This window comes from Mixophyes fleayi, chromosome 2 (assembly GCF_038048845.1).
Source record: "Mixophyes fleayi isolate aMixFle1 chromosome 2, aMixFle1.hap1, whole genome shotgun sequence".
Taxonomy (NCBI): domain Eukaryota; kingdom Metazoa; phylum Chordata; class Amphibia; order Anura; family Limnodynastidae; genus Mixophyes; species Mixophyes fleayi.
The window spans coordinates 135077405-135365762 of NC_134403.1; the positions used below are offsets into that span (position 1 = coordinate 135077405).

Below are 288358 nucleotides of genomic sequence, written 5' to 3' on the forward strand. Positions count from 1 at the left end.
ATTGGCCCCTCACTGCAGCAGACAGCATGCTATAGGACAGTGTACTCTTCATTTTCTGACACAACTACTCTCACTGTGTCCGTTTGTATTCACTTCCGCAGGACGGCTAGGAGGAAACAGCAGTGTACAAGTGCCACCCCAGGCAACAAAAGGAGGTGGAGCGCTTTCCAGGAAACCTTTACTTCTCTTGATAGAATTTTTTACAATGAAGGCAACAAGTTCTTATGTATTGTTACAGTAAACCGCATCAATGTTATAAAGGATTATCTTGCTGACATAGTTCTAATTTAAACTATAATAGTCACTGATCGATCCAGTTTGTGTTTGATCAATTTGAATAAAAACAGGGGGAACCTATTTGTGTCTTTGGTAACACCTAAAGGGCCCCCAGTTAAAAGAAAAAAATACCCCTATATGCCCTTGTTTAAAAGTACAAGTTTGGTAAACCCAGTTAGGAGAATAAAATCCTCTTAGGGGTAATTTTATGGGACTTCAAGTATGTTAGTGTATTTTTATTAGTTTTATCTATTTTTCCTTAGATAATGGATATAACCCCAGAGCTGTCTATTTCCATAGGTTACCAAAAGATACCCCAGTATGCCCCCCCCTCCCCCAATTTTTTTTTTATATAAAATTAGGTTGGATAGAAATTGAAACCAAAGCTGCACAAACCCATTAAAATTACAAACCATCTCTAGTTTTGGAAGAGTTCATTTGTTACTGGAAACAATCCATTTTGTACAAGTTTAACAATTACTTTATAATTATATTCATTCTATTACAAATCAACATGTGACAAATAGGTTATGTCATGTTCTGAAACGTTAAAATTTAACAATGGTTGAGAATAAACCCATGAGAAAGCACTTGTCCAATATTTAATGCACTATTCCAGGGTTTCCCAAACCCAGTCCTCAGGGCTTCCTAACAGTGCAGGTTTTCCGGATCACATGTGACATAGTTAGGACCACCTGTGGATCTGTTACAATGTGTCATTCAGTAATGAATACACCTGTGGTCCAGCAAGGAGATATGGAAAACCTGCACTGTTCGGGAGCCTTGAGGACTGGGTTTGGGAAACCCTGCACTATTCTGATAGATTGCTGCTGAAAAGACACCAGATAAATGTGAACGAGCCCATTAAGCAGTGTGTAGATAAATCTAAATCTATGATTGATGTTTTCGCAAACTTGTCTGCCTGACATTTTCACTGCTGCACAGAAGATAAGACATCATAATAACATATCAGAAATCATGCAAAACAAAGTATTAATGCATTAACAGGTTTTATTTTTTTTAAAAAACAAAAATGTTAGGGCACATGCATTCCCTTTATGATGTTGAGCTGGAAAAACTGAAGAAAAATAAGAAAGTCAAACAGATCATGTCAGTTTTCAAACAAAAATGCTTGTGCCACTAACTCAGTGAGGACAGTACAGCAAACATATCTGCTAATAAAAGGAAAAGCAAGCTACATTTCATAGTTCTACTTGAACATGCTGGAACAGGAGTTTGGTTACAGAATTTACTAAACATAATTCAGTCAATGAACATGTAATTTTCTGCGTCAGACAGAATTATTTACGCCTGGATTTATGGTTGTATTCTGGTCACCAAACAAGTTCAAGTACAAATTGTAGCATAAGCATCAGTCACTCAAATATCAGTATGCATTAAATCTGATAGCTGCTCAATCCTGGCACTGAGAAAGTGGCAAAATCAGCTGTAACAAAGCAACAAATATTGATACATTGATAGAACACATTAATACAAAAAGCAATGATTTAAAGCTTGAAACAAAAGCCAAAAAAAACACACAGAAGCCAAAACAAATTATATCCAAAAACAATGAAATGACCTCCATGTTTTATTTGTTTTTTTTTATCCTTTAAAAAAAACAAAGCAAAAAAAAAAAACCCAAGAAAGAAAATATGCCATGCAGTCATAGATAACTCTGAACTACTGTTATAAACACATTACATTACTATCAGTTCTGGAAGTACGAGTTCAGACTATTATGCTGTAATTAAAACAATTGCATTACATAATCTGTAACCCCCCAATATCCCTTACGTTAACACAGCATTGCCAAGAATACATCAGACTACCTTGTTTAACTGTGACAGCAGAAAAGGGGGAAAAAATAAAATAAAAAAATATTAACTAAACATGAAAAGGACCCTTTATTTTCTTTTAAGTAAAAAGAAAAAAAACAACCTATAATAATATATACATAGAGACCATTTCTACCTTTTGCGCTGAGATTTTTTAATTAAATTTGCCTCCATATAACAGCAAACAATGGATGTTTCCACTCTGGGGAACCCACCTTTAAACAGAGGGCCAGCGTGCTCAAAGTCATGCACATTTTCTACACAGCAATGCAGCAAGCTAAATGAGCACTCTGCAAAAAAAAAAAAAAAGTAACAGCCCTATAGTGGAGCTGTGGATGGACTTACCTCTCCAGTATTTAGGAGCTACAGCAGACCACAATTATGTAAATATGGGGGCATATTCATGAAAGCTCCACTAAATGTGAGCTTGTCCTTTAAACAAAAGGTGGCATTTAAGTTTACCTTGAGCAGAAGGTAATATATACACTACTCATTATAGCGCAGTCTAACAGTATGCACCGGACATAGGCACATAATAGTTGAAGAAGGATATTAACATCTATTACAAAAATACACTTGAACAAAAACATATTTAAACCACCTGTATTAATATTTTGCATAGCAATTCTAAAAAAAAAAAATAAAAAAAAATACATGACAAAAAAAATAAAATATTGAAACGCCAAAAGGCTAATGCCATTTTTGTAACATATACTGGTTATGATTTAACTGGTTATTTACCAAGGAGAACGTACCACCTCAATCTTCTTTATATTTGCTACATTAAAGTCTGCATCTTGCTCCAATTTAAATGTTTCAGTGGCATCATGTATCACTCAATATCACTGGGTATAAACTATTTTTTTTTTAATGCACACTCTTCGTAATAGCAGTAGTAGGTATAGGGACACTAGAAGCAATTGTTTCTATGGTCATACTCATTAACATGCATTTTTCCAGCATTAAAAACAATTAGTAAACAAATGCAATTAACACCAGTGGTTAAGAGGCTTTAGGAAATACGCTGTACAATAAAAAATGTTACAGAAGTGGATTTAGCCTTTCAATGTTGAAATTGCCTTCTTTAAACCCGCCTATATTTGCTCAAATTGCAGGAATCAAAGTGTCCCTATTAGCTGTCCATTACTAAACTTATTACATATATTTTCTACAAAAAAAAATAATCAATTAACATATTAAAATGTACAAAAGTCATTTTCCCATGTGAAGCTGTAAGTAACAAAAAGTGGCACAAAAAAAAAAAAAGACTCCACAAATTTGAAGGAGATATTTACCCTTAATAGGAACAGCTATTTTGTGATATGTTCCAATACAAGGCCTTAAATTTAAATTTTACTATGGAAAAAGAATATCTTAGAGAAGCAGTCTCAGAATCCCTGATATTGGTGAAGTGTGCTTATGAATGCACTTTTATACCTATGCTCAACATTTACCGAATCACAATGATCTATAAGACTACTGAATTCAGGTAAGCTTTCAGCAGAATCACCAAACCCATGGTAATATCCATACTGCAACACATCAGCAACCCCCTCACCCCAGGATGGCCTAGGTGTCACACAACTACTAGGACTTCCATTAGCATGCAAAGAGCCACATCCTTGGGAAGTTACAGCTTCCATCTTATTTTCAGTAAAAGTCCCATGCCCAACAGAGCTCTCTTTGTTCCCATTTGTGATTGTGACAATGCTGAATCCTTCGGATGACAGAAGGCACTTGGCAGGACTTGTTTCCATTTCACCGAGAAGGGCAATGTGTCCATTACTTGATTGTCCATTTGTTAACGTACTGTGCGTGCTACCATTCATATCTGCATTAAGAAACAAACCTGTCACAAATCTTGAGAAGTTTGATAGAAAATCATGTGTGCAAACATTACATATAAAACCCGATGTTTCATTCAATTTCCTACAGAATATTGCATTACAATTGTCTGCTTTGTGCATACTGAAAGCCTGCTCTTCACTGCAACTGAGAACTGGGTCATATACATAAGCTCCACAAGTAACAAACTATCTAGATTTACTTTAATATAATGAATTAGAGGAACTCAACTACCAATGCAAAAAAACTCCTAACAATTTTTTTTTATAAATAAATAAATGTAGTTTTGGGTGGAGCACAAGGTACAATCAGATCCTTATTACCTGTTACTCTCCTGGAGCAAACGCGTTTCCACTTCCTGTATGGACAGTGTTGTTGCCCCCACCCCAACCAACCTACTATTCACCTAAAGGTGAAGTTTACAGGAGATGGGCAATCACAACTACTTGGCTTATTTCACAAAGGAGGTCGGCGCGGGATCATTAAAACCATTAGCAACTCACGGAGTAGATAAGCGCTTGTTTGTTTCTAACTCTTTGTACTCCACCCAAAATGACATTTTTTACTTTAGTGAGACATTTATGAAAACTACAGGAAAATGTATAAATGGAAAGTGTTGCCCAAAGCAACCAGCTACCTGTAGAACAAATTATAAATATTTCTCAGTTTTCTCTCATTACATTGTAACCCTCACTAAGGGGCATATTCAATTGTCGGCAGAAACGCTGAAAATCTCGCGCTCCGTGCACTATTACTGTTATTACGGTAATAGTGTGCGGAAAAACCGTTATTACGGTAGTTTTCTCGCTGGATTTCGCAGCTAACTATTACCAAACAACGGTAGTAATTTTAACACGGCGAAGATTCCGGACAATTGAATATGCCCCTAAAAGTCTGGTATGTTTGTTTTATTTGAATCCCTCTCTATAATGCCAGTTATGCCCTATAGTGACAGTAAAGAGGGAGCAAAATTTACCACCGTAAGCATACCCAAAACATATTACTTTGTTGTTCAACCACATGCAGGAAACTTATTTTAGCAAGATTTACAACACAATTTTCTGCACCTTTAAATAGATGTATGAGTAGCTTTATTTAGAATACACTACCAAAATGGTTCATGCCTTTTTAATCACCTCTTTATGTTAAGATTATAGGTAAATGATTTTTAGTTTCAGGAAAAGATTGGAATACAACAAATGAGTATAAGTATATAAGTCACAAAGGCACTTTTCACTACATTTCAAGTCTAAATCAATCAAGTGACATAACTAATTTTTAGGAGAAAAATTAAAAGAATCTCACATAAGTGCTTTAAAATCGCTAAAGTGTAGTTTATTTAAAGCAGTGTCCAGATTGTCAAAACAGAGCATTTTAAGCTCTCTTTATAAGCTGCAATAATTAAAAACACTGCACTTTACCAGCTGAGATAGAAACGCTTTAAAATTTGGCATGAGTGCTTCTAAAACTGGAAAATTGCTAGTGTTCAAAGCATCTGTGTGACACCACCCTAATGTACTGGATAAACAATTTCTGACTTCATCACTTCAGTGTTCAAAAAGAAAACTTGTAGACAGATATTAGAAGTCACCTTTGATTTCCGTGACCTGTATAAAAGCATTCTGTTAACAGCAACGTTCATTTATATGGTTATAGTATTCCTTGGTATAAATACATGTTATAGTAGAGAGGCGATTTGCCATATAAATATCAATGACCAAAAAAAGGTTCCTGAATATGGTTAAGACAAAGTACTCTGAGAATATAATACACATAAGCACAATTTCTACATCTCTATTTTTGGTGATAGTATTTTTAGGTGACCGTTATTACAAATTGTTGGTATTTTGTGGTTCTTCTTTAAAGAAACCAGAAATATCCCAACTATTGTTTGTATACAAAGAATACATTTGCCCTTCTCACAAACCATGGTGTACATGTTATATAGGGGAAGATAAAGTAAAAATACATGACTGTAACTACAACATTTTCCCATTAAATGGGGGATATTTGACTATATGTGAAAATTCCCTAATATATTTTGTAGCTAACTCTGCCCCTTAAAACGTGACATATAACAGACAGCAATAGGAAATGTAATACCACTGTCTTTTATAAAACACAATTAGTTCATAGTATAATATACTCAGCATAAAGTGTGTTTAGCCAAATCATTAGTAGAGTGTGTGTGTGTGTGTAGTATTTCAGGTTATTGATGAAACACTAGTCAGTTCTTCACTATATTAGATGTGCGAGTACTTCCATCCATTTTGTTTATAGATTGTGTATACACATTAACATGGTTTTAATATTGAACTGTGGTCATACCTCATTTGGTTATGTTTGTTTCAATTCACACATAAAAACATGCACATATATTTTATTTACATTGTTGTTGCCATAGAATATCAAAGGTGTGTACATAATGTCATCTTATTACTTAGCTAAACCAAATATTGATATTTGTACAATAGAAATGATTTACTCTATTATAAAAGCTTTCATGATGTAAAGACTATATTCTCAACAATCTGTTTAACAGAATACAAGTAACTTGACCATAGTAATTAGCATCAAACTATTGTGCTGCAAATTACATTTCAATACTCAGAACTGTAAATGTTTTGATCTGTAAATGTTTCAATATTGAATAAATCAGCATTTCTTTTTCTTTAAAGGCAAATGTTTAGGCTGTTATTGCAATCCTTAGATACAGAGCATTTGTACATTTTATATGACTAAAATGTTGAATCTTCTGTGCCCCTGGCCTTTAAGCGCCATACTCCAGGTAGTCTAAACTAATCTGCCATGATACTATAGCATTTGCTGTATACAACGAAAGGGAACATTAATAACCCATAAATGTGGTAGGTCAGTTATCTTGGATTAGATTCACTCCAGAGGCTACAACTGTTGCTTTTATAGCTGTTAATATCCTGTTGGTATCCATTCTGGGGCATTAAAAAAAAAATCAAAGTCTTAATAGTAGAGTTCCAAATTACGCTACCGTGATGCAATTTATATGTTGAACACTAGGGCAAAAAAATACTCCAGCAACCTGAGAAATATTTAATTCCTTTAAAAGGGCAAGTCACACTTTTTTCTATATGTGGCCTGTCCATATATCGCTTCTGTTACAGACATTCAGCTCACTCAACATTGCCATCTCCAGTAACGGTGACTAGACAATTTTTGCAGAGGTGGGACTGTGTTGGATGGCAGCACCTAAACACCCTGGTGCCACAGCCAGTTACTGTCATGCCACCAACACAATCTTGACACCGTTGTAAGTTCTTCCAGATTCCATGCTTGGAGGGGGCGTCATGTTACTAGTCAGGGAGTTGGATGTGAAGGAGATTCCCTACTACCATTACTACCCCTTAAGAATTAAAAATATAACATGAGACATGAAATAAAATAAAGTCATACAATAGAAAACAGATAAGTGTCTCAGTCTCAATACTTTGATCTTTGTGAGGGAATGGGATGGTTCTAAATTAAGCACAAAATGTTACTTCTGTGCCTTTGCTCCCTTAGTGTTGACCAAGTATTTGCTTTTTGACAGGAACAAAACATCTCAACATACTACAAACTGAAGAGATTTGTAAACGTTTTTAAAGCCAAAACCAGTGCACCCAATAAAAGTTTGGACATGTTTTAATTTAATTCCTTTCATGCCAGTAAGTGTCCAGGGAATATAATCAAATTACAGTTCAATTAAAATAAAAATCCAATTAGTCAGAAAGGTGGGGGGAGGTAATAATAATAATAATAATAATAATAATAATAATAAAATAAAATAGTCACAATAGTTAAGGTCCATTAAGCCAATGGCAAAATGAACACTGCAGAGGTGATCTTTGTTGTACTTTACAAAACAGCGTGTGCTGGATGGGAATGCTCCTTTACCAAGTAAAACACACTGCACCCCAAAGTCTTTATTAAGTGTGGTAACATTTATAAAGCTATGGTACATATCATTTAAGGTTGATATGGTCAACATCAGTTGACACTTGAGACCATTTCAGAAATAAGCATATTGACTGATACATCGGAAAGGTGTTTGTATTGTAGACACCGAGCAAATATTATCATCTGTTGGTCTAACAGATGTGCTCTCCTGAGGTTTCAGATCTTCAATCGTGTTGCAGCATCTGTCAGAAAACTGCCCAATCCCACCTGATATCTCTGAGTGAGTTTCTACATGCATATTCTCAACATCGTCCTCCATCCCTCCAGTCATGTACTCGGCCTGACTCGCAACAAAGATGCCTGCTGTAAAATAGATAAATAAAATCTATTGATTGCAAAACAAACAAAAATAATCCAGTATAATCAACAGGTAAACATTTACTGCAAAAACTACTTGGGCTATGCTGCATTTAGGCACATTCAGACTAGAATATTATCAAGTCAAGAATGATAGTTTTAAAGGGCTTTTTTTTGTTTTGTAAATAAATAAACTAAAAGGGGAAGCAGATCCTGCCTACCCTGGTACAAAATTTATAGTTACCATTAATTCCTTTTCCTAAAAATACTCCATGGCAGCCTTTACAATGGGATGTACCAAACAAATCCAGTAGGGAGGCCTACAAAGAGCAAATTAAACACACATGCAGCAGAACCAAGAATATATTCAGTGGCTGCATGAGAAACATGTTTTCCAAACGTTAAGACATTCAGATAAGGACTAGTGACCAGCTGTTTGTAAAGCTGTTGCTGAGACCTAAGCCCTTCATGTCCAAGATGTTGCTACCGCTCATGTTAAGCGGGCCCTTAGAATCTCTGGCACCTTATGGCCATTCCTCTTGTATGTTAGTATAACTACTTCTCTAATCCATCAAGAAATGGCTTGTTTACAAGGGGCACGCCCTTTCCAAAGTACTGAGGGAATGACACAAAGTTGTTCTGTGCTTCTAAATCCTTCAGTCCTTGATAAATATGGAAATAGTCCTGATTATATCCAACATGTACAATGTTCTCATTTTCATTAAGTTGTGGACAAAAGGATGGCAGCAAAACGTTCTGATTAATGTGGAATGTAAACATAGCAATCAGACGTTTCTGGAAATTGTAGTAAGTACCACGTGATCTTTGCAGACATTCAGAAAGGGATCATTACATCACAGGCCTTTTAGTTCTCCAACCCTGCAGGCAAAAGTTACAGCCACAAGGAAAACCTCTTGCATACAATGGTTCAAAAGGGTGAGACATAGAAGTGTTGAGCACTAAACTTAGGTCCCACGGAGCCACTAAGAACCTAATAGATGGATAAATCCTCTTCACTGCTTTGAAGAAACAAAAAATGAATGTGAAGCAAAGTTGGTATTTTACCTTGTACCAGTAGATTGGGCAAGACCCTTGTTGAATCCTTCCTTAAGGAAGTCAAGGATCTGTAAAATAGTTGTTGTAGTCAGACTGAATTTAGACCCAATACCATGTGTTTCCATGCAATAGAAGAACTCTTTAATAATCTCTTATACAACTGTATTCATCACTGGCTCAATGACTCCCTTCTCTCTGAGCAGCTTCCACTCAATCTCCATTAAAGCTTTAAAAGTAGTTAGGTAACCAAAATCAGCAGACCAAGTGGCCAAAATGGAATGATTGCTATCACTTCTAACTACTTTTTAAATGTTTTTTGGTATGCAAGTGGCTACTGAAAACGAAGGAAAGACATGTCCCAGGTGACATATCTATTCAACCGTCAAAGAGTCTATTGCCTCTGTCTCTGGTGTTTTGTGTAGAGAGAAGAACCTGGGTACCTTTGTATTCTGGTTTGGTGCCTTAATGTCCTCCAGAGGAGGCCCATATTTTTCTATTATCTGGAACACCAACTGTTGTAGAGTCCGCATCGCTGCATGAACTGGTCTCCAACTGATGTAATCAGTTCCTATGTTCTGTTTACCCGAGTGACTTCAGATATTTCTCTATCCAAGACATGATTTTTACCATTCTGCCATCATGTTTCTGCTTCAGTTACCTTCATGGATTTATGAAGGCCACGACTATCTTGTCTGAGAATATTCTGAGGCCTTTCCCTTTTAACAGAATGTTTAAGTGTGGAAATGCCTTCCATACGGTTCTCATTTCTAAGACGTTAATGTGAAGTTTTTTTTCACATTTTGTGCCGTTTGTTCCAGAAGGTGGGTTCCCTAGCTTGTGGAACTGAAGTCTGACATTTTATCCACTTTTAGGGGCATATCCAATTAGGATTCGTGCCCGCGATTATGCGTAGCTGCACAGGTCCGGGTACGCAACATTGCGGATTTCCAATCAGCGATGTTGCGGTACCGTAATGTCACTTTACACGGGCAGACGCGCGTAATTGCGGGCGCAAATCCTAATTGAATATGCCCCTAACAGTGATACTCCTCTTTCCTTTTTGCCACCAACTGAGACCTCTTGGTGTTTCTTGGCAGAGTGATGGTACGATCCAGTAAAATCTATCGGAGATCCCATCTCGAGATTGTTTGGTGAGAAGTTTGAAGTTCATGGGTCCGGAACTGGATCTTGATGCAGCTTTCTTCTGGCAGAGATACCTTGTTTTGCATGGCGTTTATCTGGACCCTGGAAACTTTTTGTTGTGATGGAAAGTGATAACTTTTTTGTCCACAATCCTGCCATGTTATTGCAAAAAAGCATCACTGGAGCGATCATGCAGTCAATAATGTGCTCCGAACTCCCTACCAGAAGGACGTTGCCCAAATAAGACCATTTTATGACTCCTTACTTTCTGAATTCCACCAGAGTGATTTGCAGTTTGATAAAAGTTCTCTGTGATTTTGTCAAGCCAGTGAGCTGAAAGTGTTGACCCATTGCCCCGAACCTTCCAGAGATGAACTGCAACGGGTATATGAAAGTAAAGATTCTGGAGGGCTATGGACATGATAAAATTCCTTACACTGATGGGTATGTTGATAGAACAGATTCCATACGAAAGTGTCTGGCATGGACAAACCTGTTGAGCCTCTAAGTCCAGCACGGAAGGCTGCTGACGATTTTCTGACAAGGAATAAAGACCTGTTTTCTCCTGACCTGAAGGAACAAGGAAAATTGGCTGAGATTTTAAGAAATTATGCAGAATGTTGTGCAAGGCTTCCAAATCTCCTAGGGTTGATGAGTTCTGGACTGGACAAAAAAAAACAAAAAAAAAAACAACTTTCCTCTAGGATAATGATGAAATTTTGCATCTTGTATCCATTTCTTACAATATCCAAAATACACAGATCTGTGACGACTGGGTCCATATCTCTCTGTACTGTGCGATTCTGCCCCTTACTGATATCTGGCAGTGACTAACCTCTCTCTACTAAAGCTAGAAGAGAACTTACCCATTGTAAAGGTTGCCATGGATGATTGGAAATGAAATACATGTTGTTCTATCAAAGCCATACGCTCCTTAATATGGATAGAAATTACCTTTAACTTTTCTACCATTAGAAAGACATGTAAATATACACTACATGAACAAAAGTATTTGGCCACACCTGTTAATTATTGAATTGAGGCATTTCAGTCAGACCTGTAGGCAGATGTGTATAAAATTAAGCACCTAGCCATGCAGTCTCCATTTGCAAACATTTATGATACAAAATTGGGCGTTCTGAAGAGCTCATTGGTACTTGCATTAAGATGGTTTGTGAAATTTCATCCCTGCTGGGTATTGCAGGGTCAACAGTTAGTGATATTATTAGAAAGTGGAAATGTTTAGGAACAACAGCAACTGAGCCACAAAGCGGGAGTCCACGTAAAATCACAGAGCAGGGTCAATGACTGCTAAGGCACATGATGCGCAAAAATCGCCAACACTCTGCTGATTCCATAGCTGAAGATTTCCGAACTTCCAGTGGCATTAATGCAAGCACAAAACTGTACAGTGGGAACTTAATGGAATGGGTTTCCATGGCCGAGCAGCTGCATGCAAGCCTCACTTTACCAAGTCAATGCCAAGCATCGGATGGAGTAGTGTAAAGCACACCGACACTAGACTGTGGAAACGTGTACTGTGGAGTGAAGAATCACTCTTCTCTATTTGGCAGTCACATGGGCGAGTCTGGGTTTGGCGAATCCTGGGAGAATGTTACCTGCCTGACTGCATTATACCAATAGTGAAGTTTGGTGGAGGAGAGATAATGGTATGGGGCTGTTTTTCAGGGTTTTCGGCTAGGCCCCTTATCTCCAGTGAAGGGCAATCTTAATCTTCAGCATGCAAAGTCATTTTGGACAATGCTATGCTTCCAAGTGGAAACAGTTTGGGGAAGGCCCTTTACTAATCCAACATGACTGTGCCCCACTGCACAAAGCAAGGACTGCAAAGACATGGTTTGATGAGTTTGGTGTGGAAGAACTCGACTGAACAGAGCCCTGACCTCAACCCCATCAAACACCTTTAGGATGAATTGGAACAGAGATTGCGAGCCAGGCCTTCTCGTCCAACATCAGTGCCTGACCTCATAAATGCTCTACAGAAAAAATGGGCACAAATTCCCACAGAAACATTCCAACACCTTGCGGATAGCCATCCACGAAGAGTAGAAGGTGTTATCACTGAAAAAGAGTGACAAATTCCATATTAAAGTATATGTATTTGAATACAATGTCATTACAATGTCATTACAGTCCCTGTTGGTGTAATGGTCAAGCGTCCAAATACTTTTGTCCATATTGTGTATATGCCAGATTATCTGCAGTAAAAACATAAGAAATACATGCCAAGCAGTGCACTCTGGAGGGGAAGTGAATTAAAAGTTCTCAAATTACCCAATATTTCAACTCCATCAGGCATGAGAACTATGTGGGTGCAGAGCAAAAAATTGAACAATACATGGTTTATGCTGGGTATAAAGAAAGTTAATTCTGTACTTCTAGTAATGATTCATAGTTGTTACTTTAACAGATGTGTAATGGGTTTCAACCAGGGGTTGATAATGTGCTAAACATAAATCCATATGTCAATTAAATTGCTTTGAGCTTTCTTAGAGTAACAGGAAAAACTTTTACACCTATGATTAAAACACCTCTGTACAAAAACACAGGTGCTGCTGGTTTGTTAACTCTTTATTAATGTTTGTCTTTATGACTGAATGATTTAAAATATTTTTCAAATAATGGATCTCTTTTTATTTACATCACTTACAGACCTGATATACATTTCTTTACTTAGATTCCCTATAGTGGAACCTGTGAACATGAACAAATGCAAGGAGTGTTTCTGTTCTGATTCCTGGAACTTTATACTGTCTCACTGGACATTGCTCACCTTCAGTTCTAAGCTTCTTGAAAGTAGAGGTCTCCAAATCATGGAAGGACCGCTTGCGGCTGTTCGTTACTCCATTAAGATGATTAGAGGAGTTGTCCTGGTGACCTCCATTTAAGGCGCTGCCGCAATAGAAACCATTCAGCCGACTGTTCTGGAGGTTTAGGAGGAATTGTGCACATTCTCGAAAACCCTGGGAGTGTGCAAGGTCAGCCGCTGTCAAGCCACTGGCATTCCTAAAGCTGTGTAACAAAGAACTGAATTAGATACCTCATGTTGCATAGGGCAAGCCCTCAGTGGCTAACTATCTGAAGGCAAAACAATTTAGAATCCTGCTGTAAAGTTTAAAATCTGCTTTGCTTCTGGAGAGGTCCTGCTTTTACTGAATCTACTGATGCCTTTCCAGCAGAAACACAATTGCAACTATATCTAAGTAGAAACTAAACACCACAAACATTTCTAAATCTTTCACATAAATATATATATATATACAAATGATTTGATCTTTTAAGCAAGAACTTATTCCCTAAACTCCTTTAATAACTTTACAAAAATAGATATATCAAATGCTCGAAGTTTCTAAATTTAGCATAAACTCCAGAGCACAAATGCAGAAGTTTACTACACTTAAAATACAATATTTTATAGCATAAAGTAAAAGAGTGATATTGTTTTACATATATATATATAGATTGTCTGTGGCATTTTTCATGTCTCAGCTTTGTTATTTTAAAAAAGCTTTTTTCATCTCTAATGAGGTGGTCTTCATTACAATGGTTACACAAAATCTGCAAATCCCACTGGCTGTGAAAGGAAATAAGTTTTTGATTCAACGCTACCTGCTTTTTAATGTCAATTCATGAGACACTGCAGGATCAAGAAAGGCAACAGGGTTGGGAAATATCTATTTATAATAGACATGTTCACATACTTGAATCCAAGTGGGAAGTAATATCAGCTCAGTGTTATGTTGATGAAGTCAGATACACAAAAGAGAAGACTTAGGAGGTGTAGAAAAGAATAGTTTGCTCGATCACAGAGACAAACAGTTAAATGAAGACGGATTTAGCTTCATGTTCATTAAAAATCAACTGCAAGGAGATATAATCTAAATTGCATAAGTTTTGCTGTTATATAAGAAAGCCTATTGATGTAAAAAAAATACCAGTAAATGGAGGAAAGTAGAGGATTGAACGAAAGCTTGTAAAATAAAGTAAAAAATGTATGCTACAATATGTTTGCACATGTAGCACCAACTGTAAATCTTACAGGATTCCATCAGAAGATATCAGTTGTATGAAGCATTGTTTATTCATATGGTACCTGAAGGGACTAAAGATCTTGTGCATCATATATAAAATACCTTTTTCTCTCCATGTAATTTTGTCCATATTTAACTTTATGACTACATTTCAGCATCAACATGGAGACAGAATATGGGAATAGATAATGTAGTGAATACATTAATGACTGAGGGACTATTTTACCCATTTAGCTCTATCTTTAGATAGATGTCATTCAATTTGTAAACATTAATTGCTTATACATTACTATAAAAAGATGGAAACTATCAAATAATGATAAAGACACAGCTATACTTCATCTTGTTTTTGGAGTTTATGCAAACACCATTTCTTTAATATAAAATGGCAGCATTATGGTAAGAGGGAAAATAAAAACACCCGGGTAACTGAGTGACACCAAGCAGACTTAAAGCATGGTCTTCCATGTTATTTAAAGAACTATTCAAGCTTGGTCATGTTATTAAAAAAATAATAATGAATATGTAGTGCTCTTTTTGCCTGTAATTATGGCAAGCACGGCTGCAAGAGGAAACTTTGAAAGCTGGATGCTTTTAGCATGAGCTTCAGGGACCAATACCGCTGAATTTGTGAACATTTTATGAACAACAATGTTGCCAGCATGGAACTCAGTGGACAAAATACCAGCAAAAAAAAAATGTAACAGTAGGTGAAAAAGCATACTCCAGGATTGTGAAATCCATTAATTAATTCTAAGGTAAAATAAGCAAGCAAGTGCAGCTCGTTAGACTGCAAGTTTCAAAAGGAGCCAGTTTACTTTATATATAAAAAAAAAAAAAAAAAGACGATTTAATGAGAACTTGAGAGCTGGAAATTCCAGTCATGTTGCAGTGCAAAAAACTCATCTCATTTGGCAATGTTTGCAAGTCCAGTGGTGCAAAGAGCACAGGCAATGAAGTAAGGCAATATGGACAGATGAATTATTCTTCATCATAATGGATGAGTGCAAGTGTGGCACCAACCTAAAGAACTCTAGAGCCCAGAGTGCTTGATTATGGTGGTTCCATAATATTGTGTGGTGCATTATCCTGGCATGGTTTATGTGCAGTCATTACCCAAGGAAAGGTCGATCAATACTGCCAAGTAACATCTTCACCCCATGTTGTCCTCCAGGATGACAATGCTCACATCCACATACCACTTGTTCTTGCCCATTCAACTGAGAAGCATCACACTGACATTATCCATATGCTGTGGTCTTCTAATTCACAATCTCTGAACCCAATAAAGTATTCAAAGGATATTGTAGAAGTACGCCTCAGACTGCTTTTTCCACCACCAACCACCATGCATCATGTTCAGTGACTTTCTAGGGAAAGAATGGTGTTGCATCCCTCCCACACAATTATGAACATTGGCAGACACAGCGAATACATGCTGCGTATGGTGTTCCAACACCCTATTTATTGACTTCATAATGTGGTTTCCATTTTTTCACCACTACCTGTATGTGTACAATGAATGCATGGAGAACAAATTGGAATCAAAGTTGGGCAAATGTTTATGCATGAAGCTTCATTTTAAAACTGACTGCATCTAAAGATGTGCACACAAAGAAACATAGGAGCAATGAAAAAAAAAATGAAATTGTACATGTGCTTCTTTTCATGTATATAAAAAAAAAAAAAAAGCCACTGCCATCAAAAAATTTCTCTGGCTACAAATAAAGACTTGTAGAACGATGCTCATCAGTTGAAGTTAAATTATATTCACATGGATAGAAGGGAAAAAGATAAACCTCCTGACAAATTGGGCGATAACTTCTTTATTTTTTGGTTAAAAAAAGGCAGTAAATGCAACCACAGAAGTTTGAGGTATTATTACCAATGTGAACATCAGGTTTTGCTTGGTATAAACTGAAAGCAGACATAAAAGATAAAACATTCCGAGAAAGGCTGGAGCAAAAAAATAAATTTTTGTGACACTGGATGTTAAAGCACAGCATTCATATATCATAATCTAGGGGCTAAATCAGAAATACATTTTCAAAACAAATTAGCTTTAAGCATAAGTTGACTTGTTTTTCAAATTATTTTGCGATTTTCAATGATCATGTCGTTTTCTTCAGCGAGAGTCCAGAAAGTAGGAACAGAAAGTAGATTGTTGTGGATGCATAGTTTCCATAACGCCAAAAGATGACGTTGAATAACTGAAGGGAACAGAGGGCTTTCACTATTACTTGCGGATTTTATGCAGACATGTTAGAATGAATGAAGCCAGTAGGATTACAGCATAATGTGAACATAACTATTTTGATAGGAATGACTTTTTAATGTCATAATCACACATATTAAAAAAAACAAAACTTTATTTTGGCAAAAGCAACATCCTCAAAAAATAAATCTCGTAACATGTAAATATATTTAGGAAGTATAAGTTAATAAAAAGAGACATGAATAATTTGATGGATTCCATATACAAATACTTTAGCATAATTACTACTTAAATGCCACCAGACAATTTAATTTGTTAAATGTCACATCTTAATCCTTTCACAACAGAAAAATAACTAACCTGCTCTTAGCTACTGTTAGTTTAACAGATACAGCAGAGACTGTATATTAGGGTAACATATGCATGCAAATCTAAAAATTCTATAACGGAATTCCTAAATTAGCATTAAAACCAATCACCGCAACAAATACCTCAACAGTATGCCTTGTGTGCAGAAAGGAAGCGATACTGAACACTCATTGCCACAACTGTAAGGTTTTCGGAGAAGCACCTGTGGCAGTTTCAGCAGTTTCTATTTGGGATGCTCCCCTTTCTAGGATTACTTGAAAAAATCAAGTCAATTCGAATTACGTAGCTGTAAAACATTGACATGCGTAGTTTTTACAGTTTTTAAAAACGTCTAATTGATTTATAGAGGGAAATGGCAAATTACAGAAAAATAAACAGGAAACGGATCATGTAAGGGATCACATATCTGCAGCCAACATTAAGAATTTAAATTACATCTACATACACCCAAAAGAGTGTGTTGGAGCCCAAATTACACTGAAGTTTTGTATGTCATGTGACCACCTTAAAAATATATTTTTACTACATTTTGATAGTAGGGCTCTTATCTTAAGGACAAAAGGTATATTGCCTATATTAACATGTCTAAAAGGGAACGGATGAAAGTGCAATTTATAGCAACAATCTATAGAAGTCAGAGCACATATTTATAGTAAGACATGGCATATATTGTGCAATTTAACAAATTTCACAAAGCACATTTTACATTCATCAAAAATGCTGCAAAAAAAAACACTCCATACTTGCTGTTTGTTTACAAAACAAAAACGGTTTTATGAAAATCATGGTGAAGATCTGCAAGCTCCAGTACAACATAGGGAGGTCATCAGAGCAGACATAACCCTGTCACTAGAGAAGGGTGAAAATGAAGAATTAAACTAATCCAATTGCCATGCTGCGATGAATTACAGATTGATAAGTGATAATTACATCAAATAAGGGACTTAAATGCCAATTAATATAGGATACGTTCTTGTAATAACAATGTCAAAACATCTTTCCATACACATCTCTAAAAAGCACTTTTGCAATAAAAAGTCCCAGCAAACACCAAGTAGGCTTTATATCTATAGGAGAAGCAGAATTCAGAAACATAGCAAAGTGTACTTTTATTTAGGAAGGGGGGTGGGATAAAAATAAAAATAATAATTCAGCTCACGCCTGAAACATGAGTACTCTGTTTTTGACAAATGATCTCAAGAAGCTCATGAACTTCTGAATATGCAGGTCATTTGCAACTCCAGAACCGGAGCGCATGGAAGAAATATAATAAAGACATACAATAGGCTTGTGCTCTAACTTTTGCGACAACAAAGCTAAAATATATAGAGGGAAAAAAGCGTCCACTTTGAGAAAAGCCAACAAAGACAAGTCAGAAGGTAAACAGTACCAGGGCTTTAGGTAAAAGTCCTAGTAAAATTCCCAGAGACACTCTGCTTAAGAACTATTAACTAGAAATTAACAATGGCAAATTTTCCAAGAATAATAAAAAATTCAATTTATAAATAATTGTTTCCTAAAGTGAGGAAAACAAGATAGTATGGAGTTTGAAATATACAGGAGATGGCAGGTAAATGCACACTGTTTTATATCCTGTAAGCAGAATAAATCTGCTACATTGCAACAACCGATAAAATAAAATGTGTGCAATGTAAAGATAAAAGAACATTCAAGTATGACTTCATGTAATATATTTTGTAAACTATAAAAGCGTTTGCAATATTTTAAAATGAAGGGTTCTGGTGTGAAACACATGACTAATAAGGACAAGTGTAAAGCGCATCACCTTATGCGTGTCATTTTTGCACTGAAAAGGTATCACATGTGAATATAACATTTTTTCTAGGAGGAAACAATGTACTACAAAAATAATTGGCAAAACATCAAAGAGTTAGCAGAAGTCAATCTAAAATAAAGTTATTTTTGTAAGATGTTACACAGAAGTGCAGCAAACCAAGATCCGTACTCTAAAATATTCCCATAATGGGAGCAAGATTAATCGAGGAAAGAGAAAGCAGAAACATTCTTGTAAGTACCAATAATACCAACACAAAATGTTTAGAAAAACCCAGTTGAATTCAACGTGAAAAGACTATTCTTGTTAACGGATACCACCACATAGGTGGTATAGAAACAAAAATGGTAAGGACTACCGCAGACTGAAGTGGTAATAGAAAGTGGAGATTTAGCAGAATTTCCTCATCATACACTCAAGTATGGACATATGTGGTATAGTTTATGACCACCACTGTCAAAGTCAGCCCAATTAAGGTCAAAGCGCCAACTCCCCAAAGCAAATAAGTTTTTTCTCAGTGGGTGGGGGGTCTGAATTGACAGATAAAGGGAGGAAAATTTCAAATGACAAAAAGTTAGACAGATCAACTTTTTGTAATAAAGAGAGGTTATTTCTTTATTAAGAAATAAGCAGCCAGACCTTCAAGATATAACAAGTCTGTACTTACTAACTTGGGGCTAAAACAGAACAATAAGTGGAGATTTAACTAGAGATGGTCACTGACCCCCGTGTTTTGGTTTTGGATCTGGATTACCTTCATGTTTTGGTTTTGCCAAAACCGCCCTTGCGTGTTTTGGTTTGCAATTTGTTAAAAAAAATAATTTTTTTGGGCTAAAATAACTTAATTTAGGTATTATTTTGTACCTACATTATTATTAACCTCACTTAACACTTTTTACCAGTCAGCAATGTAGCTCTTCTCTTTGGGTGTTACCTATATAACGCAGTAGAATTTGCCTGCAAATTCAACAGACAAGCCTGCTTGTCTTCCTTTTCATCAATGACTCTTAGCAATTCAGCACTTATATTACACCCAAACCTTATTAGTGCAAATTAGGAAAAATACAGTTTAATCCCTGCTAGGCACTCCACCATCCTTTGCATGATAATAGTAGGATTGGTTGGAGTTATGGGCAAGATCACACATTTTTTTGGTCAAATCTTTCAAACCAGCCCAGATGTCAAACTGTTGTGGTCTGCCACCTGCGTCATCCCTGCTTGTGTTTGGAAAGTGCAAATTGGTGCCAGAACTGCTGCCACTGGTGCAGGACTTACACAATCAACCGCATCCTCATCAGTGCCCTCGTCGGATACCCAAAACTCCCCCTCATCCTCCTCTAGTTCCAAAGTGTCATCCTCACTTGGTGTATCACCAGCTACACTCGGGCTGTTCAGGCACACATCAGCAGAAATGCCGAAAGGGCCCTTCTTTACACTATCAGAATGGTCACGATTACACATACCACTCGTGGATGGACTCTCCTCAGGGATTGGTGTCATTTCGGATTCAGAGCATACATTTTCCTCTAATGCCTTACTGTTTTCTTGCAGCTCGGCTTTCATACGTAACAGTACTTGTGCACCACTTTTAGACTCCGAATTACTTGGTCTTGCTTGCTCACGACTGACCTTACAAGAAGAAGGCTCAGTAACATTTTTAGATCTGGCACTAAGAGAAAGGCGAAGGCCTCATTCTTTGTTTGCCACTGCGTGTGTAGAATGGCATGTTGGCAATTTTTTTTTTCTTGGCACGTAACTTTTCCTGTTCCAGCTCTTTTTGGGGGAGAGGGAGGGGGATTTCCCTGACTTAAAAAGACTATGTACTTTTACATAGGCTTTACCAGATGACGTACAGGGAAGACTACCATCAGGACTGGTGCCAGCACCTGCTTGCTGATCCTGCTCATATGTGGACTGCTTTGAATCCATTTTAATGAGACCAACACACTTGTAGTGCAAAATATGAAATATATAGTGCTGCTAGATAATACTTTCAACACCAGATAATTTATTGTTTCACACTGGGGAATGTGAGACACCCCAAAGCACTTGTAGTGCAAAATATTAATTAGTAGTGCTGCTAGTTAATACTTTCTGCAGCCAGAAAATAGTTTCTGGAGGAGGGAATATGACACCCCAAACTGTTGGTAATGTTTGCAAAAATGCCTCCTCTATCCTCCTCTCTTCCTAATATTACAATTGCAAGAAGAATTGCTAGAATAATTGCTCTCTCCCTGCTCTAATGATGCCTGCGACCTAATCCTACTCCCTTCCTCTGTCAAATGGCGATGGATTGCTGTGGAGGCGGGTATTTATGGATTTCAAATATCACGAGAACAGACGATGTCACGATGACGTTTTGCCTAGATTTCGAATTGGCGCCAGAGTACTGAGCATGCTCGGCTCGGTACTCGGATACCGAGCGGGTTCTCGGGGAACCGAGCCCGCCCATCTCTAGATTTAACAGAGTTTCCTCTTTATGTGAAACCATCACAGTGTTGAAACGTCCTCAGGTATGGCCTTCTCTTATAGGTGTGTTACCAAACTAGTGATATGCAGTGATCAGACAGCCAGGAAGCATAATTGACCGCCACTGCCTTGGAACCCAAGTCTATTCCATTTTCTATAAAACTATACTGTTTAGCACAAAAAATGTTAGGACATAAAACTTTGAAGACCATTTAAAGAACGGCTCTGGATTTTCTGGAGATGTACCAAGTACACAATAAATCATCCGAATAAACATTTGTAACACGTATTGTTTGATACAGGTTTATATAAAAAGTGTTTCTATATTGGCAGTTTAACATATCAACATGAAGTTCCGTGATAAGACCCATTTTGGCATGTATGGTGTATTCAGGAGTATAGCCTATATACTGGCAAGAGCATAATCACTGTTCTCAGAAGAGTTCATTCACAATTTCAGGAAGTTTAAATACAAACTAATTTTAGAGAAGATCCTGATTGGCTTTAAGAAGATCACAATGCTGCACAAGTAACAGCATGTGCAAAATTCAATATCTTATAGGTGCTTCAGTCCACAGGACTGCCTCAAAATATAAGCATAGAGTTTCAGCCGATTTTCCCCTTAAACAGAGCGTGTTAATTTTACACTGTGTTTAGCCTTTTATACTAACATTTACATTTTGAAACATTATAATATACACTTTTAGTCAATCTTGCTTGTATGAGTGGACACAAATCTAGAGGAGTTCTGCTTACATCCCTCTGTTAAGCAGATGGAACACTACAATATTAGTCATATGTAAAGGAGACTGGTGCTAATTCTAAAGTACATACAAATGACAAAAAAGTACCAGAGGGAAAAAAAAAATTATTACTTAAATAGCTATAATGAAAAAAAATATTAAAGCTTTCATTAGGATATGTCTGTCAGGGACAAAATAAATGTGAACAATGTTAAACTCAACCCTGCGAGTTTCACAACAAGTAGTAAATCAGGTTATATTCTTAGTATTCCCAACATGTTGCAAAACCTATCTAGTTAATTTTACAAGCAATCAGTGTATAACTTAATGTCTCTGTTGATGTTCTAAACATATTTTGAGTTGATTTTGAACAAGAGTTAGGTGCATTAACTGATGTTTTTATAAAATGCATAACTCTTGTTAGACATTTACAATACTTAGCCAGACCTAAATTTAAAAAGCCTAGCTTTCTAGAGGACCCAAATTAAAGTGGGGCTTGTCTCAATGTTGTTTCTTCTGACAACACCTGAAATATTCATTACTGCAGAAAACTAGTATGTGCAAGATTGTAATACCAATGGAGAAAACTGAGCTTTTAAATATAAAAGACTTGCACAGGACAATATCTATGTTTTATGTTAGACTGTTTCCACAATTGTCACCGGAATATCTAAACCATCAGAGCCAATTGGGAGATTGACGTGGGAGCCATTTCTGGGGGGATTGGGGTATTATGACTAGTAGTAGAGAACACACCTTCTGCTTAAGATTCCAACAGATACATTTTTAGATTTTACATATAGTATATTTTACTCCTACTAAATTACATAAATTGGGACGTCTTAATAATTCCCATTGCCCCAAATACCTTTTGGCACATGATTTGGGAGTCTTCTGTGGTGCAGACCTTTTGGAGGGCAGTGTGGCGATGTATTTCATCAACACTAGAGGTTCCCCCTAGTTTGTGTTGACGAGTTTGTTTCTTTGGTCGCACATTAGAGATATACTTTAATAAGATAGTGTTTAAATATATATTCAATTTAATCTCATTTGCTAAAGTTATCATAGCAAGAAGATGGATGGCACCTGAACCACCAGATGTTTCAGACTGGTTTGTTTTCGGAAATGTTTGGAAACATGAAAGATTCATGTACGAAAGTAGAGAGGCTCTCTGCAAATATCATAATATTTGGCATTCCTGGTATAGATCACAATTTGTTAACCATCCTCATCAAGACGATTAGAGTGTGAGAATGGTAAGATGAAAGAGATTATAACCCCTTTCTATGTGTGTGTATATTAGGGAATTTAGACTGTAAGCTCCAATGAGGCAGGGACTGATGTGAGTAAGATCTCTGTACAGCGCTACGGAATTAGAAGCGCTAAATAAATAGATGAGGATTCCACATGTCAATCTTCTGATTGAGTATGCCAGCCCTGCGCGACAATATGACAATAAAATGCTAATATGCACCCTTTCTATGATGTCACTGTGCTGAATACGAATAAAATTATAGATATATTGAGTTTGCATACATGTATGGAATTTTATCTTTTAAAAACAAGTGACTTGTTTGCTTATAGCTTTTATGTCCTATTGTATAAACAAGTTCTCACGGCCTTAGTTAGAGTCACAATTTATGTATTATATTGTTGTTTCTAAAACCAGTAAAAAAATTATGTTAATGGTGGGTTAAAAAAAACTGTACTTCTGTCTGCCAAGAAAAAAAAATGTACCGTTATTAAACTCGCAGAATACTAATTTTACTAAATGTGTTTATTTAGTGACGTGACATTTATAAGCCACAAAGCTGTCATGAACCTTAACGTTGTAAAAAGAAAATGTTTTTGAAGTATAGCACATAAAATCACTCAAATCAACAGAAAGTAAAACACCTATCTGAAATCTATCTATTTTCTGATAACCAGAGCTGTGCGCAATAAAGCAATCCTATTCCCTTGTCTAAAATGTGACAAAGGAAAGACCAGGACTGACATTATGTTTATATTTTCTTTGTGTTGTTTGCAGCATTAAGATGAAAGAAAAAAATGCTTCGGAGTATATATATATAGTTGCAAGTTTAACTTGCAAACAGTCACTTATGACTTGTAAGTGAAGATACTTGTTCCATTTGTTTGTTTGGAAACAGTTAAAAGGATATTTGTAAACCTTCAAGACAAAAATGGTTAAACAGAATGTAAATAAAGACATTATAATAATAATACAAGCAGGCCATTAATAATACAGTAACTTAATGAAATCTGCTTGAGAAATGTGAATTTGTATGTGTGTCTTAAAGTTATGGTCAGAAGCATCATGCATTGAGTGTTGTCAGCAATGTGTGTAATGACAATAGGTCATAGAGGCTATGTAGACAACATAAGTGAGTTTACTCACTTGTTACGGTTATAAAATGTTTATGTGTAGAGTTTCATCTACTTAAGCAATATGAGAAAGCATTAAAATAGAAAAACAAAAGTGGCACATACTTTATTTGCGCTCCATTGGACACAAGGGCCTTAAGGCAGTCCATACTACCAGCCCTTGCTGCTTTATGCACAGTCGTCTCACCTACGTAGTCCTAAAAGTCAAAACAAACAAGTGTGTTAAAGACAAGTTTTTCACATTGGCACATAATGCTAGCTAAAGCAAATGTATCTCTGGAACAAGGGACTAGGGCAATATACTGATCATTGTAGTGCTAAGTGGCAATGACAGCCAAGTCCTTGCAAAGCAATAAAAAAATGTAAATACCTCCCGAAAAACCATATGGAGTATTCAGTTGTGAACACAATGCTGTGATAACAGAACAGCATAATAAGCTAGACTTAAAGCTTTGTGCCACTCTCATACTATATTTTGGACCATCTTCCATGGTGGTATGTTTTTATCGCTACTTTTGCTCATGGATAAGTATTCCTTTAGGAAACAACTACTACTACATGCATCATTTTTCACTTCAAGCAGGCCCAGCAGATGCTAATGCACATCCTTTGTTAACATCCCATCCCTGCACATGTTAAAAATTGTTTCCTTTTTCATGTAAGTGATAACATACCATATAATCGCAAAAATATAAGTCATATGTCAAAATAACAATCATTTAAAAGTTTGGACTCTATAAACAAGTGATAGACTGGTGACTCTAAATCAGTTGGTTTCAAAATATAAGTTAATGAAGTGTTATTGCAGACTCATTGCTCACCTTATGCGAACAAGTCAAATTAATAATCTGATTACACAGAGGATAGCTGCCATAACACCATTTGGTATTTAATAAACAGACAACATAAAAAGAAAAAGCAATTTGTGGCCACTGCTAGTTCGCCAGTATATCCCATGTAGCTGATGGACTGGTTTGAAAATCTGTGAATATAATATTTTCTTACCTGTTTATTTACATGGGCACCTGCTTGAATCAGCCATATCAGGCAGTGTGGGTGTCCTCCGAACGCAGCAATGTGTGCCGGAGTCTGAGCAAACCGTGTTGTACTGGCATTAACAGAACACCCTGCTCCAACCAGCTGCACCAGACACTCCAACTGTGAAAAATTATGAACGCCATCAACTCAGATGAAAGCCTGAATACATCTCCAATAATATAATTACATGCTTCCACGAGAAGAAACAACGTGGAGCAGGGACGGACTGGTCATCTGGCAAATGCCAGAAGGGCCGATGGTCAGATGGGCCGGTCCGCAACATGCCCGCCGAGCAGCACCCTGCTCGGACGGAGAGTCAGTGACAGCCGCCTATGCAAGTAATCACATGGGCGGCATCACGTGACAGGTGCCGTCCCATGTGATTACTTGCATAGGCGGCTGTCACTGACTCTCCGTCCGCCGAGCAGCGCGCAGGAAGGAGGTAACAAGGTAAGTGTTATAGTGTATGTCTGTGTGTCTATAGTGTATGTGTGTCTACAGACTACTTCAGTCGGAACAGCCGCACTTCCACTACTTCTCCGGAGGATCCAGGATTCGGTAAGGCATATGTGACCAGCTTTACTTTGCTAATTTTGGATGCACCCTATAGTATGTCAAGTAAAGGACATTTCACGGCATTTATTTGAGCTGAAGGAGAAGGTGACAATATCTTCATTTTACTATATATAGTTTGCCACTATTCACTATCTGCAAAAAGTTATGGGACTCATTATTCCTCCTCTGGAGAGATTCTAATTTCGTTACTTACAACAGAGTAGCCATCATATGTGAAGGATTTCATCCATTGTCCATTTCTATTTTGTGTTTTTATGCATGCATATTTTTATCGGAATTTTTTAATTTTTATTATTTATTTTTAGTTTTTATGTGTCTTGCTTTGGATCATTAGGGGCATTGTAGGATTGATTAAATTTTTCTATGCATGGACTAAATCGCTTAAAAGAAGTCAGAGATTTTTGTGCCCGGGCATGTTTATATATAGAACCTATTTCCACCAGCTATTTTAGATGTTAGTTATGGTGGTGCTATTGTGTTTTCTATCTTTTTATTAACCTACTACCTGTATGACTCTACTTTTTTAGCTATCAAGCCTTTCAGCTAAACTATGTTGTTTAAATAAATCTTGATAAAGTATCTTGTTTGATCTCATCATTATATCACATTTTCGAAGAGGGTGAAAAATACAGGTCTTCCCAGCGCTTGACATATTTCTGTATGTTTCTACAGTGTGTGTGTAGATAAAAGATTATTATGGATATAATAATTATGGATTATTGGAGATTATGGATATCGGACATTCACAGCATTGTATGACTTTTTCAAAGTGTACTAGTCTGAGTTTAATCCATTTCACTAATCAATTTAGAGATTGTTTGCTGTATTTTATTATTTAATGGAGCAACTCTCTTGGTTTATACTACATTGTGGATGAACACACACTTCCAATTGAATTGTGTTTATATGCTTATGCGGATTAGTTTCAACAAATCCAGTGCACTGGTTCAAAGTTAATTTTATGCAACATTTCAGCAATTTACTTCTGCGCCTGGGAAAGCTTTTATCTACCATTTATTATTCTTGGGGATTGGGACGCACCCCATCACAATACACTAGGTAAGGTAGCGTGGAACCATTTTACTTAGTGTGTGTGTGGATACAGTGTGTGGCCCCATGTGGCCATAGTGTGCGTGTGTGGCCCCGTGTTCATAGAGTGTGCGTGTGTGGCCCCGTGTTCATAGAGTGTGCGTGTGTGGCCCCGTGTTCATAGAGTGTGCGTGTGTGGCCCCGTGTTCATAGAGTGTGCGGGCCCATATTCATATAGTGTGCACGCAGTTTTTTTAATATAATATGTGAGGAAAGGGAAGATCTTAATATAGTGTGGGAGGTAGGCTATTTATTTTAGTGTATGTGGGGGCTAAATATTTAAAGTGAGGGGACGGAACCTTTAATTTAATGCTGGGGTGGCTTAGGGCTATCAATTGAATATGGGGCTGATTTTGGGGAGGAGGGCTATTTATTAAATGTGAATATGAATTATTTCCATGGATGGTTGTGGAAAATGGCTATATCTATTAAACTTTAATGCTATTTAATTTAATGTTGGGGCTGGTTGGAGGGGAATATGTCTATTTATTAAATGTGAATATTATTATTGTGGGGACTGGAGGGAGGCCTAATTATAAAACGTGAGTGCTATTGTTTTAACACAGGGGCTGGTTGGAGTTTTCTAAATCTCATGTACCCATTTTTTTTCAAAATAGGGCATCCAATATTCCAGGATCAAGACAAGAAAGAACTGAGCTAAAGAAACCAGCTGCTACAAGTGGTGAAAGTTACCAAGACAGGTAGGAGAGAGCAGGACAGTCTGCCAACTGTCCTGAATCTGGTGGGGCAGTCCTGAATTTGGGTGACTGTCTCATAAATGTAATGTTTTATAATAATGTATGTATCAATGCCCCATGTTGGTCACACCCACAACACAATGTGGTCACGCCCATTTTGGCGCCGCCACTGCGACACATAGTTTCTTTCCTACTGGGACTGAGGTGGGCCTGTGTACTTTAAATACCAGGGCTGATTTTTAGTCCCAGTCCGGCCGTGACGTGGAGTATCCCAAACCACGAAGGACATGTTAACTGATATCAATGTCATATTGCTCAGAATAAGAATTGAAAACTATAATATTTCTTCTTAACAAAAAAATAATATATGGAAAAAATCATTAATTAAAAGTAGCCAAGTGGTTTTTTTCCAGCTGCACCTCATCAAGTCTTGCAAAGACTAACAATGTCACAGCATACTTTGTTGGCATATAATAAAGTTAAATAAAATGAGTTACAGAGTATAGACACAGAGTAAATTAAAGTACTATACGTGCGAAAAAGGAGTCTAAACAAGTGTGCAGCATTTGTATGTGAACCATGTTTTAATGTGGGTTTCCTCTGGGTGCTCTGGTTTCCTCCCACAATCCAAAAACATAACAGCAGGTTAATTTTCACCAAACAAATTTAACCCTAAAGTGTGTGTTCCTGTGATAATAGGGCAGGGGTGATATAAAGGACTAAAAAAAACAACTCTCTGTAAAGTGTGTAATAATAATATGTAACCACTATATAAAGAATACATGTATGCTTCTTGCAGCACATAAAATATTGTTCAGGTAACCAAGCCCAGTACAGGGTGCCCCATTGAGAACAATAGTCTATTCTCCAAACCAGTTCAGAGACAGACCTACATGTCAGTTGTGTATCCTATCATTGAAATACATGTTAGCTATAAACGTTGTCAGGATATGATCCTACTGAACAAACATGTACAAGATACTGAACACATCAATATTGCTCTATTTCTGCAAATGGAGACTCTGGCAGCAATCTCCTCTCATCACATCTTCCTCCTCCCTCTGAGCATCCCTCACCCCTGCCTCTATAATTAGCATACCCCTCCCCGGCCATCCCCCTTTCCTTTGTCTCAGCTCCATCTGCTCCTCATCCCGCCTTTCCTACAGTTTAGGAAGGAGCCGGAGAAAATGGCGCCATCTCCTCCCACTTTCCATCTCCTCAGTGATGGTCCCGCTTTGTGTACCCGGCCCCACAGCCCCTTCCCCTCATGGTCACCTTTCCGAAGTGTGCGGCCCAGTGTATGGGAGTCCAGCCGTAGCAGGAGTCCTCCTTGCCGAGCTGCAGCGCGGTGTTTCCGGGCGGGCCCTGGAGCAGGGACCGGAGACAACTGAGATCACCATCCCGGCAGGCTCGGTGCAGAGGGAAGCGGAGATTGAGCACCTCCTCGCTGGAGAAGCCTGGGTCCGAGCACACCGACATGATATAGCTCAGTCTAGCTGCAGTCACCCAAGCACACACACAAACACACACCGGTGCTGAGGGAGGAGTAATGGACGGCCCTCCTCCTACTGACTCACTGCCGGGGTGGACACACACCCAGCATGGCAATGTATACACGCCCTGCACAACAATGTACACATTGGCTTATACATGCCAATGCAGCATTGTAATCTATTCATTAGTTCTAGTCTGGATATGTGTCCATGGTAGCTGTCCTGGTTTAATCTATGTTTCTCTCTGTATAGATCTTTGGCTTCCAAAAAATTTGAGCAAGACTTATGAGCAAAGTTTCTAAACTTGAAAAATAATTATTTACTGTCATTATTATGAAAAAAAAAATCTGACATAATATAGTAATTCGAAAATGTTTCAAAAAGAGAAAATAGCACCTCAAGGGAAAAGAAATGCAGGGACTCAAAATTAGGAGGTGCTCGCCATATTCAGAGCTCAACTCATTGTTGGTGTGAATGCTAAGTGCAGTTTTTTGTTTTTCTTTATAAAAGCAAACTAAACAGCAGTTGTTGGAATTCATTGTATAATTGTTTGGTGTTTTTGTAATTTTAAAAAAATATAGCTAAAAACTAAGCTCACTTTTTTTTTAGCACTTTGTTGATATATTTTATATACCGTGTGCTGCTTGTGATGCTTTCAGTAACTCTTTATATGCATACATTTATAGAACTATGGGTATGTTTATGTGTAAAAAATCTTAATGTAGAATTATCCCTTTCATAACAGTAAAGTGTAAAAACAGAACATAGGCCTATACCGGACGTTAACAAATATACAATGGCGCTTATAGGCCATATACTCAATGCAGCTAAATGCGCAATAGCAGAAAATTGGAAACACCCAGAATCCCCATCGCTGTCTGAAATTATCAACAGAATTTGGCAGACCTATAGTTGTGAACACATTACAAGCATTCTCAATGACCGTCCCAATAAATTTTGTGCGATTTGGGATCCTTGGCTCGCCTCCTATGGTGCAGAACAGCCAAGGCCTGATTAGAATGGAGACTAATGTACATAGCGTCAGAAGATGTTCAATATATGGTATGTACCTGTAATACATTTAGATGCCAAGTCAGGTGCCCCTTCTCCTTCCCCCTCTCACCATACTAACATTTTTTCCTTTCCCTTTTCCTTCCCTCCCCCCTGTTCTCTCTCTCTTCTTTCCCTTTCTCGGTTTTTGCTTTTATTGACAAAGTTCACATTGTTTTTCTCATTCGCAATGTATTTGTTGTTTAATCAATGTAACTTAACCTTTACACTGTTTTGAAAAATCTCCCTAATAAAATATGTTTAAAAAAAAAAAAAAAAGTGTAAAAACAGAAAAACAAATGTAACAACAGAGCTGGAACATTGAAAAGTTCCTGTTTATTAGTACAAAAATGCAATTTCTTTATTTCCAGGTCTGTCCATCAAAGATAGTACTTAATTGGCACAGTATGTCTTTCTTTAGGCCTCATACCCATTGTTGTTAGAATACATATGTTTATTAGTGCTTTTCATACTAACACAATCCATGGAAATGTGTTTGACAATGGATCCAATTGTTTCCAAAATCAGCATATTACTGTTTGAGAGCAATGCATTTGCAGTGGATTTTCACACATTTCTTTCTCCATTCTATCCATTCACATAAGTAAAAATGCTAGTTAACAATGGTTTGTTATTTATGTTTTTTAATGCAAATTAAATCCCAGTGGGTTCTTAATTAGACTTTAAGAGATTATTGGGAGCTGTAGAAATGGGAAGGAAAATATGTTTCTTACCTAGAAGACCAGTAATAACAGACACTGTATCTGCTGCTTGCATATTTAAATTAGAAACTACCTACTGCACAGCTGCATTAATGTGGTAGCCCTGGTGAGCTGCTGCTTCTCTCTAAACATTCAAGATGGCTGAATCATAGCTGCAAGTTCCTCTTCAGGTTTAACGCCTGGGGGTAGGGCAGGGTATAATGGCATGGCAAGACTTCTCTCATGGGGCTAGATTTACTAAACGGCATGTTTGAAAAAGTGGAGATGTTGCCTATAGCAAGCAATCGTATTCTAATTACCATTTATTTAGTACATTCTACAAAATGACAGCTAGAATCTGATTGGTTGCTATAGGCAACATCTCTACTTTTTCACACCTGCAGTTTAGTAAATATACCCCATGGAGTTCTTCAGTGACATAATAGCAGCCACAAACTTTACTAACCATGCTATTGTATTACTGCATGAGTGGAGTACAATGTTTGTCACTAAAAGAGATGCATTGTAGCACATAGGCTTGATTGAGAAAACTATTGCAGTCCTTGGGGTAACAGTATTAAAGTGCAGATTTTGCAAGTCGCCGATATTCAGCGACTTTGCAGGGGGAATTTAAAACAGCAATGGCTTAAAAGGCAAAACTTTCCTTTAAAGCCACTGCCGTTTTAAATTTCCCCTGCAAAGTCGCTGAATATCGGCGACTTGCAAAATCTGCACTTTAATACATTTACCTCCTGGTCAAGAGTTTACATGTAAAGGCTGCATTTATATGATGTATCCTATTTGTGGAGTCTGAACAATATTACAAAAACAATGATGTCATACAGTAGAGCCTTTGGAGCTATCTTGAAAAGTGGAGGCTACCAATTGGATAACCCTGCAGTAAACACTTATTGCTTCCAAATAGTTTAAATCTAGAAGTAATGGTAAGCAGCTTCTAACTTTTACATTTTAAAAGGTGTGATTACTCTTAAGTCAGCAGTGCATCAGGACCTATACAGGGGAGGGCTGGCAAATTTTAGTCCGGGGGCAAGACTCGACTCAGCAGCCTATTAGGAACATTTTAGAGGAAAAAAATGTAGGTGACCTAGCCCAAGGTAGCCCACTATGGGGACTGGTCCAGAGGGCAAATGCCCCCCAGCCCAGCCTGCCACTGGCCCTATGTTATTACTAGTCTTGAGTAAACTAATAATAGACAAAACAAAATGTAAATCTGCAAAATAGAGGCAACAACTGGGGCAAGGTATGTTTACTGCAGCATGTAAGTGGTGAGGCTATTGCTTTACACAGTTCTAGGCTGCTCTCTAACCCCTTACCACCATAGTTGCCAATTCCGCTTATAACAAGCTGCAGGTTTTTTTTTTACTGCTGCGGGTAACTTGCTTTTGGGCATGGACATGTTCTCCACGTCCTCAGGCTGCATAATCTTTTTTTTTTTTTTTTGTCTGTTTCCATTTTCTGATTGGTGAATTCAATTATTTTTTTTTGTGGGTGGGTTGTGCAGTAAATTCTTCCAATGAAGCGGCGCTTTGTTGGTGGGTGGGCGGAATCAGAGGAGGATGTGGAATAAATCACATACACTTGTAGTATAAACACATGGCAAATTTAGCAGTGGCACTGTGAGCCAGGTAGCAGCACTTCGTGTGTCGATCACAAAAACACCCGCCGGCCCCTATTGGCTGAAAGTCATGTGAGAAGAGATGGGCTGGCCCTCATACTAAGGTGGATTTTGATTGGCTGCAGTGCTGTCAGTCAGCGACTCGTGAAGAAGATGTTCCTTGTACCTTGCTCATAGTGGTGTGAGATGCGGATCTGCAACTATCTGCTGAAATGACCACTGTGTAGGATCACTTATAGCAGGTAACCTGGAATGACCCCTCTATATACCACCCCCCTCCCATTCTGTAAGCTGCTCATGTCAGATGACTGCTTCTCAGAGCACTATCTTATACTGTCATATCATGGGGCTGTGTGGTATTACTCAGTCCATGTATGTCGTTGATCTACCCTGTTTTATTTGGCGGGGGCGATGCTGTGGTGTAATTATGTTTAATAAGGAAATGTGTGTATTTTACTTTAGTTTTCACTACAACACCCCTGTCCCCTGTAAGTTGGGCTTTTTTGGGGCTTTTTAAGATTGGTTGAGCTTGTTTTTCACTAAGCGGCTGCTAGTTTTTCATTTCAGAGTTGGCAACCCTGCTTACCACCCCCTTAAAATACACTGACAATGCTGCGAACACTACGGTTAGGTGTATGCAGCTCCCTCTTCACGAGCAGAGCCGATTGAAACAAGACATAGCTCCTGACGGTCGCTGCAAAGTCCTGACTGAGTGGGACAGTCCCACTAGGACAAATGGCAGTCATGCTTTCTCCTACCAGCAACTCACTACCCCCTGCGGCTGTCTTAAGCCCAGTTGCTGATTGGATCCTAGAATGTTGGACCGTGTTTGGAAAAAGGATAGGGACATGAAAAGAGTGTACATTCTAGACCTCCCACAAAAACACTGACATTAAATCTGACACTGACATTGAATCAATAGCACCCACATTTAATAATTAGGACTCCCTCCCTACAACCAACCCCAACATGAAATTAATAACATTTAGAGGGGAATTCAATTCCCCCGAAGTATCGCTGTGTAAAAACTATTACTGTTATTACAGTAATATTAACCCGGCTTTCTGCTCGAAGCAAAAAAGCCGGCGTTAAAACTACCGTAATAACGGTATTTACACGCACTATTACCGTAACAGTAATAGTGAGCATGCCGCATTACTTTTTCAAGTAATGCGGCCAATTGAATTCCCTCCTTATATTTAATAAATAGCACTCCCCTCAATATCAAATTAATAGTATTCACATTTAATAAATATGCATAATTGGATTATTCGTATTCACTTTTATTAAGTAGCCGACATTCTCCCCCAACTCAGCCCTACCATCAATTAGCAGTCACCAAACTACCCGAGTGTTAAATTAATACACTCATCATCCCACCTTTAATTAGCTCCACCATGACCCAAATAGCCACCAATATTAAATTAAATAGCTCCAACGTCAAATTAATGGCCCCACCCGCATTAATTAGTATCCCACACTCCACAACCACATTGCATTGTGTCCATACCAGACTTACCTTCTTCACTAGAATAGCATTCAAGTAACCAATATAGCATTCCAGTTACAAAAATTCAATACAAAGAGCATTCTTGTGGACAGCACGGTGGCTTAGTGATTAGCATTACTGCCGCACAGCACTAGGGTCATGATTTCGATTCCCGACCATGGACATTTTTCAGTTTTGCAGACACCACTACAAACGAGAAGTCTGCCTACACTTACGGTGAGGTGAAAGTGTCTGAAGAGACACATTGTAAATGGGACACCAAAGTTCAGGCTGCTACCACTATAGAACCACCCCTTTCATTAACCAGTTTTGTTTTTTTACTAAAATACTGTTCATTTAACATGTTTGCGTGCTTGAAGGTTTTCTTTTGTAATTGTACCTAGAATTGTTCAGAGCTAGTGCAATATTCAAGTGTTTTTGCTGCAGGAAAATAGACTCTTCTGCTTTGTCTATGTACCCTCTGCAAAATAAAGTCTCAGTTTTGCAAAGCTATGTGCACCAGTGGCCCATAAATGGTACTGTTAACTTTTCTGTGACACTGCAATGTTAAAACATCTTACAAACAAATAGTGGCCTAGTGTTTAGCACTTCTGCCTCACAGCACTGGGGTCATGAGTTCGATTCCCGACCATGGCCTTATCTGTGTGGAGTTTCTATGTTCTCCTCGTGTTTGCGTGGGTTTCCTTCGGGTGCTTCGTTTTCCTCCCACACTCCAAAAACATACTGGTAGGTTAATTGGCTGCTATTAAAATTGCCCTTAGTCTCTCTCTTTCTCAGGGGATTTAGATTGTATAAATAAATAAATGATGATGATTCTAGTGAACACTATACAATATAGTCAGTATTCTAGTGATCGGTTTCCAAAGTAGACCATGCTTGGTGACCACTATACACTGCAGACCCCAATCTCTGGTAGCTACAAAATTCAGAACCCCCAATCTCCAGGTGTTACACAATGCAGATCTCTAATTTATGGCAGTCATATGCAGTTCCCAAGCCTCTGATGACTACAATACAGACCTTAAAACTCTGAGGTTGCTGGCCTCAATTCCACACCTTCTCAATATTTTTGGTAAAGCAATACGTATATACAATGATTCAAAACACACAAAACAGATATACATACAAGATGAGGATCCTGCTGGTGAGAGGTTGAAATTTAGGTATAGTTCTTGGTTAAAATAAAGGTAAGAAAAAACAGCATACAAAAAATGTCTTGGTTCAATAAGAAGCGTTCCATTTTTGTGAGAAAAGACTATGCAATTTATAATGTAGCAATAAAATTGACAACTGTTTTATGCCAAATGAAACATCAACACATTTACACATTACAATGTAGTTGAGGTTATTTGTTGTATATGCTGTAAACAGCTTAAAGTAACCCCAGAACTTCTGGTTTGCCACATCCTTTTGAGTTTCCTCTCCCAGTATGATGTAAGCCCCGGTGGGTGCAAAAGTGCACAGTTAAGATCAAAACAAATATTTTACATAAAGGGGTGCAAAGTTTGTTCAAAATATTTGACCTTTACACTTGTTTCAGTTAAAAGGATAAATCACACAGAAAATTAAAAAATACCCAATTGATATTAAGATGGCCAACTTCTTTTCTTTTTTAAGATACGTTTTATTAATAACATCTTATATTGAAAGTGTTACATAAATTCTTGAAAGGTACATTAGTGGTATTTTATGCGCAAATATAAATACAGGGTGTACAATACAGTGCTTTTACAATACGAAGTTAACTGTGTATTAATCTAGTACAATAAAGATGTTGTTTATAACATTTCAAACAGAGGGGGAGGGTATAATACAGTGGAGAAGAAGGGGTATAGTACAGGAATATAGGAGGGAGCTGTGACAGGATGGACCGCCTATGCCACCCTGTCTGTTGTTGCTGGGAACCGGCTGGACTTACTTTGCCACCGTTCCCTTTCGTTTTCCCAAATGCGCCCTCTTGCCGCAGTAGGGGCTTACAATGCTGCCACTACTGAGCTCCTTCTATGGCACACAGAACCGCTTTCCTTCTGGGTAACTGACGCTGCTAGTGTACCTCGTTGCTGGTGTACCCAGGCTGGTACTCCTGACCTCTCACTATAGATCACGGTTGCTGTGGATGGATTCCCCCCCTGGCCTATCACACTGACCAGAGCTGCAGGGTAGCGGCAGAGCGGTGGTACTGGAAAAGCTTGGGTCCAAACCTCAGAATCTGCCAGAGAACGGATTAGATTTTGGGGTCTAATCGGCAGGTCACATGATTACAGCAATATTGAAGAAGTTGTCAAGCAGATCTTGAAGCAGAGTGATGTTTATTGCTCAAGTGTCGTGACAAGGACAGTTCCACTGATTTAAGGTATCAGTGGTCAGGTCAGATGGAACATCAGAATGATACATTACATGCTCACACAACTCATCTTTTATAGAGTTCTGACAGGCTATTTTTAGAATTAGGATGTAACCCCGTTTACCAAAACATTGATTTACATGCATTGCAAAGCCACTACTAATATTTACACTTAGCTATGACATTCTTAAAACCTTGCTGTGATTTCATGGATCTTATTTAAGAGGCAGGAGACCCACTAGCAAGTCAAAAGGTCTGACTAACATGAATACTTCAGACAGTCGCCGAATACGCATTCCCACAGAACAACAAAAAAAAGCCACTTCCCCCCCATTACAATACACCAAAGACTTGGTAAACAAAGGCTCATTGTATCAGATATAATGCATTTCCTCTAGGAAGGCTAAACAGAAAAAAACACATTTTCTACCCTGGTCTCAGAAATAACGATTTCCCTATATTAAAACATACACAATATTAAAAATAAGTGCATTGGCAATTTATATGAATAAGCTGCCTGCGCTATTTGCTTTAAATAAATTCACACCAAAAGTTATTTAATAATGATCCAGTCACAGGAGCGAAGAGAGAATTGGAATTGAATGTTGGGGAGAGAAGGAAGTTCATGCGTCAAATGGGAAGGAATAGTGTAATCTGGTAGTCCTATTCCAGGCCCGGTTCCTGTTAGAATTGGAGCAAAGGTTGATTGTGATAAGAAGCCCATGAGGACCAAACTTTGTTAGTATATAGGAACGCTTTCGCTCCGTCTTCCCTGCTGCGTTGCTATGGCTACCGTGCAGCACGGCCCCTGGTGGTCAGGTGAGGAAACAGGAAGTGGGCGGCACTTCCAGTCAGACCAGTAAAAATAGTGGATGCAGTACTGTTAGCTGCGCTCTGTGTGTGTGTAATAAATATATATATATATATATATTGTTATGTGCGTTTTGTCGCTAACCAATAACGATTGTCGAACCTCGATTTGTGTTTCCAAAGCACAAAGATTTATTCGCAATAAGTGGAAAAATATGCTCAAGCGAAGTAATAGTAAATACAGCCTGTCACAAATCGGGATCTTAGCCACACTTCTCTCCAGAGGATAGTTCTTGGCTCCAGTGTTCCTGTCTGCATTCCTAAGTGCAGTGTTCCTGACTGCATTACAAGTGCAGTAATCCTGACTGCATTACAAGTGCAGTGTTCCTGTCTCCATTACTAGTGCACTGTTCCTGTCTACATTTCCAGACTGCTAATTCCCCTGCTATATTCTACAATCAGCAAGAACATGAGCAAGAAGTTCACCCAGGCTGCTAAGTTCTGTTTCACTCCTGCTCCAGCTAGTCCCAAGGGTCCCGAATCGGATCAAGAAATTCAGACGACCGTGACAGTTTGTTCTGGCCTAATGGATCCGCCAGGGGAACATACCCCGAGGGAGGACTCTGTCCAAATATTAGCTGGACGCATTAAGAGACAAGAAACTAACCAGGGGCAAATTTTGAGATTGCTGCAGGATGTTTCTACACGTATGGATACCTTGCAGTTATTCCGCAGTCAACCATCCCATACTCCGCCTGAGCCAGTAATACCTGCTTCACTACCCACTTCATCCGGACTCCATCTTCCCACGCCAGCTAAATACAATGGCGATCCGAAGAATTGCCGCGGGTTTCTCAGCCAGTGTAGCATACACTTTGAATTACAACCCGGGAATTTCCCTACTGCACGTACCAAAACTGCTTATATTGTTTCGCTACTATCAGGGCAAGCTCTGGCATGGGCATCTCCGCTCTGGGAAAAATCTGACCCAATTTTATCTGATATTGATAGCTTCCTGTCTACCTTCCGCAGAATATTCGACGAGCCTGGAAGAACAGCGTCAGCCGCTTTAGATATTCTGCGGCTTCGGCAAGGACAGCAGACCGTGGGCCAGTATGCCGTTCAATTTCAAACACTTTCCTCTGAGCTGTCTTGGAATAACGATGCTCTTGTTGCGGTCTTCTGGCAGGGCCTGTCTGACCACATTAAAGATGTATTAGCATCTCGGGATTTACCTACAACGCTAGACCAATTGATTACCATCTGCAATCGGGTTGATATTCGGTTCAGAGAGAGAGCTCTAGAAAAGAGGAGGCTGAAACACCCCAAGTTCCTCCCTATTCAACGGGTCTGCGCATTGTCTCCTTTCCCTGAAGGACCCATGCAACTAGGCAAAGCACGTCTTTCACCCACCGAGCGACAACGGCGAGTTAGAGAGAAACTTTGCTTATACTGTGCCAGTTCCGGACATCTGCTACATTATTGTCCTCGCAAACCGGGTAAACATACCCCCCTAGCTGACTATGAGGAGGTGAGCCTAGGAGTGGCCCTTCGCTCCCCACAAGGCAAGGACTGTATTATCCCAGTCACCCTGAAACACGCTCAAGACTCCCAATACATTTCAGCCCTGCTGGATTCAGGAGCAGCTGGGAATTTCATGTCTGCCAAATTAGCTGCTGAACTAGCCATTCCACTAGTGAAAATTCCAGTGACCATCTTTCTCTCTGCGGTTGATGGTAGCCGTATTCCAGGAGGTACCATTACGCATCAGACTTCTCCAGTGACTCTCCAAATAGGAGTTCTGCATTCTGAATCCCTTACCTTTTTGGTCATCCCAGAAGCCACTAGTCCTGTGGTTCTCGGGTTTCCATGGCTTCAATTGCATAACCCCCATATCGACTGGTCGACTCCACAAATCTTGGCGTGGGCTCCAACTTGTTTCGAGTCCTGTTTACAACGTGTTCTTCCACATTGCTCCACCTCTGATAAAGAAGTTTTGACAGTTCCTTCTGCCTACCAAGAGTTCACAGACGTTTTCAGTAAGCAGGCTGCTGAAACTCTACCACCTCATCGGGATTGGGACTGTCCCATTGATCTAGTTCCAGGTAAAACCGCACCACGTGGCAGAGTCTACCCTCTTTCTATCCCTGAGACAAACTCTATGTCTGAATATATAAGAGAGAACTTGAAAAGGGGTTTCATTCGTCCATCCTCTTCACCAGCAGGAGCCGGGTTCTTTTTTGTAAAGAAAAAGGATGGTGGATTACGTCCCTGCATCGATTACAGAGGTCTCAATGACATTACCATCAAGAACCGGTATCCTCTGCCCCTAATCACAGAGTTATTTGACAGAGTCAAAGGTGCCCAAATATTCACAAAGTTGGATCTCCGCGGGGCCTACAATTTGATTCGCATTAGGCGTGGCGACGAATGGAAAACCGCCTTTAACACCAGGGATGGGCACTACGAATATCTAGTCATGCCATTCGGTCTGAGCAATGCCCCAGCAGTTTTTCAGAATTTCATAAATGAAATCTTTCGGGACTTACTGTACCATACTATTGTGGTATATTTGGACGATATCCTCGTTTTCTCCTCTGATATCCAGTCCCATCGCAGACATGTTAAAGAGGTCCTCAGCCGTCTCAGAAGGAATAAACTGTATTGCAAGCTTGAAAAATGCACCTTCGAAGTTGAATCCATCCCATTCTTGGGGTATATCATCTCAGGTACTGGTCTCCGTATGGACCCAGAGAAGGTGCAAGCTATTCTTAACTGGCCTCAACCATCTACACTAAAGGCAGTACAGCGATTTCTGGGATTCGCGAACTATTATCGAAAATTTATTCGTGGCTACTCTACTGTAGTAGCACCACTCACCGCCCTCACCAGAAAAGGAGCTAATCCTGCCAAGTGGTCTGAAGAAGCCCAAACAGCTTTTCAACTTCTGAAACAAGCATTTATTTCTGCTCCCATACTCAGGCAACCAGATTTAACCTGTCCATTCTACTTGGAAGTTGATGCCTCATCTGTCGGAGTAGGGGCAGTTCTTTCCCAAAAACCAGCTGATGAGCAATGGCATCCCTGCGGGTTCTTCTCCAGGAAATTTTTACCAGCTGAACGAAATTATGCCATAGGGGACAAAGAACTGCTTGCCATCAAATTGGCGCTTGAAGAGTGGAGGCATTTACTTGAGGGAGCTCGTTATCCTGTCACAATATACACGGATCACAAGAATCTGCTCTACCTTAAAACTGCACAGTGCATGAATCCACGACAGGCCCGATGGGCACTATTCTTTTCTCGATTTGATATCCATGTCACCTTCCGTCCCGGTTCCAAAAATCGCAAGGCCGATGCTCTGTCACGTTCTATGGTGAAAGAGGAAGATTCCATCACTGTGGATCCACGGCCTATTATCAGCCCACTCAGCATCGCAGTCAGTAGACCCGACAATACACCTCCCCAGGGGAAAACTTTTGTTTCTGAGAATCTGCGTAAAAAATTGCTCCAATGGGCACATTGTTCTAGATTTGCCGGTCATGCGGGCATCCGCAAAACTCAATCTTTCATATCGAGAAGCTACTGGTGGCCTACTCTTCATCAGGATGTTCAGCAATTTGTTTCAGCATGTGGCAGCTGTGCCCAACATAAAAGTTCAAGACAATCTTCAGCTGGTCAACTTTTGCCTCTGCCTATTCCCACCAAACCCTGGACCCATATTTCTATGGACTTTGTTTCTGATTTGCCAAATTCTAATAATTTCAATACCATCTGGGTCATCGTTGACCGATTCTCTAAAATGGCGCATTTTATTCCTCTCCGTGGCCTCCCATCAGCACCTATACTGGCTCAGCAATTTATAAAGGAGATCTTCCGTTTGCATGGGTGTCCTGAAGAAATCGTCTCGGATAGAGGAGTTCAGTTTGTGGCGAAATTCTGGAGATCCTTATGCCAAGCACTACAGATCAAACTAAACTTCTCTTCGGCCTATCATCCACAGTCCAACGGGCAAACGGAAAGAGTCAATCAGGACCTAGAAACATTTCTCCGTTTGTACATATCTTCTTCACAAGACGACTGGGTAGATCTGCTTCCTTGGGCAGAATTTGCTCATAATAATCATTATCACGAATCTTCTGCTTCCACTCCATTTCATACGGTCTATGGCCTACACCCCAGGGTACCCTTGTTTACTCCACTTCCTACAGCCTCAGTACCTGCCTCTGAAGTTTTCCTAAAGAATTTTGCAGGCCACTGGCGCCAAGTACGGGAATCTCTACTTAAAGCGTCCCAACGCTACAAAATTCAGGCCGACAAAAAGCGACGAGCCATTCCAAGCTTGAAACCGGGAGACAGAGTATGGCTGTCAACTCGCAATCTACGCCTCAGAGTTCCATCTATGAAATTCGCTCCCCGCTTTATTGGACCGTTTAACATCTCCCGGGTCATCAATCCAGTGTCCTACAAATTACATTTACCATCTTACCTCAAGGTACCCAACTCCTTCCATATTTCTCTCTTAAAACCATTGGTGCTAAATCGGTTTTATACACCCAAACTGGTTTCTCCTGAGGTGCAGACTGAACATGGTGATGAATATGAAATTAAAGAGATCTTGGACTCTCGGTTTCGACATAAGACCTTACAATATCTAGTCGACTGGAAGGGCTATGGTCCAGAAGAGAGAGCCTGGATCAAAGCTTCTGATGTCCATGCTCCATCTCTCATCAGAAAATTTCACCGCAAGTTTCCAACTAAACCCCAATCTAAGTGTCCAGTGGCCACTCGTAAGGGAGGGGGTACTGTCACAAATCGGGATCTTAGCCACACTTCTCTCCAGAGGATAGTTCTTGGCTCCAGTGTTCCTGTCTGCATTCCTAAGTGCAGTGTTCCTGACTGCATTACAAGTGCAGTAATCCTGACTGCATTACAAGTGCAGTGTTCCTGTCTCCATTACTAGTGCACTGTTCCTGTCTACATTTCCAGACTGCTAATTCCCCTGCTATATTCTACAATCAGCAAGAACATGAGCAAGAAGTTCACCCAGGCTGCTAAGTTCTGTTTCACTCCTGCTCCAGCTAGTCCCAAGGGTCCCGAATCGGATCAAGAAATTCAGACGACCGTGACACAGCCGTTACTTATCGCAGGCGCTCTGGATCCAGTGCAGTCATTCAATCCTGAAGTCTGGGGACAAGATGTCTGCACTCTGGATCACAAGCTGCTGCTTATATACACAATCAAATACAGTAATACAATGAAGATGGTATAGCTTGCATCTATTGGTCCGGGTCTCAGGAATGTCCAAGGGGTCGTCAATCATTGGCTGGTTCATCCTAAGGAATCCAAAGGAGGGGGTCATCTCTGCAGGGGGTATGCTCTGCTCTTCCCGCCCGGATTCCTTAGTCTTAAGTAGTTCATAATTCCCTATCATTCATAACTTGCGTATGCACTCTGCGATTCCCTCGCAGAGTGAACCAAACAGTAGGATATGTAATAAGGTTCATTATGATACCACTCATGATGTTATTCCTTTAACCCATTCCGTGTATTTCACTAATATGCATGTAACTCTGATATAACATATAAATACTACTATATTTCGACATAACTGACTATGTGTTGCAATTACCATTAATGTGTACTATTTTATAAGTATGCGTGTTTGTGCAAATGTATGGTAAAAGACCGATTACTGTTGCTGCCACGTGTAGTGGATGCGTACGCCCTTTCACGCCGTAGCGTGCCCTTGTACGTCATAGCGTACCGTACGCATCTTTTCAGACAAAGACAACCAAGTTTGCTAGACTTTAATTGAAATGAATTTATCCAATTTGCTGACTTCGACAGTTCCACCCTTTGATAGTGTAATAAACTATCACCCAATCACCGTTTCAAGTTCAGGATTATACAATACTTCTTCACAGACCATGATCTCGGTATCTGGTACCACCCTTTCAGTCTCTTTCTCAGTGTTACTCTTATGAGACCGTTTTCCACACTTCAACACAGTAGGTACACATTTGACAACTACACCAATTGCTAAGATGACACCCAGTATAAGGAGAAGGAGCTTACCTACACTCGCAATCATTTCCTGTACCCACTCCCCCAGACCGGAGAACCATTTTGCTGGCTTCAACCATGAGAACCAACCCGCCACCTTTTCCCCGACCTCATATAACGAAGAATTATGGCTCTTTCGAAATTCCCATTTCAGCTGCAAAATTTCATCCATCTTCCGGTCTATAACCTCTTTAGGGTCTTCCGTAATATTAGTAATGTACGTGCAACATTTGACACCGAACTGGGTGGCCAGTGTCACACAGTACCCACCAGTAATAGAGGTGAGATAATTTAGTACCAGTCTATGTTGCACCATCTCCTTCTTGTACGCTTGTAGCTCCCTTCCAGTATACCTGAAAGTGTCATCATACATCTCGGTGATATTATCTATTAATTTAGCTAGGTCTTGGATATATTTAAAGTTTAATGTTCCCCGAGCGGTCCTGGTGAGATCTAGAGCAACCATAACTTGGAAACCAGCAGTTTCACTAATCAATTTTGTAGCTATGGGTTCCTCACCAGGAATCATATTTCTCTTGCCACGGTGTTCATACTGTGTGTGTATGTATGGTGGTGATGTAGTCTTGTGAATATCTACCATTTCTTCATGAGTAATAGTCATGATTTCAGGAACCAGTTTAGCTAAGAAACACAAGCCCTTGGAACTCGGAGTCACCCAGGAATAAGCTTTTCTTCCACAAACAAAATACACATCCTCAGGGAGAACATAAGGGACGGTATGCCCATGAATTATGTCACACAGAGTTTTGATAAAACTACCCATGCCTAGTGTCTCCATCTGCTCTAGACATGTGTCGGCATTAATGACATTTTCACATTTATCTGTAGAGACTTTTCCAATAGATACCTTCTTATGTTTGGTTATACGCCCTAACTTGTGACTTCCATCAGCATTCCTGCCTAGTAGTGACCTTGTGAGTCTCTCTCTAAAATGAGTGTGGCGAGCCATTGTCTGATCTGATAGGTCAGCCTCCCAATTCTCCAGGCGCTTTACATGAGATATGTTTAGGCACAGCAAAGATCTGCCTATGGAGTATTGTCGAAGCGTCAGACTAGGGGACCTAGTGTTATTGTACCTCCCTTCTATGGGCCTCCCACCCCTTAATTCGAGTACTTCGGATATGTTTAAAGGGAATGGCACTAGTCCTATGTTATGCTGCCCTTGAGGCACATGAGAGCACACCCAACACTCGGTTTGGTTTAGTACCTTACCCACCAGGGAGTGATAATCCTCCAAAGGATGCCCGCCTATATTCAGAGTACTGGGGGACTGGCATCGTTGGATGCATCTCTCTTCAACTAGGGAGTTGCAGAACTTGCAGATACAATACTCATCAGACAATTGCCCCTCACACTGCCTCCGAGTTCCTGAGCTAGCAGACCTTTTCATAACCCCTGGACTAAGTTTGATAATGGGCTGCTCAGGATATCCTATTAACTTTTCTTCGGCCTCCATTTCATCCGTATCACTCCCAGAACTCTCCTCCGTCCTCCATTCTCCTTCACAAAAATAGAATGTCCTAGAAAAAGTAAAAACAAGGAAAATCCTGGAACAAAAGAAAAACAAAAACCGCCACTCCATCGCTGGAAAGATAGCTCTGAGGCAATGTCTCTGGTTCAGGTGTCGCAACTGCAGGCTTTAGGTCTCCCGGAACAGGTTCACAAGTGACAGTTCTATGTCGTCGGTCTGAGTCTTGTCTTGCACTTTCTCCGGATTATGGACTCTCCTGCAGTGGGTGGAATGGACCCAAGTGTCTCTCTCTGCAACCTTCAGTGATGTAGTACTGGTCAGCAGCACTTGGTACGGGCCTTCCCAACGGTCTGTTAAACAACCTGAACGTAAGAAATTGCAGATCATAACATAGTCTCCAGGTTCAACATCATGACAGTTCGTTTCTGGCATACCAGGTGACAGCATTTTTAGTTTTTGTTGTTGTTGTTTCAGCTGTCTACTCATTCTTATAAGATATTGTACAGTCACTTCATTATTACACTTTAAGTCGTCTTGTGGACTCACGATCAAATGAGGTTGTCGTCCGAACAGTATCTCAAAGGGGGACAGATTAAGAGGAGGTCTAGGAGTGGTTCGAATGCTATGGAGGACCAACGGCAAAGCCTCAGGCCATGCCAACCCAGTTTCAGCCATTATCTTACCTAGTTTGTTCTTGATAGTACCATTTACTCTCTCCACCTTACCACTGGCTTGTGGTCGGTAAGGGGTGTGAAGTCTGCTACTGATTCCCATGAGTTTACACATATTTTGGAAGACATCACCAGTAAAATAGGTACCCCTATCACTTTCAATGATTCTAGGGATACCGAACCTACACACAAAGTCTTGTACGATTTTCTTTGCAGTGAACACAGCAGTATTAGTGGCTGCCGGATATGCTTCTACCCAACCGGAAAACACATCAATACACACTAACACATACTTTAGATTCCTGCACGGTGGTAATTGGATATAGTCAATTTGTATTACCTGAAAAGGTCCGTCTGTAGGAGGGATGTAGGATGGCTCAGTTGGAATAGTTTTCCCAACATTTTTCCTCAAACAAGTAAGACATGACATTGCTTTCTTACCAGCTTGAGAGGAAAATCCGGGAGCACACCAGTATGCTCTCACCAGTTTGCACATACCTTCTTTACCCAGGTGAGTCAGGCCGTGTGCTGCTTCAGCCAGGCTTGGATAGTATGTTCGGGGAGCTACAGGCTTACCTTGTCCATCCCTCCAGAGTCCTGAGGACTCTTGACCACATCCCTTCGCCTTCCAGACCGCCTTCTCCTGCAGGGAACACAAATCTTGCATTTCAATTAATTTCTGCGTGTCTAATGTCTGAAAAACCATCATAGTCTCGGTCGATACAGTCATAGGTTGGCCTGCTGCCCATTTAGCAGCTTCGTCTGCCCTGTTGTTGCCCAATGACACTGGGTCTTCTTCAAAGGTATGGGCTTTGCACTTTATGATGGCTACTGTTCTGGGTAACTGTATCGCTGTCAGAAGTCCTTTTATGTGTTGTGAGTGTGCCACTGGTGTACCTGCTGCTGTCGTAAAGTTTCTAAGACGCCGAAGGGCCCCAAAATCGTGCACTACCCCGAAGGCGTACCTAGAGTCAGTATATATATTGGCTGATTTACCCTCTGCCAGTTCACACGCTCTCTTTAGTGCTACTAGTTCCGCCACCTGGGCTGAGTGAGGTGGACCAAGGGGTTCAGCTTCTACCACATCCTGATCGTCTACAACAGCGTAACCAGTACATAGCTCTCCTGTCTCTGTCTGTCTATGGCAACTTCCGTCTGTATAAAACGTAAAATCTACATTTTCTAAGGGGGTGTCACGTATGTCGGGCCTTGCAGTAAAGGTCTGATTCAGGTGTTCCATACAGTCATGCGTGTCAGTATTCTTGCCTAACTCATCATCAACCAGGGTCTCCTCACCTCCCACCCTTTGTGTCTCTTGAGACACATACGGAAGGTATGTAGCTGGATTTAGGGTGCTACATCGTTTGATGGTGATGTTTGAGGGTGCCATCAGGGCTAGTTCCCACTTTGTGAATCTAGCTGAAGAAACATGTCTGGTTTGGGCTGAATTTAACAGAGCTGATACAGCATGGGGTGTATAGATGGTTGAATTATGTCCTAATACTACATCCTCGCTCTTACTTACTAGAAGGGCCGTTGCTGCTACACTTCTGAGACATGTTGGGAGTGACCTTGCCACATTGTCTAATTGTGCACTGTAGTATGCTACCGGTCTGCTAGCGTCACCATGTTTCTGTGCGAGGACACCTGCTGCACAGCCATCAGCTTCTGTACAAAATAGCTCAAAAGGCTTTTCATAATCAGGTATTCCCAATGCAGGTGCTCTTGTCAGACTATCTTTAAGGTTAAAGAACGCTTGCTCTGACTCTTCTGTGTGTACGACACGTTCTGGTTTTGAGGAAGAGACTAGCTCCTGCAATGGTAATGCCAGAATAGAAAAACCTGGGATCCATGACCTACAGTATCCACACATCCCCAAGAAAGTACGAATCTGCTTCTGGCTCTGCGGCAGGGTCATGTGTTGTATGGCCTCAATTCTGTCGGTTGTCAGGTGTCTTAGCCCCTTAGTGAGGCAGTGTCCTAAGTATTTGACCTTAGTCTGACATGGCTGTAATTTATCCTTTGCCACCTTGTGCCCTGTTTGTGAAAGATGAAGCAACAACAATTTAGTATCATGTAAACATGACATAAAAGAATCAGAGCACAACAACAAATCGTCCACATATTGAATTAGAACAGACCCATTGTGGGGTTGAAAGGATTGCAAACAGTCATGTAAGGCTTGGGAGAAAATACTGGGCTGTCAATGAACCCCTGGGGTAGTCTGGTCCATGTGTATTGCACTCCCCTGTAGGAGAATGCAAAAAGGTATTGGCAGTCAGGGTGAAGAGGGACTGAGAAGAAAGCAGAACATAGGTCAATGACAGTAAAATGACTGGCAGACGGTGGAATCTGCATGAGGATGACAGCTGGATTCGGCACTACGGGGAATTGGCTCTCAACAACTTTGTTAATTCCCCTTAAGTCCTGGACTAATCTATAGCCCCTCCCCCCACTCTTCTTCACAGGGAAAATGGGACTATTTGCTGTACTGGCTGTACGAATTAAAATCCCTTGTTGTAACAGCCTCTCAATAACAGGATATACCCCTAGTTCCACCTCCGGTTTTAATGGATACTGTGGGATTTTTGGAGCTATCCTACCACTTTTTAGATTGACCATGACAGGGGCTACGTTTGCCATCAGTCCAGTGTCCTGTCCATCTCTGGTCCATAGGGAACCTGGTATTTCCAGCAACATCCCCTTTACTTGAGATGGACATTGTTCTATAACAGGAGAGTGTAACATTAACCTTTGAGGGGTGTCCAATATGTCCTGTACCTCATGTGCAACCTTCTCGGGTATATCTAGGAACACACCATCTGAAGTACAGTATATGACACATCCCATTTTACATAACAAGTCTCTCCCTAGCAAGTTAGTAGGAGCCGCTGCAGCCAAGAGAAACGAATGCTTAGTATGCAGAGGCCCGATAGTAACTTCGGCGGGTTTAGTTAGAGGATAATGTAACACTTTTCCCATCACCCCCATAGCTGGAATCGTTTTGCTGGTCACCTGTAGATTGAAAGGAGAGGTTATCACAGATCGGGCCGCCCCTGTATCTACAAGAAAAGTTTGTTTCCTGCCAGCTATGTCAACTATCATTGTTGGTTCTTTACTCTGACTCTCAGTTAACCTCACTGGCTGTAGACTACAGGTATGACCTGACCCCTAGCGCTGACTATTGATTTCCCGCGCAGCATTTGCTGCCGTAATATGCGCGGGTAGATGGGAGTCTTCTAGTCTATGTGAATCCTTTCTTGGAGGATATCTATGTGACCCACCTCTATGTGTATTGAGTCTTTCTTTATTACAATCTCTCCTGTAATGTCCTTCCTCGTTACAGTTGAAACACCTGATCACTTTAGGTTTCCTGTTATATGGGTTGTATGCTGGTGGTCGTGTGTGCACCCCTTCTAGAGCCTGTATACTTACCGTCATTAACTTATCACTTTTCTCTTCCCTTTTTCTAAAAAGGTTCTTGTCATGCTCCACAGCAGACTCCCTAAGGAAGTCTACCGTGACGCCTCTCCAATTAGGTAATGTGGTTTGTACTCTCGTCTTTAAGTTTTCCCTAAGGCCATCCATCAGTACCCCTACAGCTACCTCTCTGTGATGTGGGTCCTCACTTATATTGGATATCCCAGTAAATCGTGCGATCGCTGTTATAGCTCTAGCAAAGTAATCTGAGGCAGTTTCACTATCCTTTTGTTTAATGGTGAAAATCTTACTCCAATTTACCACTACTGGAAAACAGATGGCTAAGTGTTTGACAATTTGTTCTATATTCCGTTGGTTAATCTCATCAGTCAAGGTGTCATCTTCCTCCAACAAACAATCTCCAATAAATTTTTGTATGTTAGTATTGGGAGGAAGACACGCCCTCAACACTACCCGCCAATCCTTACTGGTTGGTTCGTGAGCATTCCCTAAGTCTTTAACAAATTTCTGACATTTAGCTAACTCCTTTCTAGGGTCCGGGAATTCAGTCATAATGGAACGTAATTCTGATCTAGTCCAGGGACAATGCATTGTAACATTTCTTAAAGGAACTACACCATCCTTATCTGGTTTCCCATTGGGAACCGATATTGTGCGGACCGGGAACACACCCTCTGGTACACTAACTTCAGGGGACGCTACAGGATTTACAGGCCCTAGATTTAGAACACTTTCACTCCTAGTGATCACGCTACTCTCACCTATCTCAGCCATTTTCTCATACTTGCGCTGAGCCTCTAGTACATTAACAGCATGGGCAATGGCCGAAATCACAGTGGGTTCATCTTCATTTTCAGATACACTTGATTGAAACTGATTTAAAACAGGGTACAACTTAGTAATTTTTCTATTTTCAGTTTTAACAACGGCTGTACTTACCCCTCCCGCCACATAAGGTGGCGGGGGCGCGCTTGCGCTGAGTTCGCCACGCTTCTCAATGGTTACATCCGCCTCGCGCGCGCTTTTCGCCACGCCTATTTCCGGTTTGCATTCGCTGCTCTGCCACGTGTTACCTTCCATTTGCCACAATTTTAAACAATCATTATGTCTATTTCTCTTTTTCGTTGACTTGATCAACCATATTTTATCTTTTACAGTATTTAGTACCTCTGCATTAAAACTCCCTATTGTTGGGAAAGGCCTATCACAAGCTTTGGTCATCCCGACCCACGTGTCACAATACACAGTTGCATATGCACCATATTTCTTACACATGAGAAACCTCGCTGAACCAATAGGGCCTTCCTTAGGCAGTACACTGACCATCTCTAGCGTATGCTTAGCACCCATGTTGAACAATATACCTTCTACCCGGAACACAGACACACCGCAATGCTCTGTTCCTTCCGGCCAAATGTGAAATACAGACACACCGCAATGCTCTGTTCTTTCCACCTAATAATTTCAACTCTGTTGCTATACTCACCGCTAGAGATCTATAATGCTCGGTGAACGTATTTCCTTTAGCCGCGCTCACTCGCTTTTCTCGCCCCTGGCGAGGGTCCCTAATACAGAAATATCACTGTGGGCCCCAAGGGCTATCAGCTCCTCGATACCCTGGCTCAACCACAAAAATCTGCTGAGTTTATTATCGCTGGGAGCGCAAAGTCGATACAATCAACCTGCCTTTCCAGTATAATTCCTCCTAGCTGCTTCACCAATTCGCACTAACGGTGCAACCGGATCGCACTGCCTACCAATACTAATTATTAGCAAACCTTGCGATCTATTGGTAGCGCTTTGCGAAAACCCAGTTTTCGCATTCGGTATACCTGCCCTGTATACCGTCCTTCAGTTGGGCAATCCGCCTCGTCAGACAGCAACTGAGCACCTCAACAATAAAACAGTGTATCTACGTTACAACATCACACACTATACACCTTTTCTGCGCAGAAAATCAAAAGTTCCCAACAATAGTAATAATGTCTCAGAGGCTTTCACAAGTAATTATACTATGCATGTATAATAACTATCAAAACGATTGTTTAACCACGTGGCAAGTTTACCGGAAGTTCGCGTACGCACAGCAGGAAGTACACATACGCTAAACAATGCAATACAGTTAAAACGCACAATGACAGAAAAAAGAAACAGTTTTCTCTTTTGTCCCTAGGTTCTAGTTAGCGTGCCCTAGATAATGCAAAACGGACATTCGGTTTCGCAACACAGAGTAAAATTCAGGTTTTGAACACCATGCGTTCTTACCCGTTTATGACGCGTCTCCACCCTTTGTTGAGGAACCGAAATCCGTTGGTCTTGCGTATCATCGGCAACGAAACCTCCAAAGCTCACGAGCCCCCAATTGTTATGTGCGTTTTGTCGCTAACCAATAACGATTGTCGAACCTCGATTTGTGTTTCCAAAGCACAAAGATTTATTCGCAATAAGTGGAAAAATATGCTCAAGCGAAGTAATAGTAAATACAGCCATTACTTATCGCAGGCGCTCTGGATCCAGTGCAGTCATTCAATCCTGAAGTCTGGGGACAAGATGTCTGCACTCTGGATCACAAGCTGCTGCTTATATACACAATCAAATACAGTAATACAATGAAGATGGTATAGCTTGCATCTATTGGTCCGGGTCTCAGGAATGTCCAAGGGGTCGTCAATCATTGGCTGGTTCATCCTAAGGAATCCAATGGAGGGGGTCATCTCTGCAGGGGGTATGCTCTGCTCTTCCCGCCCGGATTCCTTAGTCTTAAGTAGTTCATAATTCCCTATCATTCATAACTTGCGTATGCACTCTGCGATTCCCTCGCAGAGTGAACCAAACAGTAGGATATGTAATAAGGTTCATTATGATACCACTCATGATGTTATTCCTTTAACCCATTCCGTGTATTTCACTAATATGCATGTAACTCTGATATAACATATAAATACTACTATATTTCGACATAACTGACTATGTGTTGCAATTACCATTAATGTGTACTATTTTATAAGTATGCGTGTTTGTGCGAATGTATGGTAAAAGACCGTTTACTGTTGCTGCCACGTGTAGTGGATGCGTACGCCCTTTCACGCCGTAGCGTGCCCTTGTACGTCATAGCGTACCGTACGCATCTTTTCAGACAAAGACAACCAAGTTTGCTAGACTTTAATTGAAATGACTTTATCCAATTTGCTGACTTCGACAATATATATATATATATATATATATATATATATATATATCTATATATATATCCCTCAAATTCTGGTAGAAGGTGACTGGAGGCTCCCCACTACTTATATATACATAAGGGAGGAGTCTATGCCCACAAGTGATTCATGCATGGATGTGCAGAGGTATAGAGACATAGTGCATTTTACCAACCTGCCTGCACCCATATCTTCATATAAAGAGTGTACAAGAATACATACTGCATAATCCTGTATCAACCTGTATTGCCTGTTGCTACTGTTGAATACTGCTATACTACATGCAACTGTGAGTACCTGCATATCCTACTATTGTTATCATCTTTAATGAACAGCAACCTGTTTAACAAACAAAAGCGTTTTGACTTAACAACCACATTAACACTGCTGAATACCTTTAATTCCATCAAAAAATATAACCAACTGGTTATGGGCCCAGGCACCGTGTGTTAAAGTAAAAGCTTAAACATAAATAAAGATAACAGAAGTACAAGAGAATAAAAGTAAGCTGATATAATACAGAATAGTCCTTTATTCAGCACACAAAGAAAAAAATGCACAGCACAGGCACCAGTATGAACTTTGCTAAATTAAAAGATTCTAAGAATTATGCAACGTGGAAATTTGCAGTGCAAATGCAGTTAATGATGGAAAAGTTGTGGAAAGTTACAGTAGATCCAGATGTCAGTCCAAATGCTGATGAAGTGAATAGAGCCATGGACACCATTGGCTTAGCTGTAGAACAGCAGGTGTATTCTATCATTAATGATAAAGATTCAGCAAGTGAGATGTGGACTGCGCTGAAAAATGTGTATAAGGACAAAGGTCTTATGAAAAGGATAAACTTAAGGCTTACACTGTACGGGACTAAATTAAGTACTTGTGAATAATATGGATGAGCGCACAGACAAAATGCTGTCGATATCCCAGCTATTGCCATCTGTGGGAGCACAGGTGAACGACAAGGAAGTCGCAATGGCGATGCAGCAGAATCTCACACCAGAGTATGATATTCTTGTAATAGCTTTGGAGTCTAACAATACCAAGTTAACAACAGAAATCTTGAGAGCTAAGCTGCAGAGAATTCCTGTCAAGGCAAATGCTTCAAATGTCATAAGATGGGGCACAAGGCATCTGAAAGCAGAATATAATTTAGAAGTGGTACGCAATGGAAAAAGTGAAAAACCTAATGAGTCGCCATTGAATGTAGCAGATAGTCATAAGAAAGACTACTGGTATATGGACTCAGGGGCCACAAGACATTTTAGCTGCAATCAAGAATAGTTCAGTTCGTTGAAACCATGTGATCCAGTTATAGTAAAAGGAATCGGTGGAAAGGTTCTTACTGCAACAAAAGTCGGGACTATCACAGTCCACCTGATTATAAAAGGTGAAACCATCATCACAAATATTCAAGACGTCTTGTATGTACCAGAGTTGGGGACCAACTTTATCATTATAAGCATCCTTGAGAAAAAAAGGTCAAAGGTCAAATTTGCAGAGGGCAAATGTGTGGTTAAAAAACAAAACCAGAAAGGTACTGTAATTGCAACAGCAACCAGGTGTAACCAGCTTTATGTCCTAGACACCGTAAAATGTCATGGGATGGCAGCTTCAGATAACAGTCAATCAGTGGAGCTGTGGCATAGGAGATTGGGTCATCTAGGATATGACAACGTCCAGAAGCTCGCTGATGGGATGGTGACAGGCATCACTGTGAACAGTTTGGAGAGACCAACATGCGGGAGCTACATAAATCATAAGCAAACTCGTTGCCCCTTACCCAACTCAGCAACTAGAGCTGAAACACTAGTGCATACTGATGTGTGTGGTCCAATGTAGGTGAAATCGGTCAGTGCCTACAGATACTTTCTGACACTCAGTTATGACACAACTAGAATGACACATGTCTACTTCATAAGAGCTAAGAGTGAAGTCATAGGGAAAATTGCGGAATACAAGAGCCTTGTGCAGACTCTAACGAGCCTAAAACTAAAAGTTTTGAGGTCCAACAATGGTGAACACAACAACAGGACTTTAGCTGAATTCTTAAGAAAATATGGCATAGAGCACCAACAAACAATTGCATACACACCAGAACAGAACGGTGTGAGTGAACGAGCTAACAGAACAATTGTTGAACGAGCTAACAGAGCAATTGTTGAACGATCATGAACCAGGTCTGGAGAAAAGGTGTTTTGGCAGAAGCAATGTCCACTGCAGTCTACCTTAAAAACCAAGGGCCCACAGTAGCTGTGAAAGGTAAAAAGCCACTGGAGGCGTTGTCCACTAAAAAACCAAGTGTCATCCATCTCTGTGTATTCGGCTGTAAGGTGTAGACACATATTCCTAAAGAAAAGCGACGCAAGTTAGATTCCAAGTCAGTGGAGTGTATTATGCTCGGGTACTGCCAACAGAGTAAAGCATACAGACTTTGGGACATTAACAACAAATGTTTTATCAAATCCAGAGATGTGGTGTGTCATGAAAATACGCCACCTAGTGGAGTAGTGGAACAGCAACAACAAGAAAAGTTTCTGACACTTGCTCAGGCAGCAGAAAGCGGTTCTCAGACAGAAAATGTAATTGCGGATACCCAACTGGAAAAGAGAAGTTCTATGAGGAGTAACAAAGGTATCCCCCCTAGGAGATATAGCGAGGAGTGCTGATCTAGCCTTTTGTGAACAGCAAAACATTGAAGAGGCAAAATCAAGCAATGACTGGGAACAGTGGAAAGTGGCTATTGATACAGAGTTAAAAGCTCTGGAGGACAATCATACATGGACTGTAGTTGACAGACCGAGTAACCGCAAAACGATCAGGAACAAGTTGGTCTTTTGTAAGAAAGTGAATGCAGACGGTACCATTGCACGCTATAAAGCTCGCCTTGTTGCCAAGGGCTACACACAAAAGCCAGGGATCGATTACAGAGAGATCTTCTCGCCTGTTACCAGAATTAGCACCCTGAGGTTAGTGATCACCATCTCCACCATCCATGATTTGTTGATGTATCAGCTTGACTTTGACTCTGCATTCTTGAATTGTGAATTGTTAGGGGAGATTAACATGGAGCCACCTGAACACTACAACGAGGGTGTCTACCAAGAAGGTAAAGTCTGCCTCCTAAAGAAGTCACTTTATCGTCTTAAACAAAGTGGTCAATGTTGGTACATTAACCTTGATGCTGTACTGCTATTCATGGACTTTAATAGGTCAGAGACTGATTATTGTCTGTACGCAAAGCCATAGAAGAAAAGATGTTCTTCATAGTTGTGTACATAGATGATCTACTGCTAGCAGGCCAAGAGAGACACATCACCAGTGCCAAACACCTGTTGAAACAAAAATTCAAGTTAAAACATCTAGGTCCTGTAAACAAGCTGTTAGGCATGAGGATCGTGCAAAATTTGAATGATGGAACTGTTATAATTAAACAACAGGCATACATCGAAAATATACTTACCAAGTATGGGATGTTTGACGTCACATATAATGTGAATCCTGTGAGTCAATCTACAATCATTCTTGAGAAAAGACATTGGACTAAAATCAAAAGAATTCCAAGAATTGATGACTTGCATAGTTTATTAACCCTTTTTTCTTTTTACAGGAAGAAAAGACTTTCTTGAAAAATATTATTTTTGATAAGGTAAAATTGTTTTTCTTTGTTACAGTAGACGTTGCTAAGCGACCCCCTCGCTACATGAAAAAACAGCCAGTATTTAACTTATGTGCAAAATAATAAACCCATTTGCACCCCTTGCATTGCAATATGGTTTTGTCCAGAAAAGTTAAGTAAGAAAACTTACTCAATTTCTTGCCTAAGTTCCTTAATGAATCAACCCCATTGTCACTCAAATAATGTAGGATAGGCTTTAGAGTGGCTGAATTAGCATTTATAAAAGGCTTATTTTGGGTTCCTCTTTTCTAGACAATTTTTCTGGGTCAGATTTTGTGTAATAAACAGAAATTGTGCTGGATTAATCAGGTTTCATGTCCAAACAGGAATAATAATAAAGACCCCATTTTAATTATCATAATGGGGGTTCTCTAATTAGGGTTTACTAGCAACATAATTACAGGAGAAATAAACCCTATTTGTAGTGGTTTATTTTGAGATTATTGTTAAGGGAAACAAGTAGGCTTGCTTTAATCTACACAGAGAAATGTATTCTTTAAAGTATTTGCATGATTAATACAGTTTATTCTGACAAATAAAATAAATTTAAATCAAGTGAAACTGATAAACTAGTGCCCACTAGTGACCACATTGAAAAATGTTAGACTGTTGGAGACCTAGGAATACCATTTTATTGTTAGTATAGAGAGCAAAATTAAAATATTGTTTTCAGAAATAATGTTCTCAATACTGTTCTTTTAATGGTTACATATATGTAGTTACCAGAAATAAAAATCCTATTTTTGCTGTGCTGTTAGATGCTTGTCATATCTGGTGCTTTATAGTGAATTTTGGTCGAGAGGAATGCAAAATTAAAATACAAATCTGGCTGTCTGTGGTGTAAAACATTGAATGTTGAGATAACTGTAATTTCTCATATGTACAGCTGGTTATAAAAGCTGGCATCCTTCCCAGATTGACCTTTTTATTTTTACTGCCGCTAGCGTGTGCTAAATTTAGAAATTAGAGTATGATGTCATTTCTGCAGAATAACAAACAGACTACATTCTGCTACTTTACCGGCAGATGGCTGCTGTGCTACTTGTCTTTCCTTTACAACAGAGGCATTGCCTCCCTTTACAATCTCTGACATAAAAAAATTCACTAGTGGAACTGTAATATAAATAACTCACTCATCATATGCAGGTAGCTTAGATATCCAAGAATACAAAAATTGTAATGCAGCTGTAAAGACTAATGACAGTGGATAAATATAGTTTATTTCAATGTTTGCGATTCCTTTTCTTTATTGGACCAACAAAGAATGGGTGAGGGGTAGAATAGAACAGTATAGTATAGTGTTGTGTCCCCTGCCTCATAAAACAATACAAATTAATAAAGCAACAATAATTGATTAACATAATAGAATATTGTTTAACTTACTTATCAATTACTAATATAAGATTCACACTATTGAACAGATGCAAAACCAACCAGTAGAGCCAAAGTCATCTATATATTAAGAATAGTGTCCGAGTAAGAGCTGTAAGGATATTTCTTGGAATGGCTAAGGTTGTCACTTTATCTGGGAAAAATATTGGCTTTCCCATAGCTGTGCACATAAATGCCATTTAATCAGTCACTGCACTATTCTGTGTTTTTGTATGGGTGAATGAAGAAGATTGAAAAAGCTCACAGAGATCATGTTCTCAATGGAGAGATTTGGTGCAGTCCACATGGGCTTCTTACCAAGGTGAATGATTTACTTTCCCTGTCTAAGTTCCGTCCTCCGATTAGGCTACACAGCCATGTGAACTGCAGCAGCCTTCCTTTATAGAGATGAACGATCTCTATGTAAGCTTTTGTCTCTACATCCATCTGTCAAATATGAAATAAAGGAGATATGGATGAAGTAGGTTCAGAGGAAATTTGAGGAAAAACAACTTCACAGGAATGGTAGTGGATAAGTGGAGTATCCTCCCATACATAGAGGTTAATACTGTACAGCATGCTTGGGATAGACATGAGGATATCCTTCCAAATAACTAAAGATCAAATAGGGCTTGAGGTTACTATAGGTTAAAATATGGGCAGATTAGATGAGCCAAGTGGTTCTTATCTGCCATCAAATTCTATGTTTACTAACTTGTATTATGAAGCTTATCCATAAATGCCAACTGTTCCTATTTTTTTAGATTTTAAAGATAGTCCTTTTTTAAATTTTGACCAATTGTATAGTACAAATTCACTAATAATTCTCCTAACAAATTTTTTTTGGGCTTTGTAGCTTAACCCCTTGAGTGCTAAGGTAACATGAGACCCTTCCTGTACATGACACCTTGAAGTGTTAAGGAAAAGTCCCACTCTTCCTCTGCATTTAACCCTTTCACCACTGACACTTTATGGGCTGGTCCCCAGGGCCGCCGAGAGGGGGGGAGCGGGTACATTTTACCCGGGCCCGGGCCGGGCCCTCGCTTTTAATTTTTTTATTTTAATTTTTTTTTATTTTTTTTTCATCTTGCATTATTTTTAAAATTTGTTTGTTTATTTTTTCTGGGGGGTGGGGGGTGTCACAAAAAAAAAAAGAAACAATACTGTCACGGGCACTAGGAGTCTTTACCCAGGGATCACCAGGTGATAAGCTTACCAGAGGAGTATAGATGGTAATATGGTACTCTGGTAGCGGGGTGATCACGGAACAGGAGACAGCAGATGATAGAGATGCTCGGGAAAGTCTATGACTAGCAGCACTGGTAATATATATGTAGTAATACACGAGGAACTGAATGGACAAAGGACACGAGAGGGTAGTCAGTGGTCTGCAGGTTCACGGAGGTAGCGGATAGCAACCAGCAGGTGCAGCCACGATGAAACACGGGAGAGTAGAGCTGAGCTGGAACTGTTGAGCACGGAGAGCAGCGGATAGGAATCAGTTGTAGCAGTCTCGAGGAAACACGGGAGAGTTGAGATGAGCTGAAGACTGTAGCGCACGGAGGCAGCGGATAGGAATCAGCCAAACAGTCACGATGAAACACAGGAGAGTTGAAGTGGTCTGAGGACTGTAGTGCACGGAGGCAGCGGATAGGAATCAGCTAACAGTCACGATGAAACACAGGAGAGTTGAAGTGGTCTGGAACCACAGGAGTAGAAGTGGTCTGGAAACCACAGGAATCAGCAGCGCTGAATACACGAGGAAACACAGGAACACCTTCAGAGGCTCATCGGGAATGAGACTCCAAGATCAGGCCACGAGGTATGGACAGCAGGTGCTTTAAATAGGGAGTGTTGCCTGATCAGCCAATTAAGTTAAAGGAACAGGTACTGAAGGTTTTGAAAGGGCTGCGCATGCGCAGACCCTCAGGATGGTGGACGGCCACGGTTCCTAAACACACGGGAAGAAGCACTCACAGTCTGGTGAGTGACAGTACCCCCCCTTTTAAAGGTGGGTACAGAACGTCTGGAACCGGGCTTGTCCGGATTTTTGGAATAAAACTTCTTAAGAAGAGCTGGGGCGTTGAGCTCTTCAGCTTTGATCCATGAACGCTCCTCAGGACCAAAGCCCTTCCAATGAATGAGGAAACGGAGAACTCCTCGTGAAATTTTTGCGTCCAATACATGAGTAATCTCGAAATCTTCCTCCTGATGAACTTGAACTGGCTGAGGTGCTGAAGGAGGAGCCGAGAAACGGTTGATGATGAGAGGTTTGAGCAAGGACACATGGAAGGCATTGGAAATACGAAGGTTCTTAGGAAGTAAAAGTTTGAAACAAATTGGATTTATCACTTCAATGATCCTATATGGACCAATAAAACGGGGAGCGATATTTTTTAAGGTCTGACAAACAGTCTCTACAGCAGGAACTTGGGTGGGAGGGAGGGCAGGAAATTCCGGAAAAGACGGATGGTGACCGTAAACCACAAAGAATGGAGTTTTGGACGATGACTCATGGTACATGTTGTTATGAGCGAATTCAGCCCAAGGAAGCAATTCTACCCAGTTGATTGGCTGATGAGAACATCCTTATAAAGGTCTCGAGATCTTGATTGACCCGTTCAGTTTGTCCGTTTGATTGCGGATGGTAAGAAGATGAGAGTGCTAATCGTATGCCCAAGGTTTTACAAAGGGCCCGCCAGAATCTGGAAACGAATTGTACTCCTCTATCTGACACAATCTCAGACGGACATCCATGAATACGAAAGATTTCCTTAACGAAATGTTCAGCCAGAGTAGACGAGGAAGGCAAACCAGACAAAGGGACAAAATGAGCCATCTTCGAAAATCTGTCTACCACTACCCAAATAGTATTATAATTTTTACTAGATGGCAGATCAGTAACAAAGTCCATACTAATATGGGTCCATGGCTTGGACGGAATGGGTAGTGGTTGCAGCAACCCCGCTGGAGTTCTGCGGGAGGATTTAAACTGAGAACACAATTCACAAGAAGCAACAAACTCTTTGACGTCTCTCCTCATCGAGGGCCACCAGTAACTTAGAGAGAATCTCAAAGGTCTTGCGTTCACCAGCATGTCCAGAAAAACGAGAAGAATGGAACCACGAAAGGATTTTCCTCCTAAGAGTAGGAGGCACGAGGGTCTTCCCAAATGGTAGCACTTTAGTGGAAGAAGCAGCCAGCGAGATACATTTGGGGTTTAGTATAGAATGGTTGGGAACCTCTTCAACGTCAGAGGACGTCACAAAAGCTCGAGATAGAGCGTCAGCTTTCTTGTTCTTGGCAGCTGGTTTGAAGGTTATGATTAATTCGAAACGGGAAAAGAAAAGAGACCATCTTGCTTGCCGAGGATTCAAGCATTGGGCAGACTGTAGGTATGACAAGTTCTTATGATCCGTGAAAATCGTCACAGGGTGACGAGCTCCTTCCAATAAGTATCTCCACTCCTCTAATGCAACTTTGATAGCCAGCAACTCCTTGTCCCCGATAGTGTAATTTTTCTCCGCAGGCAGGAGGCCCCGAGAGTAGAAGGCACAAGGATGGAATTTTTGTTGCTCCGATCGTTGGGAGAGAATGGCTCCTAAGCCCACATTAGAGGCATCTACTTCTAGGAAGAAGGGAAGTGTCACATCAGGCTGTCGAAGAATGGGAGCAGAGGAGAAGGACTCTTTAAGAAATTGAAAGGCTTGGAGGGCCTCGGATGACCATTGCTTAGTATTGGCCCCTTTACGAGTCAGGGCCACAATAGGAGATGCAATGGACGAGAAGTCTTGAATGAAGCATCTATAGTAATTGGCAAAACCTAAAAAACGCTGGATAGCACGAAGAGTAGTTGGCTGGGGCCAATGTAATACAGCATTCACCTTTTCTGGATCCATTTTCAGGCCAACTCCGGAAACAATATACCCCAAAAATGGAATCTGGGGCAACTCGAATGAACATTTTTCTAGTTTGCAGAATAATGAATTTTTCCGGAGTCTGGAAAGGACCTCTGCCACATGTTGGTGATGAGAAGGCAGGTCCTGTGAAAAGATCAATATGTCGTCCAGGTAGACAACAACACATACATATAACAAGTCCCGAAAGATCTCATTTACGAAGCCCTGGAAAACAGCGGGGGCATTACACAACCCGAAAGGCATTACTAGATATTCATAATGCCCATCTCTGGTGTTGAACGCTGTCTTCCATTCGTCACCGGGCCGGATTCTAATTAAATTATAGGCACCACGAAGATCCAACTTGGTAAAGATCCGAGCTCCCTTGATGCGATCAAATAACTCAGTGATCAACGGAATGGGATATCGATTTTTAATAGTAATGGCATTGAGTCCACGAAAATCTATGCAGGGGCGTAGTGATCCATCCTTCTTTTTTACGAAGAAGAACCCGGCTCCAGCGGGAGAGGTGGAAGGTCGAATAAACCCTCGCTGGAGATTCTCCTGGATGTAATCAGATGTAGCTTGAGTTTCAGGTAACGAAAGTGGATAGACCCGACCCCTAGGAGGAGTCTTGCCAGGTAGAAGATCGATCGGACAATCCCATGAACGATGAGGAGGAAGACGTTCAGACTGAGCTTTATCAAAAACATCGGCAAATGAAGCATACTGAGGAGGGAGTCCCGGTGAGGAAGATGAGATGGAAGATTGCTGTATTTTAAGAGGAATGACTTGAGAAAGACAACGATGATGACATTCAGCTCCCCAAGACGTAACTTGAGGAGTGCGCCAGTCAATCTGGGGAGAATGACATTGAAGCCATGGAAGGCCTAAGACAATCGGACTTGTCGTAACAGGAAGAATTAAAAACGAAATCTCTTCATGGTGTAGCACACCAATCTGAAGCGTTACTGGAGACGTACTCTGGGTGATGAGACCATTGATGAGACGTGATCCATCTATAGCAGTCACAGTAATCGGTGTTTTCAAAGTAATCACTGGTAGGGACCATTGTTTCACTAGGGATTTAGAAATGAAATTTCCTGCTGCTCCAGAATCAATCAGTGCTTGAGACTCAAAGGATTTGGTAGCAAAGGAAATCGTAACATCAAAAGCGCAGACTTTTAATTTCGTAGAAGATGGAGAGGACTCCAGGGACCCTAACTTCACCTATCCAGAACTAGTTAGGGCCTGGCATTTCCCGATTTCTTAGGGCAAGAACTGAGCATATGTGTGGAATCGGCACAATAGATACAAAGTCTATTCTTTACTCTTCGGTTCCTCTCCTCTGAAGTTAATTTGGAACGTCCTAACTCCATGGGAATCACAGAAGGTGAAGCTGGACGAAATTGAGGGGTTGAGCGAAGAGGTGCTTTAACTGAAGTTGTTTTCTCAGATTCTCTTTCACGAAACCTCATGTCTACACGATGGCAAAGAGAGATCAAATCTTCTAATGACGTAGGAAGCTCTTGGGTAGTCAGTGCATCTTTAATTTTATCGGAGAGCCCCTGCCAGAAGGCGGCAATTAATGCTTCAGTGTTCCACTGAAGTTCAGAGGCTAATATCCTAAATTGAATGACGTACTGGCCTACTGTATGAGAACCCTGACGTAAACGAAGAATGCTGGAAGCAGCGGAGGTCACACGACCTGGTTCATCGAACACACTTCGGAACATAGAAATGAATTTGGCACTATCTTGTAATACAGGATCGTTTCTCTCCCGCAGAGGGGAGGCCCAAGCCAGAGCTTGTCCAGAAAACAATGAGATAAGATAGGCCACTCAGGAACGATGGGTAGAAAAATTTTGAGGTTGGAGCTCAAAATGAACTGAGCATTGGTTGAGAAAACCCCTACAAGTTTTGGGGTCTCCATCGTACTTTGACGGAGTAGGCAGGTGAAGCGTGGAAGCCGTAGACACCTGGGATGGCACTGGGGAAACGGAGGAAAGCACAGGAGCTTCAACATTAGCTGTAACGGTCTGTCCAGATGTTCCTTGGGAGGCTAACGACTGGTAGCATTGAAGTAACAGCTGTTGGCGAGCATCCTGTTGCTCCACACGGGTGACCAGATGCTGCAGCATCTCTTTGGCTGTAGGTTCCGTATCTGGGTCTGTCATGGCCTGATCTTACTGTCACGGGCACTAGGAGTCTTTACCCAGGGATCACCAGGTGATAACCTTACCAGAGGAGTATAGATGGTAATATGGTACTCTGGTAGCCGGGTGATCACGGAACAGGAGACAGCAGATGATAGAGATGCTCGGGAAAGTCTATGACTAGCAGCACTGGTAATATATATGTAGTAATACACGAGGAACTGAATGGACAAAGGACACGAGAGGGTAGTCAGTGGTCTGCGGTAGCAAGTTGTACCACTGCTATAGTGAGGAGGAATGTCCAACAGAAACGAGGAGGTGATGAGAGTCAGCGGTCTGCGTTTAGCAAGTTGTACCGCTGTCTGGGTGAAGGAATGGGATCCAGGTGAAGGTATCCGGGGAGTCAGTGGTCTGCGTTAGCAAGTTGTACCACTGCTATGTGAGAGGACACTGGAACAGGTGACACTGGAAACAGGAATCAGTGGTCTGCCTCTAGCAAGTTGTACCACTGAATATATATGTGAGGAGGAGCACGGGGAGAGACTGCAATACAGAGGATACACGGGCACCTTGAACTTGATCCACAATGACATGCACAATATAGTAATGACTGAACAGCACTGCAATAATACAAAGTCATAGAAACTATCCGGGCAAAAGATAACACAGTCAATGATGGCAAAAGTCTCAGCGGATAGTAAGCTCCAGAGGAGAACAACTCAGTCCAGCAAGATATGTAATACACCAGCACAGTCAATGAGAAGTATGCATACCGTGGTTCAGGAGCAGGCTGTCAGACAGGAGTGCAGAGATACCTGAACGGCTGGAGGCCGGCAGGATGCGAAGTCCCTGGAGGGTGAAGCGGTAATCAAGTAGGTGCAGCGCACAGGTAGGTAGACCAGCAGGGGAACAAATACTCAGGAAGCAGTAGTATGTAGAACTGGACTCCTGGAGGACCCTGAAGAGTAGTGATGGTCTAGACGGGATGAAAGCAGTGAGGCGCAGATCCGATGCAGACTGGCGAGTAGACACCAGCAGGAACACTGAGAAGCACGGAGAGCGGATCAGCTGCTGCAGACACGAGTAGAACTGAGGACTAGCAGCCAGCAGGACTCTGCAGGTACACGGAGGTAGCGGATAGCAACCAGCAGGTGCAGCCACGATGAAACACGGGAGAGTAGAGCTGAGCTGGAACTGTTGAGCACGGAGAGCAGCGGATAGGAATCAGTTGTAGCAGTCTCAAGGAAACACGGGAGAGTTGAGATGAGCTGAAGACTGTAGCGCACGGAGGCAGCGGATAGGAATCAGCCAAACAGTCACGATGAAACACAGGAGAGTTGAAGTGGTCTGAGGACTGTAGTGCACGGAGGCAGCGGATAGGAATCAGCTAACAGTCACGATGAAACACAGGAGAGTTGAAGTGGTCTGGAACCACAGGAGTAGAAGTGGTCTGGAAACCACAGGAATCAGCAGCGCTGAATACACGAGGAAACACAGGAACACCTTCAGAGGCTCATCGGGAATGAGACTCCAAGATCAGGCCACGAGGTATAGACAGCAAGTGCTTTAAATAGGGAGTGTTGCCTGATCAGCCAATTAAGTTAAAGGAACAGGTACTGAAGGTTTTGAAAGGGCTGCGCATGCGCAGACCCTCAGGATGGTGGACGGCCACGGTTCCTAAACACACGGGAAGAAGCACTCACAGTCTGGTGAGTGACAAATAATCACGTGATCGGCGCCACGGTCCTCCTTCCTCTCTTCTCCATTCACACTGACTGCCGGGTGTGACGTCATCAAGTCACGCCCGTCAGTCAGTGAGGAGCGCCGCAGCCAGGACACAGCATGAAGAAAGCAGCATGAAGAAAGAAGAGAAGAGAGAAGAGAAGAGAAGAAAAGAAAGAAGCTGACAAAAGGTAAGGAAAGAAACGGAGAGGCAAGGGGAGGAAAACAGAAGGGGACAGTACTATAAAGAAGAGGGAGTAAAAAAAACGGGGGAGAGAGCCTGACAGTAAAAGAAAAAAGGGGACAAAGCCTGACAGTAAAAGAAAAAAGGGGACAGAGCCTGACAGTAAAAGAAAAAAGGGGACAGAGGCACAAAGTAAAAAAGAAGGGGGGAAAGCAGCATGGAGGGGGCAGTGTGAGCATAAGGGGGCACAGTGTAGTTGTGATGAAGGGGCACAGTAATGTGTGAGTAATGGCACAGGGGGCTTGTTGCAATGTAGTGTGTGAGGTAGGTAGTGGCTAATTAACGGGCGCTATTTTGTTTGTAGGGTTATGGTGAGGCAATTTTATAGTGGGGACTATTAATTTAAGATGGGGTGGTTTGGGGGCTATTGAATATGGGGGTGAGTTTGGGAAGAATGAGGTCTATTTATTAAATGTGACTTAATTTAATGGCAGTGATGGTTGCGGGAAATAGGTATTGCTGTTTGCAGGAAGGAAATAGGTTTATTTATTAAATGTGAATAGTATTATTTTAATGTTGGGGCTGGAGAAAGGCCTAATTATTAATCGTGGGTGCTATTGATTTAACGCCGGGGCTGACTGTAATTTTCTAAATGTAGCCATTTTTTTTCTTCCAAATAGGTCCTTCAACATTCCAGGATCCGGACAAGCCACAACTAAAGAAAGCAGCAGTCACAGGTGGTGAAAGTGAGAAGAACAGGTAGGAGAGAACAGCAGAGTGTGTGAAATGTTGTGATTCTAGTAGGGACAATGGCAATTTTTGGTGAGTGTTGTGCCCAATGTAAGGTGCGGGCAAAGATTGAACTCTTTGTTTACACACTGCATTCTTTGTATACTACACTGTGGTGCTAGATGTCTTAAAAGTCAGGAGTGCTGGGACATATGTGATGCTCTGGTGAATTCAGGACCTAGTGATTATGATGTGCTAGCCACGCCCCAACGGCGCATTGCCATGCCCCTGAATGTATAACCACACCCCGTCAGGCGGCGCAAATTTTTTTTGGGGCTTACTCGACTATGAGGGGGGGCCCCATGAATTTGTTGTACCCGGGCCCTGAATTCCTCTTGGCAGCCCTGCTGGTCCCATTCAAACACCAATATCATTAATTTGTTTATGCAGTAGCCACTCAAATTATACCTTGTTGTTTTTTTTTTCAGAAGACTTTGAATTTTCACAAAATACCATGAATTTGCTGGTTGAAATAAAAAGAAAACCCTAGGAGGATGACAAAGGCTTGCTCCTTGCAGAGCCGCGTCGATAATGAATGGAGGGTCAGTACGCAAGCAGCCAATCAGAGCAGCTTGCATCTGATTAGCTGCAGGATGTGAAAACCTTTGATTGGTTGTTTGAGTATAAATGGGTCAATTAAGATCATTCATTCTCTTTGCAACTCTTTGTCGTTCTCTTAGGGTTTTTTATTTATCCAATTGTACTACTTTGGGACCTATGAAAGAACATTCTCTGTGGGTTTAGATAAATTAGGGATTTTGGGGAGTTTAATGAAAATAATAAAAACTGTGTTTTTTATTACTCTTGTGCAAAATACCACCAAGAGAAAATCCTCTTGTCACCATATCCCACATATTTGCAGAACGAGACTTTCAAATTAATTAAGGCTTTAATATGTATTATTATGTATTTAATATGTATTATATTGTTGACAGTTTGCTTCAAATATTAACTTTTGGCAAAAATTAAAAACAAAAAAATAATTGTTTGCAGGGGATTATCTCATATAAACTCTATACTCCAAAAACATACTGGTAGGTTAATTGGCTGCTAACAAATTGACCCTAGTCTGTCTGTCTGTGTGTTTGTCTGTCTGCGTGTGTCTGTTGTTCTCTCTGTTTGTGTGTGTGTTAGGGAATTTAGACTGTAAGCCTCAATGGGGAAGGGACTGATGTGAGTGAGTTCTCTATACAGTGCTGCGGAATTAGTGGCGCTATATAAATAAATGGTAATAATAATAATAATAATAATAATAATAATAATAATAATAATATATACCAAAGAGAAAACCTATGGAATACAAAGCCACAGTTTGTGCTAAGTAAATAGTTACCGTAATTCTACAGGTCTATGTATGGGTGCATCTGGAGAAATGGAAACTTTCTCACTCTGAGCTGTGTCACTGGCATATAGGTAATAAGGTTGTTTTAAGTGTTCATGGTATGGTGTAATTAGGCACTTTTCATGCAGAAGGATGGCTTTGGCAGCTGGCGCTGAGTGTGCTGGGTGTCCCAAGGGACATCCATTGTTATGTGATAATCACCACTGGTCTGAAGTATTGAATTCTGCCACAATTAAATTTGGATTTTCCTCAGTTTTCAAAATGGTGTGGACAGGTGGTGATTATTGTAACAAAGGGGGTTCCACGGGATGGACCCTTTTGATTTGCTATATGGATGGGGGCAATAATTAAAACTCTAATATTTTTATTTAAAACATTTTTTATTTTTTAAAAAAACACACTTTTATAATTGCCATTATTTTTTCATCATCATCATCATCATTTATTTATATAGCGCCACTAATTCCACAGCGCTGTACAGAGAATTCACATTCACATCAATCCCTGCCCCATTGGAGATTACAGTCTAAATTCCCTAATATAGACACACACAGACAGAGAGGGAGACAGACAGAGAGGAAGAGACTAGGGTCAATTTTGATAGCAGCCAATTAACCTACTAGTATGTTTTTGGAGTGTGGGAGGAAACCGGAGGAAACCCACGCAAACACAGGGAGAACATACAAACTCCACACAGATAAGGCCATGGTTGGGAATCGAACTCACGACCCCAGTGCTGTGAGGCAGAAGTGCTAACTACTAGGCCAATCTTTTCTGTTCTCCGACTGGACTGTGTTAGAACAATGAACATGTTTGCATTTTTTTTTTACAGGCATGGATCAACAGATGCACTCTATGGTATCTGGTAGTGATGGAGACTGGACAATACTGAGAACCCCAATCCAATCACAATTAACAATACAAAGGTAATTGCACCCTCTAACACTTGGGTATAGGAGGACAATACATAAAAAAGTATTACCAAAGTATTATCAAAAAAGAAGTTACAAATGTATATGCATATTTGAGGATTAGGGGTAGATTATCAAACCTTCTAAAAATGAAAAGTTGCCCATAGCAACCAATCAGGTTATAGCTATCATATTCTAGAATGTACTAGATAAACAATATCTAGAATATGATGGGTTGCTATGGGCAACACCTCCACTTTTCCGTTCTTTGAAGGTTAGATAGGTCTATTCCTTAGTGGGGGGGTTAAATTGTCCTTGTCCCCAGATAATCCACATCCTTTCCCTTGGTAGAAGAAAAGTAATGGTGCCTTAGTCTCGGTTAATTTTAGCACTGAATCCTCCAGCACATTAAGGTCTTCTAGTCTCAGTCGGAACTGTACTGTGAAAAACAAAGGTATTGAAACAGTACTTTAATGATTGCATGGAAATAATGTAAGTGGACATTTCTTTTAAATAAAACAAAAATAGGAAATAGCCACAATGTTTTCAAAATATTCAACTATTGTTGTGGAAATTCCTTTAATTTAAATACATATTGGACAGTATAGCCCACTTTCATATAGATCATTACATCAGCTCTCTGTCAGCTGAGAACTCTTAACCCCAAAACTCAAAACATTAATGTACATGGCCTCAGGGCATATGGCCAAAATCTCAGCCATGTTTTTACTGACTTTCTCCTGTTCGTGTTTCTAATTCCACGATTTCCACTACTCACAGCTGTTACTGAGCCTTCATGTTGGGGATGTTCCAGCTTATAACTTAACAATGAAAAACTGATTTAATTCAGATGTGTGGTATTTTTATCTGTTTAATATATTTTATAGATTGTTCTTTATCTAAATCATTTATATGATATGGTAGTGTTGTTGATCACTTAATGGTATGCATATTTTGAAAGTTCCCAATTATATGTACAGCTCATAACTTGGATTATGTAGAAATCTGCATTTGAACGGGATAGTACAAAGTGATCGAAGGTGCTTATTTTATTATACATATTCAAGGAAGAGAAATAAAGAAAACAAAAAAAAAAGAAGTGACTAACACCTGGGGCAGGGTCAACACACTGAACAGAATTGTGAAGAATATTAGGATAACAAAAGTATGTTGATTAATGAAAGCCTCTCACTGAAAAGGTAAGTGCTTTTCTTTTTTTAAAAATTGTCAATGTAGAACCAGCAATAATTCCTAAGATCAAGCTATTTCTAGATGTGTTATTGAATTGTACTACTGCATGAGAAATATAGAGTTTCCCCTTGCATTGGATTATAAGTCATCTGAAACCATTCATGTGTAGCACCAGCTGAAAGAACAAGTGGATAAGTGATGATGTCTCTGCTCTGCCAAAAAGAAAATCAGATAATGGTTGGCTGTAACTTAAGGTGCTTGAAGTACTCTTCAATAGGCAAATGAATAATCACTTTCTTGTACAGCAAACAAAAAAGGCGAAAAGTCCAATCAATCTTATGAGTGTAGCTGCCCCGTTACAAACTTGTCTTTGCACAAATTTACATGTAACATGGGAGAAATGGCAGCAGTGTGGAGTTCTGGGTGGTCTCATGCACATAAACACAGGGCTTTACTGGTTTTCATCTCTTTACTTTGTGTGTTATGAAAACTGGAACAGTTTAAGACTTGGTCTAAAAATGCCCAATGCTCACATTCTTCTGACTGCAAATGCAAAATAATATAATGGAATATAGATTTGGGGGAACTGTTCTTAGCTGGGTGTTTGTGTGGCAATAACTTGGAGGGATTTAGTAGCTTAAAAGATCACTAAACATAAAAATATTTTTTTACTGAAAAACTAGTAACATTCAAAAATATGTATTTAAAAGGTTTAGGTACCTGTTTGACGATTCAGGTACTTAAATTAAAGGTGTTTGATGTAAGGGTGATTATGGGTGAAGCCCTGTGAGGTGTTATGGAAGTTTCAAAGGGCAGTTGCAGACATAATCTTGTCAGTGCGAAAAGCTCCCTCTTCATTTTGTGTGTGGTTATTGACAATAGCACATGGTATCTGTCAGCTTTAGTTCAGATGATCCAGCAATGCCTGGCATGTGAAGTAATATTAGTTAGACTGATCTTGGTAACAGACTCTGGTATTAAGTCGTAGAACTGTCTGATCACTCCTCCTAACCCATCAAATTCTATTGTGTGTAAGATTTTAGCTCTGTGCAAGCAAAATGCAAACACTAGCTGCTCTGACCATGTTGGAGCCTGCTTGATGATGATGATGATGACGCAGGGGACGTAGTTCACTATATATTATAGCAAAACAAATAATGTTAGAGCTCCTTGTGTAGGGTGTAACCTATAAATATTCCCATCTATAATAAAAAACTTTAGGAAACAAAAGCTCTTTGGGCCTGATTCATTAAGGATCTTAACTTGAGAAACTTCTTAATTCAGTCTCCTGGACAAAACCATGTTACAATGCAAGGGGTGCAAATGAGTGTTCTGTTTTGCACATAAGTTAAATACTGACTGTTTTTTCATGTAGCACACAAATATCAACTTTAAATTTCAGTGTACAAATAAGCTATCAAGTATTTGTGTGCTACATGAAAAAACAGTCAGTATCTAACTTATGTGCAAAACAGAATACCAATTTGCACCCCTTGCATTGGAACATGGTTTTGTCGTTGAGACTGAAATAAGAAGTTTCACAAGTTAAGATCCTTAATGAATGAGGCCCTTTATCCTCAGAACATTGCGAGAATAAAGAGCTTTTTCCTCAGAACATCGCGGCTGCGCATTTTTACCATTGCGCAGTAAATTATCTGCTCATTTTACCTTGCACCTCTATGGGGCGCGGGGAAAAATGAGCAGAGATTTCTTGTAAAAATCCTGCGGCCACAATGTTCTCAGGAACATTGTGGCTAATTGAATCTCCCCCTAAGTGTATTACACTCTTCATACAGACTTACTGGAGATATTTAAAGAACCTACTTTTTCAAGGTCTGTCACAATATAGTGTCTGTAGTTTTATAGCTTCAACAAGATGGTGGATGCTAAGAAGGGGATTGTGGGAAAATGGTGTAACTGAATAAGTAATCAACCAGGACAAGGACACCAAGGAAATTCAAAGCTGATCCATCTGTTTATAAGGACATTGATATTTTTTTGCAGCTGACACAATGATAAATACTTTATGCCATCCACCAGATTTAGCCTCCATGCAGGAAAAAATATTAAGGTCACTGTGGCTTATTCAGTGTCACCGAATCATGTTTTAGAATTAGACAGTCATACTAGGACTGGTAAGATACACATTTTGATAACTTTCCTTTCAGTGTAGTTTTAATCCATCTTTAAGTCAGACAATTACTTTTTCATCATCAGCATATCTACCAGCAGCCCCTCTTTTACATATAACCCCCCACTTTCTTCTTTACTTCAGATTTGACGGTCTTTGTGATCTAGCATAAAACTATAGGCAGTGGAGGAACAAGTTGTTTAGGCACTCAAGGTAAAGTTAGCAAATTCAATTAAATTAGCAATTTACTATTAATACTCATTACTATTTCCCCATTGGTGACCAAACCCACATTGCATCAATATACCAGAAGTGGTCGCCAACAAATTACACTAAATCAGTGATCCCACAAACTATACCAGTAGACTATCCAAAAAGGTCATTCTTGTAATGGATATACATAACTAATGAATATACAATAATAATGAATATACAATACACTTTCTATGATCGCTCAGTGTATAGTAGATCCCATTTCCCTGGTGGCCCCATGTACAAAAGGAAACATTCCCCGATGGCCCTATATATAAAAGATTCCATTCCCTGGTGGCCCAGCATAAATCAGAGCCCAGCCTCTTGTTGCTCAATATATAATAAAGCCCACTACTTGGTGGCCCAATGTGCAAAAGATCCCATTCTCGTGTACTCAAGTGGACAATACAGAATCCATTGTGAGCTCTAGATAGTGAAAGCACTTGCATTGCCTGAGCACTACCGCTGGGTCATGGAGCTGCTGTCAGTATATTAGCTGTTCTGTGTGCTCCACTGAACTTTGGCAGGCATTCAGTGCAAGACAGGAAATTCAACACTATCAGACAATAATAGAACAGACTGATGGCATTTCATTTCCTGTTCTATGCTGAACTCCACTCTAGAGTTCAGTGTAGGAGAAAAAATGTGGTTATATCTGGTAGGCATGTGGGGAGGTCTGATGGACACGTGGAGGAGGTCTGATGGGCATCTAACTGGCATGTGTGTAGGTCTGATGGACATGTAAGGGGCATGTGGAGAGGTCTGATGTGCATGTGGTGAGGCATGATGGGGAGGGTCAGATGGACATGTGGAGGAGGGCTGATGGGCATCTAAGCGTCATGTGTGTAGGTCTGATGGACATGTAAGGGGCATGTGGAGAAGTCTGATGAGCATGTGGTGAGGCATGATGGGAAGGGTCTGATGTACACGTGGAGGAGGGCTGATGGGCATCTAAGTGTCATGTGTGTAGGTCTGATGGGCATGTGGTGAAGCATGTTGGTGAGGTCTGATTTGCATTGTTACAGCACTGAAAGCGTTCCCGTTGCTAGGCAACGGGACACTGCATTCAGGAAGCGCTATGGCGCTAATATGATGACAGTGCTGCGGCGCTGAAGCTGATTGGGCATCAGATGTATTTAAGCCTTCCATGGTCCCACCTCCAGTGCCAGAGTTTCAGGTCCTCCTGTCCTCCAGCATTTCTAGTGTATTCCTGTGATTGCCCATTTCCTGACCTTTGCCTGCCTCCTGATTATTGCTGTTTGCCTGGGACCTTTGTTACCCGGATTGCCTTGACTACTCTTTGGATCTCCCTTTTGTACCTCGCTGTCAGAACGTTACCGACCCGGCTAGACTCATCACCCCTTCGGATTCTCCTTGTGTACCTGCATTGCCCGCACCATTGCCGAACCGGTCTGGCTGACATTCCTCTCGTGCTTCGCTATCTGACTCGTGGAAGGACCGCGACCTGCGTGTTCCCTGCAGCTGAGTCCATACCTCCTTGCGGGGGTCCCTGGTGAATACCAGGGGCACGTTAAACTCCGCACCTTCCTCCGAGTAGTGCCAATGATAGCAGGTACGCTATACTCAGTCGTGACATGCATGTAGTGCAGGCCTGATGGGCATATGAGGGAGCTCTGATGGACCTATAAGAGGCAAGTAGGGAGATCTAATGGGCATGTGGGGAGGTCTGAGAGGCATGTGGAAAGGTTTGAGGGGCATGTGGGGGGATTTTGAAAAACATGTGAGATCTGATGGCTTGTGGGAGTCTGTGCATGTTGGTGCATTTTTTGGCAAGTGTGGGACTGAGGACACATTGTGGAAGTTTGGAGCAAGTGAGGGACATATGGGGGCATTTTTGAATAAGAGTTGTGACTCTTTTGGAGGTTGGAAGGTCATGAAGTATATCAGGTCGCCCATCACTGCTGTATGCTCTAAACTGCGTATTAACACAGCCATGCGTTACTTTTCTGGTCAATGCTCAGGGATACTTAGGGAGCTGAAAAAGCGAAAAAAATATAAGAGTGGAGACAAATACAATTCCATATGCTTGCTGATAGATAATATTAAAACATGTTTACAAAAAATGTTTGAGGGTATATAACTAGAAAATATTGTAACTATTTATAAATAGGAATTTTCTTAACTTTCTCTAGAAAGGTTTAGCACAAGCAATCCACACTTGTGTTGTCTGCATACCTCTGTTTTTAATGAGTAGGCGTTGGCACATTATTTCCTCAAACATTACCCATTTACTTCAGTTTGCAATAACATCAATTGATAATTGTAGAGTATTATGATCACCAAATACTAACACTTCAACAATTGATCCGTCTTACACATGTGTACCCTTGTTAAGCTTGCCAGAATAAACGTACAAAACATTTTTAGTATTCCGAATAAGTCATTATTCAATATTAATGTTCATTTATGGGATAAAAAATACATAGATATTAAATCCTCAAAGACTGAAGCTGGAGATACAACGGAAGAAGAGAAAAACGGTGTTAAGATATTTCCTGTAGGCTTAATGGCTGTCGCTAGAAATGGTATAATTAGTCAGCAGCTGAAAATAGTATCAAGACTTGGAGCTTGTGAGTCACCTCTTCCTTTTCTGGGAAAAATATTGCAATTTAGGAGGTTTATTTTTGCCAAATTCACTGTATAAACAACATATTTTAGCAAAAATATGCTATATGTCCATTTGTCAACACATGATACTTTCTAAAAACCTGTGATATTACATTGTTAGAATATACACTGATCATTTTAAAATTATTATGATCTTATGTGCATGAAAATCGGTTTGGCCTGAATACTGTTTTTTTTACAGAAATATTGTTATTGATTTTTAAAAAGCAAGATATATAAGTTATATAACCAGTTACATTTCTGAAGAACTGACTTACAGATATGAAATTTACATGGGGAAACATCAAGTCAATGAATGCCCAGTGGACAATGCACAGAAGTGCCTTCAATTTCCTAACATATTTCATTGTTTCAGGGAAACTAAAATAAATACTCCATGTAATAAAAATAAATAAAACAAAATATAAGCTGGCAGTAATATCCTAAATTCAATTTATTACAATGTAACCCATCATTACACAAAATTTAAAGAATAATCCTACCCCAAAAAATTGAAAATTCAGTTTTGCGTGGGACACCCTATGTAAATACCAGTGCTAAAAGATTACTTAACTGGGGGTCTATTGGTCAAATGCATTCCTGTCACTGCTTACCTCGCTCCTGCAGAAACCTGGAGACAGAGCGTTGCTGAAAAGGATCGGGCCAGAAGGAGTAAGGACAGTCTGCTGTACTCACTTTGCTCCTGCCAACCTGGTCTTTTGCTGTTTAAAAAAATATTCCATGCTGTGTAACTCACTGTTGCATCACTGAACATTCTAGAATATATCATGTGCTTATCAACTCTGGGGTGCTTATTGTACTCAGAGAGTTCCATGTTTTACAGACTGCACTGAAGTTAAGCTAGTCCTTTTGCAGGTCCAGTTAGATGCCAATGGAAATATTCACCATCTAAAATATATCGCACATTTATTGCAAATTAGGATGTCAACATCTAATTACATAATCACTGAGAATTGCTGCTTAGCAAACAGCATTTTATCTGCATCATACAACAATACAATTTACAGTATACAGTAGGTCTGCCCAAATCACCTACCAATCAAATACCAGCAAATAATTAAAATATTTATACATATTTTTAATTCTCAAATTTCTGTACAATTTACACAGCAAAAGTATAGAATTGTTAAGTTGGTAAGAGACAGCATATGGTTCTTTTAAATGAATGCGTTGCTTGAATTTTCATGAAGCTGGATAATTCAGTAATTCACTAATAAGTCACAATTCTACAACCTCAATTTATTGGTCTCCAAACACTTTGTAACTCTGTTGTACAAAAGTAAAATTCAAAATTACCTCAACTTAAGCTGGGTACACACTACACTGTTTTCGTCCAATAATCGGCTCAAACAGCCGACATACGACCGCTCGTTCAAAAGTCGGGTCAGTGTGTGCAGTGACACGATGGTCGAAAGTCTGCCCAAATGGACGATTATCGCCTCATTTGGTTGGTCGTACCGTTTAATATTTTCGGTCCAATCTCGTTTCCGCTGTGTAGTGTGTATAAACTTCCGACCAATCCACAACAGTGAGTACGAAATTACAGTCATTGCTCACGACAACATGGCTGTAAAAAGTCGCTAAAGGGACGTCCGCTCTTCCCTTTATCGTCCTAAACAAGGCTAGTGTGTATGCAGTCCATGGACCGAGCGATCGGACCATCGGTCGCATGTAAAATCGCTCGGCATAAAAAGTTGGTTGAAATTTCTGTAGTGTGTACCCAGCTTAAGATACGTTATGTTTGCAGGATAATTAAAGGTTAAGTGGCCTCCAAAAGTACCACTAATCCTTTTATCATCCTGAATTAATTTTTGGGAATTTGCACATTACAAAAGTGAAATGAACATCAAATTCTATAAAAAACAAACAGAAAAAAAAAAAAAAAAGACATGGAAATGTAAAAATCTGATGCATTGCATAAGTGCCGTCATGACATCATAAAAGTGTATTTGTGGGCCATGTGCCTACTTGTATGGAACTGTGCATTCATTTGCACAGTGAAATGATGGGAGAGTAAATTTTACACATGATGAGGGGTCCTAGGTAGACTAAAGACACACTTAATTATTGGGGAATAGGTGTATGCCAAAATAAAGTTTTGTTTGGCTCACACACCACTTTCTGTGAAGCAGTTTTGACCTAAAACACATTACTACACTTGAACATCCTCCATATTCGCCCAATTTAGCACCTTACGATTTTTATCTTTTCCCAAAAGTTAAATAAGTGCTTAAAGGGACACATTTTGAGTCAGTTGATGCTGTAAAGAAGAAAACGGCAGATATGTTGAAACAAGTGACAGAAATAGATGTAGAACATATACAGTGGGGGGAATTCAATTGACCACAGGTTTTTTTTTATAGTGCGTTAAGTCATGTTAATGCAGTTTTCACTAGTTTTAGAGCGAGTTAACTTTACCCGATATTCAATTAAATTTTTAACGCAGCCTTTTTTTTTTTGCACAAACGGTCCTATTGATCGGTCCTATTGCGGATAAGTAGAAGATCCATTGAAGTATAGGGAGGGAGAGATATTCAATTGTTTTTAAACGCGGCGCGGTAAACGGTCAAATCTCCAGTTTTATCTTGCACCTCACATGGATGTGCAAAAAATTAAAAACATAAGAAAACTATTTGAAATCTTGTAAATGTGGAAAAAAAAGATAAATTATGTTTATCAGTAATGCATAAAATGAATAAGGTGATTTTCTTTTACAAAAAGCATTAAAAAAAAATTCATAAAAATAATAAACACACTAATCACTAATTTATATATTTATGTATATGTTATATGTACTAATATGTATGTACTAATTTGTTTTGTCATGGTATAGATGGTCGTATAGTAAAAAAAAGTAAAATAAAAAGATATAGTAAAAAAAAAAAAGTACTGTATGTAGATATTATAAAATAGAAAGGTTGTGTAATGCAATAAACTGTATGCCAATGCATTTTCTTTATTATAGATGACCACGTTAAACCCTCCCCTTCACTCTCCCAAAAATTTGCAAGCACCAATGATTAATACGCGGGGGCTGGCTTACCTGTTTTAGAATTGAATTGCACGATTTTTTACGAGGCAGTAGCTAAGAACGGTTGCGCCCAAGGCCATCTTAACAACATTAGGGGCCCCTGGGCAAAGCAGTGCACTGGGGCCCCTACCAACACAACCACTCACAGGAATAAAAATGTAAATTATCGATAAAAATAGGTTTATATTTATTGTTACCTGCTTAAAAAGTCAGTGTACTACAGAGATTAATCCACATAAATGTTTTTTACTGTTTCTGGTCTCCCCCTGTATCAGACACTGTGCCCTTCATTATGCTCCTGTTTGTCCCCCTTCATCATGCTTCTGCTCTTCCCCTGCCCCTGTATCAGATACTGTACCCTCCATTATTCTCCTATGTGCCTCCTTCATCATTCTTCTGATCTCCCCCTGCATCAGATACTGTGCTCTCCATTATTCTCCTATGTGCCTCCTTCATCATTCTTCTGGTCTCCCCCTGCCCCTGTATCAGATACTGTGCTCTCCATTATTCTCCTATTTGCCCCCCTTCACTTAGCTTTCTATCACCTTCTTCTCTTCTTTTTTCTTTTCTGTGTTCTTTCCTCCTCGCTTGCTTGTCCGTCGCGTCGTGGCTCCTCTCGGTGCGCTCCTCACTGAATATGTCGGGCGTTATGATGTCACGCCCAACATTCAGTGCGAGCGCAGCAGGGAAGAAGGAGGGAGCCGGATTGCTGTTGTGTGACCACAAAAAGGTAAGTTGTTTTTTGTTTTTCTCCTCTTAATTACTTCAGAGCCCTGGCTATGGGCCGCTATGCACGTGGGGCCCCCAGGCAGTTACCCAGTGTGCCCAATGGGAAAGACAGCCCTGGTCGCGCCAGCAGGTCAATTGAATTCCCCCCAGTATGTTGTATACATTCCCTAGCCAAGAATCAGGGCATTTCTGTTATCAGTTAGCAGCATTAGCGAGATTCCACCACCAGAGGGCACTTTATTTTCACTTTGCAGTTTCTACATTGCATTTTCATTTTTACTGAGAATGTGAGTAAGGTTTGGGGGCCTGTTAAAGCTCCTCCCTAGCTGCTGGGACTGAAATGCTTATTTTTAAAAATAATGCAACGGTTGTCTTTTCTATGTTGTGTTTAGTACTGGATACAACATTATTGTTGAAATCGAGTGTAAATCATTATCATTACTACAAAATGTACATAATTAATTGCTAAAGGTGCCTTTAAAACCTGGGATTTTGATGTGGCAGCAAGCAAAATACATATTCATCAAGACCATATACTTACTACCTGTGGGGCATTTATAAATGCTAGATGTATAGGGAATTGTCATTTGCTGTGCTACCTGCACCTTGGAGAAAGAGAGAGGGGGTTTCACATCATTGGGCTAGGGCTTAGCACAGTTACTGAAAAAATTGGTGCAGATTAAACATCTTTCTTACTCCAGGTAAGAATATTTGCATTATTACCCATTTTCCTTTGCTTTCCATATCATAGCTGATGTAGTCTTTCCCATTTAGAGGCAGAGACTGTTAGAGATAATGGGGGCGGAACTTTAAAAATGTGTAATAACTGTCATGACATACCTACCATAATAAGCCCCATTTGCACCAATGATGTAACTATATGCAGTTCAAGATTTACATATGGGCTGAGCAAGCTGCAGTCCAGTGGCTCATAATCTGGCCTCCTGCCAAAGAAAAATAATAAAAATTACCATTCATTTTATATCATTTGTAACAATTAAGGGCGTACCTAGTCCAAAATAATGTCTAAACACAAATCCAAAATTCAGGAGCACATTGATGGGAGTGCTGAACGCACTCGCCATTGAATCCTTAATTTTACTATTTAGGCCCAGTTACTTAGTATCATTAAACGAGGGACGTATGAGTCTACAACTGTATAACACTTACACACGTGCATACTTATACCCCATTCATACTGCACCAAAATCCCAGGTTTTTGCCGGGGCGAGCTCAAACGACCCGGGTCTTGGTGCAGTATGAATGGTACAAGTCCAAAATCCCGGGTCTAAAAACCCGGGTCTTCAACCCGGGATTTATCGAGGGGTAATTCCCGGGTCGGACCCGGGTTGCCTGCACTATGAATGGTGCAACCCGGGTTTTTCAACCCGGGTTTTTCAACCCGGGTTGCACAGAAAACAAGCTGATTGGCTGTCTGCCTGTCTCTGGAGGATGATGTCATCGGTGGGAGCCCGTGGAAGATTCAAGAAGGAGTTTAGGAGAAATGGTGGATGGTGGAGTGCAGATCAAGCTGAAGCAGAATCGGAGTTTGTTGGAGAAAATTGCTTTTATTTCACTGAAAAATTGTGTATTAACAGCAATTGTGACACACTGGATGGAGGAAGAGGTGCGTGAGCTGCTGAATGTCAGAGGGGAGGAAAAAATTTGAAGGCAAGTGACTGGGACTGTGAAGGATGCCACAGTGTACTACAACATCGCCAAAATACTCACACAACGTGGCATAAAGAGGACACAGCAACAAGTCCTGAACAAATTGAAGTCCCTGAAGAAGCAGTACACTAAAGTCCATGACCACAACAGGCGCAAAAGTGGCGCTGCAAGAATGGACTGGCCCATTTATGACCAGTGCAATATGGTCTTTGGACATTCTCCTCTGACAAATCCAATTGCACTGTCATCTTCTAGCAATGTGGATGCGCTTATACCAGCACCACCAGAGAGCACACAGACAAGCGAGTCCGCAACGGTAATAATAGAAGATTCTATAGAAGACACCCCAGAACTGGAGTGCAACAACACCCCACAACAGATGACACCAACATTTCTTTGGACGAACTGAACGATTCACAGCCATTCCCTGCTGCGCAAGTCGTTACAGATACTTCGCAAGAAACGCAGCCAGAACCAGTGCCGGTGTCAAAGTCTACGCCAGGTCCCAGTTTACGCTCCAACAGTAAGTATCTTTAATAATCTCACATAATAACCAACTATATATACATAGCAATATATCTACATAATAGGCAAAAAAAAAATTAACTGTATAAACATAACTGCCAAAAACAGAGAACTATATCAAAAGAAATGCAAGCCAAATACCAATAAATATATCTACATAACTTTAAAAAAAATAAAAATGTTTGAACATAACTGGCAAAAAAAGAGAAGTATATCAACAAAAATGCAAACCAAATACCAATATATCTACATAACTTAAAAAAGAGAACTATATCAACAAAAAACCCAAAAGACAAATATAATACACTCCAAAGTATTAAAACATGAACACGCATATGTTGCAGTGCAAAACTACTGGGCAAGAGGGAGGAGGCCTCAAGCACATATCAGCTTACAACACTGCTTTTTTGTTCTGCCACATTATATATTCTAATGTATGTTTTACTGTGTTTTTTTCTACGTACAGTTTACAACGTTCCTAAAAAACGCAAAAGGCCCAACAAAATGGAGCAAGCAACTAAAACAATGACAACTGTCATGATGGATCAACTGCGGGAGATGGACAGCACCATGAGGGAACACGAGAATACACAACTGCAGCGTTTCATGGACAATAAGCGGGAACTGCAGGACTCTTTCCTCATGCAAATCATGAACATGCAGGAACGCGTGTTACGCGAAAATCGTGACTGTATGATGGGATTCATGGACAGACTCCTCTCATGGGTGCAGGCACCTCCTCCAAGTCCTTACTATTATGACGGACATTATCCTATGTACCAGCGGGGGCAAACAATGTTAGGCACCAATAACCCTCCACACCCGGTACAGAATACACAACATGCTAAATCTATGGGTAACCCCAACATAGAATACCCACCTGGTAACCAAACCACTCCACAACCAGAAATGCCACAATATCGGCAATTGTAATAATCATGTTTTATGGACAAATGTTTAACAGTTAATTGTTATCATGTATGTTACGTGTGATCTGGAAACACGCTGTTAGCTTCACATATTACGTGAAAAGCAAATTTGCACTTACTGATTGGGCACATTTGTGTCTTCTGTTTACTACTTATGTATATATTTTATTTTTTTCTACATGCAAGTAAGCACTTTTGTATTGTGTCATTTTATATTTTTGTGAAGAGACATATGAGGAAATATGTACAAAACAAAATACAATATGTGAAATAAACATTTTTTTTTTACTTTTACATTTGTGTGGTACATTCAAACAAGTGAGGTCAAATTGGCAGTGAGGGTGGTCCTAATAAGTTCAGCAGAGGTATTGGTGCGCTCTCCTTCAAAAGTACTGGAGTCCACTGACAGCACTGGCATTTCAGATTCCTGCACATTCCACTCAGGTAGAAATTGCTCTTTTTGTATTTCGCAAATGTTATGTAAAATACAGCAAGCAGCAACCACGTGGGGCACAAGCTTGGTGTCAATGTCATTGCACTTCAATAGACAGCGCAAACGTCCTTTCAAGCGCCCAAAAGCATTTTCCACCACCATCCGAGCCGAGCTGAGGGTATGTGTAAACCGGATCTGTTCCTGAGACAGGTGATGTTGCTGAGTGAACCCCTTCATCAGCCAGTGCCTCAAAGGGTAAGCAGCATCCCCAATGATGTGTACCGGTATCTCCACACCATCAACAAACGTAGATTTCTGTAAATAAAAACATGCAGTTTCACGTCACCATGTTAAAAATATTGGTCACATAACGCAGTACACTTGGTACTATATGGTGAAAATGCATTTTGCAAGTGTTACATCTATATATAAAAAGGGGCATTAAATACAGGCGCGGGCTGGGAGAGGCGTGGCCGGATCATATTACAGGGGATGCGGCCGCGTCATTGATGACGCGGCCGCATCCCCTGTCATGTGATGCGGCCGCCTGTGCGCTGACGCGGCTGCATCTGATGACATCGGATGCGGCCGCTGGGGGAGAAACTATTTTTTTGCATTTGGGGGGCGGCCGGCCGGCCTACCCCCCGGCCCTAATAGGCGTCTAACCCAGCGGCCCGGGGGGCGCCCCTCTGACCCCCGGGCCAGCCCGCCACTGAGTAAATACATACAATATTGATAGCAAACAATAGTATATAAGCTTCAATTACAAAAACATCATACAACATTACACCTATATTTACCTCTCTAGGGAACAGCCAGCCATCTTGTCTTTCCTCAGCAATTTGGTAAAGGTCTGAATTTGCTAGAACTCTGGCGTCATGGGAACGTCCAGGCCACCCGATGAAAACATCTGTGAAACGGACATAAAAAAATACATATAGCAATGTTTTACAATACGCATTACACATGGCACAGTCACATAAGGAAAAACATAAAAAATGCTTACCAATAGTTGTGGTCAACCACAGCCTGCAGAATGATGGAATGCCAGCCTTTGCGGTTGTAGTAATCCGCATGGTTGTCTGTGGGGGCAATGATGGGGATGTGTGTCCCGTCTATGGCTCCAGCACTGTGGAAACCCACGCTTCAGGAATCCTGCAATTGTATCATCCAGACGCTGACCTTGCGGTAAGGAGATGAAGCGATGATACAGGGCTTCCAGCAATGCCGTGGTGACTTCATGCACTAGAGTGCATACCATGGATAAACAATCACCACCCACTTTTGCATCATCTTTATGAGTCAAAAAACCAGTCACCTTTCAATGACATCACCATTTTTCAGCCAATGAAAACTGCTCTGGTGATGACTCCCACAAATTTCCAGGGCACAGACTTGTGCAGTATGAATGGGGTCAACCCGGGAAATTCCCGGGTCCGAGGTGCAGTATGAATGGTGTTTCTGAGCTGGGACGCTCCGAGCCCTGGCAAAAACCCGGCTTGAAAAACCCGGGATATTGCCGGGGCGGCAGTATGAAAGCGGTATTACTGTTTAGTAAGGTTCGTGGAGTCTTTTAAGCTACGCAGAATGAAATGATAAAGTCAGATATGAAGCAAAACAAGTTCAGATCACTGACTATTATACCACATTCATACTGCACCAAAATCCCGGGTTTTTGCCGGGGCGAGCTCAAAGCTCTTGGTGCAGTATGAATGGTACAAGTCAAAAATCCCTGGTCTAAAAACGACCCGGGATTTATCGAGGGGTTATTCCCGGGTCGGACCCGGGTTGCCTGCACTATGAATGGTGCAACCCGGGTTTTTCAACCCGGTTTGCACAGAAAACAAGCTGATTGGCTGTCTGCCTGTCTCTGGAGGATGATGTCACCACCACCCACTTTTGCATCATCTTTATGCGTCAAAAAACCAGTCACCTTTCAATGACATCACCATTTTTCAGCCAATGAAAACTGCTCTGGTGATGACTCCCAGAAATTGCCAGGGCACAGACTTGTGCAGTATGAATGGGGTCAACCCGGGGAGGTGCAGTATGAATGGTGTTTCTGAGCTGGGACGCTCCGAGCCCCGGCAAAAAACCCGGCTTGAAAAACCCGGGATATTGCCGGGGCGGCAGTATGAAAGCGGTATTATTATAGTGTGTGTTTGGAGAACAAGTGAGGATTCTTTTATATCATTGTGAATCACAATAATATTTAATTTTAACTTTTTGTGAAAATAATAAGTAAGCAATATAAAAGTGGGGCTAGTAAATGAAAGCAACAAAAAGAACAGAAGAAAATACTCAAGCACTGAAAGTATATATATATATATATATATATATATATATATATATATCTCCCCTCCCAAGAACAGTAACTACCACTACAAGTACAGAAACTTCTGGAGAAGGAGACAATGACGTGACAGGACCTGTGTCAGGATTCCCAGTATGAAACCAAAGTGAGAGTGTAGTTAACAGAGTGGTTTTTATTACACACTGGTTACAGAAGTTTCAGGATGCATTACCATAGAGTATGGCAGAAATAGCAAAAACGGAAGGACGAGCAGAGGCCAGTTTCAGGAGATCAATCAGTAGAGAACACAGGAACAGCAACACAAGTAATAGCAACAGATGATCTGGCCAAGACTGCTAGGAAACACAGGCTTTTGTAGGCCAGAGGCAGGTGTTAATCATCCTGGAGTAACAAGGCAGTTCTGGAAGGTAAGAGAGCATCCTGAATACCACAGTGGCCCCTTTGGTGGAACAGTGATACTACAGCCAGGATGCATACATAATAAATATAAATATATATATATATATATATATATATATATATATATATATATATGTATATATATATATATATATATACACACACACAAGTTAACCCGTGCATGATACTCATGCATTCTAGTCAAATCAAGCTACTTAAGGTGTTAAAAAGGTTCTTGTAATGCATTTGGGCCATAGCCCAGGCCTCCTCAGGGGAAGAGCTTTACTTCCCGACGCAAGTGCCCTTTTTTAACGTGGTTTTGTCCACATGTCACCACCTCATCATTTTTCTCCATCACCTCATCCTTCATCTTTATTGCCACATCTATCCAGATGTCTATCCAGACACAGGGATCTCTCTCAGCGGTCCTGAGTATCACACTCCTCTCGCTCTGTCACCCCCGGCAACCACCAACCACTCCCAACTGTCACCCCCGGCAACCACCAACCACTCCCAACTGTCACCCCCGGCAACCACCAACCACTCCCAACTGTCACTTCTCCTTCAAGAAATATATATATATTTTTTAAAATCTTAATAAACACTTTTAACAATTAACAAATTAAAAACATCTTAGTATACCAAATTTCAGCCCTTTCTGAGTTTTTTCCCCCACACACACTAAGAATTTAGTAGGTCAGTGTATAACTCTGCCCAGCAGGTGGCGCTGCAGCTTGGTTTTTTTTTCCCACACACAGACTAACACACGCCACTAGGCTTATATATATATATATATATATATATATATATATATATATATATATATATGGTCCAACATAGTTCCTGGCAGACAGGTTGCAGGATGCAGATCGTGACAACCTACAGACAAAGAACTAACACCAGGCGCTGAAGGAACATGCTATGAGATAGTTACACCAAAAGAAGCAGTTCAAGCTCATTACTGTCTTGAAGACTTGGAAAACAATGCAAATGACCTCAGTAAAAATCCTAGCATTGCAGGCACAAAAATACCAACTGTTCATGCTACTAGTGATTTCAAAGACAATAACGACGTAGATTTATGGACCACATTGAATAATACGGAAATATCATTATGGATTGAGAAAGGTCCATCGGCATGTCAGCACTGGGATGGACCTTTTACCAATTCGAACCGAACATACAAACACCAAGCATGGTTCTGCTCAAATAATTTATTCCATTCCACACCAAAGTAAATGGAGAAACTTACCCTCGAGAATGGCTAGTGTATTCTCCCGTAAAAGTTTACTGCTTTGTGTGCAATCTTTTCTCTAACCAAACTACCTCAACTGTGGCTTTAGCCTCTACTGAATTTAATGATTGGCATCACGCTTATCTTGTTCAAGCCCACGGAAAATCTAAAAATCATATGAATTCTATGCTAACATAGTAGAAAGCATGGTCAAACACTAACATCAAAACTCAAAGAGAAAATCAAACCAGAGCGGATTACTGGAGATACGTACTTCAGCGAGTTATTGCAGTGACTTTCCTTTTGCCAAAAAGTGGCTTGGCATTTAGCGGAGAGAATGAAACATTTGGTCCACCAAACATTGATAACTTTTTTGGTATGCTTGAAATAATTGCAAAATTTAAACCCTTGTGTGCTCACATTAATCAGTGTGGATGTAAAGACTCTGGTCAGGCATCACACGTATCTAAAACCATATGTGAAGAGGTTATGCAGTTGATGGCTAATAGAGTTCGAGAACAAAACTGAGCGACATCAAACAGGCAGGTTCAACAAAAAATTATGGAAAGTTCATAATTCAGGTCATTCCATGCGCTAGCCATTCCCTAAATCAAGCTGGACGAACCGCAGTTGAATCGTGCTTAGATGCAGTGAAATTTTTGGCACAATAAATGAGCATTATTGTTTTTTCTCTCAGCTCCTACAAAAAGATGGGCAGTGCCTCTTGAGCCAAAAGTTCTTAAACATTTATCAGACACAAGATGGGAGGCACATGCCAAAGCTACTGTTGCTATTAGCGAAGGTTATGCTAACATTGTTGAAGCCCTCAGTCATATTTACTGTGATGAAACTGAAAAAGAAGAAGCTAGACGACAGGCTGAAAATCTTCTGAATTTGAATTAATTTTCATGCTTCAGCTTTGAACATATTTGCTAGACCAATTTCATAAAGTTAGCCAGGCACTTCAAATTACGCAAATTTCATTGAGCACATGTGCAAATATTTACAGCTCAGTATTGCAGTTCGTGTCAACACTTGGGCTAATTTTAATGAAATTGAACTGCAAGCAAAAATTACTCTACCATATGTAGAGTCAGTGTCGGACTGGGGCATGAAGGGCCCACCGGGGAATGCAACACTAGGGGCCCACCAAAGGGGGTGTGGTCAGCCATCATAGAGGCGGAACCAGACACTAGAGGGGGAGTGGTCAGTCCACGAAAGACAGCTAGCACCTTAGTGTAGTGAAACTACAAGCCCCTGCATGCTTTGCCAATATATAGCAGCTTATTGCTGTAAGGATATGCTGGGACTTGTAGTTTCACAACACCTGGAGTACCACAAGTTAGCCAAGCCTGCACTAGACTCAGAACATTTGACAGACTGTCCTACCTGTTGTTGTCACTTTTACCACCTGTGGCTGCTGGTTTCTTTAGTTGCGGCTTGTCTGGATCCAGGAATGTTGAGGGCCCTATTTGGAAAAAATAATGGGTACATTTATAAATGCCAACCATCCCTGCCATTAAATCAACAGCACCCACATTCAATTATAGACCCAAACCACCTCAGCATTAAAGGTCCCATCACCCCCTCCCTATAGTGTTCTCTGTGCAGCCCCCCCTCACTAGAGTTTAATATAGTCAGCCCCCCTATAGTTATATATATATATATATATATATATATATATATATATATATATATATATATATTGAGAACAGATGTAATGGGAGACCCCCATATACTTTTTTAAGATGAGCGCTACCTTAGTACTTTCTAGTAAAAATAAAAAGAAGGTGAAGAGGGTGATGCTGCCACTATTCCCAGGGGGTAGAGTATTCTGACAGTACTCAAAAAAATGAAAATTTACAGGGTTTTATGGGATGGGCGCAAATCAGGGGGGAAGTGGGACACACAAGGATACAAACATACGCACCTATTTGTACTGTAATGTGTATCTAATACTGGGTGTGTGTAATAATCAACAAAGCTAAATTAATATCAAAACCAATACTAATAACATTGTAATCCAGTGTTATCAAGATAAAAAACTGTAATACATAAATGATTTTTTAGCACAAACAATATAAACAACTGGTTAAAGTATACTTACCCAAAAGTTGATTGATGCAGCCTCTCTGATCTTCTCCCTTCAGCGGCACGGGAACATCAGCTGACAGGGTGAGTGGGCGGGTCACATGATCGCAGCTGCGATCGTATGTGAAAGGTGAAAGATGACTGGCTATCAGTGACAGCCAGTCATCCGCAGCAGCGGGGACGCCGGAGAGGAATGCGAGCACCCTGGTGTGAACAACGGGCCTCCAGGTAAGCTCCACCCACATCTAAAAGGGGGGTGTGACCTTAAGTTAGCCGGGCCTACCGGTAATTTTACCGGTAGTCCTGTGGGCCAGTCCGACGCTGTCTAGAGTACAAAACTGTCAAAAGAAGACACTGAGTACGAAAAAAGCGAAACAATGATGGGACAGCACCCGAAGCCTTAGACAAACTTTCTCCAAGAGACAAGTTTAGGGTAAATTCACTTATCCCTGTCATGGATGCTCTTGAAGCTAACCTAGACAGAAGAGCAATTTTTAATTTCAGGAAACCTGCAAGCTTCCAAGGAACAGATTCACAATGACGTTGAGATGTTGATGCAAAAGTATCCAAAGAATGTTGACAGTTAGTGTAGTCGATGAACTCTTGCACTTCCACCTGTACGTCAAACAAGCTCACCCTGAAAAAGAACATTTCAGCCACTGTCAGCCATAAGATTTCTGGAGAAAATTCGGACAGCTTTTCCAAATGTGAAAACAATTTTCAGATTGTTCCAGTGTTTAATGGTTGGTAACTGTACTGGTGAAAGATTATTTTCTAGACTTAAAAGGATTAAGAATGATCTACGGTCAACAATGTCCCAAGATCGGTTGTCTGATCTAACCATTCTCTGCATAGAAAATGCAACTAATACCCCATTCATACTGCACCAAAAACCCGTGATTTTGCCGGGGCAAGCCCAGATGACCCGGGTCGAGGTGCAGTATGAATGGTCCAAGATCTAATTCCCGGGTCATCAGACCAGGGAGGGGAGCAGAAATAAAAGTCTTGTCCGGGGGACAACCTCTCTTGATATGTGTTGCCGCCAAAATTCGGCTAGGGTCCAGAATAAATTTATTCTTCTCCAAGGGTTCCGAGTCAGCAGGATCAAATGAGCGAGATAGAGCATCTGCCTTGATATTTTTAGAACCAGAACGGAAGGAGATGTTGAAATCAAAGCGGGACAAGAATAAGGACAATCTTGCCTGCCGAGGATTTAGGCGTCGGGCAGTATGCAAATACAGCAAATTTTTGTGATCAGTGTAGATGGTGATGGGAAACTGTGCTCCTTCTAGGAGATGCCTCCATTCGAAAATAGCCAATTTAATGGCCAGGAGCTCTTTGTCACCGAAACCATAGTTCCTTTTAGCAGGTAGGAGGCGACGGGAAAAGAATCCGCAAGGACGAAGCTTACCAGCAGAATCTCCAGGACAAACGGGCGAGAACAGTCGGGTTGTTGGAGGATGGGTGCCGAGGAGAAAAGAGATTTTAAAGTAGCAAAAGCTTGGGTGGCCCCCACTGACCATACTTTGGCATTCGCAGACTTACGGGTCAGGGTAGTGATAGGTGCCACTAGGATAGAGTATCCTTTAATAAACTGGTGGTAGTAATTGGGGAATCCTAGGAACCGTTGTGTAGTTTAGGGCCAGAGGGCTGAGGCTAGTCCAGAATGGCCTTCAATTTGGTGGGGTCCATTTGGGGTCCATTTGCAGTCCAGTGCCAGAAATTATATACGCCAAGAAGGGAACTTGTCTCTGTTCAAAAGTACATTTTTCTAGTTTACAATATAAATAATTCCTTCTGATACGGGACAGAACCTCCAAGACGTGTTTACGATGCAATACTAAGTCTTTGGAGAAGATGAGGATATCATCTAAGTAGATGACCACGAATAGGTACAACAGGTCTTGAAAAAGTTCATTCATAAATCCTTGAAAGACAGCCGGAGCATTGCATAACCCAAAGGGCATGACCAAATATTCAAAGTGACCGTCCCGGGTATTAAAGGCCGTCTTCCACTCATCCCCCTCCTTAATGCGTACCAGATTGTAGGCTCCTCTAAGGTCCAGTTTAGAAAAGATGGCCCCCTTAATACGGTCAAATAATTCCTAGATTAGTGGTAACGGGTACCGATTCTTTATGGTGTTGGCATTCAAGCCTCGATAGTCAATACAAGGGCGGAGGCCCCCGTCTTTCTTTTTTACAAAGAAGAAGCCTGCCCCAGCAGGAGAGGAGGATTTCTGAATGAAGCATTTTCCTAGATTATCTTGAACATAGTCCTCCATGGCCTTGGATTCAGGAACAGAGAGAGGATACACATGGCCTCGAGGCACTGGTTTGCCAGGATTGAGGTCTATACTACAGTTCCAAATTCTATGCGGGGGAAGTTTTGTGGCTTCCTGTTCACAAAAGACATCAGAAAAAGTTTGGTAGGGTTCAGGTAGAAGTGCCGAGGGAAGTTTCTTGTGGCATTTGGGACTTCCCTTGGGAACCACCTTTAGAAGACAATGAGTAAGACAACGTTACCCCCAAGATAAAATATGACTGGACTGCCAGTCTAGGGTAGAGGAATGGAGATGAAGCCATGGAACACCAAGGATGACTGGATTGGTAGATCTGTGGATTACAAGGAAGGAGATACTCTCCTGATGGTGTGCCCCAATCTGGAGAAAGAGAGGAGTGGTACGTACCAGAATGGATCCCCCAGGAATTCTTCCCCCATCGATGGCCAGAAGGGAGATAGGTTGTTCCAAAGCTTGCATGGGAATAGAGAATTGCTTTAACAAAGCAGCTGAAATGAAATTCCCTGCGGCTCCAGAGTCAGAGAGTGCGGACTGAGAGATGGGTATATTGTATTGAATGTAAATAAATGGGAATGGTAAGGCAATCGTTGCTACAAAGAACTAAGGGAGACTGAGTAAGGAGGCCCAACGACACAGCTCCCGAACACGTTAGGCCCTGTCGTTTCCCGGACGTTTGTTACAGGAATTAAGAAGATGGCCACTCTCTCCACAATACAGACACAACTTGTTTCGGAATCTCCTCTCCCTCTCTTTGGCCGACAGACGGGTCCTCCCCAATTGCATCGGTTCTTCGGGAGGAAGAAAAGGTGTTTGGAAGATAGGAGCCAAGCGAATCATACTGCGTCGAGATTCAATCAATCTTAACGCAGAGGGAGATGAGATCTTCCAGAGACGTAGGGAGTTCTTGAGATACCAGCTCGTCCTTAATACGATCCGAAAGGCCCTGCCAGAACTTAGCCACAAGAACCTCGTCGTTCCAACGGAGTTCAGAGGCCATAGTTTTGAAGTGGACCGCATATTGCCCCACAGACTGGTCTCCTTGGCAAAGACGCAATAAGCCGGTGGCGGCATTGGACACCCTTCCTGGCTCATCAAAAATCTTCTTAAAGGTGGACAAGAAGGTGATAAAATTATGCAGAATGGCATCATTTCTCTCCCATAAAGGGTAAGCCCAGGCTAAGGCTTGACCAGACAGCAGCGATATCACATAGGCCACCTTGGCTTTTTCGGAAGGAAAATTCCCAGGTCGAAGCTCAAATTGAATGGAGCATTGGTTCAAGAATCCTCTGCAAAATTTAGAGTCTCCATCGAATTTAGGCGGATTAGGTATCCGCAATTGAGAGGAAGAAGCTGCAGGCAGGGGGTCGGAGGCCGCAACCACCGATGCAGGAGGTCCGGTAGCCACCAAAGTGTTCTGAATGGTGTCCAACCGGGTAGAAAAACTCTGGAGAAATTTTAGAAGTTGCTCTTGATTAGCCTCTTGCTTCTCCATTCTTCCCACTAAATGCTCCAGTAGTTCTCTTGCCGCTGAATCCATGGTCAAAGCAAACTGTAACGGATTAGCTGGATTCAGTACTATTCTTTATTAGCGCTGGCTTACCTGTGGTGCGGAGTCTAACGAACTCCCCAGTATTCACCAAGAACCGCCACAAGGCGGGATGGGCTTAGCTGCTGGAAGACGCAGGTCGCGGTCCTCAGGCTTGCCTCAAGAAGTAGTGTAGCGGATAGAGTAGCAGGGGAATGCAGTGTGAAGGGAATCCGGGTTCGGTTCACAGGCTGGTGGTAGCAGTACAAATGGAGGCAAAGAGTATAAATGAACACTGGAGGGAATTCTATAATAGATGCGTAAGCAGGAAGTGGTGATAAACTATCATTAAAATGGAGGTAAATGATTCCAATGTTCTATAAAATTTACAAGGATATAACAACTTCTACAATCAGTGTACAACAACATTTTGGTTATAAACTGGAGGTAAAAGTAGTGGTAGATTTAAAATATGGAGTTAATTTACCACCAGTTTAAATACAGTTTACTCCATTTTCTGCTTCTCCAACCGCTATACAATTCCGACCTTTGTAATAAGACTCATTGATAAATATGGTAAATGGACTATTATTACAGTAAATAGTAGATGGGCCATGGCACAGAATGCACTGCTTTGCTATCCATGGTCCGTCTTCCATCTCCGTTAATGTTACGGTACATAAATAGGGATCAATGAATTGCTGCGTTATGGTAATAATGTGTTAAACAGACATGCCCAACAAGTGCTTCCACTTAAGGTCACAGTGAGTAGGTGAAAAACCATAGGAGATGCTGGTGGTGCGATGGCTATAGGGCCCTGCTGTGAGACATCGGTTCCAAAAATTTAAACCGAAATCGGGATTCTGTATGCATGAACCAGGCTAGTGGATGCTCAGAAGAGCAGAGCGTGAACTCACTGATGTGAATGGAATGACCAGGAACACACTTCTGTAGATGGAACAACCAGGAAAACATAGGCACAAATGGAATAATCAGGAACACACTGGTGTCAATGGAATAACCAGGAACACACTTCTGTAGATGGAATAATTAGGAAAACACTAATCAGGAACACACTGGTGTATATGGAATAACCAGGAAAATAATGGTGTAAATTGAATAATCAGGAATACACTCGAATGCATTGAATAACCAGGAACACACTTCTGTAGATGGAATAACCAGGAAAACACTGTTACAGATGGAACAATCATAACACACTGGTATGGATGGAATAATCAGGAACACACTGGTGTGGATGGAAAAACCAGAAACACACGCCTGTAGATTGAATAACGAGGAAAACACTGGTACAGATGGAACAATCAGAACAAACTGATGTGGATGGAATGCCGAAGAACACACTTCTGTAGATGGAATAACCAAGAAAACACTGGTACTTATGGAATAATCAGGAACACACGGGTGTGGATGGTATAACCAGGAACACACTTCTGTAGATGGAATAACCAGGAAAACACTGGTACAGATGGAATAATCAGAAAACACTTTTGTAGATGGAATAACCAGGAAAAAAACTGGTGCAGATGGAATAATCAGGAACACCCTGGAATTGATAAAATAACCAAGAACACACTAGCATGGATGGAATCACCAGGAGCAAACTGGAATGGATGAAATAACTCGGAACGCACTGACGTGGATGGAATAACCAGGAACACACTTATTAAAGTAATTTCATTGTTTTCCAATAAGCATTGTCTATGCGATTTGTGTGGTTCCAAAGCACAAGCAATTTATTTAGCAAAAGCAAAAGTTTAGCAGTTCAATAAATAAGTATAGTACAGCCGATACCTGATACATACATACATGCGCTGCGCTCTCTGCTGGATCCAGCTAGACAGTCCTTCAGTCCAGAAGACTGTGGTCAGTGTGACTGTTTAGCTGGTTCCAGGGAGCTGTATATATACATTTAGTGATACAGTGAAGACAATAAAGGTGACTTGGCAAGTTTCCATAGGTTCAGGCTCCAAGAAGGTCCAGTGTAAAGCAGTCCATAGGTCAGTTCAAACAACCTCCTCCAAGGTGCATACTGCATACTTAGTTTTCCCGCCACGAAATGGTTCAAACTGGTCTATTAGCATTACACAGACAATATCATTCCAATCATTTATTCCCTACCATCGATAACTAGTGCACGCAATGTGCGATCCTTTCGGCAAATGAACCAGACAACTGCGGATAAATAGGGGATTAGAATGATACCACACATGACATGCTTCCCGTGACCTGAACTTAAAATATCACTAAAGTGTACATATAACCTTATAATATATAAATATAAACCAAATAACATATGCTCATAAACGACTGTGGAATGGAACCATTATAAATATGAAATATATATATAAATGAATGTGAAAGTACGAGTATATGCGTGCATGCTTAATCGTGCGATTGCGCCATGACACGTAACACGTGGCGTACTGTTCGCCATCGCACAGTAAAACAAAATTAATCAATATACTTTCTTTCATCCAATTATATGACTTTGACACACTGGAAGAGAATAAAATGGACATTTGAGTGGAATTCCTAGAAACACACTAGAGAAGCCCGTAGCCAACTCATCTGGATAAGTGAATTCATAAACTGGCCCCATTTTGTGAACTAAGCAACCTTATATAATAGGATGCCAATGGGGGTCGTGCAGACAAAAGGCCAATGAGAGTAGAGGAATCAAATAGGACGGGTAAGCCTGCAAGTGCGCATGTCCGGAAATCCAAGATAGCAAGCTATGCCATTATCGGCAGCGATGCCGGGTGCAGAGGAACCTTCGGCGGCATCCAACAGAGCCAAGAGATGTGTATATAGTCACTGACAATGCCAAAGGGAGTGTCAGATTTAAGGACCAATAAATCCGGGAAATATAATTTTTCTCAGCACCCTGTCACCATAGATATATTCCTTCCCCTTCCCCCCATTGTGAGAAGCTCTATGAGGTTGCATTATTACCGATCAGCAAGAAAAGGCTCCTCTTATGGAATTCAGTACTTTATACAGACAGCAGTTCACCAAACACTCTGGTTCTCATGTTAAGTTCAGGGTTGTTGCAAACCCTGAGAATGCATGACTATGAGCAATCGGCGGCCCCTGAGCCCTCACCTACGGCCACAGCTCCTTCCTGCTTTATTGTCAGATTTGTTTGTTATAGCTTGTAACAGTTGTTTAAAATGCCTGCTGATATGTTACTACAGATAGGTGTATTTTTCTTTTGTGAAATGTATTGTTTTAACTTATTACTGAGGTTAATTGTAATGTGCGGCACTTATGAAGGTTAAAGAGTCGCCATTGCAGCCCCTGAAGTATATTAGTTTGACTATCACTGGCTTATCTGTAATGTATTATAACCTAGGATAATGAAAACAAACCACTGTTCTGCTGATAAAAATACACAAATGAATTGTAAGCATTATATTTAATACAAGTTGTAGGAGGGCTATCACAAGCCGATACATTAAGTAATCTGAAACCCCTTTAACCATGCTTCCGCCCTATATTTACTTATTAACATTTATTTACCAGGGGCAAAAAGAACATGGTCTGTTAGACTGGATGTATAGCTGCAGTAAGTTATTGCTGAGGTCTAAGCAGGTTGGGTGCTGTCCTGGGAGGATCAGGGCCTGACCAATTTTTCCTCATTTTTTAGTTTAGGATGTTATTGCATCACTTTTACAATTGTAAAAGTTAGTTAATATTATATATTAATAATATAATAATGTTATATTAATATTTTGCCACCTAATTTCATGCCAAAATCTTGTTGGGCCAGGCAAAACACAAGTGTGTCTTATGTAACTGACAACCCTTTGTCTATTCCCATTACCAAATTTGTGGTTCAACGTGAATTTAACCCTTGTAAAACTACAGCTACCTATTCAAAATGATCAATATAGTTTCTGCGTCCACTTTGCCACCTGATTTCATGCCCAAAACGTTGAAGGGGCAGGCGAAAGAAAAGTGGGTTGGATGTAACCGTCCACCCTCTGTTGATTCCTACTATAAGATTTGTGGCCCAACAGGATTTAACCCTTGCAAAACTAAAGCTACTTATTCAAAATTATCAAAATAGTATATATGCCCCCTTTGCTCCCCGATTTCACTAATAAAACCTTGTTGGGCCAGAAAAAAGTGTGTTATATGTAACTGACCACCCTCTGTTGATTCCCACTGTACGATTTGGCCCAAAGAGATTTAACTCTTACAGAACTACAGGTACTTATGCAAAATGGTAAAATATGATGACTGTGCCTACTTTGCCACCTGATTCCATGCCCTAAACCATGTTAACCCAATACAATTGCAATTTGTGTAAGGGACACACTTTAGTGTTAATCTAATGTTAAATCAGTGATCCAACTTGATTTAATCCTTTAAAAATAAAGTTTTCTGAATAAGAATCTAGAGCACAAATAAGAAGCTAAGTTCAGCCTGGTGTGATCTCTAGGCTGGGCACTGTATCCTCTGAAGAGTTTAAACTGAAGCGGCACTGCAGGTTGTGTATGCAATCAAAAGCCACTTGACAGCCTGCCAAAAAGCCCAGGATTGAAAGGAAGGGGGGCTGAGAGGGAGAGACAGGAATAGGAGGGGGAGGAAGAGGAGAAGGAGGGGGATCGAGGGAGCAGACGTGCTGCATTTCCTACAGCATCGAGGCGTCATCATCTGCATCTACCCAGGAAAGGAGGAAACAGCAGCAGCCTGGGCTTCAATGTGAACAACTAGGAGAGTAAAACAACAACCGATTTATCCAGAAAGGGGGGAAGGGGCTATATTTGGGGGATCTTGCATTGGCTGCCCCTGCCCCCCTTGCTCTTGCAGTGCTCGGTTGGATGTGCACTGCTGCTAAGCCATGAATTCAGCCGAGCAGACCGTTACATGGCTCATAACACTCGGGGTGCTGGAGTCTCCCAAGAAGACTATTTCGGACCCGGAGGGCTTTCTCCAGGCGTCCCTGAAGGACGGGGTGGTATTGTGCAGGCTGCTGGAGAGACTGCTACCAGGCACCATAGACAAGGTAATAAGGCTGCGGGATTTCACTGTCATACCCACTGCACTACTTAACCCACTCAGTGCCGGGCCAAGACGCACCACTCCTACTGTTGTCCTCTCCAGCATAGTAGGGGTTAATGTGTGGCTGGATCACCGCCCCCACGTTGTAGCATTGTGGGGCCGACAGCTGGTGATGGAGGAGGTGCCCTCGCCTCATCATATACACAAGGGACAGGGCACAGGGGGCCCAATTGGTCGGGGTCATTGAAAAAAGAGAGAGACCCTGTAACCTTTGGTAGTGTGTGTTTGGGTGCATAATATATTATATACATTGATAAACATCTGTCTGGGAATATTTACATTAGATAGACATAGATCGCCTGTTTAGTTTATTTTAGGATGCAAGCCACTTGTTTAATTTAAATTAATTTGTAGCATTTGAAACATGCATACATGTTAGAAAAGATAAGGGCTTCATGCTTTGAGGCTTCTCCATGGGAAGAAACAAAATGCAAGTGATTCCACATTTCATACATTGAGCCTGTGATGAACATAATGTGCTGATGACCAACATAGTGCTGAGTTATTGTGGATTTACAGTATATGAATGGATTAACTGTTAGATGGAATCTGAGGTGGTGCATGCTTCTTGGGCAGGATATGGGCATGACAGCTGTGCTCAGTTCTTTGTCAGTGTGAAATCTCAGAAGAATCCACTGTGTCCTCTTGAAGCTCCTACTGACGGAGATCTACCCTGCAGCCAATAAGAAGCTAGGAGGGCGCTTTGTGTCACATGGTTCTTGTCATCACATCACAGCAAGGGTAGCAAACAGTTGATTACATACATATTGGTGCTATTTTGACATAGTGACATTTATTTTCTCAACATAAATCTGTTCTGTGTTTGTTAGTACATCTGAAAAGAATAATGATATGAATAAAAAAGCTCAAAAATTGCTATAATCTGATTGACTATATTACAGGTTTGTGTACTATGTTCTGTTCAAGCTCCTTACATCTGACTTCCAGAATGAGGGGCTCTTGTTAAGTTGAATGCAAATTGCATTTTTAGTGTATTTATAAGCTTTTTTTTTTACTAGTGCACAAAGCACTAGTTCAGAAACTAGTGCTTTGTGTGGATGCTCAGATGTACAAAAGTGTATTATATGCCAGAATCACAATTTTTGTTCAGTTTAATATGAGCTAAATAGATTAATGATGCATTTAGTATAATATTTATATTTGCGTTACTTTACAGTAGGTACAAAGGCATTATATAATATTTGTTATTATGAGATTGTGTTTTGTTGCAAATTAAATTTTCAGTAACATGCTGCTAGTGTTTCTTCTTTTTATCTTGGATTTCTAGAGTCAGTACTGGTTAAGGGGGAACACTTATAAAATTTAAGACATTTGTAAAAATCAGAAAATTTAGTTGTCTTTTCTAGACCGTTGATACAGAATGCAAATGTACTGTATGCCTTTTATTCTGTCGCAAATGCCACATTCTGCTCTTTTGAGTATTTAGTTGCATATTTGCATATGTCAAGTTCTAGTGAGTAGTGGTTGTTCTTAAATGTGTAGTATGACATAGCTTCTCTTTATTGTGTTCAGGAAATATTATCTATCTATGTAGCGGTCTGTATGTCTGTCACTGATATTTGTTGAAGCTGTATATGGGGAACAATGCCGACAGCAAGAGCAACATGACCTTCATGATAATTAGGTACAGAGTGCAAAGGAAAATTGCTTCTCATTCAATGCACACAGAGAGACAGGTGATACATAAATTCAAGGAAGAGAAAGGGAGATCAGATCACTCACATATGATTTGTCACGAACAGCACTCACCTGAGTCTGCGTGATGCATATGTGACACAGGGTTAACCAAATCACAACCACCTGGTCTGTTTGAAATGATTAAATCCTTCCCTATCTATGCCACACACTAGCATTGCGATACTAATTACCAGGGCTGCCATCAGAAATCGTGGGGCCCAGTACAAACGAAACGGGCATGGGCCCCTCCAGCACAACAACCTCCCCAACACCCCCCCCCCCCCCCCCCCCCCCCCAGAGCTAACCGACTGCACCCTCCCAACCACTGTCCCAGCTTATGTATTTGGAGGCAGATGTAAATGTGGCTGAACTGCATTATCATCAATTACTGATGCAAATCTACATTAATTACTAAGAGCAGCATATTTGAACTTTGCGTGCTCTGAATCGCTATTGGAAGTGGGATTTATTTTGGACTGTGGGACTGAATCACAGATATAAACTTATTGTTATATTGGATTTGCCATATATACCTGTGCAATTGAATTACTTGAACTACATCTCAATTATAGATTTGTGATTGTGCATCAAGTAGTGTGGAGAGGAATATTATTTAATCTAAAATTTAACATAGTTTTAGGCAACCGGATATGTATTTATATCCACCAAAGTCATTTCCTTGCTTTCTTTATTGTTCCCTTATGCGCCTTTTCCCTTAAAGTACAATTTTTGAATTTTGTTCAATATTGTATTTATTAAAAACTATACCTCCATCTCAAATGATATCTACCCTTCAAGACATCCTAAGCATTAGTCTAGGTTATTGCTAAATCCTAATAAGTGGGAAAAGCCAGAGTCAGCTTTTATCACACTATGACAAGGAGCCTTGTTAGCAGGTATAGATCACACAATATATATATATATATATATATATATATATATATATATATATATATATCTCCTATTAGTGATAATGGGTTTATATGGATGTAAAATGAAGTGCAATGTAAAATGCAAAGAGATTTATTTTGCTTGGATTATGGATATAAGCTTGGATATCAGGAGTGGTCACACCCCCTGGCCTGATTGACAAAAGAGGTAGGGTTGGGGGGTATGGTCAATTTGCGTGTATATATACAGACGTCGACCCACACACCCTGTAAATAGGAGCAAACTACCACAGCATGGTTGTTAATAAGCAGAAGTGCAGTGACTTGGGTAAAATAGCAGATAAATGGATGCAAACTTAGACAACAATGTAATACACACAGTTCAGTTGAAGATTGGAGTAGGAGCATACAATGTAAATCACAGTAACAGGCAAATAACTCTAATAACCAGGGCCGCCGAGAGGGGGGGGGAGCGGGTACATTTTACCCGGGCCCGGGCTTGCCAGGGGGCCCGGGACGGGCCCTCGCTTTTAATTTTTTTATTTTTATTTCATTATTTTTTCACCTTACGTTTTTTTTTATTTGTTTATTTATTTTTTTCGCGGGGTGTGGGGGGGGGGGGGGTCGGTCCATCAAAGATCGTTGGTGGGGGGAGCTGGCACAAAAAAAAAAAAGAAAAAAAAGAAACAATACTCACGTGATCGGCGCCGCGGTCCTCCTTCCTCTCTTCTCCATTCACACTGACCGCCGGGCGTGACGTCATCAAGTCACGCCCGTCAGTCAGTGAGGAGCGCCGCATCCAGGACACAGCATGAAGAAAGCAGCATGAAGAGAAGACAGAAGAGAAGAGAAGAAAAGAAAGAAGCTGACAAAAGGTAAGGAAAGATACGGAGAGGCAAGGGGGGGAAAACAGAAGGGGACAGTACTATAAAGAAGAGGGAGTAAAAAAATGGGGGACAGAGCCTGACAGTAAAAGAAGAAAAGGGGACAGAGCCTGACAGTAAAAGAAGAAAAGGGGACAGAGCCTGACAGTAAAAGAAGAAAAGGGGACAGAACCTGACAGTAAAAGAAAAAAGGGGACAAAGCCTGACAGTAAAAGAAAAAAGGGGACAAAGCCTGACAGTAAAAGAAGAAAAGGGGACAGAGCCTGACAGTAAAAGAAAAAAGGGGACAGAGCCTGACAGTAAAAGAAAAAAGGGGACAGAGCCTGACAGTAAAAGAAAAAAGGGGACAGAGCCTGACAGTAAAAGAAAAAAGGGGACAGAGCCTGACAGTAAAAGAAAATAAGGGGACAGAGCCTGACAGTAAAAGAAAAAAAGGGGACAGAGCCTGACAGTAAAAGAAAAAAGGGGACAGAGCCTGACAGTAAAAGAAAAAAGGGGACAGAGCCTGACAGTAAAAGAAAAAAAGGGGACAGAGCCTGACAGTAAAAGAAAAAAAGGGGACAGAGCCTGACAGTAAAAGAAAAAAAAGGGGACAGAGCCTGACAGTAAAAGAAGAAAAGGGGACAGAGCCTGACAGTAAAAGAAAAAAAAAGGGGACAGAGCCTGACAGTAAAAGAAGAAAAGGGGACAGAGCCTGCCAGTAAAAGAAAAAAAAGGGGACAGAGCCTGACAGTAAAAGAAGAAAAGGGGACAGAGCCTGACAGTAAAAGAAAAAAAGGGGACAGAGCCTGACAGTAAAAGAAGAAAAGGGGACAGAGCCTGCCAGTAAAAGAAAAAAAAGGGGACAGAGCCTGACAGTAAAACAAGAAAAGGGGACAGAGCCTGACAGTAAAAGTAAAAAAGGGGACAGAGCCTGACAGTAAAAGAAAAAAAAGGGGACAGAGCCAGACAGTAAAAGAAAAAAAGGGGACAGAGCCTGACCGTAAAAGAAAAAAAGGGGACAGAGCCTGACAGTAAAAGAAAAAAGGGGACAGAGCCTGACGGTAAAAGAAAAAAAGGGGACAGAGCCTGACAGTAAAAGAAAATAGGGGAGAGACGCACAAAGTAAAAAAGAAGGGGGGAAAGCAGCATGGAGGGCGCAGTGTGAGCATAAGGGGGCACAGTGTAGTTGTGATGAAGGGGCACAGTAATGTGTGAGTAATGGAACAGGGGGCTTGTTGCAATGTAGTGTGTGAGGTAGGTGGTGGCTAATTAATAGGCGCTATTTTGTTTGTAGGGTTATGGTGAGGCAATTTAATAGTGGGGACTATTAATTTAAGATGGGGTGGTTTGAGGGCTATTGAATATGGGGGTGAGTTTGGGAAGAATGAGGTCTATTTATTAAATGTGACTAAGAGTTATTTAATGGCAGTGATGGTTGCGGGAAATAGGTATTGCTGTTTGCAGGAAGGAAATAGGTTTATTTATTAAATGTGAATAGTATTATTTTAATGTTGGGGCTGGAGGAAGGTCTAATTATTAATCGTGGGTGCTATTGATTTAACGCCGGGGCTGGCTGTAATTTTCTAAATGTAGCCATTTTTTTTCTTCCAAATAGGTCCTTCAACATTCCAGGATCCGGACAAGCCGCAACTAAAGAAAGCAGCAGTCACAGGTGGTGAAAGTGAGAAGAACAGGTAGGAGAGAACAGCAGAGTGTGTGAAATGTTGTGATTCTAGTAGGGACAATGGAGTGTTGTGCCCAATGTAAGGTGCGGGCAAAGACTGAACTCTTTCTGTACACACTGCATTCTTTGTATACTACACTGTGGTGCTAGATGTCTTAAAAGTCAGGAGTGCTGGGACATATGTGACGCTCTGGTGAATTCAGGACCTAGTGATTTTGATGTGCTAGCCACGCCCCAACGGCGCATTGCCACGCCCCCAAATGTATAACCACACCCCCGTAATTTTTTGCGCCCCGTTAGGCTAGCCACGCCCCAACGGCGCATTGCCACGCCCCTGAATGTATGACCACACCCACAAAATTTTTGGGGGCTTACTCGACTATGAGGGGGGGCCCCATGAATTTGTTGTACCCGGGCCCTGAATTCCTCTTGGCAGCCCTGCTAATAACATAATTACTACTAAATTCAGATATTATCATGCAGTTCCTAACTGGTATAGGTGGCTGATCACAGTAATGTACCTTACTCTAATTGTGTTAATTCAGTATACAGTATGAATCACTTATAAACTACTCTCACACCTGACCCTCTGGATAACTACACTTCTGATTAATAATGACACATGTATCAGGCAGTGGTGTGGATGATTTTTCAGTGGTGTACATACAGGAACCCAGAAATAACCTCACTAATGGATGGAAGTGGTGTCTTAGTCTGTCCTGGGTTTGCATATGAACAATAAATCTCCCTTTGTGTGCTCAGCCCTTAAGCCAGTTCTCTCTCTGTGTAACTCCTAGGTGTCTTTATCCCTCCATTAAGTACCTCTATCTCTTTTAAAATAAAAAATACTTACCTACATGTTGATTCCTGCAGGCTGCAGCTTCTCTGTTGCTTCTTCCTATATCATCGGCAGGTACTTCAGTGTGAGGTCAGCTGACAGGAAGAGGGGGACGGATCACATGATCGCAGGGGTGGAACGATCCTTCCCCTGCGATTGTGTTTGAAAGCTGCCTGGCTGTGACAGCCAGGATCAATGCAGCAGTGGGGACGCCGGGATTAGAGAGCGGGCCCCCTGGTGAGCCCGGGCCCCATACGCTGGTACCCCCTGTACCCCCCCTGATGGTGGCCCTGCTAATTACCACCACCAAGGTTTTTTTCGAACAAGAGCTGACACTCTTATTTAGGAAGCCTTCGGTTCTCCCTAGCATTAATCTAACACAATTTACTTTAATCAGAGTTCACATAAACCACAAGGTTTGCACAGTTTTAATTAGGTAGTGTCTGGACCAAACTGTCACGTGAATTCGTAAGAACACAGAGACTAGAACTTATTAAGTGTAATTTAATATGGAAAATACATCCACAATGCTTAAGATAAAAAGATAATAAAAGACATACAAATCTAGTGCAATTGTTTCTTATAAAATAAAAAGGATAAAACACAGAATTGATACCTCACTTAGAATCAAGTTTCTGGTGCTGGGAGAAGCAGAAAAAATGGAACCTCTTCAATCAAATGACTCCCTCAGAGTGCACCCAGACTTACAGTTCCACTATAGTTTTAAAACCCAGCTACAGGACCCTATTCAGCTTGAATCTGTCATTAACATACAACCCAGTCTCTGCAGTCGGCATGTCTGGGGCCATCCAAACATGTGTTAGATTTCATTGTCTTGCAAGCAGGCCCGGTGCTCCCATTAGGCAAGGTTAGGCACTTGCCTAGGGCGCCGGGCTCTGGAGGGCGCCACAGAACTGGAAATTAATTTTAAAACTATGCGGCGACCGCTGACCATACCTGTCACGGCCGCCGCACAGCATTCAGATGCATGGGGAGGGGGGGGGAAGGGCTATTGCTCACCACCGCCGCCTCTCTGCTCCGTCTCCTCCCCTCCACTCACTAGTGTCAGTGAGTGGAGGGGAGGAGACAGAGCAGAGAGGCGGTGGTGGTGAGACAAGGTAAGAAAAGACGGGGTGAGGAGGGAGGAGGGCGCCGATTTTTGTGGGGGGGGGAGAGGGCGCCGATTTAGGCTAGGGCGCCATAGACCCTAGCACCGGCCCTGCTTGCAAGAGATATCCTCAAAGGCGTTCACATTTGCGTCCTGCCATAAATGGTATAAGGTGCTACCCTTATCTACCAGCCCCCTCTGGGTAGCTTAACATACACAAAACCCATTGATCTAACAGCTTCGAAGAGAACCATGTCACACTAACTTATCAATAGATTCATTTGATACAACCTATTTACACTGCAGTTATGAATTATCCCTTATAAATAACTGCAAGCTCTCTATGTTCACGACATGATTAAATCTGAATTTAGCAACAATATTATATTGTTTAGATAATATATTTTAGTTAAGATATCAGTATATGTGTAGTAATAGAACAATATATACTTATTTGTTTTAGAGCGTTATCTCTCTTCATCTTTATTGTTCAATTTGAGAGCCATTGTGGTCTGTTCAATTTGAGTGTACATCATTTACATATATGTTACATATTTGTTGAAAAAGTTTTTGTTTTTTTTCAAGCACTTTATCTTACATTCTGTGTTTGACCACAGAATGGTACTGTAAAGGTTACTGGCGCCTTTTTTAATTGCAAACAAAATTCGATAGCAACTGCAAGAGGATTCCAGGAGCTCTGGAGACCCAAAGTAACCCCAATATACTGCTCTAACTCAGAGCTGCTTGGTACTTTCCCTCTCTGTGAAATTGAAAAAGTAACAGTACAGCTGGTTTAGCAATGTTACAAGTGGGAGTAGCAGATATATCAACAGGGAAATGTGTTTTACAGTGTGGCTCATGCTTATGAAAATCAATGCCTACATACTGACAGAGCAATGTCTATAATAATATTTTTTAAATTGCGCATTTACATAGAAAAATGAAAGGAATAAAAAGTAAAATTACATCCTCTGTCCTCTTGCTAAAACTGTATTCTAGACAAATTAAAAAATTATATTTTTGCACGTATGGGACTATGAAGTTGCAGTTCAATTTGGACAGCAGTATGTGAGCATTTGGCCACCCTCATGCTATAGAGTTTGGATACTTAAAACTGAAATCGTAAATGTGTGACAATCTGCAGTGAGTTCAAACCCACCCAAAAACTCCAAACCACTGGCAACTTGCAGTAAATGCAAAAATGTAAAAAAAAAACCCCCACAGAAATCACGACTTCTACCTCACCGGCACTATATAAGCCTGCGTATTTGTTGATAGGGGTTTCAGGAGTTTGTGCTAGGAGAGTGCTGTGGTTGGTATATTTTGTTTCATATGTGATTTGGTGAGTGGTCTTGTTTATTTTTGCTGTTCAAGTTATTTGTCCTTGGGGTATATTTACTAACCTGCGGGTTTGAAAAGGTGGAGATGTTGCCTATAGCAGCCAATCAGATTCTAACTGTCAACTACTCCACTTTTTCAAACCTGCAGCTTAGTAAATATACCCCCTTGTGTTTTTCATTTTCACTGTTATGTGTCTTATTTTTATGTCAATGTTGTGTGCTTCTAAGTGTTTGTATTGTTTCTGATTTTGCGTTAGTTTGGAGGATGGCTAGTGGGAGGAGAAGGGCTTGAGGAGAGTGAGGAGGAGGTTGGGGGATCTCAGTAGGTAGAGCAGAAGTGCGGAGAGAGGAGTGAGGAGGTTGGGGGCCAGTAGATTGTCCCCTCAGGCAAGACAAAGTCTGATCACAATGTGAGGTTCACCCTTGATGAGAACTGTGGGAATCACTTGAAGAGACACACAGCAGATATGACAACATCACTCAACCTATATTGCATTCAGCACATGTGAAGCATAGGGTAAAGTAAATAAAATAAAAACATACCTAGTTGCCAGCCCTTTGGCATTTCCCTCCTGCTAAACATCTGTAAGAGGTCTGACTGTCGCAGGATATAGGCATCATGGCACGACCTATGATAGCCAGACATCACACTCATAATTTTAATGATTTCATGAGGGAGTGGTAATGATGTCTGCTGACATAAACCTCTGTCCTCAAGTGATGTGCTTTCAGCCACAATATGAGTACAATGAGTAACATGAATGATTCCCAAGACATTACATATCCCTGAGACTCTATAAAAGGCGAACTTAACATCATGCCACTTGTTGGCAGTGTAATCCCTAATACATTTGAGCCTATAGACTGGAAATAGGTTGTGGCCATAATGTGCAGACCAGACAGTGCATAAATAGGTTCAGGATGTTACAGGCACTAAATCATGTCTTACATGGACTCACTCTCAGAGCAGGAGGTTGTGCAAAACATCTGCATCACCTCCTGCTCTGAGATGGAGACCAGGGCCAATCAAGCTCTAAACCTATGGCAGTGCGGGACTTGGAGGAGGACCACAGTAATAGATCTCTCAAAAGAAATGGCCAAACTCCACCATCTTTCTCCAGCAACAATTGCAAATGATTTTGGGTTGGTATTTCCTGAATGCTAATAGCCAACAGGTGTGAAATGTGAGGCATATTGTCTGCCAGAGGCACCTCTTTTGTTTGGGGAGTTTTCAATTGAGTTTCTCAACTGGCTTTCAAGCAATCCGGCAATTTGTAACTTGACCAAGAAATCGGTGGAAACTGGCAGTAGTGGGGTACCTCCAGTTCTTCAATTTAGCTTTCCACAGTCTGTAGTTATTCGTACTTGGGACCGCTGCTTTAAAGAACAACTGTTAGCACTTCTGAAGCTCTCCAGCAGGTAGACAACCCCTTGAGCTTGTATGGTTCATTCGATTTTTTGTTTTAACTATAAGTATACTAATAATACATTGATTACAAAGCTGTAATGTTATGTTTAATTATTCAATGATCCAAGTAATACTTATTTTAAAAATCAATTGAATGCATCCTTAAATAACTGAGACTATAGACTATATATATTTTACTCTCTTGCAGCCATTATTGGAAATCTAGAAGCAAAATAATGTTAACCATCTGGTAGCAACAGAGTTAAATTTGATGTTAGTCAGACCTGATAACAGGGCAGTATACAGAGCAGCTGCTGATCCTGAATGCAAGTATACAAAGTAAACCCCAATACTGATGGAGACTGTGCCGTGCAGATGCCTTTTCAGACGCTAACATTTACCTCTCCCACCGATCCACAGGCAGTCAGCTTCTGACATCAAGTGCAAGAACTCTATCTCACAATATTATTAGTAATAGAGCTTCAGTTCATTGTATTAGGAGTAGCATTGTGTTATCACCAACAATAGTTCAGATTGTTCCTGGAATAACAGTACAAAGCTACTGTTCGCTAAACATAGGATCTGTTTTATCAGAACTGTGGGTGCATCTGGGGATTCCCTGCAGCTGGGGACAACCTTTTTTGTTGTGTACAAGAAAACAAACTGTAAGCAATCACTTTAGTTATATTTTAAAACATAAAATAACAATAATTGCCAATATACAAGGTGAAATCAGTTGTACAGGAATTTAAGCTAGTCACAAAACAAACAAGAGATACATAGTGGTGGGCATTAGTATCCATAATGATTCAAAATTAAGAATAAATCTGTGCACTTGACTTGCAATGAAGATATATCTATTTATCTATACACCGATCAACCACAATATGAAAACCACCTGCCTAATATTGTGTAGGTCCGCCTCGTGCCACCAAAACAGCTTTGACCCATTGAGGAATGGACGCCACAAGACCTCTGAAAGTGTCCTATGCTATCTGCCACCAAAACGTTGGCAGCAAATCATTTAAGTCCTGTAAGGTGTGAGGTGGGGCCTCCATGGCTCTGACTTGTTCTTCCAGCACATCCCACACTTTTAATCGGATTGAGATCTGGGGAATTTGGAGACCGATTCAACACGTTGAACTCTTTGTCATGTTCCTGTAACACCCCTTAAAAAGTATGTAAATGTTTGTGTGTTGTTGGTAAGAATCTACCTTGTGTGGGTTTTCTTCACCTTAATAGACATCTCCAGCAGCTTCTTCTTTTCCCACGCCACAGCAGAGAGACAGGTGGTCCCAAACCCCCAACACACAATGATGACACAAATAAAATAAAATAACCAAATATTTATTTTACGGGAACCTTTCCATGCAGTCTAGCTTCCTTCAAGTGAAAGGTTAATGTCACCCTGCACAACTAGCAAGATAATTGTAGCAAACACACTATCACATTAAACAGAAAAATGCAAAGATGCAATATTTAGTTTTCAATTTAACAGTAGTTATCTCCAGTGTGACAATCTCCACAAATGAAGACAGCGCCAGTTATCTATGAATTAAGCCTAGATTACTCGGCATGGCGCTGTTTGCGTTTTCTAGAGGTAACTGCAACTTTAAAAAGGCAATACAAACTATAATTGCTTCACAAATACATTATACGTATTATAGTTGTTTCTTCCCTAGCTAGGTTTTGACGATCCAAAATGAATACGCTGTTAGATATAATGGGACAAAGATTTACTGATGCAATGCAATGGCAGCTAAAGTGGGCATTCTTGTTAGGCGTAGCTGCTGATTGTTAGCTGGACTTGGGAATACACAACTGACTGACTTTTGTGAAGTTGTATTTATTTTAAAGTATTGGATGACAGAACTATCTCTAACTTCTCTGCCTTACGGCTCTTACTCACTTTTCTCAATATTCTGCAGTATACAACTCCTTTCTGGGTAGGATAATTAAGTCTGTATAAGTTTAACTCTGCCATACTTTCTCCGTACAAAAACTGTCTGTGACAGAGTAACTAACTTGTCACTGCTGCAGCCGGAATTACCTCACAGGTGCCGACAAACTATTAATGGTTGCATTCTCTTACTGTATCAGTATATGGCTCCTGGGTACAGGGAATAGTCACTCCTGTCTGACTGCTTCAAGCTGGTCACCCAGCCCTGTAGAACAGCTATAGCTCACTCCTCTGGGTTCTCTTTAGCAGACAGGCTCAGTAGTGGTCACTTATGGATCTTTCTTGTGCTCTCTAGCAGTCAGCTGGCTATTCCCACGGCAACGTTGATGGCTTATTTCTCTTAGGTGGCTCTCACAGTACTCTCCTTTACTCTCAGAAGGTCACAGTTACATCCCGCAAACACAGTTGTCCATGTACTGTCAGGTTGCATCGGTGGTAGTCAGCATATCAATGCTGACTACCCCGACAACACTTACCACAACATGATGATTCCGGAAGACTTCTTCTGGAAGATCACCGATGATGACTACTGTTGAAAGTGATTTGAACCAATCATGAAGAAGTAATACGCCGGCTCCCCTTCATGACGTCATTCACCATGGCGACGGGATTTTCGCTGTCTTTAATGGGGTAATGTAAGTCTGCGCCTATGTACAATGTAGTTTACAAAGCCTTCTACATTGTACATAGGCGCATACTTACATTACACCATGAACAGCAGCGATAATACTGTCGCCATGGTAAATGACGACATGAAGGGGAGCCGGCTTATTACTTCTTCGTGATTGGTTCAAGCCACTTTCAACAGTAGTCGTTATTGGTGATCTTCCGTAAGGAGTCCTTCAGAAGGATCATGTCATGGTAACTGTTGTTATTCCGTAGCCCAATTGGCTGCAAAGGGTTCCTCATCTTACTTAAGTGATACCACTATTCTATATATATATATATATATATATATATATATATATATATATATATCTCTCAGGGAGTACCGTTACCATTAAGGGGTGTACTTAGTCTGCAACAATGTGTAGGTGGCTGGTACTTGTCAAAGTAGCATCTACATGAATGCCAGGTCTCAAGGTTTCCCATCAGAAAACTGCCCAGAACATCACACTGCCTCCACCTGCTTGCCTTCCCATAGTGCATCCTGGTGCCATCTCTTCCCCAGAACAACGACACAGAGAAAACGTGATTCATCAGACCAGACAACCTTCTTCCATTGCTTCATGTTCCTGTTCAGTCGCTTACATGTAAATTGTAAGTGCTTTCAGTGCCAGACAGGAGTCCACATGGGCAGTCTGAGCAGTGTGCGGCTACACAACCCCATACTCCGCAAGCTGGGATGCACTGTGTGTTCTGACACCTGCTATCATAGCCAGCATTAACTTTTTCAGCAATTTGTGCTACAGTAACTCTTCTGTGGGATTGGACCAGACAGGCCAGCCTTCATTCACCACGCGCATCAATGAGTCTTGGGCACCTATGAACCTGTTGATGGTTCAAATGATGCTGAGGATTCCAGAAACTTCCTGAAGAGTCCACAGCATGAGGAGTGAAGGCATACATATGTAAAATTTACTTAAGTTCATCTTACGTAAGGTGATGGTCAGCTACAAGATCAATGCTTTAATATTTCATACAAAAGAAGATCTGAAAAGCCCTTGGAGGGGTTCCTTTGGGGGGGAATAATTGTTATAACTGAACCATTCAAACCAGGTTTGAGTATATTTAAGGGATTCGTTATTTAAATAATCAGAGATTTTCTCTATGGTTGCTAAATACCAGATTTTATAAAGGAACTGCTGACGATAGGGGGCATCAGGGCATTTTCAGTGACTTCCTAATAAGCATTAAGAATTTGCATGCAGCGCTTATCATAGTGCTTATCTAAACCCTTTGGCGAGGAGCTGAGAAGAAAGGACGAGGGGCAGATTGGAATTTTGATAATATCACTAATACGGCAACCAACATTGTCCCAAAACCGGGCTATTTTTGGGCAAGTCCACAGGATGTGAATGAAGGATCCTCTCTCCATAACCCCTCCAGCATTGATCAGAGGCAGCAATATAGATTCTCCTTAATCTAGCAGGAAACAGGTATCACCTATAATAGACTCTGTAGGAATTCTCCTTTTTAAGGGCAGAGATTGAGGATAGAGAGACCCCTTCCATTATAATAGACCATGTACCCTCCTCTGGTAGGTTGCCCAAGTCAGCTTCCCAGACGATCCTGTGCTTCGAAACGGTGGTCTGTTTATTGGTTACCAATAAGTTATAGAGGGGATTGAGGACTTGAACGGGAGAGGGGGCTAGTTATATCAAACTAAGGAAGTAAATCGACAAAGTGTTTCACTTGTGAATATGCAAAGGGGCCAACAGGAAGCTTAATTTTCACTGCATGGTGGCCAGAAGGCTCAGTAATCAGATTCCAAAGTATCCCTAATCATCCTGATACTGTTTTCGAACCAAGGTACAAAACAAGTCACACATGGTACAGTTGGGAATTTAGGGTTATCCCATAGGGGTGTAACGGGAGTGGAGAGAGGTCGTCCTAATGTGGGATTTGCAGTGATCCGAGACAGTGGCAGATCCAGGGGCTTGCTGCCGGCGACTGCACACTATGTGCAGGTCCGGTCGACAGTGACAATGTGCTGCCCGGCTGCTCTGATTGTGTTTTAAACACAATCACAGCAGCACATTGTCACTGCCGAACGGACCTGCACATAGTGTGCAGCCGCCGGCAGCCTTAGGTGGCAGAAAGGGGGCGGGGCCTAAATTGCCCCCCCCAAATCGCCCGGGTAGAAATTTTATCTAGATCCGCCCCTGATCCCAGATATGGCACATGAAAGCAGCAACAGAGTGGGACAGCACTAGAAGAGGCCTATTTCTAACTGGGAAACCGAATGGTAACACCAAATAGCAGATTTTACATGTAGAACTTCCAGGCAGGTATGCAGACAGGTTGATTGAATACAGTCCTAAAAGCACAAACAGTTGGAGCACTCAGAAAGAACCGCGCACTACTGAGGCCTGGAGCCAGTGTGGATGGAAGAAATGTTGAACAGCGAGTATGTGCTCTAATATGTAACTGTAGTAGAGCTACCTGTGAGTAGTGTTCTGTAGAAGGAGGAGGTGTCTGAAAACCAAGCCAAGTAGTCTGTGCCAGAAATTACCATAATCCAGAAGCCAGAGTCAGGAACCAGTACCAATGGAGATACAGAAATTACCGTAATGCAGAAACAGAGGCCAGGAGCCAGAAGACACCGTAATGCAGAGCCAAGGATCAGGAGCCATGAATTAACTGGAACGGAAGGTACAGGACCAGGAAGCTAGTGTTTAAATGCTAATACTGCAATATCAAGCGGGACAGGTTAGGACATACCTCCAACAGTGACTAATCCGCTGATCACCCCTAGATGTCAAGAAAGCGACCAAGTTGAACCAGAACACTGTGGTAACATGCAGAGGAATATACCAAGCTAGGAAAAGGACAAAAGCGATCACCCTGGCTGGAGATGAATACAGAGCTTGGATCCCTTGGAAGAAGTCGCCCCCAAACCCAAAACAATTAAGGGTCTGCATCATAAACAGCTAACCGATCCAATGAAATGCCTTCTCTGCATCAAGAGAAAGTGGGGTTTTCTTTGAATTAATGCAGTGAATAAGGCTAATAATCCTTCTAGTTTTATTCTGGGCCTACCCCCCTGGGATGTAGCCCACCTGGTCATTGAGGCAGGACCGTGTTCATGTGGTTCGCAGGAACTTTTGCCGAAAGCTTAATTTTGATGTTCAGCAGCGAGACGACCCGGAAATTGGCAAAATTAGATGTATATTTACCCTCATTTTTACATAGCCTTTTAATTATTTTCCATAATAAAGATGATTTTAAACCACCTACTCTAGTGCTGGCTCAGTGAACAAAGAAGTGACACCTAGTTCAGGTACCCTAAATGGGCCAGGGTTTTTATGTCTATAAATTATGACTTAAATGATCAGTTAGCCTTAGAAATGTTGTACCCACATTTCTAGAGGTGTAGCACAACGAAAAACAAAAAACAAAAAAGTTTACATGTTAATATAAGAAATGAAAGAAAAATATATGTAGATTAGTTTAAGCAGTCAGTTCAGATTTCAGACCTCTGTTTCTGTGCATATATACAATGTAAAAACACATGTATGAATTTAAAGGAGTCATGGTTGTAAGCATAGATTCGAGAGCTATTAGAGTAAGTTTAATGCCCATCTAACAACTAAGGCGTGAGCTGCTGTTTTTTTTTTTTTGTATAATAATTTTTTATTGAAAGCGGAACAAACTAGGCAACTTACAAAAAAAGATAATACAGGAGTCAGATCGGTTTATCAACAAAAATAAAAACTGGCGGAATGCAGGTGAGCAGGTAGAAATAAGAGCTGCTTTTTATCACTAGAACAGTCAGCTCTTAATATACTTTTAATATAGATGAATCTGAAAGATAGTTGGCTACTACCGCACATGGTGGTCATGGTAAAGCCTGTCTGCCACTGTTTGTAAGAAAACTAATCCATTTTACTTCTAGACTTTCAGTACTAGAGGAATAATCTGTAATGCATCCTGGCGAAAGCAGCCAATACAAGCACACTCAGAAAAAACATCCACTCTTCCCGAGAAAAATATTGCAGCCTGAAATGAAGTGGGCCATTTCACTAAACCGGTCAACACCAGATGGTGTTAAGGCCAGATGAGCGAGGCAATTCCACAATGAAGTCCATGGATATGTGTGTCCATGGTTTTACTGGAACAGACAGAGGCATGAGACGGCCCGCTGGAACACTACAAGAAGACTTATTCCTAGCACAGACCTCACAGGACAGGACAAATTCCCTGGTATCAGCAGATAAAGAAGGCCACCAAACCGAACCTGATAGCTGTTCAATAGTATCCGGAGAACAGCCAGAGGTCAAGGTCACAAGCAATCCAACAAAGTCCAGTAAGCAAGCCAGGGGTCATTCACAGGGGTCATACACAGAAGAATCAATCCAAATTACACAGAAGCAGAGGAAAAGAGTAGGTCAGCAGTCAGAAACTGAGAGCTATAACTGGCAGGGAAGCTAAGCCCTCCCTGCCTTATATACCTGGAAGGGCCAATAGAAACTGGAGGGCATGGCAGGAATCATTCCCCAGCTAGGAATTAATTAATCACTGATGGTTGTGCAGGCGCCCGGCTGCCCAGCTGTCCGGGTTGAGGCGGTGATGCGTAGAGCGTCCCAACTGTTGCCATGGCGACGGCTGGGACAAAGAATGGAAGTGACTCCCTGGTCGTCATGACGACGGACGGGGCACTTCTGAGGGGCCAGAGCGAGACACAGTGGTGCCGAGCGCTGCGGCTCGTAACAGAGTATTGATTTGGAGATGTTGAGTTTGATTAAGCTCTGTAACATCCAGGTAGTTACAGCCAAGAAACAGCTAGATACTTGGGTTAGGAAGGTGGGAAAGAGTTCAGGGGAGGAAAGATAGATTTGTGTGTCATCAACATAGAAGTGGTATTGGAGGCCAAATGATTGAATATGTTCACTGAGAGAGGTAGTGTAGAGAGAGAAGAGCAGAGGGACAAGGACAGAGCCTTGGGGGACTCCAGTAGGAAGAGAAATGGGGAGAGAGTCAGAAGCAGAGACGCTAAAAGAGCGGCCATAGAGGTAGGAGGAAAGCCAGGAGAGTAAATAAATATCAGTTGTGCATTAAAATATTTTGTGTTTAATTGTGTACCCTGGGGAGGCTATATTAACTTATTTTAATGTAGAGATTCAGTTACACATGCAGTTTGATCAGGGGTACTCTAATTCTGAGCACTAGGAAGGTAACTGTAATCATTTTTTCTATTTACCCTTCACATGATATATATTTCATAACCCAAATATTTTCCCAACCATGCCAACCTCTTGATAAATAGCTGTCTGAGAATAATATATCTAATTGTGTTATTATAAATGACTCAAATATGTTATTGACTGATCCTAGTTCTCCTAAATAGATTATATCTCTTTTCAGTGTGATGAACTGATGTTTGCCTATGGGCATAATTTCAGAGCAGCCAAACTCAGTGCTGGTGTCATTGATAAAGTACATTTAAAAATAGCTCACAAGTCACAGAAGAGGTCAAACACTATAAAACAGGTTTTTCATTTAGTGCTAAATGTAAATAATTAGACTTAACAGCAACTCACATAATTCAGATGTTATTCATGAGTGATCTTACTAGTGTTTAATAAAGAAAAAACATGTTACATAGTTATTTATTATTATGAAACAATTAGATATGGACGTAGTAAATGAAATAAAATACAAGCTCATACTTCACTTCGGTCCTGCGTTACTACGACTTGAGTCAAGGCTGTTCCTGGTATGTAATTGCCTCCATGCTTAAATAAAAAAAAGTGGCAACAAAATCCCAGCATGCCATAGCCCTAAAGCCTTACCTGCAACAGTGCAATGTTCTCCCCAGCACATTGGATCCAAAACTTTTTCAGTTCAAGGCAGCCTTAGGGTCTCCATAATTTTTTCAAGGCACCCCTAAGCCAAAATAATTACCAAGTAGTCCCCCGCCTTGCTTACCACTGGCCCTGGCCGAGGCACCCCTGTGAGATCACCGAGGCACCCCAGGGAGCCTAGGCGCACAGTTTGAGAACCATTGCCACAGCACCTATTTACCTGGTGCTCCACCTGGCTGTTTTTACTTGCCACCTTGGAGCCCAGAAGTGCTATTGTAATAGAACAAGCCATTGTTTCTACTATTAGAACAGGCACTATATGAGCACTACAGCCAGCAGTCGAGTTACACCACTGACCACCATTTTGAACAGTCCTGGCAGGTGTGTGCAATAACCTCCACAGTTTTTCCAATATCAAAACAGCTGCCCCATCCGGCTACTTCTTAATATCATCCGGCTGACAAAATTTTCTGTGGAAAAACATGCGAGAAGTGTATTACTTTGTTTTAGTCACCACTTTTTTTTTTACACCATTATAGTCCCATTGCTGCTGCGACTACAAGACCTTCAGAGCTTTTAGTTACATAGTATAGTTTATATTGTATGATTATGGTAACCAAATCCCCTACTGACATGTTGCCAATGTTGTCACTTAGACTAGAAAGAAGTGCAGACATAACACTTTGTGGCCTTTCCGTTGATCATTTTTGCATTCACAGTTCTCAGAAATTAGAAGCACTTTTGCATAATGGATTATGTTGCCAATATTTTTCATGAAAATACTCTGTTGTTTAATGTTATTTATTTGTAAATGGTAAGATGTATGTTTGCCAATAGGTTTGGAGCATATCTTTTCTAGTGAAATACCGGTAATCTGGTGTTAGTATTACATAATACATTGACTAAATTAAGGTTGTTTTTTTATGCAGTAACATATCTTTGAATCTTTCAGTTTGAAAAATGTATGTCATTGTTAGCTGTATTACTATATATGTCTACTTCTTTCTCGATTATACAACACTAGAACAAGTATACTGTTTTCTGAAGGAATTACATTGTGACTAGCCATTTCAGGTGCACTGTTACATGTGCACAGTTGTCTTGGCAGTTAGACCTTGTCATTATACGATTCCCATGTTGTTGTGTGATCCAGTCCTGCTGATCAATAGCGAGTGTGGCTCAGAGAAATGTAAATAGGGATTCCCGAGCCAAGTACAATCCCATCCCTACCCCGGGCAGAGAGTGGAGGAGATATACTCTTCCTTGCACGTCATTTCCTGAGATGGGATTTGCTTCCTGGTAGCGTTAAAAAAGAAGCTCCAGACAGAGGGGAATAAGTATTAGGTGAGAAGCTTGTAATGTAAATCACAACAAGTCACTTGCACGTTCTTTGGGAAATAAAATATTTTTTTTTGTACACCAACAGGAGATAGCCTTAGGTCGGCTGTGATCAGCCCCTGTGATTGTGCAGGACAAGTCAGCTTATTGTGCATGATTGTGGTAGTGAGACCCGTGATAGACTCTGTGGAGTGAATGTGACTCCCCCAATGTCTGTGTAACACTGTGTCTGTCTCCCCGCAGGTGTACCCGGAGCCGCGCACAGAGGGAGAGTGCCTGGGAAACATCAGGGAGTTCCTGAAGGGGTGCAGCGCCTTAAGCCTGGAAGTGAGTCTCTCTTCTGCTCAATCTCTTTATTTGTTTTATATTCAGTGACTATAATGTCCCTCCTTGCTCGATGTCTACAAAAGTCATTGCTGTCATAGCAAAATTAAGTTTTACTCACGTTTTCAGATAGAGAAGTCATTTTGTATACTTATAGGAGTGATCAATGCTCCTTTGGTCTTAAATTAATAGATGCATGTGTATATGTTTTACTCCTATCTGTTGAGAAGATATTTATCTTAAACCTTTTTATTCATCATTCCACTGAGACAAGAAATTATTGGCAGTTGTGCTCCTCAATGAGTTTATTGTGTTATTTGATTTTGATGCAGATGTGGTAAGAGAAAGCATTATGGTGAACAGTTGGATGGATTATAGGCTACTGGTGTGCACAGTAGTTTATGCAAATAACCTCCTCTGATTCATGTGCTTTAATAATGGCTAATTAGGTCACCTGCTGGGTGGAAATAACCATTAAAGGCACTAAAATGTATATTGGGAAACTTAATGTATTGAAACCATCCAAAGATAATGTCAGTATATAAGAGCCTAGTGGATTCAGTAATCAAATTATGTTAAATTATTTAAGGTCTGTATTATATATATGAATTATGCATAGGCTTGCTGATGATTTGTGGGTGGGGGGACACAAATTATTGCAAATTATTTAGCTTTCAGTTAATATCTGGAATCGGCCACATTGCAGAACTGTCCAAATTGATTAACATATTTCTAATTATTACCTAATTCTATTGTATTTTTAAAAAACCTGAATGTAAAGTACTGAAAGGTACTTTTCATTCAGCGTAAAGAATAAAAGAAGTGATTGTGCGGCTGCCTGTACATTTAAAATTAAAAAATATTCCTATTGTTACTTTTAGAAAAAGTAGCTTTTTTTTTTTTTGTAGCTGTTTTTATATGTAGAATTAAAACAGGTGTTATTGTTGCTATTATGCTATGGTAAGCAATATGGTAAAAACCTAAACAATAAAAACATCAATAACAGCAGTAGAGGAGGAATACTCATAACAATCCAAACAAAATGATGCATTTTTTTCAAATAGGATTAAAGAGGACTTGGTGCAAGGTTTTTTTGAATTGAGGCTGAGATTTGTCATGGTGTCGGTTGAAGGAAGGTTTTTTTTGGCAACAAGGTTCGCAATCTATTCAAATTAATTTTAAAAAAATAACTAAAATTGGTTACTCGTCCTCTTCAGTCATAATATTAAACTATTGGTATTCAGTTTTATGTAACAAGTCCTTAACATACCTATTTTAACAAAAGTAAATTAAGAATGGTTACATTTTCCTTTTTGTGTTTAGCCATTAACCAAAAATGACTGTAGGTCCAGAGTTATTTTGTATACTATATTGTGCTGTTCCACTTCTTGTTCTGTGACCCAGTACATTGATGCTGTTGGGTTGTGTGCACTTAATCGCATTAATAGCACTCTTGGCTTTTTCCATGCACACTGGAGGGGTTGATAAAGGCCATGTTTCTGTTGTGATGTGCTGGAGGCAATCTCAGCAGGCAACAACCATCAATCTCAATAAATATGGGGGCAGCAGAATGTTGATAGTCATAGAACTTTCTATCACTCCTGTTTGTGGCCTCCATCAGACTATTGAGGCCTACACCGGACTATCATATCGGGTTAGCATCTGTGACAGCTTATCCTCTACAGATTCATACATTAAATTATCTGGACCAGACAATAATGGAATCCTGGCTTACACAGTGTGCTTCTGCAAGACAGTTAATCCTAATTTCAGCCTATGTTACAGCATTTTGAATTTTGCTGGATTTAAAAAACAAACAAACCCGAAAACAATTGTTTGCAGCTAGTTATGAACATTATTTTGACAGTTACATATGATATACACTAATATTTCATAAGTGAATTTTATACTTTTACTAAAGCATACTTACCAACTTTTTATTTCTCCCCTCTGGGAGACCCTGATGGGTAGGGGAATTGGCAGTGCAGAGGGGGGTTGGGTGCTGCGAATTATGTCATTTTGACCATGCCCCCATGATGTAATGATGCATTTGCATAATTAAGTTGTGGGGGTAGGGTCATAATGACATGGCTCACAGCAAATCCTGTCATCAAGGCCCTCATCCCATCCTCTTCTCTATGAAGTGGGCAGGTTGCAGTAGAATTGCGTGATCTCTTGTGTGTCTGGGAGACCTACCTGGAATTCGGGAGTCTTCCGGAGATTCTGGGAGAGTGAGCAAGTACGTGGTAATGGGATTCCCATATGTAATATTGCTCAGTATCGTTCAGTTAATGCAGTCTGACCTCTATTTCAAACAATAGGATGAACTTCAAGGCGATAGGCGAGGAATGGAGAAATAGGGTAGGGATTATGTACCTGGTGTGTGTACAGCAGGTTATGTAATGTGGACAATGTAGGTAACTGGTGTGTACAGCAGGCTATGCAATGCAGGCAATGTGGATAATGTTGTAAGAGACTAAAATTGTTACAAACAAATTTTCCGGCCAGAACAGTACAATATCAAAAATTATATAATATTTATATTAAGTTTTAGTCGAGGAGTAAAACGCACTTTATATTGTAATATAGCATAATCAACAGTGAACAATTGTACATGTCATAGGTAGAAAAAATAAATAAAAATATTTATAGTCCAGAAAAAATACATATACTGTCCAAATAAATTTATAAAGAAGAAGATCCAGTAAATGCAGTTCTTAAATTGGTGAGATAGCCTGCAGGGTGTCTAGATACGTTGCTGCTACAGAATACTTTTCTGTGAGTTCAGTGGCAAATGTCCGCAAAGTTTGATCAGTATATATCTATAGTTGATGAGTGGACAACTTTCTTGTTCATTTGCATAATATGGTATTAAAACAGGTCCAACTCATATTTATTGTCTGAGTATTCCTATGGTGCTTATGATTCCCCTCTTAGCGTCTACCTTCTGCAGAACTGTTTTTCTACCTCCTTTGTAGGTAGCGGAGAGTGGCGTATATAGAAGCCTTTGGGGATGTGTTTAAAGTGTCAGAGGGTCTGTGCATACTCAATAGTGTTGTGATTTGTGACGGCTTTTAGGTCCAGGCGGCTGTGTTTCTGCTCCGTCTCAAAAGTGGGCGAGCAGTCTGTCTTCAATAAAAACCAACTGGTCAGATCCTCTTCAATTAGGAGGCATATGTAGTAGGAAACAAACACTTTTTAATTAATCCTTTCATGTACATATAGAAAATAGGCGTTTAAGGGTTGTGGGGCTCACCTATTTACTAGTGGTCTATGGAATCTCTTCCATAAAGGTCTCTTGAAGCACTATTGATAACTTGCAATGGACTCGTGCAGGAAAAGGAGCACATATACTAGCAAGTCAGCTTTCTGATTCGGGAGTTGTGTTGTATTTGTGTAATTTAAAAATGAAGGCATGCACATATAAAAATATTCTTGTTATGACATTTACCTAGGTTCTATGATGGCTAGTAAAACTTGTAGACTACATCATTTTGTATAGCTGCATTAATTTGCTTTCTTCTCCCCAGAATCCTTTTACCTCCACCTAGTGACCTTCTATCTAAGGCTAGGTATACACTGGCAAATTCTACAGCGATTGTACCTACAACTGAAAGTCCGATCAGTCGGGCAATACATGCATACACACTAGACACGATTTACCTTCAGATCTGTGCTCTTCATCTGGCTCTCTAGTCGTTCCTGTCACTCTGATTAAAACCGCCTTGTTATAGCTATCCACATGTCATAACGAAATTCGTTAGCTTCTGTGACTCGAAACAAAATATTCAGTCTCAGAGTGAGTTATTCCACCTACAACACTTACTACATTTATTCACCGGGACATGTTCTTTGCCGGCATCGACTGAAAAGAGCATGACTCTGTTAACTCTATGGAAATTGTGAACATGAGTGCATACACACTGCATGATCGGAAGGTGATTGAAACAAGATTATTAAACTATACGACCGACCAAATGAAACGACAATAGGCACTCTGGAACGACTGTCGTTCATCGTGTAAGTATACATACTAACGCGATATCTGACCAATCATCAGACCAATTGGCCTGATGATTAACTGAAAAACCTCCAGTATGTACCTAGCCTAATTGAGGTGTGCTAATCCTCTCACAAAAGAGTAGCTTGGGGGCATGACCTAATTGATGTGTCTATGTTTTATTTATTACACTCAGTGGTCACTTTATTAATTCCACCTTTCTAGTACTGGGTAAGATCGCCCTTTGCACCCCAGAATTCTTTATGCCATAGATTCAGCAAGGTGCTGGAAACATTCGTTGGTTATTCTGGGCCACGTTGATATGATCGTATCACGTAGTTGCTGCAAATTTATCGGCTGCATATTCATGTTGCAAATTTTCCAACACATCCCAAAGGTGGTCTATTGGATTGAGATCTGGTGACTGTGAAAGCCATTAGTGTACGCTCATGTGGACACTGAACTCATTGTCATGTTTGTGGAACAAGCCTGAGATGGTGTATGCTTTGTGACATGACAAGTAGCCATTAGAAGATGGGTAGACTGCGGCCATAAAGGAATGCATATGTCAGCAGCAATACTCGGGTAGACTGTCTTCTTAGCTGAAAGGAGTCAAACCCGGTGTTGTCTTCTGCTGCTATATTCCATCTACTTCAAGATTAAACTTGCTGTGTGTTTAGAGATACTCTTCTGCATGTCACGGTTGTAACACAGAGTTACTGTCGCCTTTCTGTCAGCTTTAAATTAGTCTGGCTATTTTCTTCTGGCCGCTTTCATTATCAAGGCATTTTTGCCCACAGAACTACCATCATTGAATGTTTTTTATTTTGCACTCCATTCTCTGCAAACTCTAGAGACTGCTGTGTGTGAAAATCCCAGGAGATCAGCAGTTTCTGAGTTACTAAAATCACCCCATCTGATACCAACAATCTTTCCACGTTCAAAGAAACTTGGGTCATGTTCGTCCCCATTCTGGTGTTTTGGTCTGAACAACAACAGAGCCTTTTGGCAGTGTCTGCATGCTTTTATTTATTGAGTTGCTTCCGCATGATTGGGTGATTAGATATTTGCATTAATGAGCATGTTTAACATGCAAGAGGCATAAACTTGTGAAAAGAAAGATATGAGGGTAAAAGAGGAGAAGGTTGGTATAGAATGGGTTTAAACAAGTGCAAGAACTGATAGTGTACAGTTGTTCATGGTGATACTAAGTAAGGCACAGAATTCCAATACTTAGCGGCCATTTGTAAAGGGAGGGTTTTGTGGCCGAATGTAACTGAGTAACTGAGTCATCGTCATTGATTTATGAGGTGCCACTGATTTCTCAGAACCGTACAGTCAGCAAAACACAAGCAGAACATAATGCAAATAAATATTGGAGCTAAGGAACAAACCATAGCAGAAGATACAACTTAGAACATCAAAAGCCTCTACAAGAGGACAATGAGGTGAGCACAGGAGAAGGTAGAGATGGCCCCGATCTTGAGAGCTAACATCTAGAGGGGCGAGAAAGCAAACAGACAATGGAGATGATGGGAAAACAAGTGGAATGGTAAGGTGGACCGAGGGGAGGGAGTTGTCTTAGGATGGGGTACTGTAGACAATTGTGAAGAGATAAGTTTTGAGGGAGTGCTTGACAGGTTAGAGGTCAGGGCAAGTCTGGTCAGATGTGGCAGGGTATTATAAAGGTGGGGAGCCGCCTGGGCGATGTCTAGTAGGTGGTGATGGAAGAAGAGAAAGGCCAAGATCATTGGCATTATGAAATGGTTGAGTAGAAGAATATTTCATGATAAGATCAGAAATGTAGGCAGGGGAGGTGTTAAAGGCGTATTCATAGATGAGGATAGGCAGCTTTAATTTTATTCTGGATTGATTGGGGAGCCAATGGAGGACTTTGCTGGGAGGCACAGCGGAAGTGGAACTGGAGAGGATGACTGGACATGACAGACTGCAGGACCCCAGAAGCCTCTCAGGCAGGCCTGAAAGGAGGCGGTTGCAATATTCAAGATGAGAGACAAGTGCTTGAATAATGGTATAGGAAACGCAGCAGGATTGTGTGAAGGACTTGATGTGGTTGTAGTGAGTGATGACCTTTAGGCAGTTTTCGGGATAACACTGTAAGGGCTATGTTATCAAATTTGAGAGAATCAGAAGGAGGGGATGTGACATGAGCTTAGAGTAGGAAGCCTTGTGACACAGCAAATCTAGTAGCCGGGATGGGGGGGGGGGGGCGTAGTTTTGTGAGCATTGACTAACCTTACATTTGCAGATTTGCAGATGGTTTTGATGTGCAGATTATAATTAAATGAGTCGGAACAGTAGCAACTAGATGTTTTACAGAATTCTTGTTTTCCAAAAGTAAGGGAGGATCAGCTATTTTTAGGGTATCATCATCAACAACATTTAGCTACATAGCATCAGCATATTCCTTTGTGCTTTACAATTGAGAATTAACACAGTAATAAAACAATACTGGGTAATACAGAAAGACAGGTAAGAGTGCCCTACTCGCAGTCTTACAATCTATTGAAATAAAGATTCCTCTTTACCATGGCAGGTGAGCCAAACAGCACAGAATATGTCTTACTGTAATTAGGCACAATTTGATATCCATTGACCAGGGCTGAATCTTTCAATGGCAGAAGAGTATTTTATGTCTGCAGGATTCTTAGATGCTTTGTAAATGATTAGGTCATTAGCCTAGAGCAGAGATTCAGGACAGTTGGCAGATTTTCCTGCTCTCTCCTACCTGTCTTGGTCACTTTCACCACTTGTAGCAGCTGGTTTCTTTAGCTCAGTTCTTTTTTTGTCTTGATCCTGGAATATTGGATGCCCTATTTTGAAAAAATAAAAGTACTCGAGATTTAGAAAACTCCAACCAGCCCCGATGTTAAAACAATAGCACTCACGTTTTATAATTAGGCCTCCCTCCAGTCCCCACAATAATAATATTCACATTTAATAAGTAGACCTATTTCCCTCCAACCAGCCCCAACATTAAATTAAATAGCATTAAAGTTTAATAAACATAGCCATTTTCCACAACCATCCCTGGCAATACTTCATATTCACATTTAATAGCCCTCCTTCCCAAAATCAGTCCCATATTCAATTGATAGCCCTAAACCACCCCAGCATTAAATTAAAGGTTCCTTCACTTCACCTTAAATAATTAGCCCCCACCTACACTCCACCATGAAAAAGCCTACCTGCCACACTATTAAGATCCTCCCCTGCCTCACATATTCTATTAAAATACTGCAGGCACACACACATGTACACTATATGAACATGGGGCCACACACGCACCCTCTATGATCATGGGGCCACACACGCACCCTCTATGATCATGGGGCCACACACGCACACACTGTAGACACACAGACACAGCCACTTACCTTGTTACATCCTTCCTGCGCGCTGCTCTGCATACGGAGAGTCAGTGACTGCCGCCTATGCAAGGAATCACATGGGATGGCACCTGTCACGTGGTGCCGTCACATGTGATTACTTGCATAGGCGGCAGTCACTAACTCTTCATCCGCCGAGCAGCACGCAGAGGGCATGTTGCGGACCGGCCCATCTGACCATCAGCCCTTCTGGCATTTGCCAGATGGCCAGTCCGGCCCTGCTAGTAGGTTAACTGGCTGCTATTAAATTGACCTTAGTCTGTGTGTGTGTGTGTTAGGGAATTTAGACTGTAAGCTACAATGGGGCAGGGACTGTTGCGAGGTCTTTGTACAGCGCTGCAGAATTAGTGGCGCTATATAAATAGCTTTTCTCTGCCCATCATGTGACCAGAGGAGTTCGGTGATTTCTCAGGCTAAAAGGTCGGGTGGTAAATATATCAAGCTGTGAGTCCCCCCCCAGTGATTTCAAATTGCTGCAAATCGCGAGAGATAATCGGCAATTTGAGTCGTCATATTTCTGAAGTAGCGTTTTTGTTTTTTTTTGTTTAGTCTGATCTTCAAAATCACTGTTCATCTCTCGTAATTTCCGGCGAGTTAAACTCGTCTGTGTTTAGCTGAAAATACCCATTTTCAAACCAATACTCCTTTCTGTTTGCTTGTAAGTTTTACATGCAAAACTTGTGCGATTTTGGCCTCACTAACATATTTCTTAAAAAAAAAAAAAAAAAAAAAAATAGAATGATCTTCCCCCTCTAAAGGCCAATAATCCTAGCACTGTGAGCCTACTGCTAGTTGCGCTGAAAAATGTGTGGGGTTCCCTAATTTCAACGCAACCAGCACTAGGCAAATAAGCTGGTGTCGGTGGCACTATAGCAGGGGGTCATGCGACAGGGGGTCCTCCTGCCCCAATGACAACCAATTTCAGGCTGTTCGGCACTGGGCTGGATTCCCTAGGAAGTGGGGTTCACAAAAAATTGTGCGAGCCTCCCCCATGTAGTAATACCCAGCCCAGTGCTGAAAACACTGTAGGGTAATAACGTTGCCAGAAATTATTTAAAATAAAGAAAACACAATTCTTGTTTGTGGAACTACAAGTCCCAGCCATTAACAGTCAGGGCATGTTGCAGCCATAATTGCTCCAACTAAATTAGAACCTGAGAAATATTCCTGGTGCAGTCCTTGTTTTTTAAGTTCCAGTGCAGCTGGGTGTACTACCTGCTATTACATATGAACTCCTATTACAATTAGATAACCCTAGCAGTCTACCATTGTCTTCCCAAGTAAAAAATAAAATTAGAGTGAAAATAGAAAGGCAGAAGTTACTTCTTTTTTTTTTCTCACTAAACCCCTCCTCATTAACATAATTTCAGTCGTTATGTGTGACTCAAGTACAAATGTGAGAATGTGGCACAGAAGGAACAACCCATGGTGCTGGCAATTGTCATCCCACCCAGGGCATTCTCACTTCCACCTTAAGGATTTGTGCACACAAGTACATTGATCTTATGTGTAATGACATAAGCTTAAAATAACACCAGACTTCTGTTGACCCTATAACAATATTTAACCTTGTACAATTATATTTTGGAACCCTACACTTGGGGGAACTTACCGTTTACAATTAGCATCTCATGCAATATAATGTAAGTCGGCACAACAGGTCAAATATAATAATAGTTTTCTCTTTTAAAATAAAAAATCGTATAACCATAGAAAGCAACAGAACTGCATAATATATTACATTGAGTGCTTTTCCAAAAATAGCTTGTTTTAGAACGTATTTCATTTATATAGATATACATCCTCAAACTCCTAATAAAATATATATATATATATATATATATATATATATATATATATATATATATATATAAAAAATATATATATATATATATATATAAAAAATATATATATATATATATATATATATATATATATAAAAAATATATATATATATATATATATATAAAAAATATATATAATGTCACAGAGCTTCAAGGCTCAATGGACATTTGGTTTATTTTGTTCCATATATCCAAAAGACCCACGTTTGTCATCATAAAGAGCATATTGGACATTTCCATGAAAACATGGACAGAAAGTCTACAAACTAAAAAAACAACATAGATACAAGTTGAAATGCTTTATTTTGTTAATATAGGAAAATATATTAAAATTTGACCCCAAAATGAAGCATTATAAACTCATTAAAAGGAGATGGCCTTAAGATTTTTTCTTAGGCTGTAATTTGTGGTAACCGAATCAACCATATGTTGTTATGCTGGTAACAGAATCACGTGGCACAATTAAACGGGCTGTATGCATGGAAGGTCTCGGAGAAACACTCATTAACAGTGCCAGAGAGGTCTACCAAGTTGCCATAAAAAAAGTTTAATATGTTAAAATCCTATTTGTTAGTAGGGAGAAGATTGATGAAAATTGTGCCAACACGTTAAATTCGCTAGGGGGACTTCATTTAGGAGCAATGTGCCGTCGGACATTAACGCGATTTTGACTGTGCACATTACCACTTCTTAGTGTAAGGAGCCACCACTCATTTTTCTGCGCGCCTCAGAAAACAAACAATCAGAGTTACATGGCTGCGGAGCGCCTTCACAGAACCATTCTGGAAGTACTTTGCATCACATTGTTCCTAATTGAATTCCACCCCACTGTGTTAATCCTGTAGGAAAAGGTTTAGTAGAATAAAAACCATTTTCCTCATCACTTGCTGTAAAAAATACTCATTTCTGGACAAGTATAATGAAACTGTGGACATACAAGGAGAATAGAAAGAAAGGAAATCTGATAGCAAGAGTCCTTGATTTTCTTTTGATTATGCATGCAAACCGTCTGTGAAGATGTTTGTAGCTCAGGTGCTTCTAGTGAATTATCATTATCATCAGCATTTATTTATATAGCGCTAGCAAATTCTGCAGTACTTTACGATTGGGAACAGACATTAATAAAACAATACTGGGTAATGCAGACAGAGGTAAGAGAAACCTGCTCGCAAGTTTACAATCTATAGGACAATGGGAGTTTGAAACACAAGGGCACATGCTACATCATATTGCACAATGAACCAGCTAGAATGCAAAGGTAAAAAGTATTGAGTGGGCTGTATGATCAGTCACACAGCATTGTTGGTCAGAGGGTTGTTCCCTTGTGTTAGCTGTGTAGAGGGTGGTAATAGGGTAACCTAGAGAGATTAAGATGCTGGTTGATGAATATCATAAGCTTATCTGAAGAGGAGGGTTTTCAGAGAACGCTTGAAGGTTTGAAGACTAGAGGAAAGTCTTACTGTGCGAGGGAGGGAATTCCACAAAGTGGGTGCAGCCCGAAAAAAGTCCTGTAACCGAGAATGGGAGGATGTGATGAAGGTGGAAGAGAGATGCAGATCTTGTGCAGAACGGAGAATGTCGAGTTGGGAGATATTTTGAGACAATTGAGGAGATGTATGTTTGGTGCAATTTTGTTGACGGCCTTGTATGGTAGTATAAGAATAACAAGGAAAATCAATCTAGCTGCTGTGTGCAAAATAGATTGTAGGGGTTCAGGTCTAATTTTGGGATGACCAGTAAGGAGGGAATTGCAATAGTCAATGTGGGAGATGATGAGTGCATGGATTAAGGTTTTTGCAGTGTCTTGTGTGAGATATGTGCGTATCCTGGAAATGTTCTTTAGATGTATGTAACATGATTTAGGTATAGAGTCGGTGTGGGGAGCAAAGAATAGTTTGGATGCAAGGATTACACCTAGGCAGCGAGCTTGCGGGGTGGGATTTATGGTCATTTTATCAACAGAAATAGAAATGTCAGGCAAGAAGCTTCTGTTTTTGGGTAGGAATATTAATCAGTTTTTTAAAGATTGAGTTTGAGCTGGCGAGAAGACATCCAAGATGAAATGGCAGAAAGACAGTCAGTAACGCGAGACAACACAGATGGTGAGAGATCAGCAGAGGATAGATAGATTTGTGTATCATCCGCATAGAGATGATACTGAAATCCAAAGGAGCTTATTAGTTTTCCAAGAGAAGTGGTGTAGATAGAGAATAGCAGAGGACCTAGGACTGAGCCTTGTGGTACTCCAACTGATAAAGGAAGCGGAGCAGAGGTGGATACAGAGAAATTAACACTGAAAGAGCGATAAGATAGGTAGGATGAGAACCAGGACAGTGCCTTCAATACCTAGGGATTACAGCGATTGTATGATGAGAGAGTGGTCAACAGTGTCAAATGCAGCAGAGAGATGCAGGAGAATTAGAAGAGAGTAATGGCCTTCAGTTTTTGCTGTGATCAAATCACTGACAACCTGTGGAGTGTTGAGAGCGAAAGCCTGACTGAAGAGAATCCAGTAGGTTGTTTGCTGTAAGAAAGTGTGTGAGGCGAGTGTAGGCTATTCTCTCGAGAAGCTTGGAGGGGCATGAGAGCTGAGAGATAGGGCGGTAATTTGAGAGAGAGTTTTGGTCAGAATTTTGTTTGGAGTAATCACTGCATGCTAGATGGAAAGATAACAGTAGAGAGATTAGAGATTACAGATTTTAGTTGGAGGTGGAATGAGCACAGGAGACAGGGACCTACCAGTTTGTGAGGGTATTGGATCAAGAGGACAGGAGGTAGAGTAGGAAGATGAGAAGAGAGTAAAAACTTCCTCTTCATTTGTGGGATCAAATGAAGAGAGAGTCAGAAGAATTGAGCTGACTGTTTGTCGAGGGAGATGATACCATTTGAAGTCTGATCTTCTCTATTTTGTCCTTGAAATAGGAAGCGAGATCCTGGGCACTGATGGTACTCAGAGGTTTTGGGGTGGGAGGGTTTAGAAGAGATTTAAATGTGTTAAAATGTGTTTGGAGTTAAAAGCCTGAGCATAGTTGAGAGGTTGGAAGTATGTTTGTTTTGCAGTGTCCAGAGCATTTTGATAGGAGTGGTAGATAGTGTGACAGGATAGACCTCCTATGCCACCCTGTCTGTTGCTGCTGGGAACTGGCTGGGCTTACTTTGCTACCGTTCCCTTTTGTTATCCAAAATGCGCCCTCTTGCAGCAGTAGGAGGGGCTCGCAAATGCTGCCACTACTGGACTCCTTACCGGCATCCAGTACTGGATTTCTTCTGGGTAACTGACGCTGCAAGTGTACCCCGTTACTGGTGTATCTGGCCTGGTACTCCTGACCTCTTGCTATGCATCAGAGTTGCTGTGGATGGATCCCCCCTGGCCTATCACACTGACCAGAACTGCAAGGCAGCAGGCAGAGTGGTGGTAGAAATTGGGGAGAGAAATTGTTGAATAGATGTGTAAAACTTGAAAATCAATAGAGTTAATATTTCTGCGGGTATGAGAAGGCTTGGAAGACTTTGATACTGGGGAGGGTATAGAACTGGGGGTGAGCGAGTAGAAAAGAATGTTATGGAAATCGGAAACTGAGCATAGTCTAGAGAAAACAAGATCAAGACAGTGGCCATCCTGATAAGTAGCGAATTCAATTCACTGGGAGAGGTCAAGTGAGGATGTTAGAGAGAGTAGTTTGGAAGCAGCATTGGAACGTGGATGTTGAAATTGACCATGATGATGGTGGGAATGTCGAAGGATAAGAACTGAGGGAGCCATGCAGAGAAGTGTTTGTTTGCCTCCAGGGTGTGGGTGAAATGGAGACCACCATGTGAAAGGGCTGGCAGGTGAGGCAGTGTCTGATTGTGTGAGCCATATTTCTGTTATTGCTAGAAGGTTGAGGTTGTTTGAGAGGAAGAGATCGTGTATGGAGGTAAGTTTGTTACAAACAGAGCGTGCATTCCAGAGGACACATTTAAAGGACTTTGGAAGACAGGGGAGACAGGTGATGCGTTTGAGGTTTGCTGGATTTCTGTAGTGTTCAGATATGTGTGTGTAAGAGGTGAGGGGGACCTGGATTAGGTGGTATATCACCAGCTAATAGAAGCAGGGAGGAAGAAATATAGGAAAGATGATTGTAAGATGTCCTTTTAATTTCTGGCGACAAAGTGAGGCTGGTATAACTATTGAATTTAAATAGGACAACAGTTCATGAGTGTTAACTAGAGGTGAGTGAAGTAATGAAGGAGCAATGTGGACAGAGGTGTGTGTTGCAGGATGGGTGAGGGATGATATAATGAAGTTAGAAGTTTTGTAACTTAGAAAGCGAGTTCTGGAAGAGGTGTGTTTTTAATTTCCCACAAAGAGGACAAATGTTGGGTGGATGAAACTTGACTATTGCAGATGTTGCAATATCCCAATATTGATAACCCGGGAATGTTATTATTTTTGTCCCCCTGTTACAGAGACTAGTAAAACTATGTTTCATGACTGATTATACCTCCTTGATTACATTTATTGATTTTAAATTTTGTTTTGAATGTACCTATATGTTAGTACTATTGCTTTGGACTTCTGTATATAATTATCTATCAGAATCCATGTTTGTATGTTACGTAAAATTTTTATTTATACGTGTTACAATTACATGTTTACTCTGCTGATACCAACTTGATGATTTTGTTACCACAGCATGGCGATTCCGTTACTTTATTAAAAAAAATGTGGCAAGGTTAGACAAGTCGCCATACTTTTACCAAAATGATGTACATGTATCCCCCAAATATCACCATTATGCTAGAAAGTAGTGCAAATATGAGTTCATTCTGAAAGCATTTTAATTTTTTGACAAACACATACATTTTGAAATTAGGCTGATTTATGAAGGATAACTACAAGTAATACTTAAACTATTTTTATAGTATTTTACAATGGCTTTATTGTGGGCTATTGGATTATGATGATTGGTTCACATTAGTGGTGACATTGTCTTATTTATGTAAATAAGACAATGGAATTGTCTTATTTACAAGCTGATGACATGGTTATGGAAGTGAGGATGTAAACTTGTTGCCATTCTATGCCCACCCCATAGAGATACAGGTTTCAGGAATATTTTCAGCTTCTGGTACTTAACTTGCCTACCCTTGTGGAATGTGAATTTTGGTTGGCTAGCAGTTTATGCCCAAGGAACCACTGCAGTGCTGTGATTTCATTGCATTATAACAGTACTGTAATTGGTGTTTAAAATGACGTTTGCCTGTGTAACAGACACCCTGCTTGTTATAATCCTAAAATTCAAAGTTTAAGAGGAATTTCAGGTTACTTCTCTAAAAGTTCACTGAAGAATATAATTGCACTTTTTGCATTTGTTTAGCTCTGTGGACTTTTCTTGTTTATTTTGGGTACATTGTACAGCTGTTGTAATGACACAGCAATAGAGTCTTTGGTTAATTGTGTAGTTGTAATCTTTTTATATAGTGACTTAATCGGTACTTTTATTTATTGCAATAACAACACATAGTAATTGTCAGGTTACTTTAAAATAATAAACTATCCATCATAACTAAAATATAATGTAATTGAAGCTAGTATGATGATCAAAATTGCCAGTTGTGCAGATGCACTCACACCTGCCTGCTATCATGAATAAAGAATGGAACCAAAACATCCTCAAGGAGCAACTTCTCCCAACCATCCAAAAACAGTTTGGTGACGAACAATGCCCTTTCCAGCATGATGGAGCACCTTGCCATAAGGTAAAAGTGGAAACTAAATGACTCGGGGATCAAAACGTCGAAATTTTGGGTCCATGGCCAGGAAACTCCCCAGACCTCAATCCCATTGAGAACTTGTGGTCCACCCTCAAGAGTCGGGTGGACAAACAGAAACCCACAAATTCTGACAACTCCAAGCATTGACTACAAATTGCAGAGGCCTTCAAAAAGAAGGGTCAACACTGCAAATATTGACGCTTTGCATAAACTTAATGTAATTGTCAATAAAAGCCTTTGACACTTCAGAAATGCTTGTAATTGTATTTCAGTATACCACAGCAACATCTGACAAAAAGGTCTAAAAACACTGAAGCAGCAAACTTTGTGATTACCAATACTTGTGTCATTCTCAAAACTTTTGCCCATGATATATATATATATATATATATATATATATATATATATATATATATATATATATATATATATAAATTGGTCACTTTTTTGGTCCCTATTGCTCCAACAGGTCGCGCCTCTGCGCTCTTTGCTACTGTATTTAATTGTTTTGAAGAATACGAAGAAGAGAACAACAGCTTTCACATATCTGCATAGCAAATGTAACTTCACTGTGGACCATCTTAAGTTCTATCAAGGAATGCCAACTCATAATGACAGTATGCCAGCTGCATTCACAGCCATCTGGCACAGGTGTCTGAAATATATGTACATTTCTTTTATTCTCATTATTTACTAAATGCTATTGATGCCTTGGTAAATCAATATGTTATCAGACTGAGAGAGATGCATTTTACTGTGGGCCCAGGGTAGGCTCCTTTAGCAGTTAAGGCAATCTCATATTGGAAATCAGCCGACACAGTTGATTTCAGTAATGAGATGAAACTTGCACAACTTTTAAAAAACTAAATCCCTCATTGGTGCTGAACCTGTTGCTAAAAACAAATATAGAGACACCTTTTATACAGCTCTATTGCACATTACTTAACATGTAGTATTATCCATTTAGAAAAAAAATAAGGAAATGTACATGTGATTTAAAATATATGAAGCAGACAAGTAAAAGATAAATGATTATTTATTCTAAGAACAATTCAGCTAAGGACAAATTGTTCTTTGTCTTTTGTCATTGTTAAAAAGCAGCAGGCATACAGCTCCATATCAAAGTTGAATTAAAATAAATTCTACAGGGTCAAATAAAATGCTCGTTATGGTCTATAGAGTTCTAAAGATACAAGGCATACCTTATATACTATAGACCTTTATTTTTTTTTAACAAATAAAGGTTACCAAGTAAAATGTTTTAAAAAGCTCATTAGACCTTTAATAGTTCCAGACACTGAGCTCCAGCCCACATCCTTTCTATGTGTATGTGTTACTCCATATCTGTTCCTGCCATTGTGCTAGGAGGGAATTGCACCGATAGTTCCTTCTTCTGATTAGGTTCTCCTGTAATCCCGATACAGCTCAGAGATGGTGACGATTTCTCTTTGTCTATACCATTATAAACACAGTGTGTTTCCTGTTCTATCTGAGAGGAAATGGAAATGGCGTTTAAGGAGGAAAGCCACACACCACAATATATATTACATATTTGTCTATTAGAGACCGGTTCCCACACGCTGGCTTACACTGTGTCCACCAATCACATTGTTCCCACTGAATTAATTTATGCATTTATTTCAATGAGAAGGGAATTCCAGAAAAATCTGTAACATCCTGTTTACTTGTATACATTTCATTACATTCATTACATTGTTCAAAGCGTGTTCTTGCATTAATTTAAAAGAAATGTCCTAGTCCGTTAACATAGTTAATTATTTCCAACAGTTTTATATTTACAGCAATTGGATCTCTAGTACTTTGACACTTTTGTTTAACTGTTAATAAGAAGAACATGTAGCTTGTTTTAACTTCTAACTAATGTATAATTCATATATGCGCTGTGAAATTGTAATTTTATTTTCACTGATCCCAAATAAAGGAGTAAATTGATGTCCTCATGCTGGAACCTTTGTTACTACATTTTAAGTTTATAGTTGGACGTTTCAATAACTATTTGGTGTTGACAAAAGTTTCTGGTTTAAATTTTTATGGAGGCCCTAGATGTAGAAATGTTTTATGGGAAATGTAGAGTGGACCTAAGTCCCTGAGCCAACGCATTTAAGGAAAGGTCACCATTTTTAATGTATTTTCTGTTTTTCAGACATTTGAGGCCAATGACCTGTATCAAGGGCAGAACTTCAACAAGGTGCTTAATTCCCTAGTTCTCCTGAATAAAGTCACAGCAGGTATGTGTGAGCTGTCAGATATGGCTTGTTGCAGCCACCTGTATGTTTGTCTACTGTGCAGCAATAAATTGCATTAGTGATAGATTCACAATCTGGAAAGTACCTACATTCCTTTTGGTTTTTATGTATAGTTGAGCACTAGTTAACTCTAGTCCTGCTGATTATTAGAATATGTTTTGTGGAAGCCTTGATTATCCAATTAGACCTGTTTTTGTTTCAAGAAATTGACACTATATTACGGTTGTCAGACTAAAGTATACATGTATTAAAATCCTAATTAAGTTTCTATTTTCTTTTCCTCTTTTTTTTTATTTTTTTTAATTTAATTTATTTTACAAAAGGGTGCATGTTGTCTCCATGCTAATTCTTAATTCTCTATCATATATTAACTCTTTGGCATTGGGATATATCTGTTTTTGAACACTTGTTTATGCTTTATTTATGACCTAAAAATGGATCATATGCCTGTGATTGAACTAGTTTTGGAGCATGTTCTGGAGTATTCTGAGAGGTTTAGAAAAAGTGAGATCACAGAAATAATGAAAAACTTGGGGTTTCTAAAGTTTAACTCTACTCAAAAAGGAATTTGTCTATTGAAAATCATTGTTTGGGTATTTGAAATTGGAGTGCCTGAAATCACTGTAAAAACACATTGCAATGTTGTAAATAGATTTCCTTAGTAAAATCTGTAACTTTAGAAACAAGCTGGACAGTACAGAGTATTTCTGTAGTTACAGATATTGTTAAGGAAGGTCTGTCATTCACAATCTGATGAATGGCGACGGTGTTTCACCAATTAAAACAAGGGATTTGAATTAAAATAGGGGCAGCAAGGTGGCTAAGTGGTTAGCACTTCTACCTCACAGACTTGGGGTCATGAGTTCAATTCCTGACCATGGCCTTATCTGTGTGGAGTTTGTATCTTCTCCCCGTGTTTGCGTGGGTTTCCTCCGAGTGCTCCGGTTTCCTCCCACACTCCAAAAACATACTAGTAGGTTAATTGGCTGCTAACAAAAAAATGACCCTAGTCTCTCTCTCTCTCTCTGTCTGTGTGTTAGGGAATTTAGACTGTGAGCTCCAATGGGTCAGGGAATGATGTGAGTGAGTTCTCTGTACAGCGCTGCGGAATCAGTGGCGCTATATAAAAAAATGGTGATGATGATTTAAAATAGTTTTTTCAGTAAGGTGTATTAACCAGCATAATAAATTTTATTTGGTAGGTTTTGAATGGCGTTACCCATATAAGAGAGTTTGAGCCTTTGAAAATGGGTTCTAGTGGTTCATTTCTGTAGTCATCATGACTGGTTAACTTGTTTTAAAATATTTCCATGTGTACTTACATTTAATTTACAAAGAGTGAATTTGTATTTTTCCCACTTGCAGGATTTTCGTATCATACAGTACACACAGACAGCCTGTCTTTGTGTCTGATTTCATTAGTAGCTTTCACAAACTATTACTAGTCTATTTGTCCTATGTATTAATAAAGAATGGGAAAACTTTTGCAAGGATTTGGGCTATTTGTGTTTTCCATTGTGTATGTGCCTTCGGTATTGTCATCCCCCAGCTGCTTCCTCTTAAAGCAGCAGATTCCTACCAGTAGCACTAAACAATGAGTACGCGAGCCAGGGCACTGGTGGAAAACGGACGTCCTGTTCATCTCCATCCCAGGAGAAAACAGTCTCTCATTCAAGGCATGTCCACGTAGTTACCATTGTTTTTCTTTCTACCTGATTCTACGTTTGTAGAATGACAGTTTTTTTTCCCCCTTGGTTTATTTGTATGAGAATATGGTGACATAATGTACACACTTGTGCTTATATCTGAGCTTTAGAGTTATGATAACTGCAATTGACGGCTTGTTGTTGTAAAACTTATTAAAGGGCCGCTAAATGTCAATTTTACAGTAAGTGTTAAAAGTGAACTCTAAATCTAAAACTTAGCCCCTCCCCTGGAAAGTTCCCATTTATAGGATTCTAAGAAAAGAAAATGCCTGTGAACATTTTTCTTTATCATTTAAAAATGTCAGATACAGGTATGGAAAATGGGCACTGCCTTGTCTTCCATGCTCTGGATGTAGCGTAAAGGAAAATTACCTATTAAAAAAAAGAGAAAACAAGCCATAAACGATTATCAAATGAGACTTTCCCCAATTGATGGTCAGCATGCATCTGTAATTACATGCTGCAGGTCTCCAATAGAGGATATTTTACCAGCAGTGATGGCGCTGCCCTCGCCCCCATCTGATAGGAAGGAATGCTTCTCTTCTGATTTTTCGAACAGCCAAAGGAGTGGAGCCTGCTACTTTTTATATAACAGTATTTAAGCAAAGTATCTCAATGAAGCCCTAAAAGGAAAAGGGGGTCAGCAAAGCTGAAGTGTCGTATATAGTTTTAGAACAAATTGGCAATAAATTGCTGCTTTTGTGAGCTCACATGTAAGTTGGGACTGGTGTAAAATTCAGTCAAATGATAATCACAGTCTGACATAGGCCAACCACATTGTGATCTTCATAGGACCTTACCATGTGACACGAGTGTCACATGGCTGAATTTGTCCAGTATGGCATTTTGTTGTTGTTGTTGTACAGACTGAGAAATCTGCATTTTTGGCTCAGTGGCCCAGAATGTACAGTATAATTGATTTAAATGTTATTTTTAGATCATTTCCTGAGGATTATCAGCTATGGGTAATAATTAAAATAATTTGATTTGTTATCTAGATCCCTTAATAAACTTATAGCTTATTGAAGCTTTTATTGAAAAATAGCCTTTTGTAAAGTTATAGTGTTTTTATGCCTTGCTTTACTATTTGCTCTATGTATCTTTTGTTATATTTTATATTGTGTCCTCTGTATGCTCTACCAGATATGCTAGGTGCAACATTAAAAATACACCTTCTTTCTCAGTTGTGACTCAAAAACCACTTAATAAATTAGACATGCAATTAGATGTTACGTTGACTAAGAACTTTTCAAGTGCTTGTAAATCTAAACTAGACATTTATAAAGGATAAGTAAAAAAATATAGTTTTGGATGAAGGTTGATGAGATAAAAGGAATAACAATGCTTGCTGATTTGACTTGCTCTTCATTATCAGCAAATGAATACAGCAGAGCAGTTCTGAGACAGTGAGACATCTGGTGGGAAGACTTGCACCTTTCCTCCATAAGTGCTGTCGACCGCATACCTGAAGAGATAACAGAAACTTTCTGTTTTGCTTATTTGACTTTTTTGTGCATTTCTTTACTGTGGAAACACCCAGATGCAGAGTAACTTCTACCTCTGTCTAACCATAAACTTTTTGTGCGGTTTCTAGATATTGGTTTGGGAAGTGACTCTGTGTGTGCTCGTCCATCTTCACATCGGATAAAGTCATTTGATTCCCTTGGGTCCCAGTCTGCACTCAGCCGCTCATCAAAATTATTGCAGGGTCAATATCGAAGCCTGGTGAGTAAATTATGTCATAATCCAAGTAAACAGTGTTTTGTGTGGCTGTTGAATTCACACACATTTTATACATTGTGATGACTCTATCTTACAATGTGTCTTCTTGCACATGTGTCCTTGGCAAAGGATTAAATATTTAATCTTTTTATGCTTTATTGCAGTGTATCGTGAAATTACATTTTTAATCTTCTAGATTTTATTTCTCCCAGTATGTTATGTGTTTTTTTGTTTTGTTTTGTTTTTTTCATGGCTAGTACTTCTTGACGGTACAGCATTTTCTAGTAGAGACTGGGCACAGGAAATGAGTTTGCCTCTTCTGATTCCAGGGTCATTAGTTTACGGTTTTCTAAAGATGTTTATAAAATGTCTACATTTTAGAAATCAATTTAAGAGCATGCTGTGTTGTAGAAAAAAAAGAGATAAAGATATTGATCATGATTATAAATAAATAACTAGTGGGGTATTACTTAGTTTTTAACTAATATTTTATTATCCCAAACGGAGTATAAACTGTCTATCTGAAGTGTATGTTACAACAGTTGTACAGCTATCCTCTGGCCAGATCATTAGTGTGGCATGGAACAAGCAGGCATGTGATAGCTTCTTCATTTCTGAATTAAGTTTGGAATGCTATTATGGGTTCTGTTATGGGCAGTTCTTGATTATTATTCAGTAATATGTGAACTGGTGATTGTCTTTATCTTACAGATAAAGGGAATCCCCTATACAGGTACAGATTTCTAACCAACTGGTTTCAGTCCAGAATAAACCACACTGGTAGATCAAATTGCGTGACCATTGGCTGACCACACACATGCAGGTCATTGGATATTCCAATTAAGTTTGGTTTACCTGATAAAAATATGAATCAATCATTTGGATACCTACATTTGGTGAAGACTACTAAATTGACCAATGTTATGTGTCCATATGTGGGCAGTTTTTCTGCTTCTTTCCAGTTTCTTCATTTCTACATAGACATGGATACTATACAATATAATGATCAGCAAGGTGTGAGGATGCCACTCATGTAATCTGTTCTACCGTTTCTTCTATAGTAAACAGTAATGATCAATTCAAGTATCTGCATCATACATATTTTATTAAATATTTAATGAATCTTCATCTGACATGACTACATGTAAGTTATTTTCCTGATTTTGTTCTTTTTTTTTTTTCTTTGAAGGATATGACCGATAACAGCAACCATCACATAGTGGTGAGGGCGAAGTTTAGTTTTCAGCAAACCAATGAAGATGAGCTGTCTTTCTGTAAGGGAGATATACTTCATGTTACACGGCTTGAAGAGGGCGGTTGGTGGGAAGGAACACATAGCGGCAAAACAGGATGGTTCCCGAGCAACTATGTCCGAGAGATCAAGTCCTCTGGTATGTTTTTCATTTTGAATGGAAATGCTCATAAAAATAAGTTGTGCATAATACTAATACAACAAATTTATTTTGTAGTTACCGCCCAGTATTCTACATTTTGATATGCATTGTTGGAATGTACCAATATAAGTCGGCAATTCACTGAAATTATGCTAAAATTGATTAATCCGTTGTTTGTTGTGTACAAAATTGTATGTAATGTGTACATTAACTAGGAAAACTGGACAGTCTTCCTAGTGATACTTGTGCCTGTCCTACCCTCCTGCATTAGTAGTAGTGTAGATATTGGTACTGTATTCCTCTGTTTATAATCTCTGCGCTTGTGTTACCTGTTATCAGTGTGCACAATTAGGGGAGATGTACAAAATGATGACAGGAACAGCTTCACTTTATAAAAGATTTGTTAGCAATCTAAAACTATAATGAAACGTTATCATTAACATAAACACATAACTACCAAAAAAATAAGGGAAAATGCATTACAAAGTTCTTGAATTAACCACAATACTTTTAGTACAGCTTCAGTGCATCTTGGCATAGATTCTACAGGTGTCTGGAACGGGTTGTGACATTCTTTTACAAGAAATTCCATCAGTCAATGTTTTGTTAGTAGTGGTGAACAACAGTCTAGACCAGTGTTTCCCAAATGCGGTGTTCAGGGCCCCCTAACAGTGCATGTTTTCCATCTCCTTGCTGGAGCACAGGTGTATTCACTACTGTTTGACACATTGTAATAGATCCACAGGTTTTACTAATTATTTCACTTGTCACCTGGAAAACCTGCACTGTTAGAGGGCCCTGAGGACTGGGTTTAGGAAACACTAGTCTAAACTCTTTCCACAGTAGCCCCTAGTTGTTGATTGTCTTTTCCTCATACTTGGTTGTAATGTCACCTTAGTTAATGTTCTTTGAGAAACCTCACGAAGTTGAGCATTCTTCATCCCCTTTTTCTACATGTCCCTATGTATGATTGTATGTTAATCATGACACTTAAGTTGATGCACCTGCTTTTGATATACTTTGTGTATCTCGTTTATTCAAGTGTATCGTTTTTTTTTTTAGTAATTATCTCTTTATCAAAGAGTATATGTAATATATTGCTCTACTGCAGCTTGGCCTGGCCTCATCTAGCTTAATGGTACAAATAGTTGGTTTTTATCTTCTCAGATCAGCTGACCAGTTAGCACAGATGTAGCCAGTTTGCATTTATCCCAACTATATTTTCGCATTCAGACTAATTGGAAATGTATTTGGTGTTGCCTACACTAAGTGGGTTTCTCTCTCAAAGTGTTGGGAAATGCAGTTAAACAACACAGTTGGACAAACACTGAATAACATCTGAAAACATTCAGAAATGACCTATATCTATTACAGCCTGGTTCTGCACTTCTCTAACTTCACTGGACATTGCAACTAGGTATTGTGTTTTGTTTTTATATGCCTCACTTTCTTGTCATTTATTCTTCAATCACAATGTTTAACAAATTGCTGTTCTTATTTTACTTTCATGGGATGATCATTCGGACTATATAATCCTTCTTCCTTCCTGCAACACACAGCTTTGTCCACATTGCCCCCTTACTACTCGCCTCTAATTAATACTCAAACTTTTTTCCTATTTATATTCACTAACCGGAACATCCTCACCCTGTCGACTGAAACAAAAGTGTCACAGATCTCTCTCGCTCCCCTCCTTTGTCTTTCGCTCCCCCCCTTTGCCCCCCCCCCTTTGTCTCTCGCTCTCCCTCTGTCTCTCGCTTTCTCTGTACCCCCATACACATATATCTGAATGCTGCCAAAAGTCAGCAAACCAAAAACACATCACTTGTGTTCCCTCTCTTCCTAAGTGCTTTAAATGTGTACTATGGAATGCACTCACTATTTGTAACAAAAGTAACTCCATACATGACCTCTTCCTCTCAAACAACCTCAATCTTTTGGCCATTACAGAAACATGGCTTACACAATCACACTACCTCACCTGCTGCCCTTTCACTCACACCTCCAGACCTGGAAGCAGACAATGAGGTTGGACTACTTCCTTCCCCACATTGCACATTTACATTTCTTCCAAATGTCCTGTCAATCACATTCCCATCTATTGAAGTACATGCTTTTCAAATTTGTAACCCATCTCTGAGTGTTGCTGTCATCTAACTCCCCCTGAAATGTTTCTCTGCCTGGCTCCCTCAGTTTTTATCTTCTGACATTCCCACCATCATCATGGGTGATTTTAACATCCCCATTGATAATTCTGCTTCCAAACTACCCTCGCAGTGGACTGAATCCTCTACTCATCGGGATGGCCACTACATTGATCTTGTCTAGATTCTGCTCAGTTTCTGATTTCCTCATCACTCCTTTCCCCTTATCGGATCATCACCTTATCAACTTCAAGCTCTCCCCCAGTACTTTAACCTCCCTGCTATCTAGCTCATTAGTACACTATCATACGAAGGGACACTTAGCCTGATGTGTTTGTTGAAGGGGCGGGGCTCCTTTGGGAGGGCCACCTTGAACGTCTGCACTTGTCTTGTGTTAATTTGCAGATGTTGTAGTTGCTGCCTTTACGCATTTGGCTCGGTGGGTACTTTTTTGTAGTAGGGTTTTTCAGGGCGCAACAGGGTGTTGTGTTTTTGTGTGTTGGTGGTCTAGAATCTTGTAGTCTTATAAATGTGCTTTTGGAGGGGGGGAGAGAAATGCAAGTTGTGAGTGATTGGTTTGAAGCTCACCTGGTTCTGTCTGTACCTCGTTGTCTTGTGTCGTCGGTGTTTAGATGACCTGTTTGGTTCTTTTTGTATTCTGGATGTAGCTGTGGAAGAGGGAGGGAGGGGTAGAGAGAGAGAGGTGGGATGGAATTGTATTTGGAGAAACGGTAGTTATGCGAGCGGATTATAGACCATATACTTCCCTTTTTACTGCTTTTGACAGATTTTGGTTTATAGCTCTTTTGAGTTTGACTGTTGTAGCTCTTTTATCTTTGGTATTTTGCTATTCCGCTATGGAGTTTAGTTATTATAGTTCTATTTATATAGCTTTTATATAGTTTTGATGACTATAGCCCTTGGTGTGTATACCAATATACTTGAATGTTTATTGCTCCAGTTGTTTACACTTCTTTTGTCTTATGGATGTGATACTTTTAGCATGTTTTATCTATAGCTGTTTTCTGTGTATAGCCTGTGGTAAGCTATGGTTTGGGTGGGTTTTAGATTGGTTGATAGCTCTTGGGGTATGTCTGGGTGCTAGGTGATATAGGTGGTGTGTCTCTGTGGCGTGTGGGGGGGTATGTCTTTGCTATTTTTTGTGAGTGTGGGAGGTTAGGTTATGCTTGAATGGTTGTTGTTTATGCGTGTGTAATAGGAAATTTGTAGCTCGTGTGGTCTGTGGGGTTAATGGTGTGTATATGGAGTTTGGTAGCTCGTTTGCTCTTATAAGAGCAGTTTTTTCTGTTCCTTTGCTTCCGAATTCCTTCATTGGTGTACAGTGAGTGGCTGCTTGGTTGCGGCTTGTGTTCCACTGTGCTCAAGTTCCGGTAGCCGTGAACGCACAAACTTCCGGTTTCTTCGTTTGGGGGGATCTTCTTTTGTGTGTTGATGTGGGGAGGGGGTCTGTTGCTGCCTCTTGTGGTTTAAGCAACGCGTTTCGTCCTGTCTAACTACTGTGTCTCCAAACTTTATTCCATCTCACCACTCCCCACCAACCCTCCCTCTCTCTCTCTCTCTCTCTCTCTCTCACACACATACATCCAGAATACAAAAGAACTAATCAAACAGGCTCTCTAAACACCAACTTGTTGATGTTTTGGCTGCAGGTTGTTTTAGTACTGTCTATGTCATAGCTAGCTACACACGGCCATGCTGGCGATGAAGAATGCTTACAATAAGTGCCCTGACTCTAACCAAGCACACCTGAAAATAAGTTAAATTCTGATTGGTTGCTGTAGGTTTGGCACATTCATGTATATGGCATGATGTCATTAAAGCAGCAATCCCACAAAGAAGTATTTTTACTTTAAATCATTAATAGCAGGCTGAAGAAACAAAGAGAGGCAAAAATGGTAATTACCAACATGCTTTAAATACTGCCACAGTGATTTATATTAAATAAACACCTTTATTGTTTCATGGGATGATTCCTGCTTTAAATAAACCCCACTATTGTAGCTAAGCCTGTACATCATTACAGGGTACTGTATTGCTCTATGGCAAGTGCAACAATTAACCTGTATGATTTCAATATCTTTTAAGCTGGCCACACATAGGGTGCTCTTTTCATGTATGTGGGTGGCCAAACTATACAGAACCAGCTCTTCAGAGCATGGGCAAACCACAGTTCAGTCAATTGTTTTGGGGTAATACACATGGCACTATAGTTTGGTTTAATTTGCCAATATCTGCCCCAATAATGCATGGTGCGTGGCCTCCTTCATATTTTACGCTATCGTTTTTCTCTTCTTAATTCATGTTCTATATCCTGTTAGTTGTCTTCTGTCCTGACATTATTTTCCTTTTAGTAATTATAATACAATGTGCCACTAGAGATCTTCCACAGCTTTGTACATAAATGGCAGTGCATAGTTCAGAAAGCTTTGAGTGATCACATTTTCCTAGGAGAGAATTTGTTTGCATGATTTTTTTTCCTGCCAGAGCATCTGTGTATTAACTTTACTTGTCTCCAATGTTCTAAACTCTTGGAAAGTAATGGATGACTTGATTGCGTAAATTGCGGTTGCAGAGAATCTCTCCTGCTGTTCATATATGTTTGTTGAGCAAGCCTGATATGTTACACTGCAACTGCAACCAGATTGAGGGATTCATCATTGTAGATAAAATTAGAAGGCACATACTTTTGTATTATTTTAGCAGTCTTAAATATCAAAGACATTACTTACTGTGTCCACATACAATGTAGGTGAGCTGCAATACTAAGTAATATGTCACAAGATTATTGTTTGATTGTATGGCGCCAGAGTGCTCCACAGTGCCAGACGGTGAGGAAAACAGAGCACACATAAAACAGGGACATACTTGGTAGACAAAATGAATGCAGATGTAAAAATAAATCAGCAACCTGAAGAACAGTTGAGTGAATACGGTAATCATATGCATCCAGGATGCTCATTGGAAAGGCTCTGTTTAATTCTAGACCAGGGTTTCCCAAACCCAGTCCTCAGGGCTCCCCAACAGTGCAGGTTTTCTAGATTACATGTGACATAATTAGCACCACCTGTGGATCTGTTACAATGTATCAGTCAGTAATGAATACACCTGTCCTCCAGCAAGGAGATATGGAAAACCTGCACTGTTGGGGAGCCCTGAGGGGTGGGTTTGGGAAACCCTCTTCTAGACCATTGATTCCTATTTAATCTATTCAGTCTGTGCTATCTTTAAAATCTGTAGGTATGTGTGTACACAACCTAATATTCAACTTTCCTTGTACATCATCTTAGTTTTTTTGTCAAAATTGGATATGTATTTACTTTGGCAGTGTCCAGGTATATAAAATTAACCAATGCCCAATGCTGTATCAGATTTTGGCAGATATCCGGTAAAATGGAAACATTGGCGTACATTGCTATATACTGAATATAACTAATTTGGCAGATAATTAATTTTGAGTAACTTTCTGTTGTAGAATGAAACTTTGTTTGTCTTGTGTTTTCACGTATCAACGTTTCTAGTAAATTCATTACAGCGATGTTGGCAAAATAGAGTAACTTCCATGTTCTATTTGATCATATTTCCTTGTGCATTTGCATAGTTATTTTGTGATCCCTACTCCATTTGCATTATTGATATTTAAGTGCATGAAAACATTTGGAGCTAGCCGAAAGTCTTTGGCATTATTATTTACATAGTTGAACACACACTCACACAGTTTTATGTGATACAGTGTATGACTAATTGGAGAACTGCATTGTTTTAAGCTGCTACATGTGACTTTGCAGACTGTTTTTATGCAGGAAGATGATGCAAACATCAATTGCAGTAACAGTTGTGAGGAATAGCACAGCTAATGTATTGTGTCTAAAACAGTGTCTGTCTGGTTATCCTATTTTAAGAACAAGTAAAGCTAAAATTCAAATGGACCCATACAAAAGAACTGCTAATAACATTCACAAATATATGTAACCGTTATTAAGAGACTTACCAGAATAGAAGATTTTGGAGATAAAATTCTAATTGTGGGGGAGATAGTTTCCTACACACAGTTCAGTAATCATCATTAGTTTATTTACAAGGCGACACAAAACTGTATGATTTGTTTTAACGACTGTCTGGTGCTGCACATACAGAGCAAGGGCATACAAGTTTGTCAGAGGTGCAGACAGAGAGTAGAGAGGGCCCTGCTTGTGAGAGCTTACAATCTAGAGGGAGACGATAAATATCGTCGATAATGCTGGTACTACAGGAGCTGGAGTGACAAGATTGTAGCTTGTTTTCCACAGAGTCATTTTTGTTGGGCGAAGGACAGACTATAGAAAAGAAATGGGTATTAAAGCAGAATTAAAAAATTGAAGGTTGAGAGATAGTCTAATTTGGTGGGGTAGGAAGTTTCATAAGAGGGGAGCTACACATGAGATGTCTTGTAGGTGAGCATGAGAGAGGTTAATTAGAGAGGAGGAAGGCACTGGTCAAAGGCAGATCTAATAGTGTGTGAAGTGTCTCTCATTACAAGGTCAGAGACTAGAGGGGGGAGGAGAGGGTGAGTAGTTTGAATTGGATTCTAGAGAATATGGAGAGCCAGTGTAAGGAGTGGTGCAGTAGCATAGCCTTTTTACCACGGCATTTAGGATGGATTGGAGTGAGCTTAGATGGGTGACACGAAGGCCAGATTGTCGGGTGTTGCACTAGTCAGTGCAGGAGGTATGAGACTTAACTTGACGCCATGGAGCTGTGTGTTTGATGTCTTGTTGGTGGACTTCTGTGATGATGTAGAGCAAGAACTGTGGGCTTCTATAGCTGTTGTAGGGTGGAGCTGAACGAATAAGGAGTTACAAGAAAGGTGATGTTGGCGATGAAGGTGATGAGTGTTGGAATATAGGGGTGGGAGTGTGGAGTAAGGGTGGATGTAAGCGAATTAGGGCTGAAGTAAAATAACTAGGAGTCTGAAGGGACAGAAAATAGGATGAAATGACGGTGTATGAAATAAATGAGTATGGAGCAATTGTTATACTGGGAAAGTGTGTAAGATAGGCAACAAGATCGGCAGAGAGGATTGGTACATAAGTAAGAGCTTAAGGTGAAGTGAGAAAGTATATGGGTGGTTAGAAAGTGTGTGAGTCTGAGAGAGTGTGTTGAGGGGTGTGCATGCAAGGATGTAGTTGAAGATAGATAAGGGTTAGCTGGAGATATATGTGGAGGTGGGTAAATGGTGCAGTTTGTGGATGAGTGTACAGATGGAGAGTATGGTGACGTGAAGGTAGCGATATTAATAAGAGATGCATTTGCCAGCAGTGGTGAACATAGACAGCAGATGATAGATTAAATGATACTGGAAGAATAGCATAGCAGTAGTATATTCTAATAATGGAAAAAACGTACAGTACAAATGCTGGGGAAAAAAAAGTTCACACTGTGTAGGGGTAGCAACAACACATTTGGAACACGTGACTTCCTCAGTGGTCTTTGTGCAGAAAGAGAAGGATGTATAAGGTCTTTGATAATGTCATGGGTGAAGGGGTTTATCCTGGCAATATTTAGAAAGGGGGAGGCGGCAAGATGGCACAAGTGGAGTCTGGAGTGAAATGGTGGGCGGTGTTAAGGATGATACCAGGACAGCACTGTATATAAGAGAAGAAGAGAAGGAAGGAGAGGTTGATTTTCGTGTCGTTTGCATAGAGGTGGTAGTGGAGGCCAAAAGAGTATATTGGTTCTCCAAAAAAAAGTATAAAGAGAGAAAGGCAGAGGGCCAAGAACTGGAGCCTTAAGGGGCTGGAGGGAAGGATGTGCCAGAAGTAGTTACTGCAAGAAGCAACTTTTAGTCATCATCTGCAGAAAATGGTTTAGACAGAAGCTTGCACTCAGATATCCAACACATGTTTTGTGAAGGTGTGGGATCTTTTACATACATATTTGTAAAATGTTATTGGTATCTCTTCTAGAAGGCAACTTGTGTTTTACTGTAATGGATATTGATTACAGATCCCATTCGATTTATACATTCATCCCATTGATTGTGTTGAAGATGAAACGTTTATTTAACTACTTGATGACTGTCACTGCCTATCTATGTTGGTCAGTCTTACATAGATAACAGGTGGTAATGGCGAACAGATTTTACCCAGTATGGCGTGGATCGAATAGCTGCTTACATACACATAAGCTGCTATTACAGCCAGATAACACTGGATATAGTGTTAGTATGCAGAGGAGACCATCAGGCCCTCCCCTCCCAAATGTAATACAAAATGTAATAAAAAAATAAAGTAAATAAAATGTTGCCGTAAGTTAAAAAAAAAAAAAAAAAAAAGTTGTTAAAAATAAAAAATATGAATAAAACAAATTATTTGCCTCCATCACCTACTTAAGTAATTTATTTTGTGAAACATTCATGCACTTTTGCACAAATATCTTAACATAAGGGTAAACCCAAATTTTCTTAAATGCTCTCTATCCCCTTTATCTATCCCCACTTCCACTTAAGGATTTCTGTATGCAGGTACATTGTAAAAAAATATATAAACAAAACAAAAATGCTGACCTTTTGTTCCCGGCCCCTATAATGAAATTAAACCTTGTACAAGGAACACATACATCGGTCAGCCACAACATTAAATCCACTGAAAAATGAAGTAAATAACATTGATTATCTCATTACAGTGGCACCAGTCAAGGGGGTGGGATACCAGGCAGCAAGTGAACAGTCAGTTCTTGAAGTTGATGTATTGGAAGCAGGAAAAATGGGCAAACGTAAGGATCTGAGGAACTTTGACAAGAGCCAAATTGTGATAGCTAGATGACTGGGTCAGAGCATCTCCAAAATTGCAGGTCTTCTGGGGTGTTCCCAGTATGCAGTGATTATAATCTACCAAAAGTGGTCCAAGGAAGGGCAACCAATGAATCGCTGACAGGTTCATAGCCACCTAAAAGCTCATTGATGCGAATGGGGAGCGAAGGCTAGCCCATCTGGTCCAATCCCACAGAAGAGCTACTGTAGCAGAAATTGCTGAAAAAGTTAATACTGGCTATAATAAAAAGGTGTTGGAACACACTGCATCGTAGCTTGCTGTGTATGGGGCTGAGTAGCCGAACAGCGCTCAGAGTGCCCATGCTAACCACTGTCCACCATTTAAAGCCCCTACAGTGGCCATGTGCATGTCAGACCAGGGCCATGGAGCAATGAATGAAGGTGACCTGGTCTGATGATTGACTGTTTCTTTTACATCATATGGACAACCGGCTATATGTGCGTCATTTACCTGGGGAAGATATGGCACCAGGATGCACTAGGGGAAGAAAGCAAGCCGGCATAGGCAGTGTGATGCTCTGGGCAATGTTCAGCTGGGAAACCTTGGGTCCTGCCATTCATATGGATGTTATTTTGATAAGTACCACCTACGTAAACATTGTTGCAGACAATAAACGGAAGCCTGGTGACTGGCTTACTGTTCAGAGCCAGAAACCAGGATTCTATTACTGTGGAAGGTGCCATAACTGTAAAGTCCTACATTGTTCCAGCACTAAATCTGTTACGGAGTATAGCTCCACACACACGGGTATTACCTACAAAATTAAAGATTTTTTGACTTGTAGTACAGAAAATGTGATATATCTTATTGAATGTTCATGCCGAAAACAGTATGTGGGACGTACTATACGGAAACTAAAGATCCGTATTGGTGAACACCTGAGGAATATACAGATAGGGTGCGAACAACACAACTTATCCAATCATTTTAGAAATGTACACCAATGTAAACATTGTTGCAGACCAAGTACACCCCTTCATGTCAACAGTATTCCCTGATGGCAGTGGATAATGCGCCCTGCCACACTGCAAAAATTGTTCAGTAATGGTTTGAGGAACATGACAAAAAGTTCAAAATGTTGACTTGGCCTCCAAATTCCCCAGACATCAATCTTATCCAGCATCTGTGGGCCTACACAATATTAGACAGGTTTTAATATTGTAGCTGATCAGTGTGTTTGTTATCTCTACATCAGATCTAGCTCATTACATTGTGGGGTAAATATCGTCTGTCTCACTAATTGAGTGAAATAACTAGCAGAAGCATTATGGAAAAGAGCCCCATCATTTTGCCTGTTTTTCCCTATATCTTACCCAATAAATAAAAATCTATTTATAAAGAGGCTAATCGACAAAACATGAAGATTGACATGACCTCAAAGAGGTTAAAGTTTTTAAAAAAGCCTTGTGTCATTAGTTGTGTTGGTTTTTAGTTTCAGCTGTTTAGTAACCAAGCATAACTATATACATTACCCAACTGTCTCTTCTAATATGCAGATTGCCCTATTTTCCCATGGTGTTTTTTTCTTTATTACATGATTTGCAAGGCTTGATGTGCTTTTTGTTTCTTTGAAAGACCGCCATCTGGCTTGACCTTGTAATTACACGAGACAGCAGATACCATGTGTGCTATGATTTCATCTGGCATGTGATGTCTACTGTGTCGCCTAGTAAATGACAGGCTGCAGAAGAGACTGCACCTCAGTATAACAACTCAAGTTGCTTATTCTTGTATGAATTTTGATGGTGGATAACAAATGTATAACTGTCATAGTTTTGAAATGCAAATCTAACACCATAATTATTGTAGCATTGTATTTAAACATTCACATTTGTTTCCTATTGTTACTCGGTGATTTGTGACCCCATGATTTGCTCCCAGTACTTGCGTAAGCAGGCCTGTTTACCCACAGAACTATTTTGGTGATCTTATTACACTACTAGAGTCCTGCTGATCTGTTGGTTTTTTTGTAATCTGGAGCCACTGGCATTAAACAGGAAATACCAGCAGCGAAGAGAGGAGAGAGATGAATAGTGCAGAAATAAAATGAAACCCTTATGATGCAGTGAGCAAACATAATAAATAGTTTCTTTTATGCACAGATAATTATTGTTGACAAATGCTCTAGTATATAGATCAGCTATATGTTTTTCTTGGTTATATGTTTTTACCATGGATGGTTTTTTCAACCTCCTTTACCTGTTTAGATGTCACTTAAAAATAATAATAATAATAATCACAGTAAAGTATATCAATTATACATTGTTCTTTGCTCTCATAATATATAGAACAGTACTGTCTACTGATAGCCATAATTAGTAAAGATTTAATCCAGGGAATTAATGAGTGCCATTTTTGGGTCAGGATGCCATACCCCTTCTCTGCAACTATCACACAGTGGGTTTTGTTTTGCCTTACTCTGGACCAATGCAAGTTTATGAAAGGTTATATTCAATGGACCTGTGTCTTTTTTTTTTTTCTTTTTTTTTTTTACAACCTTACTATAAGTTTGTTTACAAATCCTCCAATTGCAGAATGAATGTGTGTTCGCATGAAACACCTATGTTTACATGTATGAATAGCCGCTATATACTTTAAGATTTAAAAAGGAGGATTGTTCAATTTTTTAAAGTTGTAATCCGTGATCTTTTAGACTGAACTTTTCACATGTTGATGGTGTTAAAAGGGAACTTAAGCAAAATAATAATTTAATTAAAACAAAAAAAAAAACCCTGTTCTTCAGGAATCCTATCCCAGAGATATACTGTGTAGGACAACCTCCTGCTTGTACTAGTTTAGGACAGGGGATCTTGATAAAAAAAAAATATTTTACTGGAATTCTTCTTTAGACATGAACTACTTAATAACAATCTGTTTGAGAACTAGGCCATTTTCATCAATGCAGTCTTTTTATCTCTTAGAAAAACCAGTATCCCCCAAGTCTACAACACTGAAAAGCCCTCCGAAAGGGTTTGAGACATCTGCAATCAACAAAAGCTACTACAATGTGGTGAGTATGCTCTACTGGAACAGGATGATCTTTTTATTATTTTATTTTAGATTTCCAGTATGTAAAGACCGTAATGGCAAATGTAATACACATCAATGGACATTGACATTGCAATAAATGTTTGTGTAGTCTGCTTGTTCTGATTTTAGAATCTGCCATACTGTCCCACTAGGTACTTTTACTGTACGTTTGTAGATGATGTTGCTTGCAGGTATTGCATTTGAGGGCTGTAGAAACGTAGCCTATTCTAAAATCACCTCGTTGAGGGGATCAGGTTTTTCAGCTTGTAGTCTATTGAGAGTGTCTCGCCACCCAGGGGAATAAATGTTGAATGTTCCCTTAAATGCTACTTGAATCATTTTTTATTTTTTTTTTACTTTTCCGTTATAATTTTCTGTTTAGAAACTTGTATGTCCGTTTTGAAAAATTTAATATTTGTGTTTTTTATTGACTCTTTGATGCTATATATATATATATATATATATATATATATATATATATATATATATATATATATAAATAAATCTCGGTATAATGTACTAATGCTAAAAGATGAGTTAGCATCAAAGAGAGTATTAATATAATGCAACATGTTGTTCATAGTGAAGTCAACGTGAATTGTTGTCTGTTGGACAAATATTGCTATGCTGCATCAAGATTGTTTTTGATGTTCATTATGCCATTTGTGTTGCGTGTTTTTTTTTACGCAGTTTTGCATTTTTATGAACTAATAGCTTTGGAAAAAAATACATGTTTATTTGATTTGTACTATTAGCCACTATATCTTAATGTCGAGGCGTGGCTGACCGTACATGATGACACACCTCCTGAACACACCCTCACTTTGATTGGATCATACATCAGGGGTGTAAGCCTGTGGAATGAGAATATGTACAGTTGTTATGAATTGTATTGTTTCATTCCATTATAGAACCGTCCTTATGAAGGTGGGATTACAACCAAATGTTGATATGTATGCATCAATAAATGTTTGCAAAAAAGCAACTGGTGCATGGTGCATTGTTACTATTGAGCTTGGGTTGCAGCACTATCTACTTCCCAGCCCCCAGCAATACTCTTTTCATTGAATGTGGTATCTGTTAGCACTTATTCTCTGTTATGTAAATGCTCCACGATCCAATATTTATATTTTGCTGAGTAGAATACTAAACAATATGTATAATGAACCTACATTTCAATATACATTTTTTTTTTGTAATATACTTCATATGATTTAATGAAATTCCCCTTTTCTCTGCATTCTTTTATGCGTGTCTATATTGTTCTAGCTATGATTGGTGGTGATGTCACTAACTTGATAGGTGTGTGAAGCATCTGGTGAGGAGTATCTCTAATGGGGACATATAAACTTTAATAAGGGATGTTATTTGGCAGGACCTGTATTATTGCCTAAGCGGTGATGTTAGCGTTTGGCTGAAAACTGTATGATCATGTGACACTTTTTAACATTATAATTCATTAAACATATTAAACTTCATGAGAGTCCTGTCTTTTCATGATTCATTATATCTTTTTAAATGATATATATGTTCTTGTATGGTTGATTTTAAAGCTAAAAGCTTTGTATATCTGTCTGTATTAAGTAGAGTGTGATCTTCTACAGAGATCCTATGGTTTTGTGTAACATGACTATAACATATGTCTTTTCATGACGTATCCTGACTATATGCCCAGCATTTTGAAGCTTGGGCAATGATGGATTTTGAATGTTTAAATTGAGTTCAGATAAGACCTAGTCAATCAGTGTGATTGCTTGCTTGAAGCACAATGCTGCCCTCTTGTGGTTTATAATCTTGTACCATTTTGCTTATTTTTCGTTTGTGTCTGCCATAGTCTCTCATCCCTAATGGCACCTCTAATCCTCTCTCTCCACCTCCAGCAGCAGCTGACCCCCCTACCTCTAAACACAAAAATGTATATTCTATATATACTGTGAGGTAAAAGGTAATCTGAGTCTTATAAAAATATGATTCTGGTACACTGCAATGTACCAGTCACAGCTTGACCTTACATTTTAGTCTCAGCGATATGTTGCGATTTTGGAATAAATGGTGGTGGAGGGACTATTGTCATCATAGGGTAAAAAGAAATCTGAACTTAGAAATACATTTTAAATAAATGTGTACAGAGGTCCAAAGCAGTAGGCAACATCAATCAGTGATCAGCAGCAAGAACTCACCTTTATAAGCTGCACTAACACTTCACCCTCCACGTATATGGAGGCTTGGGGTTTCCTATCTGCAGCAGTTATTCCTAGAGCTCTGCCGGCTAGAGCAGAATTGGGAAATTTAAATTTGTTATCCATCTCTAAATGGTTGCACAGGTAGTGGTGTGCATGAGGTCTTATCACAGGCTGCAATCAAGAGATTGTTGTCTGAGATTTGTCCTCCTGATTATAATCAGTTTTCAGCTGGGACTTTTGAGAGTCATGGAGGAGCCTGGGAAACACTGCTGGTTGAAAAAATGTTTTTCTAGGTGGTAGTGTAGCTTTGACACAGTGTTCAAAGCCACAGCGGCAGGAGTAGTGTGGATGTTACAGTAACATGGTGCATGCATCGATCTGACGAGTCTTGAGACCAAAAAGCCTGCTACTGTCCTGGTCAAAACTTACGAGACTGCAGGCAAGGCTGGCAAGTTGTGGTTGAAGATAACCGAACTGAACACAAATTAATAGAGTTCTGAAAGAAATTGATCTTTATATAGAAGTGTGTGTTTTTTGTTGTTTTTTTTTTGTCAGCTGTAAGCCCAGGATGCAAGGTGGGCATCGGAAGTTTTCAGGAGGGTGGTAACCTCAGGGCTAGCCCAACCGCTGCTTCCTCCCCATCTTGGGAAATACATATGGGACCTCCGCACCCCTAAAATCCATGACAAAGAAGGAGTGAAAATAAATAGTGCTGTGCGGGTACAGTTATAACCTAATGGCCAGACAAGCTTTTTTTAAAAAATTCTCCCCCTCAGCCAAAAGGCCAGGGCATAGGGAGGCAATGCCTAAGTTAAAGTGGTAAGAAGTGCAAAAGTACCATTAAAAATCATGTCCCAGTGCATCAACAGTGACTTGCTGGCACCTACGGGTCTCCACTCTGGAGGCACATCTTGTCCCGAACTTTCAAAGCTGCTGCTGGCCCCTCGGCCAGAGGACCAAGTGTAACGTCCCTATAAGAACAGATACTACATTTGACCTTAGCCAAAAGGCCTGGAAGTCAAATCTATCATTATGTCCTAAAGAAGTGCTCACAATTATTTTAGAATCTAGGAGCCAGCCTCAAAATGTAGAAGTCAGGCAAATTTTAAAAACTTTTTATATTGTGTCCACTAATAAGTATCGGACTGTAAACATAGCACTCACTTTTACACATAGCTCACACTTCTTACCAACATTACTTGGTGTCAGCCCTGTGTGTACATATGGGCCATTATTCCTGTGTCCGCTTAAACTTTTTGCAGACGCTTTGTTGTAATATGTGGGTTCTGCTTTGTGTATCTGACCAGTGTAATAGCTGCTCCACTAGAGATACTACTTCCTTGTTTTGCTTTGATTTTAACAATTTCTCATAAATTCCCTTTCTTATATAGCCTTCCTGTGCGTTGCAATAATCAGTTATATTTTCAAGTCCTCCGTTAATAACTTAAAGGATTTCATGGTTGTTGAGAGAAGAAACAACATCCTGAGAGTTTAAGATGGTCAGAGTAGTATTCTCTTCAACTGGGCTGATTTAAAGCCTAATGAGCCCATCAAGTATTGAGGCCTTAAAAGAAAACTGTTAATAGTTCAACTGGAAGTGTGTCCAAACTTTTACACATGCCACATTCACTCTTTTTTTTTTTTTTTTTTTTTTTTTTTTTTAGCTTTTTTTCAATCTCTAATTTCATCAGAGTTTCTGTTTGCATGTTTCACTGAATCTCTAAGTGAAAAGCAGTTAATTAACCAACAGTGCCCGAACTTTTGATAAAACTATGAATGCCAAAATGTCCATATACTCAGAAGTCACTGATTAATATTAATATATGGAAGTATGTGTGCTACTGAGCTGAGTAATATACATGACATAACTAGAGTGTTTATACTTGACTAAATATGCTTTACTTTTTATCATAACTGCAGTATATTGTCAGATCAACGCAGAACAATATAGTTTACCTTCTTGGGTCATATAGAAAATGTAGAATTTTGGGGTTTAGTGGTTAATAAAATGATGTAAGGAAAATATTCTAGCCAACCAATCAGATAATGGCATTCGTTAGTCTGAATTCACTGGACTGCTTAAAGTTGATATCTGGTTAATATGGGTTACAGCACATCATTGATCTTCTGATCATTCGGATTCCAATTCTTCAAATACCAGTTTTGATGCAGGGCCAACTTCACTGTCAACAGAACTCACTTTGTGTCATGATACCTTTATGCCTTAATTTGGTGAATTTAGCTGTCTCTCCTTGTGAGTATCTCATGTGAGTCTGCTGTCCTCACTTTGCAGTGCTGTGTAAAATATCATAGATGTTGATGCTACCACTGTCATATATGTATGAAAGAATCTGTTGGTCATTGATGTTTTGTTTTCAGTTTTCTGTGTGAGAGAACTGTGAACTGTCTGAGAGAATCTCCCCTGTTACACTGGGACGTCTCTTCGCTGTGATGTCTTTGCCATTCATAGCCTCATTGGCATGGGATGTTAATTCTGTGCTTCAACAGCAAGGCTCTGTTTTACTGCTCGTCAATTCCTCTAGCACATCAGTGAGATGGGGAAGCTAATGAAATTTGGTTGCAGTGTCATGGGGTCTTCGTTGAGCATTCACACTGATCGCATTCCATGCAAAGGGTTACGGCTGAGGAGAGGTGCAAGAGAGGTGACATACGTTCAGTGTGTACTGTTGTATATGTAATATATGTCTTATGTCTTCTTGCAGTATGGATTTGTCTTGCTACTTGTGGTTGGCTGGGCTTATGTCAGTTATAGCTTTTTTTGCAATGGTTATTGTTTTTAACATAAAAATAAATGTGTGGTTTTATTTTCTCGAAATATAATTTTTTTTTTTGATTTTTTTTTTTTAAATATCTAAGGATGGGGATATAGAATGGAAGAGGGTAGTAAGGTGAGGGAGCACATTATCTAGTGGAAAATAAATAGATTTGGCATAAGGAGAAATGAACTACATAGCAAATAAATATTATAGTGTACAAGTAAGAAAACATTGAAAAATTTGGAGGAAGAGATACAGTCTTAGGGTCAGAGACTGGGACAAAAAATACTGTTTTTACTAAGTCAGTCTTTTTTATATTATTGGTCATTTTGTTTGAGCTTGTTGTTTTTTTTTCAGATTGCAGTAATATTTGACAACAAAAATAATTTCAAAATAATGATTGTGTACTTCAGCTTATTAAAATCTAACCTTGTTTTCCATCTTTCTGCTGAATGTTCATATTCACAGTTTTGCTTTTGCAATTATTGTATGCTGCCAGGTAGTAGTAGCAGTATTTTACTATTTCATTTCTCTACGTGTCAACCTGTGTATTCTAGAGTACTGTCATTTCTGGTCCATGTGCTGTAAAATCCACTCATAGAAAAGAAGTTTCCATGAACCTGGGGTGTTGTAGAACATCTATCCTTCCATTTTTAATGGCTTTCAGCGGATCAGTTGTGGCAGAAAAATACTGTTATGTGTTTGTGTCATTGTATCATGTATATTGATTGCCTTTCATTTCCTGTCTCTAGCGGTTTTCAATTTTAGGTTGATAAATACAGATTTATTATTTTTCTATAAAAGAGATTTGTGTGGTTTCTTTCATTGTATTTGGCTGTGAGCTCTGTTTTTCCTCTCTTTCCACAACTCCTTTCAATGTGTCTGTAGCCAAGTAGCCCATGTCATGCTTGCAATGACCAGCTGACTGCTTTGTAACATTTCTGAGGCACACAGGTTCAGTAGAATAGAGCCGATTTACTGTGAAGGTCAACAATTAGGTCCTCTGCAGTGAATGAACTTGCAAAATACAACAAAAATGGTCTTATTCCCCCTCCGTGTAACGTGAAATGAATGGGAGCATTCAGGGAAAATGAACAGTCTGTAGTCTTCTCTCATAATAAAACATCAAGGCCTCCTGTCAATGCTGTCCAGTCACTGAGCTTTGTACAGGAAAGAATGAGAGTCTTAGTGCATAAATCTACAAATATTTTATGATTCACCTATCTGTCTGGGTACTATTTGTAGGGGCTCAGATTTTCCTTTATCCACAAGTGCATCTATAGCCAGTCTCTATGGACTCCCAGTATATTTTATTGTACATTGCACAAATTAAGTGATATGAAATATATGCCCTTTTCACCTTACTGTGCTATAAAACCTTTGATCTACTTGTCTTACAGTCCCATATATTCAGCATCATATAGCCAACGTATAACAATATTGAGTCTGCATATAATACACATGGCAGAGCCTAATCTGACAATCATTATACTTAATGCATAGCCTATTTTCCAGTAGTCAGTCTCTCTCGCCCCTCTTTCTTTCTCTCTATCTCTCTTTCTCTCTCTGTAAAACGCGTTGGGTCAGTACATGGAAAGGCACACTAACCCTAAAAAACAAGTTGGTTACTAATAACCTTCATGAATATTGTAAGGCCTTCTAAGGAGATGATGTCACCACAACGATACCAGGAATTTTGCCCTGCACAGCTGACACTTATACGTTTGTTAAGAACATGGTGGAGGATGATGCCTCCGACCATAGCGCCTTCCTCCACTGCTGTGTAGTTCATAATATGTGCTCTTTGTAACGCTGAACTCGCATTGTCATGTGTGATGAGCGGTTTATGCACAGCTGCCTGACCATGATATTGTTGTCTTATAGGTTTTGATTAAATAAACTCCTTGCCCAACTTATCGAAATTTGCAGTCCGCTTATCTGCAGGTGTCCGCTTATATTGCCATTGCCTGTAGATACAGATATCACAATCTTGGAGCATGTGCTTCAGCAGCAAAGGGAAAGGAAGATGTTTTCCCTCAGAGTTCCATGCTGATGTCACCTTGGACACAATTGCTGGTAAAACATTAGCTAATTGAGCTTTCTTGGTCACTGAAGCTCCTGTCAAATACCCTGCAACCTTCACCCCTTTTGCAGCCTTGTCAGCAATAAATATAGGAATGGAGGGAAGTCCAGTAATATTATACATGAGCCTGACCATGGTGGAATGTTATTTGGTGAACTAACATATGAGCTACACCTGTATGAAAGCCTGTACTATCAATATTCTTGGTGTCCCTCATTTACCCAAGTGTTCAAATGGTATAATATGTCTGTGTGATGTACATATGCCATATACATTTTTGTAGTATTGTAGGTTGTGGTACAACCCTGTACTCGAAAGTCACTCATGCTTCCTGTACTCAGTGTCTTTTTGGGGGAATTCAGTTGGCCTGCGCACTATTACCGTTATTATGGTAATAGTGCGCGTAAATACCATTATTACGGTAGGTTTAACGCCGGCTTTTTGCTCGCAGCTCTCTGAGCTTCGAGCAGAAAGCTGGGTTGATATTACCATAATTACGGTTATACTTACCATAATTACGGTAATACGCGGCGGTACTTCGGGGGGGTGTGAATCCCTCCTTTTGTGTGAGCTTAGTTGCATATGATCCACCATATTCACTTGGGGTTTGTTTTTTATAGTAACTTGTTATTGATATTTTATGGATATTGCTCAGGACCACACTGGCAATAACCCCACCCTGGTATTTGGTGCCTTTTGACTAAAAGTTATAGTGTCCAGAAGACAAGGAAAACTTGGTAGAACAAGTGAAAATATCATAAACTGGCATCATACCAGAAGAATTTGTGGGACTCACATGACTGCCGACCTTCAACATTTTCAAAGCTTTTAATTGAATGCAATTAACATGAGATTGCAAGTAGTAATCCTCTTGCTGTAGGCAGATAATGTATTGGGCATTACCATCTTTTGATCTTTTAATGGTACAGATCCACTACTAAAGAAGCACTGTCCAAGTCACAGCTAGCAAATGAATGTGTATGCTTTGTGTGTTTTGTGTTGTACTGCTATCGGCACTTTGTATAAGTATGTTATCATCCTTAAGTAAAGCATTGTGGTATTTTATGGACTGTGGTTTGCCACCTTATATTAATAAGGATGTTTTTGCTTGTTAATGCAGGTGCTACAAAATATATTAGAAACTGAAAATGAATACTCCAAGGAGATCCATAATTTGTTGTCCAATTATCTACGGCATTTACAAACCAGCGAAAAGTAAGATTCCTTTGTTGTAACTGTACATTTTTTGCCACATCTGATTGCAAAATCTTACTATGAATTAATAAAGAATTTTCTGATTCAGTAGCACATCAGAAATTACTTGAACCAAGGTTCATTTTCAGATAGAGCTGGTATTTTAGGGTAACACACAGGGGGATATGGGGTCAATTCCCTGATACTGCCTGTGGCTACGCAGCGTGTGGCCCAGTATTAGCGTTTGTACAATTCAAGACAAAGCAGCACTGCACAAACTCCAGTCATTGTACACACTGCTCATTCTTCAAGACATAGCAGCATTGCACAAACTCCAGTCATTGTACACACTGCTCATTCTTCAAGACATAGCAGCATTGCACAAACTCCAGTCATTGTACACACTGCTCATTCTTCAAGACAAAGCAGCACTGCACAAACTCCAGTCATTGTACACACTGCTCATTCTTCAAGATAAAGCAGCACTGCACAAACTCCAGTCATTGTACACACTGCTCATTCTTTAACTGACAGAAAATGCATATTATATTCCTACTCACTCACAAGCTCTTTTTACGTATGTTTTTTGTTCTTGTTTTTTAGGCTGAGTCCTTCAAACACTTCTTATTTAATGGGGAACCTGGAGGAGATTTGTGCTTTCCAGCAGATATTGGTACAGTCATTGGAGGAATGTTCAAAGTAAGTTGATTTCAGTCACCTTATATGATGATTTTTGTATAAAGATTTTTGTGTATTTGCTGTATATATTTTTCTTTAGCTTGTAGCCATAATGCACGCTGTGATTCTTAGCTTTATAGTGTTTTATGCTTTTCCTTTGTGATTTAACTGTACTATATTTGCCTTAATTGTTGTGCCAGAAATTACATGATCTAGTAATCACGTTTGTTGAGGACTAATTGTGAAATACATATTTGATATTTAAAGGGGTTTCCCACTTTGGATACCTATTCTACCTCTCCATGTACAAATTGGACTACCCCTCTGGAATAACCCTCTGTTTCTCCATATTGGTAGCCAATCACCTTTGGAATCTGATCATTTTTGCTGTAAATAGGGCCTCCCCCTTTACCTGAAGCCAGAATCCTCTGTCCATCTGTCTTAAGCAGAGTGCCATAAAGCAGTAGAAGGATTGCAATACCTCGGTGTAACCTGCAGTAAATATGAACATATTGTAAACGTGACCTGCTCTCACCTTAGGGCAATGGAGTGGTATTCCAGAGCAAGAAGCCCATTTACTACAGGGTGCTATTGATATATTAAGGGGTATTGCTTGTTTAGAGCTTCAGTATAGTACATGGAGAAATGGGTGCAACATCAATCATTGTTGTTCTGGTCTGATTATAGTCACAACCTTAGCATCAGCTGTAGGAACATCACTGAGGTTAGGTATTAGATCTGTATGTCTTCATAGCAAAAGTAAACTAGCCTCTGCTTTATACTAATTCTGGGGTGTCTGTACCCTTGATTTTTTTCTTACATTCCTTTTCTTCCACCTTTTGCACCAGGTAATCTATACACTCAGTATAGTCTCCATGTGTTCACTTGGTGAGATATTAGGGTGGGTTAGGCTGGTGGAGGGGAAATGCTGTTCTCTGACAAATCACTTGAAGCTTGGTTGAGAATGTAATCATTTTATGTGTGACCTAACCATGAAATTCACACAATAACTACAACAAGCTTTCCCCTGCTGCTGTAAGTCAAGTCATCCAGAACACTGTACAAATCTGAGCAGTGTATTTTGGATTATACATACTTTTATAATGAAGCTCATTATCTGATATCTCAGATTGCATCTATGTCTTTTGGACACTTTGGATTTGAGCATGAATGACCTGTATTGTTTATTGTTTTGGCTTAAATGAAAGCTTATATACAAAATGGTAAAAACTTCATTAAATGACATAGGACTCTAGCATCAATCACAAACGGGAGAAAAAAAATAATGTAGAATAATCATACATACATTGACTACTGTTGCTGGGTAACCGTAATGATAATAGGATCACTGCAGAGAGAATTGATTTGATATCTGGTCTTTTGGGAAATAAACGTGATATTTTAAGCATTATACTCACAACAAAATATACAGATGTTAACTACAATTTACCTGCAAACTGATGCATTTAGATTATTATCAGCATAGCCTTAATTGCAGATACTGAATCCCATAACACAAGTGTGCAAAAAAAGTAATATTTGGTATCTGACTTATAAAGCCACAAGTTGATCAGTAACCTCAATATAAACCTGTTCATTATAATGATTTTTTTATCTACCTAAGAGATTTGTATGCGATTATTTAGCTGCCATCTGTTGAATCACTCAGTATAGTGGAGATAATGAAGTAATGAACATATCAAATCATGGCAAAACATATAACATAATGGGAATTGATGTAACTATGTATTACTAATTTAGATTTCTGCGTAGAGTTATTTTTGAGATTCAAATATACTGCAGACAAAATGTGATGTCTATAGTTAGCTGGACATTATGGATAAGAAACCTGCAGGAGAAGAATGAGACACATAACAATTTGCTTCTTTGTAGCACATTAATACACATTTTAACCATTCAGGGGGTGAGAGGAATTAGCTAAAAAAAAAAAAAAAAAAAAAAAAAAAAAAAAAAAAAAACCAAGATAGAAATGTTCTCAAATAAAATATTTGAATTAGGCATAATAATACTGAGCTAACATAATATTATCTGGGCTGTCTTATTGGTACAGAGTTTATTTATGTTTTATTTCTTAGGGCCTGATTGATTCATTAATAAAAGTAAGGGAAAAAAGAGAAGAGTAAGTTTTCTCCTGGACAAAACCATGTTACAATGCAAGGGGTGCAAATTAGTTTATTATTTTGCACATAAGTTAAATACTGGCTGTTTATTCATGTAGCACACAAATACTTGATAGCTTTATTTTTACACTGAAATGTAAAGTTGATGTAGGACATGTCCTACCCCAACTATCAATCTGCCATCACATTTTAAATTTGCCTCCCCCCAATGCAACATGGTTTTGCCAAGGTGCAAAGTTACTATTTTTTTTGCTTTTATTTCCTTAATTAATCGGGCCCTTAATATTCACCTTTTTTTTTCTTGCAATCTATCACATCAAACTATCAAATTTTAAGCATATACCTGAAATTTTAAATGTTTAAATTACGATTTACAGATGGGCTCTGTTTGTGAACAGCTAATAAACACAATCCAAATGTATAATTTTTATATTTTATATAAAGTAGTGGGTTGCAGTGCTTTATTTAACATTCTAGTCTTTTAGTTGTGAACTGTTAACAAGTTTATATTGCTCCAATATTACACAGAGCTCTACAGAGCAGGTTTAATAATAATTCACATTAGTCAGTATAGCTTAGTCTAAATAAGGGGCGGAGCTTATTGACACTATTAAGCACCCCCCCCTCCATTCACTGCAGTGAATTTCGACAAATGCGGGAGCTTTGCCTACTCTTCCGAAATTCGGGAGCCTCCTGGGAATTCCGGGAGAGTTGGCAAGTATGACATTAACCATTCAGTATGTTATTGGACTGTGGGCACAAACTGGTACAAATGTGGACATACAAACTCCACACAGATAGTGCTTTTATCAAAATAGGGCCCATAGCACGGTGAGGCAGCCAAACTATCCCATTAATTCAATATTTGCATATAGTTTGATCTTTTTCTCACTGGTTTCAAAGCATCTTGAGTATCTTACACCATTATAACATTGTTGGTGTTTTCCACAGAGGTTTGCTAAATTGAACTTTCACAAAGTTCTACTGATTCTATTGAATAGAAAATAAACCTGTAAATCAGTATGTAAAAAAAAAAGAAATAGCCATTTCTGCAAATCAGTCCTTACTAGAGCCCCATCTCAGTGCCATGAAGTGGATAAAACCCAGTACAGACTAGTATTATGGCCTTGTGTAAGATCAGCAAGTCAAAGCTCTATTATGTCTACAAAAGACACCCATGTTTTTTTGTGATGCCAGATGCAGTGAAGCTATACAGATGTATATTTCCCTAAATTTAATCTATTCAGGGCTATGTAAAGCCTGACAAATTTTTTAGTGACAAGATATCATATATGTTTAAAATGAAATTTTGAAGGTCTCACATCAATGTTATATATGCTTTGCTCTCTGGTGCCATCTTCTGGGAGCTAAATATAACACTACATAACAAAGCTTATAAAACCACTAACTTCTGCTTTATTGCACAGTGTTAGGCCTCTTGACTATTTTAACATATGATTTTTTTCCTTTTAATTCATATTTACAGTTCTTTTATTATATAATACATTGGTAAACATGAAATACACATTTAAATCTGAGACAAGCTCTTCACTGATCTTCCTGCAGCTTATTTGTCATTGTCCTCTTCCTCCTCAGGTTACCAGATGGTCAGCAGAGGGTTGGAGGATGTTTCATGAGCCTGATGCCCCAGATGAAGAGTCTGTACCTGGCATATTGTGCCAACCACCCATCAGCTGTTAATATCCTCACCCAGCACAGGTGCAGTTTAATACCAAACTTGGTCCTGACATTGAAAATCATTATTTCCAAATGCATTTTGCCAAAAATCCGGGACAATCTAATTTCACTGTACATTATATTTTATATATACACACTTAAATAAATATATAAAGTGCCATTTTGTTGTACCCACATCTTTAATCGATTTCAGTAGTGTCTGATTTCCATAGTTATTTGGAAGGTTTGTGCGCACACATGGTTACACACTTGCCCCACGTTGCCTTTCCTGGTACTACGTGTACAGGATCTCACACTTATGATCTAATAATCTCTAGGAGGGAATACTCTGACTAAACTCATTCTATCTCTGGGAAGGGTTAGCATATGGCACATCTTTACAATTGGCCAGTTATACAACAACAGTTACTACAAATCTTTTGAACAATTAAAATCAGAGTTTAGCATGCCAAATACTCTTTTACAGATATCTACAATTACATTATGCTTTGGGAGCTCAGTTTAGGGGTGAATCACCCCCACTTAGCAATATTCCACTCAAGAGTTTTCTTTACAATATAGGCTCTCATAAATAGCCCAAGGGGGGTTTATTTCAGAGAAGTGGAATTATTCCAGGTCAAAGTCTGAAGGTGGTTCATTATTAAGCTTTGTGTGAAAGGCCTGTCTAAAATGGCCAGTATGTAGTTTGGTACGAACGCCGTAAGTGGGGCATACACATTGCCTCATATCCTCAGGCAGCGTGCAAAAGTATCTATACTTCCACCTTCATTGCTGATGCTTCAGCTAATGATGCCAGGCATCTGGGTGCGTTTGGTCAGAGTTCATCTGTTCCCTCAGCAGTGCCAATAGATGAGTTGGTGTGGGCCCAAGTCTGTCTGTACAGGGTATTGTTAGTGTATCTTCCTTTTTTAGAGAACTCTTCAGGGACTAGGCCCAGGAGCATCAAGATATTTAAAAGAAAGAAAAAGCATTAGCTTCACTGCCCTTCCCTTCCTCTCCACCGTTGGATAAATTATTCTGAGAGACATGGACTAATCTGGAACAAAAGTTTTAGGTTACCCACAGATTGCTGACCCTTTATCCTCTGGTCTCTTGATCAATGTGGAATCTCCATATCCGACAGTATCAGAAATCCAGCCCGGTTCCTACCCAGAGGCTATTCTTTGTGAGTCTACTGTTGGAAACTTGACAGCAGAGGATGCTTCTCCCAGGAAGCAAGATAGACTTATTCAGTAGCCTTTTATGGTGCTTATTGGCTTGCAGATGGACATCTGTCCTGTTCTGTATGAAGCTACTGGGGGATGGTCTTGACTTTCGAGACTGTTGCACTGTTTCACTTAAGGGTGTTGCAAATGTAGCGCATCTCAAAATGGAACAGAAGTCTCATTATCATCTGAACACATAACTGATTTCTCGGTCTCTAAGGATGCGTTGCTTGCTCCTCTGGTGGTGGAAGGTCCACAAACTCAACAGGGGCTAAGCCTTTGTCATTTAAATCTGGACAATTTTGACGACAGGCAGCAGTCTTCATTCTTCAATATGTTGTCGGGCATTTAGGATATATTTCAAAAGAACACTAGACTGTAGGAAGACTGATTATATTCCGGTCTTCTACGGTGCTTATGGCCAGATGGATCACTTCTGTGGTTTGTCACACTTGCATTGGAGCCAGAAAACTTGTTCCTTTTTATAAATTTTGAAGACTCATTCTACCAGATCAGTGAGCACTTTGTTGACAGCATAACACAGAGCTTCTGCTATGCAGCTGTATCGAAGGACCACATGATCTTTTTTGTAAATACTTTTATGAAATTTTACAAGCTCAGTTTTGAATGCTTGTTTTGAGAGTTATGTTCTATCTCTCCCCTGGTTTTGTTTCTCTCTGATTTTGGTGTTTTATGAATTAGTTAGAAAATGAATAGAGTTCCCTGCAGGATGGGGATACAAAGGAGGTTGGAGCTTAACGAATTATGATTTTATTTAAAGTGCTAGTGTCATGATGGATGCTCTGTATTCCCTTGGCTTTAGATAAAAGTATTTAACAATCTTGTTTTTACTTTACAACATTGTTATTGCTGTGGAGCTCTGTGCTTTTATATTATATTTGTCAGGTTTGTTCGTTTTTCTGTTTTGTTGATTGTGCCTTTGTTCCTGTATGTTTGTAATATGTATTTTTTTTAAAAATAGACATGAATTAAAAAATAAATATATAAATGCTCTGAACACTGCAAAACAAACCTACTTCAAATCTCTCCTCTCTGCTCAGGCTTCTAACCCCAATGTCTTTTTAACACATTTACATCTCTTCTCAACCCTCCCACCTCAAACCCTCCGACTACTATCAGTGCCCAGGATCTTGCTTCCTATTCCAAGGACAAGATTGATAAGATCTGACTTGAAATCGTATTATCTCCATGAACAAGCAAGCAGCTCAATTTCTTTTAGCACCCTCTGACACCCACTCTTCATTTGATCCCACAAATGAAGAGGCAGTATCTTCTCTCTTCTTATCTTCCTACTCTGCTTCCAGCCCTCTTCATCCTATACCCTCACAAATGGATGCTGTGTTCGCAAATTCAAGATTCTCGGCCCTCATTGTTAGATCCCTGTCTCCTGTGTTTATTCCACCTCTAACAAAAATCTCCTCCCCCTCCTCTCTTTTCTCTCCGCCTCCTCCTCCTCTCTTTTCTCTCCGCCTCCTCCTCCTCCTCCTCCTCCTCCTCCTCTCTTCTCGCCGTCTCCGCTTCCTCCTTCTCCTCTCTTCTTGCCGTCTCCGCTTCCTCCTTCTCCTCTCTTCTTGCCGTCTCCTCCTCCTTCTCCTCTCTTCTCGCCGTCTCCTCCTCCTTCTCCTCTCTTCTCGCCGTCTCCTCCTCCTTCTCCTCTCTTCTCGCCGTCTCCTCCTCCTTCTCCTCTCTTCTCGCCGTCTCCTCCTCCTCCTCCTCATCCTCTCTTCTCGCCGTCTCCTCTTCCTCCTCCTCCTCTCTTCTCGCCGTCTTCTCCTCCTCCTCTCTTCTCGCCGTCTCCTCCTCCTCCTCCTCCTCTCTTCTCGCCGTCTCCTCCTCCTCCTCCTCCTCCTCTCTTCTCGCCGTCTCCTCCTCCTCCTCCTCCTCTCTTCTCGCCGTCTCCTCCTCCTCCTCCTCCTCCTCCTCCTCTCTTCTCGCCGTCTCCTCCTCCTCCTCCTCCTCCTCCTCTTCTCGCCGTCTCCTCCTCCTCCTTCTCCTCTTCTCGCCGTCTCCTCCTCCTCCTCCTCCTCTCTTCTCGCCGTCTCCTCCTCCTCCTCCTCCTCTCTTCTCGCCGTCTCCTCCTCCTCCTCTCTTCTCGCCGTCTCCTCCTCCTCCTCTCTTCTCGCCGTCTCCTCCTCCTCCTCTCTTCTCGCCGTCTCCTCCTCCTCCTCTCTTCTCGCCGTCTCCTCCTCCTCATCCTCCTTTCTTCTCGCCGTCTCCTCCTCCTTCTCCTCTCTTCTCGCCGTCTCCTCCTCCTCCTCCTCCTCATCCTCTCTTCTCGCCGTCTCCTCTTCCTCCTCCTCCTCTCTTCTCGCCGTCTCCTCTTCCTCCTCCTCCTCTCTTCTCGCCGTCTCCTCCTCCTCCTCCTCCTCTCTTCTCGCCGTCTCCTCCTCCTCCTCCTCCTCCTCTCTTCTCGCCGTCTCCTCCTCCTCCTCCTCCTCTCTTCTCGCCGTCTCCTCCTCCTCCTCCTCCTCCTCCTCTCTTCTCGCCGTCTCCTCCTCCTCCTCCTCCTCCTCCTCCTCCTCTTCTCGCCGTCTCCTCCTCCTCCTTCTCCTCTTCTCGCCGTCTCCTCCTCCTCCTCCTCCTCTCTTCTCGCCGTCTCCTCCTCCTCCTCCTCCTCCTCTCTTCTCGCCGTCTCCTCCTCCTCTCTTCTCGCCGTCTCCTCCTCCTCCTCTCTTCTCGCCGTCTCCTCCTCCTCCTCTCTTCTCGCCGTCTCCTCCTCCTCATCCTCCTTTCTTCTCGCCGTCTCCTCCTCCTCATCCTCCTTTCTTCTCGCCGTCTCCTCCTCCTCATCCTCCTTTCTTCTCGCCGTCTCCTCCTCCTCCTCGCCGTCTCCTCCTCCTCCTCCTCCTCTCTTCTCGTGTCTCCTCCTCCTCCTCCTCTCTTCTCGCCGTCTCCTCCTCCTTTCTTCTCGCCGTCTCCTCCTCCTCCTTTCTTCTCGCCGTCTCCTCCTCCTCCTCCTTTCTTCTCGCCGTCTCCTCCTCCTCCTCCTTTCTTCTCACCGTCTCCTCCTCCTCCTCCTTTCTTCTCGCCGTCTCCTCCTCCTCCTCCTCCTCCTTTCTTCTCGCCGTCTCCTCCTCCTCCTCCTCCTCCTTTCTTCTCGCCGTCTCCTCCTCCTCCTCCTCCTCCTTTCTTCTCGCCGTCTCCTCCTCCTCCTCCTCCTCCTTTCTTCTCGCCGTCTCCTCCTCCTCCTCCTCCTCCTTTCTTCTCGCCGTCTCCTCCTCCTCCTCCTCCTTTCTTCTCGCCGTCTCCTCCTCCTCATCCTCATCCTCCTTTCTTCTCGCCGTCTCCTCCTCCTCATCCTCATCCTCCTTTCTTCTCGCCGTCTCCTCCTCATCCTCCTTTCTTCTCGCCGTCTCCTCCTCATCCTCCTTTCTTCTCGCCGTCTTCTCCTCCTCCTCGCCGTCTCCTCCTCCTCCTCCTCCTCCTCTCTTCTCGCCGTCTCCTCCTCCTCTCTTCTCGCCGTCTCCTCCTCCTCCTCCTCCTACTCTCTTCTCGCCGTCTCCTCCTCCTCCTCCTCTCTTCTCGCCGTCTCCTCCTCCTCCTCCTCCTCCTCTCTTCTCGCCGTCTCCTCCTCCTCCTCCTCCTCTCTTCTCGCTGTCTCCTCCTCCTCCTCCTCCTCTCTTCTCGCTGTCTCCTCCTCCTCTCTTCTCGCCGTCTCCTCCTCTTTCTCCTCCTCCTCCTCCTCCTCTCTTCTCGCCGTCTCCTCCTCCCCGTCCTCCTCCTCCTCCTCCTCATCCTTCTCCTCCTCCTCCTCTCTTCTCGCCGTCTCCTCCTCCTCCTCCTCCTCCTCCTCCTCCTCCTCCTCCTCCTCCTCCTCCTCCTCCTCCTCCTCTCTTCTCGCCGTCTCCTCCTCCTCTCTTCTCGCCGTCTCCTCCTCTTTCTCCTCCTCCTCCTCCTCCTCTCTTCTCGCCGTCTCCTCCTCCTCCTCTCTTCTCGCCGTCTCCTTCCCCTCCTCCCCCTCCTCCTCCTCCCCCTCCTCCCCCTCCTCCTCCTCCCCGTCCTCCTCCTCCCCGTCCTCCTCCTCCCCGTCCTCCTCCTCCTCCTCCTCGTCCTCCTCCTCCTCCTCCTCATCCTTCTCCTCCTCCTCCTCTCTTCTCGCCGTCTCCTCCTCCTCCTCCTCCTCCTCCTCCTCCTCCTCCTCCTCCTCCTCCTCCTCCTCCTCCTCTTCTCGTCGTCTCCTCCTCCTCCTCCTCGTCTCCTCCTCCTCCTCGTCTCCTCCTCCTCGTCTCCTCCTCCTCCTCGTCTCCTCCTCCTCGTCTCCTCCTCCTCGTCTCCTCCTCGTCTCTTCTCGCCGTCTCCTCCTAGGTTACCCCTAGGTTACCCTATTAATACCCTCTACACTGTTAACACAAAACAATCCTGTGACCAACATTGATCATATAGGCCACTAAGTACTTTTACTTTTGCATTCTAACTGGACCAATATGCACCATGTAGTACTTGCCTTCGTGTATCAAACCCCCATTGTCCCACAGACTGTAAGCTTGCGGGCAGAGCCCTCTTACCTCCCTGTCTGTATGTATAACCCAGTCCCCAACTGTAAAGCCTTCTTCGCTCCCTTTCCCCCACCACCTGCTCCCATCTCGCTCACCTCTTTAATCTGTCCCTCTCCACTGGCATCTTCCCCTCCTTCAAACATGCTCTCGTATCCCCCCATTCTTAAGAAACCTAATCTCGACCCCACTTCTCTCTCGAACTATCGCCCTATATCTCTTCTCCCCTTTGCCTCCAAAATTCTTGAGAGGCTCGTCTGCAGCCGTCTCACCGCCTACCTTTCTGAACACTCCCTCCTTGATCCTCTCCAGTCTGGTTTCCGCCCCCTTCACTCCACTGAAACTGCCCTTGCTAAAGTCACCAATGACCCCCTCTCTGCTAAAGCCAGGGGCCACTTCTTCCTTCTCATCCTCCTTGACCTCTCTGCAGCCTTCGACACCGTTGACCACCCCCTCCTCCTCCACACCCTCCAGTCTTTCGGCCTCTCCGGCCCAGTCCTGTCCTGGTTCACCTCTTACCTTGCTAACCGATCCTTCTCTGTCACCACCTCTGGGTCTCTCTCCCCCCCCGTCCACCCTTCCAGTCGGGGTCCCTCAGGGCTCAGGGCTCTGTTCTGGGACCCTTACTCTTCTCTCTATACACCTCCCTGGGTGAACTCATCAGCTCCTTCGGCTTCAACTACCACCTTTACGCTGACGACACCCAGCTATACCTCTCCTCTCCTTATCTCTCTCCCTCCCTCCTCTCTAGGGTGTCCGCGTGCCTCTCTGCCATGTCCTCCCGCTTCCTCAAACTTAACCCCGCCAAAAGTGAGCTTATAGTTTTTCCTCCCCCTCATACCTCATCCCCTTCTGACCTCTCCATCACTGTCGACAACTCCTCTATCTCTCCTGTCCCCCAACTTCGCTGCCTTGGTGTCATCCTCGACTCCTCTCTCTCCTTTGGCCCCCACATCCTCTCTCTTGCTTCTAGCTGCGTAACATCGCTCGCATCCGGCCCTTCCTCTCCCAAGATGCCACCAAATGTCTCATCCACTCTCTGATCATCTCCCGCCTGGACTACTGCAACCTCCTCCTCACTGGCCTCCCCCACTCTCATCTCGCTCCCCTTCGATCTGTTCTTAACGCTGCTGCTAGACTTATTTTCCTTTCTCGCCGCTCCTCTTCTGTCTCCCTCCTCTACCTAGCCCTTCACTGGCTCCCATTCCCCTTCAGAATCCTCTTTAAACTCCTCACACTCACATACAAGGCCCTCGCCAACTCCACTGCGCCCTACATCTCTACCCTCCTCTCTATTCACACTCCATCTGCCTCTGACCGTCACCTCGCTTCCCTCCTTATTACCTCCTCCCACGCGCGTATCCAAGACTTCGCCCGCGCTGCCCCCCTCCACTGGAACAAGCTCCCTCCCTCCATCAGAACTTCCCCCAATCTATCCAGTTTCAAACGGGCTTTAAAAACTCACCTTTTTCTTAAAGCCTTTCAGTCTCTCACTTAACTTCCTACCTTATCTTCTGCCTCCGTCCCCCTACTCTCCCTCTCTCCCCTGTGTCTCTCTGTCTGTCCACCCCTCCCCTTAGATTGTACGCTCCTCTGGGCAGGGCCATCTCTCCTCCTGTTTCCACCACTCCTAACTCTGCTCTCCAGCTACTTAGCCCTCCTCCTCGAGGACCCTCCACCCCCCGTCCCCTCTGGGGGTCTCCCTGTCTTCCACGCCCTCCTTCTTGGGCTCCGTTGGTTGCGGATCCTCCCTCCCCCCTCCCCCGCCCTCTCTAGCTGTGCATTGAGCTTACTGAGTTAATGTGCTTACTGTTTACTGTACTGTGCTGTCTCACCTTGTACTGTAACTCGTTTGTCCCTGTACGGTGCTACGGACATCTTGTGGCGCCCTATAAATAAAAATTAATAATTAATAATAATAATAAAGCGCCACGGAATATATATATATATATATGTGTGTGTGTGTGTTCAGCTAGCAGCATATTATTAAATGTGAGCCACTAACAACCAAATATATGCTGCCTTCTACAGCACTGAGTTCCTTTCAGTCTACTCCTACCAATCTGTGTAGAAAGCCACGGTTGGCATTTAATGCAGGTATGTAAATAACCTTTAAGATCGAGAACCTGCTGTCGAGGTTGACAATGATGAAGCTGGTCTTGGTATTGGTTCTCTAGGCTTTTTCCTTTGACAAAAGTACACATTGACTGTTTGCTAATAAGCAATGACTAGACAAATGTCTGCCATGTGAAGTGCCTGCTCAGGGTGATTGTTTAACTCCCTGAAGTAAGATAGCAGTAGCTGTATCTGTGGGGGCATAGAAACAGCTTTGCCTACAAATTGTTTGCCTTTCTTTTCTTTTTTGTTTTTCTATATATGGAAGATTAACCCCTTTTATGGTCTGGTTTTTGTCTGGTGAAGCTTTTTGTTGGAGTTCATTACTCTCAACTTAGCAACTATTGAGTGCTTACCTTTAGCTTGTAATGTACACATATTAAAGATGAGCCTGGGAAGAACAAATTGTCCTGTCAATACATTTGTGTAATGCAGCTAATCACTGCATGTGGGGGTGTACTGTAAATGGTAAACTACTCCTTGACAGGCTAGACAAGCAAGTACTTTAATTCCCTTATGTTTTCTTATTGCAATAGCAGCTGGGAAATTTCAAGTTTGTAACTTTGCTTATTCAAAGTTAGTTGGTGTCTCTTCTCTAGTAATTTGTGTCAATATATTTGCATACTTGCCAACTTTATTATGTTGGCTTCCAGGAGCCTGCCGGGGGAGGTGGGCGTGATGGGTGCGGGGCTACAAAAATTTGCGTCATTTTGGCCCCACACCGTGACGTAATGACGCAAACGCGTCATTTGCCATTAGGGGGCGGGGCCAAAGGCAGCGATTCCCGGTGAATCGCTGTGTTTTGGACCTAATAAATATGCCACATGCGGGAGATTGCCACACTCTCCCGGGTGTCCGTGAGACTCTCGCAAAATGCGGGAGTCTCGCGGACATTCCGGGAGAGTTGGCAAGTATGTATATTTTCCATCTCAGTCATTAGCTCTATTAAAAAAAAAAATGTTCATGTTTGGTTGTGATTGTTTCTTTCGAAGTGTTTAATTGAAATATTTTTCTGGATAGAGGGACAGCAGTGATATTTGTTAATTCTATAATGTATATACTTTTTAAGATTATATCCACATTTGAATTCTTCAGTCAGCTTGTGCCAAACACTCCTAGCAAAAGATGTCTCTGTTAATATTTATTGCACTGTGGCTGGTATTGTTCTAAGCTCTACCCACCAGCAGCTTTGATTTCACATTTCCAGGGAATTTAATGGCTCTTTTAGCAAGAAAATTATTGGGGACATGCCTACTGGGACATCATTTCTGTCATTTCAGGCAGCTCCCTAGCAATTAGCTGTTAATGGCATCGACTGAGTCACTGGTGTGAATGCATCTATGCATTAATTTTTGCCTCATCCGTAGCGTTCTTTGTAGTGGGTCAAACGTATTTGTATTTGAAGCAATAATTGTTTCTTATTTTCTTAGGGATCTTGTTTTTGTTGTGTGTCCTTTTGGTGAACATGCTTGTAAGCATTGAGACAAACACCTTTATTGTTAGACAGCTGAGATGCGTTTTTGCTGTATGTTTAAGTGGTAGCTGTGGAAACCACTAAAATAAGTTATCTTTATTGAACTAAGTGCTAAAGCTGATAATACCCTTAAGTGCATGCTGTGTTTGTGCTTCATGTTATGCAGAGTAAGTATATGGCGTTAAAGCACAATATATCTGTGGAGTAACTGGAGCATAGATAACCAAGGCAGTGAATTCTTTGTGTCTCTTGTACTCTGCCTTCCCCAAGCTTGGCTGTATGAAGGCGAGGTGATGTCATCCTATCACAGTCTACAGAGAAAGGAGCCCCAGCCTTCTATCAGGGCACAAAACACTGCTCATAGTCTATTGCAGCACAGTGCGTTGGTGGTGGCAGTACAATGCGGTGCCTGTGTGCCATCCTGAGGCCTGTCAGTGCTGAAAGTTCCTGCTCTATTTACTACAAACAGAAATCAGCTGCAGAAGTGTGAGTTGGATATAAAATGCATAGGAAACTATCTTTATTCAATTACTTTGGTTGCACATTTGGTTTGTGAAAACCCCTTTCAAAACAGATGTTCTCATTCTGCATAATGTCATTTTGTTTTATGTGCTAGTAGGCTGGACTCTGGAAATCTGCTAGTTGTCTTGTGAAACATTTGCTTAAATTTCTATTATGTGAACTTTATACTATTTTTATCATTTTTTACAATTACTAGGGGTTTTTACTGGGCATAGAGGTGGTTGGATATTGAATGTATTCCTCTGCTGAACTGAAATAGTGTTGCTTGACAGCCGTACAGGAAGTCAGAGTGAAACAATTAATACAAGTGTAAACATACAAATTTGAATGTATCGCAACTAACTATACATGCGTGTACCAGAGAATGGTGGTCCTAAATTACTGTGACGAACAGTGATAAAATCATTAATTGAATTGGTCTTAATTTAAGAGTAAGTTAGACCATTCTGGACACTAAGAAATTCATTTTTGTAAGTGTAAAAGTGTAAACAAAAATGTTAAATAAAGAGGATGAGAAGGTTTGTGTTTAAAAGATAGATATGTTTAATATTTTCTCTTTTGAAATAATTGCGCATAATGATTCTAAGAAATTGCCATTACCCTTGTTCTGTGGATGGAGTGGTGCGGTATTGTAGGTGGTTTACTTTGTACATTGCGTGTTAGTGTTTCTATTGTGTATCTGTAGTTTGCAATGCCTGTGAGCTGAACACAGTTGAGATGGACTGTGCAGTGTTTACACGACTTTAAACCAGAGCACATGAAAGAAAGTTTTGTCCTATTTAGCACAGCTGGGGTCACAGAATTGTTTTAATTTTGCAGCCCCTTTTCACAGATAAAAGGCACTGTGACGGAACAAATAAATGGATAATCTAGAATTTCTTCTTGCTTTGAGCTATTCACATTGTTTTCTTCCTGCCACCTGCTTTGTGATACAAGAATATTCACAATACCTATGGAATGTATACATGGTTCCAGAACATGTTCTGTTCCTCTGTTAATGTCAATAAGCCAGAGCCCCACTGCACATGTAGTATAATAAGTTTTTTAGAATCCGTGATTTTAATAATAAACCTGTAGATGAACTTAAAAACCTCTATTTAACTTTAGTGCATCACAACCTGCCACATTTAAATATATTTCAATCAAAGCGTTTGTGATAGTACATATAGGATCTGATATTTTTCCTTTTGCAGTATGTTTCTGGGATAAAGACCAATATGCTTTGTTTTGTATTTTTCTATATATAAAACAAAGGAACCATTTAAGCTCCCCTTTTAAAAGTTCATAATTGAAAACAAAGTATGTTTATGGTGCTGATTCTTTGATTTCTGTGCTACAGTGAGGAGCTTGGAGAATTCATGGAGATGAAAGGTGCCAACAGCCCTGGTATTCTTGTGCTCACAACTGGTCTCAGTAAGCCATTCATGCGTCTGGATAAATACCCAACACTACTAAAAGAGTTGGAGCGACATATGGAGGTATGGAAAGTATTACCTTATATTTCCTGGCTATGTACACATTGGCATTTTTTCCTTTTTTTTTTTATTGCAATTTGCTCCCATTATGATGAAATATAGTGACGTGTCAGGCTCACTCCAAGAAGAATTCAAAAGACCCCAATGCAGTGCAACTGAAACCCACATAAACAAAGCAAATATGTGCTGTCTCGTACAATGATTTTTATTTTCGCATATGTTTAAATACGCTATTATAACTAATAGCTAGAAAATGAAAAAATGCAATTTTCTGAGAAATACAATTTTATTTATTTTATTTTTTTCATTGTTTTTATTGTTGAAAATTACAAACCCATAAGGCACATATATGCAGCACAGAAATAGGTAGATATGTAAAATACCAAGATAACCAAAAGGTAGATGAGGTTTCCAGTACTAATGGAAAAGATACTGTAACTCATAGCAATTGATCAGATTCTATTATTTTTCTAGCAGGCTTTAGAGCAGTAATAGGTAACACAATACACAATAGGAGCTTCATGGTGCGGCTTTCTCACCTTCCAAAAGGTCGCAGATCATCATCATCACCATTTATTTATATAGCGCCACTGATTCCGCAGCGCTGTACAGAGAACTCATTCACATCAGTCCCTGTCCCATTGGAGCTTACAGTCTATATTCCCTAACATACACACACACAGACAGACAGACACACAGACTAGGGTCAATTTGTTAGCAGCCAATTAACCTACCAGTATGTTTTTGGAGTGTTGGAGGAAACCGGAGCACCCGGAGGAAACCCACGCAAACACGGGGAGAACATACAAACTCCACACAGATAAGGCCATGGTCGGGAATTGAACTCATGACCCCAGTGCTGTAAGGCAGAAGTTACCCTTAATCTCCGTAATAAGTTAAAACAATTAATTTAATCAAAGAAAGAGACACCTGTCTTTAATAACATATCAGCAGGCAATTTAAACAAGTGTTACAAGCCATAATAAAAATCATATCTGTTCATAAAGCGAGAAGGAGGTGGGAGCCGCAGGTGAAGGCTCGGAGGGTTGCATGAGGCCCTAGTGCCGCCTGTTGCCCATGACTGCGTTAGAGACGCACAGCAACCAATCAGATGTTTGTTTTGAGTTTCATCACCTCTTTTTCATATGCACCAAATTTCAGAAATCTCTCCAAAAGTTTAGGTGTAGGCATCTGGCTAGCAATGGTGAAAGTAGATATTAAAAAACAGTATGCTTTTAGACCTAGATTGTACTTTGATTGTTTGACTTTTTTAATTCTGACCAACAGGTGCACATTCGAGTACAACCCAACTAAAAGCCTAGTTGTAAAATGTTTCTTACACCTACAAATCTGGAGAAAATCAGCTATACAACTGTCCCTCTCCCAGAAATGCTTATGGCATTATTTAAATAAGTTCACTGATCACATGTGATCGTTCAGAGCCAATGTGCTGAAAGCTGGCAGCCTGATGATTCGGAGGTTCCCAACAGGCATGCTTCTGCCAGTACTCCCATTAACACTTATGGGTATTCCAAGCTGCCCAGAAGATTAATAACTTCTGGCATGTAAAAATGTGAAAATAAAGAAGAAACTGTACAAATGTAACGCATAGTAAATGTTACATGTTTGCTTATTTGTTGTATGCTTGGATGTGTGCAGGTAATAGGTAGTATTTTTTAAATGTCCTTGTAACTGAGGGGTTGATAAACTAAAGTTCTTTATTAACTGAAATGGCATAAGCCCAGAAACCTGTCTGTAATGTAGAACAAGGCTGGACAAATGCAGTTTACAATATTGACTTAAATGTGAGTTATGGTATGTGATAGAGACTCCTGCTTTGTGCACTCCCCCTCTTTTCTTGCACTGCCACGTCTTCATTGGACCAACAGACACACACACACACACACAGGCTGCCACATGCAGCGCAGCCCTTTTATTATTGCCGAAGTCAGAGCTACTCTTACCGGAAACCAGTGGTATGCCATAACGCCACTTCCACTGCTTTGATTCTATTCTAAACCATCAAATTCCATTCACTTACATTACTTTTACATTTTCCATACCATCACTTCTAAAATTACACTTCAACCACTGCCGCAAACTCGGTCACAAAAGAGAGCTCTGTAATATTATGCAAATTTAGCAAGGCTGGATGCTGAGGCTCAATTCTGATTTCCGACAGTTGCATTTCAGTAGGGGAGAAGCGGGGACGTATTTTGGGAGGACACAAACTGTGTGGTATAATGTAGTGGGCGCAGGCTGTGTGTAATATGCTAGTGGTCATTTGGGCTGTATAATATTTACAGCAATCCCTTGCTTCTCTTTGTTTGATAGGATGCTCATACCGGTCAGTAAACATATTCCCACGCCTAAAAATGTTTTATTACAAAATACTGACTCCTGGCTGTTGGATAAAGTTGTTTGTCTGCTCTAGATACAAACTTTCCGCAATTCTGTGGTATGGCAGCTCTGCCAACTGACCTTTTCAAAGTTTCCATCAAAAATCATTGGTCTCTTTAGCATGCCCTTTCAGAGGTACATAGAGACCCTGGGAAACCCAAATTGAGAGGTCCTCCTCTTTCTTTAAAAAAAATAAATATGAAAAATATAAGAAATAAAATACTGTATACATATACTGATGTATTGGACTATTGTAGATTTCATATTAGAAGTGCTTTTCTAGTTTTTTTTTTTCCGGCAAATACAGCAATCACTCTTCCTCCGTCTCCTCTCCTGAAGTTCTGACAGCCCTGCAGGAGCCGGAAGGAGACTGCAGAGAATGAGCCCGGTGCACCGCTTATATAAAACATTACAGTGGGTTCCCCCAGGGCAGCCTGCGGACTGTGCTAGGGCATTAGCCGCACCGCCCTAGTTACGACCCTGTTACCTAATTTATGCTGAACATCAAACACTATAGTATCGTAATTATAAATCACTCACCCCGGCAAATCTCAAGGACAAGTGATGTTCATGCGCCGGTGCACGTTAGCCAATTAACACGTTTAGACGCTAGGTTTGGACTCTTGTTACTTAGAAATTGGCAAATTAGCCCTTGGAGATATATATATATATATATATATATATATATATATATATATATATATATATATATATATATATATATATATATATATATATATATATATATATATATTTATTCTCTAAAAAAAAAAATTTGGAACACAAAACAATAAGTTGGAAAACTTTGAGGCCCCCTACCAGTCAGAGGCCCTGGGAAATTTCTCCCCTAGGTACGGCCTGCTCTTTAGTGTTAACCAAGTGCTTTGAAATTCTATAGTAAATCACGCAAGAAATGAAATGCACTTAAAGGGATAGAGTACATGTATTGATGTAGTACTGAAATTTTCAAATGATGTGTGTTACACAATACTCTTTTTGCTGAATAAAACAAGTACTTCCATGTCAAAGTGGTGTTTATCTATTTGAGAAACAAATCCCATAAATGTTTAATTTATTGTTTTTTCTTTCCAGGATTATCACCCAGATAGACCAGATATCCAGAAGTCCATGACTGCTTTCAAAAACCTTTCGGTATTCATTGTGTTAATTTTTGTATGTGATGCAAGCATTGATGAGTGAATCCTTTTATGTGTTTCCTCTCCCCGATCGATGAATAATCAGCAACTAGAAAAGAGCTATAAATCATTCAAGTTATTGAGATATTTAAGGAAATATTAAAAGAACCTTCTCTCCCACCACCGAATGTGTGCAAAGATCTGCAGTGAAGTCTCCCTAATTTTATGGAGAGTTTAAGATTGGTGTACCAGTTATATCAATGTTACACGTACCAGTAAATCTCTCTTCATGACCTAGGCTTGCATGTGCCAAATATATGCTATACTGTAAGGATCAAATGCCTAAATCCACAATAGAGGTCTCCGTTTGGTAGATATCACGATCTGGTGACACTCAAGATAGACTGGTTTAAATGTTTTGATTTATGTTAAGCTTTTGCCTCAGATACTTGCTTGTAGATCACGTACAAGCCTAGAGGAGTTGTACCAGCAGGGCACAGGTATATTAAGGATTTACAAGAGCACAGCAATTAAAATGAATGCTGCAAAACATTTGTTGACACATTGTTTTTCAATATGATACTTCATGAGAACAATTATTGAAAGTGGTGCTGGGAAAAAATGAACTTGGATTGATACGGTTTATACTTGCAGGCACAATGCCAAGAAGTGAGAAAAAGAAAGGAATTGGAGTTACAGATTCTGAATGAGGCCATTCGAGGCTGGGAAGGGGAAGACATCAAGACACTGGGTTCAGTTATTTATATGTCCCAAGTAATGATACAGTGTGCAGGAAATGAGGTAATCATCTTTTACGCTACATGAAATATAAAAAATTCTATTTCCTGAACTGAGGTTATAGACTAAGTAAATCAGAGTTTGTTGAATGGAGGTAAATTCACTCAGAGGTACCGGGATAAAAATAGCAAATATTTGTTTGGTCATTTTTCCTCTTATCTGGTGAGTACTCTGATGAAGATACCTCTTCTCAGGGTGATGGGATACATTGATTCAGAGTTGAGATCCAAATAATCGTATGGATTTTTTTTAAAATTGAATGTGAACAAAATGCCCTCCAATGTGAAAAGTGTAGAAAAATGTACTTGAAAACTTGCACATTGATACAATCACTTATGCATCCCAAACTGGACAGAAGTGTTGGAGGTTGGTCCAATCAGAGGCCTGTCTACCTAGGTGCCAACATGGAGGACAGAAAAGACCACTTATGTACAGTTTATCTTTAGTTAAACAATAACATAGTAAGTTAAAAACTTAGGGCTTATCTGGAAAACGAGTCCAACTGACTGAGGAATTGAAGTCCACCGCTGGGGCCAGAACCGTAAATGACGGCAAAAGACTGCTCCCTCACTTGATGCAAGTCATAGACTTCATCATGGGTGTGGCCTCCCACACCCCAAGTGGTCTTAATATAGTAGTCTCAACTGGGGACAGCTAATTAATCCATTATCTCTCAGTGCGAGTGGACCCAATAAAACAGGTGGGTTGTATTCAAAATCTGGCTATAGCCAGTCCAATCCAATCAAATGTAGAAAGTTACAAAATAAACAGTGGTCACTATATTTAAGAATCTCATGTAAGCCTCCATGTTGGTGATCATATAAAATGTAATAAAATATTAACTGAATTAATAAGTACATATAAAATTATTAGGACTGCCATAAAGAAAGTGGAACCATTATTTATACAGTTACAATAAGAATTCACGAGAAAGTAAGTAATTATCATAATACTGTTAAAAACAGTGCAGATTCTAATACTATGGTCGACATTTTCTTGAAACCAATAGTATGTTAGGGGGTGTACTATCAGAATATTGCGGCCTCCATTTTTTCAGAGACCTGGGGTGACCTGGTAGTTACAATGTTGAAATGGATAATACACTGAAGTAGTAATCGAATGTTATGGCTGCCATTTTCTTGAACTGTAGTGGTAGCCTGATAGGTGCCATATTGGAGTGGATAATTTACACTAGTGATATTATAATTTATATTTCACTCCAGTCTTTTTCTAAGCGGAGCAAGTTCTCTATCACTGCATTTGCAACCTACTTGCTCAAGACCCGTAAAGTTTTAACCACTTACATCACCATAATGTTTCAAAGTAAAATGAGTTGGTAAATTACGGGGGGAAATCAATAGGCTGCTTTACTGCCGAAAGTAACACGGCCTGCGCTCTATTACCGTTGTAATTTTAACTCTGATTTCTGCTCGCGGCTCCCTGAATCCTGAGCTTAAGTTATTGTTTTGTCTTGCCCACATATACTATGTAATATGGCATTTAGTATGATGTTTAATTACTGTACTCACATTGAAACTATATGGCCTGTATATATATTATTATTATTATTTGCATGCCATAGGGCATGTATTCATGACAGGATTTAAGTGGGAGCCAAATATTTTGTGCCATTTTCAGAATCTTTTCTATTTTATAAAGTTATTAAAAATGTTTGTGGTAAATCTGTCAACTCTGATTTAGTGCGGTCTCAAATGTCATACTCATATTATTGGTAAAAATATAAAATGCCAGTGTTTGGTGGTATTACTTTTCATGAGCTTCAGGAAGCTACATGCAATTACTTCAGATGTATATGCTGTAGACTGTTCTATAGTTTAGAGTGTGTGTATATGTATATATATATATATATATATATATATATATATATATATATATATATATATATATATATATATATATAATGGATTCCCCAGCGCAATAGAGGGATACAAGGGATAGTGTAAATAAGAAGCAATATAGAAATAACAAATAAGTAAAATGTAAAAAATCAGTTATGGATGCCAATATTGGGCTAAATGTGGACTTACTATTAAAAATAGGCAGGCATCTCTAGAAGATGTGGTATCCGTATGTATGTATGGGGCTGGTTACTGATTACATATATCCTCACAATCCAATGTAGCAACCGCCAATCAAACAGTGTTTTTATTGTGACATTGTTTTAACAGCAAAGGGCCACGAGTCTGGGAAGGTTGGGTAGTGCACTTACCTCCCTTCCCAGATGGTGTGTCCAGATAATCTATGCAAAAGATCCTCCTTCCAAATAGCGATCCCGCTCCTGGCCGGTGTGTGCTTCTAACGATGTACCAGGAAGCAATCTCAAAGTCTCTGTCTGCAAATATTCACAACGCCATACTCGGTAGGACAATACCAAAGGTTAATCCATGCAGTGAGAAAACTGATATTGTTTATATAAGGGTCTATTTTCCAGTCAGCGATCCTGCTCCTAGACAGGGTGTAGATCTCACGACAAAGCCAGAAAAACAAACTCGGGGTCCGCGCATGCGCGTATAGGACCATCGGCGATAGTATAAAGTTGAAGATGTATCAGTGTGCTATTTCCCTCCTATGCGTTTCACCCCAATAGGGGCTTCCTCAGGGAAAATGAATAGTAATGGTATGATGTGGAAAAGTAGGTGTATATGTATTGATTCAGTCATTGATGCAGATATCTCTCATTGGTGGGGCTTTCTGACTGGCAGGTTCTAGTCCCTCCCCAAGCCTCTATATCAAGGCCATGGATAGATTAACACTCCAATACAGTTACATTCAATACAGTGGCTTTGAAATATGGATAAGTAAATAAATAAACACAAATAAATCTGTATATTCATGAAGACTCAGTAAAGACTAAAATTAAACCTGTTAAAGGACTTATTAAAGGAAATGGTTCAAATCAAAATCGATGTTGAGACCCCGTGGGGTCAGGGTCTTTAAAGTGTAAATATATCTAGTTTCATGTTGGGAAATCAACCTAATGAAATCTCCTCCCCTCAACGGTTTTCTTACTTTGTGTATTCCTAAGAGACTCAATCCTGAGGGGTCATGTCCATGACATAGTGAAAAATGCTCTGATACACTGTGTGTTTTAATCTCATTGAGAATATTGCGTTGGTGTTTTTCTCAAATATATATATATATATATATATATATATATATATATATATATATATATATATATATTATGTTGGTGTAATAACTGTAAATACTACATAGTCCCAAGATAAAAAAGAATATTTTTCCCTCCTTAAGGAAAAGAATGAGCGGTATCTTCTTCTTTTTCCTAATGTGCTGTTAATGCTGTCTGCCAGTCCAAGGATGAGCGGTTTTATATACCAGGTAAAAACATCCATTGATATTATTTATTTAAAGCTATTGACTTTTTTATTTGCTTAATTGTACTTGGCACACTAGGATGTAGATGCTAAACATAGTATAATGTCTGCTACCATTTTGTCTGCTCTGTTATATTAGGGTCCTTTCCTACTTAGCTGCTTGTTGACTTGGAGAGGTGGGTGGAATTTGTATGTGGAGTCACTCGTTAGGAACTACTTGCTCTCATTGTCCTTGGTTGTGTGGTAGATGACTCGCCCCAGAGGGTAAAGAAAGTAATAAGGATGTAGATTAAACAGATATTGGTAAAGATACATATAGATTACAGAACAGGTATGTGGACATACAACATATATACTGTATGTAATAGGTTGGTAGTGGCTATTAGGTAAAGAAGTAATATTTAATACAAAAATGAAGCTGAATACAAATATCGTGAATGTTGTGAAAGGTAAAAATATTGTAACAGATGAATAGCTAAAGAAAACAATATAATAGAAAATTTATAGAAACATAGAATTAATGAAAATATATAAATAAAATACAAAACAATAGGAACTGAACTCCAAAATGGGAAAAATAAAATATATACTTGTCTTCCTTTTGAAAGTGTGTTTGACATGGTAACAGCACATTTATTGTATTCAGTCTTCATTTAATAGCAAATCAGATTAGTGTAATGTTGACAGAATAGCAAATTGGATAATTGGAATGTTCACAGCAGCACATTCTATTTCAGGAGATGTGTTGTGGTCTTGTAGAGCAGTGACTTTTCCAATCGTGTGTGTGTGTGTGTGTGTGTGTGTGTGTGGACAAGACTGTATGTGACTGGGTAATGTCTTGATGTGAGGAGGGAACCACAGCTAAGAGTTTGGTACAGGAAGGAGCAGGACATCCAGTAGCACAGACTAATGATGTGAGGCTCAGTCATACTCATGCAGGTAGACTGGTGCCATGCAATCTTCTGAATGTAATGAAGTTTATACACTGAACTCAATTATGTTCTTTTCTTTTCTGCTCTTTTCTGCAGTGAAACTGTTGGTGGTGTGACCTAGCAAGGGGTGGGGAGCTGTAAAGACAGGCCAGGTCTGGAAGTGTCAAAAATGACAGAAAAGTTCATTTATAAAATGTAAAAGTACAAAAACACAAAAGCAAATGCTCTTTTGTGACATTATGTGCCTACATTTGTGCAAGAGTGCCTAATATTACAGGGAAGCACCTTTTAAATTTCATAGGTGATTTATGAGATGATCTTTATAGGTCGATTTTATGTCATATTAATAATCATTGTATTCTTTTACTTAGGGGAAACTTCCATTGACAGGAACATGCATCACAAAGTTAGAAGACAATGAAAATCACAAGAATGCCTATGAAATTGCTGGTAACATCTCCCACTGGCTAACTAATTGCACTGATCATACTTAAATATTAACCTTACAGTGTAATTTGCAGACCATTTTGTAATATGTTTCTTATAAACCTTATACCTTTTGATACTTGTTTTGTATACTGCATCTATATTTGCACACAGAGCAGACCATGTGACGCCTAGTAACTAGGATTAGAATATGCAGAATCACAAAACCAAAGTGTTTAATGTGAAACTAGCTGCATGATATCAGCATGTACAGCGGGTGAAATAAGTATTGAACACATGAACATTTTTCTTATTAAATATATATTCATTGTGGCTATTGTAATGAAATTTACACTAAATATCAGCACAACCCTTGCAATCCACACAAGCAGAGAAATCAAACCATAGCTGTCCACAAATTAAGTTTTGTATAATAATGTGACATCACACAGGGAAAAAGTTTTGAACACATAAAGAAAGGGAGGTGCAAAAAGGCATGGAAAGCCAAGACACCAGCTGAAATCCGTCAGTAACTAGAAAGCAATCCTGCCACCTGGTTCAACCACAACTAATGGCCTTTAAAAAGTGGTGTCACACAAGAAACATCTCATAATGCGTAAGAGCAAAGATTTCTCTCAAGACATTCGCTACCTTATTATTGCAAAACATGCTGATAGCATTGGTTACAGAAGGATCTCTAAACTGCTGAATGTTTCAGTGAGCACTGTTGGGGCTATAATCCTGAAGTGGAAAGAACATCATTTCACCATAAACCGGCCACGACCAGGTGCACCTCGCAAGATTTCTGACAGAGGAGTGAAAAAAATTAACAGAAGAGTTGTCCAAGAAACAAGGACCACTTGTGCAGAGCTTCAGAAAGACCTGGAATTAGCAGGTTCAATTGTTTCAAAGAAAACAATAAGTAATGCACTCAACCGCCATGGCCTGTATGCACGCTCACCACGCAAGACTCCTTTGCTGAAGAAAAAACATTTTGAAGCTTGTTTAAAGTTTGTTACACAACATTTGGACAAGCCTGTGAAATACTCAGAGAATATAGATGAGGGCAAAATTGAACTCTTTGGATGCCATAATACACACTATGTTTGGAGGAGAAATGGCACTGCACATCACCCCAAAAACACCATGCCAACAGTGAAGTTTGGAGGTCGGAACATCATGGTGTGGGGCTGTTTTTCTGCACACTGTACTGGCATACTACATATTTTTGAAGGATGAATGCAAAAATGTACGGAGACATTCTTGATAAAAATCTGCTGCCATCTACCAGGATGCTGAACACGAAACAAGGGTGGACATTTCAGCAAGACAATGATCCCAAACACACAGGCAGTGACACTCTCAATTGGTTTCAGAGAAAGAAAATAAAGCTGCTAGAATGGCCCAGCCAATCACCTGACTTGAATCCAATTGAAAATCTATGGAAAGAGCTAAAGATCAGAGTTCATAGAAGAAGCCCACGGAACCTTCAAGATTTGAAGACTATTTGCGTTAAAGAATGGGTCAAAATCACACCTGAGCAATGCATGCGTCTAGTTTCTCCATACAGGAGGCGTCTTGAAGCTGTCATTACCAACAAAGGCTTTTGTACAAAGTATTAAATAAATTTCAGGAAGCATGTTCAATACTTTCTCCCTGTGTTATTTCACATTATTACACAAAACTTAATTTATGGACATATATGGTTTGATTTCCTTGCATGTGTGTATTGCACGGGTTGTTGCTGACATTTGGTGTAAATTTCATTACAATATCTCCATTAAATATATATTTACTGAGAAAAATGTTGATGTGTTCAATACTTCACCCGCTGTAGGTATAATAAGATCTGACATGTTAATCTTTGTCTCTTTTAACCTCTTGTAGTAAAAACACATTGATTGGTAGCTGTTTGTGATGCAAATGAAGGTCTAATGTTTTCATTTGTTTGTAGGAAATATGATCGAAAGGATAATTGTGTCATGCAATAACCACCAAGATCTACAAGAATGGGTGGACCATCTACATAAACAAACTAAATTCACCTCTATGACCAACCCTACAATAAAGCCTCACTCTATGCCCTGCCACACTGTAAGAGCCATCTCATTCTCCTTTCAGCACATGTAATTATTGTATATACAAATATGTTGCAGGCACTTCTGGAAATGTGACATCCGAGATACCTATCTAGAGAAAAACAAGTATGTTGGCAGATATGGGTGATGAGAGAATGTGTTCGTAATCTATAGCTATATTGAAAACATGAACTACCCCTTGTATGCGATATTTCTTTGTCAGCCATAATGAAGCCACAGAAAATATATATATAAAATTTTGCCACATGCATAGCCCTAGCGGCTAGATCACTTATAGCATAACTGGTGCTTGTTACTATGCGGTCCAATGACTGTAAATGTGCAAACAACGATAGTTGTCATCTTCTCACCAGATCTACCAATACGCACAATAATGTGATCAATTTTGATCCAGTCATTGTGCATCCCGCCCGCTACCAGACCAATTGCCTGAGATCGCTTCCATTATCATTGTGTGTGAGGCCAGCATTACTCCCTGCTCTGCAGAGCTCTCCTGCACTTTGCTGTGCTGTAATATAACTGTGCGCAAACCTGTGGCTGTTGCCTCTACAATGAAAAATTGCTCCCCTTGTCCTGCTTACATTGGACTGAGATAAAATGTCTTTCCGAATACTAAACAAAGAATTACAGCCCCTACTTATTTAACTTTGGGGTCATCATTAGTAAGCTGCTAATATCACTTCCTCATTTTTATAATTTATAGTAAAGTTAGGAAGTCCTAGTCATGTACTGTTACTAAGGTGGCTTTATGTGAGCGTGCTACACAATCTTTTCAAAATTACGACATATACTATTGAAGCTTTGGTTACTGCTTTTATGTTGTTACAATATTTTGCATCACAAATACCTTGGTGATCTATTTCTTCAGTTAATACATTTCAGAGCGAACGTTAACAATTTACATAATTATGGCGGTTGAATATGAATTCAGAAATAAAGGTTACATTTACATATTCTTTAAAAATACAGAAAAAAGAAAAAACTTTATTCTCACAATAGGTCAGATTCTAGCGTTCAATAAAGTTCAAGCTGTGAGGCAATTTGGAACTCCTTTGTATACTCAATGTATGTGCTATTATAAAGCAATGAGTTCAGTGAATGAAAGCAAATTCCAGAGGAATACAAATGTGTTGCAGATATGTTAAGACACAGAGGAGATATAAAACTGTTTACACGACCGACAACAGAACAAATATTCTTTCATTTTGTCTACTTGATGTGTTCAGTATCTGTTTCTGAAGAGAAATAGCGCCGTCATTTGCAGACCACTACTAAATATTATTTGCTGTTCTTGTCGAAAATGCCTAAGAATCTTATTTTGATGCAGTTTATTTTTTTTCGTCAGCTTCCTTCTCATCCTGTCACGCCATCAAGCAAGCATTCAGATTGCAAGCCAGCGCCTCTTACGCCTGCGTATCACACCCTGCCACACCTTTCACACCATGGAACAACGCACAGTACTATCAGCTGGAGCCCATTGGAGCCACCCAAAACGTCAAAGCCTTGGAGCTTGAGTTGCTTACGTCCTGCCCCTCCTCTTCGTCCTTCTGCAGCACTGTGTTACAAAGAGGTACGAGCAAAACTTATACCAGACATCTTGTAATTGTCATGATCACAGTATCAACATTTACATTGCTTATTCATACAAGTTAAGTGTAAAAGTTTTGAGGACGCCGTTTTAAATTGGTCCGATGAATATATGTAGCTAAGCAGCTTGTTAAATAATGGTATGAACATAGCCTATGTAATTGCTACTAAGTGCATATGTTGTACATGGCTTCTTAGTCATCATTTGAAGAACCTTCCCTATTTACACCCTCCTTTATAAACATTGTAGTACTCACACAGAGTGAGAATGACATTTCTGGAGCTTGCATACATAAAGTGATCAAGATAACATGTAGACTTATTGACCGTTTGAGCTGCTTCACAATATGAATGTTTGTGTGGAGTGAAAGTAAAAAAAAAACAGGTCTTTTACTATCGCATAATTTCAAAACTGCTTTCCATGCCCACTGGTAAACGTATTGTTCATTGCTTTGTTTTTGCTTCTTTGTTTCCCTCTTTATTAGAGGATGTCTTGTATTCTTAAGGTAAGGTGTAGATCACCCTATGTCTCCTTGGATTGGCATGTTATGCTGTAGAGCAGAACTACTGCACACTGTGGCTCATCACCTTGTTTTCCACATATGGTAAACAAACGGTGTTGAGCCCCCTCCCCCCTTCAAGATCCTCACGCCACATATTTCCTGCCCTTGTTCCCCAGCAGCTAGTTGGTGTAATGGATTTGTTCCTGAATTTGACACACTACCATTTGTGCTTGTTACCACTCGCAGTCTTCACCTAACCCAAGAAAGCATGAGGCCGACTTGGTGTAGTAATCCTGTTCATTTTGTAACAATGTTTTTTATGATGACAGTCGTACTGCTCCTGTATCAAAACATCAGTATACAAAAAGAATAATAAACAAGCACTGTGCACTGAAAGACACAAATCTGTATCTGCCTACTAATTTGTGTTTCTCTGTGAAGATCAGGATGTCTGTATTAAAGTTGGATTGTTTATAATATAAAAAATTCCTGTTTCAACACCCAACAGATTTTTCAAAAAGATGTTTTTTTTTCTGTTAATAGGACCTCAGTAAGAGCCCCAAATCTATGAAAAAATTGCTTCCCAAGCGTAAGCCTGAAAGGAAACCATCTGATGAAGAGTTTGCACTGAGAAAAAGTAAGTTTCAGGCAAAGCCCACGATGAATCTGCTATCTAGACCAGGATATTACAGGGTAGAGCTCAAGCCACTCTTATCCTCTTATGTCCAGAGACATTTTACACTTTCATTTCCAGATCACCGTTTGCAGTTTTACGGTCACTTAAATGGTCAATTTTCTAACTTTGTCAAACTTCTTCACATTGTTTTGTTTTTAAGCAGATAGGGTTATCTTTTACACACACATAAAATCACAGGAAGTTACCAAAAAGATTAATTGTCCAATTCGCCAAAGTTTAGGGATACCAGAATTCTTCTTTGAAAAGCACCTGTTGTCCTTCTGGTGGGGTTTTGCCCTGTTTTTGTCAGTGAAGTCATGTGATTACAGCAATCATATGACTATTCCAAAGAGCTGCTTAATGGTTTGCCTGAACACCCCTACCTTGATATATTATGGGTTTTAGGACTTTGTGTATGTGTGTAATATATAGTATGAGAACTCTATTTCTAACAGCCTGATTTATTTTGGCACTACATTTTTATTTAATCAATTAGCACAATATAGTAGAAGCTACAAACAGACTATCTTGTTTCCCTTTTTCTGTAACATATTCATATGTAAAGTCTTGTATGCTGGCCAGGACCCGCTTGAACAGCTCTAATCTAAGTCATTTTATGTACAATGTCAAACTTCTGTCATCTTACTTTTTTTCAGGCACAGCAGCGCTAGAGGAAGACGCTCAGATTTTAAAGGTTATTGAGGCCTACTGTACGAGTGCCAAAACACGCCAGACCCTAAATTCCAGTGAGTGCCTTTGTTTCTTCCTTACTAGAAACTATCAAGTAGCTACATTCACAGACTTGCATTGCGTTAGCTGTGTTGCTGTGTATTTGTTACTGGTATTTTGTGTATCTGAACTTAATGATCACGTAATGTGTCTGAGGATTCTGGTGCTTGTTACTGTATTAGTAAACATTTAAAGATAGGATTGACCATTAACAAAAGTCAATACATTTCCTTGCATTGGAATAGTAAATATAAGTTGTTATGTCGTTCTATGTGGCCTATATTGTGAACCATTTAGGTACCCCAATATCCTGAATTTTACAGCAGAGGTGAATTTGTGTCCCGTTTGCATTATTAAAAAGAGTTGAGTGTGTTCACCAGTCTGTTTCAGTAAGCTTTTTAAATATGTTTTTTTTATAACATGCACATTTTTCTAAAACAGTTTAAAAAATAATAATAATAATGGGCATTATTTTTGCTGACAGATACGAATAGGTTTTTCCAGGCTGCACCAGAAGCCTCTTTAAAGCTGCGCTACCACCTCAGTGGCAGAACATTTGCTTTCACCACTGTAAACTGGCTGCAGAGTGGGGGGGCGAGGACTGTCTAGAAGCAGCAATATCTGATTGTGGCTTCTGACGGCTTCTCATGCTCCAATCCCATTTCCACAGCATCACACTGCTCCAGATTTCGGCCAGTGGTTTGAAACAAGCCCCGAAAAATGTCTTCTGGAGCAGCCTTCAGGGCTGTGGGTGAGTGGCACACTTGCTATGGTAGATCCGCACCCTATCTAAGTGACCTAGGAAAGCAGCTTTGATATTTAATTTGTCCAGTTTCTCCCTTGAACTCATGCAAGGTATAATAATGTGGATACACTGTGAAACAAGTGACTTTTTTTATGTGCCTTGGGTTCTTAATGTTTTTTTCAAAAAATTATATTGCCCATTTTGATAGCAATATGAACAATTGTCCAACTACATTGTGCATATTATAAGTTATTAAAATGTCAATTTGGCCAAGTACCCATGTGCAAAAAGACAATGCTGCACCTCACTCCTTAGAACAGCGGTTTGCAATTTTCGAAATAGAGCAACAGTATAACCAGACTAGAAATGAAGCAGGTAGTAGCACCCTTTCTCTTCTTAGTCGGCAACCATTGTTTCTCCAGTTGACCTACAGATGCTGCTGGTTGACAAAGCATGTTGGGTCTTGTAGCTCACAGCTGTAGAGATACGGGCTGCCAGCACCATTAATTAGACACTGGCTAGACCATATTGTTATAGGTACAGAAGATGTGTTTTTAATCTGGATATTACTAGAAACAAATATACTAATCTGAAATATGTGAATTTATTCATCTTTTTGCTCCTGGTGTGTTAAAATGTCAAGAGCCTCATCCGTCAGTATTTCAAATGCATTTGTTTATTTTTATGGCTGGTAGGATGGATGTGTTACTTTTCTGTACTGTTATGCAGCAGGTAAGCAGACATGTATATGTGTTGTGGTGCCATTGAGGGAGCACACATTTCAAGCTACTTTTTCATGATCTTGTAATATTTCCTGCTGGTCTGCTTAAACATCACTCCCCAAAACAGCTTTTCCCACGTGCTTTGCCGAGGAGATATAATTAATATTTATAAATGGTAACAAGAACAGAAAAAATATATTTCTATCAAGCTTTTTCATTTTGCTTTCCCCTTTGTTTTAAGCCTATTTGCCCTGCTCCGTAATGGCTGAAATATGTCTTTTCAACCTGTTATACCCGTATCTGGCGCCATCTTTTTAAGAGTGGTTTAGTAGAAAATATTGTTTTTTTCGCCACAAATTTTTTACACCAGCAACTGTTTGTTACACTTTTGATAATTCTTGTGTTTTCTAACCTAGTATGTTACCTGTAACAGCAATTGGAATTAGTAGCCTACATTGGGAAGATATTAATATGCACCCTTTGTCTACACACAGACATTTTGTGGGAAGTCATTTTGTTGGCTGAATTAATTGTTCTAAGAATAAAGGGCCTGATTCATTAAGGATCTTTACTTGATAAACTTCTTATTTCAGTCTCCTGGACAAAACCATGTTACAATGCAAGGGGTGCAAATTAGTATTCTGTTTTGCACATAAGTTAAATTCTGCCTATTTTTTCATGTAGCACACAGATACTTATAGCTTATTTGTACACTGAAATTTAAAGTTGATATTTGTTTGCTACATGAAAAAACAGTCAGTATTTGACTTATGTGCAAAACAGAATACTAATTTGCACCCCTTGCATTGTAACATGGTTTTGTCCAGGAGACTGAAATAAGAAGTTTATCAAGTAAAGATCCTTAATGAATCAGACCCAAAATCTTTAATTTCAGTGGGAAAATCACTTTATGCCTTACTGATGTGACTAGTTCCTAATGAATTGATAGACTGCATTCTTATGAATATTGGCAGCTCACAAAATGGCTACTGGCCATGTGTGTATGCGATGGATGCATTTTAATGTTTTCCTCTATTTAAATCTAGTTATAACAATTAAGCATTCCTCATGGATCTTTCTTGATGAAAGCACCACATCTTGCACTTTTTGAACCTCCACAGATGGATCCTCAGACCAATTTTGTTAGAGTATAACATTGTTTAATTGCAATGCCACCTAAAATTGCATGGAACTAGGGGCTGGTGAAGTGTAAAGATGTTGTAGTACCCGGCAGAGCCCTCCAGACTAGTCGTCATGTGCTCCTTTTCAGAATGCATTTCACAGCTACTCACTGCAAGTTTACAAATGCATTCACATGTAATAGTAGTTTATCTATTCCTGGCTGCTGTCGTATCTCATGAACAAGTAACTAATGAAATCTGCACAGCTTTGGTCTTCTTTTTAACAATATTTTCTTTTTCCCTCTCTTCCCATCACCCTTTTTGCTTTTTGTTTTGTTTCATGTTACTATTTTGGTTGTGGCTTTTCCTGTCCTGTTCGCCTCCTCCTTTGTTTCTTTCCTTCCATCTTTGCCTCCCCACCATTGCCATTTCATTTCACCCGTACATCATCCTTAGCATGGCAAGGCACTGACCTGATGCATAATCACGTCTTGGCTGATGATGACCAATCAAGTCTAGACTCCTTGGGTCGTCGCAGTAGTCTTTCTCGTTTGGAGCCTTCAGACCTCTCCGAAGACTCTGACTATGACAGTATATGGACAGCCCATAGTTACAGAATGGGGTCTACTTCTCGTAAGAGCTGTTGCTCATATATCTCTCACCAGAACTAATGCACTTCTAAACTTTTTTTCTTAACAAAATGCTTGTTATACCACAACCTACTTTTTCTTAGATGTTTACTTGTGTTACCTGTCTTCTTTAATGTGATTGTTTTAAGAACTGAGGTAGTTTCTGGTACTTCATATGTGTGGATCCAGGATCCCTTTTCAGCAGGGGAAAAAAAAAATTATCCATGAAGGTAAAATGTATATTGACAATATACCTCGCACTCTTATAATGCTTGCAGTGAGTTCCTAGCTTAGTTTTATGTAAGAAAATGTGAGGATTTTTTTTTTACTCTGGCAGATTTCGTACTCTGCCTTTTGATGTTTCTTTTGAAGTGATAATTTTATGTGCATTTTTTGTAATTTGAAAAACTGAATCCGTACAGATTTGTGAGGACCTTTTGTGAATATATAATTTTGTACAGAAACAGCTACTTAAATATGTTAGTTATGGAAGCGAGATAGTTCTGAGGGAAGTCTCTGCTACACAGCATGTGACTGGCAGTGAGTGGAGTTTGCACAACCATGCATGGTAATGCAGCACATGTACCTCAGTCCTGTACAAATACTCTCCATGTAGAGGAGTTTAACAAAACACAAATAAGTAAGGCAACTTATCAGCAGTTGTTGCCTCCATGATCACTGTTATTTTGTGTTGTATTTAGATGTACATGTATGTATTCCACAGTATTTAATTTATTTTCACATCTACAAATTGGCATCATGCAGTAGTTCAGGTACTCAATAACAGGAATGACTGATGGCATTTTTGTGGCAAGGGTCGTACACAGAATGATATAGCAAAGGGTTTTAGTCCACCATATTGCATAATGCAATCCTCTTAATGCATTGCTTACAAGCTATGTGTACAGCAGCTAGTACACAATGCAAATGTGTATTGTATCTACATACCTGCAGTGTATTGCAACATTTGAGAAATCCTAGCTATGTTCAGACTACACCACACGATTGCTTTTTGTAAGCTTCCACGGTGGGCTTCATGATATTTTGCCATTTTCCAGCTGAGATAGTGACATTTGCATCCTGTGTTTCTAACTCTTTGGGTTGGGAAAACTTCATAGATGGTATAACAGATTTCTGGTAATTCTAGAGAAATGTGTGGGGGACAAATATTTCACTGACTATCTGTTACCTTATCTGCATTTTAAAATGTCTGCTATATGTTGACGTTAGGACATCAGACTGAGAGGTGAAATGGGGGGAACAGTTAGGCAAACATTGCACAATGCTTACAAAATACAGACTTCTGGTTAGACATGACACTGCTGCTCAAGTACCTACATACATGCATACAGAGCCTGTAGTCATCTATGTGCATTCTTTTATTGTACACTTTAATACCTTATTTTAGTTGATCACTGGAGTTTTTAACTATTGTTACTCATTTAGATAACACTTATATTTACAAATTGAAAGTGTTCTTTGGTAGTCTTTTTGCCACAAATCAGTAATGGATGAATTCTTTTCTCCCCTGGTTAATGCCAAATACAGAAAGACCATTTAAGGAATTCTAATGTATTTTCCTTATTTTTTTTGTACCACAAACAAGTGATATATTCTGCTGTGGTTACATTTTCCACTCATAGCACCAAGCACAAGACTCATTTGTTACAGTATGAGATATGCCCCATCCAACCCTCAGGCTACTTTAACTCTACTCTGTAACGGATTGGACGCTGGTTATTCAGTAAGCAAAACTACGCCACCTATATTCCCAACTGCGCAAATGACCCTCCCCTTATATAAAGTCATTATGTGCTCACTCTCCAATCACCTCTAAACCTGGCCACACACAGGCGGATCCTCTGCCCTACCTGGCCGGCACAATAGCAGCGTGTGTGGGCACCTTTAGTGCATGAGATTCATGCAGCTTTATGATCTTGCATTTCATCAAAATGTTCAATTGTATTCGCTTTTGGGGAGATGAGGGGGTTACACCTCCTCGTCATTTCCACTTTCTAGTACATCAATGATGAGTCCTTCCCATAAAAAAACCTGTATTTCTACACAATTTACTGTTCTCCCATAAATTGTAGTGGGAACCTCAGCTGGAAAGCTGTAGGACAGCAACAAGCGGTATCCAAAGTATTAATAGAAATGACTCCTGATTAGATGGACATGGCACTCTGACAATCAGGAGCTGACTGTCATTCTAGTCAGCGTGTTGGATCACTCGCTCCTGCAGCGTTACAGCAAATGAGTGCAAGGGTTCCAGGGTATAAAATTATTAGTCCAGGGAAAGAGCATAAAGTAGTTGTGTAAACCCCCACTCCTTTCTTCTGCCCCCAAAGGTGTAAAATCCTTTTCAGTAGTCCTGCAAACAATTACATTTTTGTCATACTACTAGTAAAGCTGTATTAAGCTACCAGTAAAACTCAGTTGCATTTAACATAAAGAAGCATAACTAAACTACAGATGGTTAAAGATTTTTCTTTTGGGGCAGACGTTGGTTTTTTGAAAATAATACACATTTTACAGCACCAAAAAAGCATTCCCTTTACCTGCGAAGTATTCTGGTCTGTATGTCTTATTCTCTACACACAGACGTCTCTGTTCATAGTGAGTGCCATTGGCGTAAACCTCCCCCTTATCCCTATTAAACATCTTGTTCGTATGCAGCCACAAGTTGCTTCTTTTAGGTGTAACGTTCGTAACGGTATCATTAGCAATACAACCTCTCAGAAGCTGACCTGTTTACAGCTGAAGGGACCCAACAAACCAGTAATTGCTGCTTAAGGGAGATGAAGATGTTATACAGAACATGACGGATACAAAAGCATTATAAACCAAATTGATTTATTGCAATTAAACATTGTATGTGCTAATTCAGATAGCTTTATTTTTTACGCCTGGTAAGCTACAACAGGGGGAGGTTTTGGAAGCAGGGAGGATACTATTTTTATGTAGCCTGTTTTAATTTGTTTTCACAAAACCACAGGTAGTTAAGTTGTGATTGTATGTATTAACCAAGAACACAGTACACATGTACAGAAAGTTACTGGAAAAGAAGAAAATGTGCCATAATTGTACATTTGCCACCTACCTGCATCTCCAGATACATATCTCTTGTCCATTTAGAACAGTATAGAAAGTGGTCAATACATCTGCTTTGCTACAGAAGTTTTGCAGCAGCAACTTTTAGGACGCATTCAAACTGGTTTATTGTTATTTTGTGTGATCCTTAGCCTTCTGCATTGAGTGCACAAATCAGTCCCAGAGGAAACATTAATGTGCATAGAGATTATTGATACCGATGGCATGTGGTTTCAGAAACAGAAAATGAAGTAAGATGATGTATTTTTTACCTGTACAGAGGTATTGGTTAGGCATATTCACACTGAGTTTTCTTCCGTGTTTCAGTTTGTGCTGCACGTGGAAAGCCACTGATCATACAAATTAAAATATACCTGCGTTTATAAGTTCTGTTAATGCCCATAGATACAGATTGTGTGGTTCAAATCCCTTTCTGTAATCCTGAGCTGAATATTAATCTTGCTGCATTGCTACTAAAAAGGCAGAAAAAAGGTGCTATGTTGGCATTAAAGAAATGCAGCGTAAATAAGGGGAAATGAAAGCCAGTATGATAAATGCACAATGAATAGTGTTCATCTGTCTAATTTTTGTGTTAAGTGTATTGAGATTGGGCCCAAGGGGAAATTATGACAAGGATTTAGTGCCATCTGCCATGATGACTGAAAGTGACATTGCATTATGAGGTATTGTGAACTTCTCTAAAGTATTACAATAGCATTTTTCTTTCTTTTAGTTATTTAAAAAAACATGAACTATTTCAAAAACTTAAATGTCTCTATTTTTGTGAGAGTTAAGTGAACAATTTTGTTTATGCAATTTTGTAACATATATACATATATAAATATACATATCCATGTACATAACTATATATTAAGGGCATCAGATCCAATGTAGAGGTTAGAGAATGTCCTAATTCCTTTCCACATGAATAAAATGGTCTCTGTTGCACTGTATTTCTCCATATTATCAAGTGCTCATCTCTATGTTCAGTGTTTCGGTATCTGCAGCAAAGCACATTACCCAGTGTTAAGTGGTGTGAGTAATTTCCTCATCTCCAGAAGAGAAAAGCCATGTCTGGTGGGACATTGCCTTCTTAAGACTGCAAATAAAAATACAGATGTATTTCTGAATGTTGTATTGTACAGTTTACATATACCTTGTGGTTCAGTATGAAATTGCTTTTTTTTTTTAATATAAAAGAAATACTCCAAAGTGAGAGAGAATGCGTTTCTGTTATGTACAGTTGAAATAAATTTTGCCTTTGCTAGTCTGTGCCTTCAAAAGTGATTTATTGCTTGTGGAGAGTAAATACCACCTAACTCTTTTCAGTGTTCCCATATTTTTTTCTGTTGTTTCCGTTATAACTAGAGCTCCATGTTCTGTTTTTTTTTTTTTTGTTTGTTTTGTTTTTTTTTTTTTTTTTTTACAAGGGACAAGGTTTACCTCAGGATACAGATTTTTCTAGACTTCTGATGCACCTGGTTTAGCAGAAACATAGAAGCACTGGGAATTGGTTCATAAGCACATTTTGATTTGCATGAGGAAACAAAGAAGTGGCTTTTATGGCCTAGGCAAACTTTGTCACATGGGTGTCCTGGTTATACCTCTAATTAGAGGTATAATCTGTAACTCACATACTCTTTCATTTTATACTGTCCACAAGAGCGACTTGTTGAGCAATGCTTCTATTTTTCAATTAACATGCAGGTTCAGATAGGTACAATCTTATACAGGAGTCATATTTTACCTCTCATTTAGTTCACTAGAAATTCTGTTATGATTGTAGAGAAAAGCTGATATATTCCAGACTGTATTAGCATTAGGAGCTCATCTACATGATGATTCTCTCATTGAACACTACAACAAAAAGCGGAAGATGACATAGGGTTATATCTCTTAGGCTAGAGGGGTATTGTTCAAATAGATAGCAATGAAATACCCAGTACTGATAGGAAAACGTTCTTCTTGATGTTTTTGTACCAGTTTTCTCTCCGTATTCCACCTGCATTCTCATTTCTCATTAGGTTTAGCTCTTACGCCTATGAAAATATTGTAAAGATGAGTACAACTAAAATGACCGATAAATCAATACATTGATCCATAAAATCACTGCCATTCCAACATGAAATTACACTTGTATAGTTGATAATCAGATAGGCATTTGCCTTGATAACGTGTTTAAAATAGATAAAACTGTTACCTTTTTATTCTCTCATCCAAGCACAGTGGCATGGAACCATCTTTTACACTACTAGACACTTCTAAAATGCTGCTGAATCTGTGTCCTCTGGATAAAATGCATACTGACTAGGCAGGGAACACAAGAAAGGCACTAAGGAGACAGACTTAAGTTGAAAGTCAGTTAAAGGATACACTTTACCAAGCATGACACAGAGTTAGCTTTTTATATACTTTTTGCATTAGAAAATTTCAATTGAGAGTGACAGGTGGACTTCAACTAAATGTCATTGGTCATACAGCGTGGCACAATGCAGTAGTAGCATTCAGGCACGGTACAGTGACTGGAGAACCAACATTAGAGCTATGTAACTGCAAACATTGGATTTATGTTGCATGCGGTTCATGTGCAACTTGGGGTGGCTTACTAGCAATGGGACAACCGTGCAGTATACCTTAGCAATCATTCAAGTGTGATTGATTGCTATGGGATTTTGCATATTTGCCATCTTGCACCTACTTTTGTAAACCACCCTGTTGGCCATAAAAAGTGGTTTTGAGAAAAGGGGTGCAGTCACATTAGCACTGGAAAACTGCAGAAACACTACAGCTGCTGCTTTTGAAAAAGTGGATCTGAATGCACAATGAGTGGTCTAGAAAGTTGGTAGAAATGTTTCTGTCCTGTTAAAATGCTCACCTCTTTTTCCCAACATAGTCTAATGTAACAGAAATGAGGAAAATAAGTTTATGTTCAGTTATAAACCTTGGCCGTACTGTGCCCCAGATCTCTAACACTTCTGCATGATGTCGCTATGAAATATACATACAGCCCCCCTCCCCTATACTTTATATGAAAACAGTTGTTTTCTTAGAAAATAATGGGCAGCTACATTTAAGCGCACGGGGAGCTGGGTTTGGGAGTGCACATCTTTCATGTTATACTAGCACTATTTTCTTTTTAAATAAATTTACCAAATTTGTGTTTTTAGTCCATCTGTTATTCACTAACGGGCCCATTTTTACTAGAGATGATTGATGCTGCCATACTTAACGCTGTCTAGCTAACTAAACTTTATACCTTTTGGATTTAAACAGGTCAGCCATTCACATATGGATATGGTAACACATTTTGACAATACTTAAGATTTGTATTCTATGCAAGAGAAGCCAAATTCTTTTTTCCCCAGTGCCTAGCTTTCAGTTCCTGCTTCGGTGTTTCCCATTACCCTTGTAAAATAGTATATCATTCCAAACCCGCATCAATTAATGCAGCTGCTTCAAAATCAGACACTAGTCAGCTGATTGACAGTCAGGAGCTGACATAGAAAAGCATCCACAAGCCAGCAAACATGGCCTACACTAAATGTGCTGCAGCAGGTGCATATGAAAGATTACAAGAGGTTAGTGTCCTCAAGTAGAGCTCTCTGCTCTTTATGTGTAGAACACGTGACTCAATCTTCAAGGTTGAGTGACAGCTTATAGTTTATCAAAGCTGCTTTTTGGGAAACATAATCCCTGCATCTGTAAAACTCTCATTTAAATTTGATAGATTTTTCAACACCTACATTCTAAGCCCTGCTAAACAGAGTAGCTCCGTTTTCAGTGGTGACCTCAGGCAGCATTAATCTGTGGTCTTTTTAGTACAGAAGAGGTTATGCTGCATACTCCTGTTTCACCATCATGTGTGTCTTACACAGCAAGATCATCCATGTTGGTTGATGTTTTTAATGTACGTTTAATCAGATCCAGCTTGACAAGTTTGGCACTTGTAACAATGTTTTGTTTTTTGTTCTTTTTGTTTGTTTTTTTTACCACTTGTGTTTTCTTTTGAATTGCCTGTTTTAGGTAAGTCTTTACTGTAAAGTGTTTGAGTGTTGTAATGATGTGCAATCTGTAGTAACTGTGGTTTGAATTCTGTAGTGTTAACAAAGGTACTGTATTTAAAGAAACATGAGATAAATGGATGTAGCAGTAAGCTTACTACTTTTTTTTATTTATTTTTTTGCCATGGGGATTCGCTTCTATGTAGAAAGTGACTTGTTTTTGAGAATTGACTGCAACTGTTTTGAATTCTGTAACCACTTGCTTTTGTCTACTGACCATAAGGTAATACAGGCATCTTGCTTTTGTTATGTAGTTGTACTATTCATCTACAAGCTTCACATACCGTAGTTCTAGTGTTGGAGATTTTTTTATACTATGGGTGGAACCACAAGCGTTAAATATAGAGGCATCTTATATAGCATAATATATGGATTTTCAATCTCTAGGTAGCATATTCACATCATTCCTTATCTTGCTGCCATCAGGTTCGCGCAAAGAATCTGCTCCCCAGGTTTTGCTTCCAGAAGAGGAGAAAATTATTGTTGAAGAAACCAGAAGTAATGGTCAGACAGTTATAGAGGAAAAGTGAGTACCGTACAATGTCATGTTTAATTTTTTTATGACTTATCCATTTAAACTAAATAATAGGAACATTTTTCCACAATATACAAGGAAGACACATTTTCCCCACTAGTCTAAATTGGTAACTGTCACACTAGTGGTTTTGTTTTGCCATCATAGTTAACACAATTCACCTTTTATGAAAGGTTGAAGTTCAGACCTATGTATTTTTTTTTTCATCCTTAGTAACCATGTAACTGTGAAATAATTCAGTAGCAAGTCTTTACAGTTCTCTAAATCCATCTGGTGTGCTACATGTTCTATCTGTGCGGACAGTCGCCATATTTAAAATAGAATAGAATGGAGCTTCTCTATATTGCATCACTCTGGGGCACTGAGAAGCCAGTCGTTTTCTAGATAATGCTCTGTGCACTGGCAAACAAGAGTATGCCAAGTGATACTACTGCAAGTTTACAGGAAAATTTCGGACAGGCTATTTTCTAATTGTTCATCATTTCTTTGTAATTTGCCACAATGCTCCACATCAACGGACAGAGTAATAAATCGTACAAGAAACAAGTACAGATGAGGTAGACAGAGGTTAGAGAGGGCCCTGCTTGTGAGAGCTTACAGTCTAGAGTAAGACTAGTAACGCTGAGACACTAGGAGATTGTCCACTCTGAGTCGCACTATGGACTGGAGCTGATAGAACATGCACTAGTATCAGGTGGGCATAGGGTAGGCTATATTGAAGAGGTGGGGTTTGAGTGAGCACTTGAAAGATTAGAGGTTGGGGGAGAGTCTTTTCAGGCAGGTAAGGAGCTTCATTAGTGGAAATCCGCATGGAAGATGTCTTTGAAGCAGGAATGAGAGGTGGTTACCTATGTGGGAATATCGAAGAGTGCGAGAGGAAGTGTATCTTGTAATAAGGTCAGAGATGGATGAAGGGGAGGAGTTGGTGAGGGCTTTGAAGGTTAGTGTGAGAAGAATTCTGGAGAAAATGTGGATCCAGTGTAGGGATTTGCAAAATGATTAAGCAAATGTGAAGCAGCGAGAGGAAGATCAGTCATTAACTATAGAGGAGGAAGGACCATATAGCAGGAGGTTGGTTTAGCAATATACTGAACGTTTTGAATATTTTGTCACTTACCTGGACCTGACATGTCTCTCTCTCGCTGTTTGTGGGGAGGAATTACTAGAGTATACCTTACTTTTTACAAAAAACCTAAGGTATAAATAAACAGCGCACTTTAACTTCTTGCTTTATATATTAAGATAATTTTTGGGGGGCTCCTTTAATGTTTTTCCATGTTGAAATAACTGCGTCTTTTGATTAAATTGTCATCCCTTTTAAACATATTAGTATGATACCAGTAAATCTGGTCTCTCCAATGATATACTACTCCTGAGGGAAAGTGTTCTAAGATCTTCTAAACAGGAAAAGTGGAGATGTTGCCAATACCAATCAATCATGTTCTAGCTTATTATTTTATAGAATGTATTAAATAAATCCTCATTATAATCTGATTTGTTGCTATGGGCAATAACTGTTTGGTACATTTACCCCCTGATCTCTACACGCTTGGTGAATTTAAAGAGCCACTAAATTTGTTGAGTATATCTAGCAGCTGCCTGTATATTGATCATGTTTTCAGTTTGCCATATCACACTTTTCATCGCTGAGTTTAAACTCTGTGACATCTGGCACAAATCAGTACAGTCAGCCATTAAGTACACACTCATTCAGAATGTATAATGTCCCTTAGTGTCTTAACATTTTATAGCAATATACATTTACAAAACTTTATTTTTTCTTTAGTTATTATGGCTTTTAGGCAGTTCCATATTTTACCAGTATTGATCATTTTTACCTGTATTGTTTAGGAGTCTCGTTGACACGGTGTATGCATTAAAAGATGAAGTCCAAGAGCTAAAACAGGTCTGTATGTTTTGTTGTTCAATAAATCTTTCATACTGTTAAAGCTTTATAACATATACCAATCCTGTTTGCTACGTGGTTTGGTATATAGTAGTAACATCATCATAACTCATCTGTTAATTAATGCAACATGCTGCCACTTGAAATGAACTCCACCCCCAACTCAGCAACTCCACAATAAACACTTTACTTCCCCAGCATCCAAACACCCATCTGCACAAAATACATATGCCACAACCTTTTACTATTGTAATTCTAATACAGCATGAAGCCCAAGTGTGGTGTGCTGACACTTCACTCCTTTTACCCAGTCATCTTATTGCCTACACTGTCCATGTGTTCATATTAATCCATTTTGAGCTCTGAAAGTGGGTCAGCTTGAGTTTTCTTTGTACCACTTGTGGTGTTTGTTACATATATAGAGCAATATATTTAAGTCCTAGTAAAGCAACTCAAATTTAAGATAATTTCCAGTTGGCCCATGTAAATCAATCCGCTGTAAATCCATGGAGCAATATAGTCTGCTCTGTCCTCTCTTCTTTTATTATTATTATGGTAGATTTGTAAGGCGCCACAGTGCTCCACAGAGCCGTACAGTAGGGAAGACAAGGACCTACATCAAACAGGACATACAAAAGCAGACAAAATAAATGGAGACATGAAAACAAAGGGTATGAAGGACCCTGCTCATTAGAGAGCTTACATTGTAAGTGGAAGAGGGCACAGCTGAAACAAGAGAAGCGAGTGTAGCTCAGAGTGGAGATTGGGATAGTTGTGAGGGTGCATTAGTGTGAATAGTGTTATCAAGGATTAGGTCACCTCTAAAAACAAAAAATAGATGGGTTTTCAAAGAGGATCTAAAGATTTGAAGGCTGTGGGAAAGTCTGATTGAGCCTGGTAGGGAATTCCACAAGTGGGGAGTAGCATGGGAGAAGTCTTGTAGGCAGGAGTGAGAGGTGGTTATCAGAGACGAGACAAGGTGCAGGTCAGAGGTAGATCTAAGAGGGCAGGAGGGAGAGTATTTTGATATGAGATTTGAGATATATGCAGGGGTGGTGTTGTTGAGGGCTTTGTAGGTAAGGGTGAGTAATTTGAATTTGATTCTGGAGGACACAGGGAGCCAGTGTAGGGATTACACTTTTTACAGCACTTGGGGTGTGATAACTTATAAGAATGCACTATAATGTGCTATCAAGTATAACATCAGGGAGACATGAGAGATGCATGGAAATACAGGGTTGCTGGCCTATCAGAGAGTTTAAATGCAGACATCTGTGAGGTTTGGTTACTTGTCCTTCAATAGTTCATTCTTTTTGTTCTTTTGCAGTAAAAGCTGTGTCTTAAGCTGGGTACACACCTTGGCAATTATCGTGCAGATCATACGATTCATGACTGTTTGGTCAGATATTGCATGAGTGTACACATTCCCACAATCATCTTTTATCTTATCCAAATACATCGCATTTCTTGATTTGGTTTTATAAACCTAAAACTCACACTCAACGATGGAACAATATCAGGCAAATGTGGAAGTGTGTACGCACTCACGACCAGGAGTGTAGGCGATATCAGTAGAGTGTGCGCAGGGTCACGATCTTTTCAGCAGATGGTGAGAGATGAAGATCTGAAGGTAAATTGTGTAGGTGTGTACGCATGAAATGGCATGTCCAATGGGACTTTCAATTGTTTTTGACATCGTTACCGAGATCGCATCTGAAGTAAGATTGCATAGGTGTACCCAGCTTTATAGTTATTGTTGTAGTAAACCTTTGCTGGATTGCTACTCTAGTAGAGTGGTAGACCTAAAGGACCTGACCCAAGGGTAGATATCCCAAACTCCTAATTAGATTACAGTGGCACTGGCATAATCAGGATCTAGCTGTCATTTCAAGAACTGTTTTGTATTTTTGTTGCAGCTCTCAGAAATTGTTACTGCAGTGATCCAGCAGAGATCCCCACTGCTGTTAAAGGGGTCCTGCTAAATAACCGATGGTGTGGATAAGGAAGTGGCATCCTGTCCCTCCAGTGTGTAAAACCCCTTTATTTTCTAGCTTCTTAACATGTGCTATCGTTTACAGCACAGCAAAAAGATGAAGAAATCTTTAGAGGAAGAACAGAGAGCTCGTAAGGAACTCGAGAAACTCATCAGAAAAGTTCTAAAGAACATGAATGATCCGTCCTGGGATGAAACCAATTTATAATAGTGCACCCAGTGTCTTCCTTATTCCACACCAGGGATCAAAAAAACTTGGACCTTTTATTACATGTCTGTCCTTGTGAAAAAGAAAGCACTGCTTATTGAGATTTAACTGGATTGTAATATGACTCAAATGTACTGTACTGAATCCATACATAGCTGACTGCCTACAGACACATCTTTCCGCAGCTGCCAGTGTGAAGTTGAGAGATTTTGAATAGTACCAAATCTATAAATTTTCAATTTTACATGTTAATTACCTCATTTTGCAGAAAGAGCAGTTGCTGAGTCTGATTGTTTTTGTTTCTTCTCACCAGTTTCTTTTTAAACTGGTTTAGATATGTATTCTCCTCTTGTGTATATAGTGTTTTGAATGCATATGTAAAGGGCACTAAATCCTCTTTATTCTTTTTTTTTTTTGTTTGTTGGCTCTACATAATGGTTACGTGTACATATTTCTAAAACAGTCTACCTAAAAACACATTGACAATACAAGAAATGGCTACATCTCCTTTTACATGCTCACATAAGTGGGACATGTGTTTAAGTAATTTATTTATGTAGATGTAAACCAACAAAGCAAGGGAAGCTAAAACCTTTTCAGTGTTGTGACCTGTGTTATATTGGATTTTCCTCTAACGTGAAATATTTTGGGGCATCTAAAGATGTACATATCTACATGCAATTCTTCCAGTTTTTAACTTTATATATAATCTTTCTTTACTGCTAAATTGACTGAAAATTATGCACATTTGTTACTTAATTGTTGTTTTTTTTTAACTTCAACCAATTAAATATAGGATATGACATGTTATTTAAATTTAGCTGAATTTCAGTTGCCCCTTCTATAATAGATGTAGCAACTGCAGTGCAAATTCAAATTAACAGAACAATGTTTTTTTTTGTTTGTTTTTTTTTGCTAGTATCTGTATTTAATAAGTCAATCAAATCCTTTCAAGACCTGATAATAACTAATTTCTAGGGAAAATAATGGGCTATCAAATCTTGCAATAGACCAACAATTGGTACCAAATTTGACAATGTTATTGAAAAAATGTTGGCTGTATGTCAGGTGTCTTATTGCATTACTTTAGTGCAGTGGAACTGTAACAACTGCATACTCTGGTGCGCTCAGCTTTAGGAGTTTCTGCTGCAGGAGTGCCCTGTTTTTTCTTTAAGAAGGAGTTAGTTCGACTTCGTAGTGGCCATGGCCTAATGCAACATTACCGACACCATTGTATACAAACAATGGATCCAATACCAGATCCAATCTGCTAGCAATGGAACACCAATTTACATGAAGGATAGAGGGAGTTATAAGCTATTTTCCAAAATAAAATAAAAAGACAATCCATCCCAGTAATGGCACTTTCTTTCTGAAAAGGGTGATTTTTGCCTTAACTTATAGAACATCCAGTGTATTGCAGTTTTTGCAATTTTATAAAATTTCAGGCTTAATTTATTCTCAGGACATATTTTTTCAAAATAAACAAAACAGAACAGCTTCAAGCTTTTTCTACTATCCACAAATCTATATATGACTGTCTTTGTAGGCAGATATGCTATACACGGTTCATGTATCTTTTGATGAAGTTATCAAGCAAGTACATTGAAAGCCATACAGGGAATTGTTTTGCTTGTAAAATAGTTTTGTTTAAACATATAAAAGCAGTGGCTGTGCCACTGACCGACTTTTTTTAAACTGTGACAAAGTCAGATGGGTTATTTCTTACTCATCTTGTGATGAAATTTTAGTAGTTAATAAGAAATTATGAGAATGGGACTTTTAATATACAATAGTAACTCTTTGTTCCAGCTAATAAATGTCAGTTTTTATTCCTCGCATTGATTTGGCATCTTGGTGTGCAGTCCAATCTTCTATTTATATAGAACTGTATTCCCGATCCCTTTCAGAGCATGACCGTTTGATGTTACTTATTAACCCATTGTTAAATTAAGTATTGGTAGCTTGTCCACTCACTATAGGTAAAGTCACATTGTAAGGCATAAGTTGCAGGGACACTTTTTGCTGTCAATGATATGTCATGTGAAAATAAGTGAACAAGTTAATATTTATAGAGACTTACGAGATATTTCAGTTGTTATGTGCCTCCCCCCCCCCCTCCCAATCACCCCCAAAGCATTCCTTACAACCTAGGCTTACCTGTAATTTTTTGTTTTGTTTGTTTTACAATAGGAGCCCTCCACCTTTTTTGGTAACATGCCCCTCTCCTAGGTGGCATTTGGGTAACTGGCTCTGTAATTTCAGCAGCGGCACTACCCCCACATGACTGCTAGCCAATAGGGGGTATAATTAGAAGGAGACGGTGAGGGTTATATAATAGTGGTGGTCTAATTTTAATGTTCTGCTTAAGAAATAAGATGCTCAGGAAAGTAGTTTTGAATCTATTCAAACCAGAATTGATTGGTGCCTAACGCATGGCAATTCTGGCTATGAATTTTGCCAAGAGGAGCTCCCCAGTCCCTGTTTGCAGCATCTTTGGAATACCTGTAATTATCATGGTACATTTCTAGCCAGGTAAGTAGAAGCATTTGTTCTTGAATTCAAATGTACTAGCTGTTATCAATGGGCGGACTTTATTATACTTTAAGCTGTGTGATAATAAGCGGTTGTCTAAATTACAGGTTTTTCCTAAAGATGATGTTTACCCAAGTGAATAGAAGGGATCATCCGCAAAGACCAAATGACATGATTGTAGTTTAACCATGTGCTGTGTTTTTGTCAGGGAATATTTTAAGTAGATTGTAAGTCATGTATGTGCATGGTTTTCTGTATTACTTGTATTAAATCCATGCTTACTGGTTACATTTTTAATAAGCTCAAGAAACATTGCCACGGACATGTTAATAGTTACTCTCTTATACAAAGCAACCTATTTTTGGTTTTATATTTGGAACTTGTTCTAAAACTGATTAACACTTTTTTTTTAAAGATCATGTCATATAGTATTGTGTTTGGGTTTATAGTGATACTTAAGGACCTCTCCAGTTCCAAATATTTTTTCACAGAGAAACATATATGTCTCTACATTTTCCTTTACCAGGATCTCCAGGGTACTTGCTCCTCAAAGACCCACTACACTGTGTTTTTCAGGCCATAATACCTATACAGTGCAAGACCTGTCAGGTGGCAAGTACCTCTATAACGGCAGCCTTTATAACACCACCTTTCTAATGGTTGGAGGGTAAGAATTTTTTTACTGTGAAAAAAATAACTGAAAAAGATAATTTGGTTATAGACGATCTGGTTCTGAGTTACTCTAAAACAGATGCCCAAGTTTTTCAAACTGATATTTGTAGGTGGATTAAATGACACACACAAGCCGTGAAGGGCCAAATGTGGACAGCTTTAAACTAATTTTCCCATTTTCTTCTAATTTTCTCAAATCCTCTGTATGTACAAGTTGAAGCAGTACTCACAGGTAGGATGAAAAATTAACCTGCCCAGGGCGCCACAGAGACTGCTCTTTTCGATTGTTTTTCTTGGGGTCTCTGTGAATTTGTCTCACAGCTCAATCAAAAACTGTGGTTTTGCGACTCTGCAGATGGGGTTTTGAGTGGGAGGACCAGTAAAAAGCTGTGGCTACCTGGCAGTGATTGCATTCACATAGAGAGCACATGAATTCTACCAGTGTTTCGCACATCACCAATCAATTCAGGCATTCAGCAAAACAAATTGTGAAGCAGTGAGGATTTGAAGCCATACTTTTGATCGTGCTAATTGAGCAAGTTTGGGGTTAGACAGAAATGGGAATGGTTAGTGTGTCTGTGTAATTTAAAATGCATGTTTTTTTCTTCCCCCTACTTGATCTAAACTTCAAATTGAATGTTATACCTTCTTATCCTAGACCACCTTTGGAGAAAGCCATTAAATGAGGGTATTCACATTAGCACAATTTGAATGCTCATAGGAGAGAGTGATTCAGGTCATGTTGGCACAGAATGATTATAGTTACTGTAACTGTACACAGTTTGCGTAAATGACTTGGTCACAATGAGACAGTCACTTCATTAAATGCAATGCAGAAAGCCAAGGAACTGTAAACTTGATATATTTCCTGTTACTGTTGGTAGACTGCACACAGGCTTCATTATGCCTCAAAACTGACCACTACTATATTTGTATTTCATTGCTGTATATAAACAATTTCTTTATACAAAATAAATATCCCACTTTATACAAATTTGTCTTTGTTTTTTGTTTTTGTTTTTGTTTGTGAGAAAACAATTTTGTATCTAATTATAGATTGTGGGCGACTCATCTCAGAGGCACAAATGAGAAAACGTGAAAAATTACATTTTAATGGTGACCATTTTAAATTTGTGCATGATTATTGTCCAGAACTGGACATGGAACTAAGGAAAATACATGTCACCAAATCAATTATGTAAAAAAGTTGAATTTAATTGAAGTTAATTTTTAATAGAAACATTCAGTTTTGATTATATTGGACTGTTATGTTGTGCCTCATATCTTGTGGTTTGTATGAGATCTATGGAAAGTTCCTGTTCACAGACTATCCACTTTATGCCCAACTATAGTGCTAATGGCATCTGCAAGCTCTATGTATTGCCAACATTATTATTAACCATTATTTATATGGTATAAGCATATTACGTAGCACTTTGCAGAGAATCCAAATGAGTAACTGATATTAGTCACTAAAACTTCTGATGGGAATATTCATAAATACAACAAACAATGTAACATAGGAAAATTATTTGTAAGTGTCACGAGCCGCTGCGACTTCCTTCCTGCGACCCGGCCGTCACCTTGACGACTGGGATGTCACTTCCGGGTAAGACCCGACCGTTGCCAAGGCAAAATCCCCCTGGCTAGCCTGCGGGCTAATAGCAATTATTAATGAGTAGCTGATGGGCGGTGATTGTGTCAGAGCTGGGTTCTGATTGGCCACATGAAGTACTTAAGGCAGGGAGGGCTTAGCCTCCCTGCCGGTTATAGCGTCTGTGTAGTGCACTTGTGCTGACCTGCTCTCTGTTTCTGCTGGATTGCTGTCGTGACCATTGCCTGCTTACTGGATTTCGCCTTCTTGCCTGTATCCCTGATCTTTTGGCCTGTACTTCAGATTCTGCTGACCTGCTCGTGACCCTGACCCTTTGGTGTGTTTCTGACTATTCTATTCTGCAAGTGATCCCTGACCTCGGCTAGTTTACTGGATTCGCCATTACTCGTCATTCCTGGGTTCTCCGCAGCCGGTACCCATCTCACGGCCCTCCGTTAGTCTGCAGCCAAGTCTGTCCCCACCACTAGGGGCAACAGTGAACACCAGACTTTCGGAGCAGACTCCGGGTTTTGTGGTATTGGCTGCTGGAGTTCCTAACAATAAGTCAACCTAATAAAAGTGAAAGTTCTGTGGGGATTTCCAAATATTCCTCTGTAGATATGTCCTTATCTTCACATTATTTAAACTCATGCAAAGATCCTGCATGAAAGGAATAATTCATACAGTGAAGTACTAATCTGCTCTGTAAATAACAATGAACTAAGTGTTATAGATGTTGCAGATCTTCCTTATAACACCTTTGTGAGTATGCTTACACTACTCATATGCTTGTAAGCGCTTTTAGAATGCTATCTTTTTACGTTTCATCTTCAAGCTGTATTCCATAACTTCAAGAAAAGAAAGGAGTGAACGCAGTCTAGGCTTTTCACATTTATCACGCAATAAAATATTTATTAAAAATATTTCACTCACATTTAAACTATAAAAGCATATATGAATTCCCTGAAGAGGAGGTCTAGCAGGTTTCCCTACCAGATATTTTCTGGGCAATCTTGTTTCTGACAAGAGGATCAACTGTCCTGGGATTTTATGTCATCTGATTGTCCTCAAAACAGCAAACAGGCAAGTCTAATTGTGTCATTCCTCTTAATTATCAATTAATTTAGATCCTTGATTGGACCTTTTCCAAGGAATGGAGAAAATACCATTATCGTCATCTTTTATAATAGCGGTGAACCAATCGCATATGAACATATTGGGGGAAAAAAAACTTATTATACACATAACCTCCTTATTTTGGGGAACAATGTACAGAAATTCCATTCTTGAAAGGGGTAATAGTCTGATAATACACTTTTAATATATAACCAACGTCATCTCTAAGTGCTTGTTATTGGAACGATATAAGTACGTACATGTATTACATTTCTGTCATCACAACATGACTATTTTCAGAAATTCCATAATTGGGCAGATGATCACCTTTAACCAATATTGCACCTATATATGGGTTACCATGGAAATCAAGGTACGCTGTTAGATTGCTTTAAAGTTGTTGTTTTTATTTCAGTATATAGCATTGCATATAATCCCATGGATAATGCTACTTTCTGATGATAGAACTATTATGTGTGCCATCAGACTCTGAGGATGACTGAATTGCTCATAATTTACTTTGGTTTCCACTTAATCAAGAAATATATACCTATTTGTAATAATATCAGCAGGCATTTTAATGTAAGATAAACAAGTGTTACAAGCTATAATAAACAAATCTGACTATTCAATGTGATTTATGGGTGACCAGATTTCCACCAGCTTTTGAAAGTTAGGTGATGGCTGGAACAGTCAAAACATAATTCTGCAGAGTGGTTTCCATCAGTCAACCTCTTGCATTTGTTATTTTTAATATACCTGGTCATTATTCTGGCATAAGAGCTATGAAACCTAAATATGTAAATGTTCCCTCCCCGAGATAGGAGTTGTTTCTATCCTATGACATTCATGTATTCCAGTAAGCTTGCAGGTTAAAAATGCTGAAACTAATTAAATTCCTTTATGATGTTTAGATTTGGAGAAGCTAGTTGTAATATAAAGTTTTTGTGTCCTGTCACATGGCTGGGTTGACTATATCTTATTGAGGCCTAAGATTACAGCCACAAGAACTTCAGATAAGATTTGCTGGTCAAATAAGGTTTTATGGCACCCTCAGGATGTTCTGCTTCTAGAGGATAACGTGAGCATCCCAGGTCTTTATAATATTTTGTGCAGAGAAGATACATTAAAGCAAATCATCTTATAATACACATCTGCAAAGACTGCCATACATATGCATAATCTGGAGACTGAACCACATCAACCATTATGGAGGAGGGGGTATGGAGGAGTAACATATCTTCTTTAATTACTTTATATTTCATAATGACGTATCATATGTGTCTGTGTGCCAGATCTTAATCTGTAGACTAGATGTATTATTATATTTCTACAATGTACCAGAGAATAGATCTCGTGAATATGAATACATTTTGGTATAAAAGGGGTCTTAAACACAGTTTACATACACAAATACCTTTTTAATGACCTCCCAATGAAGGAAGGTGTGGGCAACAAAATCATTTTTAAAAATACCCGCCTGAGATTACAACTTTGTCATTTCTTTGGGGGTCAATCTGATATTAAAGACCTACTTGTATTTCAGACTCCCCTTGTACAGTTACACGAAAATATGTGAGTTTTCTGTTTCATTTTTACTCCTGTTCATTGTATGGAAATGTTTTGCAATAATAACACTGTCCTTTTGTCATATCTTTTTTTACATATATACATTAAGCATTGTGTCACAGTAAACACTATTTCATGACATTCTGTCTTTCTCTTGTTAAGGAATTCATGTGCCAGATTAACTGGGTTATTTATAAGCGCTACTTTTAAGGCAGATAACTGTTTGAGTTACAGTAACTTTTAATTTATGTTGTAAATGCATTTTGTGATCAGTAAAGGAGTAACCAAAGGCTTCCTCAAAGTGTCCGCTTTGGAACAGATTGTTAGAGGTGGCAGAAATGGATAGATTAGTGAGTGTGAGAAATAACTTTCAAGGAGTTTAATCATTTTTCGGCAGACCAGGGGCCTGATTCATTAAGGATCTTAAATGAAGAGGATCCTTATTTCAGTCTCCTGGACAAAACCATGTTACAATGCAAGGGGTGCAAATGTGTTCTGTTTTGCACATAAGTTAAATACTGACTTTTTTTTCATGTAGCACACACATATCAACTTTAAATTTCAGTGTACAAATAAGCTATTAAGTATTTGTGTGCTACATGAAAAAACAGTATTTAATTTAATGGTTTTGTACTTGGCAGCAATCTGAATGCAGCATGGATGGTGATTGGCTGTGATAAGACATCACAAGGATAGAGACTAGCAAAGTACTGTACACAGTAGAGATGGTGAGTAATGATGTTCAGGATACCACAGGGGTCCGGTAATTAGCAGAGATTAGCACTACAACATATATGCAAGGTAAGGGTCTGATCACTGCAGTGTGTAGAAATAGCAGCGTCAGCGGAACAGCCCAGAAGGTATCAAATTAGTTCTTGTACAGTGGTATAGGTGAGATGGCAGTTCATGATGAGAATCCACACACTTGGGATAATAAACAAAGTCTTGTAAAATGACGCGTAAAGATACTTGCAAACAGGAGAGTCCCAAAGATAGTGCTACCAGCATTTGATTGATGAAGCAGGTTCACCCACAGGGAATCCAACAGGAGAGTTCAGGAATACACAAGGATCAGAGAATAGACAGGGGTCCATGGAGTCAGGCGAGCAAACAAGTTGCACTGACACTGAACAGGTGTCAGCACCAGGTTTAAATAGAGCAGGCTTGAATTACCCACCCTGTGGATGAGTCATGTGATCCACACAGGAATGCAGAGGTACAGGGAAAGGTAACAAACACAGGTAGGATTGTTACAGAACCCCCTCCTCTAAAGGTGAACTCCAGACACCCTAGGATAACTTATTCGGAAATCTTTCTGAAACTGAGTAAACGAGGAGCATGAATGTCTGAAGCTTTAACCCTGGAACGTTCCTCAGGACCATAACCTTTCCAATCAACCAGAAACTGTAGCGCACCTCTGGATCTACGAAAATCCAATAGTTGCTTGATATCATATTCAGTCTGATCTTGGGATATAGCTGGAGGTAATGAAGCTCTGATAGTTGAGAATCGATTCTGTACCATCGTACCTCCAATCTGAAGGCTACTGGCTTGATCATCTCGGAGATTTGGAAGGATCTGATAAACCTGGGTGCTAGTTTCATACTGGGTACCTTTAAATAAATAAATTTTTGTAGATAACCAGACCTTGTTCCCCGGAATCAGAGTAGGAGCAGGATATCTTCTCTTATCAAAAGACTCTTTAGAGTGGACGGCAGAATTCTCCAGGTTAGGCTTGGTTTGAGCCCAAATTATTGAGAACTTGCGTACCAAGGAGTCTACCGCGGGAACTGCAGAGATGGCTGTTTGCGAAAAGGTGAGTAATCTGGGATGGCATCCATATGTGACAGAAAAGGAAGTGTTACCAACAGCTTCATGAAAATGGTTATCATGGGCAAACTCAGCCCATGGAAGGAGTTTGCACCAATCTGATTGATGAGCAGAAACATCTATTCGTAGAAACTTTTCAAGTTCTTGATTTGTCCATTCGGTCAGACCATTAGACTGAGTATTGTATGCTGAGGAGAAATCCAATTTAATGCCTAACAGAGCAGAAGGCCCTCCAGAATCTTGAGATAAACTGTGAGCCACGATCTGACATGATGTTGAGGGGACAGCCATGGAGGCAAAATATTTCTTTAATGAACAGTTCTGCCAACACTGAGGAAGAAGGGAGTTCTTTGAGGGAAATAAAATGAGCTGCTCTTGAGATAACTGTATGTGATTTAGAGGGAGGGTAGATCGGTAATAAAGTCCATGGAAAGTTGAGTCCAAGGAACTTCAGGTACTGGTAGAGAAATAAGAGGACCAAAAGGTTTATGTCGGGGAACCTTGTGTTGCGCACATTTAGAACAGGCATACCAAATGATTTTACATGTTTGTGGAGCGATGGCCACCAGTAGTACTGGGTCAGGAGTTCTCCAGTCTTCTTCACACCAGCATGACCCGAGAAACAAGATAAATGGGCTCAGCGTAACAACTTGAGACATAGGTGTGGTAGTATGAAGGTTCTGCCAGGAGGGCAACTAAGGTTTTGCACAGGAGTGAGGGCTAAAATACAACTAGGATTAAAAATAGGACTTGTTACATTGAATGTATTATCCGGCAGTACCTCTTATCCACCAGAAGTTATGCTATTGTCCCTTGCTTCTTCTTACTACTAGGGGTTAACCTGCTGCACTAATTAATCATCTGCACCTGGTGTATCCCTATTTATATCTGTTTCTTCCAGTTACTTGTGCTGTTCATTATATTTATGTTGGTGTTCCTTATTGTTCTGCTCTCCTGCTTCTCCTGTTCTCGGGGACTTCTACATGCTGCTGCTGACATCTCTGTACCAGATATCTCTCCACTCAGTCATTTCACCTGCATCAGCTGTATTTCTTATTGCTACCAGTTTGCAGCTTCATTCAGGAATCTTTGTTCAGTATCTGCAATAGTTGGTTTGTACCATTTCCTGTATTCTCTGGTTTATACCTGTTCAATAAACATCTTATGCTTTCATCATATTCTGGACTCCATAGCTGTTATTTCCAGTTTTCTGCATTGAAGCGTGACAATAGCATAACAAGGAATCAGTCTGGGTATGGATACCTGCTGTTCTGACAGTGCTGCAGTGACAGAGTGAACTTTATATACTGTGCAGATGAATATGCCGCCTCCCAGTCACGATCATATGACCGCCTGACCCAGGAAGTGCTGAACTTACACAGAGGTAGAGGAAATCAGCAGCACAGGAGTGTGGAGCAGGTATGTTTGCAACAGGTGGACTCCTATTCAGGGTGGTTTGAGATTAACTACCTACCAAATCTCACCAGTGCTACTATTCTTGCCAAGCTCAAGACACACTTTGCTACACATGGTATCCCACAACAACTCATCATGGACAATGCCATGCAATTCATGAGTAGAGAGTTCAAAGAGTTTGCAAATACATGGGACTTTCAACACACTACCAGAAGCCCTCAATATCCTCAGTGCAGCGGGCTAGCAGAAAGAGCTGTCCGCTCAGCCAAACACCTGCTGAAAAAATGCACACGTAATAACACTGATGTCTTTGCAGCATTGTTTAACCTAATAAATACACCACAGAATGGTTTACGGACACCTGCCCAGCGGTTATTTTCACGCAGCACCAGGACAAAGCAACAATTGCAACAGCAAGTACAAACACGCATACAAACGGTACTTACTTTAAAGTGGCTGTCCAACAAAAGAAGTTATTACCGAGCAGCAAATCGTCTTCCACAGCTTGTTCCAGGTCAAGCTGTCCGAATGCAAACTCTGTGTAGATACAATAGACTTGCCACCATCCTCCGAGAATCTGCTCATCACAATAGTTACGTGGTACAAGCTGAGGGTGCCACCTATATGCGCAACCATCACCACATGCTGAGTGTGCCGGAAGAAGTTCCTCCAGCAACATCCAACTATGGTTGATCCAAAACTCATTTACACATCACAGAAGTCAAGATATTAGGGGCCCACAACCATACCTTAAAAACTCAAAACTACCACTTGACCTGTCTGAATGCTCATGTGGGTGTCTGGGAAATCATGACATAGTGATGTTTTCTATCGTCACGAGGTCTGGTCAGGTGTCCAAGCCTAACCCAAAATTATAGGACTATGTAACTTAGTGGTAACTCTTCCACTGCCTTTTCTCCTATTAGCTTACTTCCCCAACCTACCACAATACCTCTTTAGGCCTCACCCATTATCTGTATCTTGAAGGGAAGGATGGAAATGTATGTCCTGCCAGAGCCTGGCAGGAAGTGAGGTCATTGGCTATGCATGCTAAGAAGTTCCTGTTTCCTGTTCAACATTCTAGTTATGTATGTTACGTTGAGTAAACACGTTATGTTACACTCGTGAGAGTTGTCACTCCAGTCTTTCTACACCCACATCTACAATTATGATCAGCAAATTCTCCTCTGTGAGTATAAAAGGCTGTTTCTGTTTGGTTGCATGGCTTTTGTATGTCTGCCCGGCCTTCCCACATAGTTGTCTGCATATCTCCACCTGCCTGTCAGTGGCATAAATAAAACCCTCAGGGTCCCAGTGCAAAATCTAACCTCCTGTCCCCAGTAACATACCCCTTATCCCACAAACACCCACTAACATATATTATACAGCCCATATATATTAAAACAAGGGTTTTCAATGTATTTTAGCACATAAAACCTTAAACAGTTACTAAGGAACACTTACATTTCTGGTTCCATAGCTAAAAATATTTCTTCATTTGTTTATTAGGTAAGAAATAAAATGAAATACCAGTATTAATTTTTCTTTTACGTCCATTGTCGTTATAATCAGCTTCTGTGGAAAGGTGGAGAAATCGAAACCTAGTGAAGTGAGACCTAGAACTTTCTGTGCAGCGTTTGGTGATGAATCATCAGGGATGGTATTAAGTATCTTCTGGATTGAAGCAGAGGTAGATTGTCCGCACACTGTCAGCGGCGGTATGGTTAGATTCATCATATGAATTTTAATTCGTACAATTCATCAATTTAGGACTGACAATATTTTTATCTTCAGCATTACACATATTCGTCTCACGAAACCCCTGACAGCATTAGCGGAACATTGGGGTTCTGGGGAACCCAGTTAGAGAAACACTGTTCTAGAACATCAGCCTAAGTAAAATAGAAGCTTTATTGGTTCTGAGGGAATTTAATAAAGATGATCCCTATTTTTCTAAATCAACAAGAGAGCCCTCATTTTAGGGCTTGAATAGTATCAATCCAATTCCAGTAAGATGTACTGTAAATAATGTAATCACTTAAACTTTTTTATGAGGAGCTCTTTCTTTTTTTATTTGGGAAAACTCAGGATTATTATAATTAAGTTCCTCTTGAACCTCTAATCTCCTGTTTTAGAATACAGTGTGTGAGATGAAGTTACATTGTGCCATATCATGCTCTAATTTCTGGGGTGGAAGAATGTAGGACCAAGAGGGACCCAATAGGACCAGCACTTAACAGGGTGTCTTTTCTTTAATATTTTTACTTCAAATGGCAAGGTGTCCTGGCATGCTCCAACAGATGTCATGCCTGATTGAAAGCACAATCCTCATAAACCAGTCTAACCACCTGCCAACTACGTGTAGTATCCAAACACTTAAATTCTTTACAAACTTATATTCATACATTTATGCCTCACAGCAGATGTCCAGATAATTTTTTTTTATTGCCTTGTAATGTACAGTATAATGCTGATATGTAAATAATGTAAAATAACAAAAAAGATAACCTAATCATTTATTTTTGCAGAAACTTCAAACCCAATAGAGCTTTAAAACATTTCTTCATTAGTTGGAAACAAAACAATCTTTACAACAGCTTTGAAAATAAACATTAATAGTTTCATCAATAGTTGTGGAATAAGACACAAGTGTCTGTGACATCATTGTATTGTCATAGATGACAGAACAATCTCACTCATCTCCACTGTATCTTGATAAGCTCAGCAATGGGAAGTCATTTAATGATTGTGGTGCTTGTTTTTCTAAGCTGTACTGGATGTAAGTCATAATTTAGCTTTTATGATATGTCTGGTATATTCTTTATGTAGCCTTTTTAAAATGTCAAGAGTCTAATCAAAATTGCTAATTTATTTATGTCTTTTGAAATGGTGTGGGTCCTAAATGATTAACAGATGAGTTTGCATGATGTACAGTATATGTTTTTATAGGTACAAAATGTATAGAACATGTACCATCCAGGATCCCTCAGTTTCTTTTTTTTTCATTTTAAATGTTCCTTTACTTTTATTTTATTAGCTATTACTTTAATACTCTCTCCACATATAGTGCAGTTAGGTGAACTCCTTATAGAATTTCAATTCCTGCCCATTTCACCCAGTGTTCTTCAATACACTTTGTCTGCATTTAAGTATAATTTAATCAGGTCACTTTGGGTTGAAAGACCCAGTGGTGGAGGCAGCCTCTGTATAGGACTGATGGGGGTTACACATTAAAGATACCGTCTTTTTGGCAGATCATGACAACCTCCAAGGAGTTCCATGGTAGTTTAGACTGTTACAGGTACCGGGAGGGTGGAAAGTCAGTTACAAGAATTTTAGGGTAAGAGACATATTTTAGTAAACGTGTGTAAATAATGCAGTAAGAATAGAAAATACAGGAATATATTGTTAAATTCAAACTGTATATGTGTGTAACACCCCTTTCCCTGCCTCTCTGAAAGGGTTGATTAAATGTTGTCTCTCTCCTCTTCAGTGCCTCCACCTGAGTCTTCTACACAGTATTGGATGCAGACTGTGACTGAATCTACCAGGGGTTGACTCAGAAAGTCCTTGTACCCAACCACACTAACCCTCTGAATAATAATGGACCACACACTGTGGTTACAAACAATCAACTGGGTCTTTATTTTGGGGAAAGTAAATGGGGAGGGCAGATTTAAATATGAGGAATTTCTGGATGGGATAAGTAGGACAAGGGATAAGATAATAATCAAAGGCAACATTACACTGAATAGTAATAACAAACAAACAAGATGACTGCCACACATGCATTCACTGGGGACCAACCTCTCCCACAGTGAAATCAACAATGATTTAACACAATAATCACAGTCCTGCCAATATTAAATCGTTTGTGAGATTAACTAGTTAACATTGATGATTTGCATTAGATCTCTGATGCCTTAAAATGTCTCTGTATCTCTGACAGGTAACATAGTCTCTGATATATGTACAGACTTATAACTTGTGGAATTAGAGGTATACAGTTATTTTCTTAATGCAGCAATAATGGTGTCACAGTGTTTGGTGTGTTATTATTTTTCACTCTGAATGAAGATGAACGTCTCAGCCACTGTTGTGTCATGGACTAACTGCAGATCTGATTTTGCTGGCTGTCCCTCTCTGTTAACATGCAATTCCCTAATAGCGGGAGTCTCCCTCTCTGCACATAAACTCACTTTGCTGTGTAATCTCCCTCAGGCTGCTTTATAGCTGATTCTCTGCAGGGATCCAGCTACAAGACAGTCTGTCTTTCCCGCAGACTCTCCTACCCGACCTCTCTGCTCCCCCTGCTGCTGTCACACACCTCAAACTGCCAGCACCTCTTCCTGTCAGCTTTGCCCTTCCTTCCTGTCTATCCTCCCTGCTCAGACTTACTGGCAGTGCTGACCTCTGCTTCACCCAGCATTTTCCATAGCAACATGAGCTCCTGGCTGTTCAGCATATATTCACAGTACTCTGTTGGCAATGAACACACACCATAGTAAAGGCTTTTAATGGATAATCATCAACTAATTTGGGGATTCTCATGTCTACTTTACAATCAATTGCTGTACTAGCCATCTCCGAGATCTAAATAGCATGGTACCACTGTGCTCTCAGCAGTTGGTATCCCATTCGCATGCAGAACAGAGCTCCATCCCCAATGACATCTACAAAACATGTCAAAGTGATTTGATGCTAGAGAAACGGGATACCTGGGCTCTGTCTACGGAGGGCGGATATGGAGGTAGCTGACAGCAATGGGGTTTTTATATACAGCTGATTTGAAGTCTGTGCTGTCTACTGATTAATACTGCCAGGCAGGTAATTGTATATACTGCTGAAGATGCTACTGTGTGTTTCCTGGTGGACAGCCAGCACCTTTGCATACAGGATAATCTTAGCCAGCTCCCTTCTGCATCCCTCACTCAGGTGTCTCCAGTCAGAGGATAGCTGACAGCCCAGAGCACCACAGTTCTCCAAAACTAATGTGATGAACACAAGATGTAACATGGTGGATTGACACAAGTTTAAACTTGTCACTTTTCTGGCACCTAAATGTAGACTTTGGGGAATTTTGATTTCCTTAAAGTTTACACAATTTTTTTTCGTTCCTTTGTTCCATCATCATTACTGGCTGCATGCAGTGAACACGGATTATTATGATCTCTTCTTCTTCATGTGTTGAGAAGCCTAGTGAGCTTTCCCAAGTACTGTGATGCAGCGCCAGCCTCCAGGTTTAGCACTGGTTAAGATAAACAGGTTTAAAAGGACTCCAGCACTGCTTGCCACTGTTCTTTGCTTATTATAAAGCAGCTAATCATTGTGACAGGAATGAATTAATATTGTGCTGTTATTCTTTAAATGACCACACTGCTCTTGGACCAGATGAAGAGCACACATCTGAAGGTAAATCATGCATAGTGCGTACTCATGAATCAGCATTCTGATTGGTAACCCCCCCATCTATCGTTGGTAAATCGCTAATCATTAGAATTTTCTTATAGTGTGTAACTAGCCTTATGATGTGTAATATATAGGAGTATGACCTTGAGCACATAATATCATTTTGGTTTTAATATTGGAAATGAATGCTATTTAAGTCCATTACATACAAGGGAGGGCTGGCAAATTTCAGCCCGTGGGCAATACTTGAGTCAGCAGCCTATTTTAATGGAAAAAATGCAGGTGACCCAGCCCAAGGTAGTCCATTATGGGACCGGCCTGGGGGGCAGATGCCCCCCCTGCCCACCAGCCCAGCCTGCCCCTGATTACATAACTAACTTTTTCATGTGAATTCTGTCACCCTTCCAGGTTAAGGAATGAGCCTGATAGCAGCAGATAGGTAATTGTTAGTAACATATCTTATATTGTTCTTCTGTTCTATACTAAACCACAATAAAATGTCCCTAGAAATCCTCAAATTGAATTATTTCTTGGTTTCTGAAGCACATTCCAGTCACTTTAGCTGGGAACCTAGGAAGTCTCATATACTATTTTCTCCAGAAGAATATGCTGAGGTTTCAGTTTAAATAAATTACAATATCCTGACATAATTAATTTCACCACATAAAGTAAAAAAGTGTGGTTGCTATGTATAAATAATAGTACCTACATTATCTGTTATTTTGCAGGCAAGCAATATGTATCCAGTAGGGCTGTCTATAATCCACATCTTTTACTAAGAAGAGGCTTAATGGACCAATTTGAAGGTACGTGCATGAAACTTTAAAAGAAAAGGAAACAATATTGTAAGGCATAAGTAACGAATGGAAACCCAGGTAACTGTAGCAGGTACCTACTTCATACATGATGCCATCTCTTTAAAGATTCTTTACTAGGATTAAGAAGCGCTACCTAATACCAACAATGAAGAGCCAACTCCAGGTAGATTGCATATGAAGCTTCAGGAATAAAGTTCAATGGATTCTGCTACTATTCCATTTTGGGATGACCTGGACATAGTATCACCCCCACACTGGTATGATACTAATGTTTTGGTATGGTTTGGAGTGCTCTGAAATAGAGTGGTATCTTTTAATAAATCAATGGCAATATAAAAACAATATAAATTCGGTAAACAATGAACTTAAAATCCTGGGTTGAAATAAGGCATGCAATCCATATAGGAAGATGATGGCTCTGCTTGCATTAGTAGAGTCGCTAAGTATAACTTGGAATTTACAATAGATCAAGTTTGAGTTGGGACTTTAATGGAATAAAATCCTCCGTGTGTGTCCACTGCATAACTTCTCACTTGATTCACACAGGCATAGAGCGGTTTGTTGTTTGATAGGCATAAGAACAGTTCTGTATAGCCCTTACATGCATGCAGACACAATGGGAGGGGTATCAACAACTGCCCTATGGCCCCTGTTTATTAATGACCATATTTTTAACACAAACTCTTTCAATCACTATCGGATAAGGTTTGAAAGATCGTCTGTATTTATTAAAAATCTTAAACAGGAACAGCAGTCATGAAAAACTGCTGTTCCTGTGAAGATCTCTGTACTATCTTTTCTATGGTCTATATCGCAAAGGAACCACCTTTGCGATAGTGACCGGAGGGGAGAGCAGTAAGATGCAATGAGGGATCCAAAGCAGACCTGAAGATGTAAAAAATGATTACTAAATAGGCCTCTATGGGTGTGAATCAGATGAGCGGTTGTTAAAGAAAGATTGTGGCAGGTAAAGTGATCAGCACTACATAAATTTTAACTCCTTCGTATTTTTGGGTAGAATTATTGTTTAAAGGTGAAAAATGATTGACACTATATAAATAGTGATAAATAATAAAATAATAATAAATTAGCAAGTTGCTTGAAAATAAATGTTATCTGGTACTAGGTAAATTGCCACTAGGGATGTACCTGCCAATGATCAGAGGTAAGAAGCAGAAGAAGAAACTAAACTGGCATCCAAATAAAATATTGATGAATGTACTGACTCAGACTTTCTTGCCATTTAAAACTGTTCTCTTCCAATGTATGCATATATATGGCAGACATCAATGGGTTTTGTGCGGAGCTAATCCCGAATTGGTCAGTATATGTTGAATATGTTCATTATGGATGTACATACTTATCACACATAGGGGCGTATTCAATTGTTGCTCCGGCCGCCGGAAGAACGAGCGCGTTAAAACTATTACCGTTTATACGGTAATTACTCGCTCAATTTCATCTCACAGCTCCCTGAACTGCGAGATGAAAATCAGCGAGTAAACTACCGTATTAACGTTTTTTATGCGCAAGTTTACCGTATAAACGGTAATAGTTTTAACGCGCTCGTTTTTTTGCGGTCCGGAGCAACAATTGAATACCCCCCATATAATGTAAACTATAAAATATAACCAATTTAAAATGACCATTGGGCATGGCCATATTGTAATTTAATTGTGCTTCGCATACTGAGTGCTTTAATAAATATTACATTCTAATGCATTTAAAATCAAAAACGTAACTGTATTAAGTGTAACAATAAAAACAATCATTTACTTTTGTGCAGTACTAAAATAAGTCAGTGCCACACCTTTAAAACCATATAGTGTTCTTGGAAATCATGAACAGTTGTTAGCTACAGTAACCATATTGTCGGTAAAAGCTTAAGCTGCAATTACACATTGAAGATTTTTTTCTTTAATTAGCAAGTCATGTACCTTTTAAATATGTATTTCTCAGCTGGATGAATGGTCCTAAAACAGGGCTTCTCAGGAAAGCATCTATGAAGCCTCTCTTAGTTTATCAGCATGAAAGGAACATTACATAACAGGACATTTATTTTGACCCATTTTGCTATGACATTCCTAAGTTTTTCCAACAGATTGACACCGGTATGTATATTAATGAAACCAGTGACACAAAGAGCAACTTGCCTGTGAATGACCTGGCATTGTGTGCTAGCACTACTGTGTTGGAAGGATGAGGAGAAGGATGATAAAGCTAACAGCAATGTTGCTGCTGATGGCGGTACACCTACCCAGTGGGCTGTTATGGTCATGTAGTTTTTTTTTGTCCAGTACCGCTTGTCAACATAGCCGTAGTTAAGTGAATAGTCAGTACAATGGCATTTTCTAAGGACTGAATTACTTTTTATTTAACCTCCTAGTACAGCCGAGGAATTGCTATTCGAGAGAAATGCAATCGAGATGGAATTTGGTAGCGTGGACACATGACCTCAACTAATCTGCTAAAACCTGATGCATTGATGGTGGAAATTGGAAGCACATCCAATGCTATCATAGCTGCTATGGATTTAGTGATCTGATGTGCAGCAGGATACTGGGTGTCATACTTTATTCCTCTTGCAAACGCTTACTTCACAGACAATTATTATTTAAAACTATGCTTACCCATCTTGGTCCCCTTCTGTGTAGAGGTATCACCCCAGCAGCAACAGCAGCTGTAGAGCGCAAGTCTGCCTCTTGGGTATCATGGATTGCATCAGTTTGAATTTGAAAACTGAATGCTGGCTATGTACTATTAATGAGGAGGTTGATGATGAAGGTGTTGGCGGATTACTGGGAGCCTTATTGCCATACACAAATTTCCACCTTTTAATAAACTACTTGAATTAACATGCTGCAAATGACATAACAGGGAGGAGGTGCCTAGATGGTCAAAGTCCCTAACTCTTCTTATTGTGGCATCACAAAGCCTACAGATGCCTTGATGAATGTTGTATGGGTTGGAATAAAACTATTTTCAAACACAACAGGTGCTTTATTTGACCTTATGACCTATAACCTGCCTATAGGCTGCTCTATAATTACAGTGTCAGATTCTGAAATGTCAGAATCACATATAGCACACTTGGATACCCTTAGACTCTCCTCAGGATTCTGTGAGTGCCCAAGTTGTTTTTCAGTGTTCTTTTCATGCATTGATGTAGCTGTCTTGCAGGTGACAGAACTACACTTTGAGCGAGATTGTGGTCCATGGGAAGTTAAGAAAGATGCATGACTGTGTTAGGCACTCTCTTTTGCAGAGGGCATTCTAACACTAGTAAAACGTGGGCATGATCTGGAATGTTGGTTATATTAATATTTTCACAAATCACCACATTCATCAGAAACTTTTCCCTTAATCCTTACATCAAGAGCTAATATTTTATTTGAGATGAATAAACAGTATTTGGATTGAACGCCCTTTGTTACACTGTTTTTTGGAGGGGCATGCTGATCACAGTCAAAGAGCATGGTGTTTTTTGGCTACTTAGTAGTAAAGATGTCACTTATACTGCCCCTCACACAATTGCATTCAGATTGAAACACTTGGAATTTTAAAAGCAAGAAATATATATATTTTTTGTGGTGTTCTGCATAGAGTCAAACAGTACCCTGTTTTTTGTCCACGTAATAGTTCAGATGTCATTGATAGCCCAAATTTCGTATCTGTTGGTTTTCTCTGAATCCGTACCACTCATCTCTAACAAAAACACACATAATTTTTTCATGGGATTGATGTTAGTAATACAGAAATTTACATACTTCTCTTATGAACTAAAGGATTGCTTGTGAATATATTTTACAGTTACTAGATTTGTGGTTGTTTATTTTGCACTTGATCATACATTTCCTAAATTTCCATAAATACATAGGTCTCGTAAAATACATTCAGAAGCAATACTGTATATTGGAATTACATACAACGATTAATTAATCAAACAAGAAGGTACTTCATATAACAATATACAATATATCTAAAGTGATAGTAAATTGGTATAAAACTCAGAACACAACTAAAAAAACAAAAGCATTTAAAGAACTGAACACTCAGGAGGACACCCAGACTGATCATTATCACCATCTAATGTATCAAGTGATGTAATCCATTTGGACCAGAAGCTATACATATTTTAACCATGGTAAAGAGATTAAAAACATACTAGATACATGTTTTACCCATGAGGTATTTCAGGATTAACCAAAATATAATTATTCTTGAGCAGTGCAAAAACATGATGAATGATGATGGTGATAACTCCATCATCATAACCAAAATCTCTGAATCATGGGACAAACCTTAATGCATTTACAAATGTGCGTGCGGACTGCTATTACTGTTTTCCTCTTGTAACGGATCAGACTTGAGAAGCTTTAGAATGAAGACTTCACAGGACTTTGACCTCCAAAGGCACAAATGTTTAAACCAAATGACACATGTTTATGTCACTTGCAAACCAATTTCCCTCTTAACACTCTCAATCAGGCAAGCATAATTGAGAGTTAGCAACCCTGCTTCGGTTTAAAATTTCCCTTAAATTATGGTTTTCTAGATAGTTATTTCTGAAATAATCCAGCGCCTTTTATATTAGAAATTCATTCCTGCATCAGTATTAACCATAACGAGAAGAGTCATCTACATACTTCCCAATGAAACCTGGCCTCATCATATTAAAAGCATTGCATTCCAAATAGATGATCGAAGTCAACATTTATGATCTTAATTATCATGTGTTTTTCTCAATAGTTTGTGAGCTGCCTCTATATGAAACCTGCAATGGAAATAACTCAAGGACAGAATGTACACTGCGGGGCTGCTGCTTTTTCATGAATGCCTGCTATAAAAAGAAGGTTCCAGGTAAAGAGCTTAGTTTCTGTTGGGGCAACTTTTGGTGGCTGCACACAGGGGAGGGCTCAGCAGCCTATTAGGAACATTTTAAAGGAAAAAAATGCAGGTGAGCCAGTTCAAGGTAGCCCACTATGGGACCATGATGCCCCCCTGCTTCCCTGGCCAGCCTGCGCTTGGCTGCACACATGGTGACTTTTGATGCTTCAATTTACATTTAATGATAATTGTTGTTTTGCAAAAGACCCCACTGCATTGTGCATTATCCCCTACCTTTCAGGAACACAGGATGTTGACACAACACAAGCCATTATGGATCACAATCGTTACTAGGCATGACCGACTTAGCTGGAAACTTCTCACCTGAAGGGTTCAGCAGTGTATTTTACTGTCTGCTCAGAGGCAGAAATTATCATCATAGTTTATTCCAGTACCCAGACAGATTGTGATTACTGTGACAGGAATACAATGGGGAACATTTATATGCACTGACCATTTGAATGTTGGGCCACGGTTGGTGATAACATACATACTTTTTTTTTTGGCTAAGTCGTGCATCAGAACCTATTTTAGTTCATTGGCAAACTTTATTTACATAAATGTCCTCCAATATGTTGCAAGAAGCCTCAACAACTTATTAGATGCTATAATTTACTCATTAATCTTTGCCTATAAATAGCCAGTGTAATGTACTGTTAAAACCAACATACGAGAAGTTACCAGCTATGATGAACATACAATCATGAATTCACCGAAGTTAATTTAGAACTAAAATGAGACAAGGATTTGCTTGCTGCCCACATTGTGTGACTGCTGATAGGACTTCAGAATTGGTATGAGAGTGGCATAAAGGAGGGAAGTGTTTTCTGATTAAATAATCTACAAAGTGTTAAGGGTGGGGAGTGTGAAGATGCCTGGGGCAGCCACTGTTTAGGTGGAATTCTATGCAGGCCCCTACATGATTGCATTGCACATATCCTTGGAGTCTCGCCCGGCAGTCTATAATGCTTGGCTGGCAATTATTTAAATAGCTGGAAGATTTGTCTCTTTGGCTGATGGTTGGAGGGATTTTATTATACTATGCTCCTGTCTCTTGTTGCTGATGTGATATAACAGCGTAGCTCACCCAGTGCCTGGTCACTGCCCACTCTCTGTTTTTCACTTACCTTGACCCATTGCCTGGATACTGGCCACTCTCTCTATCTGCTGCCTGCTTTGACCTTGTCATATAGCTGTTTGCTGTGCTGCACCTTTCCTTTGGTTTTTACACACCTGGTCTATTGTCTGGGAATCTGACATATTATGTCAGCTCTCTATACTGTCTCTTCAATATACTTGTACTCGCTGTTGGTACCATCGTGTCCTACTATGGATGAGATTCTACCTCTGCATGCTCAAGTTCCGGGACAACAGAATATCGGTGAGTGTATTGAGCTCTAACTGAAAAGGGGCTGCTAGGTTCTGGCTATCTGCAAGTTCTAACTCAAATGCTGCAGGATTTATCCACCAGAGTGGTTACTCAGGAGGAAGCAGTCACCCTTTCTCTTGTCTCTCCTGTAGTTTCTGAGCAACTCAAGCTTAATCTTCTCAAGAGTCAGCAAATTATTTTAGAATTTCTGGAATAGTTATAAATTATATTTTAATGTTATATAGAAATACCAAAATTCAGCGCTCAAAGAAGTGCAGCTAAAATTATCTAAATGTGCCACTACACAATAAACTAAATATTGCAAAAACTGAAGAACAGCGCTCTGCCAGTTAAACATAAATGTGTCTAAACAACCTGATACCACAATCTAACACAGCATATGTGACAAAGTAACATGCAATCTATTAAATGTGAAAGTCAAACTTCAAAATCTTCTTAAAATGTCCCCACATCTTGTACAAACATCAAGAAATACAGATGATTCTTCTTCAGCATCGCTTGTCCCCTTTGTAATTGCACTTATTGTTAGATGGTTAGATATTCAGCATGTAGTAAAGCTACTAGAGTTATAAGGAATCTTTTATTATTTTCTCCAGTTTCTCCAAACGACTTAAACCTTTTTTTCCCAAAGGCTGGTGATCAGATGAAATATTCCTTCCACCTGTCTGTGGCTGACAGCTGTCAGCTTTACTATAGAAAAAGGGGAGAGGAATCTAGTGCATAACCTTTTGATATTTATTGTAAAAAAACACAAAACATAAAAAACATATAAAAAATAAAAATGATTCCAAATTGAGTTTTCAATATCCTAAAACAGTTCAGTGTCTTTTACAATAAATTACATTTAAACTAAGGCCTTGTGCATTGAGTATGGAACAATAAAGTGTTTGCATTGTAACATCCCTTTGGCAGGGTGACCTGCAAACTTGGTCCTTTTATCTGAAGCCCCAATACCTTGCCCTTTCTTTGTGTAAACTCAGTTTGGGTTCTTTATGATGACACTGAGAAGGTGACTTCTGCCGAATACCACCTGTGATCTCTATGTCAGGGCCATCGTTTGGTGGGGTTATTAGAAGCAAAACCCTGGAGCTCACCCTATTGTTTTGGGGTTGCACAACCTTGTTCTTCTTTATATGCTCAAATATCCAGCAAATTAAGGTTACCCTTGATTGTGTAACCATAATACTAATATTAATTGCGCTTCAGGCGAGACAATCCACTGGAGCGTATTTTGTCAGAAACACATTTTGTCGTCCCTCGTTCATCTTGCTGTTACAGATTTTGATTTCTTGCTACTTTCATATAAGGAATTTGTTATTCACTCACTCCCAACATTTCCCTATGTACCCTCTTTCTGGGCTATGGACGACTACATTAAAGTAATCTTAAAGAAGGGCTTTATCAGACCTTTTATCATCCTGAAGAAGCAGGCTTCTCTTTTGTTTCCAATAAATGAATGTTTCTTGGTTTGTGTCCTTGTGTAGATTACTGAGGCTTTAATAAGATATGTAAAAAAAAACCAGCTACTCACCACTTTTGATTTCTGAGTTATTTCATGAAATGAAAGAAGCAACCACTTTCCCAAGATTCATCTATATGGAGCCTATAATCTGGTTCGGATCAAGGAGGGAGACAAGTGAAAACCATCATTTAACACTAGTAGTGTCCACAAATAATATTTTGTTATGAATTTTGAGCACTGTAATGCCCTCTGTAATGCCCCAGCTGTCTTCCAAGATTTAATTAATGAAATCCTGAGGGATTACTTGGGAAGAATTCTGATGTTTTCTTTCTCTCTCTTAGAACACAGTAATCATGTTATATGGTTGTGTGATTGCCCACAGCCAAGACCCTAGTCTATCTCGCTTTTTGTTCAACATGTTTTAATCCCAGGCAACATTGTTTTTGACAAGGATTCATGATTCATCTCCAGATTCTGGAAAGCCTTTTGTAATATATTAGGTATAGATCTTTCCTTCTCATCTGCCTATCACTCTCAGAGTTTTGGTAATGGCAGGAGAGTTAATCAAGTTTTAGAGCTATAATTAAGATGTTATGTTTCTATGATTTATTTTTATTGGGTTGAGTTTTTCCCTTGGACCAAACTCATGTACAATTCTTATCATGTTTACATGGGCTCCTCCCCTTTTTACTGTGTTTATGGATTCCACCCCAAGGGGTAAATTTATCAAGCTGCGGGTTTAAAAAAGTGGAGTTGTTGCCTATAGTTTGATTATAGTAATCTCATCCTAGTTCAGACACCTAACCTCAATTTTTTTTTTTTAAATATACTACAAATTCCAGTATGCATTCACACTCTTAATTAAAATACACAGAGTCCAGAGCTTAATAGACTGCAACAAGTAAGGTTTTTTTTACTGTCTCTATACCTGGAAAATTACCATATACCAATACTTGTATTTCCAGGTCTACGATTTCTCACTTTCTATTACAATATTAGTACATTTAATATAGATTGTGGATATAAGATCCTTTAGAAAGGGACTGCACTTTTAACTCTACTGCAGTAAAAGGGAGACACCCAGAGGATATCTCTACTGTCTAGAAAGATATCCCAGCATATAGTTACTGTTTATATTTAAAAAGAGAATAAATTATTTTTTTTTTATCTATAAGCATAAAAGAAAATTAATATATAAATTGGACATCTGGATAATTAAAGTAATATGGTTAATATCTGATATGTATATCTGATTGACAACTGTGATTTCTACTATCCTCTGCTGGCACTGGATATTTATACAGGTTTTGGCAAATGTAAAATGGCTAATATAATTTTAAGTAGAATAACAGACAGTGATAACAGAGCAGTCAGTAAGCTTTATAAAAAAAAAGTGTAACCCCTACTTGAATGGATCTGAGACGTGTTACTGTGTCCTCTCTGACACCTACCTGGTCAGTTGTGGAACTTCAGGGGTACAGTCACTATGTGGCTTAGAGGTGGGGGAGTCAGCAATGTTAGGTTGCCCCCCCCCCCCCCCTCCTCTGAAGCCCTCACTCTGCTCTCAAAAGACAGTTCTTCTGAGCATCGGGGCTTTAGTGAAACCTGAACATGCTCAAAAGAAGCCCTGGAGGTTACACCAAATTTGCCGGGTGCTTACCCAAATTTTGCTGTGGAGCCTGGTAATCCACTGTTCCACCAATGTATTTGGCCATGTCCTTAGTTTAAATGCCCAGCTGTAACTTAGTCACTTTCATCCCAGAGTGTATGGGTCAGTGTGGGAAAATAGAGGATGCTGCATATAGAAATGTGAATAAAGGTGAGACACAAGTGTGGTAGGTGAAATAGTGCACAGACATATTGATGGAAATAATGGATGCCAGGTAACATCTTGAATAAATAAAGTGTATGGACTTATTTACAGTCTCATTACATGTCTTCACATCATCATTCCACCCATCAATATGGTTACATAGGTTATAACAAGTTAACTTGGTGTAAGTGCTCACTTATTTTTGGACTGTCACTCTCTACTTTGCTTCTCACCTTCTGCACTGCAACATTTGGGTAACTACTTTCTGTTTCCCCTCGGATCCTAAGACAAAACTCGTAAGTCATGGTACCCAGGTTCTACATATTCAACTCACACAGACTTCACATAGCATACAGCATATACACCCACACTCTCGGATTCCAATTCTCACATTTGTCAGGAGCTGCACACTAAGCTCTTGTCCTGTGGTCAATACCTCAACTCATCTCTTTGTATTGCTATGCACCTCACATGTCCTGATCTCTCCATCTTGACTCTCATCTTTCCAACTCTCAACTCAGAAAATATCCCCGGGAGCAGGGCCGTTGCTAGGGTCCTTGGCGCCCTAGGCACACTTTCACAATCCGCGCCCCCCCCGGCACACTTTCAAATTCTGCGTGGAAGGTATGGTCAGCGGTCGCCGCACAGTTTTAAACTAATTTTTATTCTGTGGCGCCCCCCAGAGCCCGGCGCCCTAGGCAACTGCCTAACCTTGCCTAATGGAAGCGCTGGGCCTGCCCAGGAGTTGGTGTTCTCCTCCCCTTAAACAGGGAGACACTCTCCACATCACACAGTCTTGAGCCACAGGGGACACTACAAAATAAATTAATTGAATTATTACTTGAATAAATATAGCTGTTCTGGCAACTAATGCTGTCCATGAGCTTGTTGGTAAATGAGGTCAGAAGTTTACTGCACATCTCCACTGTCAGCTTATGAGTGCGGTCACCTTATGACCACACTAACAGGCCCATCTAACATCGCCACTCACATGTAGTCCCATCGCACATCTCTTGCGCCTTGCAAAAGTGTCGGCCTGTGTGTTAGCCAACATAGTAAATAGTAGAACAGATCACTTCACCCTGAAGGTTAAGGACAACTGTATTTTTGAACCAGACTGTGTTGCCTGTTGTCTGCCAAGCTGTTTGTGGTAGAGTGTTTAAGGCATGCAAGGATTATCTATATACCATACTTTAAATGTAAGTAAAGTAGTTTCTAGAATTAACAGATTGCAAGTGTACAGGCAGAGTTTTCAGATCGATCATGTTAATCCAGGCACATGTGAATTATACATGCTGCATAGCTGCACTGCAATTGCTTCACATGCATTCCCGCATGGTAAATACTGCAGACAAGCAGCAAGCATGTGAACTAAGTGAAGTGCAGCTATACGGCATTTATATTTTATGTATCCAGATTTATATGGCCAATCTGCTAACCCCATGTCAGCTTGATTTTATTACATTAATAACCTGTGTTCCTGTAATAGACAAAGTAGCAGAGCTTACTATAATCCTACTTACCATGAATTAATTATGCATGTGCCAGCTGGGGTCACTGCAGAGGAGTCTCCATGAAAGCATATTTCTGTACTGAATAATTTGCATGTATAATAAAATTCGTTTAATGTATTTAATTCTCAGCTTATCAAAATACTGGAAACTGGTACCTACTTTTTGGATTAAATATATTTTGAAGCACTGTTGTCTTAGGGGTGTATTTACTAAACTGCGGGTTTGAAAAAGTGGAGATGTTGCCTATAGCAACCAATCAGATTCTAGTTATCATTTATTTGATACATTCTACAAAATGACAGCTAGAATCTGATTGGTTGCTATAGTCAACATCTTCACTTTTTCAAATCCACAGTTTAGTAAAAATATACCTCTTAGTCTAAAATCCTGCATATTAGTCAGTGAACTCACAGCATGCCCCTAATTTCTTTGTTACTGGCATTTTCTATTGATTGCAGATGAGTAAACCAAAATTTATACAACAGCTGTCACAAAACAGATTTAGTTTAATAGTGACAGTGAGGCTTTAATGTGGGTGGTAAGAGTTTTGAGGCCCAAAGAAAGTGATTGTGCTATAGCATTACTGACTGTTATAGTGTGTTGGAGGAAAAGCTGACAGTGATATTATTAAAGAGGATGGATACACCCTAGTTGGATCACATAATATAATAAAATTGGGTGAAAAACTAGTCAGAAGAGTGGTGTTACTGGCTGAAGACCTCAGCGGATCTGGATCATTCATTTGGCACATCCACTCTTGTGAAGCCCTCTTCATCCAAGTACACCTCGCTGCTGCTTAGCATCTTAGCAAGTTGTGTTAAATAATATGATTCAGCCATTGGTATCATAATGCTAAACATAGAAAATACTCTGGATCCTATTAACCTGGGTCTCCTGTTGCTGAGCAGACCTGAGAATATGAAACCCAGAGCTGTCTTAACGCATAGATACACTGGGCAGTTGCCTGGGGGCCCCACTAGTATAGGGGCCCCATAGTCTTGGCAACTTTTCAGTATATTATTCCAGGAGATTTATTCAGAACCTTCAAACCCTGTTTAGGTGGACTAAACACCTCAGTATCAGCTGTTATCTGTACATTAGATCTTGCTGTTCTGATTACATTTACTATATGGACAAAAGTATTTGGACGCTTGACCATTACACCAACAGAGACTATAATGACATTGTATTCAAATACATATACTTTAATATTCAGTTGGTCCCCCTTTTGCAGCGATAACAGCTTCCACTCTTCTTGCAAGGCTTTCCACAATATGTTGGAGTATTTCTGTAGGAATTTGTGCCCTGAAGAGCATTTATGAGGTCAGGCACTGATGTTGGACGAGAAGGCCTAGCTCGCAATCTCCGTTCCAGTTCATCCCAAAGGTGTTCGGTGAGGTTGAGGTCAGAGCTCTGTAGAGGCCAATCAAGTTCTTCTACACCGAACTCATCAAACCATGTCTTTGCAGTCCTTGCTTTGTGCACTGGGACACAGTCATGTTGGAATAGAAAAGGGCCTTCCCCAAACTGTTACCACAAAGTTGGAAGCATAGCATTGTTCCAAAATGACTTGGTATGCTGAAGCATTAAGATTGCCCTTCACTGGAGATAAGGGGCCTAGCCCAAGCCCTGAAAAACAGCCCCATACCATTATCCCTCCTCCACCAAGCTTCACAGTTGGCATAATGCAGTCAGTCAGGTAATGTTCTCCTGGCATCCGTCAAACCCTGACACGCGCATCTGACAAACAGAGAAACGTGATTCATCACTCCACTGCTTTACACCACTCCACTCAAAGCTTGGCATTGGTCTTGCATGCAGCTGCTCAGCCATGGAAAGCCATTCCATTAAGTTCCTGTCGCATAGTTTTTGTGCTTACATTAATGCCAGTGGAAATTCAGAACTCTTCAGCTATGGAATCAGCAGAGCGTTGAGGAATTTTACACATCATGCGCCTTAGCACTCATTGACCTCGCTCTTTTACATGTTCTTCCGCTTCATGGCTGAGTTGCTGTTGTTCCTAAACTCTTCTACTTTCTAATGATATTACTTACAGTTCACCGTCGAATATCCAGCATGAATGAAATTTCACGAACCGTCTTACTGCAAATGTGGCATCCTATCACAGTACCACGCTTGAAGTCACTGAGCTCTTCAGCACGACCCATTTTGTATCACAAATGTTTGCAAATGGAGACTGCATGTCAGGTGCTTGATTTTATACACCTCTGGCAATGGGTCTGATTAAAACAGCTCAATTCAATAATTAACAAGTGTGGGCAAATACTTTCGTCCATATAGTGTATCTTGATGACAACAATGTACATGTACTTATTGTACATAAGCAAGACAAAATCAACACATAATTTTTTGATCAATTTTTGAAGCAATCCTCTGCAAAGAAATTTTGCAAATGTTTGTGTTGAACACTTGATTAATAATAAATAATTCATAGTAATTTCATACTGTGCCATCTCCGTCTGTATGATTTACCAACTGAATACCATTTTTATGTTGAATTTCTTGTTTTACAACTTCAAGGCTCATGTTATATTGTCCAAACCTTTGTGTGGATTAATCACTGCTGTACATCATGTTTTTTAATGTTTAAACACTGATTTTGTTGGAGGTACCAATAAATTTAAGCTTAATTTTATTGATAACTTACATTTATATTCCTGTTAGTGGTTGTGTCGGTAGGGCCCCAGTGCACTGCTTTGCCCGGGGTCCTATAATACTATTAAGATCGCCCTGGCCACACCCCTCCTCCCTCCATATCCATGCACTGAGCAAATTACTTTTGATGTAAACCGCCAAAGACCTCCTTCTGCATAAGATACAGGCCTAGATAACTTTTAAAATCAGATGATAAGATACTGGCCATTGTCCTTGCCACCCACTTGTCATAGTCTCAAGTGACCAAACTGGCTTTATATCAGAGAGGTCCACATCTATTAATATTAGGCAAATTTGTATAAATTTGCTAATAGCAATAGGGTGATCTTGATATTATACACCACCAAAGCATTTGACTCTGTAGACTGAGTTATAATGGCTAAATTATGGTTTGACTATAGCTTTATGAGTTGGGTCCAATTATTTATTCTTACCATGTGGCCAGAATTCAAATGGATAGGTGTTTTAATCTTTAGAGTTCACTTTAAACTGTAGCACTAGACAGGGCACCCAGTCTCCTAAGCGTGTTTGCCCTTGCCTTTTATGTCCATTCTATTGAAAACGCCAGGCGTGGTCAGACGTCTATGATGTGGCCAGTGCTATAAAGATCATTACTTCTTTGGTAATGATCTTTATAGCACTGGCCACAAGATGATATTCTATTTATTTGGGTAAAATAAAATGCCCAATTGGCTGCTATTCAAATTATTAAAAGTTTTGGTGCATTTTCTGGTTTGACACTAAACTTTCAGGATAACCCCTCCCTCCAAGCACCTGCTGTTAGCATATAAATTACTTGAGCAACTTTCCTTCATTACCAGAGTTAGGTATACTGGTTAGTGGAGCTGATTTGGAATCTATAGGAAACAATAAATATTTAAAAATAAAATCCTCAATGCATTTCATGAACTTTATGGTGTGTTTAACATGCCTACATAACACTTTTACAAATATTACAAATGTAGATATGCAAATAGTTTAGAGTGTACTCAGCACCAGGCTATAAACCCCTTATATATCAATTGGTATGATTATTATCCAATGTGGCTTGGGGAGGTGCTCCAGTACTAATTTGGAACATTTATAAAAGGAAGAGAGAATAGTACTGGATGGAGCACTCTTTTGAACAGATAATTGAAATATTATCGATTATAAACATTAAAATGAACAACCTTTATTAGTAAATTTAAAATAAATAAGCGAAATATTAAAATACGAAAATTGAGATGAATTGAACCTGAATATACATCAGTTAAAAGGTAGAAAACTACCCCACTGGCCTGATGCTATATGTAATCCCTCTGTTACTATTAGGGGGTGATCGTGAGATATAATCACAGGGATAAAATGTGAATAAACAATAGGGGCTATAGTGAACCTATTTAATAAGTCCACCAGGAGGCAGGCTAGAGTCCGCCTACTGGAAATAATTAATTGGTTGGTTGCCTCGTTAAAGCTCATAAGCGAAAATCACATCGGCGTTCACGTTGAGCCTGATTGCTATTTTCTCATTATTATAATAACTATTAGTAGTGGTGATATATAGGGGAGACTATTAGATTCTCAAAATTCACAGAATCAGGTTCAGGGGTTAGCAGTCTATGATCCACTGACATGAGTGTATAATGTACTGAGCTAGGTATTATGTTCCTAACGCTATGAATAGCTGACAGAACCAATTTAGGGAGATTTCAACACTCCATATAGTTAGCTAGGAACAACGGGGGTCCATTAGCCTTTGAGCATAATATACTGTGGTCCTCCTGAGATTATACCTATAGCACATCAGTCTCATCCCTATGATCAGAGTATGGTGATAAGCACCACTCTGACAGGGAAAACGTTTTAGACTGATGATTTATTATGTGTATCAGTATATCCAGTGGTGATAATGAGACATGTGTGGACTAATTAATTATTTCCAGTAGGCGGACTCTAGCCTGCCTCCTGGTGGACTTATTAAATAGGTTCACTATAGCCCCTATTGTTTATTCACATTTTATCCCTGTGATTATATCTCACGATCACCCCCTAATAGTAACAGAGGGATTACATATAGCATCAGGCCAGTGGGGTAGTTTTCTACCTTTTAACTGATGTATATTCAGGTTCAATTCATCTCAATTTTCGTATTTTAATATTTCGCTTATTTATTTTAAATTTACTAATAAAGGTTGTTCATTTTAATGTTTATAATCGATAATATTTCAATTATATGTTCAAAAGAGTGCTCCATCCAGTACTATTCTCTCTTCCTTTTATAAATTTAGATATGCAGGCAGCAGTGAACAATATGTACACCCTATGTAATAAAGAAATATCCCATTTTACCTGAATTGCAAATAGCTCCTATGATTTGGATCTTGTTGTGAGTATAATCTAATAACATCAAATTAAATCATAAATAGAAGTTTGAGACTTAATTCACAGTTCTAACTTACTTATGTCTTCTGTACAGGAATGGTTCAACCCCTTAAAAAAGGGATGTAAGTTGATCTATTAACTCTGCACAACAATGAATACTCTGGGTCTCACACAAGCTGTTCCACCTTCTACGCATAAAAGTGGTCACACACTTGATTTTGTTTTCCATAGTGGACTCAAAGTCACTGACCTAAAATATGCCCAGTTACTTGTTCAGACCACCACCCCTTTTGGCTCTCAATTATACCCATGGAGGTGACCAGATATCTTTCAAAGAGGGGTGTTTCTTTTCAAGCTCATACAGCAAATCTGGATCTCTCTGATGTAATGGGTGCTTGTTCTCTTGTACATTACTATAATAGGAATATGTTGGTCACAATAGACACAATCACCCGTTTGTATTGGATACTACATATAACACCGCAAAGCACCTTGATTTGACAACAGTAATGGGGAGCTGAACAGACTTCAAAGACAGTGGCAGCAGACTCATATTTTAGAGGACATACTAAATCTAATCAAATACACTGAAGAATACCAATACATAAATCACATGTAAAAAATCTGAGTTCTTGTCAAGTGAGATTATGGCAGCAAACACCAGGCAAGTTCAGCTTTTATGTACAGTGGGGAGAGGCTTTGCAGACCAACAAGTCTGCAGCCTGATACAATCTTCTCCCAGTCAAGGTACAATGAGTTTGCAATATTTTTTGCTAATAAGGTATCCTCCATCCAAACTGGAATCCCAATGTTCCAAGCTTGTGAATGTGGGCCATCTAGCCCCTTGGGCTAGCTTTGACCCCTAAATGTAGCCATGTAGACATTGTTGAAATTATAAAAGGAACAAAGGTACAGTGATGAGAGCAGTCTATATAATAATTATGTGTCAAATACCAACGGAGAGGAGCACTAGTCATTGTAACTCCTTAAGCTAGTGGGGTAAGGGACAGATGATGTGGTAAACCTGCCTGGCATTTATTTACTGTGTGTACATAATATTTTAGTGTTGTTTGTATTACAATAAATGTACTGTTGTACCTTTCTAACTGCATTTGCCTGAGTGACTATACAAATCCTGGAAGGTACTGGGTAGACTTCCCTGGCATAGGAAGGCACGCGTGAGTGGCCAGCCAGAGTGAAGTGGGTAGCATTGGGCCAGAAAACCCAGTATTTTCACACCTCTCTGCAGCATAAGATACTAAAGGGCGTATTCAATTGTCAGCGTTAACGCTGCAAAACGAGCGCTCGAAAAATATTACCGTTTATACGGTAATTACTCGCTCAATTTCAGCTCGCAGCTCCCTGAACGGTAATTACGCGTAATATTACCGTATAAACGGTAATATTTTTCGAGCGCTCGTTTTGCAGCGTTAACGCTGACAATTGAATACGCCCCCAAGGATCCTAATAGGAATTTATGCGGACTGGATGGCACATTCCTTGGTTGCTTCAAATAATTTCTCACTGGCAGGTCAGAGAGGGAGTATACTCAACTGCACCAGTGCCCCTGTTATGCAGTGTTCCACAGGGTTCTATTCTATTTCCCATGCTATTTGCATGATACCTGCTATCGCTGGGTGAAATAATCAGACGTCATTACCTGGACTACCACTGTTATGCAGACAATACTCAACTTTTAGCTCTCTCATTGGAACTCTCTGCCTCGTACAGTCTTCAAGGCCCTCAGTTTAGATATCTTCAAAAACAGACTAAAGACTTACCTGTTTACTCAAGCATTTCATTAATGCAGCTACAGTTTCTCAAAAAACTAAAATGCTTAGTTCTCTCTTCTCTACTCTGCTAATCCTTTATATGTTTATTTTGTATTATGTGTTTTTAATCTGCAAATGTAACTTTCAGTTCTATTGTCAGGGATAAGCCCCTCTAGCTACTCCCTGATTAGATATATTATCATATATTCCAACAGTCATACAATATATCACCTCTATTTTGTCAGGAAACCGTTCCTAAATCCCTTTATCGGTTACAAACTGCCCTCTGCGCACTAGTGACTTGGAAGCTTACTGCCAGGGAACACACAGGATTCCAGCCCAACTCTCACACTCACCTCTTCCTCTAAGGCTACAGATTTCGCTGGTCCCTTTCCCAACACATACCCAGGCTTCACACCTCTCAGCAACTGCCACCAGCTACGTATAAGACCCCTAGCAAACCTATGACTTAATCACCCAATTGCATTCTGTGCTCTGGTAGCTAAACAGTTATCCCTTCACACACTGGTTTCTAAAGAGTTAATCCAGCCAAGAAATCTGTCTCTTCTAAACAGGCAATGAATTTGTTTTAGAGCAATAAGGACAGAACTATTAAATTGTTAGATTTAATATACAAAAAGTACAATGCTTACAGAGAATAAAAAAACAATTAGATAAAGATTTGACATATAAAAATTGCAAACTATTGCAACAGTTGAACAGTCCTTCAATTAGATTGATCCCCAAGAAACTGACAATTTGTGTTTTCACAACACAGATTTTTAAGCCAAATGAAATGGGACGGCATTCACAGGGGCAGCATTAATGCTAATAGGGGGGCACGGATATAGTTTGTTCGCAAATATTCCAAACGTTTTGACCTTTGGGTAAATCCCCACAGATATATCCCAGAGACATAACTCTCCCTTCAATAAATCGATCATAATCTCTCGCACATTTAAATACCAAACATGATGGAATTATAACCATGTGAAATACCTTTCCCAAAAACACGTGATTATAGCTTTTCCTTGATACCGCCAGTAACTGTAATTCACAACCCTGGTCTGATTTCTGCTCCTCAGTATGGGGTAGAACACAGATTTCCCAAAATAAGAAATTTGAAGACATCTTTTTTGAAGCTAATATTTCTATATACTTGTATAGGCCTTCAAATGCTGTCTGTGTCTGCAAAATTCTCACCTAGGCGTATGGCTCTCTCTCTAACTCACACCTAGTGGTTCTTTTGTGTGTACACTACCTATTGAAAGGAAGTCAATTAGGAAGTGGGACACATGATCAACAACAATGGATGTCTGTGATCTGCATATCTTAAGCAGGTCTCCTCACAAAAGGGTTTGCTCAACCTAATTACCTCCTACTGGGCTAATTGCTAATTTTTTTAAAAAGGAAACAAAGATGTATCTGAGAGGAAATCATGTTTACTTCTATGTATCAATGCAATATTTTATTTGGGCCCTGACATTTAATATTCTATTTAATCCTATCAGATTTCTGCCCTTATCCTGACATCTATTGTGAGAAAAGTTCTATATAAAATGATTTATTGATCTTATTGTCTCTGAAATTCTGTGCTCTGTTTCTGAGATATTTATGCATAGGTCAGCTAGCAGTGTATTTTTTAGATGCTAGCTAATAATTTATGGCAAGGGTAGAAAATGCTAAAAAGTCTTGGAGACCTTGTAAAAGCTTATATCAGTATCCATAAATAATACCAAAACATCCCTCTCAAATTCCTTGTGGTTATGCATTCCTCCCAGCCATCTCGATCTAGATGCCATCCCAATTGGAACAGCTTTGCCCCAATCAGGGGGAAAGTTGTGAAGCAATGTCTGTTCACTGCTGCTCTGGCTGGCTCCATGCGCACTGCATGGCAATGAAGGTGGTTGGAAGGGAGGGGAGGAAAGAACAGGGCAGCCTAGCCCTTCAAAAGCACTAGAGAGGACCCAGTGACTAATGTCAAGTGGTCAAGTCAACATCATAATGTGGCTACACCATCTTTCCTGATACAGCCTATCCAAATGTTCGGGAGGTGTGGTGTATGTGATATCTCAGGACATACTAATAACAATAGGGGCCATTATAAAAAATGCCTGACTAGAAAGGTGTTTTGAAAGTTCTTAAATGCTCATTTGCATTTACACAGGCCTGCTGGTGGTGACATCACAATGAAATGTAATGTCATGTAATACTGAAAGATGTGTTAATTTCTTGGGAGTCTATTTTCATATTGACAACTTTTGTTTAGTGCTCCCAGCTTTTTCATGCTCCCAGCAGACAGAAATATGATCATATGTGAGTGTACCATTTCCTGTATTAATCCTTTTATTTCATAAGAAGCTATTACACAATATCATTGTATGTCATTATTATGAACTGTTTTTGTATCTTGAACATTGTTGATTTTTTCTCCATATTAAGCAACACCTGATTTCTAATGAATTCATGTGGTCAAATTAACTTTTTATTAGAAATGCTAAATAGCTAAATAACTCTGATTAAAGTAAGTTGTGAGAGTTTAGTTGAGATAAAGCAGGGAGAAACTGAAGGCTTCCTGAGTAAGAGTGTCATCTCTTGAAACAAACCCCGGTGGTGACAAGATTGGTAAGGTAGGGGGATTTTTAAGAAAGTAAAGTCTGATTGGAGTCCTCTCTCACCAATACTTGTTTTCTGAAATGATATATCCTGTTCATGTTTATTGGTATATGTGTCTTAAATTTCACAAGGTGGGTTCTCTATGCACCACTCAATTCCTTAACATGTTCCATAAAGACATTACTGTCCCTTAACATTACCAGGACCTAACACCTGCCCTGCTGAAACCAGACCGCCGTGGGAACCAGACCAGGACCTTATCTGTGTGCAGTTTGTATGTTCTCCCCGTGTTTGCATGGGTTTCCTCTGGGTGCTCTGGTTTCCTCCCACACTCCAAAAACATATTGGTAGGTTAGTTGGCTGCTATCAAATTGACCCTAGCCTCTGTGTGTGTGTGTGTTACTGAATTTAGACTGTAAGCTCCAATGGGACAGGAACTGATGGGACTGAGCTCTCTGTACAGCACTGCAGAATTAGTAGCACTATATAAATAGCTAATGATGATGATGACAGAAATCTTTTGCTTGGACAATTCTGACTAGAGTTGCAGCTTCTGTTGGATTTGGTCATGGATCATGATGGTGATTTGTTTGTGAAAGCCTTTGTGAGCCTGCTGAATGCAAGGGATATTGGTCCCTACCTTGCAGTGGCGGATCCAGGGGGGGGGAGATCGGGGCGATTGCCCCCCCTAGCAGGGGTTTGCTGCCGGCGGCTGCACAATATGTGCAGGTCCGCTCGGCAGTGACAATGTGCTGTTTTAAACACAATCAGAGCAGCCGGGCAGCACACTGTCACTGCCGAGCGGACCTGCACATATTGTGCAGCCGCCGGCAGCCTTGAAGTCAAAAAGGGGACGGGGCCTAAATCGCCCCACCTAAATCGCCCCGGGTAGGATACTTTTCTAGATCCGCCCCTGCTACCTTGCTGGTACCTTGCTTATAGAGGAGTCAAAATCATGGCTCAGCAGGCGTGCTATCGCTCTTGGTGACTATAAGATCCTTTTAGAGTCTAGGGTTGTAAATAAGGCTTCAGTGGGCTGAATACACTGGTATTTGTTCTTAAAAGAGTAAGTAACCTGTGTATTGTGCTTTTACAATAAAGGACAGTTGTTTCTTGAAGTGTTGAGGGGGTGCATGGCCATTTCTATTCTGCAAGAGGATTTTAATTTTGTACTAGCCCAGAGGTCTTTGGGTCTCCCTCTATACCTTTATTTGGACACTTTTTGCACCTTCCTTACTTTGGCTTTTTGAGCAACGTAATAATAATCTGCATACACAAAAAATTACAAGTAATAAACAGTGTTGATATAACTGGACTCTCATGATTAATTTGAATAAGAAATGAGGCAAAATGGAGCAGTAGGTGAAAAATAACAAGAATGGTTCTAAAGTGGAAGGAGTTTGGAATTTTATGTGCAGTTTATACATCTGCACAGTGCACCCTTTCAGATTTTTCCATCTCTCTGCACAACAGGCCCAACTGAATTCCAGGCTCACTAATCAGGCTTACTGGAGAATCAGGCCATCACAGTGTATGAAATATAAGCAAGCCAATAATCAACAAATGTCACTTATAAAAGAAACTTAATGCTCAGAAATTCTCTCTTCTTGGATAATACTGGAGGAAAAAACTGTCTATACTGTGTGACCATGACTGGTGCAAGTGTGTATGTGTTATGGGCGTAGTCAGGCATAGTGGAGATGCCTAGGTTAAGGGGGGAGAAAATGTACTGAATATAGCGTTGCTGCTTATGGACCTGCCCTGCTCCTGGTGATGACAGAACCCCTTTTGTTAAATCCCCAAGAACCCAGCAGAAAGGGGTCAAAAGCTTGTTTAACATAAGACAAAGCCTAATAAATGCTATTCGATGCAGGAACTCCAAAAAATAATAAGAGCGAATAGTCCTGTACATACGCACACTTTCTGTCAAGCGTTCACTTTGTGACAATTTCAACATTGCCTTCAGCACTATGACGCAGGGAAGCTTTGAAGCCCACAATTTAACCATAATCTGTTACCATATTTGCTTCTAGTATGAGAGCTGGCTCCAGAATCCCACGAGGGACTAAATATTTTACAGGGGGGATTCAATTGACGGCCATGTGGCACGCGGGCATCATGCTGCGCACATTGCCAGCAATTACGGTAAAAATCTCTGCTCTATGGGGTGCGAGGAGAAATGAGTGGAGATTTCTGTCAAATGTCCGCAGTGAAATGTCTTGTGGACACTTCACGGCTAATTGTATTCCCTCCTATGGCTGCTACTTTTTAGTTTAAAAATGTAAAATATCTAATCAATGACAGTACTGTTATTAATTATAATTACTAACAGTACTGGTACTGATCAGATATTTTGCAAACCCTTATGTCCAATCAAAATTACTCCAATATGCAAGTCATACTGTTGGTCAAATGATATTTATTAACCCTGTCCTCCTTGGTTGTTTTCAAAGTGTAAAGTTAATAAATATTTTGACCAAAATAATGAATTGTATATTGGGGTAATTTAGATTGGAAAAAATGGTTTGCATTTGGTTTAAAGAGTTAAAAATATTTTGCTCTTTTGTTATGAAATGTTGCAATTTCTTTTCAGCTGTTGGCAAATAAACAATATATATCTATATAATACTTTCACTTTTTCTTACAAGATCTTGTAATGGACACATCTACAAATACACCTAAGAAATAGCTGTTTTTGTGGTTTAGTATGTAGTTGAAGTCTGAAAAGAATAATGGAAGGAACATAATCTGGCAAAAAACGGACATTCTGACTTTAACCTATAGCTCCTTAAGTTATTCAAAGGTAGGTCAGTAGGGGGTCATACATGGTTGACTGAATAATCCATGTTTTCTTCAATGCAATTGTTTTGATCAATGGTGAGTTAACATTAGAAATGAATTCCTAGTACTAATGCATATTTTCTATTTTAGGCTACATCAGCACGTTTTGCATTATAATCTTGATTTTCATGGTCTTGTTTCTTGGCCTCCTGGGATTTGGGTAAGTAACATCACAGTTTCACATTTCGCAATATTGTAAAAATAAGTACAGTTGTAAACCAAAACATTGTTCTTCACAAAATAACTGAATTGTCATTAAGAACATAATCTACTCCTTTATTAGTCTGCAGTGGCTTATTTGAAGGTAGTTGACAGATTGAATATTAATGAGAATGCAAACAATCAAACAACTGATGCCTCCTGAATCTGGAGTCACATTGTACCTCCGTGTATTCACTGCTACCTAGAGAATTGGGAGACCTATTCACATAAATGTTGGCTCACTTTCAAAATGTCTACCTCCACTGTGGGCCAACTCCAAAGGATGTGTAGAGTACTGTGCAACTTGAGTGCTTCGGTCATGTAGTCTATCTGTCTATCTGTCTATCTGTCTATCTGTCTGTCTGTCTGTCTGTCTGTCTGTCTATCTCTAGAGTGGTCAAAGTGGAGGTGTATACAGTTGTTTTCCATACCACCACTTCTCCTATTGAGCTCCACTCACTTACATTCCCATTACATTTTCCATACCACCTCTTCTAAATTTTCACTTCTACCACTGTATGTTTGTATATAGCTGCAGCACTCCTTCTGCCACCAATTAAATGAGAAGTGCTGGGAGATGCGTTTTCACAGTACAATTCATTAGTGGTTGCCTCTATTTTCATGGACACACGCCACTGTATGTATGTTCATAATTTATTCTTATTATACAAAAATGACACAGTATTGGAAATAAAATATATAATAATTTGATTTTGCTGTAATTAGAGTTGAATCACCTGTTACGGATTTAATAGTGAAAGCCTGCTGATCTCTGATGTCACAAGCTGTCAGTCTTTGCAAGTTCACGCCTTTCTTTCACACAGCTATTACAAATACAGAAGTCTAAATAGCAAGCAGCCTGATGCCAGTGTGAAGGAAGAATGCACAGGTGGGAGGTAAGCCAACATGGATTCATTTTATCATGCATATTTCTCCCATAATTTCTGTTATGGCTTTTCTTAAAAACCTTGCAGTTTGCATGTATGTTTTTTTAATTGTTCTTCTGTAGTATACCTAGGCTGGTTCACATGCTTTAACCATCCTCTTAATTTGAATATCCACTATGTTTTAAAAGATTACTGAAATAAGATAAAGGAGTTTACCTTCAACTCAGCTTTTGGACTTCTCCGATACATTTTATTCTCAAGTTCCATGCTCTTTTTATAAAATTTAGCTTGTGTGCAAGTTGTGTCCAAACATGAGTCAGGTCCATAGTTTGGAGAGACATCTGCAAAGATTGGATATTTAGCTTGTACTGGTGTTTTGTGTTTTGTGGAAGAGGCGCCAAGAGAGGGGGAGCAGGTATAAAGCACTAGGTGTGGCCACACCCCTTTCTGCAGCTATAAATGGGGCCCCAAGATGTTGCTGTACTGGGGCCCAAACTTCCTCTTGGTGGCCCTGTTTTGCGTTGCACATTGAGGGCCTGATTCATTAAGCAATGTAAGTGCCAACATTTGATGTATTTTGCATCAAATTACACTCCGTTTGTCCAGAAACAAACTATACGACAGAGAACGCAAGTGTACACAGTTCATCTTGGAGCGCAAAGAACAATTAAGACAAGCTATGATTTTATGGGCAGGACGGGAGTGGAATGGGGGTATACACATAGTAAATATACAGTAAAATCATGCCAAGCTAGAGCGCATGCAGCAGCATCTGATTCAAGCTTTGGGCATCTCAAAGGTGCGTGATTTTCAATTGTATCACTTGCACCAGCTACAGGCCTGGTGTCAGGGCAGAGTGGTAGTGATGAGGGATGTAAGCAGCGATTTTGTGTGCGTCATCCGCAAAAAAACACTCTGCTTATGTCCAGAACCGGACAATACGCTACAGATAGCAGCCTTGTTCAAATCCTCCTCAAATGCAAAATACGCAATTTCAGGGATGAAACGAGGCAGGAACGGGGAGTTTGGCCGTAGTCATTGTACAGTAAGGGCAAGCCAATCGCGAGTGCATGCAGCAGCGTCCGCTTCAAGAGCTGGGCATCTGCCAGGTACTTGTCTTTCAGCCGTATCTCTTGCTCCAGCTACAAGGCTAGTCTAAGTCCTGATTACTACTGATGACGGTCGCATATGCATGCTATAACATGTGTTTGCAATCAGGAGCGATTGTAAAAATCCATTTTTTGTTCAGGAGACATTAATAACATCCTGATTATTGTATTTCATGGAGGAAATATAAAAAGAACACTTGTTAATGTTTTTTTCATTAATGACTATATTAGGTGACAATTACTGAATCCTTTTTGCGCCTTTGACTTTTTAATCCACGTATGAATTGGACGTATCCTGCAGTACATTGTGTATGTTAGAAACACAGAGTTCACCTAGACCCATAGTCAACAAGAGATGTATCTTCAGATCAGATTCTTGTTGAATACGTAAGTGCGTATGCCCTATTTATATGTGGTTTTTTAAAAAACCGCACAGTACGTTCACATTGCGTTCCTTAATGAATCAGGCCCTGAGTGTACTTCATAAATAGGGATTTTCCCTATTTACTGGCAATGTAAAGCCACATACAATTGTATAACAATATTTTGTTAATTTTGTCTGCTGCTTCTAGCAGAAATCATGGAACAGTGCATCCTCTACAATTTAAACCACAGCAAATGTGACATGCTTGTAATAATTATTTTTTTTCTTTACAGTGGGATAGAGATGGAGAAAAATCCCCCACACGACTAATGAAGCTTCAAAAAAGAATAGTACAAATGCAAAAAACCTAAACAATCCAGTGTCAAACTTGTTAAAGTAAAGACATATTATTCTGTAATTCCGTACATCTATTAATTTCATATGCACACATGCTCATTTACATAGATAACCTCTTTTCTTATCAAATAAAAAAAAAATATTTAAGTAGTGAGATGTAGTAAACAACAAAATTATCATGGGGTAAAAGTTACTGGGCACTTATGAAGCTGAAAAAAAATTACATTTGTGGTGCCCCAAAATCTGAGTACCCTGGGGTGTATCTATATGTTTTTAATTTGTTAATTTAATTTGTTAATTGTTAAAAATGTTTACAAAGATTTTTAAAAAAAAATAAATAAAAAAAATATATATTTTCCTGAGGGAGAAGTGACAGTTGGGAGTGGTTGGTGGTTGCCGGGGGTGACAGGAAGGAGGAGTGTGTGGCATAGTAACAAGTCCACTAACTTTGGTGATAACTGTGAACTCCCAGAAGGCAGTGGGGAGAGGAAAGTTCTAGACTTCTGAGGAAGAGAGATCCCTGTGTCTGCATAGACTGAGAGAGAAAGATAGGGACAGAATGAAAATCGGACAAAGTGATCTATAAGCAGATTAAAAGTGAAGTAAGTGTAAGAAGAGAAGAGGATAAGAAGTGAGCCAAAGAGAGGTGTGAGTAAAAAGGAAAATACTGAAAACAAATGATCAGTATAGAGATCTGTGACATCACACTAAACAGACTGAGCTATGTACTGAGGACAGTGTGAGAGGAGAGAAAATAAAGAGACTGTGTAATACAAAAGATCATCAGTTTATTTGGCGTGAAAAGTAATTTATGGGCCCCAACCACGTGCAGCACTTCTACTAAATTCCTGTGCACAGTTCAACCCAGGACTGAGTGTAAATATGGTAACGTTACAAAATGTTTTAGTGGAATATTAATGTTAAGTGATTTACCTGAAAATTGATTTATTATTATTATATGTTAAATGCTATTGTGCTCTATGTTGATCAAATGAGTGTTTTGTCATTACCATTGAGTTGAAGGGGTCAGGGGCGCGGTGGCTTACCAAAATTATCTTCACCGCATTATTAATAAACCCAAGTTATTTGTCCAATCCTTGTCCCTCTCATTGAGGTATTTATCTCCTGACCACCGGATGTCCGAATAAAAAAGAACCTGACTCGTGTCTGGAGGACAAGGTAAGGGAAGGGAATCCCATCAAGTACTCGGCCACCACACATTTATTATTGTTGCTAATTGTGTTTGTTCAGTGAGTTTACTTGACAGAAACAGTATGATGCAAGGTGATAATGTGATGCTTTGTGCTATATTGTCACTGTCCACTTATACACTTTGGGCCTGGCTAGGAAAAAAATGAGTTTTCTCCTGGACAAAACAATGTTACAATGCAAGGGGTGCAAATTATTTTTTTATTTTGCACATAAGGAATATACTGTTTGTTTTTTCATGTAGCACACAAATACTTGATAGCTTATTTGTACACTGAAATTTAAATTTGATCTAGGACATGTCCTATGCCAACTATAAATCTGCCATCACATTTTACATTTATATCCCCCTTCAATACAACACGGTTTTGCCAAGGTACAAAGTTACAAATTTTTTTTGTTTTCCTTTCCTTAATGAATCAGGCCCTTTGTGTATTTTTGTTTTCCCTTTTTTGTTAAACCATGGAGACCTTTAAGGAGTTATCAGACATTCAAATAGATATGCAAAACCTTCACTATACCTTAACATAGGTCTTTTCTTATACTGTTACGCTACCAACCACTGCAGTTGTTTTAAAATGGGGTATTGCTGAACCCTAATAGAAACAAAGTATTGTGTTATAGGCATTATAGCTAATTTAGCAGTTGGCAGTCTTAACCCCTTATATAAATGTTACAGATCATGTAATTAATAGGAATCATTAGAAATCTTTTGGCAGAAAACACATTCATTAGGAATTGACTCACTTATTATGATAAAAAAATACTATGAATTTATTCAACTTCCCCCCATATTAGAAGAAAGCATAGTGTATTTATGGCAGCAAACCAGATGAAATAATAATCTTATTCTGAACTCTGTCAAAGCCTGTGCAGCAGTAATTATATTCCCAACCACCTTTTTTAAATCCTCATCCTTGGCTCCTTGCTTCTCTCCGTAATCTTGATCTCTGTTAGATGTTAGTAGGGTTACAATCCGTAAAGTAGTGTTAGTGTAATTATACAGTCCTATTAGCAACTTCCACCAGTTAGTTTTGTTAGGGAAAATAGCTGGTAATTAGTTTACATGCCAGAAACTAACTGTTGACAAAGGAATAATTATAATAATAATAATAATAATGCTTTGGGCAATCACAGTGGCATGGAAATGCGTTAAGAGTAATTGTATACAATGTAATACCAGGAATCACAATGATAATGCAGAGAAAAAGAATGCACCAAAAAGTCCAAAATATGCCATATGATGGCATGGACACAAAATTGCTAAATCTAACCACTGCCCAAATAGAGATTTGACTTTCCAATTCTTGCAAGCAGGGCCGGATTTACCATTAGTCAACCTAGGCAATTGCCTAGGGCCCAGTGGTTCCCAGAGGGCCCTTCCAGGGCTAGTGGCGAGACCAACCTTTAAAAATGGGCCGCTACTTATGGGCCAGTGCTATATGCTTGCACCCCCGGGCTAAAGTCTTCCAGCCAGCCCCTGAATAGGGGTATATGTTATGCTAAAAAACTATAGGGCCCCATGTGGTCTAAATCTGGCTCTGCTTGCAAGACGCCTGGGACACCTCCTGTTCTAACCAACAGACTGTGTATTAATCAACTGTGAGAACACAGAGTGGTCTCCACATGATTTACATATGGAATAGATACATTATTTGCACACTTATATGTTTGATCTCTTCTAATATGCTTCTTTCTTTCCGCTATACTTAAATTTTATTCAAATATATTTTTTTCTGGCTCAATAACACTTTCAAAAAACGGATTGGTAATATACATGCAGTGGACAGAAAAATGGAAACACCAACATAAAGTCCCATAATAGGGCATTGGGGCACCACATGCAGCCATTACAGTACTGGTATTGAGACTACCAATGTCTACAATTATGCAGGAAGGATTCAGCACCGTTCTTCCTAGAGATGAGCGCACTCGGATTTCTGAAATCCGAGCCGGATCCGAGACAGATCCGGGTATTCCCGCCAATTGCAAAACTGAAACCGAGGCTCTGAGTCATAATCCCGCTGTCGGATTTCGCGATACTCGGATCCTATAAATTCCCCGCTAGTCGCCGCCATCTTCACTCGGGCATTGATCAGGGTAGAGGGAGGGTGTGTTAGGTGGTCCTCTGTCCTGCTATATCTCGTGCTGTTCAGTTCTGTGCTGTGCTGTGCTGTGCTCTGTGTTCTGCTCAGTCCAGTGGTGCTGTGTCCTGTGCTCTGTCCTTCTAAGGGCATTGTTATTTCCCCATTATTCCCAAATTATAAAAAATTTCAAAAAAAGTTATAAAAAAAAAAAAAAAAAAGTAATTATAAAAAAAATAAAAATATCCCAAAACAATCCTGCAGTATAAGTCCAGTGGTACTGCAATATTACAAAGTTCACTCATTCTGCAGTATAAGTCCAGTGGTACTGCAATATTACAAAGTTCACTCATTCTGCAGTATAAGTCCATTGTTGTTACTGCCATATTACAAATTTCACTGATTCTGCAGTATAAGTCCAGTGGTACTGCTATATTACAAAGTTCACTCATTCTGCAGTATAAGTCCAGTGGTACTGCTATATTACAAAGTTCACTCATTCTGCAGTATAAGTCCAGTGGTACTGCAATATTACAAAGTTCACTCATTCTGCAGTATAAGTCCAGTGGTACTGCTGTATTACAAAGTTCACTCATTCTGCAGTATAAGTCCAGTGGTACTGCAACATTACAAAGTTCACTCATTCTGCAGTATAAGTCCATTGGTACTGCAATATTACAAAGTTCACTCATTCTGCAGTATAAGTCCATTGTTGTTACTGCCATATTACAAATTTCACTGATTCTGCAGTATTAGTCCAGTGGTACTGCTGTATAACTCCAGTCCAGTGGTACTCTCCTGTGCTGCATATAATTTTTAAAGGCTTTGCCGAGTGTGTGTGGCTTCGGGGAACACTCTCTTGTGCTACATATAATGCAGAACAAAAATTTGGAGGATAAAGTAGGGAAAGATCAAGACCCACTTCCTCCTAATGCTGAAGCTGCTGCCACTAGTCATGACATAGACGATGAAATGCCATCAACGTCGTCTGGCAAGCCCGATGCCCAATCTCCTAGTACAGGGCATGTAAAATCCAAAAAGCCCAAGTCCAGAAAAAGTAGCAAAAAGAGAAACTTAAAATCATCTGAGGAGAAACGTAAAGTTGCCAATATGCCATTTACGACACGCAGTGGCAAGGAACGGATTAGGCCCTGGCCCGTGTTCATGACTAGTGGTCCAGCTTCACCCAAGGAACTAAGCCCTCCTCCCCCCCCCTACAAAAAATTTAAGAGAGTTATGCTGTCAGCAACAACACAGCAAACAACTCTGCCTTCTAAAGAGAAATTATCACAAATCCCCAAGGCAAGTCCAAGGGTGTTGGTGGTTGCAAAGCCTGACCTTCCCATCACTGTACGGGAAGAGGTGGCTCCTTCCACCATTTGCAGCACGCCCTCTGCATATGCTGGAAGGATCACCCACAGTCCAGTTACAGATTTGGCTAATGAAGGTGTGAATGTTGTACACCGGGAGGAGGATATTGATGTAGTTGGCGCTGAGGAGGATGTTGATGATTATGATGCAGACAGATACCAAATTGCCTTTCTCAATTTCTATTTCTATTCTAGATTATATAACGGCTGAATAGTTTTCTATTTTACTCCTAGTGGAGAGGGGATCTGATGCAGACCGATACCAAACTGCATTTGTCCATTTCTTTGTATATTTGAATTTCTAGTTCTACAGTCTATGCAGGCTGCTTTTTTTTATATTCAACTACAAGTGTAGGGTGGGGGGGGGGCATAGATACCCACAAAGGAACGTGGTCCATTTAATTTCACTTTCTAGCTCCACAGTCTGTGCAGCCTGCTTTTTTTTTATCTTCATACTATTTACAAGCCTTGCAATCTAAATTAACAAGAGGTAGTGACGTGCTAGAACTCCACCCTCTATATGCTGCAGAGGATGGAGGAGCATCAAAAGGCCATTCAAGCCTACACAGCCACCTATGACATAGGAAAAGAAGTGGGGATGCGCCTGAGTCAAGCGCACTGGAGAATGATTTCCGTGTTGTGCAAGGTTCTGCAGCCATTTGAACTTGCCACACGAGAAGTCAGTTCCGACACTGCCAGCTTGAGTCAGGTGATTCCCCTGATCAGGCTTTTGCAGAAGCAGCTGGAGAAAGTGAGGGAGAAGCTGGTACACCATTGCGATTCCACCAAGCATGTAGCTCTTGTGGATGTAGCCCTTCGTATGCTTTGCCAGGATCCGAGGGTGGTCAGTCTTTTAAAGTCAGAGGAATACATTCTGGCCACCGTTCTCGATCCTCGGTTTAAAGCATATGTTGTGTCTCTGTTTCCGGCGGACACAAGTCTACAGCGGTGCAAAGAAATGCTGGTCAGGAGATTGTCCTCTGAAGAGGACCGTGACATGCCAACAGCTCCCCCTATATTTTCATCACTGTTTGTGCAGTTCCAAAAAAGAGGAACTGCCATTTCTATTGCTACCTTCTTTCTTTCTGTATTTCCTGTGTCCTGTGGTTTGTTCATTGTTATTTCCAAGTTATCCAAAAGTTCAAAAAAAACAACTTTATTTTTATAAAAAAAAATATAAAAAATTAATTTTAAAAAAAAATAAAAAAAAATAATAAAAAATTTTAAAAAAATAATTGGAAAAAAATATTACAAAATTTTAATAAATCTAGCTTGTACTGCTATTTAAAAGTCTAACTACGATCATTCACTGTTGCTGTACCCAAAAATAATAGGTACTGCTATTAAAGTACAGTCCAGTGGTACTCTCCTGTGCCGCAGATAATTTGTAAAAGCTTTGCCGAGTGTGTGTAGTTATGTATCACAGGTTTAAAGAAGAGGCACAACACTGACAACCTGTTAGAGAAACTGAGGGAAATAATCTCTCTGTGGCTCACCCCACTTAGACTCTCCTGGGGATTCGAATAACTGCCATTTCTATTACTACCTTCATTCTTTCTCTATTTAAAAAACAAAAAACAAAAAAACTGTCATTTCTAGTACTACCTTCTTTCTTTCTATATTTAAAAAAAAAAAAAAAACTGTCATTTCTATTACTACGTTAATTGTTTGTGCAGTCACAAAAAAGAGGAACTGCGCCCTTAACTGCTATGTTGGTTTTAGACGTCCATCCGGTGTCCGCCATCTGTTCCCTGGAATTCAGACCAGTTGAGGGTTTTATTATTATATTGTGGCCCCAGTATCAAATTGGGTACCGGGGCCACTTCACTACGCAGTCCAGATACTTTTTTTGGTGGAATTCAGACCAGTTGAGGTTTTTTTTTATTATATTGTGGCCCCGGTATCAAATTGGGTAACGGGGCCACTCCACTACTCAGTCCAGATACTTGTTTGGTAGAATTCAGACCAGTTGAGGGTTTTTTTATTATATTGTGGGGACCACTCCACTACGCAGTCCAGATACTTTTTTGGTGGAATTCAGGCCAGTTGAGGATTTTTTTTTATTATATTGTGGCCCCGGTATCAAATTGGGTAACGGGGCCACTCCACTACTCAGTCCAGATACTTGTTTGGTGGAATTCAGACCAGTTGAGGTTTTTTTTATTATATTGTGGGGACCACTTCACTACGCAGTCTAGATACTTCTTTGGTGGAATTCAGACCAGTTGAGGATTTTTTTATTATATTGTGGCCCCGGTATCAAATTTGGTACCGGGGCCACTCCACTACGCAGTCCAGATACTTTTTTGGTGGAATTCAGACCAGTTGAGGTTTTTTTTATATATTGTGGGGACCACTTCACTACGCAGTCTAGATACTTCTTTGGTGGAATTCAGACCAGTTGAGGATTTTTTTATTATATTGTGGCCCCGGTATCAAATTGGGTACAGGGACCACTCCACTACGCAGTCCAGATACTTTTTTGGTGGAATTCAGACCAGTTGAGGGTGATATATTGTGGCCCCGGTACCAAATTGGGTACCGGGACCACTCCACTACGCAGTCCAGAAAGCTACCTGAAATGTTTTGGACTAAAAACAATATTGTGAGGTGTGAGGGTGTTCAGAATAGACTGGAAATTAGTGGAAATTATTGTTATTGAATGTTATTGAGGTTAATAATAGCGTAGGAGTAAAAATAAGGCCAAAAACATGATTTTGGAACTTTTTATGCTTTTTTGAAAATAAATCCGAATCCAAAACCTTAAATCCGAACCAAAACCTTTCGACAGGTGTTTTGCGAAACAAATCCGAACCCAAAACACAAAGCACGAGACACCAAAAGTGGCCGGTGCACATTCCTAGTTCTTCCACAAGAAAATCACTGAACTGATGCCTGATTGATGGTGATGGAAAAATCCCTCTAAGGCACCATTCCAGAATATCCCATAAATGGTGGATTGGGTTCAGATCTGAGGGAGAAGACCATGACATATGGATAACACCATATGTCATACACCAGTGTTGTGTTCATCAAACATGCTATGCGGATCAGGGGTGACGGGCATTATCATCTCGTAAGACACCCCTTCTGTGTGGAATAAAAATGCTGCAACATGTTAATAAGATGATCACTCAGTAACATAAATTAGCAGTTAGCATTTTCCATGCTTTCGGTGAAATGACTGCACCCAAATAATGGCAGTAAAATATGTCTCCCAACATTACAGAACCATGTCAGCAATGTTTTAGTACTATGATAGCCCATGGAGCCTCATCACTTGAGGCTCCATGGGAATTTGAGCACAATTGAATTCCCCCCATAGAGTGTAGGCACATAGTTATACTTGTTGCTTTACTTAATTCCTGATTAAAGGCAAAATTATTTTATAATTTCTTATTTTTATTACCTCTATCACAGTTCAACTGATCAGAAAATGGCAATGCCTGTCACAAGACCTATATATTACCTCATATGATAAATATGTCAATGTCTATGTTATTACACAAATGCCCAATAGGAGTAAATGTAATTATTGCAAAATTAATTTTTCTTAGCTTACTGCAGTTATTATCATCATCATCACCATTTATTTATATAGCACCACTGATTCCGCAGCGCTGTACAGAGAACTCACTCACATCAGTCCCTGCCCCATTGGAGCTTACAGTCTAAATTCCCTAACATACACACAGACAGAGAGAGAGACTAGGGTCAATTTGATAGCAGCCAATTATCCTACGAGTATGTTTTTGGAGTGTGGGAGGAAACCAGAGCACCCGGAGGAAACCCACGCAAACACGGGGAGAACATACAAACTCCTCACAGATAAAGCCATGGTTGGGAATTGAACGCATGACCACAGCGCTGTGAGACAGAAGTACTTACCACTGAGCCACTGTGCTGCCCAATTATTATACGGTATGTAACTATTGGGTGCCTCACCGATGTAGATTACCTCTAAGGTAAGTCAGACCTATAACATAGCACGCATGGCTTTCTAAACTGTGACTATTTATATTGATTCATTTGTTGCTAACTGCTGTTAGACTCAAATTACAGTGGATGCAATAGCTGTAAAGAAGCCAAAACCATACCAGTGTTTCTCCACAGGTGACTGCGCTGCACACACCATAGGTATAACCAGCATCATACTGGGATGATTTAATTTAACACTCCTCTTATTCCAGAAACCATGGATGATTACTCTGAATGTGATGGGAGGGCATCACTGTTACAATATTTAGCTTATTCTTGGTGAAACTGTGGGTCTATTCTGTACACTGTTGAATTGTCTCCCATCCCATTCTATTTTCTTTGTGTTGGGACATGATTGCTTGTTTTTATTATTTTATTAAAATGATTCTTTCTGAGAACTACTTAATAAAAAGATTATAAAAAAGTAAACACTAAACAAATGAAAATAAAGAATTATAAAACTCGCTACCTTTAATTATAAATAAAGTATAACTTTGTACCAAGACACTATGACCGTGTGAAACCTTGAATAAAAATATATTTTAGTATTGGGAAAAATAGCTGAATATATTTTGGAATTTATTTCGGTAGTTAAACTTACTGTATAATATATTCTCTTTTTTTATAAAGCTCATAAAATAAAAACATATTTATGTCTGTGGAGAAATATATTCTACTGATTTTGATTAAAATTAATAATTTGTAAAGCGAAATAGGGCTTATATCTTGTATTATAGCCAGATTACCCTGGTTTTAAAGCTCTCCACACACTACCAGTAGGTGGAAAACCTCCAATCAACTGGATCTGTTCCCAGTGTGGACACATATTTCTTCTTTACTAAGATTTTTTTTGTACGCTGCAAATTAAGCCACAAAGAGATGTTTCTTAAAACATGTCATTGTGAATATCCACATTTCCTACTATTTCTGTACACAAGGACAATACAGAAGGATCATGTGTGTATCTATATAAGAGATGTAAGTGTATTCACCTAATATGAAGACTAGTTTCACCAAGGGTGAGAGATTCTTAATTTGACAATCACTGCCTTGATCCTGGCATGCTAATATGTATTTTCCAGTTTAGGACAATTTTCACACTTACACAATGCTTTGATTAAATTGGAAAAACAATTTTATTATTTAGTTCAGCCAAGTATAAGGAATTTCTTGTAATAAGTATATTTTTGTTGTATTTGGTTTATATAGGAAAAAAACCTCAGAAGAATAGGGACACGTGCAAATAGTTCCCTAGATGTCGTCTGTTATTGTGTAATGCTCATAGGGGTGTCAAATAAACAGTTACATGAGCCATCCCCCTTTGTATTGATATACTGGACCTCATTTAGAGTCGGACGCAAAGTCCGTTTTAGGCGCATCTAACCAAAAAACACTACCACGCATGTGCAGAAAGCACCAAATCCGCCTGCATCTTGGACGCAATTAACACTTGCGACAGCTTGCGACTCACTACGAGAGAATGGGAGGAACGCGGAATTGTGAAGGCGTGACCATGTAAATACATCCTAGTCGCAGTGAGGCGCAGACGCAACACGCGTCAAAACAGGGCTAAAGCTGTGCGGCAGGAATTAGGTGGCGTAAGCTTTAGCTAGTTGCAGGAACTGCTCGCAGCTCGATAGGGTATTAAGAGTGAGAAGCAACTGGGGTTGCTTGCTACTCGTAATACCCTACCAAGCTGCGGCACACTCCCACTCCTACACTTCTTAAACGGACTTTGTGTCCGACTCTAAATGGGGTCCACTGTATTTTTTCTCAGTTGGTATTTTTTTAACTTTATTATTTTATTCTTACTTATTTTTTTAATTAATGTGTTAAAACATGTATTAACATAAGCAAAGATGTCCGCAACATCTAAGGTAATGTAACAGCATGTTGAAACATGCTCTAATTTCATGTGCACTGTGCTTAGGGGTAACCACAATATATTGCTAGCTGTTACCCTAGAACCCAAGTCACAAAAAAATAATAGTCCATAACTGCATGGAAAATGTTCCACAGAAGTCTGGTGAAGTATTACACTGCGAATAGCAAATGAAGAAATGAACCCACAACTTTCAACCATTGAAAGCATGATGCTGATTTACTGAGCATGCTCTAAGTACACATTATGTGAGACATGTCTCATGCTTAAACTGAGAAACAGTGGAAGAGCCAAGCAAACCTTCTTCCATACTTGTTTCAGGCATTGAGTAGCATCAGGATCATCAGAGGTTTACAGAGCAGAATATGAGATTGAATTTGGAGGATACCCAGAAACACAATAGAATGGTGAAATACCAGTTGAAACATGGGAGAATTATTACAAGCAATCACTGTCCAAGACCAATCAATCTACAAATCCAAAACACTTTCACAGTACAGTTCCAGAATTGAATTGATGCATTCAGTATGTCTGTTAGTCTGCGGGTGATAAGCAAAAGAGAAAAATAAATTGATACCTAAATTTGAACAGAACGCTCTCCAAAGCCTAAAAATGAACTGTATTCCTTTGTCGGAAACAATTTTTACTGGAATACCCTTTAGTCTAACTACATGCGGAACAAAAAGTGAGGCCCTAATTTTAGTAGAAGATTATCCAGTAATGGACACAAAATGACTGAATTGATTTACAATCACCCAGGTGGTTAAAACCTTTGAAAAGAGGCAATTCAACAATAAAACCAATGGATAAATATGTCCATGGTCAACTAAGTACAGGTAGTATCAAATGACCAAAGTGAAGAAGTCATCAGATTTTTTTTCTGGCACATATCTCATAGGCAGAAAAAAATCCCTAATATCCTGTTTAAAGAAAGCCACAACACGACTCGACACAATAACTTAATGGTCTAAAAAATGCCAAAGATATTTTCATGACCCTCAAACAAAGTTGCCCAAGGAAAGCTCTTGAGGAACAAAAATAAATGGGAGACTATCTCCTTAGAAGCCTGCCCTTGAGCTCTTTAGATCTGACCAGAGTGATCATCAGTCACGTGTGTCCTGAATCTGCCAGCAAGGAATAATGGGTATTATTTGAAAGACCTCAACATGTTATTGTAAAAAATGTTGGCATCATAAGTGACATCTGAATTATTTAGTGGACATAAACCAGGCTGCTGTTTGCCTTTGATCACTCCCCCCAAAAAATAAACCCTTTTTGCCTTTCAAATACCAAGTTCTTCAATCTGAAAACAATTTTGTGAGGGGCAGCATCACTGACATCTGTACTAGTAAGCAGCCAAAAAGGGTGCTCTTTGATTCAGCCAAAATACTGGGCGTTGTGAATGACCTGGCATTGTGTGCTAGCACTACTATGCTGAAGGGATGAAGAGGAATGAAGAGGATGATGATGTTACAGGCGCTGCTGCTGCTGGAAGGCGATACACCTCCCTAGTGGGCTGTCACGTTCACCTAGTCTTTTGTTTTATAAGTATTGTTTGACTACATATCAGTAGGTAAGTGGATAATCGGTACAATGGCTTTTTCTAGGGACTGAATGACTTTTTGTTTTACCTCCTGGTACAGCTGTGTTGCTATTCGGCAGAAATGAAACCGAGATGGAATTTGATAGCGTGGACACATGATCTTAACTAATTTGCTAAAACTTGATGAATTGATGGTGGAAATTGGACGCACATCCAATGCTAGCATAGCTATCATGGCTTTAGTGATCCACTATCTAGCTTCCTGCCCAGTGAGAGAGCAGCCATGCTAGCCGGAGCCCGGGGAGGAGGTGAGTGGTCCCAAGTCCCCGGCAAGTGGAAGGGGGTCGCAGCAAATGCCACAAGGCACAATAATTTAGCTCTCCTGTAACGGGGACAGTGCCCCCAATGTTATGAACTTTGGGGGTAAGTCAAATAATTGGATGAAGTCGGCTAAATTAATTAATATTGTTTTACCGTGCGATTGCAATTAGTACACCACGTCTAATGATGCGATCGCACAGGAAAACAACACACACACACTTACATTTAAACTTACATTTATAAATAGTACGCATTTAATAAAGTTACAACTCACATCAGTTTATTAATGAAACGTAAAGGCTATTAAAATAATTTTACATTACATGTATCTATGGTTCAGGTCCTTAGAAATGTAAAAGGTGTTTGTTCTTATATTATTCCTTACTTCACCAGTAGAAATTTGGTGAAATTCGGCAGCTAAGCAATCGAACACTGTGATTACTAGTTATGAATAAAATAAGATTGATACTCTATAATCATGTAGGCAGCACATGTTTATAGGTTGGCTTAAACTGGATTTAGTCCTCTTCATGTGTGTAAGTAACAAATTAATGAAATTTGAACCTCAATTCAATCATATGGTTATATAAAAAATAATATATATTATTAATAAGATTAAATTTCTTTTAAATAAGATTGATTTGTGATAATATACTTTGCTTGGTAAAGGAGATGTGCGCTTTTCTATTTTTTTTTCTTTGGTTTCCTGTGTTGAATGTATGGATTAACATAGAAGAGCTGCAATCATCACTATCAGGTGTAATATATGGTGGCTTTTTGAGTAAGGGGCTCATTTTAAATTTATATATTAAATCTACACAGAAGCGCCCATTTTTCTCTTCTTTGAGGAGTTGTTATAGGTTCTTATTTATCTGTCTGTCTGTATTAGCCAGAATTGTTTTATTGCTATGTTTGCTCCCAATTCTAGGGGCATATTCAATTCCGATCCCGATTCGTGGGATCACGCTGGAACGGCCGCGAACCTAATTCGCGGTACCGCAATAACGTGGATTTTCGTTCGCAGCCCGTAGGGCTGCGTACGAAAATCTGCGTTATTGCGATACCGTATTACCGGCAGTAGTGTGCATTTTCCGCGGTAGCGCGTTACCTCGGATCGGAATTGAATATGCCCCTAGTGTTATGGAACTTGCTTGCGCTATGTAAATAAATGATGGTGATGAAGGAAGGAGCTGGTGGTCAACTCCCCTATTTCTACTTATTGTGGCATCACAAAGGCTACAGATGCCTTGACAAATGTTGTCAGACTAATTCCACACACAAGAGGTGAATATTTTGGTCTTTTGCTCAGGCATGACAATGCGCTTATCATGTGCATGAGGTGGTGCCACTGATGGCTGAATTACCTGGACACAATCATTCTCCTCCTCATTATCTTGTTGAACTAGAACACATTTCAGTATTTTCATATCCACAATTATCCCCCTCATCCTGTTGCACATTTGCAAGTTCCAAAGTACCATCCACAATTTCTATGTCTAAATCATCATCATTACAAGTCATTCTCACATTATCAAATGGTTGTGAAATTTTGGAAGGAGGCTGTCCTATAATTACAGTGTCAGAATCTGAAATTTTACACTCACATATAACACTCATGGACACCGCTAGACACTGCTTTGGATTTTGTGAACGCCCCATTTGTTTTTTTCATACACTGATGTGGCTGTTTTGGAGGTGAAAAACCAACACTCAGAGCAAGAATCTAGTGCATGGGAAGTTACAGCAGATGCATTACCATGTTGGACACTCACTATTGCAATGGGCATGCTAGTATGTGTAAAATCAGTAGCAGGACTACTACTAGCAAAATGTGGGCATGGTCTGAGCTGTTTCTTTTCACTATATGTGGTATATGGACTGTTAGCTATTTTAATTTTTTAGACAAATCACCACATTCATCAGTTACTTTTCCCTTAATACTTACATCAAGGGCTGATGTTTTCTTTTGAGATTGAGAAACGTTGTTTGGATTTGGAGTGCCCTTTCTAACACTTTCCTCCCACATTACCTTTTTTTACTCATAGAAGTTAAAAAGTATTACTACTGACAGTACTAGTACTGGGATGCTCCTGATCTAGAGACTGTTCCATGACTAACAACAGAGGCAAAGCTATTTGAATATGGAGATACTTGTAGCTGCCACCACACCACATAAATGCCCAATGAGATAGGGAAAGGAGGGACTGTTACCTTGCAATGCAGACACTGCTCCACAGTATCATTCATATTAATACAATTGGTTCGTCAAAACACATTTATTTGCTTTATTTGGTTTGTGGCGTCAAACACAGCGTCCTGTGTTTTGGCCACTTTCTAGTACAGATGTGATACTGCCCCTCACACAATTTCCATCACAGTTAAACACTTGGATTATAATAACAAGAAATATATGGGGGTTTTTTTGAGGGGGGGGTTGCTACTCTAGGTCAAACACGGGCAATCTACTCTCTGTTTCACTGGCTTCACTAAGAAGCATACTGGTGTCAATCTGTTGGAAAACCTTAGTAATTACAAAATGGCATTGACTCTCGTCAGGTTTCCTCTTTGCACACAAGCTTGGTTGTTCACAATGTCTTTAAAAAAGAGAGGTTAGTACATGAGATGCTGTTTGTGAGCCATAACATTTCTGGGCATTTTTGGCATTCAGCAGCCACATGTATATCATTGTTGCAGCTTAAAACAAATTACCTGCCATGCCACCCACTCTAGCAAGAGGTAGTAACAAGGTGGAATTCCACACTTTAAATGCCTTAACCATTTCAGATGTGGGGTGGGCCTACTTTGGGATATTTTCTGTTCTAAATTGACCATCCTATCAGCCAGTGCTGTCTTTATGTTTTAAAGGTGTCCTTTATGTTTTTAAACTGCCATTATGAGTGCCACTGCTGTGCCACAATGTTTCATAGGGATTGTAGCTTTTATTAAACTGTCATGTGTTCATGCCACTGTTCTGTCACTAATTTTAGCCAGCCAGCTATTTTTGACAGTTGTGAAGATGTGAAAAGCAACTGTAAATAACTATAAATGAATGTTAATGATATAAATACTAATGTAGCAACAAAAGCAGCTCAAAATTACATGATTTTACCTGTTTTTCACATTTTTTAATGAAATGCAGATTCAAAACCAAAACACATGAGGATTTTTACCAAAACCAAAACACAAAGATGGTTTTAGAACCAAAACACGGGGATCTGCGCACATCTCTATTAGGGACATTTGCAGGTACTCAAGATGACCTCCACAACTCCAGACTCCATAATTTGTCAGAAATGGAGCGGAAAACTATTTGGCTACTGTAATGAAGTCAGTGGTTGAAGTAGAAATTTAGAAGTGGCGGTATGGGAAATGTAAGGGAATGTCTGGGGCCATCTAGACCCTAATAAGTTTTGGGGAATTTGATTGTTTTGAATGTATTTTAGATACTTTTTTACACTGTATACTAAAACATAAAGACATATTAAGTCATGCAAGGCTATCACCTTTGTGTTGACCTGCTTTCTCATTTGCCTTTTCCCGTTTCCTGTGTCCCTCCAACTATCCCTAATGTCTGCTGGTGTCCCTTCATCTCTTCAATGTCCTTACATTTTTCCCTCACATTTCACTTGTCATTCAACCAGTCAAATTTAGTGACTGAATGGTGGCCAACTATGTCCAAAGGAACTTTTAGGAATTTGCTTGTTTGAAATTAATTTTAGATCCATTAATTAACCTTCACTGTCAAAATTAATTATTTTTCAAAATTTTGTCTGTACATTCCCAACCACCCTCATTCTGGCCTGTGTCTTGTCTTTTGACCCATTGTCCCCTCCTCAAATTCCCACAGAAAACTTGCAGTAGAGGCATTAATAAAAAAGATGTTTACTCGCTCAGGATGACTTGAAATCTCCCACTCTCAGTTTTCTTATGGATGTGCTTGGTGGAGGACATGGAGCTTTCAGGTGGTGAGATGAGATCAAAATTGTCTCCTTACTACTGTTGTTTCATTCTCTCTTTTTGGAACTGCTGTTTCCCTCTGACTTAATCACCTGAGCTTGAGAGTTGGGGAATGATGAACATGTGGGACATATGAATATACCATACCATAACTGTGCTGGAGTAATGAGGTGAGGCCCTGCTCTATAACACTCCCTGCATCTTGTTTGTTGCCAAAAGAAAAACTAACCAAAGATGGTCTCACTTTTTCTTTCAAGGCACTGGGACACCTCAAGTCTCTGTATCAACATCTGTCCATCTCGGCTATCAGAAGGGCTGGTGACAAGCATCACAGTAGATCTAGAATGGCTTTTGCCATGTTGGGCTATGGAAAACCACCCCAACAATTGGGAGCAGTTCAGTACATACTCCTGTTGCAATTATTGTATTCAGCTCCATGACCAAGTGAATAAGTATCTGTCACTGAGCCCCATATAATTAAAGCTGTGGCAAGAAGTGGTGGTATACCGACCCACTTTGAGCTCTGAGTGGAGGTATAATGTGATATGGCCCCAAAGGACTGTGCAGTCTATAAGGTAGTCAAAAAGACCTTCCTAAACCATTAAGCAATTACCACAGATATGCAGCAGCAATTGTTTCTGGGATTGGCCAAGAGCAGTAACATCACACCTGTGTGGAGTCTGTCAATCACTGTAGCAGTTCCTGGTGAGGTGTATACTCATTTTATACTTTATTTATAGTGGCAGATGGTTGGGCCAGTGCTTAGTGCTCATGGTGAAGGTTTGTTTAAACTGGGAGCAGGGAAGATAAAAATCAGAGGCCTCCTAGGAAAGATCTTGGCCAAGACAGTTTCACCCCCTCACTTTGAGTCAAGTTGCCAGACTGCTGGCTGCAGGAGGAGTTACATAATCATCATCCAGCCCAGATGAAAAGCCGCCAATCCATTCAGACTACCCATGAGCTCTTCACTATAGAGATAGCGTTTGTTAGCAATGTAGAGGATGTTGCTTCCAGCCAGCCTAATCATGTGATGTTACCCAGTGAAGCTCCTATTCTTAATAGGAAGCCAGCTCCAGCATTGAGTAGTGACAACCTCAATAATGTCCCTATGAATGACCCACCCTGGCAGAGCCTAGTATCCTCAATGTAGACACCCCCTGCAAATTGTCTTGACCTAATAGAGAGTGAAGGCTGCAATAGGCTCAGCTCTTTGATCCATCTCTCGAAGGCATCCCAGGGATGGAACAGGGGAGAGGGACCTGACGGAAAGAGTTACTATACAGGGTAGGCATGATGATATAAGGTGATAGGCCTTTCATGGAACAAGTACAATTAGTGGTTCTGCAGACATTTTGTGCACAACTATTGCCAGTTGCCAAGAAAATACCTCTAGCAGACGTCAGGGGAGTGATGGATCTCTAAAGCATTTGACACAGAACTTTTCCTGGCCTGGAATGTCCGATGACATTTGGACCTTCTGTAAGTCCTGTGACACTTGTCAGTAACATGGTCCAGTGCTCCCCTCGGGTCCTTGGCAATAGTTAGAGTACCCTTTCAACATGTGGATGTGGACATAGTAGGTCCCTGCCTGTACCCAGTAAATTGGGGAAGAGGCACATCCTCAGCGTGTTAGATTTTGCCACATGGTATCCTAAGACTGTAGCTCTGTCCCTAGTAGCTGCTAGGAATATTCGTTCAGAATAACATTCCCCAATGAGATCCTAACTGATCAAGGGATGCAATTCACAAATGAATTTGTCCTATGTCCCTGGGCAAAGTGTGGAGTGAGGTATCTCTGTACTGCCCCTACCAATCCTAAACTAATGAACTGTGCACGTTGTTCATCAAGACTCTGAAGCAGATGCTACGTACATTTATATATTTGAAAGAAATCCAAAGATATATAATGGTCCGGCGCTGAATCACTAAAATCGACACAAATATGAATGGCATAAAAATTGCTAAATCGCAGCTGAAACAGAACCTGTGCGTTCTCAAATTGCTAATTTAGGTATAATAAAGTCAGCGCTGAGATAGCAGCCCATGCCAAACAAACTAATAAGTAATTGAAAAAATGTTCACATTTATTAAACAACATATATGGTATGTTGTTTAATAAATGTGAACATTTTTTCATTTACGTGGATTCAATTACTTATTAGTTTGTTTGGCATGGGCTGCTATCTCAGCGCTGACTTTATTATACCTATATTTGAAAGAAAAACTGTGAGCACTACCTGCTATATCTTATTGGGAGGTATCGCATAAGTATACTGGTTTATTTCCCATTAATTGACTGTATGGCTGCAAATTCCAGGGATGACTTCTCATCATCATTGTTTACTTATATGGAGCCACATAACACTTGACATATATAATGAGAAAAGAAAGCATAATAATAGGCAGAATAATTAATGCATGGATGCAATTAATAGAATAAATGCCATGGTATACAGACAAAATTCAGAATCAGACATGAGAAGGGACATACAATTGAGCAAAAAGAAAAAGGAAATTGATCCCTAGGCTCTGCTGAACATGGCTAAGCCCACCCACGGGCGCGGAGTCTAACAGACAGGTGGTTCTCACCAGGAACCCCCACACGGAGATATGGTCTTAGCTGCACCAAGTCTGCAGGTCGCTGTCCTGTGAGTGAGTGTACAGCAGAACGATGTGGGGGAGCCAGGTGAAGTGGATGAAGACGATGGAGTCCACAGACGAGTGGTATAAATACAGGCACAACAATAATATAGGCTGATGGTCAGCAGCCAATGAGTCACTAGGAGAATAGGTGCTCTGTGGTATACAACGAGAGGACAGATGCTGTCACTATGAAGTACTCTGGAGATGGTAATGGAAGTACTGGAGCAGCAATAGTTCAACACAGCCAGAGGCTGAAGGCTGACTGGAGTGGTGGAGGTAACTCGTAGTAACAGCTGATGAGTCCCAGATGAAATAGCAGCTCTGAACGGTAGTGATGAGAGAACTGGAACTGTCACAATAGAGTACACTGGAGATGGTAATAGTGGTACTGGAACAGTGATAGTTCAACACGGCCGCAGGCTGAGAGCAAACTGGAGTTGTGGAGGTAACTCGTAGTAACAGCTGATGAGTCAGAGAGTAGCGGCTCTGAGAGGTAGCGATGAGAGAACCGAGCTGTCACAATGAAGTACACTGAAGATGGTAAGAGAGGTACTGGAACAGCGATGGTTCAGCACAGACCACGAACTGAGAGCAGACTGGAACACAGGCAAACCACACGGAGAACAGGAACCAGAACCACAGGCTGCAGGAAGTGAGCTTGAAGAACAGGCATCAGACAGGTGAATCCAGGAGGTTTAAATAGTGCTCCACAAGTGCTTAGCTAATGAAAAAGAGGGAGGAGGTCCTGAAGTGCAATAGACTTGCACCTGCACAGATCTGAATATAGCTGAATGAATGAACTGGAGAATGTCTGATGCTGGGACATGGCAGTTTCCAGATGAATGGACTGCAGGTAACGAGACAGGTACTATCTGTGGGACCAGAGCGTTACAGTAAGTAACCGAACACTCACACAGCATAGAGAAAAAAATAAGCATCAGACATGGCAAGGGACATATGAGGAAGACAGAAAGAGGACAAACAAGCGAAATAAAGTAGAAAACACCCTACCTGTGAGAGCTTACATTCTAGAGGGAAGGTGAAGAGATACAGTAGGATCAAGTGGAACAATATAATTTGGGGTATGGACCAGGTGGGTTAGTGTGGAGAAACATGGAAACAATCAGCAAAGTAGAGGTATGAAACAGTGGAGCACTAAGGCACTAAGCATCAGGTCCATGATGGTGAGGTAACAGGTAGTTCTGATGGAGTCAAGGCAGATAAATTGTGGGATGGAATGAAGAAGAGGATGAGATGGAATGTAGCATGAAGATGAAGGGGGTACAGGGGTAAGACAGGATGAGATGTAGAAGAAAAAAGAGAGGAGGTTGACAAAGGTTTGCAGAGGAAAAATAAGCCAGGAGTAGGGCAGACCCATCAGTCCTGGTGGGGAGTGGCACAAAAAGTAGGCTGTAAGCATGGTGCTGCAAGCAGGCCCAAATATTAAGTCACAGGTGGAAGAGACCTGTTGACCTTTTTGACCCGTTTTGGGATAGGAATCTTGCAACCCAGAATGTTTCTATGGTGTATGTGAAGATACATGCTTCCCAAATCACTCAGACACGGTATTAGAGGAAAAATAGAAGGATGATTTATTCTGCAGAACAGGATTAAATACAGCACGGCTCCTTAACGACAGCAGGTCCAACAAGTGAGGAAATCAGTTCAAATAAATCCAGTGGGATAGGGACAGCACAGTCCCCTTAACAGTAGCAGGTTCAACAAGTCAGGAAATCAGTTCAGATGTTATAGATACCTCACTGATACTTCCTGATAACAACATGGCTGAAAAGTGCTGTTCAGGTATGGAGTAGAATAAGGGGCTGTAACATCATACACCATGCCTGTTATTTTACAGTGTAGTATGTAATCAGGCTCAGAGATTGGTTAGCACATGGGACTTACATAAGCTAACCTTGCAGCTATGCAGACCAAGCAAAACTCTTTGTATAATTAGAGCATGCCTAGAAATTTTACGGGAGGGCAAAATATGCTGTTCTGATGTCCACACAACAGAACAAGCTTCAGGTTACCTGGGCTGGACCTTACTCGGACTCAAGATGCCTGAGATACATGATCAATGTAGTGTCATTTGATAGCAATGGTAGGTGGCAGTGCACCTACCATGTAAACAGCATTGAAGGCATATTAAGAGTCTGTGGAGTTGGTAGCTGTGTTTTCCTGCTTACCAATTGAGTTGTCTACTGCCGAATCTCCTTGCAGATGCCAAAGCAAGGCTGGTGCAGAAGAAGTTGTTAGTTAGGTCTAGCAGTTTGGTGCCAATAAGAGGGGCTTAGTGTACACACTGAGGGTCTGATTCATTAAGGATCTTAAATGAAGAGGTATTTTATTTCAGTCTCCTGGACAAAACCATGTTACAATGCAAGGGGTGCAAACTAGTTTTCTGTTTTGCACATAAGTTAAATACTGACTGTTTTTTCATGTAGCACACAACTATCAACTTTAAATTTCAGTGTACAAATAAGCTATCAAGTATTTGTGTGCTACATGAAAAAACAGTCAGTATTTAACTTATGTGCAAAACAGAAAACTAGTTTGCACCCCTTGCATTGTAACATGGTTTTGTCCAGGAGACTGAAATAAGATACCTCTTCATTTAAGATCCTTAATGAATCAGGCCCTTAGTGTGTACATGGAAATTAACATTAAATTGTCCCATAGGATGTAATAAACATGCAATAATCAATTTTCTACAACAATTTACCTTTTAAGAATGCCATTTAAAGTATGTAACTCCCTTAGATTTGAATTTAACAATTTCCTGCAAATTGTACTCAACATACACAGAGTGAAAATAAACACAAGAGGTTGGCACTTTGTCCTCACTAGATTGCTAACAACGGGGAATCCACCTAAACTCTCTGTGAGGCCACAGCAACAAGAACAACATACAAACATCAAACACATAAAATAGCTGGGACATTATTATTATGCTCTCCTTGGATACAATTCATGAATTACAGTTAGTTCAAATATACAAAATCCCACAAGTGAAAGTAACATTGGCAGAGAACACAAGAAAGATGAGGTCTAGCCATCAGCCAAATTCTTTCTATAGAAAACAATTGTAATACAAATAATCTGTTGTATTTTTAGCTTATGCAACTGAATTTTTGGAGGGATAGGTTCTTTTTTTGGTAACAGATTAGAATACATATTGTTTTATTTTATGAGCTTTATAACACAATTAGAAAAAAACTGATAGGCTCTCAGAACTACCTTATGTCTTGGGAACTATAAATTGCAAATTTGTTTTTGTGTGACAGGCTGTCCTGGTTAATTAGCTAGGATTAGCATGTGCTAACTGAGATATATGTTAACTAGAGATGTGCTCAGGCCCTTGAATTTTGGTTCTAAAACCATCTCTGTGTTTTGATTTTTAGCAAAAAACCTCATGTGTTTTGGTTTTGGATCTGGGTTTCATAAAAAAGGTGAAAACGGGTAAAATCATCAAATTTTTATCTTTATTCCTACATTGGTATTTATATTTGTAAAAGGATCCGTGTTTGCGCCTTTGTTGTGGACGTTATTCTCTTATTCTATTCTCAGATACACTCGTTATAAAACTTGCACTTTTATGCACTTTTCCTTAAACAATGTTGCCTTACTCAGTCTTCTAACCACACTAAATAACACTTAAGCTTTACAGAATTGTTTATCCAGTAACCACTGTATCTTAGCAGTACCTCACAATATATATTCGTTATAAATAACCAATAGTCACAACATATGTATGTATTCAAATCAAAGTATTTTACAGTTAACACAGAAAACCCTGCATTCCCAGTTCACACATATATCATAACATTGTTCAACAAAACATACTATATAAAAATAAAATTAACCCTAGTTTCACCACCATTATTCCTGATGCTATCCTTGCACTATTTTCTTTACATATGTATCTTGAATAAGAATTAGTATATGTAATATTGATTTAACTATCACAGATATCAAACAATAGCTACACAGTTATATGTATATAAATAGTTACGTCAACATTACAAACACATACAGCTTTATAGATATATTATCAATGATACTTATCAAATCCTTGTATCCTGGATCCAATTCTTTGTCTGCAGTGTAGGGAACGCTCCTGTAGTATAGAATCCTTTTCTGTAGCATAGTATATATTTTCTGGGGTGTAATGTATATTTCCTGTAGTGTAGTGTAATATATATTTTCTGTAGTGTAGTGTATCCCTATAGAATAGTGTAATTTAAATGTAAGTGTCTTTTATTAAAAGAAAAAGTATACTTTTACAAAGTGTCACAATCACGAGGATGAAGATGATAACACCTACCAGCAATTGGCACTACTGAGTACAGAGGCGTGGAGTCTAACACGCCCCTGGTTTTTACCAGGGACCCCCGCAAGGAGGTATGGATTTAGCTGCAAGAGACGTGCAGGCCACGGCCCTCAGTATCAGTCAGCTGGAGAGGTATCAAATGAGGCACTGGTGATGGAGCACCAGAATACTGGATAGAGCAGTGCACAGGGTAGTCAGCAAGTTGAGTCAAAACCAGAGAGACAAACACAGCCAAATCAGGAGCAGAAGAATGGTCAGGAAGCCGAGTCAGAACCAGGAATCACTCTAAGCCAAAATCAGGAACCAAAGGAGAAGTCAGGAACAAGCCGGGGTCAGAAATCCAAATAAGCAAGATTCACAGGAACAAACGCTGGAGCAAGGCTGTAGACCAAATACTCTGGCACCCAATGGCCATGGTCAGGAATCGAACTCATGACCCCAGTGCTGTGAGGCAGAAGTGCTAACCATTAAGCCGCCATGCTGCCCAGCCTTTAAACCTTAAACACATAACCCATTCATGCCAGAAGCTGACCGAACCCAACCTATCGATGAACAGGAAGAGAGTCTCTTGTCGCTATGCAACGGAACGCTATGTCCTACGCATGCGTGCAGATCACAACAGGAAGAACGTCTTGTCGCTATGCAATGGAATACCAATATTGAAGTTATTTTATCGCTTACAAATAACCATTGTCCAATGCTATTGTTGTGGTTCCAACGCACAAAGATATTTAATTGCAAAATATAGCAGGATTTACAGCAAGATAATTTTACACATTAAAGATGTTACAATAAAGCAGGAAAGTATAAAAACACTGAATACATTACATTTTCCTTAAAGTGCTTCACCCAGTCATGGTCACATGCTGTCAAATCAGAGGAAGCGAGAACAAAGGCCAGCATGCTTGTATATGGTATACAGATAACACTTAGTGAGGTCTTTATTGGTCCAGGGTTAATGATATTCCAGTTCCCTGCTGGTTATAGGTCAGTTAAATTGATCCTTTCAAAGGGTGAGGGGTAACTTCGCCCAACTATTGTCCCCATGTTTTCACTCTGAATGACCAGTTCAAACTGACCCCCACAAAAAGTACTTTTGAGTATTAATCTCATATTGCTTGTATCCTGCGATCACTACTCTGTCCACACCAGGTTAATGCTGGTGAAATAAGCTTTAATATAAGACCAAACTCTTTACCTTTTAAAACACCTGAACCATAAAAACCTTTACTATATTATCTATGCATAAATAAACAATCTACTACATTTTACTAATAAATAAATGTGGATTGGAACCTTAATAAATATGAACTTTATATAAGTGAATGTGTAAGTGTATGCGTTATTTATCGTGTGATTGCGTCATGACACGTGGCGTACTGAATGTAATCGCACGGTAAAACAATATTAATCAATATACTTTCTTTCATTCAATTATTCAACTTTGACACCAAGCTCTGCGTATGCATGCGAATAGAAACGGAGAGTGGCAATGTGTGGACCCTGCAGGCTAAGTGTTTAAACACTTATCCTGTGGGTCCACACATTGCCGCTTTAAATTACCCTTCATCGCACTGACGTGAAACTGAAGTGTCTGAGTCCTGTGTGTTTGGAATCATTGCCTGTCAGTATGGCGCTTTATTGTAGGAAAAAAGTGTCTTATTTTTCAGCATTGGTGAGGTGATACGATTACCACCGGAAGATTTTATAAGCATTGTTGCTGTTTTTTTGACCTTTATAAAAAATTTGAATTTTATTTTATATGTGTATCTATGTTTAGGTAAATGTCATTTGTATGCTATACATGTTTATTTTACGTGAATAAATATACTAATTTTAATATACTTCAAACTTTTGGATGGTTGTTATAAGCTGATTTGGGTGCAAATTTTGTGCTCCTTTTTATTTTAAGTTTTTATGTTCAAAACAGAGCTTATCATCTTCCCTCCTGTCAGAGTCATCACCTCCCCTCAAATCTCCCTCACTGTCAATAACACCACAATTTCCTCAGTCTCCCAAGCCCCCTGTCTGGGTGTCACACTTGACTCCGCTCTCTGCTTTATTTCACACATCCAGACTCTCTCCCAGTCTAGGTGACTCCACCTTAATTTATAAGATTGTAAGCTTGCGAGCAGGGCCTTCTCACCTCTTTGTCTGTTTTACCCAGTTTGTTTATTAGTTTATTATGTTTGTCCCCAATTGTAAAGCGCTACGGAATATGTTGGTGCTATATAAATAAATGATGATGATGATGATGATAATAACAAAATATGTCATTTTCTTACTCAACATGCTACCAAAACTCTTATCCATTCTCTCATCATCTCCCATCTTGACTACTGCAACCTCCTGCTATCTGGCATTCCCTACACCCATGTATCCCCACTTCAATCCATCATAAATGCTGCTGCAAGACTGATCTTCCTCTCTCATTGTTCCACATCTGCTGCACCACTTTGCAAATCCTTACACTGGCTCCCTGTGTCTTCCAGAATCAAATTCAATGTATTCACTCTTACCTACAAAGCCCTCAGCAACACCACCCCGTTATACATCTCAAATCTTATAGCAAAATACTCTCCCTCCCATCCTTTTAGATCTAACGCTGACCTGCGCCTTGTCTCGTCTCTGATAGCCACCTCTCACTCACACCTACAAGACTTCTCCTGTGCAGCTCCCCATTTATGGAATTCCCTACCACGCTCAATCAGACTTTCCCACAGCCTTCAAATGTGTAGACTCTCTCTGAAAACCCATCTCTTTTTTAGAACTTACCTTATCCATGATGATACAATTCACACTAATGCACCCTCAAAACTTTCCCAATCTCCACTCTAAGCCACATTTGCTCCTCTTGTTTCAGCTGTGCCCTTTTCCACTTAGAATGTAAGTTCTCTAATGAACAAGGTCCTCCAAACCCTTTGTTTTCATGTCTGCATTTATTTTGTTTACCTTGTATGTCTCTGTTTTATGAATGTCCTGTTTTCCTTACTGTACAGTGCTGTGCAGCACTGTGGCACCTTACAAATTTATGATGATAATAATAATAATAGTAATAATATTTTGCTAAAATGACCGGGCAATTTTTATGCATTTTCAGCTGGGTTCAGTGGAATACACAACAATTTGTGGTATAGGTCCGTTCAGTTCACTTATTTCCACTTTTGAATGAGAACAGATGGGCTGTAAAATAATTGTAATTAATTATATAAAGTAGCAACATATGGAAAGATGATGTTGATGATGAACTTTAAACAATATACAAACTTTTTTTTTATGGAGCCTTAAACACCTTACTTTATAGTACATATGTGTTTTGTTCCCCAAAGAAGTAGTTGGGTGAGTTAATTCACTGTGATGCATGCATAGAGCTTACAAGAAATGTTATGTCTGTGACATTCTGACACTAGCACTCTATGAAAAGCAGCTGAAGTGAAAGACTTAGGTGACGTTCATTTAATTGGAAAGCCAACTGAGATCTAAGGCAGCTGATGCAGAGGATGCACCCTTTCTCTGCACAATGGCATTGGTTGAAGGTTGTATATAGGGTGGCCTTATTAAAGTGACAAGGCAATTTATTTCTATTGTACAGAATGATTCTACTTCATTGATTTACAATAGGAAGGATATAATTTTGCAAGTGTTGGCAAAAAGCTCAAATGTCAGGCTTTTCAAATTGCCACACTTGCCTTGTTTGGGATGAATAATGAATAAGTCACCCTTTGTCTACTGTTAAATATTCTTGAATAAATACAAAGAACATAGGAGACAGAAATGATTGTCTGACTTATATTTAAAATTAAGATCAACATGGTGATAAATGCTTTCTGAAAAGTAATATGACACTGCCTGCGGGCAATTCAATCACTGTTTAATCAACAGCACACATTAAAAACATTGTGGCGTATAAAAAAATATAGTTGTTATTATTATCTTATATAAATAAACATATATATATATATATATATATATATATATATATATATATATACACTCACACACACACAAGGGCGGTAAACATGGCAAATGGACTTCACTGCGCACGCACCAACTCCGGGAAGGGGACTTGGGAGATTCCAGCATCCTTCTTCTATACATGAATCCAACAGCTTGCACTCTTATCAGAATAATCCTCAGCTGCTGGGGTGTGATTCCTCAGTGATTCTTGAAGATCACATAAATTGAAAAGATGGCACTCACCAGTTCTTCATAGACATGCACTTTTATTTACGACCTTTCTCAAGACCAACAGAGCAACAGCTAGAGACAGCATGTAAATGGTCTTTACATGTCATCTCTATCTGTAGGTCTTGAGAAAGTCCCGCCAGCAGGCTTTTCCCCCATACCGACTTCCTATTTTATCACCCAGTTAGCCCTCTCTTTTCTCTCCCTATGCTCATTTCCCCCTCATACTGGCACTTTACTTTATTTACCATGCTGCCTCGCTCTTTCCCTACTAACTCTCAATTTTCTCCTTAGTTGACTATCTCTTTACTTCATATCCTTCTCCAAGCTGGACTTCCATTTCTTCCCCAATGGCTCTCTTTTCTTTACCCAGCTGGATCTCTCTTTGCTCTTCACATACTGCCCTCTCTCATACTGTCTCTCTTTTCTCTTATGCATGCTAGCTGACTCTTTATTATTATCATTGATTTCTAAGGCACCACATTAATCTGCAGCACAGGACAATGGACATATATAAAACAGGGACATACAAGGTAGAAATAAAAATAAATGCAGACATGGAAACAATAAGTAGTGAGAAGATCTGACTTACTGCAGAATATAACATGGATCGAAGTGTGGTGTGTGTGTGTGTGGGTGTAGATGTGATTCCACACAGGAGGAGGTTTTAGTAATCAAGACATGAGATGATGTGTGAATGGAAAAGAGTTTTTGTAGAATATTATGTTAGAAATGGGCATTTTCTGGCAAGATTCTGGCGACAGTACTGAGAGAGAGGCTGGATGTGAACAATAGATATATGGCAGAGTTTGACACCAAGGCAGTGGCCTAGAGACTGAGGGAATTGTGTTTTACTGATGGTGAGAAAGATTAAGGTGAGGTAGTGACTCTGGGAGGAGAGAAGATGATAATCTATGTTATGGACATGCAATGTTAGGACATCCATGTAAAAATAGCAGTTTGTTACATATTCCTAGTGGTCCTAAAAATAATAAAATGGAAATTCACTAGGGTAAACAGAATTGTCTAGCCAACACAAAACACAAATGTAAAAGTTTATGTATAAAAATTTAAAACGGCAATGTGTTTAAAGGCAAAACTAGCGTTTAAATAATTCAACGTTTTAATTTTGGCCGGCCAAGTCACCGAATATCAGCGATTTGCTAAAATCGGAGATTAATACATTTACTCCCTGGTCATTAAGCAAACAGAAATATTTAACGGCAGCTGCTCTTCAGTAGGGAACTCACCTGTGAACTTTGATAACTATTCTTCCATGGACTCCTGTGACACAGTGCAGCCATTGTGAGGAGTCTTATCTTCACATCACCAACTATTATGCTTACTTTTACCACAAGTGAAAAGCACCCCACTAGGGTTGTAAGAGTCTATCCACTTCGGGATAACCCCTCTGCTGTTCAGGAGGTTTATATAGGTGTTTGGGAACCCCAGAATTTTATTACACACAGCTGGACCCCACTATTTGTAAGCATATTTTCTGCCCTGGAGAACCATCTGGATAGATGGTTACTGTCAAATCAACCGCTGCAGTTACCATAAGGTTCCTGACAGTATGTTTAATATTTAAATCAAACATCCACCTCACTTAAATGTATCTTCTTTGACTTCATGCAAACTGGGGATTATTGTTTTTATGGGATAATAATAGTCCCAGAGAGGTGGCATGGCCGCTATTAAATTGCTATACCACCTAAGTGGATAACCCCTTTAATAAACTTCTAGTGGTTGGATTTAGAGCTCTAGGGCTTACACTTCAGTAAATAGAATCCTTATCTGAGGCATCCAGATGAAAAATATTAAATTATATCACTTAATGTAGGTTATGTTAACTAACAAACAAGGCACCTGTGAAACATTAACCTTGGCCCTAGTTCAGATTGCTATTTTGGAGGCACGCCACTATGATATTGAGGCTCTGACTGTCATTTTTTATGATAATTTCCAGTAAATTGTGTGCAATAAACTCCTCAGGCCTGTCTTTCTTTTCAAAGCCATGAATCAATCAGCTGCAGGCCCTTTTGGTTCTTTTCAATGTATAGTGATCATTTAGATTTGACATGTATTGTGAAAACTAAGCTTGGCTCCTGTAACTGGTCTATCATTAATTCCAGCCTTTACTGTTCTGAAGTACAGTGGAGGATGACTGAAAAATCATTGGCCCTCTTCAGCTCTGTTATGGTACAAAATAGCAGTGCAATATTTTTTGTCAGTGCTTTTTTTCACTCCAAGTGCTTCCTGCGTCAGGTTTCAAAAGGAAGCAATAAAGCCCATTGAACAGTATGAATAAAAATCCTTTGAGGTTTCTGCATAGACTTCTTTTCTTCAGCTAGTAATCAAACTGGAGCTGAAATGAAATTGAGTTTTCCTATGAAAATAGCCTTTGTTGCGGGGAAGGCTGGTAATTCATAAACAATAACCTGTTCTTTTGTGCGGATAATAATATATTCATGTTCTTTCAACAGGGTAAAAAGCCAGTCCTATAGCATTGTGGTGCAGTGAAGAACTACAGGAAGGCGCTCTGCTAGAACAATCCTACAAGGTTTTTCTCGTCCCTTATGAAATTGTACTTTTCTTTCATTTAAAGCTTGGGGTTTAGCTGTTGATATGTTGCTGCCACACAATATTTGGTTAATTAGTGAAGATTTCAAGCTGTGCTCATCACTATATCTGGAAAGACTACTGCCAGCTGCTGGAAATAGGCTAACTCTACACGCTTATTATTTACAAGAGCAGCTTGAGAGCACAGTGCTCCCTGAACACAACTGGACAGGAGATCACATGGAGACATAAAGCAGATCTTTGCCCGTCACTTCAGCAGGTAACCTTACTTGTATGTGACATCCTGAGAGCAACCTGGTGACTGTCTACTGAGCTGTGGAATAGAAGGATACATAAGCGTTACTGGTAAATTAAACCATATACCATATGTCTTAGATAGATACTGTGCAATATTTTGTGTTTTTACTTGTATGTTTTAGGAAATATGCATGTTTGTAGCCCAATGATAATATGATGAAATTCTACCAAATTGTGTCTGTCTATCTATCTATCTATCTATCTATCTATCTATCTATCTATCTATCTATCTATCTTTGTATTTGTAACCAACTCTTGATTTGAATTTGTTGCATTTGTTGGACAACTTTAGTGACTGTCATTCTGATTCTGTGACTTTTCACTGAGTTTAGCTGCTTATTAGAGGAAATTCTGCTGAATTCTATTGATGTTGTTGAATGGTATTAACAACCTTCTCTGTACCTGATGTTACTTTGTTCCAGATCAGTTTTGGGATTATGGTGTTGTTTTGCCTTGGTGAATGCTGTAAAATAAATGCACAACAGGAATAAGTTTAAAAAGGGAGTATTTATTTTGGCAGCAATTCAGTTTAGTTTCCCTTTGGTTTGGAGAATGAGAATTTTGTGTTTACAACTTGTTTGAGAAATGGTGCAATCTCACATATTCGTTCTTGTTGGAAGCTGTAAACTCAACAATAACAAAAATGATATATTTATATTTTTTTTAACTATCAAGTTTTATCAGGTAAGTGATGTTTTATAAAAGGGGCATATCTTATTTACTTGGGATGGTAGAAAAGAATTTTAGAGCTTTGAAAATGTTCTGGAAACAGATGGACACATTTTACAGTTACAAAAACCATGTAAGGTGTCATAGGGTATTTACTGCATTTGGAATATTGTTATCATTATGTGAAAAGCTGCATTATCTAAATGGAGTGCATGCATGTAACTGAAACACATATGCCATTGAAAAGATACTACAATTATACTTCCAGTGTATATGTATAGTGTTTGTTATTGCATTTTAATCTAATGTTCTTGATAAAGTGACTGCTTTAGGTTACTTTTATTACCTCAAATCATTACATGTATACTGTGTTGAATGAATATAACTAAACTAATACAATATATGATAGATTCTGTATGGTGATAAATTATATTGGTGAACTAAAAAAAACAAATGCTGATTTTGCTATGCATCACACTAAATCAATTGTATATTGATGATAAAGAACAACATTGTGGATTACTATGTGATGCTTATCGGTGTGTTGTGGACAAACTGTACTTAGATTGTCAGATATTTTCATCTGTAAGTAAAGTTTGTTTTCTTTTTCTCTATTAGTTTAATATATATTGAGTTCATTTCAAAGTGGATCTCCCTGTCACATAAAGGGGCTAATGTCTGTTAGGAATATTATCAACACCCAAATAATTTTAGATATATTTGAGTGCCTTTCAAACCTTTTTTATGATTTTTTAAAATATTATATAGCATAATTGTTCAAATTTGTGTCTCTATGTAAAAATGGAATATATTTTATGGGTCTTTATGCTAACTTATGTTAGATTTCACTTTAACTATTATTTTTTTAAACTGTTATTTTTCGTATGCTTTTGTCACCACTGATGTGAAGTTACTGTTTGTTAAGCTAATTGAAATATGCTTATATTGATGTGAACAGGGAGTTGTGGTAGGCTTAAATCATGTAAGTTTCAATGATTATAAGGATCACTGGACACTTGAATAACCTGCCTTTTTTTACACCATATTGGAATAGAATTTCTTCCTCTTATGCCCCATTCACTGAGGAGAGAGCATGAAAAACAGCAGGAGCTGCATGCTGCAAATATTCTGAGTGACACAGGTTCTGAGTTGGGTACCATACGGCATTATAGCCACTAGTAGATGACTTCTGGCTTATGTCTTATGCCTCCTGCCACAGGAGCTCTTATAAGGTAGAGGAACAATATAGTTGAAGCCATTTGGGAGTAACTATAATGCAGTATATGGAAGGCCAATTTCTCTGCTTGCAGGTCCTGCCATATTCATTGATTACAATTGAAACAAAATAGAGCAGCTATCATATGTCTTAACTGTTGCAACTTTGGAAGTACAATCACTCTTTTATACACAAATTAGTATTTCACCCTTTTAATCAAAATGTTCTCTCTATTGGGTCTGATGCTTGTTTTATATGGATAACCTCTTTCATTGGTAATGCATTATGTACTAAATGTATTATATGGGATGATAATACTGTAAGGTTTGATCTGGATGTTCCATCATAGTTGTAATATTCTTTTTTTTTTTTACTTTTTATTGGGTTTTCAGAAAACATTTATGTGGTGGGGGGCAAAGAAGGAGAAAGGGAGAAGGCAGGTGAAACACAGGACCAAAGGCTACAGTAACTCATGTTCAATTCTCAAATACAGTCATACAGGACTATTTTTAGCAAACTGTCCTAACACCATGAGCACAAATCTTGGAGGGAAGATATTCAAGACCATCCAAAAGTGAGGAAAAGATAAAGGATGGGAAGACAAACAATAGCCAATTATTATCCAATATTATACTTTGCAGTAAGAGAAGCAAGGTCATTTAAGTCATTATTTTCATTAGTTAACAACCAATTTTTGTAATTGTGCGTTAAACTGACAAAGTAAAAAAAGGCAATCAAAAGGTAGTTAACAACACATCATTGGAATTGAGATTTAAATTAATCAAACATTAAAAAAATAGTTATGTGCATGAAACTTTCCAGGATTGTAGTGATTGTAGTGTGCCATTATCCTTTGGTAGATCCATATTTAATTATTTAGCAACTATATTAAAGTGAAAATATTTCTGTGTACATGTTGCTTTAAGAATCTTCTTCACCAGTTATAACTACTACTGATTGCTATGTAAAATCTTAAAACTACTCACCTGGTTTTGTGATAATACAAAATTTTCAAAGCATAAAAAATTTATATAACACTGTACAATTAAAGCGAAAGGTGAATAAATGCTGAATGATTGAAAGTATGACGGTTTTAAAAGATACTGGTGAGCACAGGAAGCTAAGAGGAGAGACTGTAAGCTTATTAGTAAAGATGAGTTTTTATAGATTTCTTAGAAACTGGAAATGAGCCTGACTTACAAGAATGAAGGGTCCTAGGGAAGAGGTGCAGCAGAGTGGGGATGCAGAGCGTACACAGTTGGTGGGGGAATTAGCTTGGAAGTATAATGTCTGCCGACTTTAGGGATGCGCACAGACACACCCTTGATGATGGCAGGCAGGTGACTAGTAGGGCACTGAAGGCGCCGCTGATGCGGGCAGATTGTCACTGGAGTGGGCGTCCTCATGAAATGATGCAGGCAGCCACATCATGAAAAGTGAATGATCTTTGTGACATCATGTTTTAGAATAGAGCATATTTTAAAAATGCTATGTACAGTATGTGAAGGATGAATGCGTAGATGGAGAGTAGAAGGATTGTAGGAGACCTAGAGAGGTGAAAGTTTAGAGGAGAAGATTGCGGACGACTGTGTCAAAAAGCCATTGAAAGGTGCTGGAATTGCCAATAAGGACACTAACTTTTGAGCTTGTCAGTGAGTAAGTTATTGGTCAGTCTTGTTACCAGTCTCAATAAAATGTTTTAAATAGAAAACAAACTGGAGTTCAAATATGTGATTTTAAGAGAGGAAGTGGTTCAGGCAATTCAAGCTGTGAGATGTCTAACATCTCAGTTTGGTGGAAACATGCTTCAAATAGCGGACCCCCCCTAGAAAAACCTGATTCGCATGGTGGGGTCGCGCAGGACAATGTCTGTGCTATATGCTAACCTGTTACCACAGTTGTCACTGGAGGGTCTAAATCCTCTTAGAGTCAATTGAAAGATTGACCTGGGATCTATTTCTGATGAGCATTGGAGTATGATGACTAGTAACACTAGAGAAGACACCTCGTGCTTAAGATTCCAACAGGTGCATTTTTATATTTTCCATAGAGTATATTTTACTTCTACTAAATTACATAAGTTGGGACGTCAAAAAATTCCCATTGTCCTAAGTGCAATGCTCCCTTTGGTACCTTTTGGCATATGATTTGGGTGTGTCCTGTGGTGCAAACCTTATGAAACATGGTGTGGCGAAGTATTTCATCAACGCTAGAAGTTACCCATGCTTTGTGTCCACGAGTCTGTCTCTTTTTAGTCTTACAATATAATAAGATAGTGTTTAAATATATATTCAATTTAATCTCCCCTGCTAAGGTGATCATAGCACGTGGATGTATGGCGCCTGTGCCTCCTGGTCTTCCAAACTGGATTGCTCTGGTGAAGGAAGTTTGGAAACACGAAAGATTAATGTACGAAAGAAGAGAGGCTCTCTGCAAATATCATAAGATCTGGCATCCCTGGTATAAATCACAACTTGTTAACCATCCTCATCAAGTCGATTAGGGGGTGTGGGGGTGAGATGGAAGCCAGTTAATATGACCCCTTCAATGATTCGTCACACTATTCTTGTTGGGTATGCCAGCCCTGTGCAGCACTATAATGCTGATATGCACACTTTCTGTGATGTCACTATGCTGATTACTATAAAGTTACAAATCTGTTTATATAAATGTATGGAATGTTACCTTTTCAAAGCAGGTGACTTTTACCTGCTTATAGCTTTTATGTCTTGTTGCATAATAAAGTTCTCACGGCCTGATTTTGTCTTAGTCATATAAGCTATGTTTAGTGAGTTAGATGTAAAATGTATGTGTTATGTGTATCAAAAATCAATAAAAATACTTTATCGGAAAAAAAAGCAAAGCTGTGATATGGTCCAAATGTGACCAAAATTTGATTTTCTTTATAATATTAGTTTAAAGGAATGCTTTAGAAAGTCTGACAACTATATTAAAATGTTTATTAGCATGAATTGTGGAAAGAGCAAATATTTCTAATGAAATAGGGTCAATATTGTAGGTATGTAATCGGAATTTAGACAGTGTCAAAAACAGTAATTGATTTTTTCAGTTGTATACCACTTCCCTTCGATTTGGGATTCCTTTTCCATTGCTGACTTTCATATCTTTGGAAGTTGGGAGATCCTTGCAGTTGCATGATATATATTCATTTCATAACATTACGTTTGTGAAATAATTTAGAAAGATAAAGGAAACACACATATTTGGAGCCAATATCTCTTTCGGTTGTTGGCATATGGACCATACAGTTATGATAAAGTTTCTGTCCTAGTATGCTGATTTCACTGCAGACATTGATTGACATTGCTGAAGTCTATCTTACATCTGGTACATGTCAGTTGGGAAACTCACATTGCCTTTAATCTGCTTCACAAAATGACTATTTGTGTTTAGAAATTTTCCTGGTGCTTATATTTACTACAGATTAAGGTGGACACTGGGGCTATTGTGGAACACACTGAATTATTGTCGAGAATATTGGTGTAATATGATGGAGAGTTGATAGTAACTGAGACTATTGAGTAGACTTCTCTTATGACCCATTTATGATAAAGAATACTAAAATACTTTTTGCCATCTACTTTTATAACAATTAATTAATTAGCCATTTTATTACCATTTCATGATTTCCACTTTTATTTGAAAGTAAAAGCGCACCCTATTACAAGGGGTTCTTGATGCCAATTCCTCTATTATTTGTCTTGTATCAGGTATTTTACATTGAAAGAAATGAGCTTATTTTTAGAACTAACAATTTTCTTTACTTCCTTATTGAACTGCCAAGGTAGCTGTTCTCAAGCATAAATAGCCAACTGTGATTGGTGAGAATGTCTCTCATCTGTTGATCCCCAATTCCTATATTGGCAGAAAGCAATCCTATCAATCACATAGTGCTTTGTTTGGAATGACCGGAGGTGGAAATCATTCTCACTGGTCACTAGGGCCAGAGCAGAGCAGTAATAGCAACCCGCATGCTGGCTAAATAGGTGCTATTTATTGGGCAATTCAGTGCCCTTTACTTGTTAAATGGGTGTACTTCCCTGGTCAAATGTTTTTCATATTTCTACATTACTGTTGGGTCATATAGATGCTATTTACTCTTTAAATGAGTGCTCTGCTACATTGGCGTTATGCTACATGGGTGCTATTTACTACTCATTTGTGCTCTGCACTATACTTAGATCACAATGATGCTATTTACAATTGGGTTCTGCAGTACATTATGGTAAAAAGTGGGTTCATATCTACAGAGTTACACGCTAATTGTTTATGTTTCTGATAAAATCACCATTATAAACATGTCAAGCTATTTTAGAGGTTGTTTATAGCAGTGACTGCGTATACTATACAGCTACTTCATAGATATTTGCACCAACACCACAAATCAGATATGTAAGTTGTGTGCGGTAGAGAAGAAAGATCTAAACTGGAAGGAAGCACATACTTGGATCATTGATTGCAGAGCCAGGTGCACCTGCCTTCTGTTCTTTCAATAATAGGAGTGTAAAACAAAGGAGAAGGCAGCCACCCTAAGGAACGAAAGAAAGTTAATTTGAAATAACCAAGAAATATGAATCCAGGGCTATTCTAAGAGGTAAAGTACAATTATGGTGTAACATTACTGCGGATGGAATATATATCAGTCTGTAATCTTGCTCAATGGATCTTTTGGCTAAGGATTCTACTCAATTATAAGTAAATCTGGAGTGATAGATCTCTACTATATATTGCAAGTATGGTCTAATACTGGATACACTGACATTCATTCGTCCACATTTACAATTAATCAAGGAACTACTATTCTCTTGTACCCATCTAAGTTTATTTTTATGTGGATTCATGTATTGTTATATGAATGTGCAGAGCCGTAACTTAGAATTCTAGCGCCTGGGGCGATAAAGACAAATGCCGCCCCCCTAGCACTCAATTTTAACAAAATTAATCTAAAATATTCCTAAATTGCGCCCTCCTTCAGCGTTGCGATCGCCCCTGTCGCACAGCCCTAGTTACGGCCCTGTAAATGTGTTCTTTACAAATGTTTAAGCTCTGAAGTTACACTAAGAGATGCTAGCATCATTGATTTTGGGAACATTTGATATATCTAATTATGTTACTAGATTGATCTGTATCTTATGGTTATTTCTTATATTTTATTTTATCTTTTTATTGTTATTATTAATAAAATATTGTTATAGGGCCTGATTCATTAAGGAAAGTTAAGTAAAAAAATTGAGTTAGTAGTCTCCTGGACAAAACCATGTTACAATGCAAGGGGTGCAAACTAGTTTTCTATTTTGTACATAAGTTAAATACTGTCTGTTTTTTCATGTAGCACACAAATAATCGATAGCTTATTTGTCCACTGAAATTTAAAGTTGATATTTGTGTGCTACATATTAACAGCCAAGTCCCTCCTGTCATAATAGGAGGAGCCTGCTGCTACCACTAGGCTCCTACACCGGCACCTAGAATCGCTTCCTTCTGGGTAATTCTCAATGTTAGGGTAATCTAATCTGCAGGTCACAGGAATTTACAGCAGGGTAAGTAGTTGTCAAAGCAGGTTCTTAAAGCAAAATTATGTTTTATTAGCTCAAGTAGTCCTAACAAGGACAGTTCACAGTCACTAGCTAAAGGTACTAGTGACATCCAGAAAGGTACATACAGATGGTATGACCATTACATGCTTAAACATCCCACTTTTTATACAGTTCAGACATATCTCCTGGCATCCTCCCCAGTCCCAACATGCCTGAGTTATTTTTAGTATAAGGATACAATATGTTTTCTCAAACATGGATTTACATGCAATGCAAAGTTAACAATATTTACACTACTCTGTTATATACTAAAACTTGCTGCTTGCATTATCTGAGATGCAGTCACACCAGACAGGAAGGCAGCGCCCCTCTGTTTTGTATTCAAGCTAAACAAACGTGTTGGCCAATAAGATGAACAGGGCTAATTAGCATGAGTTTACCTGTCTTTAGATAGTTTCAAAAACACATCCCTTCCATTCTATTGCCAACTGGAATTCCCAAAGAAAAGGTACAACCCCAAACAAGACATTTCCATACAAAACACATAGCAATTTAACATGATAAGTGCAAATTATATACATTGGTGCCTGCACCACTAATTGAAATACATTTCTACAATAAATTATTTCTACATGATCCAGCCACAACTAAGTTATTTATAAGTGATCCAGTCACAGCATGGCTTCCTCAGTGATATTTATTTATGTATTTACTTTTCTCAGTAACAGTGTGCTCTTCAACTATAAAGTTTTATATTGATGCATGTTGGATTATTCTAGTCCCAGTAATGCCATTAGAATCTGTGCTTTATATTTTTCTTTATTAGTCTCTTGATCTAATATAGGGATTTACAAATCCCAGTTAGAGAGCTGCAGCCTAGTGTTCTTTTTTCTTTCTGAGCAATTTTATCTCTTTACTGATAAATATTTATCTGTTTAATACACATAAACAGCCTATAGCACTTTAGTGCCCTTTAGACTCTTTTATATTAAATATGGTGCATTGCATGGTGAGGAAATATGGTCAAATGTTGTTTGTTATTATTGTGAGTGTTGTTGTTGGATAAGAGGCCCGATGCTGAGTTGAACGTTCTTTAATTTGGGGGATGAAAATTTGAACTGTGCATGTCCATAAATTAGAGCATATGCATATGCACGTGTGCAGAGTTGCAGGCATCTAATGCTTGAACCTACTAATGACTGGCAAAGTGGAAAGTGGGAGAGAAGGGGAGCTCTAACATAGGCTGAGAACAGTAAGAGCGTGTTCCATAATTAATGCTACACAAGTGGGTGTACACTATGTTTCTGAGACTTTGCCCTGACACAAGTGGATGTACAGTATGTTTCTGGGACTTTACCCTGGCACAAGTGGGTGTACAGTATGTTTCTGAGACCTTACCCTGGCTTTTCCCATTATAGAAACAGTTTTAATCAGCCCCTGGGCAGCCCAACAGTTGCCAGCACTGTTTTCATTTTATTTTCAGTCTCTCATATTTTTTTTTTTTATTGAAAGATTGAACAGCTTTTATAAACATATCTATTTTGCATAGAACAATGCATTAAAGATATTCAAAAATATTACATAAAGACACATATACATGAACACGATGAGACAGTAGTTCAGCATAAAAATAAAGTACCATTTAGTATTCAATAATACATCATGTAGGGATGGGGGAAAGACAAAGAGGGATAGAGAGAGGGAGAGAAAGGTAGAGTGGGAGGAAGGGGGAGGGAGTAGGGGGGGTTCATTTATTCCATTGAGAATATAGTGGTGAATCCTTGAATTCAAGCCACTCAAACCATATGTAATAATATTCCCTGTATTTGTCCTTTGAGGAATAGAGTATGTCGTTCATTATTCTATAGGATTCTATTCGGGCAAACCACTCTCTAATGGTAGGGATATTCGGGAATCTCCAATGTACTGGAATCACGGCCTTTGCCACGTTGCTAAGGTTTTTAATTGTTGATTTTTTTTGTATTTAGAGATGGTCATTTTATTATAATTCAATAACCAGTATTTGGGGCAATTAGGTGGCTCAACGCCCATTATTTCTTTAGTAATTAGAAGGACTGCATCCCAAAAAGTTCTAAGAGCTATGCACTCCCACCATATATGTAATGGAGTGCCTGGCGCCGACATACATCGCCAGCACATGTTCGACATCCCAGGAACCATCTTAGCCAGCAGGCTGGGACATCTATACCACCTAGTCATCACCTTATACTGTGTTTCCACCACCCGTACACTGACCGAGCTCGACTGGGTGCGTAAGAAGATATCTTTCCAATCTTGTTCAGATATCGAGCAGGTCAGCTCCCTCTCCCAGTCTCGTATGAAGGTGGGTTGTTTATTAAAGGTGTATTCAATGAGGTTACTATAAATAAGAGACAGAGTATGTCTAGGATATAGCGGAGAGGTACATTAAGATTCAAACTGTGTAAGCGGGCGCCCCACAGACTCCCGTACCTCCAAGGATCCCAGAAAATGGCAGAGCTGTATGTATCTCCAAATCTCCGCATTCGGGGGTTCCCATTTAGATTGGAGATCGGCGAAAGGTAAGACCCCAGACGCGTCCACCAGCTGACCAACCCTGCGGAGCCCCGCCCTAATCCAATGTCTGAACGTCTGTCTAGCAAGTCCTGGGGGAAACCCGGGGTTGTCAAATATTGGGGTCAAAGGCGAGTGTCGTGAGGAAATGTGGGGAACCGAGCGCAATCTGTCCCATCTAGCCAGAGTTGGTGTAACAGTCGGGTGA

The 288358-nt window shown here is 39.7% G+C and overlaps 2 protein-coding genes and 1 long non-coding RNA gene across 4 annotated transcripts; 1 reads left to right on the plus strand and 2 right to left on the minus strand.

Moving 5' to 3' along the window:
* Positions 1 to 1269: 1269 nt before the first annotated feature.
* On the minus strand, positions 1270 to 29411 carry ANKRD10 (ankyrin repeat domain 10). The gene is made up of 6 exons (XM_075200018.1): positions 29132 to 29411; positions 25461 to 25613; positions 24561 to 24652; positions 13222 to 13460; positions 8139 to 8234; positions 1270 to 3945 (listed from the first exon to the last, which is right to left on the minus strand). Exons 1-6 carry the CDS (start codon positions 29333 to 29335, stop codon positions 3503 to 3505), a joined length of 1227 nt encoding a protein of 408 aa, XP_075056119.1. The 5' UTR covers positions 29336 to 29411; the 3' UTR covers positions 1270 to 3502.
* A 52292-nt stretch (positions 29412 to 81703) lies between these two features.
* On the minus strand, positions 81704 to 82783 carry LOC142140216 (uncharacterized). Its single transcript, XR_012688339.1, has 2 exons — positions 82671 to 82783; positions 81704 to 82185 (listed from the first exon to the last, which is right to left on the minus strand). It is a non-coding gene; the product is annotated as an uncharacterized LOC142140216 (long non-coding RNA).
* Positions 82784 to 96366: 13583 nt separating this feature from the next.
* ARHGEF7 (Rho guanine nucleotide exchange factor 7) lies at positions 96367 to 208761 on the plus strand. 2 transcript variants are annotated; one of them, XM_075200020.1, is made up of 22 exons: positions 96367 to 96768; positions 116665 to 116748; positions 133921 to 134005; positions 137324 to 137454; positions 138641 to 138842; positions 150741 to 150829; positions 159013 to 159107; positions 159690 to 159785; positions 163502 to 163624; positions 174773 to 174911; positions 178401 to 178460; positions 179099 to 179245; positions 182516 to 182602; positions 183902 to 183980; positions 185911 to 186050; positions 187401 to 187625; positions 188689 to 188782; positions 189478 to 189567; positions 192595 to 192771; positions 200345 to 200444; positions 202305 to 202359; positions 204438 to 208761. In XM_075200020.1, the coding sequence occupies exons 1-22, from the start codon at positions 96604 to 96606 to the stop codon at positions 204558 to 204560; spliced, it is 2586 nt and encodes an 861-aa protein (XP_075056121.1). In that variant the 5' UTR covers positions 96367 to 96603; the 3' UTR covers positions 204561 to 208761. The 2 variants fall into 2 exon arrangements, with proteins under 2 accessions (XP_075056121.1, XP_075056120.1); XM_075200019.1 differs by lacking the exon at positions 192595 to 192771 and having other exon boundaries at positions 96369 to 96768.
* The last annotated feature ends 79597 nt before the right edge of the window (positions 208762 to 288358 follow it).

What these genes read in the sequence shown, in the direction of transcription:
- ARHGEF7 (XM_075200020.1), top strand. Translation starts at nt 96,604, where the DNA reads ATGAATTCAGCCGAGCAGACCGTTACATGGCTCATAACACTCGGGGTG. An exon ending in CAGCACTGTGTTACAAAGAG is followed by an intron (nt 187,626 to 188,688) that starts GTACGAGCAAAA and finishes TTCTGTTAATAG; the next exon opens with GACCTCAGTAAGAGCCCCAA. An exon ending in CAGACAGTTATAGAGGAAAA is followed by an intron (nt 200,445 to 202,304) that starts GTGAGTACCGTA and finishes TGTATTGTTTAG; the next exon opens with GAGTCTCGTTGACACGGTGT.
- ANKRD10 (XM_075200018.1), bottom strand. Translation starts at nt 29,335, where the DNA reads ATGTCGGTGTGCTCGGACCCAGGCTTCTCCAGCGAGGAGGTGCTCAAT. An exon ending in GGGCCGCACACTTCGGAAAG is followed by an intron (nt 25,614 to 29,131) that starts GTGACCATGAGG and finishes AATTTTTCACAG; the next exon opens with TTGGAGTGTCTGGTGCAGCT. An exon ending in GTGCCCATGTAAATAAACAG is followed by an intron (nt 24,653 to 25,460) that starts GTAAGAAAATAT and finishes TTTGACTTTTAG; the next exon opens with GACTACGTAGGTGAGACGAC.